At 46.2% G+C, this 288,358-nt stretch overlaps 1 protein-coding gene and 1 long non-coding RNA gene across 2 annotated transcripts; one reads left to right on the forward strand and one right to left on the reverse strand.

The window, feature by feature from the left end:
• Positions 1–16,323: 16,323 nt before the first annotated feature.
• LOC144819076 (uncharacterized) lies at positions 16,324–126,342 on the reverse strand. The gene is made up of 3 exons (XR_013607217.1): positions 126,243–126,342; positions 17,849–17,936; positions 16,324–16,430 (listed from the first exon to the last, which is right to left on the reverse strand). It is a non-coding gene; the product is annotated as an uncharacterized LOC144819076 (long non-coding RNA).
• Positions 126,343–126,373: 31 nt separating this feature from the next.
• LOC144819074 (disintegrin and metalloproteinase domain-containing protein 9-like) lies at positions 126,374–134,424 on the forward strand. The gene is made up of 2 exons (XM_078677089.1): positions 126,374–128,518; positions 134,075–134,424. Exons 1-2 carry the CDS (start codon positions 126,484–126,486, stop codon positions 134,215–134,217), a joined length of 2,178 nt encoding a protein of 725 aa, XP_078533215.1. The 5' UTR covers positions 126,374–126,483; the 3' UTR covers positions 134,218–134,424.
• The last annotated feature ends 153,934 nt before the right edge of the window (positions 134,425–288,358 follow it).

Below are 288,358 nucleotides of genomic sequence, written 5' to 3' on the forward strand. Positions count from 1 at the left end.
GTGCGGCGTGCTGTGCCCTCAGGTTGCCGTGCAAGCAGCAGCTCGGTGGCGGCATCAAATGGCATCGTCGGTAAGACCAGAGTCGCAGTGCGAGATGAAGGCGGTGCTCGTCACAGTGCTGGCAGGTCACGGTACAAGCAGCTTCGTCGTCGTTGCTGACGTGCTGTAGTTGGCTGACGAACTGGAGTCGATGGTGCCGGTGTCGGTAGGCCATGGCTGGGGTGAGGGCAGTGCGTCGTGTAACTTTACAACCGGTGCCCTCGAACCACGGTGCAAGCAGTGGCACAGATTTTGGTGTACAGCTTCGTCGTCGGGTAGGCCAAGGCATTGTCGTGAAGCAAGGCAGTGCGGAGTGTGGTGCCCACAGGTTTGCGGTGCGAGCAGCGGCTTGGTTGTGGCATCAGCAGGCTTCACCGGTGAGACCAGGGTTCCAATGCGGCGGTGCCCTCTGCTGTGCCAAGGCGTCGTCGTGAAGCGAGGCGGTACGGAGTGCGGTGCACACAGGTAACGGTGCGAGCAGCGGCTCGGTGGAAGCATCAGCAGGCAACGCCAGTGAGACCAGGGTCATGGTGTGGTGCGACGGTGCCCTCTGCAGTGCCTTCAGGACACGGAGTCGGAAGCAGCATCGTAGATGTCATTGGGTTGCTTTTCTTCTGTTGCAGCACAAAACACACAGTCACCAGTGCTGAGGGCAGACAAGCTTGAAGCCTTTGCTGTTCCTGAGACTTCTTGAACAGGGGGCAGGCTCTACCTCAAGCCCATGGAGAAACTCACAAAAGTAGATTGCAGAAAGTTTGGTCCAGTCCTTTCACTGCCCAAGACAGAAGCAGCCACTGCAGGCCAACACGGCAAAGCACACAGCAAAGTGGTAGTTCCTTCTCACAGCTTCTCCAGCTCTTCTTCTTGGCAGTCTTCTTGATCCAAAAGAGTTCTAAAGTTCAGGGGTCTGGGTCCCAATATTAATTTCCTAAAATACGTTGATCTCTTAGGCAGAGAGTGTCTGTGCCCAGCCAGAACCAGTTCTGCCTTTTCTGGTATGATTTCCTGGCAGGAGGTGGAGACGGCTTTGTCAGAGGCAGACCAGGTCCTTTGAGGTGCAAGGAAATCTCCCCCCTTCCCCCATTGCAGCCCAGGTCTATTCAGCCCTTTCCTGACCCTACCTAGAATATCTTGAACTACTCTGCTCCCCAGCCTTCTGTCACCCAAATCCCAGACAGGCAATCCACATTCCAAAGAGGCACACGGGATGCAAGAAAATGCCTACTTTCTAAAAGTGGTATTTTCAAACACAGAATGTAAAAATAACCTTCACCAAAAGATGCATCTTTAGATTCTGAGATCAGGCATACAAATCTTTATTTTCCTACCTAGTTCCAAGTGCCTGTTATGTTTATAAGATGATGTAAACAAACTTCCCATTCTGTCCTAAGGGGAACAGTTAGCCTTGCAATAGTGAAAAACAAAATGGGCTATAATTCACTATCAGGACATGCCACTCAAACCAGAGCATGTCCTATCTTTCACATACACTGCACCCTGCCCACAGAGGTACCTTGGGCCTTTCTTAGGGGTGCCTGACATGTAAGAAAAAGAATTGTTAGGGACTGGCAAGTGTGTGCACTGGTGAAGTCCACATGACAGTTACAAACTGCGGGCAGACTCTTCAATGGCAGATCTGAGTTACCTTTGCAGGGCTACTCACGTGGGTGGCACAATCAGTGCTGCAGGCCCACTATTAGCATTTGATTTACAGGCCTTAGCACACTCAGTGCACTTTACTAGGGACTAACAAGTAAATCAAATATCTAATCATGGAAACACCAATCCATAACACAATTTACACACAGAACATATGCACTTTAGCACTGATTAGCAGTGGTAACATGCCCAGAGTTCTAAAACCAACACAAATAGGTCAGGAAAAAATAGGAAGAAGAAGTAAAAAGTTTGAGAATAACCCTGCAAAAAGGGCCATTTCCAACAGTATGTATTAGGAGGTGTTGGTCAATGTAGTTTTTTATGTATATGACCGGTTTGTATATGTTTAGATGGTGAGAGATGGTGTTTCTGGTTGCAGAAAGTTATATGGTCAATATGAAACTCTTTAGTTTACTTAAGGAAATAGAGAAATATATTTTTGGGGGAAAATGGCTTGTAGGTGTATATCTACATATATGTTTACATAGTGATCTATGTTGTTTAAGGCTGTTGAAAATGTCATGTATATGGTGAGGGTGGTGCATTTCTTTAAACATTCTCGCTTTAAAATTGAGGAGGTTGAATGTGCAGAATGTCTCTTGGGGATTCTTGTGCTAGCTTCATTTGATGTGTACATTTTCATTAAATATATGTTTTAAAGGTACAATAAATACTTGAGAATTGATGTAAGTATGCCATTAGGAAAAGGTTTTGTGCTTTGAAAAAGTGATAATTGTCGTTTTCAATTTTAGAAACATATAGATGCATATGCACGCTGAGTAACAGAGCAATGTAAGCTCCTACAGAACCATGCATCCAATTATATATCAAGTGTGATATCTAGACTTCACTCACACATAGCTCAGTATAAAAGGATAGATGCACTAAAACAGGTAGTTTCATACTGACAAAAGAACTTAAACAATGAGTCATAGTCATAGTCACAACTGTTATGTATCTAACAGCAATGGAGGTACTTTCACAGTAAGCCAGGTACTCATCCAATCACTCAGCTGCTACTCAGGCATTCATCGATTAACTCATGCTCTGTACACGAACTTATTTAATTACCCAGGCACTAATACATGTATTGAATTATTGAGCCATTATTCATGCACTTATCTAATCATTAAGGCCCTACTCATTCACTCATCCAAACACCGAGAAAGCAGTGATATACTCATGCAAGCACGCAGACAGTAAATATAAAGATATGGAAAGACCCCTGCAGTACTCTTATACTCAGGGAATCATTCATCCACTGCCTGTATCCTCATGGAATCACCTAGGCATTACCTATGCACTAATTCAATCATATAGGGAGTATTCATCTATTCAACTACAAACACATGTATTTCCAAGTTTTAGTGAGGAAAATGTAGTCTTTTAGAACCATCTGTTGAATTATATATCCATGGTGTCACACACTCTTTGCATGTACTCAGAAGAATTAGGCCCACATGCATCAAGCATTTTTGGAGTCGCAAACGGTGCGATTCCTTAAAATCGGCCGTTTGCAATTCCAAAAGTGCTTTTTGGGATGCATGAAGCAATTTTAGAATTCGTAACATTTTTTTGCGAGTTCTAAAATTGCGATTGCTTTTAAGAAGTCGCAGATGTGCGATTTCTTAAAAGCAATGCATCATTACTTTTAAAAGTGCAAAATCGCAATTAGGGTGTCAAATTTACCGAGTGATTGAACCACTCGGTAAATTTGGAAAAAGTGTTTAAAATGCTGAAAACGTTTTTTTTTCAACATTCATGTTTCACACACACATGTCCTTAGGACATGTGTGTGTGAAACATGATGCGAAAAATACATTTCAGAGGTGCATGGGGGGGTCCTTTGGACCCCCCCTGCACCCATGAAATTTTCAAAGTGCCACTCGCAATTTGCTAATGCCTTCCCATTGACTACTATGGGCCTTTTGGCCCATAGGAATCAATGGGAATTGCGAAAATTAACTTAAGAATTCGGTATTTATTTGGGATTCGGTAAAAATTGCGATTTTTACCGAATCACAAATGAATACCGAAAATAATGATGCATAGCATTTTGCAATTCTTAATTTGCGATTCCTTATTTTTCGCAAATTAAGAAGTGCAAAATGTCTCAATGATGCATGTGGGCCTTAGTGAGCTATATGCTCTCATAGAGATTTATGTGCAGATTAGTATATGCACTGTTTCCCAAAGCTTAAAAGTGATGCACTTACATAGTAAAGTACTGACATACTAATACACCACTGACACAGTGGTAGGGGGGTACACAAATAGATTTTATGTTGTCTTTTTGGACTTGTGTGGATACACTGTACTTCTACACTTTGGTTGATGCTCATTTTAAAATTTACTACAGAAGGGAAAAACTGGTTCTTCACCATGTATAAGTGAGAACTGATATACGGTGTAGCTGTGTTGTAGGAGATGGTTCTATAATGTTAATAGGTAACTAATAAATAAAGTTTTGTGTTTTGCTTTGGGTTTGGTATATTAAAGTAAGTGCATGTAGTTATGTAGCTAGGTTCATCTGTAGATTTAAAACTGCAACTTAACATAAAAACTGTTTTTATATTATGTGTAAGTCAGTAGTAAAGTATTTGGTTCCTTGACCGGAGAAATTTTCTTTACAGAGCAATATCTACATAGCTACAGAAAGTCAGAATGCTTACAAAAGTTCAGAGGAAAAAGCAATAGAAGCAACTACGGTATCTCTGCACAACTAAGACACACACAGGGAAAAATGCAGAAAAAGTAGTGAAAGAAAAAAGAGCTACTGGTAAGCGGAGAAAGTCAGTTCTTAAAAATATGTGGACACCTGCAGAGATTAAAACATGATCAAAATAAAAACCAAATTATGAGAAAGAATAAGAGTGGACAAAATCTATATTACAAGAACAGGAAATAATGTAACAAACGTGGAAACACCTTAACCAGGAGACAGAAGCAGTTTAAGGAAATCAGAGGCGGAATGTTTCATAGTAGTGGTTCTAAATCTACTCAGAAAAATGAAGAAGTATGGAAGAAGGAGAGAGGCGCTGAAACAGAAAGAACAATTTGAGGTAGTAGTTGAAAAGGCCTTTGCTTTGAAGAGGAATCTTTCCATTTTGATTATAAATAGAATGAAGACTCTTGACAAAATGGTGTTGTCCATGTGTACCGTTTTTAGTGGAGAATGGATATATACAGATCCATTCTTTAAGGAAGAAATCTATCTCCTGGATAACACATTAGTTCAGGTTGTTGATAAAAGAGGACAACGTAATGAAATGAAGAATGGCACTCTTAAAGCGAAAGAGGTGATAGTGTTTAGTAATGTAGAACAGGTTATTGCAGAAGAGGTACAGGGAAGGCGTAGTCAGGACCTGGATACAAATGGAATCATAGTAGTGTTTGTAGTATGCAACACCAATCCATTAACATACTAAGACAATCTCTACATATCTTTACAAGGCAAAGTTTAAAACACAAAATAAGTACTTTACAAGGATTGGATCCATGCAAGGTTAGAACATATATCAATTTGGAGGGACACCTTGTTTATCGAAGATAGTGTGGCAAAACACCTTTATTATTTCAGGATGTAAGCTGTAAACCTCTCAAAATGTTTATGACTGATTTATTATCCAAAGTTATCGCCAACAGAGCTGCAGAAAGGTCTAAAAGGTAGAGAAATGTATGGGTTACTAGTGTTTTCTAAAAATGTTCAGCAGGATGCTCAAGAATGTTTAATGGTAATGCTAGGACGATTAGAGGATGAGAATATTAGTGAATTATTTGGTTTAAGGTATAAATGTAACAATAATTGTGACACTTGTGAATTCACCCCTAGCACTGAAATTAATTCGGAACGATTCCTCTACTTGATGTTAACAGATTGTAAAGCTGTGGCTTTTGAAAATGTAACCAAAAAAAGCCCATCAAGATATGAACTGTCCAACTACAGATTAGAACTTAGGTGTACATTATTAGTACAAACGTATGGGAAATATGTCATAGTCATGTTACAATGATGCTGAGAGGATTGTAGTAAATTAGAAACTGAAGTTACAAACTTTGTAGCTGGATAAATTTCCATTTAAAAAAGAAAGGTGTGAAAACCTATAGCAAACATATTTCATGAAGGAGTTAATATAACATCTACACAATATATTAAAGATGTCAAAAATGATGGATAGAGTGCAATGACATAGAGATGGCATTCAAATCAAGACTAAATACATGGTTAATAAACTTATATCTGTAATTTTTAGAACCAAAGTTCTAAGGACAATTTAGGATAACAAAATGTGGTATTGTGTTGAAATGTATATGAAATATGAGTTTCTGAGACATTATTCAGCCTATTGAGTGTATTGTCTACAGCAAGTTGGTGGAAATAAAAAACTGTTTTCAACTGGAGGAAAGGTATTTATTTACAAGGACAACATTCTGTTATAATAGATAAAAACTAAATGGAGGTACTTTAATACCAGTAGCCTTAAGTTGTATTGTCTCAACTTTACCATTGTATCTTGTTTTGGTTGCCTAATGTTGCCTAATGTTCTAAATGAAACCATAATACATTTTTCTTGGTTTACATTGGTTCACAGTGCTTGAACTGCTGCAATAAAAAAAGAATACAAATTAACAAGTATGGTTTTCACATTCTGCACAATTACATCCACAGACTGCTTCCAGGGTGTTACGATGGTGTTACACCTAATGCAGAAGGTAGCAAACCACTTTTGGTCAGGTGACATTTCGCTACGTCTGCTCTGCACTTGAGTTGGAACTTTGTTCTCAGGAGCAGGGGCTGGAGACTGATGATCCCTCTCCTTTTTTTTCTCTGTGGAATTTTAGGTTGCTCCTTCTAGTATGTTTTCAAGTGGAACAACATGCTTGTTATACCACAAGAAAAGGTTTTGGCTGTGACCTGAGATAACGTCTTCTCACGTATGCTGCATCTCACCAATTTAGTTGTGATCTCCGATTTACCAGATACAATAGACAAAAAAAAAACAAAGATATATTTTGTTTCTTTCTTGCTGGTTCTTCATCAGATGACTGTTAATGTGCAGCTGAGTCCTCCTGGTATTCAACAACATTAACCAGTTATAGTTCTTCCTATGGTTCTTCAGATTCCATTTTATTTTTGTAGAAATAGTGAAAAAAAGTTAAAAAGCAGCACAATTTTCAAAATGAGTCTGGGTGACAATGGGTAGAGTGATGGGTGTTTGGTGATTATGTTCCATTCGCGAGTTCAGATGTTGAAAGTGATTTTTTTAAACTGTTGTTTTTTACAAATGTGTTGTTGAAATTAAGTTAAACCAATATGTTACTAAACAGCTAGGCTCAAACTTTGTGTAAAATATGTCTATATATATGTTTTACACTCTGCCATTTGTATTTGTGACCACTGACGTCATCGCATCCTTCGGTGTTGTAGTATTTTAGGCAAATGAATACAGATGGAAAGTTAAATTAGTATCTTCTTAAACAACTACACTGAAGCTTTATCTAAAATATGTCTACATATGTGTTTTACACTTTCTCAAAAACACACGGGATTCGCCGTCAGTACATGGCAATTGCAACATCATAGTAAGAATTAAAAATATCTTGAAATAAGATGATCCATTTACTATTTAAATGATTCGATGACAAATACAACAATAAATGGTGCACCATGCAGATGTAATTTCCAATATCTAATTATGGAAAAAAATACAGGGATGTTATAGTTATGAAATAGATTTTTTTTAAATATGAAATTCACTGAAAAAACAAAAAGATTACAGTCAAAGAGACTTTATAGTTAAGAAATAGAATTATAAAAAAAGCTTTTAAATTCACTGAAAAAACAAAGGTTACGCGTGGCTTAGCTGGCCGACATGGCGGCCGCGTGCTAATTACCTCGGTCTAGCCCATCATCAATCCTTCAATTATCCTGGCTCCCTTGGACAATTATTGAGTCCTGGAGGGGGCATCTCTGTGCCAGCTACCTGCTGGGCGGTCCGGTGAGCAGCGGCAGGCGTCTGGAGCAGCTGGGTGCTGCAGCGGCCATGTCTGCACGGCCTGGTCGGAGCTGGTGAAGCCGGGGTGAAAAGTTTGGCGAACCTGGACATGCGGTATGCCGCGAGATCGCCCGTGTGAGCCCGCGGCAGAGGATTGGTGTCCCGGAGGCTAGGTGGCGGTGGAGTTCTACAGGGGGGCAGGTTGGCCCCGGGGAGCGGGCTCTTGGTACTGGTGAGGAGCTGCGGGGAGGAGGAGGCACCCCGGACAGCAGGGGGGCCTGACTGTGTCTGCGTCCCGCGCCCGGGAGTGCGGCTGGATCCTAAGGCCCCCGCATGCGAGTGGGCCCTCCTTCAGGGTGTTTGATGTGTCGGCCCCCCCTCCCCTCTGGACTGGTGCTGGGGTCAGGGGGACAGCGGATATATAGAGCCGCGTTGGGGGGCTGAAGGGAGGCCTTTGGGGAGTTGCCTGGACTCTATGGTGATCTTTGGGCTCCGTGGTGGAGGCGGCGAGTGGGCCCAGAGGTGCTCCTGCAGTGAGGACTCTGGGGACTGAAAGGAGGTCGGCCGGACCTGGTGTGTGCCCACCCGGGGGTTCCTTGTGACTTAGTTGGGAGTGGAACAGGAGCGGCTACAGGAGAGGTCAGTGGATTGCGGTGGGGACCCTCTGCTGCGTGGGCCCTGCGAACCTGCTGTGCTGTGCCTGTCGTGGGGCGTGTTGGCCCCGGAGCCCGGTGGAACTCTGTTGGTGGGGGTTGAGAGGAGGGGGTCCTTGCCTGCTGAGGGGCTCGGTGGCCCCTATACCTCGTATCCTGGTGTGGAACCTGCTTTGAGGGCCCCGGGAATGAGCTTGCGCCCCCCATTCCGGCCGGTGCCATGCGGTTGGGCGTCTATTGCTGGAGGGTGTTCGAGTGGGGCCCTCTCTCTCGGATGGCTCGTTGTGCAGAGGGTTCGGCGGCTGTGTCGGCCCGGAATGGCTCACTCAAATCTTTTCGCGATCTGCAGGAGGAGTTTGGCATGCCCCAGTCGTTCCCTGTGGCTGCTACCGGGCCCAGTGTGTTGTCCAGGGATTGCGGGGCTCGGGCTCTGGTGGCGGGTGACCACGAGTGTGGACCCCTTCTTTCACCTTGGTCTACGGTTGCCCAGGGATCGGCGGCTATATCGGGCCGCGTGGGAGTGTCGGGGGTGCCTGGAGTGGGCGCTTGCCCGACTTAGCGGCCCTTCAGGGTTTTCGGGGCTGGGACCCCATTGGCATATCCACCTTGGGCGACGTTGTGCGGAATGGCTCACTCAAATCGTTTTGCAATCTGCAGGAGGAGTTTGGCATGCCCCAGTCATGCCCTGTGGCTGCTAACGGGCCCAGTGTCTTGTCCAGGGATTGCGGGGCTCGGGCTCTGGTGGCGGGTGACCACGAGTGTGGACCCCTTCCTTCTCCTTGGTCTACGGTTGCCCGGGGATCGGCGGCTATATCGGGCCGCGTGGGAGTGTCGGGGGTGCCTGGAGTGAGCGGTCTGGCTCAGGGGTGGTCCTGGTGCTTGGGCCGGGCTTCATCATATCTGGGCACACCGGAGTCTGTGGTAGGCCACCATGATGAGAGACAAGGGCAGCGGTGGTGCCACGAAGCACGGTCCCATAGATAAGTTCACTGGCCCGGGAGCGGCGGGTGGTGCAGCTGGGGGAACCCAGGAGGCTGGGCTTGACAACGCGGACCTGATGGCAGCGATCACCCAATCCAGAGACATGCTAGATGCCAAAATTGGGGCGGTGGGCGCGGATGTTATGCTGCTCCGTCAGGACCTCCGGAATGCAGTATCCCCCATCACGGAAGCTGAGACCTGCATCTCGGGGGTGAAGGATGATGTGTCGGTCCTCAAGCAGAAGGAGGAGGGCATGGAAGCAGTCCAGAAGGGACTGACCCTCCGGGTCGAGGATGCGTGGGGACGGGCACGGCTGAACAACCTGCGCTTTGTGGGATTCCCGGAGGGTTGTGAGAATGGTAGTATGGAGCGCTTCCTCACTTAATGGCTGGAAAGCTGGCTTCCTCCGGATGCACTGACCCGGTGCTTTGTCGTGGAGCGGGCGCATAGGGCGCTCACTCAGAAACCGCCTGTGGGGGCTCTTCCGCGGCCAGTGATTGTGAGGCTGCTGAATTACCTTGACCGAGACACTGTGTTGAAACAGGCCCGCCTCAAAGAACCCCTGCTGTATGACAACCATCCCATCCTGGTGTTCCCGGACTATACCAAACTGGTGCAGCAACAGCGCCAATCGTTCATGGCGGCGAAGGCCAGATTGAGGGAACTTAAACTCCCATACGCCCTGCTCTTCCCGGCTCGCCTGCACGTCGTCTTCCAATCTTGCACCCATTTCTTTGACTCCCCGGAGGAGGTCTTCAAGTGGACAGATGAGACTGTGCGCATGCGGGTGCATACGCTGCCTGGGCTGCAATCCTATTCATCCCTGAGTGAGGGGCAGTTGAAGAATCCTCATGGTCAGCACCGGAGGGGATACAGAAGATCACGGTCCTAGAGACGCTCCATGTCCTGTGGGGCCTCCTCTCGGGGAGATCCGGTTTCCCAACGTCAGCCAGTTAATCCATGAGTCCCATGTGTTGCATGGTGCAGAGATGATTCTACAACAGGACTGCGTGACTGATTAAGTTTTCCTTAGTTGAGGGAGTCCTTAGGAGGGCTGGACCCCCACCCAATTGGTGTGAGTGGGGAGTGGGCCTAGGAGCCATGGGCTGGGAGTTGGGGATCCATTGGTGGGTACAGACTATCCCTCCCCATTGGGGGTATGGTGTGGATCCCACCGCAATAGGTACTTCAGAGATTTTGAGGTATGGGGTGGGGGGTTTGTTGTGGGAACGGGGTTTGGTTGGGGGGTTGGGTTGCACTTTTACACTAGGCACACCACTACATGCATGTACACGGCCGGGTCCTCCGGTTCATGTTATACCATGCTTGATGCCTCATGGCTAGTGGGGCAGTAGATGATCGGGTGTCTGCGGTCACCCTCCAAGTAGAGAGCTGGAATGTGCATGGGATCTTGGACAAAATTAAGCAGGGCGGTCCCGCTTCAGGTAAAAAGGGCCGGAGCTGACATCCTTCTGCTGCAGGAGACCCACTTGTTGGGTTTCAAGGTCCTTTGCTTGCAGCGCTATGGCTTCCAGCAGGTCTTTTATGCGGGGTTTACGCAGGGGTCTAGGGGGTTGGCGGTCTTCATTCACCACAGGGTCCCGTACGTACATTTGCATCAATGGTTGGATCACCAGGGACGCTACGTATTTCTGCGGGGCAAGATCAGGGAGGATCCCATTGTGGTGGGTTGTGTGTATGCCCCCGTTACAGTGGCCCTTAGTTGAGAAGTTACTTTTGCTGTAGGCTGATATGCCAGATGTAGCCACGGTGGTGGGTGGAGACTGGAACAATGTTTTGGACATGGGCAGGGACAGAAGTAGGATAGGAGGGGGCCCGGCCAGTACACACCCCACGAAACTGCACTCCCTGGTTACGGGCATGGACTGGGTGGACACCTGGAGACATGAGGGAGTTTACCTATCTATCAGTGGTACACAAATCATTTTCTTGGCTCGACTCTATTTCTGTTCCCTGGGTGACGGTGACAAACGTGAGGTCTGCTGGGATCCTTCCCAGGGGGCTGTCAGACCATTCTCCGGTGTTTGTGGAGCTGCGGCTGGGTAGGGTGCGACAGACCTTCCGTTGACGGCTAGTGTTTTGGAATTTGCAGAATGCTGACTACATGAGACACATGCAGGAGGAAACCGCGGATTATTTTGCAGTCAATGTGGGATCAGTACCTAGGGCAGTGACGCTCTGGGAAGCACAGAAGCCCACGCAACGGGGTGGATAAAGCGTGGTGAACAGCAGCCGGTGGTCTGGCTGTGCGTCAGCTATTGCAGACGCAGCAGTCATACGCCTCTCTCCTACTGGATGAGGCCCATCTGGTCTGGCTGGCGACACTTAGTAGAATCTGCCAATGGGGAGACAAATCGAGTAAAATGCTGCATCGGCTCTGTCAGGGCGTGTTCCATCCGCAGGCCCTTCCAGGGGTGCATGATGAGAGTTGGGTGCCGCTAACAGACCTCAGGGCCATAGCGGAGAGTTTCACCACTTACTACGCTGATTTATATGCTCTGCGGGAGTGTCTCCCTGAGGAGACGGTGGACAAATTTATTGCAGACCTCCCGCCCAAAGCGGTATCTGATGATACTCGCCAATGGCTTGAACTCCCCCTATCGGTGGAAGAACTGGGCAAAGCCCTGGGAGAACTCAACTCGGGAAAGGCCCCGGGACCCAATGGGTTTCTCGCTTAGTTTCATCGTAGGTTTAATTTGCAGCTGGCGTCTCATTATCGGGCAGCGGTGGAGGAGGTCAGGGACATCAGTCGGCTCCCCCCGGACTAGCGACATGCGGAGGTTGTAGTGTTTCATAAGCTGGGTCGGCCCATGGAACAGCATGCCTCTTACCACCCCATCTCCCTACTTAGTGTGGAGGCAAAGGTCTTGGCCAAGGCTTTGGCCAACCGCCTCTTGCCGTATATCTCCTCTTTGGTCCACCCAGACCAGGCCGGGTTCATGCCCCAGAGGGCGATGCGGCACAACATACGGCGGGCCCATGTAGTCCTGGCGGCGGTCCGGCAGACGGAGGTGCAGGCAGTGCTCCTGCTGGCGGACATGGATAGGGCATTCGATTCTCTGAGCTGAGTCTACCTGTTCGCCCTTCTTCATCGGCTTGATCTTGGCCCCCGGTTTTTGTCGTATGTATAGCTACTATACACCGACTAGACAGCGTCGGTCCGGGTAGCGGGTGCGGTATCGTCTGACTTTGCAATCCATTGCGGCACTCGGTAGGGTTGCCCCCTGTCGCCTTATCTATTTGCCCTAGCTATGGAACCAGTTGCAGCCTGGGTAAGCATGGATGCACAGATGGAGGGATTTGAGTGGGCTTCTGGTCTTTTGGATAGGATAGCCCTGTACGCGGATGATGTCCTTTTTTAACGGCACTGAATATGTCAGGGCCGCGGATCCTGGACATTATGCAAATCTTTGGGGAGGCCTCCGAGTTATACATGAACCCTCGTAAGTCTACGCTCAGGGTGCTGAGGGCTCGGGATGGAGTAGGTACATGGGCGTCCACGCTGCAGGTGGCGGTGGGGGGCCTTAAATATCTGGGCGTGTTCATATCTGACGTTCCGGCGGTATTCTGGGAGCGGAATGTGGTGCCGGTCTCGAAGCGCATACAGGCGGATATCAAGACATGGGCCCGAATGCCGCTAGCGATATACGGCAGGTCGGCAATATTCAAAATGGTCTCATTCCCCCGCTTGCTGTACCAATTGCAGAACCACCCGCACCCGATTGCAACCAAATGGTTCCGGCTGGTGAACTCGGCTCTGGGGCAGTTTCTCTGGGGAAGAGGAGCGGTGCGTGTTGCATTGCGTACATGCTTTCTCTCACCATACTGTGGAGGTCTTGGGACATCGGATATCCTTTCACATTATCAGGTCTCGCACCTGTTGGTCCTCAACGAGTGGTGGTATGGAGACAGGGGGGACCCGGCCTATGTTGTGGAGCGATACCTGATGGGGCAGTCCACTCTTCACTCTATACTTTATTCACCAGCGCTGCGTAGTGCATTGCCTCCGGCCACGAAAGTAGTCTTTCAGATTTGGCGACAATCTCTGAAGGGTTTGGCGTGGTGGAACACACTTACGGAGGAAACCCCCCTGTGGCACAATGGGCGCTTGCCCGACTTAGCGGCCCTTCAGGGTTTTCGGGGCTGGGACGCCATTGGCATATCCACCTTGGGCGACGTTATGCGGAATGGCTCACTCAAATCGTTTCACGATCTGCAGGAGGAGTTTGGCATGCCTCAGTCGCAATTCTTCAGGTACCTCCAGCTCCGGCACGCGCTCACCCCTAATCTGGAGGGTCTTGACTCTATACCTGAGTTTAGTCCGCTGGAAGCAAAAGATTTTATGGGAGACCTCGAGATCAAAAAGATATTGCAAATATATCAGACCCTGGTCACCCACAGTGCGTCCCAGTTGGAGAAATTGAGGGGGGCATGGGAGGAAGATGTGGGGTCTTGGAGGAAGAAGATTGGAGGGAGACCTTAGCCGCACCTAGGGGGCAGCCATAGCTATGCGTCTCCGCCTCATCCAATTTAAATATCTCCATCGAGTTTACTTTATTTGGGTGCGACTGTGGCGGGCTGGGCTGGTGGCATCCTCGGAATGCCTCCGGTGCGGTGGGTCAGAAGGCAGATTCCTACATACCGCCTGGCAATGTTTGTCGCTGGACCGATTTTGGAGAGGGATATTCGCCTGCCTTTCGGAGGACCTGGGGTGGTTGCTTCCACGTACTCCGCAGTTTGCCCTCTTGCATGTGATGGAGGGGATCGGGGGAATCTCTATAAGCAGCATTTGCTACTGTTGGGTCTCACATTGGCGAAACGTGATATCGCCCAGTAGTGGAAGGATGTGCGGGCGCCCTCGGTGGCTGCCTGGAAAAATGGATTAGACTTCTGCATGGTGTGGGAGCAGCCGATATTTGTGGCCTGAGGGTGTCCACGTAAGCACTTCAAAATTTGGAAGAGGTGGGCTGACTATAGGGGCTTGTAGCTGGAGCCCCTGGCTGAAACAGATGATATCTCGCTGGAATGTGGATAGGGATAGGGTGGGGGGCCTGGCGCAGTGTGGGTGGCTGGTTGGGGTGGGTGTGTGCTCGGTTGGGTGGGTTTCAGTGGAGGTAGCGCAACTCTGGGGGGTGGGGAGAGGAGGGGAATTGTTGGGGCTCGGAGGCTGGTATTTTCAGTAATTCTTACTGTTGACTGTGTTGGTAATCTAGTTTTTCTTCAAAAGTCAATTGCTGATATATTCCTCTTTAATGTGATGCTGCAGTGGACTCTGGTGCACAGAGGCATGCGCCTATTGTGCAAATTGACGAATAAAGATTGTTTTAAAAAAAGAAAAAACAAAGGTTACAGGTACATTATAGTTAGGCTGACAGTTCACTTGTACAAAAAACAGAGAAATTCAGCAGTTATATTTAGCTGAGCTAACTATAACTCACACCCCCACAAGGCACTGCTTATGAACATCTCAAATGACATCACTGATGACATCATGATGACATCTCAAATGACATAACTGATGACATCATCCAGTGACTGTGAGTGTTTTCTAAAAGTTATTGAGTGTTAATCATATATACTAAGCTGTGGAAGTGTCTGTGTATAGAAGAGTGACGGGTATATAAAAGACTGTATACATGAGATAGTGGTTTTGTGAGTTTTTGTATAGGTGAGTGAGTGGGTGTGTCAGTGCATGTATGAGTCAGTGAGTGGCGGTATGAAAGGCTGTAAGTTTGAAGGAATAACTGTTTGAGTGGTTGTATCGGTGAGGGTGTGTCAGTGCATGTATGAGTCAGTGAGTGGCTGTGTGAAAGGCTGTAAGTTTGAAGGAATGGCTGTTTGAGTGGTTGTACGGATGATTATGTGAGTGTGAGAGAGGTTGTATGGGCACATATATGGTTCTCTCAGTCACTGTATAGGTAAGTGAGTATATGTTTTAGTATATGTATAAGTGACTGAGTGACTATGTGATTAATTGTGTGGGTGAGTTAGGGGCTGTGTGAGTGCATGGGTGACTGAGTAGGTATGTGAGTAAGTGTGTGATTAACTCATTTACTTTGTAGCTGTAGGGGCATATGACTGGAAGCGTTGGTGTGTCTATGTCTCTATAACTGGATCTGTGACTGGCTGTATTGGTAAGTGAGTAGGTACATGAGTGTCTATTATGTGACACTGTTCTGTTAGTGGCTGTGTGGTTGAGTGATAATATGTGTGTGTGTTTGCATGGGTTCTGTGAATGAGCTTGTTAGTGATTGTGTGGGAGTGGGTGTATGACATGTTTTGTGGAGATGTAAGTGGGTGTGCTTCAGTGTTTTTCTTTGGATGATGCCATTAGTGATAGCATTTGACATGTCATCGGTGATGTCACTGACCATGCCATGAGTGAAGTTATATGTGAGGTCATAAGCAGTGCATTGTGCAACTGTGAGTTATAGCTAGCTCAGCTAACTACAACTGCTGAATTGTTTGGTTTTGTACGAGTGAAATGTTAGCCTAACTATAAAGTCTCTGTAACCTTTGGTTTTTCAGTGAATGTCTACGTTTTTTAAAATTCTATTTCCTAACTATAATGTCCCTGTAATCTGGGGATTTTTCAGTGATTTATATGTATATAAATATATACACGGATTTGTGTTTACTTGGCTAATTTTATCTAGCATTCAAGCAATCCCTGCAGCAATCCCTGCAGCTAAACACATAAACCCTGAACCCTTATTCACCTTGGTTTACGATTGTGGCAACCCGGTTTAAACAACCAGCCCCAATCTTCCCGCCTCTCCGTCTCCCCCGTGGAAAGTAAAAAAACTAAAAAAACTGATTAAAGTATACATGGACTCAGTGCATTTGTGTTCGACAAAAGATTTGTGTGATATTGTTTTCAAAACATGCTCTCAGCTAAATCCTCGCAGTTGTCAAACAGATACACAGACTCTCTTACCTTCCTGTCTAAACGCGAGGCACAACCATCAATGCGGGTGGAAAATTACAGAGTGGTCATGCGCTGACAGCCTATATAGAGAGCGCAATCTTTCTTTCATGTCCACTGCCACATAGCCCAGTGACTCTTCACTCTGTCTGTTCTCTGTTTAATGTGAAAACATGCACAAACTGTTTTAATTTATTTCAATAGAGTATCTTTGAAACCGAAAATGATTTAAAACGTAAATAAGTGCACTATATACTTTTTGCTTTATTTTGTTAATACATGACTCTGCAAAAAAACGAAATTATCTTCCATGTCTATCACTGTGTCACAAGTCAGTTTTGTCGTTTCAGAATGAACCAATGGGATATCAGTAGGCACTATAAATGTTGTACATGCACTTGGTGAACTCAGATGTAGTGAGCAAGGTGGACCTGTCCGCCGAAACGCGTCTGATTGTTTTTTCTTGCAAATAAAGACCCTTGATTTGAATCCCACGGAGTCGGTGCCTGTTTTTGAAAGGATTGTGAACACAGGATTGGGTTCATAAATATATATATATATTAAATTGAGAACGGCGTTCCTCAGCGAGCACTCAGGCACAAAACCACACCGCAGGCATCAGTCCAAATAAGCAGGGTCTATTCACGCCATAAGCCCTACGTGACGCGTTTCGCGCTTCACAAAGCGCTTGATCACACAATGTATTCGATAAAGTTCTCCGTTTGTAAAACATTCATTACGTTCATAATAACAATAAACATAGGACTAAGCTACCTTTGATCTCGGGGCCATCTTTGCCTAGTATGCAATAACATAAACATTCACTGTGTCAAATAATCATATTCTTGCATCAATGCCTTGTCAGAAATACTTCATTTGATTGTATATTGAGGTATTGCAATTATCATGAGCGTCAGACCCATACTGTCCACAATAAATTATATCAGTAATTTGTCCAGTACAATTATTAAATACTTGCAAATAACAATGGAAAAACATACATCTGTTAACTACTGTGGTATTATTTCATATTGCGGCATGTATCTTTTGCGCAGTCGGGAGCTTATGCATTAGGGTGTAATGGACCACGTCATCACGTATATGTGGGTGTGGTTAAGTAAGTGTATGTAATATCACCTAGGTTACCAGGCCACCCGATAATAATAACACTGGCATGTAACTATGTCTATTGGTGTGCGGGTGAGGCCACTGTGATGTTCTAGCAAAATGAGAAGTATGCGTGTCGTAATGCTGATAAGCATTATTACTTCAATTTTCCCGATTTATGTCCTGTTGTGTTATACATAGATAAGCTTCCTAGTTAGTAGAAGGAAGTCCGCATTACCTTTCTGTAGTGTAACAGGCTTTGGACAATAAACTCGTATTAATTCCTTGTTAGTGGAAGATATGTGTATCATAACTTGATATATCTATTGCTATGTTTCTATAGACGGAGAACTCTTCAAGCTAGGAGGTTCATGGACTAAACCTCTGACTCCTTTTGTGTTAATCATATATACAGTGCACAAATGTCAATACAAAAATTGAAAAAAAATAAAATCCAAATACATTACATAAATGGAGTCAGAATGGAAGATGACCAAAGAGAAAGGATTAGGATACTGGTGTCGCAGTCCTGAGACAGTGTCCCTCCCTTTCTGCCTGTGAGATAGAGAAGAAAAGAAGAAAATTTCACACATTAGAAGAAGAAGTAGAAAGTCATAACAACTTAATTACAGTACAATTAGTTCTTATTCAGTCAAAAGGTGTACACTATACTCTTCATCCATATTGTGCCCTCTCGGGTATCGTGTGCAGAGCCCAATAATCTGTCTGGATTCTCTTTGCCTGAGTTTTAAAGTGTGATTGCCACCCCTTTGGTTTAGGTTCACCTGTTCAATGATAAAGTATGATAGCTTTTTTGGATCAGAGAAGTGAGAAGTCTCAAAATGACGGGCAACTGGATATTGTTTATCTTTTTTCACAATTGCTCTTGTATGTTCCAGAATACGTTTTTTAGCCATGTGGGTAGTACTGCCCACATATTTTAGATCACATGGGCAGACCAAAACATACACTACAAACATAGTGGTGCAGTTCAGGAATTGAGTTATCTGTTGCATTTTGTTGGTACTGGGATTCGAATATTCCTTGACCATGTGGCTGTTGGAACTCGCTTTGCAGTGTCAACAGGGGTAAAAACCTTGAAGCACCATGTTTACATAAATATCATTGTAAACCAACATATCTCCCAAATTTCGACCTCTTCTATAGGTGATGCTTTGTCTCTCTGTGAAACTATCACCAATGATGGGGTCACTTTTGAGGATATTCCAATTTTTGACTATGCTTTTCCTTACTTATTTGGAATTGCCATTATAGTTAAGGATGATTCTAGTGATGTTTCTATCTAGATCCATCTCCTGCCCGTCATATTTGGTGACTAGCAATTCTTCCGGTTTAGCTGTTTTGACTCTGTTTTTGGCTCTTCTGATTACCCACATAGGATAACCCCTGGCAAGAAACCTCTGTGTCATTACTTTTTCCTCTATCAGGTAGTCCTGCTCGTTGCTGCAGTTTCTTTTCCCCCTAAGCAGTTCACCGTACGGAATACTCCATTTGAGATTCTCAGGATGACTGCTCAGGGCAGGCAGTAGAGTGTTACCTGCGGTGATTTTACGAAACAGGACTGTCTGTACTTTGTCCTCTTTTATCTGTACTTTGGTATCTAGGTATTCTACTTCTACATTACTGATGTTACTCGTAAGAATGATATTTCTATCGTTTGTATTCAGTCTGTTCACAAAGTCTAGAGCTTGTTCTTTATCACCTTTCTAGACAACAAAAATATTGTCTATGTAACATAGCCACATTTTGACTTTTTTGAAGTCCTCCTGAAATTCATCACCATTTCTGATGTCCGATGCCCCCATAAACAGATTTGCGAAACTTGGCGCAAAACATGTTCCCATTGCGGTTCCATGGGACTGCACAAATATCTCATTGTTAAAGAGAAAAAAGTTATGTTCAAGGCAATGTTTGATCATATCAAGGATCATGGTGGTATGTCCTAAGTACTTGATTTCTCGCTTCTTTAGGAACCTAGCACATGCTTCAATGCCTTGTTTGTGTTCTATGGATGTGTACATCCATAGTTATAAGTAAACAGTATTTTTCACATGTCATTCCCTTGATTTTCCCAAGGAAGTCTTTCGTATCTCAGATGTAAGTGGGTAGGTTTATCACGTGTTCTTGTAAAAAATAATCCACATATCTGGAAACATTTTCAATTACACACCCTCTCGATTAAATGATAGGTCTGCCGGGGGGGTTGGTTTTACTTTTGTGTACTTTAGGGAGAAGATATAGAATGGGAAGTATCGGATGATCACGTTTCAAAAAACAATACTCTTCCCACTCAATCCACCCCTTATCTTTCCATTCTGTGAGTTCGTCCCAGATGTTTGTAATACTCATGTTGTACTCTCCTCTATTGGTTTTTCTGTATGTACAGATCCTTCAGTTGTCTTTCTGCCTCACGAATATACATCTCTCTTGACAGAATCACAATGTTGCCGCCCTTATCTGCCGGTCTTATCACAATGCTGTCATCCTCTGCCAGTTCTTTCATAGCTTGTTTTTCTGAAGCAGTGAGGTTGTGTTTAAAGTGTTTCATGCGTTTCGACCAATTATTGCTTCAGAAATCCAATAACTCCTTACCTACTAAATCTTGAAATGTGTCAATATTATCATGATTCATTTTTGGTAGGAATGTAGATGTGGGTTTAAACTGTGTGCCTGCAGTACTGTCATGTGGTATCGCTAGGGCGTCGAGTATACGTCTAGCTTCCAGGCTAACATTGTGATCACTTTGTTCATTATTAAGTTCGTCCAGTGCCATCATACTATCAATATCACCAATTATTAGATCATCTTCATTTTCATGTGGTTCATTGCTATGACAATTTTTGCTTTTAGTTGGCTTGAGTTTATGCCATTTTTTAAACTTTAATTTTCGGCAAAATTTAAATATATCAATTTTGTCATCCACATAGTTCATGGGTACAGTCGGGCAAAAGGAGACACCCAGGTAGAGAGTTCTCTTGTCTCTATTACTAATTTCTCTTGCGGATAAATTCATGATGGTTAGGTTCACCTGTGTATCATCCATTATTAGTTCTTCTTGTATCTGCCCTTCTTGTTTCCCACTGGCCCCTCGTTTTTCATTTTGTTTGCGCCTCTGTTTGGATTTCTTTCTCCTCTTGCTCTGATACATCTTGGTCTTCCTCTTACGCTCGGAGATGATTGTTGATTCTTCGCTTGTAGCCTTGATGATGATCGAGTTGCTTGTCGGCTCTGTTTCATGAGCCGATAGTCGTCTAAAAAAGTCCTCCGTTTCTGGATTCCTTCTCCTTCCGAATTTCCACTTTCTGAGCTTTTCATGGGTTCTGAGTTATCAGTCAATGAATCACTTGTATATTCATCTTCCTGTTCCTTAGTGGCTCTGGATATCATGCCAGTTGCTCCTTTATTGGTTGATGAGTCATAGAGATGGTCATATTTTCTGCTGTGGGTTAGTATTCTTCCCGATTTGTAATCTCCACAATCTCTATGCAGCTTATATTGTTTTCTCTTTTTTATATCTTCTTCTAATGTTTTTAACCTTTGTTTCATTTCTCCTGTAAATTTAACAATGATGTCTTGGTCCGCATGTTTGTTAAGTTCATCAGCTAGTTCTTCAATCTCTTTTTTTATCTTTGCTCTATTGGACCATGCATATTTTACCAGAATTTGCATCATCACCTTGGAGCTGTTGGCTGAATTCTGGGACCAATGCTCTAACATCTGTGGATCAGGTGAGTCATAGGATGGCGTGATATAAATACGCAATCCTCTCGGTATCATACTTTTCTCCAGATAATCTTCCAATGAGGTGGCCTCCCACCACTTAGAAACTTCCAGCTTGTGTAATTTCTTGTATTTTCTTAATAAATCCATCACTGTCTTATCAGCACTTATCGATGTTGGCAGTGATATTCCCACACCAGGTGCTCTCGCAAATAGTGCTTGTGCGGCTTCTTTCCTCTCTTTGTCATCCTCCATAATGTCTGGGGTTATTTGATTAACCCCTAGGACTGCAACGTGTGGTTATATAAGTCTTGTGCCCCTCCGTATACGTCCGGAGTTCCCCAATGTCACCAGTATTATCAGCCTACGATCACCCACTTCAGTAGTCCTGATGCTGATAGATGCCAAAGCCCAATACACTTTCTTGACTATGCCTCCTTTCAAAACAACAGAGACTCCTTACCTCTGCGTCGTCTTGTAACGGTGTACACGAGGAAGTATAATTCTCTGCTGTTATCTCTTGGCAGTCGTCTGATCTGCGGCTTCAACGTAGACTAGGGACCGCATGGATTTCCTCCACAATATCACCATTAACAGTGCTCCTTCCAGAAATCCCTGGCCTTTAATAGGGGTGGTTCGCAGCCGGTGGAGCAGCCGGTAGTCAATAATAAAGTGAGAACGGCGTTCCTCAGCGAGCACTCAGGCACAAAACCACACCACAGGCATCAGTCCAAATAAGCAGGGTTTATTCACGCCATAAGCCCATAAGCCCTAAGTGACGCATTTTGCGCTTCACAAAGTGCTTGATCACACAATGTATTTGATAACGTTCTCTGTTTTTTAAACATTCATTACGTTCATAATAACAATAAACATAGGACTAAGCTACCTTCGAAGGTAGAACACCGTTCTCACTTTATTATTGACTACCGGCAAATTGCTATATATATAATGCATATTTAAATAACGAAGCAAACCACATTCACTGGATGATGTCATCAGTGATGTCATCAGTGATGTCATCAGTGATGTCATCAGTGATGTCATTTGAGATGTCATCAGTGATGTCACTGACCATGTCATGAATGATCTAATATGTGACATCATCAGCAGTCGATTGCGGGTGCGCGAAATATAGTTAGTACAACTAACTATATAGGAGCAATTTCAATGGTTTTGTATGAGTGAAATGTCCAGCTAACTATAACACCCCTAAAACTTATAGTTTTTTGAGTGAATTTTAAAGGTTTTTTAAATGCTAATTCCTAACTATATAAGGCCTGAAACCTATGGTTTTTCAGTAAATTTCAAAGGTTTTTTAAATGCTAATTCCTAACTATATAAGCCCTGAAAACTATGGTTTTTTCAGTGAATTTGCAAGGTTTTTTAAATGCTAATTCCTAACTGTATAAGGCCTGAAACCTATGGTTTTTCAGTGAATTTCAAAGTTTTTTTAATGCTAATTCCTAACTATATAAGACCTGAAAGCCCACCAGGAATCTCCAGTATGCGCCAAGGGACTGCATTGCAGAGAGGTGTAATGAAGCCATGCCCCTTTTTAGACCTCTCTGCAACGCAGCCCCCGGGCGTGTTTGCAGAGGGGAACTAATTCCCCTTGCATACTGGTGGTCCCTGGGGGCCAACTAGCCCACCTTGAACCTGCAGTATGCGCCAGGGGGCTGCCTTGCAGAGAGGTGTAATGAGGCCACACCCTTTTTACACCTCTCTGGAACGCAGCCCCGTGCATGTTTGAAGAGGGGGCCCCTGGGGGCCAACTAGCCCACCTGGAACCTCCAGTATGCGCCAGGGGGCTACATTGCACAGAGGTGAAATGAGGCTATGCCCCTTGTTACACCTCTCTGCAACGCAGCCCCCTGGCGTGTTTGCAGAGGGGGAACTAATCCCCTTGCATACTGGGGGTCCCTGGGGGCCAACTAGCCCACCAGGAGCCTCCAGTATGCACCAGGAGGCTGCATTGCAGAGAGGTGTACTGAGGCCAAACCCTTTTTTACACCTCTCTGCAACGCAGCCCCCGTGCATGTTTGAAGAGGGAGAACTAATTCCCCTTGCATACTGGGGGTCCATGGGGGCCAACTAGCCCACCAGGAGCCTCCAGTATGCGCCAGGGGGCTGTGTTGCTTTGCCCCGGAGGGCGGCGGTCCCCGGGGCAATGTGGGGGGATTGGGCACCCCCCACACTTCTTTATCACTATGCCCCCGCAATTTGGTCCCCCTGGGGGGTAATTTTTACAAAAAACATACCGGGATTAAAAACAAAACAAAAAATTGGCCTTGGGGGTCTTTGTGGGACCACCTTAACCGGCCTAGGGGGTCAGGGTGTTTCTACCCTCTCCCCTTTTTGTGTTCTACACGTTTGTTTTTCTGCTTTCTTCTGCCTCAGTCTACCGAGGCACAAGATGGCTGCCAACAATTTTTGTTTTGGAGTGTTGACAGACATTGGCAGCCAAGCAGCATGCAGCTCGCGCACGCGAAGGTCCGTGCACGTCCGCGCACGTATATATAAATATATATATATTATAGTTAGCTGGACATTTTACTCATACAAAACCATTGAACTTCCCCCGTTATAGTTAGTTGTACTCACTATAACTTGCGCGCCCGCAATCCACTGCTGATGTGGTTTGGTGGGGGGTGTGTGATTGCCAAAAAATGTGTGAATAGTTCATTCAGTAGGTATATCAGGTTAAGACTACATGTTATAACAGTTGTTTCAGTGAGTGTATATGTTTATGGGTGTGGTGGTGATGAAATATTTCTCTCAATGGTACACCTCCATTAAACTTGAAAAAAAAGGCAGTGTATGTGACAGTTATATCTAATTAAGTGTGCCTAAGACTTAGTGATTGTATGAGTCACTATATGGATAACTGTATACTTGTAATAGTGATTTTATAACACACTACGTGTGAGTTAATATCTATATAACTAGATGAAGTGGTGTATGTATAAGTGTGTAGGTGAGTAAATGTAAGTATAATCAATTGTTTGCATAAGTCAGAAGGATGTCTTTATAAGTGAATACAATGTGTGCTGGTGTGTAATGTTGAAATAGGCGTATAAGTATATTTGATAGTGTTCTATTGATTATTCACTGCATATAACACTGAATCTATAGGTAAGTGATTAGATGTGTGTATAGTTCTATGAATAACTGAGTGGGTGTTTAGAAATTTCTATTGGTGTGTCAATGGTTTCAAATATGGCACTTCCTATTTTACAGTGAGTGATGAAAGATTATACTAGTGTGTGATGAGGTGTATTTGATTGTCACGTGGATGATGTCATCAGTGATATCATCAGTGATGTAATTTGAGATGTCATCAGTGATGCCATCAGTGATGTCACTGACCATATCATGAATGATGCACTTTTTGTGACGTTCCGGTGGCACAGAAGGCTGAGTGATATTTATCAGGCAGGACTAAGCCACTTTTTGTGGCGTAATCTTGCCTGATAAATATCAGTCCCTTTAACGCAGTGTCCTGTGTTAAAGGGGTGTGCAATGGGTGTTGCTGGGGGCGTTCCCAGCAGCATCCATGGACTTGAGTAATTTATAGCATCCTCAAAGTCAGTCTTTCAAAAATTCCGAAGTATAGGACAAGATAATCTAAATGTTTCTCAAGAAAAGTCATAAACCGTGTCCGTGGGTCATATCTGTCCAAACGCCGATATTCCGAACGATTGAAAATGACTTTTCTTGAGAAACATTTGGATTTGGATTATCATGTCCTATACTTAGGAATTTTTGAAAGACTCACTTTGAGGATGCTATAAATTACTCAAGTCTGCCCGAATTGTGTGGGTAAAATTGATACCTAGTCACTTTGAATAAGAATGTACTTACGTCTTGTCTAACATTTGGAAGAAATATCTAGTTATATGACAACAGGATACCGACATAACTTGAAGGAAATAAGAACGCCCTGAAGAAGTTCTGTTGTACAGAACGAAAAGCGTCAGCTGGCTGTGGTACATAAACTTAAGGAAAATAAAAGCATTTGAATATACACCAAGATTCAGCGCTTCAATAAGGACTCTAAGTGATATGATTTGATTGGACTTGTTGTGCAAGTGGTGCTGTGCCAAACTTTGGAATATTCTCCACTACTCTCTACTACTCACTCTCTACTACTCCACTACTCTCTAATACTCACTCTCTACTACTCATTCTCTACTACTCTACTACTCTCTACTACTCTCTCTCTACTACTCACTCCCTACTACTCACTATCTACTACTCTCCACTACTCACTCTCTACTACTCATTCTTTACTACTCACTCTCTACTACTCTCTACTACTCACTCTCTACTTCTCACTCTCTACTACTCTCTACTACTCACTCTCTACTACTCTCTCTCTACTACTCACTACTACTCACTCTCTACTACTCCCTCTACTACTCACTCTCTGCTACTCTCTACTACTCACTCTCTACTATGCTCTCTCTACTACTCTCTACTACTCACTCTCTACTACTCACTCTACTACTCACTCTCTACTACTCTCTACTACTCGCTCTCTACTACTCCCTCTCTACTACTCTCTACTACTCACTCTACTACTCACTCTCTACTACTCTCTACTATTCTCTCTCTCTGCTACTCACTCTCTACTACTCACTCTCTACTACTCTCTACTACTCATTCTCTACTACTCACTCTCTGCTACTCTCTACTACTCACTCTTTACTACTCTCTACTACTCACTCTCTACTGCTCTCTACTACTCACTCTACTACTTACTCTCTACTACTCTCTACTACTCACTCTCTACTCACTCTCTACTACTCTCTACTACTCACTCTACTAATCTCTCTCAGCTACTCTCTCTACTGCTCTCTACTACTCTCTACTACTCACTCTCTACTCTCTATTACTCATTCTCTACTCTCTACCTCTCTCTACTAGTCTCTACCTCTCTACCTCTACCTCTCTACCTCTCTCTACACGCACACATATACACATATATATATATGCATATATATGCATATGCATTTATATATATGTATGTGTGTATATTACCTACTGGCGGTCGCCAGTAGGTAGTTATAGTTAGGATTGATTTCCATGGGGAAATCGCAACATTCTATTGGGAATAACTTTGGCGCCGGTTGAGGAATCTGCCTGAAATTTTCCTCAACTTTGCCTCGCGGCACTCCGGTCCTTCTCTGAAAGTTTGGGGGGATTCGTCAAGCGGGGGCCGAGATAAAAGGGGGGTCCCAAAACGTGTTTTCCCCATGTTAATTTCCATAGGGCGGTCGGTCTCACTTTTAGCTCGAACGGCTGAATGGATTTTCACCAAACTAGGCAAAATTGTAGGGACTGGTAGCCCGATGTGCCTTTGCTATGTCTCAAGATATGTGCTCCAGAGGATTTTGAGTAATTTAGGGTAAAAAAAATGTATATATCTATAGCCGCGCACCGGGGAGCGCTCAGGGCGCGCCACGCGACTTGCGCACGGAAAGCTGATTGGCTCTCGGGTGTCTGTAAACATTCCAAACAGTCCGGAGCGGCCGCCATCTTGTGTCTCGGTAGGATCGAGACACAAGAGGTGGCAAAAAACAAAGGGGGAAATGACCAAAAGGGGGCAGGGTAGACCCCCCCTGACCCCCTAGGTTTGATGTGGGGGCCATAAAAGGCTCCGCGGGGCAAAAAAAAAATGTATTTGTTTTATCGATTTTCGCAGGGGGAGCGCCCGGTACGCGCACCGGGGAGCGTACCGGGGAGCGTAGCATGGGGAAAACCCCGTTCATTCACTGCGTCACCTCTACGACCCTTTCTTGCGTCAATACACCCCTTTTGCATACATTACACCTGACGTAGGTATAATGTATAAAGACAGAGCCACCCAATAATCCCGTGAGGACTGGGTATAATCAATAACAGATAGACAATTGTCCTCAAAGGAACCGTTTAAGTAAACTTCATTAATTAATATCGTCACCAAAAGTGATCAATTATTTACCAGAAGCAAGGTAGATACAGTATTTTTACTGTTTTTTTATTTCTTCAAAAAAAAAATTTGTTAGAATATTTTATCAAAATTCAGGCATGGCAACATGATACTACTACAATTGATTGATTTTGGTAGTATATAACACCTTATGCTCTTTACACGGATAAACCAAAATACCATGTACAAAAGAACTTTTCCAAGTCATACATTCTTTTTTAACATGAATGATATTAGTATAAGCAAAACGGCGTCAGGCGTCGACGTTTCGGTCCTTCTTCGGTAAATCAATCCCATAGGATCATCCTCAGGACCAGTTGCACAAAATATATCACTAACCACCAGCCGGTGGACGTGAGGCCTAAATGGGCAAATTTCTTCACAGAATAAAATACTCGACTCAATCCTGCGTATTAATCAGGAGAATATAGTTCCGAATGAAACACTCGATGTATCTTTAATCACTTAGATTCAGGGGCACTCGCGTTACACTTCCTCACGCCGCGACGGTTAGGGCGTGAGGAAGTGTAACGCGAGTGCCCCCGAATCTAAGTGATTAAAGATACATAGAGTGTTTCATTCGTAACTATATTTTCCCGATTAATACGCAGGATTGAGTCGAGTATTTTATTCTGTGAAGAAATTTGCCCATTTAGGCCTCACGTCCACCGGCTGGTGGTTAGTGATATATTTTGTGCAACTGGTCCTGAGGATGGTCCTATGGGATTGACACAAAAAGTGACGCACCGGTGGCGTAAAAGTGACGCATGGCCTCATAAATGAGGCCTTCATTCTTCTACTCATGCGTCATATTAAATATATGACGTATTATGTCGCAAGTACTTTTAGATACGTCAGTATTTCAGACGTATCTGTAAGCGCAAAAGTGATGCATTGCTGGAGTGTGTCACAAAAATGATGCAACTCCAGCAATGCATCCTTTCACATGGGGCCAGGCCCCATGTGAAAGGGCCTGCACCAGTCTTACGCCTGCTGTGAAACAGGCGCAAGATTTGGACGCAACAGCGTCATAAAAGTGACGTAGTGATATCTCATAGATTTTACTGTGTCACCTCTACGACCCTTTCTTGCATCAATACGTCCCTTTTGCATACATTACACCTGACGTAGGTATAATGTGGCGCAGGGGTTTACAAAGTGATGCATCTACCTAGATGTGTCACTTTGTAAATATGACTGAATAAGGTGCATTTTTAACAGCACTGGTGCGTCACAAAAAATAACGCACCGGTGGCGTAAAAGTGACGCATGGCTTCATAAATGAGGCCTTCAGTCTTCTAGTCATGCGTCATATTAAATATATGACGTATTATGTCGCAAGTACTTACAGATACGTCAGTATTTCAGACGTATCTGTAAGCGCAAAAGTGATGCATTGCTAGAGTGTGTCACACAAATGATGCAACTCCAGCAATGCATCTTTTCTTACCCTTCCACACCCCGTTCCTTTCCTACATTTTGTTTGAATAACCACATTCCTCATGTTCACTCTCCTTCTCCTTACTTTCGTTCCCAACACTCACCTTCTTTCAGTCCCCCTACTTCACTTCATTTCTCCTCTCATACTTTTCTGTTCTTTCTTACTCATTTTCCTTTCCTTTATCAATGCACTCCACTTCACTTACTCTTTTTCATTTTTTTAAGAATATAGCTCTTTGATGAGAATTGGAGGTAGTTCTGAAAATAACTTTTTTTCCTTCTTTTTTTAGAACAAAAACAAAAACAGGGAATGGAAACTGCTCAACAGGAGCAAAAAATAATAATAAATAAATTAGGGCTGGGAACGGCAGCGATGGTTCTCTAATGCTCGAACCATGAGCAGAACACTTTGCTCGCCACAGGAAAGTAGCTGATCACAGTCTTTGCATTTAAGGACGCCTTTGTTAAATGCAGGCTGAATGTTCGGAACCAGCTCTTGTGATCTCCCCCTCACCGATGGTGTTCGTCCTCCGGTTGATGTAGAGGCCCCATCACTGGGAACCTCTTGTGCCAGAGCCCTGACACTTTCCCGGGCAAAATTCTGGGGGTGCCTTCTCTCCACATGGCGAATCATTGTGGAGTTCCCAAAAGAATATTTTTTAGTGGGGTCACCCCGTGACATGACTGTGTGACAGATCCTGCACTCCACTTTTGGAGCATTTACCTTCTTCTGGTGAACAGGTAGGGAAAAAAATTCCAGATGAAATGTTCTTTGTATTTTAGCTGAGGAGGCTCTTCATCGATGAATTCATTGGAGTCATCTTCACTGCTGGATCGTCTGGCAGCCATGATAATCCAAGATATCCAACAAAGAACCGAGAGCAAAACAGGCAGGTCTTTCAGTCACAAAAGTGAAAGAAGAAGTGAAGGAAATGGGTGGGGATTTCATTCTTTATAAAAAAAATATGTTAGCAACCAATGAAAAGTGTTATTTTCAGGTCACATGACCCGATGCGCTTACGCTGCGCGCCCCGGGGTGCTTACGTAGCGCATTCGTATGCGCGTGGGTGCTTCCGGGTGCGCTTACGCCGTGCGTATCACGCATCACGCGGCTACACGATACGTCACGATGTTGTTTTCGTTCGCGGCAATAGCGCTAACGGGACACTCACCGGTACGCTCCCCGGGGCGCGCCGTAACACTGCGCTTACCGGTGAGCGCATCGGTACGCGCCCCGCGAGCGCTCCGGGCAAAAAAACAAAAAAAAAAACTATTACATATTTATACAATATAAAATTCAATTCAATATCACATTTCATACCTATAGAGATTTGCTATTAAAAAACCTACGAAATTCACTGAAAAAACCATAGGTTTCACACCAGTTATAGTTAGCTGGAAGTTTTACTCGCATAAAACCATTGAAATTCCCACGTTATAGTTAGTTGGACTCACTATAACTTGCGCCTGCAATGCACTGCTGATGACGTCACATATTAAATCACTCATGACATGGTCAGTGACATCACTCATTACATCACTGATGACACCATCCTTGTGACAGAGTAACAGACCTCCTTTCACTGTAATGTAACCTTTGAAACACATATTCAAAAATAGAAAGTAAAATTTTCAAAAAAATGGACATACCCATACCAGTTACAACAACCAATTCAGTAATTCCACCATCTATATACACATTCACTCATTCACCAACAGTTCTGTGTAGTCACTCATACATATACTCACTCATCATATATAGTGATACACCTATATATCCTGTTACACGACAGTCATCCAAAAGTTAATCATACACATACACACACACATGCAAATAAACTATTGAACATCCATTTATTTGCATATACAGCTATACACACTACCACCTTACTTCTAAGAAAACATACACATATTTACTCTGTTAAACAATCACTTATAGAAAAACATACTTATTTAAACAGGAACTCTTACAATCTTTCACTCTCACATATACTTACTTATATACATTAATATTCACATATACTACATTAAAAGATATGTAGCTACTGATAAAGACACTAGTGAGACAGTCATTCACTCACTAACACACATATATACACACTCATCCACCCATACAGTCCTGCACATATGCTGTCTTCAAAACACATACAAACAGAGAGTCAGTCATTCATGCATCTATGTGCTAAGTAATACCCTCACCAATCCATATAGACACTCATACTGATATTAAAAAACATCTAATAACCCATATACATACACATGTAGCTACTCACCAACCCATTTAGCCACTTATACACAAAGTGAAACACTAATACATATATTTAAATATTTAAACATTACTCACTAATATTTATTTTTCAGAAAGACAGCCATTCACTGGATGGTGTCATCAGTGATGTCATGAGTGATGTCACTGACCATGTCATGAGTGATGTAATATGTGACGTCATCAGCAGTGCATTGCAGGCGCAAGTTATAGTGAGTCCAACTAACTATAACGTGGGAATTTCAATGGTTTTATGCGAGTAAAACTTCCAGCTAACTATAACTGGTGTGAAACCTATGTTTTTTTCAGTGAATATATATATATACATACATATATAATCTGCATATCTATATAAATACAAATATAAATGCATACATACATATACATATATGCATACATATGCATGTTATTTACATGAAAGTTTGAAAAACACTAATAAAAGCAAAGCTAAAAAGCCACCTCATTACAAACAGAATGGCTTTAACTTAAATGAGGGCGAGATCTATTGCATTTTCAATGCTTGTTTACTTTGGTTACATTAAGAAGGCCTTCAGATGTGTCACACATTTGCCATAAATTCTGAATGTTAGCACTCTAGTTGCTCATTAGATCACTGTAGTAAAGCTACTGCTCACCAGGGAAGTCTGCTGCTGGTATTCAAAGTGCATGTTTCAGTCTGCATGTCAGAATTTTTTAATGAAATGGAAGAGGATTTGAGAAGTCACTCAAAATGTGCCCTAATTATTCTTTCTGAAGCACTAATCATACTTTCTATGGCAAAATGACCCCCCTCATTTTGTTCCTTTTTAAATTAAATGTTTTCAGACTTACCACTTAATTCCAATCAAGATGGCTTCCGGTGTGCCATACTTTTGTCATAAGTAAGACTGTTAGCGCTCTAGTTGTTCTTTAGAACACTCTGTTTCATTCTGTCATTGGGCTATACTTGGGCTACATGTGGGTGATATTTGGGCTACATTTTGGCTCTTTTTTCTCTGGTGGCCATCTTGGGAGACTGCATGTCAGAATTTTTTAATGAAATAGAAGAGGATTTGAGAAGTCACTCAAAATGTGCCTTAATTTTTCTTTCTGCAGCACTAATCATACTTTCTATGGCAAAATATACCCTCTCATTTTGTTCCTTTTTAAATTAAATGTTTTAAGAGTTACCACTTTATTCCAATCAAGATGGCTTCAGGTGTGCCATACCTTTGTAATAAGTAGGACTGTTAGCGCTCTAATTGTTATTTAGAACACTCTAGGAGGCTGCAGTAAAACACAAAGGAATCAACTGACAGTCTCTTTCCTTGTTGGATGTACATGTTTTACTGAGAATGTCAGACTTCATTCACACATGACTGAGAAAGATAATGTGAATTTACAGAAAATATGCTTTCAGTTTAGCTTATAGATCCCCTTCCAAACCACTGTGGGAAAAGCATTAGATAATAATTTCTTTCAAACATGATTCATGATATCCCAGCAGGAGGCTTTTTCACATGGTAAAATCACCTTAGAACACACCACAATTCCTAAAATGAGTATGGTACCATCAACAAATGGTTTATAATGTAACTAAAGTCCTAAAACCTTCTATTAACTGCAATGCTTTTTAATGAGGTGCTATCAGGTATATTGGTCCCAAGATGGCTGCCAACACTTCTTGGAAGAAGTGCTGACAGCCAATCAGATCTCTCAATGAGATGTGTGGCTCCGCCCCGATATATATATTTTTTTCCTATTAATTTTCTCAGGAACTACTGGAGGGATTTACACCATTTAAGCAAAAGCGTGATCTGCGAATCAGACTCTACCATTTTGCCATATTTCTAGTAATTCCGTTCAGCCGTTCGGGCTGTAGCCGTGTCTAATCGTCCTATGGAAAATAACATGGGGAAAACACGTTTTGGGACCCCCTTTTTTCTCAGCCCCCACTTGACGAATCCCCCCAAAACTTTAAGGAAAAGAGCGGAGCGGAGCGGGCCATCTTCTTTGAGAAATTCGCGAAGATTCATCAACCGGCGCCAAAGTTATTCCCAATAGAATGTTGCAGATTTCCTATGGAAACTAGGTCCTAACTATATATACCTACTGGCAACCGCCAGTAGGTAATATATATATATATATATATATATATATATATATATATATATATATATATATATATATATATATATATATATATATATATATATATATATTCACTGAAAAAACCATAGGTTAGAGACCATATATAGTTAGGAATTAGCATTTAAAAAACCTTGAAAATTCACTGAAAAAAACATAGGTTATAGACCATATATAGTTAGGAATTAGCATTTAAAAAACCTTATTTTACTCACACAAAACCATTGAAATTCCATATATAGTTAGTTGCACTAACTATATATCGCGCACCCGCAATTCACTGCTGATGATGTCACATATTACATCATTCATGACATGGTCAGTGACATCACTGATGACATCACTGATGACATCTCAAATGACATCACTGATGACATCACTGATGACAACATCCAGTGACTGTATGTTTCTGTAAAGTTAAAATATGTCTTACATATTGAAGAATGAGTAGATGTATAAGTGTCTGGACGAAGGATTTAGTAGGTGCATGACTGAATGTATGAGTGAGTGATTAAATGTGTCTCACTGAGTGCATGGGTTAGTGACTAAACTGTCTTAATTTGTGCATCATTATGTCTTTTGTTCTGTAAACTGCTGCATGTTTTGATCAGTAGCTATATGAGTAACTATATGGGTTATTGATTGATTGCCCAAGTATTTGTATGGGAGACTGAGTGTGTGTGTGGCTGGCTGGGAGGTGTGTGACTCTGTGCAGATCAATGTGTACTTGTATCAATGATTGTATAAGAGAGTAAGTATGTGTTAGTATATGTTTGAAAATGTAAGGTGCTCTATGTTTAACTGTATAGATTAGAAAATGGAAGTGTGATTGATTCTTTACAGGACTGACTAGGTGTGTGAGTAACTCCATGGATGAGTGGCAGAGTGTGAGTGTCTGTATAGGTGTATGAGTGCATATGATAGTGTTGTAAAGATGAGTGATTGTATGTATGAATGATTGTATGGGTGAATGAGTGAGTGTTTGTGTAAACATAGGAATCAGTGAGTGCGTATGTAGTAACTAGTATTGGTGTGTCAATGGTTTAAAAAATTATACTCTGTATTTAACACTGGGTGTAACAGAGGTTATATGAAAGTGTGAGGAGATGCATTGTATTGTCACATGAATGATATCATCAGTGATGTGACCAATGATGTAAAATGAGATGTCATCGGTGATGTCATCAGTGATGTCATTTGAGATGTCATCAGTGATGTCATTTGAGATGTTATCAGTGATGTCATTTGAGATGTCATCAGTGATGTAATCAGTGATGTCATTTGAGATGTCATCAGTGATGTCATCAGTGATGTCATTTGAGATGTCATCAGTGATGTCATCAGTGATGTCACTGACCATGTCATGAATGATGTAATATGTGACATCATCAGCAGTGAATTGCGGGTGCGCGATATATAGTTAGTGCAACTAACTATATATGGAATTTCAATGGTTTTGTGTGAGTAAAATAAGGTTTTTTAAATGCTAATTCCTAACTATATATGGTCTATAACCTATGGTTTTTTCAGTGAATTTTCAAGGTTTTTTAAATGCTAATTCCTAACTATATATGGTCTCTAACCTATGGTTTTTTCAGTGAATTTCAATGTTTTTTTAATAGCAAATATCATAAGCTGTCGAATGTCAAGTACATGGTAAGTAAAAACATTTTTGTGTTTATGCACACTGATCTGCTTAGAATGCTGCCCCCCCCTTCCCCTCATTTCTATTAGGAGTACTCTCTCTTTGCAGATAGTGAAGGGTAGTTAACGCAGGCCTTTGCCCCCGTTGTAATCCGTCGTGCCTGCTTCTCTCTCCATTTGATTGATTGTTATCCAAGCATTTACTGTTTTAGAATTGGTTCTCTTTGGTTCATTCTCTATTTACAAACAAGCACAGAGTCGCAATACTCTGTTTAGTCTTTGCAGATAGTGAAAAATTGTGTAAAAAAACAAAAGGAATCGAGCAAAATCAGTAGGCCACTAATGGGATCTCTTTTTGACCTCGCTAAAATAGAAACATTAGGAACAACCCCTCATGAGAAATACGAAACTAGTGAGATGAACTGAGCTCCACACCATGATGGCTGCAAGACAGCTCGGCTCCGCCACCCACCCCGCCCAAAATAACGATAAACTCTATGCAAATATTACAAATATATACAACACACCAGCAAAGTAACAGGGTAAAACATTTTATTAAATAACTATTTACATAACTATTTTATACTTTTTGGTGCCCGATCCGGCTAGCTCAATCGATCGAGCATGAAACTCATGCACTCTGATAGTTCAAAGTTTTGAGGAGTGCTTGTAACACTGTCTGAAGCTTATTTGCACTTGCTACAGCTTCACTATTCTCAATGTAAGTGGGGGCTGTTTGAGGACGTGACTGCATTTGAAAACAATGTGATGCGGTGCCACCCTGAACCGCTTGACGGAGGCCCCCGAGGGACGGTGTGATGGCGCGGACTCGGAGGGGGCGCTTGGCTCCGGCCCCCTCCCCAAGTCGTGCTGCCCTGGTGTGGCCTGAGATCGCCCCCGACATAGGTGGCCAGCTCCCGGGGTCAAGCGGAACTTTTTGCCTTTTGGTGACTCTTCCATTCTTGACCTTGTCCCACAATCCGTTTCACCTAAAGACACGCTGTAGTGGGGCGCCTCTTTACCGTTTCAGTTGACATTCCGCCCGCTTTTGCTACACTGTGCCTCTTCCGCTATTCAGCTGTTTACCGCCCGCTCTTTCGACTACAGCGTCTCGCTCACCATGTAGTTGAGTTGCTCCCGCTCTTGCGGTGCAGCGATAGGCGGCTGCCACAGGACTCTCAAAATGGCGGCCGGCTCTTCAGATTTGGGCGTGGTCCACTAAAATGGCCCTGCGACACCTTGGATCTCGGACGCTTGTCTGCTAGGGCTTGGGCTCTATTCTCGAAAGCGTCCCCTCAGCCTTGAAGATTCTACAAAAGTCTTGGGGGCCCCCGACTCCTGCAGGCTTCTGGTGGGGAGCGGCTGCCATGATTGCTCGTGGAATGGCCACGACGGAGCTACGAGATGGTGGTGCTCTCATGCTGACGCCAGCTTCAGTGTGAAACATCCAGAAACACTGTAGACTACCAATTCGATCAGTTCCGGTAGCGCCCCAACGTGACCCGGTAGAGAAGAACTTGCCCTCCCCTCTTTGACTGATGGTTCTTGTTGCCTGTCCCTTCTGTTGTCATTTAACAGAACTATTTAGCCTGCTGAAAGGGGTTGTGTTCCGACCGCTGGTTGGTGGAGACATTTTGACTATATTCTGGACCTGCGTTGTCGCGTAATGCGTCATATGATGCGCCGCGTTAGCGCATCCGGAAGTGCTCCGGTGCGCGAAGCGCAGCTTCCCGGAAGCGATCCGGGGCGCGGCGCGCAGCGCGTAACGTAAGCATAACAGGTCATGTGACTTGTTAATAAAACTTTTCACTGGTTCATTTACTTTTCTTATTCTAATGATGAAAGGCTTGGTCATATGACCTAAAAATTACGCTTTTTATTACTTTCGAACATTATTTTTTCTTAAACATATGTTATAATGTTCCAGGCTAATGTACTTTCCCGGAAAATTTACAACTGTTCTGCAAGTAAAATATATTCCTTTTTCGAGAAAAAGGGCGTTTCTTCGTCCCATGACGGAGCCGTTGAGCAAAAGAGGCTCGGCCTGCTGTCTTAGTCGCCGATACGCCTGAATATCAGATTCTTATCGATCACTTTATGTTGCAGGAGTAGAAAACACAACAGCCCTTGACCATTTATCTTTACTGCGTTCCTGCGTATTATACCTTTTACCCTTCATGTAATTGGACTGCTTTATTTCACTTGCCTTTTACTGATTCTAAAACAGTGACTATTATTAAAAACTTTACCAATGTAAATACTACTACCATGTTTTCTTTTAAAAACCTTTATTGTGAAAATGTCAGTATACAAATACGGGCCTATAACCACGTGGGCGGGCCACGGAGCAAACTGTAATCGTATATGATGAGTAGACATTTACACTGTAGAGGAACGTAACGGGCGGGCCATTAGGTTGCAAGAACTAAGGTGTCTAACAGTTGCGGAATCGGTGGACGTACATTTTATAATTAAAATACGACAGGGCCAGTTACAATAAAATTATCTAGATATACATTTGCGGGCAAGTACCATGGGTGACGTTAATTCGAACTTTCAATAGTACAGTAATCAATAACACATCAGAACTTAATATCAATAGGGATGTCGAAATATTCAATCAATTCTCGTCCCCGCCCGCCATGTGCTTCAAAACTGCATACGTATCTCGTGATATCAAGGTTGTGCAACCAGTACACAACAAGGAGTTACGAGTCCCATTTATTCCGGCGCCATTTTGGGCGAGGACGGGCAGGTCCAGGATATAGTCAAAATGTCTCCACCAACCATCGACTATGATGATGTTCATATGCTGTATTTATTAGAGTAACACTCATCTGTCCACATGAAATTAATTTGCCACAATCTAAACATGTCATTTTAATCTTTCCAAAGTTCTTCTAAATATTTGGGACCGTTTCCCTTGCCTCTGATGCTGTCAGTGCCACTTCTTTGGTGAATGTACTGGCAGATCGGGGGTTCTCCTCCAAATCTCTCTTTTGTGCAGCACTATAATTAATCGGTGCCACCTCTCCATATGACGATGCATGGTATAATTACCATAACTATATTTTTTTTCGGTTCCTCTGGAGAGTACATCGTGGCAGATAAGGCAGGTAACGTACCGGGCATTTACCTTTTTTGCATGTAGAGGAAAGGAAAAAAAATTCGAGCGTCCGAGTTCTAAGGTGTCCCAGGGCCATTTTAGTGGACCACGCCCAAATCCAAAGAACAGGCCGCCATTTTGAGAGTCCTGTTGCAGCCGCCTGTCGCTGTAGCATCAAGAGCGGCCGAAACTCAGCTGAATGGCAACTGAAACGGTAAAGGGGCGCCCCACTACAGCAGACGAGCCTCCACCTGGGGAGGCCCGTTCACGCCGCCTCCCCCCCTCCCTTCGGGCACCCCACGCCGTTATTCGGAGCAGCATTGTAGGATGGCCACACCAGTGCGGCAACTTGCTAGACACCACCTCGGTGCCAACCGAATCTCAGCGCCCTGTGGTGTCTTCCATTCCGAAAATATTGTTGTGCTGCCTTCGGCCTATTCGCCGCAAGTGCGCACGCAACTCAGCTGCATAGCGAGTGAAACACCAAGGGGCGCCCCACTGCAGCCGAGGAACCTTCATCTTGGGGGCGACGCACAGCATCACATTGCTTTCCAATGCAGTCAGATCCTCAAACAGCCCCCACTGACTGACGCCGCCTCACAGGCCAACGGGGCGCCCCACGCCGACTTTTGGCGCAGCATTGTAGGATGGCCACACCAGTGCGGCAACTTGCTGGACCCCACCTCGGTGCCATCCGGATCTTGGCGCGTTGCGCTGCCTTTGGCCCTATTCGCACATCGGTCCGCTACTGACGCCACCTCACAGGCCAACGGGGCGCCCCACGCCGGCTTTCGGCGCAGCATTGTAGGATGGCCACACCAGTGCGGCAACTTGCTGGACACCACCTCGGTGCCATCCGGATCTTGGCGCGTTGTGCTGCCTTCGGCCTATTCGCACATCGGTCCGCTACTGACGCCGCCTCACAGGCCAACGGGGCGCCCCATGCCGACTTTCGGCGCAGCATTGTAGGATGGCCACACCAGTGCGGCAACTTGCTGGACCCCACCTCGGTGCCATCCGGATCTTGGCGCGTTGTGCTGCCTTCGGCCTATTCGCACATCGGTCCGCTACTGACGCGAACTCACAGGCCAACGGGGCGCCCCACGCCGACTTTCGGCGCAGCATTGTAGGATGGCCACACCAGTGCGGCAACTTGCTGGACCCCACCTCGGTGCCATCCGGATCTTGGAGCGTTGTGCTGCCTTCGGCCTATTCGCACATCGGTCCGCTACTGACGCCGCCTCACAGGCCAACGGGGCACCCCACGCCGACTTTCGGCGCAGCATTGTAGGATGGCCACACCAGTGCGGCAACTTGCTTGACCCCACCTCGGTGCCATCCAGATCTTGGCGCGTTGTGCTGCCTTCGGCCTATTCGCACATCGGTCCGCTACTGACGCGAACTCACAGGCCAACGGGGCGCCCCACGCCGACTTTCGGCGCAGCATTGTAGGATGGCCACACCAGTGCGGCAACTTGCTGGACCCCACCTCGGTGCCATCCGGATCTTGGCGCGTTGTGCTGCCTTCGGCCTATTCGCACATCGGTCCGCTACTGACGCGAACTCACAGGCCAACGGGGCGCCCCACGCCGACTTTCGGCGCAGCATTGTAGGATGGCCACACCAGTGCGGCAACTTGCTGGACCCCACCTCGGTGCCATCCGGATCTTGGCGCGTTGTGCTGCCTTCGGCCTATTCGCACATCGGTCCGCTACTGATGCCGCCTCACAGGCCAACGGGGCACCCCACGCCGACTTTCGGCGCAGCATTGTAGGATGGCCACACCAGTGCGGCAACTTGCTGGACCCCACCTCGGTGCCATCCGGATCTTGGCGCGCTGTGCTGCCTTCGGCCTATTCACACATCGGTCCGCTACTGACGCGAACTCACAGGCCAACGGGGCGCCCCACGCCGACTTTCGGCGCAGCATTGTAGGATGGCCACACCAGTGCGGCAACTTGCTGGACCCCACCTCGGTGCCATCCGGATCTTGGCGCGTTGTGCTGCCTTCGGCCTATTCGCACATCGGTCCGCTACTGACCCCGCCTCACAGGCCAACGGGGCACCCCACGCCGACTTTCGGCGCAGCATTGTAGGATGGCCACACCAGTGCGGCAACTTGGTGGACACCACCTCGGTGCCATCCGGATCTTGGCGCGTTGTGCTGCCTTCGGCCTATTCGCACATCGGTCCGCTACTGACGCCGCCTCACGTGCCAACGGATTTTCTACGCTTTTTATACCCTATGCCGCATAACAGGTCATGTGACTTGTTTATAAAACTTTTCATTGGTTCATTTTACTTTTGGTTTCCTAATGATGGAAGGCTTGATCATATGACCTAAAAATAACACTTTTCATTGGATGAAAACTTTTTTTTTTTCCCAAACGATGAAAGCCCCACCTTGTTTCTGGATGTTTCAGACTGAAGCTGGCGTCAGCATGAAAGCACCACCATCTCGTGGCTCCGTCGTGGTCATTCCGCGAGCAATCATGGCAGCCGCTCCCCACCGGAAGCCTGCTGGAGTCGGGGGCCCCCAAGACTTTTGTAGAATCTTCAAGGCTGAGGGGACGCTTTCGAGAATGGGGTCCAAGACCTAGCAGACAAGCGTCCGATTTCCAAGGTGTCCCAGGGCCATTTCAGTGGACCAGGCCCAAAAAGGAAAGAGCCTGCCGCCATTTTGAGAGTCCTGTGGCAGCCGCCTATCGCTGCACCGCAAGAGTGGGCGCAACTCAGCTGAATGGCGGATTTTGGCACAGTGTACCAAAAGCGGGCGGAATGGCAACTGAAACGGTAAAGGGGCGCCCCACTACAGCAGACGAGCCTCCACCTGGGGAGGCCCGTTCACGCCGCCTCACCCCCCCCCCCCGGGGCGCCCCACGCCATTATTCGGAGCAGCATTGTAGGATACCAAAACCAGTGCGGCAACTTACTTGACATCACCTGGGTGCCATCCACATCTCAGCGCGTTCTGCTGCCTTGGGACTATTCGCACAACAGACCGCTACTGACGAGCCACCCCCGGGACGCCCCACGCCGTTATTCGGAGCAGCATTGTAGGATACCAAAACCAGTGCGGCAACTTACTGGACATCACCTGGGTGCCATCCACATCTCAGCGCGTTCTGCTGCCTTGGGACTATTCGCACAACAGACCGCTACTGACGAGGCCACCCCCCGGGATGCCCCACGCCGTTTTTCGGAGCTGCATTGTAGGATACCCAAAACCAGTGCGGCACCCAGGCAACATCACCTGGGTGCCGTCCAGAACTCAGCACGTTGTGCTGCCTTGGGACTATTCGCACAAAACACAGCTACTGACCATTGTTGCTTCTTTTTTCCTAAAAATGTTTAAATGTTTTTACTGTTTTTGTTGCGTTGTATATATTTATAAGTTATTAAAGTTTTATAATCCTACTACTTTGTTGGAGTGCTATATATTTTTAATGTGACACATAATTGTAAAAACTTTGATGTACAAAGAGGCATCCCTCGAATCTTCCGCTTCAGGCTCGGTCCCCTCCCCAATCACAATACAGGATGGTTTTCAGATAGTAGGAACGCGTGTGGTGTGACGGATCTCATCGGGTGGGGGCCTTGATCTACTGTAACTCCTTTGAAGAGGGGTGATTCTTTACCGCTGGGGCCATAAACTACATCTGCAGGGCTAGGTGATAGCCTGGGACCGGCCTGGACAATCGGACACAGAGGAAGAGGAGTTTCAGAGGGTGCGGTAGTGAATAGGGCGAAAGGGAGGTGTCGGGCGGGCACAGGGTGTGATTCTCAGGGAAGAGCAGCGCAGATGGGGGAGGTTTATTGCCCATGCATAAGACAGAGAGCGGGGGTGACCAGTGCCTGGGGGAGATGCTTGCGAGGGTGGGGAGCCATGCTAAGGATCGACAGCGTGCAGAGAGTGGGTCTGGTCAAGGCATCTAAAATGGCTGCCGTGCACGACAAAAGTGTGGCATTTGAAAAAAAGGCAAGATGGCGCAGACAATGTTTATCAACACTTCCTGATTTCCTTCGAATCGAACGTTAACAGACGTTATCTCTCCCACACTACCGGTCCCCCTCGGCTTAAACGCCGAGATGGTAGGGACTGCATCCCGTGGAGATAGGCCGAGACGTCACTCAGCAGAAAAAAAAGAAAAAAAAAGTCTATAAACATACAATAAGTTAAAAGTCAATCATTCTTGTTTCCTTCTAGTACGCTCCCCAGTCCGCTTCCCGTTACGCAAACCGGGCGCACCCCACGAAAAAAAAACGTTTTTTTTTTTTTTTTGCCCCGCGGGGCCCTTTTAAAACCTCCACATCAAACCTAGGGGGTCAGGGAGGATCTACTATGCCCCCTTATGATCATTTGCCCCTTCGCTTTGGCCTCCTCTTGTCTCTCGATCCTACCGAGAGACAAGATGGCGGCCGCTACAGACTGTTTGGAATGTTTACAGACACCAGAGAGCCAATCAGCTTCGCTTCGCAAAGCTCCGTAACGCGAAAAGTACGCGAAACGGAGCGCTACCCGGGACGCTGTCACAGATATATATCTTTTTTTAAACGTTAATTTCTCAAAATCCACTGGAGCACATATATTGAGACCCAGCAAAGGCACATCGGGCTACCAGTCCCTACAATTTTGCCAAGTTTCGTGCAAATCCATTCAGCCATTCGGGCTAAAAGTGAGGCCAACCGCCCTATGGAAATTAACATGGGAAAAACGCGTTTTGGGACCCCCTTTTTTTCTCGGCCCCCCCTTGACGAACCCCCCCCAAATTTGTAGGGGCTGCTCAGAAACAAAATGTTCCATTTTCCTGAAAATTTCAGCCAATTCCGTCCACAAACGCCAAAGTTATTAGACATAGTATTTTCAAAAATCCCATAGAGAAAAAATCCTAACTATATATACCTACTGGCGACCGCCAGTAGGTAATATATTTATATATTTATATTTAAAGAAGCTAGGTATCTACAGGAAACCTCCTAATTCTTCTAATTTAAATCAAATTCATTCATCCATTTGCAGCTCCAGTCCTTACGTAAACACTCCTCTACAGATACTGCCTCTCCCTGTCAATATTTAAGTTCTAGGTGGTGGGTAAGTCCCTTTTATCTGGCTCCCGTGTTTCATTGGGCTCATTGAGATTGAATGTGATGCTTTATACAGACCACCAATCACACAGCTACACACAAGAACAAATATACATTTATACCCCCACACAAACACAGCCATTTGTCCACATACACATATATTACACACCAACATTTCCAGAATAAAAACTGTAAGAATTAGGGCAGAATTCTAATGCTGCCTTACCAGTCATTCCTAAATTATTATGTGAGGTGCCCACTTGTATCCCAAAGCACTACGGCGTCAAAATAATTGTGTGTATTTATGCAACTTGATTGGAATCCATTCTTGGGGGTCTATTATTCCCATTAATAAAAGTGACACAGTGACATTGGGTCATTCTGGCCCGAAACAATATCAACATATTTCATATTATAACTGCTGCCTGCAAATATTTCCACCTCCTCGAAGTGCATTTAATAAAAATCCTAAGCTTCAGTTTGAAGTTGCCTTTCACGGAATCACCCAGTAACGTTGTGTTCTCTCTTTTCATAGACTGTGGATAACATGTTCCTCATATTGGAATGTTTCATCTCCAGGCATTAGTATGGTCTATTTTAATTCTTGTTTGGATAAACTGACGTTTTTGAACGTTTTTCACATGACAGGCCTTCACGTCCTTGGAAGACTGCCACTTACTGTAAAACCATCCACTTCACAAGATAAGTTACCAGCAGCCAACAGACACGGCATTTGAGAAGCATGCAGCAAACTAATATGGGACAATCAATGTTTCCCAGTCTATCCTTACCTCTGCTTCCATTGGCTGGATTTCCTTCTCGCTTCACTTTAAGTTCTGTTTTCTTTGCCTCGTTTTAACAATCTGCTTATGCTCTAGCCCCGCTTTTTCTTGACTCATCACCCCAGCTAGTCCTCTCTCGTTTTCGGCTCCTGGCAGTCTAATCTTTTCACCGTACCCTTTTGCTCCACCTCTCTTTGGCTATTCTTATAAACAATGAAAATTCAGAACCGCCGTTTCCTATCTCTCCAAATGTTTAAAAAAAATCCGTACCCACTCTCCTTTCCATTCTCACTGTTATCTCTGATTTGTCAAAGATAGAGTTTAAGTTTGTACATTTATATAGCGACGGTTAAAAACCGAGAGGGTATCCAGGCGCTGTCCATGGGGAGATTAACCCATAGATTCATCAAGCATCCATTTTGCGATTCCTTATTAGCGAAAAATAAGGATTCGCTAATAAGGAATAGCAAAAGGCTATGCATGAAGTACTCGCCTAAAAAATAGCGATTTCTTAAAATTCCTTAATTGCGACTCGCAATTAAGGAATACCTCTCCATTCATTCCTATGGGCCTAGAGGCCCATAGGAATGAATGGGAAGACAATCTCAATTTGCAATTCTCAATTAGAGAATCGCAAATTGAGATTGCAATTTCAAGGGTGCCAGGGTATCAAAAGGACACCATGTTGCACCTCTGAAATCTGCATATGGGTACATCTTGCACATACACACATGCCCTAAGGGCATGTTTGTGTGTAAAATGGAACTTTGAAAAATTCACTTTAGTGCATTTTTCAAAGTTTTTGCAAATTACCATGAAGTTCAACTTCTTAGTAATTTGCTCCCCCTATTAGCGAAATCGCTAATTTTTTAACTTTAATGCATTTCATTTAAGGAATCTCAATTTAAGATTCCTTAAATGCAATAGCAATTTAAGTAGTCGCAATTTTGCGATTTTTTAAATTGCGGTTTTTGCATTTGGGATGATGCATTCCAAAAGCAAAAATACCAGTCGCAAAGGGGCAGATTCTGAGAATCTGTCCCTTTGAGAGCAGTGTTTAGCTTGATGCATCTATGCCTTCGTGAGTTGCTCAGAATCACAGGATCTTGCGCCAACGCCGAGACTCAAACCGAGATCCTCAACGCCGAGTGGGCAGCTTTGACCTTTGCGCCACTTTTATATATAGTTGATGAATAAAATGATCAAAAAGAATTAACAGTACATGCATCTATATATATATATATATATATATTACCTACTGGCGGTCGCCAGTAGGTAGTTATAGTTAGGATTGTTTTCCATAGGAAATCCGCAACATTCTATTGGGAATAACTTTGGCGCCGAATGAGGGATCTGCCTGTAATTTTCCTTAACTTTGCCTCGCTGCGCTCCGCTCCTTCCCTGAAAGTTTGGGGGGGATCCGTCAAGCGGGGGCCGAGATAAAAGGGGGGTCCCAAAACGTGTTTTCCCAATGTTAATTTCCATTGGCGATTGGACTCACTTTTAGCCCGAACGGCTGAATGGATTTCCACCAAACTTGGCAAAATTGTAGGGACTGGTACCCCGATGTGCCTTTCCTATGTCTCAAGATATATGCTCCAGTGGTTTTTACGAAAATTAACTTTGAAAAAATATATATTGGGCTACATTGGGCTATATATATGTTAGAGCCCAAATGTAGCCCAATGTAACCCAATGTAGCCCAAAGATGGCCACCAGAGACAAAAAAACAAATGTAGCCCAAATATCAGCCAGATGTAGCCCAACTATAGCCCAATGACAGAATGTCCCAGAGTGTTCTAAAGAACAACTAGAGTGCTAACAGTCTTACTTATGACAAAAGTATGGCATACCTGAAGTCATCTTGATTGGAATAAAGTGTTAACACTTAAAAAATTTAATTTGCAAAGGAACAAAATGAGGGGGTTCATTTTGCCATAGAAATTATGATTAGTGCTGAAGAAAGAAAAATGAGGGCACATTTTGAGTGACTTCTCAAATCCTCTTATATTTCATTAAAAACATTCTGATATGCAGTCTCCCAAGATGGCCACCAGAGACAAAAGAGCCCAAATGTAGCCCAAATATCAGCCAGATGTAGCCCAACTATAGCCCAATGACAGAATGTCCCAGAGTGTTCTAAAGAACAACTAGAACGCTAACAGTCCTACTTATGACAAAAGTATGGCACACCTGAAGTCATCTTGATTGGAATAAAGTGGTAACACTTAATCATTTAATTTGAAAAGGAACAAAATGAGGGGTTTCATTGTGCCATAGAAATTATATATATATATATATATTCACTGAAAAAACCATAGGTTATAGACCATATATAGTTAGGAATTAGCATTTACAAAACCTTGAAAATTCACTGAAAAAACCATAGGTTATAGACCATATATAGTTAGGAATTAGCATTTACAAAACCTTGAAAATTCACTGAAAAAACCATAGGTTATAGACCATATATAGTTAGGAATTAGCATTTACAAAACCTTATTTTACTCACACAAAACCATTGAAATTCCATATATAGTTAGTTGCACTAACTATATATCGCGCACCCGCAATCCACTGCTGATGATGTCACATATTACATCATTCATGACATGGTCAGTGACATCACTGATGACATCACTGATGACAACATCCAGTGATTATGTGTTTCTGTAAAGTTTAAATATGTTTTACATATTGAAGAATGAGTGGATGTATAAGTGTCTGAATGAAGGTTTTAGTAGGTGCGTGATTGACTGTATGAGTGAGTGATTAAATGCGTCTTACTGAATGCACGGGTTAGTGACTAAACTGTCTGAAAGTGTGCATCAGTATGTCTGTTGTTGTGCAAGCTGCTGCATGTGTTGATCAGTAGCTATATAAGTAGCTATATGGGTTATTGATTGGTTGCACAAGTATTTGTATGGGAGACTGAGTGTGTGTATGGCTGGCTGGGAGGTGTGTGACTCTGTGCAGATCAATGTGTACTTGTATCAGTGATTCTATAAGAGAGTAAGTATGTGTTAGTATATGTTTCAAAAATGTAAGGTGTTCTGTGTTTAACTGTATAGATGAGAAAATGGAAGTGTGATTGATTCTTTTCAGGACTGGTGTGTGTGAGTAACTCCATGGATGAGTGGCAGAGTGTGAGTGTCTGTATAGGTGTATGAGTGCATATGATAGTGTTGTAAAGATGAGTGATTGTATGTATGAATGATTGTATGAGTGAATGTGTGTGTAGACATAGGAATCAGTGAGTGCGTATGTAGTAACTAGTATTGGTGTGTCAATGGTTTCAAAAATTATACTCTCTATTTAACACTGGGTGTAATAGAGGTTATATTAGAGTGTGAGGAGATGCATTGTATTATCACATGAATGATATCATCAGTGATGTGATCATTGATGTCAAGTGAGATGTCATCAGTGATGTCATTTGAGATGTCATCAGTGATGTCATCAGTGATGTCACTGACCATGTCATGAATGATGTAATATGTGACATCATCAGCAGTGGATTGCGGGTGCGCGATATATAGTTAGTGCAACTAACTATATATGGAATTTCAATGGTTTTGTGTGAGTAAAATAAGGTTTTGTAAATGCTAATTCCTAACTATATATGGTCTATAACCTATGGTTTTTTCAGTGAATTTTCAAGGTTTTGTAAATGCTAATTCCTAACTATATATGATCTATAACCTATGGTTTTTTCAGTGAATTTTCAAGGTTTTGTAAATGCTAATTCCTAACTATATATGGTCTATAACCTATGGTTTTTTCAGTGAATTTCAATGGTTTTTTAATAGCAAATATCATAAGCTGTCGAATGTCAAGTACGTGGTAAGTAAAAACATTTTCGTGTTTATGCACACTGATCTGCTTTGATTGCTGCCCCCCACCCCTCATTTCTATTAGGAGTACTCTCTCTTTGCAGATAGTGAAGGGTAGTTAACGCAGCCCTTTGCCCCCTTTGTAATCCGTCGTGCCTGCTTCTCTCTCCATTTGATTGTTTGTTCTCTTTGGTTCATTCTCTATTTACAAACAAGCACAGAGTCGCAATACTCTGTTTAGTCTTTGCAGATAGCGAAAAATCGTGTAAAAAAACAAAAGGAATCGAGCAAAATCAGTAGGCCACTAATGGGATCTCTTTTGACCTCGCTAAAATAGAAACATTAGGAACAACCTGTTGAAAATAGCAATGCGTATGTATATAAGCGGCGTTCATTTGTGTTCACAGTACCCCTTGTTGATTGTTTCAATCGAGCATTGAATTGTTCGAAGTTAATTCTCTTAAGGATCTTCTCTACCTGCAAACGAGGAAGAATAGGAATATTCTATCTCCCTTTGCAGATAGTGAAGGGTAGGTAACGCAAGCCTTTAACACGTCGTACCTATTTCATTCCTCATTGATTGATTGATTGTCCGAACATTGACTGTTTGGGAATTAGTTCTTTTTGGAGGTATTCCCTGTTTGCAAATAAACGTAGGAAAATCTTTGCAAGTAGTGAAAGGGTACGTAATGCGGACCGTTCTCCCCCGTTGTAATCTGTCATGCCTATCTACTCCCCACTGATTGATGCACCTTTTTCACCCGGACCATTTACTAGAGATACGTCATCTGGCCCGACCAGAGAGCACCCCTAGTGAAAAGGACATATGCAATAATAACGAAGTGATCACTGTATCCTGTTAACAGAAACTTTACCATGAAACAACCTGGAAAGAAAAAAATAGGAAAACGAAAATCAGTAGGCCACTGATGAACATGAACTTTTATTAAACAACGAACAAAGAAACGATAACATAACGTAATGATAAAACCTATTAATGTCCTAGAAACAAGAAAACGTTAAAATATGCCAGTGGTGAGAGACCAGAAAAACAGTAAGAGAAACCAAATCACCCCTCGCTGTCCCACCGCCTGCCACGCCAAAAAAATCGATAGACTAGGGAAAATGCAAGTCAGTAGAACATCCACCCCCACTCTGGAAACTTCCAAGGTGGGGCAGGGTTCCGGCTACGCCCAGCCGGGAGCAGCCCATATAAGGCAGGTCCTGCTGCCACGCCTCGGCCAGGAGATCCTAACGTAGGGTGTAGCCGAAGGAGAGGCCGAGGCCAGCGGGACCCGGCCAGGGGATTGCCTTTACAACGCTGAACAGTTGCAGGGGGGGGGGAATGTCTCCTCGACCCTCCCCTCTCTCTCCCAGTCCGGCCGCGGTGGCCCTTGAGAGTTGCAGGTAGTCCCGCCACATGCTCTTCCGGTCCGACCACCAACGGTCGGGGGGCCGAGGCCGACGGGATCCGGCTGCAGCCGATAAACCAAGAAACCCGTTCATGGGGCCAGAGCCAGGGGCGTCCGGCCGACATCCACCGGAAGCCCGGCCCGAAGACGGACGGGACACTTCTTTCTTTTATAATGGCTGCGACAACACTGGGGGGGGATGTCTTGCACATGCCTCCGACCCCCCCCTCGTCCTCATCGCCTGGTCCGGCCATAACAAATCTCAAGCGAGACGCCGTGGGGTGCACTGGGAGGGAGAGACGGTGCGAACAGGCCTCTCCCGCCTCCCCAGGTGGAGACTTCCCAGCTGCACCCTCAGCGCTCCAGGCGCCCGGAAAACGGTTCTTCCACTGTGGCCATGCTGCAACGTCTCGCCCGGCAGGGTGGAGCCCGTCCGCTCATGTGACCCCGCGATCGCCGGTAGCTGCCGAACTCTCAAAATGGCGGTCGACCTGGCAAGAGCGGGCCCAGCATAAAGAAATGGCCCGGTCACTGGTTGACTCCACCACCGTAGTCCTCCACGACCTTGAAGATTCTAGAGGAGCCGCGGGAGTCTCCGACCCCCGATGGGGAATGACTGCCATGATCGCCCGTGGAGTGACGAAACTGTATCCGCGGGACGTCGGCGCTCCCATGCTGGCGCCAGCCTCACTTTGAATTACTAGCATCCTGCAGACCTCACTTCCGGTGAAAGCACAGTGTGACCCGGTAGGAAAAATTATTGCACCCCCTCCCCTTTTTGACTGATAGTTCAAACCACCGATCCTTTCCTTTGCCCTTTTAACGGAACTTTGGACTGCCTCCCCCTCTTTTACATTTTCTAGAGAAAACAAAACATTAACCACTACATTAGCATAGCAGTTGACACCAGAACTGTTTTCAAATTGAAAACCAACAACATCTTCAACAGAATCCTTTTTGTTTCTGCTGTGACCCTGCTACAGCACAGGCATTGTCCCCAGCAGTAATTCTGCAATGCCGGTAAGAATAGCTGTGGTGCCTACTGGACTCACTCACCCCCGCGGCGCCCCACGCCGTTTTTTGCTGGGCGGCAACTTACTAGACATCACTTTCGTGCCATCTAGATTTCAGCGCGTTCTGCTGCCTTGGAACTATTCGCACAACAGACCGCTACTGACAAGAATATTTCATTATTGGTGCTGTCAATTTCAATAAATCTATTGGATAATTAAAAAGAAATTGCCACGGTCTCTTCGTTGTTTAAATGTTTTTACTGTTTTTGTTTTGTTGTATATATTTATATGTTATTAAAGTTTTATATTCCTACTACTTTGTTGGAGTGCTATATATTTTTAATGTGACACATAATTGTAAAAACTTTGATGTACAAAGAGTCATTCCTGGAATCTTCCGCTTCAGGCTCGGTCCCCTCCCCAATCACAATACAGGCTGGTTTTCAGATAGTAGGAACACGTGTGGTGTGACGGATCTCATCGGGTGTGGGCCTTGATCTACTATAACTCCTTTGAAGAGGGGTGATTCTTTACAGCTGGGGCCATAAACTACATCTGCAGGGCTAGCTGATAGCCTGGACAATCGGACACAGAGAAAGAGGAGTGTCAGAGGGTGCGGTAGTGAATAGGGCGAAAGGGAGGTGTCGGGCGGGCACAGAGTGTGATTCTCAGGGAAGAGCAGCGCAGATGGGGGGAGGTTTATTGCCCATGCATAAGACAGAGAGCGGTGGTGACCAGTGCCTAGGGAAGATGCTTGCGTGGGTGAGGAGCCATGCTACGAATCGACAGCGTGCAGAGAGTGGGTCTGGTCAAGACATCTAAAATGGCTGCCGTGCACGACAAAAGTGTGGCATTTCAAAAAAGGCAAGATGGCGCAGACAATGTTTTTCAACACTTCCTCATTTCCTTCGAATCGAACGTTAACAGACGTTGGGGCATATTACCAAAGTTAAGCGATATTTATCGCTAACGATGCTTACCAACCAATTTTTTACCACTAAGCATCGTCAGAAATTATCGAAGATAAACCTTACTATTATCAAGGTTTATCGCAAATGCGATAATAAACGGCCGCAATGCATGAATATCGCTAAAAACTCAGCGATATTCATGCATTACCGAGCTAATGCTCTTAGCCATGTTATCCACCTCCCATTGGATAACATGGCTAAGAACTGCTCAGGGCAGGTGTTACTTTTTGGAGATATTCGCGCTTAGCGCGAATATCTCCAAAAGTTGGTAATAGGAGATAGATATCTTGCATGTTGTAATGCAAGTTATTGTGGTATATGGAACTCATACCATAATCTCTCAGGAAAGCAGAAACTGATCCTTTTGGGACCGCCTAAAAAGGCCTAGGGGGTGAGGAGTACTCTACTTTGCCCCCTTTTCACGTTCCGAACTATTTTATTTTACTCTCTTCTGTAATTACACAAAATAGCAGCGATAAGATGCATCGGAGACACACAGTGAGAGAAAGGAGGCCGGAGATGAAGAAGACATGTCAAATACACATTGGAGATAATATAGTGGCAGAAGGGAAGTAAATATGAGTAAACTTACCATGTAACATAAAAATGTTGCACTCTATACTATAAGTCTCATTTTATACTACAATCACTTCGCTACAACCTCATAAATTAAAAATAAAAATGAATAATGTCTCAAACAATTTTTGAATTCTAAATATAAATTTATTCTTCAGAATTTTCTAAATTTGAAAGAACTAGTAACATGTCCTCATCAGCAATGTCCTCATTAAAAGTCTCCAATGATGATTCTTGTAACTCTATGGTCTCCAAACACTCGATAAATTCGCCATCAAGAGATTGATCAAAAAAATCATTCAAGTCATCTCCTCCTTGTGACAATATTTCATTATTGGTGCTGTCAATTTCAATCAATGTAGTGGAATCATTCAAGTCATCTCCTCGTGACAATATTTCATTATTGGTGCTCTCAATTTCAATCAATGTAGTGGAATCATTCAAGTCATCTCCTCCTTGTGACAATATTTCATTATTGGTGCTGTCCATTTCAATCAATCTAATGGAATCATACAAGCCATCTCCTCCTTGTGACAATATTTCATTATTGGTGCTCTCAATTTCAATCAATGTAGTGGAATCATTCAAGTCATCTCCTTGTGACAATATTTCATTCTTGGTGCTGTCCATTTCAATCAATCTAATGGAATCATACAAGTCATGTCCTCCTTGTGACAATATTTCATTATTGGTGCTCTCAATTTCAATCAATGTGTTGGACAATTCAAAAGAAATTGCCACGGTCTCTTCATTGTGAGCCATTTTATTTTGAAATTGCTTGCTGTAAATTGCAGAAAAAAATAATCACTTTCATTTATCGTTTTTAGTAATACATAATATAAAACTAACTTTATCAAGTATTTATTATAACAGAAGGACTGCAAATAAATAACAGAAAACATTTTTCAAATTATCTTCAAGTGTACAACATAGTTCCCCTTACAAATTAACAACTCACCTTTTTAAAAGTAGCAGAAGTGTTAGTACTGTGTAAATCAAACACCAGAAATTCACCACCAAAAATTCCTCACAAATGTACCTCAGACAGTAGTATCACAAAATGGCTGTGGTTTCCTCTCATTTGACATATATACATAACCAATTAACTTTCATCACACACAAATACAAAACCAAAGTAACATTTTAATTGGTTCTAAATTTCAACACTTTCAAATGTGTTTTCACCATGCAATTTTCCATAGGACATTTACATACGTCTACAGCCTGAATGGCTGAACGGAATTACACCAAACTTGGCAAAATGGTACATCAAACCTAAGAGGTCAGGAAGGATCTACTATGCCCCCTTATGGTCATTTCCCCCTTCGCATTGGCCTCCTCTTGTCTCTCAATCCTACCGAGGGACAAGATGGCGGCCGCTACGGACTGTTTGGAATGTTGACAGACGCCGGAGAACCAATCAGCTTCGCAAAGCTCCGTAACGCGAAAAGTACGCGAAGCGGAGCGCTGTTACAGATATATATCTTTTTTTGAACGTTAATTTCTCAAAATCCACTGGAGCACATATATTGAGACCTAGCAAAGGCACATCGGGCTACCAGTCCCTAATATTTTGCCAAGTTTCGTGCAAATCCATTCAGCCGTTCGATTATTATTATTTTGTGTTTTTTTTGCCCCGCGGGGCCCTTTTAAAACCTCCACATCAAACCTAGGGGGTCAGCGAGGATCTACTATGCCCCCTTATAGTTATTTCCCCCTTTGTTTTGACCTCCTCTTGTCTCTCGATCCTACCGAGAGACAAGATGGCGGCCGCTACGGACTGTTTGGAATGTTGACAGACGCCGGAGAACCAATCAGCTTCGCTTCACAAAGCTCCGTTGCGCGAAAAGTCCGCGAACCAGAGCGCTGCCCGGTCCGCTGTTACAGATATATATCTTTTTTTAAACGTTAATTTCTCAAAATCCACTGGAGCACATATATTGAGACCTACAAAAGGCACATCGGGCTACCAGTCCCTACAATTTTGCCAAGTTTCGTGCAAATCCATTCAGCCGTTTGGGCTAAAAGTGAGGCCAACCGCCCTATGGAAAACTCAATGTTAAAAACACGTTTTGGGACCCCCCTTTTTTCTCGGCCCCCCCTTGACGAACCCCCCCCAAATTTTCAAGGGCTGCTCAGAAACAAAATGTGCCATTTTCCTGAAAATTTCAGCCAATTCCGTCCACAAACGCCAAAGTTATTAGACATAGAATTTTCAAAAAACCCATAGAGAAAAAATCCTAACTATATATACCTACTGGCGACCGCCAGTAGGTAATATATATATATATATATTATATATATATATATATATATATATATATATATATATATATATATATATAAGTTCAAAACCGGGGTAGGTTACTGGGATCTGGCTCCCGTGGTCAGGTGGCGTGTAAATCTCGGCACCCCCGCCGCCGAGAAAATCCAATTTCTTCCAAGTTTTGCAAGTTAAGCACCACACGCACTCGGAAAACGTACAGCTATTGGCGTTTATTTTCCAAAATAACGCTACGCGTTTCAACACCGAAGTGCCTTGCTCACACGTTAACCTTAATTCGTGAGGAACACTTTTAAGTACAGACTTCCCAATGGCAATAGTAAACATAAAAGAAGTACATACATATCATGTTACAACGGCGGCCATTAATAAATGTCAATTCCTCCGTGTGTCTCTATGTAAACAAAGTATCATACATTAGAAACCACATGTACATATATTGACAGGCTGGTATATTGGTCATAATAACTAAACATAAGTTAAATGAAAAGAAAAACGCAGTCAATGGGCCAGTGGATGTGGGAACTAACACCATTGCTCGTATGTATCCACCATTTTGGGACAGGGTATCGCGATCGATTCCACGTAAGAAATAGACCTAACAGTCATCCAAACTAACTTTGAAATAAAATAAACAGTGGTGGAAGGCCGGGATGCAGATTATATGCAACAATACATTTTCTTGGTACATATTCCCGTGGATAATTCTGAAAGATTCACTCGGTCTAGTGCCCGACAGTGATGACCATACCCATAATCAGTCTTAGGGTGAAAAAACCAGTCTGTGCAAAAAAATTTAAAATAAAAATTCTAGGTCTGTCACAGATTGTTCCTACACAAACAATTGGAGTGCAGGGTGCAATACAAGAAAAGTTTTTTTGAGTCCCAATAGATCAATATCAAAAAAAGTGAAGGTGAGTATCTTATCTTAACGTGGTAGAGTGTTTCTCTTCATTAGATGGGAGCCTTAGGGGGTCAGTGCAGTGCTCAATTAATAAGTGACGTCCCTCAACTTGCTCCTGGAAGGAAAATTACAGAGATTAAGAAAATTATTAAAATGGATTAAAAACATATTCTAGAAACATAACACATTGCAAAGTTAACTCAATTACCATATCTCCTTATATCACACAAAAGGGACAAATTTTTATGACAGATTTACAAAAGTACAGTTAGTGCTTGAACATAACAAATCCTTTTAATCTATATGCAGATGGGTTGCAAGTTCTTCATCCCAGTTATGTCCCCCGGGGAATTTAGTTTCCAATTCTAATATCCATATGGATTCTTTTTTCCTCAGAGCAAGCTCACGACTGCCTCCCCTTCTGCCAACATTAACCTGTTCAATCACATAGTATCTCAATAGGTCATTATTGGATTGATGTTGGCTTTGAAAATGTCTGGCAATAGGGTACTTAGGATCTTTATTGGTAATGGCCCTCAAATGCTCTTGAACCCTTTTCTTTGCAGTGCAGGACGTACTACCCACATACTTTTTCTGACAGGGGCATTCCAAAACATAAATCACATAGGTAGAGCTGCAAGTTAGAAATTGTTTGATTTGCCACCTTTTGTCATTGCCTGGTATTGCAAGATCTTTAACCATGACACTTCTACGGCACGCCGTACAGTGGCCACAGGGAAATAATCCCTGAAGCCCTTGAATGTGTTGGCTCTTTTTATCACTGATATCTCCTTTAACCAACATATCTCTCAAATTACGCCCTCTTCTGTATGTTATACGGGGCCTATTGGTGAGTTTAGGACCTATGATGGTGTCTGCTTTAAGGATTTTCCAATTGTCAGCCATGATTTTCTGAACCTTTTTGGATTTCTGATTAAATGTAGTGATGATTCTAGGAGATTCTGGATTGTCACTAGATTTCTGCCTTGACACTAAGGTATCTGGTCTAAGGACTGCCGTTGCTTTGGTGACTGCCTTGGTAAGTACCCATTCAGGATAACCCCTTTCTCTAAAACGGTTGATGGTGTTGTTTTTTTCTTTTTCATAGTCCTCCTCTCTCGTGCAATTTCTTTTAGCCCTGAGCAATTCCCCGTACGGAATGCTCCATTTCAGGGGGTCAGGGTGGGCACTGAGGGCATGTAGGAGGCTATTGCCTGAGGTTTCCTTTCTATGTAGCTTGGAAATCAGTTTGCCTTCATGGACCTCAATGCTGGTGTCCAAGAACTCAACCCGACTTCTATTGATGTTATAAGTGAGTTGGATGTTATAGCTGTTTTGATTAAGTTTGGCAATGAAATTCACCGCTTCTGTTTCAGTACCTTGCCAGATGACAAAAAGGTCATCGATATACCTAATCCACGTATGGACTTTCCCAAAATCTTCCTTAAGGTCTTCATTACTCATGATTTCTTCCTCCCACTTGCCCAAGAAAAGATTGGCAAAGTTGGGAGAAAAGGCTGAACCCATAGCTGCGCCGCGGGTTTGTTTGAATAGAACTCCATCAAACATGAATATGTTATTCCGCAGGCATAATTTCATCATCTCGATGATCATAACAGTATGGTTGGTAAATCCTAGTTCTCTACTCTTCAGAAAGTGATAGCATGCTTCCATGCCTTGAGTGTGGTCGATGATAGTGTATAATGCACTGACATCCATGGTTATTAGTATGGAACCCTCTATCCACACAATGGTGTCTATTTTACTTAAGAAATCTGTCGTGTCCTTTATGTAAGATGGAAGTTTGATGACATATTCACGAAGGAAGTGATCGATGTATACTGAAAGATTTTCATTGACACTTCCTATGGAGGATATAATCGGTCTCCCTGGCGGTTCCAAGAGATTTTTATGGATCTTGGGGAGTAAATAGAAAATAGGTAGTTTGGGGTAGTCACGTTTGAGAAAACAGAATTCATGCCAGGAGAGGAGCCCCTCTATTTAGTTGGTGAACTTTCTCCTGTAGCCTCAAGAGACTCTACTGTTGTCATTGTCGTGCTGCTTTGTTTGTACAGATAGTCATATTTTGGACTATAGGTTAGTATTCTACCACTATCATAATCCCCACAGTCTCTGTGTAACTTGCGACAACTAGATGGCAATATCTTTTACACTAAGTCAAACCCCAATGAATATCACCAGAGTGTTGAGGAGACTTGAAACAGACTTCATGACTGGCAAATAGAGGGGCTCCTCTCCTGGCATGAATTCTGTTTTCTCAAACGTGACTACCCCAAACTACCTATTTTCTATTTACTCCCCAAGATCCATAAAAATCTCTTGGAACCGCCAGGGAGACCGATTATATCCTCCATAGGAAGTGTCAATGAAAATCTTTCAGTATACATCGATCACTTCCTTCGTGAATATGTCATCAAACTTCCATCTTACATAAAGGACACGACAGATTTCTTAAGTAAAATAGACACCATTGTGTGGACAGAGGGTTCCATACTAATAACCATGGATGTCAGTGCATTATACACTATCATCGACCACACTCAAGGCATGGAAGCATGCTATCACTTTCTGAAGAGTAGAGAACTAGGATTTACCAACCATACTGTTATGATCATCGAGATGATGAAATTATGCCTGCGGAATAACATATTCATGTTTGATGGAGTTCTATTCAAACAAACCCGCGGCGCAGCTATGGGTTCAGCCTTTTCTCCCAACTTTGCCAATCTTTTCTTGGGCAAGTGGGAGGAAGAAATCATGAGTAATGAAGACCTTAAGGAAGATTTTGGGAAAGTCCATACGTGGATTAGGTATATCGATGACCTTTTTGTCATCTGGCAAGGTACTGAAACAGAAGCGGTGAATTTCATTGCCAAACTTAATCAAAACAGCTATAACATCCAACTCACTTATAACATCAATAGAAGTCGGGTTGAGTTCTTGGACACCAGCATTGAGGTCCATGAAGGCAAACTGATTTCCAAGCTACATAGAAAGGAAACCTCAGGCAATAGCCTCCTACATGCCCTCAGTGCCCACCCTGATCCCCTGAAATGGAGCATTCCGTACGGGGAATTGCTCAGGGCTAAAAGAAATTGCACGAGAGAGGAGGACTATGAAAAAGAAAAAAACAACACCATCAACCGTTTTAGAGAAAGGGGTTATCCTGAATGGGTACTTACCAAGGCAGTCACCAAAGCAACGGCAGTCCTTAGACCAGATACCTTAGTGTCAAAGCAGAAATCTAGTGACAATCCAGAATCTCCTAGAATCATCACTACATTTAATCAGAAATCCAAAAAGGTTCAGAAAATCATGGCTGACAATTGGAAAATCCTTAAAGCAGACACCATCATAGGTCCTAAACTCACCAATAGGCCCCGTATAACATACAGAAGAGGGCGTAATTTGAGAGATATGTTGGTTAAAGGAGATATCAGTGATAAAAAGAGCCAACACATTCAAGGGCTTCAGGGATTTTTTCCCTGTGGCCACTGTACGGCGTGCCGTAGAAGTGTCATGGTTAAAGATCTTGCAATACCAGGCAATGACAAAAGGTGGCAAATCAAACAATTTCTAACTTGCAGCTCTACCTATGTGATTTATGTTTTGGAATGCCCCTGTCAGAAAAAGTATGTGGGTAGTACGTCCTGCACTGCAAAGAAAAGGGTTCAAGAGCATTTGAGGGCCATTACCAATAAAGATCCTAAGTACCCTATTGCCAGACATTTTCAAAGCCAACATCAATCCAATAATGACCTATTGAGATACTATGTGATTGAACAGGTTAATGTTGGCAGAAGGGGAGGCAATCGTGAGCTTGCTCTGAGGAAAAAAGAATCCAAATGGATATTAGAATTGGAAACTAAATTCCCCGGGGGACATAACTGGGATGAAGAACTTGCAACCCATCTGCATATAGATTAAAAGGATTTGTTATGTTCAAGCACTAACTGTACTTTTGTAAATCTGTCATAATAATGTCCTTTTTGTGTGATATAAGGAGATATGGTAATTGAGTTAACTTTGCAATGTGTTATGTTTCTAGAATATGTTTTTAATCCATTTTAATAATTTTCTTAATCTCTGTAATTTTCCTTCCAGGAGCAAGTTGAGGGACGTCACTTATTAATTGAGCACTGCACTGACCCCCTAAGGCTCCCATCTAATGAAGAGAAACACTCTACCACGTTAAGATAAGATACTCACCTTCACTTTTTTTGATATTGATCTATTGGGACTCAAAAAAACTTTTCTTGTATTGCACCCTGCACTCCAATTGTTTGTGTAGGAACAATCTGTGACAGACCTAGAATTTTTATTTTAATTTTTTTTGCACAGACTGGTTTTTTCACCCTAAGACTGATTATGGGTATGGTCATCACTGTCGGGCACTAGACCGAGTGAATCTTTCAGAATTATCCACGGGAATATGTACCAAGAAAATGTATTGTTGCATATAATCTGCATCCCGGCCTTCCACCACTGTTTATTTTATTTCAAAATTAGTTTGGATGACTGTTAGGTCTATTTCTTACGTGGAATCGATCGCGATACCCTGTCCCAAAATGGTGGATACATACGAGCAATGGTGTTAGTTCCCACATCCACTGGCCCATTGACTGCGTTTTTCTTTTCATTTAACTTATGTTTAGTTATTATGACCAATATACCAGCCTGTCAATATATGTACATGTGGTTTCTAATGTATGATACTTTGTTTACATAGAGACACACGGAGGAATTGACATTTATTAATGGCCGCCGTTGTAACATGATATGTATGTACTTCTTTTATGTTTACTATTGCCATTGGGAAGTCTGTACTTAAAAGTGTTCCTCACGAATTAAGGTTAACGTGTGAGCAAGGCACTTCGGTGTTGAAACGCGTAGCGTTATTTTGGAAAATAAACGCCAATAGCTGTACGTTTTCCGAGTGCGTGTGGTGCTTAACTTGCAAAACTTGGAAGAAAATATATATATATATATATAGCTACGATCTCACCTTTCTCTCACCAGAGCCCAGTGACGGATTCCATCGGCGCAGAAGAAGAGAGGAAGACCCAAGTGCAGGTGAGCAGTAATTTTATTCAATTGTTTGGAAGGCCCACTTTGACATAACGTTTCGGCCTACCCAGAGGCCTTGGTCACATGACGCAAAAGTGGAGGAAGGCAGAATTTAAAGTGCAAGTGCGTGATTGGTTTGAACAGTGATTGGTTATCACTCAGTCACATGCTCTTACTCCAAATTAAAATTCATGGAAAAAAGACTATAGAATCTTTTCAATCAAAGGCTAATCCCTGTTGTATAATACACAATGTGCAAAACGCAGCAAAAGATTATGTACATAATATGTGTCATGAATTCAGACCTTAAACAATGTCACAATTTCAGAACAATATCATTTTGGCGGAAATATGTAAAAAATATATATTACATTTAAAAAACATTTCCACTGCCCGATATTATTTATATACAAACTGCAAAATAAATTTTGCTGATGTAAACACACTGTACATAATTCTAAAAATGAGTTTAAATACCACATCATTTGGACTTTCCCATACAATTGGAATAATAATGCTGCAAACTGCACATTTGTGATGTAAGGCGCACAATACTGTGACAAAGCCCTGGAGGAGATAATATCGGTTTAAATACATTATCGCAGCCTCCCTATACACTCACAATATTAACTCAGCCAAGTATTATAGTCTACTTAGAGCAATACTTGTTCAAACCAAAGTGAACGTGCTTATGATTAAAGATTGTGAAGATCAAAAGGTTTTGTTTTCTTACATAAAGACTTATATGTATGCTTTTGAATTCAACCTACGCCTAGGTTGAAAGAATATTTATAGCTGAGTCCACATTAACTGAAAAATATAAGGCATTCATTAACATTGTCCCAGAGTATGCCCATGTGAACAGTGGCTAGAGTCTACTGACTACCAGAAACCAGAGATCGGTTGTTGGACTGATGATCAGTTGTTTAGATCAAATGAGTTCAACATGAGGTTTATAGGCACGCGTAAAAATCCTCTGTGGAGTTGAGACCTCCTGGTGTCTTACTATCCATCTCCAGGATATACCTGGTCTCCAAACTCCTCAGAGCACCATCTCTATCACCACCTCTTCTTAAAGGGCTTATCGCATCGATGGCATAGTATTTCAAGAGTGCACTGTTGTTGTTGTGACACTCTTTGAAGTGCCGAGCTACCGGATACGCGGAATCATTGGTCTTAATAGCCCGTATGTGCTGGAGTATTCTCTTGTGGACCTGCAGCTTGGTACTCCCAACATACCGCAGGCCACAAGGACACTCCAGCACATACACCACGTATTCACTCTTGCAAGTCAATTGTTTATTGATCTTGCGTGGGGTAGCAGAAAAAGGAATAATATATTTTGATTTGTTGACCCCATGGAGGCAGGCCTTACAGCTGGAACATTTCCTAAAGCCTCTGCTCTTGTCCAACCAGTTGTCTCGAGAAGCAACCTCTGGACTCTGTCTTACCAGGGCATCCTGCATAGAATAGGCTTTTCTATAGGTGATCAGAGGTTTTGCCGGCATGGTGCTTCCTATAACATGGTCACATTTAATTAGATTCCAAAATTTGGCTACTGATTTTCTCAAGGCACCATGTAGCCTATTGTACGCCCAAATTAGTCTGACCGACTGTTTATCTTGAGGCTCAGAGTGTTTCTGTTTGTTTTTAGGCTCAAGGGCCGCGTCACGGGATAGTGCATTTGCTTTGCGCATAGCTTTGTCAATCTCCTCTGCCTTGTACCCCCTGGCCAGGAACCTGATTTTGCTTGCTTCCTGCGCCTAACTACATTGTGTGAAGGTACTACATAACCGTCTGATTCGGAGCATCTCCCCATATGGGATGCTCCGAATCAGGTGGGCGGGGGGATGGCTACTTGCGTGGAGCACCGTGTTACCTGCCGTTGGCTTCCTATACAATTTAGTCTGTAACTCGCCATCTATGATCTCCACGGTCATATCTAGGAAATGCACATGGGACTGACTGATGTCTGATGTAAAAGTCAGATTATAATCATTTACATTTAGGATGGAGACAAACTGTTCTGCTTCAGATCTTGTGCCTCGCCAGATTAGGAACACATCGTCTATGAAACGATACCAACCGACAATAGACTTTGCAGCAATAACGGCGTGTTCACCACGGAGGACCTGCCTCTCCCAGTATCCCATATGCAAACAGGCATAACTGGGAGAGAAGCAGGCCCCCATGGCCACCCCCCTGACCTGCTGGTAGTGCCGGTTGTTAAACATAAAGAAATTATGATTCAAACAAAAAGTAATCATGGACAGAATCCTCCTGTTATGCTCAGACATTATGATAGGTCTAGATCCCAAATAAAATTCGATTGCCCTAATACCGTCCCGATGTACAATGCTGGTGTATAAAGACATAACGTCTAAAGTTATTAAGCACCAACTTGGATCCCATTGTATGTCTTTGATTTTGCGTAAAAAGTCATTGGAATCTTGGACGTATGAGGGTAAATTCAGAACATGTTCTTGCAGGACTGAATCCACATAGATTGTTGTATTTTCTAGGAGACCACCGCAAGCAGCAATGATCGGCCTGCCAGGAGGTTTGTCTGGATCCTTGTGGATTTTTGGGATCAGATACATTGCAGGTGTGATGGGGTGGTCATTTTTTAAGAATTTCAATTCATCCATTGTTATTAGCCCATAAGATCGCCACCCCAATAATAGGGAGTAGAAGTCTGTCTGGGCTTTTCTTACCACCCCTGCATCACAAAGTCTGTAACAATCAAGTTTATTCAGTTGAAGGAGGGCCTCCTGACCATAAAGTTGTTTTGGCCAGAGCACAATGTTTCCTCCTTTATCGGATTGCCTTACATTGATATTGTCATTTTGTTGAATCTTTTTTACCAGCTTAATGTATTGGTCGTTGTGTTGGTGCTTGTGTTGCTTGGTTGACAGAACTTTGGAGTAAAGTGCCTTGATTTCCTTTGTGGCTGACTCATGGAATATATCAATATTGTCAAATATGGAGACAGGCGTGAACGTGGAACGTGGCTTAAATTTAGTTGGACATCCTGCAAAGACAGGAGGCTGTTCCGGGGTACTTTGTGAAGTGGATTGTTCATGTCTAAGGGATTCCATGTCCTGGAGAAGAGGGGCATCACAAACAAAGAGCCCTCGGTCGCTTGCTTCTTGTCTCACCCCTATTGTGCGCTGTTTATTCCCAGCAAAATGTTTTTGGAGTTTTAATTTTCAAACAAATTTAAACAAATCTATTCTGGTGTTTACATAATTAAAATCACTGGAATATATATATATATTCACTGAAAAAACCATAGGTTTCACACCAGTTATAGTTAGGAATTAGCATTTAAAAAACCTATTAAATTCACTGAAAAAACCATAGGTTTCACACCAGTTATAGTTAGGTGGAAATTTTACTCGCATAAAACCATTGAAATTCCCACGTTATAGTTAGTTGGACTCACTATAACTTGCGCGTGCAATGCACTGCTGATGACGTCACATATTACATCACTCATGACATGGTCAGTGACATCACTCATGACATCACTGATGACATCTCAAATGACATCAGTGAATATATATATATATATATATATATATATATATATATATATATATATATATATATATATTCATGCATTTGAAGTTCTAGTTGTTTGTCCCATTCATATAATTCTGGAAACTTCTTAAGTGAATCAATTCCTTTCTTACAATTAAAATAATAATGAAGATGCTCACACCAGTAATTTCAGTATTCTTTTGACAACAATTATTATTGATTACAGTAATAAGTAGATTGTTAAAAAGCAAGAGGTAAACTGACTACCTGCATAGACACTGTAGGAAGTTATCTCTGTAAACAAAGACCCTCGGTCTCCACGGTTACTGCTAATTTCGAACTTAGCAACAGTAGGTGTAAATCACCATTTTCTGATTGACTGAGTAGGAAACTTCACTAAAAATTGGATTTTTACGGATTGGCATCAAATTTGCTCAAATAAAAAAATGGAAATTGCTCATGCAAATGAAAAAAAAGACTGGATTACAGAGTAAGAGTACATCACATTTGGTGACAAAGCAGTACCAGAGTAGTGTCGAAAACACACAGTCGAATGTTTCCGTTTTTTACACACCCAAATAAACCTTTAGTGGAGTGTGTAGCACCCTCTCTTGGCTGCCAGTTGAGAAAACATTTCTAAAAATAGGGTGAGGACATTTTTTTTATATTTTCCAAAATCTGACATTTCATTTGTGGTGACCACTTCCATCAGGCCATTAGAAAGAAGCATGCATACCAAACGCACCATCTCTCACAGGCACAACTGTGTTTCTCGCTCAGGTGTCCAATATGTATGACCCCCGCTTGATACTCCTTCCTAGCCCTCCATAATAATGGATGGACTCAAAACTCATATCCCTTTCTTACAGCTCTTCTACCACCAGCTTTCCTGGATAGTCATTGAAGCCACGCTGGAGCTGAATCAGACACAGACCTACAGAGCAGAAACACTTTTGGAATGCAATGGTCTGACAGGCTTGTCCAGGACACTGGGTTTCCTTACCTTAAATGCAGCAATGTCAAACAGAGAGCAGCTAATGGCAAAATTTACATATTTCATATTTGCTCATGCCTTGAACCTAGCAGGATGGCTGCCATCTGGTCTGTGTCTACATAAGCTTGCCCTACCTAATCTTTTTTTCCTGTAGGACAGCCCTGAATCTAGCACTGAAGTGTCAGTTCTAAATCATGTCCTATTCACAGAGATTGAATGATATGTTCTGGCCACATAGAGATGATTCTAAAACTGCATTATTGCAAGGTGTCCCTGCCATGCTGGTCTGACTTCTATTCTATAGGGTTGACTGCCTAACATTTAGAAGGACTTGCTTAACGTTACACATGCATATCCAGTGCAAAGTACATCCTAGATAATTCATACCACATGCACAGAACCACACTCCCCATATTCAATATTCTGGGTTTCATCAGCTATCCAATAATCCAATAGTGCTCTCTACTCAGCAACATAATTACTCATCAATCTTTAAGACATACCGAACCATGGTAAAACTCAGGCCCACGACAGACTGACCCCTTACATCTCCAAGTGCACAACATGGCACCGAAGTCATGTAGTTGGGAAAGTACTTCCAAAAAAACAGTACCTTGCAGGGTTTGATTAATTTTGATAACAACCACTAGATTGGCTGATTTGCATATGGCCATGTCTGAACTGGGGTGGCAGAGTGGCTAAAGAACGGTGATGGATTAAACCCAGATCTGTTGACTGGGTGTGAGTGTTTGATTGGTTCAGATGCTCCGTACATCATCACCCCCTTTTGTACCTCTTTCCTAAACATGTCTGTAATTGGTATACCTGATTGACATATTTAATTTACTTGTGAGTCCCTTGTAAGAAGGTATACGATATACTCAGGGCTTGTACATTAACTGCTACCAGTGGGCTGCAGCACTGATTGTGCCAACCCCAGAAGCAGCCTTTCAAACATCTCTCAGGTCTGTCACTGCAGTGCGTGTTTGTGCAGTTTACTGCCACTACTTCGACTTGGCATTTAAAACTACTGTGTGTTTGCATGCTGGCAATTACACACCGGATATTCCTAGACTATGGGACTCTTAGTGAATGTAGCATGCGTATCACTGGTTTTAAAAGGGAATAGGGGTACCAGCATAAATGTGTTTGTAAACTTGAAATTACATGCCGGGCCAGCCTATAGCATTTATCTCGATTGACTAGTCAAATACTATGAAAACGAGACGATATGATGGTGAAAGCAAGCAGTTTTCTCACAACTGAATCGAACTATGCTTGGAACGGGCGATTGTTAAATGAGGCGCTATCCAGGGCTATACCGACTACCCCAATAAACTAATGATAGGGGAGTGATTACTTACAAAAATATTGCGTAAACTGGTATCCCCGTAATAGAAGGATGATGTTTATAAGTGCCTATCAAGTCTAGGTCTTGTGTGTATTTGTTGCTTTATGAGTGGAGGGCGACCTATGACTAGCTTTACCCTCTAAGCTCCTGTGTTTGTGAATTTAAAACTACTTGACAAGCCTTAAACTCCCCTTTCATTACATATATTTCACCCCTAAGGTAGGCCCTAAGTTGCTTTAAGGGCAGGGTGCTATGTAAGTAAAAGGTAGGATGTGTGCTTTTATGGATTGCATGTGCTGGTAGTGACAAACAGGCAATTTTGATTTTCACTACTGTGAGGCTTACTCCTCTCATAGGCTAGCACTGTGGATTCCATAATACAGTTTTAGGCTGTAATTCCAGACCAGAGAGGAGTAGCTTTTTGATGTTTCTTTTTTTTGGAATGGTAATGATAAATCCTCCTTACTGGTGACATTGTATGCAACATTACTGTTTTAGAAATGCCAATTTTTTTAAACTGAGCATTTCTCTGACCTTACTGCTCTGTGTGCCTGACAGACTGTCTCCAATACATGTTTGGGGTGGCTGGCATCTAGACTTTGCACATTCCCTCTAGGCAGCCACAACACATGAAGGATAGGTGTGTCTGAGTACCCATCTACATACCTCTGCATTCTGATGGCCTTGCCTGGGTCGATGGAAGTGAGGAGCTTCCACTTCACTTGAATAGGTAGTGTCCTATCCCACACAAAGCGTTGATTTACCCCATATAGATAGTCTGGCAGACAGGGCTGTGCTGAAAAGTGAACCTGTGCACTTCAGAGAGCTGCTTTGAGGTCACCCCCACACCAAAGGGGCTTTTGGGTATAAGTACTGGGTCTCTGACCCCCTAAAATCAGGCACACCTGGCTCTTGAACTGAGCCTCTATCAGAAAGACTGCAGCGCTGCATAAAGGACTCATCGTTGGACTGCAGGGTTGACAGGTTCACCTTTCTCTTTTGTTGCCCTGCTGCTCTCTGACTCTGCTGAAGAAGAGCTGGACTCTGCCTTTGCTCCAAGGGATCTCTAGGGGATTGTTGGCTTGCCTCCTGTTGCCTGAGACTTTGGTAAATTAAAGTCTCTACCCCTGCTCCAGTGCCTGGCTCAATGGAAGAGACCTAGATACTTGCAAGACAGATTGGTTGTAGCAGATGCGGTGCATTGACCTTTCTGCAGGAGTAAAATCGGCGCATTGCATCGGAACCAGCGCTTTCTCTCCAGAGATCGACGCTTTGGACAGCTTATCGCCGCTGCTGCAGCTTGATGAGATTGACACATCGCCGCGACTACATGGCAGAAACCGGAGCATCGCTTGACGCATCTCGACTCTGGCACCCATCTTCATAACAGAGCATCACCTTCACTATGAGGAGAAGATCAACACATATCTCTGTAGTGGGCCCTAGAGTATTGAGCAGTGTTTCCTCCAAGAACCTGTCACCAAAGGAGAAGGCAGATAGGAGGGAGGAGAGAAAGTTAAAGCTGGAGCTTTCCAAGCTAAAGCTAGAGAAGGTGCAAATTCTAGAGGCAAGGAGGATGGCTCTGGAGTAGAGGAAACATACCCATGAGCTTAACCTCAAACAGCTATATATATGAGCCCCGCAAGTGGGGTCCAGCAACAGTAATGGTGGCAGCATACCTGCAGTGTCTTCACAAGAGTCAAGGGTCAGAATACCTAAGGTTCGGGTACCTAGCTATGCGGTGAGAGATGACGTGAACAAGTGGTTTGCAGCCTATGAAGTGGCTCAAAGAGTGCACAAAGGCCCAGAGGAGTTCTGGGGTGGTAGTCAATGGAGGTACATGCCTATGGGGCGGAGGGAGGGGCCCTCTTCTTATACTAGAGGTGGGAGACCAGACATGCTACACTGCTATGAAGGTCATATTGACCGGTAAGTTTGAAATGACACCTGAAAAATGCTGACAGTGGTTCAGGGCCAGTAACAAGCTATCCAACCAGAGCTGGGTTGACTGCTTAGACCACGCTGGTAAGGCACTGAAGGGCTGGGTGAGGGGCAGCAAAGTAGATGATTATTCAGGGCTGTAAATGTAAATTTTAATAGAGCACATGCTTGATATTTGTTTTACAGAGATCTGCCAACACCTAGTGGATAATAAGCTTAATGATTCCAGGTAGCTTGCTGAAAAAGCAGACATCTGTGTCTGCACCAGAGTGTCTAAGAAAGAATCTGGGGTGGACTCCCAAAGGGTGGTCAGGGACACCAGTGGATTAAAGGGGGGAGATAAAAGGAGTTCTCCTCAGGCCCCCAAAACAGCACACAGGAAAAAGGGTTTGGTTCTCATTCCCAATCTGGCCACAGGAAGAAAATTTACTCTGACAAACGTCAGCAGCCCATGCCCATCAAGTGCTATGAGTACTACGAGTATGGGCACTAGAAGGGGGCCCCAAGTTTCGCAAAAGAGCACAACCTCACACTAGAGGGAAGGTTCCAGGGGTGGTGAGTGTCGATGGGGGTGGATTTTGTTCCAGTTAGTGGGGCAGGAGTTTTAATGAGGTTACCATAGTGTCCCAGGGAGACAGTGAAATGGCTCCTAAGATCCATGAACCCGCCAATACTGCAAAGTGTTTGCAATGTATCACCATCAATGGGCAAGGTTTGGAGGCTCTGAGGGATACAGGAGCTAGTACATTTATGGTCAGGAGTCAGCTGGTTTCCCCAGAGCAGGTAATTTCAAATGCATTCCACCAGGTTACAACAGAGAGGGTCGCTATCCTGTGGCGCTGGTTCCATTTGAGTGGGGGTTTTCAGGTCGTCTGAAAGCTGCTGTGGGCTGTTTGTTAGGTAATGACTTTGAGCATACTTCCTGGAAGGAGGTGGAGCTCAAGGCTCATGTGGAGATGTTAGATCACCTGATTGGATTGGTGTTAACATAACAACATAACATGTACTTTTGTATAGCGCACGTACCACCCGAAAGTCTCAAGGCGCTGAATAACAGATGTATATTGTTACCCAACTCAATGGTACTCATTTTATCGAACTCAGATGGATCAAAGGCTGAGTGGACCCGCCGGGATTAGAACCTGTGACCATGAGGTCGAACACAGGGCCCTGCAGTGGATGCATTTGTCCACTGCACCACCGACCCGGTTACAACAAGGTCCATGGCTGCCTAGATTGAGAGTCAAAAAGGGCTGGAGCCTGGAAGAATATCCCAGCCAGCTGCTAAAAAAGGGCAGAGGCAGGGGTGTGTGAAAAACCAGTCTTTAAGTGAAACCCCAGTGTGATGGATGGGATACGTGCTGTGGCTACCTCAGAGCCCACTGTGGAGGGCACTGTTCCCCTTGGTGACCTGCCTCTTATTACTGGATGGCATCTAGAAGGAGAACCCAGAGAGGAGAAGTTCTATAGGGCACAGAGAGAGACTGCCCAACCCTTGAGTTGCTGAGGTAACAGGCTGAAGCCCAAGCAGCAAGTGAAGCCTCTTGTTGTCACAGTATTTAGTAGGAGGACAGCCTCCTGTACAGTGAGCCTAAGGTTCCTGTGTATGGGACAAGGGCCATAATGGTCCCGCAATAATACCAGGCCTTCATACTGGAGTTGGCTCACAAGATTCCCCTAGCAGGATCAAAACTTCCTCAGATACATTCTGTGGGACTTGTTTGACCAGCCAGGCCAGTGGGAAGGCATGGCAAATGCTTAAAGCCCACCTTAACACACTGCCAGCCATTGGCACACCCTTTGAGAGGGTGGGCATCAACATTGTAGGGCCTATCGATCCCCAGACTGCGTCAGGCAATAGGTTCATCCTGGTGTTGGTGGAACATGCCCCTAGATATCCAGAGGCAATCCCCCTGAGAACCATGACTGCACCAGCAGTAGCAAATGTCCTGATGGGGAATTTTACCAGTGTGGTTTCCCCTAGGAAGTTATGTCAGATAGGGGCACAAACTTCATGTTTGCATATATGCAGCCCATGTTGAAGGACTGTGGAGTTACTTATAAGTTCTCCACCCCTTACCATCCATTGACCTTGTTGAGAGGCTCAACAAAACCCTTAAACACCTGATTAGAGGCCTGTCCAAGGCGTTGAGGAAAAAGTGGGCTATCCTCTTGCCATGCCTGTTGTTTGCCTACAGGTAGATACTACACAAGAGAGTGGGCTTTAGCCCATTTGAACTTCTGTTTAGACACCCTGTTAGAGGACCCCTGAGTTTGGTCAAGGAAGGTTGGTCGCAATTTCTCAGGAAATCTCTCTAGGGTGTAGTGAGCTACATGCTGGCCTTCAGCATCCAAGTAGTTCTGTTGTGTAAGTTAGATTTCAACAAACTAGAAGCCAGCTAAGATGTCTTGAAGGAGTGGTATGCGAAAATGTTTACCACTGTGGATTTGCAGCATGGCCATCAGTGCGGGTAATGGAGCAGTTGGATTATGAAGCTCTCCAGGACCCCTGGACTGGCTCATATGATGTGATTGAGAGAAAGAAAAGACTACCTACCCTGAGAATCTCAAGACCCCTGGGACACCCCACCGGGTGCTGCATGTCAATCACCTAAAGCCCCATTTTGGGAGGTCTATGGTCACCATGCTGCTGGTGAGGTGGTAAAGAAGAAGAAAAGAGTGAACATCTCCCTCACCTCTTAGCCTAAAAGGAGAAAGATAGATCTGGGGAGGGAGTAATCATTTCCCCGACTTTAACTCCTGAACACAAGAGAGCCTGCCACCAATTGTTAGGGCAGTACGCCTCACTGTTCTCCCTTATCCCTGGGACTACCCCCCTGTGTACTCCTTATGTGGACAAAGGGAACAATCTCCATGTTGAGAATGTCAGATAAGGTGAGGTCCAGCATTAAGGCTAAATTGTTGAAAATGTTGGAGTTGGGGCTGATAGAACCCTCCACTAGCCCCTGGTTCAGTGCTGTAGTTCTGGTACCCATAGTTGCCCCACCAGGCACCACACCTGAACTAATGTTCTTTGTGGTACACAGAGGGCTAAATTCTGTGACTAAGACTGATGCTCAGCCCATCTCCCAGGCTGATGAGCTGATTTACTAGTTGGGGCTGCCAGTATCTCAGTACCTTCGAGCTTACATCAAGGTTCTCGCAGATCGTCCAATCAGAAGGCGCAAAGGAAACATCAGGCTTCTACAATCCAGAGGACCACTACCAGCCATCTTCCAGAGGCTGATGAACCAGGTCCTTGTCTGTATAGAGGCCTTCTCTGCTGCTTATCTGGATGACATAACTGTTTTCAGTAGCAGCTGAAAGGGCCACCTTTTTCACCTCCAGGAAGTGCTTCAGGCTCTGCAACAGGCAGACCTGACTATCAAGGCAAGTAAATGCCAGAGATGGCAGGTGGTCTGTGGTGTACTTGGTGGGCAGGGGGTAGATGCAACCCCTTCACTCCAAGATGCAAAGGATCATGGCCTGGCTACTCCCCAAACCCCAGACTGAGGTTAGAGTATTTTTGGGCCTCACTGGGTACTACAGCAGATTTGTCAATGGGTATGGCACCACTGTGGCCCCCTCCACTGAGCTGACTTCATAGAAGCAGCCCAGGTATGTAAATTAGACAAAGGCATGCCAAGTGGCATTTGATTCCTTGAAGCAAGCCATGTGCACAGCTCCAGTTCTCAGGGCTCTTGACTTCTCCAAGGAGTTTATCATACAGCCAGATGCCTCAGAGCATGGCATAGGGAGAGTACTAGCTCAACTTACTGTGGGGGACCAAGACCAACCTGTACCTTCATCTCCAAAAGGTTACTCCCCAGAGAACAAAAGTGGAGTGCTATAGAAAGAGAACTCTTGCTGTGGTTTGGGCACTGAAGAAGTTGAGGCCATACTTGTTTGGCACTCACTTACTGATTCGGACTGACTACACACCCCTCTGGTGGCTCATGCAAATGAGAATCCAAAACTGCTGAGGAGGTCCATTTCCCTACAGGGTATAGACTTTCGGGTGAAACACAGACAAGGGGTAGACCACTCTAATGCAGATGATCCATCCAGGTTTTTCCGCCTTAGTGAAGAGAACTTCCTAGAGGCTGGGTAGCTCTCCCCACTTTCAGCTGGGGGTGGGAGGACACTTGTTAGACCTGCCAGTCTTAGGTTGTTCTTCCCTTAATCTTTTTGCTTTTTGACTTCATATTTTGCTGAATCTTTTAGTTGGATTTAGGACACTGAGCACTTTACCACTGCTACTCAGTACTAACGTGCATGTGCTTCTTCCCTGAATATATTTGTAATTGGTATACCTTATTGGCAGATTTCTTTTACTTGTAAGTCCCTTGTAGGGTGGTATACCATATATCCAGGGTCTGTAAATTGAATGCTGCCAGTGGGTGGGCTGCAGCACTTATTTTGCAACCTACAAAAGTTGTCTTTCAGACCTGTCTCAGGCCTTCCACAGCAGTGCCTGTTTGCAGTTTACAGCCATTTTGACTTGGCATTTAAAAATACTTCCCTAGCCTTAAACTCCTCTTTTGTTACATATAAGTCGCCCCTAACATTGGCCCTAATTTGACCGAAGGCAGGGTGCTCTGTAAGTAAAAGGTAGGACACGTACTTTTATGTTTTGCATGTCCTGGTAGTGACAAACCGCCTATTTAGTTTTTCACTACTGTGAGGCCTAACCCTCTCATAGGCTAGCATTGGGTGTTCCTTAATACACTTTTAAGATGTAATTCCTGATCAGAGAGTAGTAGACTTTCCATGTCATCCATGTTATATGTTTGGAATGGTAATGATAAACCCTCCTTACTGGTGAAGTTGGATTTAGCATTACTGTTTTAGGAATGCCACTTTTAGAAAGTGAACATTTCTCTGCACTTACTAGTCTGTGTGTCTGACAGTCTATCTTCAATACACATCTGGGGTGGGTGACAGCTACACTTTGTGCATTCCCTTCAGATAGCCACAACACAGAAACGACAGGTGAGTCTGAGTACCCATCTAAGTTCCTCTGCATGCTGATGGCCTTACCTGGGCAGGATGGAAGGGAGGGGCTAACACTTCACTTGAATAAGTAAAATCCTGTCCCCACACAAAGGGCTGATTTATCCCCCATAACTAGCCTGGCAGACAAGAGTGGGCTTAAAGAGGAACCTGTGCACTTCAGGGAGCTGCTTTGAAGTCAACCACACATCAAAGGCCCTTATAGGCATAAGTACTGGGTATCTGAACCCCTAAAATCAAACCCTCTGGATCTTGAAATGAACCTCTGTCAGAAGGACTTCTATGCTGCTTAAAGGGCTCATCTTTAAACTTCAGACTTGGAAAGCCTGCTTTTCTGTTGTGTTGCCCTGCTGCCTGCTGCTCTCTGATTCTGCCGAAGGAGAGCTGCACTCTGCCTTCACTCCAACTGATCTCCAAGCACTTGTTGGATTGCCTCCTATTGCTTAAAACTGAGGGAAATCAAAGTCTCTACCCCTGCTCCTATGCCTTGCTCACTGCAAGTGGCCCAGATACTTGCAACACAGATTTCCATAACCTCCTGAGTGCAGCAGAACTGATGCATCAACTTGGTTGCTGGAGTAAAATCATCGCGCTGCATCTGAACCAGGGCTTTGCCTCCAGAGATCAACATATGAGACAGCATATCCCCACTGCTGAAGCTTGATGCAACTTGAAGCAACTAAGGGGCAAAATCCAGTGCATCGCTCTACGCCTCTCGACTCCAGCACCTATCTTTGGAGCTGACGCATCGCCTTCACTCCATGGAGAAGATCGTCGCATCTCCCTGGTTATGACCAGGAAAGGTACTTTACTCCCCGGGCCCTACATGGATCATGTAGCCCACCTGCATGTCAACCAGGTCAGTCCGAACTTTGACTTTGTCCCGGTCCACCGTGACCTAAAGTGCCACTTGCTTCTAAGCTCTTTACTGAATTTAGTCTTTTGAAATTCAATATATCAACTTCTATACTTTGGATTTTTGTCATTTTGGTCCTGTTGTGTGATTAATATACTAATCATTTTTTATAAACCTATTTGGAGTTTTTTTGTGGTGTGTTCATTGTGTTACTGTGTGTATGTGTTGCACAAATACTTTTCACATTGGCTCTTTTGATAAGCCTGACTGCTCTGTGCCAGGCTACAAGAGGGTGAGCACAGGATATGCTTTAGTACTCACCCTGACTGGAGCTGTGGTTCCAGTCTGGCCTGGGTGCATACCTCAGCCAACAGGAATCCCATTTCTACCAGTTGTGTTTATAAATAGCAGTGTTGCACCAAACTAACATACATCCTAAAATCACTTTGGTAAAAGCAGCATACATATACCAAACCTATGTGCACATCACCAACTGGTAGCATTGAGACTGTAAACAAATGTAGAAAACACTTTTATGTGACTGCACAATGGACATCTGACCTCCTTGTTCAAAGAAAAAACAGAAATGTTCCTTAACACATATCCATATACGTAAGACTCTACCAAGAAAGTCCAAAATCTTTTAAATTCACACATCTTTTTGAAATAAACAATGAAAATACCCTCTACTAACTTCACACCTCCAAACATTATCAGTAAAAAATTTGAATAATGGAACTTCCAAGTCTGCCAAAGATTCATCATAGTGTGATAATAAAAGTACTATGTTTTTTTTAGAAATGCCAACAGCATAAAATAACGTTGGGTGCCTTTCAGACAAAGCAGCAGTACTTTAGGAAAGTTGGAAATTACTCCTTATTTACATTAGCATCCACGGTATAATGATATTAAACATCTGATGATTTGTGTTATAACAGGTGGCAAAACAGAATGCACCAATGAACTCTCACAGAACAAAAGGTGTTACACTTTAAAGGCTGGATCACACAACACTTTTGAATGACACTATTTCATGCCCACAAAGGTAAAGTAAGGCAGTGCTTTCTCCAAACACAAATTACCAAATTATTATGAAAACAGGATTCCAAAGAGGGTAATGTGTTTCAAGAATCCTTATGCATATTTGTTGTGTGGGATTGAGTGTTGGCGATGATATGTTTTGTTTTTGTGCTGCTGTGTTTTTTTGCATTGCGTTATTGGAATACAATTTTGTTGTATTTTACCGTGATTGTGGTATTGCATTTTGTTTTGTTTTGTTGTGCTACGCCATGTTATGTTTTAATTGCTATATTATGTGGGTCTGTAAATATTTAGTTTTCTTGTGTTCAGTTGTTTACTTCATATATTTCAAGTAACGTTGTCATTTATCACTATTTCAGCGGGTAAAATAGAACTGCTCCAGCTCAACTACATAAGATACCAGTCAATCCAAAACTGTGGCTAAGACTGTGTTTTGGATCATGTCTGTTGTGATAAGTCAAGGCAGTGCTTGTTCCAAATACCCTCTCTACCATATTACGAAAACAGGATTGGCGCAGTCCTCGATCCAGCGTCTGAGGCTGTGGGCAGCGTTGTCGGTGTTGGATGGTTCAGTGGGTGAGCTGAGAGCAAGGTTTGCGTGTAGTTGGTCTTCGGTGATTTAGCTCCAGCAGCGGCAGGGGACCTGTTGGGTGCGGTGGTGTGTGGTGGGTTTCTGGAAGGCGAGGTGGATGCAGAGGTGGTCGGTCCAGAGGAATTCCGTGGTGTGGCTCATGGAGACGCACGGGCTTGAGGAGAAGACTGGTTCGAACGTGTGGCCGGCGCAGTGGGTGGGCGTTGTGACGAGTTGCTTCAGTCCGAGGTTGGCGAGGTTATCAATCAGGGTTGTGGAGTTGTTGTCGTTGTTGTTCTCAAGGTGAAAGTTCGGGTCTCCAAGGAGGATGTAGTCAGTGGAGGTCAGGGCGTGCGTGCTGATCAAGTCGGCGATGGAGTCGCTGAACTGGGTGCAGGGTCCGGGGGTTCGGCAGACGAGGGTGCCTCTGAGGGTGGAATTAGGGTCTGTGTGGATTTGGAAATGCATGTGTTTGGCGGTGCTGAGCGCGTCGGCGGTGCTGGTCGAGACCCTGATGCTGTTCTTGTAGACGATGGCGATTCCTCCTCCGTTCGGGGTGGCCTTGAAGCACGTGTGGCTCCGTCCGGAGTTGAGAGCGTGCAGTGTGCTGGCATCGTAGTGGCGGCGGTCATCATGGCGGGTGCGGGGGCCAGGGGTTCTGGCGCTGGGCGCGGTCCAGGCGCGGACAGGTGCAGACAGGCTTGCCTCAGGTGCGCCTTCTGCGCGCCAGCGGTGCGGCCGCGCACCGGCTGGCATATATGGGGAGGTGGGAGGGAGGAGCAGCTGGGAGGCGGGGGCAGCGAATGGGCATTCAGGGGGGCGGGGACGCAGGGGACGCAGCGGTGAGGGCGGTGAGGGACAACAAAGGTAACAGGAGGAAAAAGGGGCACAAAAATCGAGGGTAAAACGAGTGGCACAGAAGGCAAAAGGGCACAAAAAACAAGTGGAACAGAAGGCAAAAGGGGTACAGAAACAAGGGAAAAACAAGTGGCACAGACGGCAGAAGGGCACGAAAAAACGAGTGGAACGGAGGGCAGAAGGGCAGAAGGGCACAAAAAATGAGGGAAAAACAAGTGGAACATAGGTCAGAAAGGCACAAAAAACTAGGGAAAAGGAGTGGAACAGAGGGAAGAAAGGCACAAAAATTAGGAAAAAACGAGTGGAACAGAGGGCAGAAAGGCACAAAAAATGAGGGAAAAACGAGTGGCACAGAGGGCAGAAGGGTACCAAAAAATGAGTGGAACAGAGGGCACAAGGGCACAAAAAAACAAGGGAAAAATGAGTGGAACAGAGGGCAGAAAGGCACAAAAAACTAGGGAAAACGAGTGGAACAGAGGGCAGAAAGGCACAAAAAATGAGGAAAAACAAGTGGAACAGAGGGCAGAAAGGCACAAAAAACAAGGGAAAAATGAGTGGAACAGAGGGCAGAAAGGCACAAAAAAGAGGGGAAAAGAAGTGGAACAGAGGGCAGAAAGGCACAAAAAATGAGGGAAAAACGAGTGGCACAGAGGGCAGAATGGCACAAAAAAACGAGTGGAACAGAGGGCAGAAGGGCACAAAAACGAGGGGAAAACTAGTGTAACAGAGGGCAGAAAGGCATCAAAAACGAGGGAAGAACGAGTGGCACAGGGGGCAAAAAGGCACAAAAAATGAGGGAAAAACGAGTTGCAAGAAGGCACAAAAAATCAAGGGAAAAACGAGTGGAACAGAGGGCAGAACGGGCAGAGAGGCACGGGGGCAGTGAGGGGAACAGAAGGAAAAACCGGGCAGAGAGAGCACGGGGACAGCGAGGGGAATAGAGGGAAGACAAAGGGGCATGGACCACGTACAGGCAGCGGGGGAAGACAGACAACAGCAGTCACAGAAACAGCAATGAAAATACAGGCATTGAGGGCCTTGAACGTCCTCAGCAGCGGCAGCTGGGGCAGGGAGGTACAGGCGGTGCTATGCGGAGAGGGAGCTACCTACCTGGTGGGCTCAAGGGTCGCTCCTAAGGCTGCACAACAAGATATGCTATTTGGGTAAACTTTACTTGAGCCTTTAGAATTGTCTGAAAAACACAGAACAGACGTCAGTTGTTCTTTTGCGCTTACTCTGCATGTATATACAGCCTACAAAGCCCCAATCTAGATTCTTTACTCATGTTTATACAGATGCGGTGTCAAAGATAGAGCCGGGCTGGAAGTAGGACAGGGGTGAAAATCTAAATATACTTACTTCCTTTATGTATCTATATACTTTCAATGTACTTATGGATCTATATATTTATCACTTTCTTATAATTTAGCATTTCCAATGCACTAGCCTATTTCTCAGCCTATACTTCACTCAATATATCTTCTAGCCCAACCTTCTGACTCATCTCAAACTTCTTTCTACTACTCCTTCCAATGCACTACTCTATCTCTCATCCTATACATCTATCAATATATCCTCTACATCCACTCTCTCATTTATCCCAAACCCCATACCACTACTATGATCGCCAAAATAACCCTTTCTAGACTCTCTCCTGCTCTACCCCTCCTTGCATCATCTGACCTCTTTTTACTACACCGATCCCCTAAAACAAACCTTTCTAAACTCTCCTCTCTGACTCTTCCCCTCCAAAACTCCTTTTTACTCATCCAAAATCCTTCACTCTTTTATCCCTCCACTATCCTTTTCAATCAAAATTAATAGATTAACATGTTCACTTCACAAATTCCATATTCAACTATACTAATGTACTGCCCAAATACTGAATAACATATCTACTACTCAAATTACTTCATATTTATACTATACTAATTGTCAACACTAATCCTTTAGGGGTTCTCGAGTAGCTTGCTACTCGCCAGAAAAGCGATTCCACACCCATCAGGGGTAACAAGTGCTATATGAATGCAAATCTTTCTTCCCCTTTTATCCCTCCGCTATTCTTCTCACTCCAAGTAACTAATATCCACCACTGAAATTACCCCATATTTCACCATATTAATTCACCACTAATCCTTTATAGGCTTCCTGAATAGCGTGTGTCAACAAGCGATAAATAAATACAAACCTTTGCCCTCCTCTATCCTTCTCCTATCATTCCAAATCCAAATAACTGACTAACCTATCCACCACTTAGAATGTACTTGCATGTTTCACTATACTAATTCACCACTAATCCTCTATGGGTCCCGGAGTAGCGTGCTACCCGCCAAAAAAGCGCTTCAACGCCTCATCAGGGGTAGTAAGCGCTATATAAATGCAATTACAATACAATACAATATCGTAGGGGCACACTGAATGCAGCAACAGCAGGTGAGAAAGATGATTCCTATGGTTACTATTCCCATTAATAATTTCCAGCCCCAAGTAGAAATGATTCCCAATAACCACTCAGACCCAGTCCATGTTGCTGGGTCTTGGTGTATTTCCGCAGCTATTTTATGCAATTTGGAAATGGCGTCATAAACAGATGGGGATTGGACAGGGATAAACACACAGCAGCTAATGCAGCATCAATAGTTATAGTTCTTTTGAATCAGTTCAAGGAAACATCATTAAACAATATTTGGTCTTTGTGATAAAATGCAGGTGCTAAGAACACGGGAGGAAGCAAAAAGGACAAATAACATATTCCGGACCATTCGACTGGCAGCCGCGGTGCGTCCATTGGGGCATAGGGGCGTATCCCCACCAGCCACCATGGACCCGCATCGCGGCCGCCGGCCGCAATCCTAGTATCTGACTTTTAAATACAGCCGCCGCCGGGAATTGCGCAGGGGGGGTGGCCTGCTGCAGCTTGAGTGACAGTCCACATTCAGGCTGCAGCAGACCGTAGTGCGCAGTGACAGTCCCGCTGGGGAACTTACAGTGTGCATGCTTGGGAAAGTTGGCAACTTTCTCAAGCATGCGCACTGTAAGTTCCCCAGCGGGACCCAGGGGGGCTTGTTTGCTGCCAGAACCCTGGTTTCCAAAGGGCGACAGGGCGAGCAGCAAATGTGCCCCCCTAGCCAATCCTGGCGCTGCATGCAGCGCCAGGATTGGCTGGTCCACCGGCAGCATCCATCATTGGATGCCGCGCGTGGTGGGGGTGGGACATCCTGTCAAGGAAGAGCTCTGCCTCTGTCGCGGTCGACGTCTCTTTCGTGTGCTCCAGAGACGCATGGTATATAAACAGGTAAGTTGCCAACTTCATCACCTCCTGCTGCTTCAGCGTATAGTAAATGACAGGTGTTAATATATTTCCTATTTTTAACCTGCCAGGATGACCAAATGTGTGTCGGAATTGTTGAGGTTCTAACTCCTGTGGGCTGTACCATGATCAGAGCACTGGTTCAGTGCAGAACAGAGCCTTGTGTCTAAAGTTCATACATATGATATAACACAGAATCTCTGTGCTATACCGCTGTCTCTGGATGGGGCGTATGCCCCTACTCCATTTGTACTGCCCACCTCGTGCCCCACCAGCACACTACCGTACCTTCTGATTGCGACAGGAGGCAAAAAAGAAAAGAAAACCAGACATTGCACCTTTCCCTCTCATTAATCAGACATACTACCTTTCAATGCAAAGCAGTGTTGTTTGCTTAAAATGTTTGTTTGTCTATGTGTGTGTGCAAGATTGCTGCTCTCTTTTTCTGACCTATTTTGGCTATTTTCATGCAATAACTCAGAAAAATGCCATGGTATTTCTATGAACGTTACGCTTTTCACACATAGAAAAGCAAACTCCAGGCTCTGTGCTCAGCCAGCGCAGCCTTGGTCTACAAAGCAGAGTCTACGGGTAAGCGCACCTTCAACTCGTCTTACAACACCTACAGAACTGTCACAAAAATAAACTGCGATGTCAATTGCCGAAAGGAATGTTTTCTTTTTATTACAAGGCATTCCTCAAGACTGCCCGCGTTTCCTCCTCCCCCGTTTACCTCCCTTGTTTTCTTTGCGCGTCGAAGGTCATTAAAATGAAGGGCAGAAATGTGTCGAGACCCCTCAGACTTGACAGGAACGGATGCCACAAGGGGCCCTTCCTGTCGGACAGTTTCATTTTTTTACTTATTTTTGTGGTTTTAAATGGAGCGAACTTGCTCTTTACTATAGAACCGAAACATATCAGTAACAAATGGATGATGCAAAGATACACCCTGGGAGGAGTTATCAGTTCTGTTTTGCATTTGCACAGTTGTAAGAAAAGTCTGCTCTAGAATGTAAATAAAAAGACCATATGCTCCTAATGCAGAAAACGTGCTCCGTGCAGTCAGAGTTCGGGGTCTTGCGGGAGAGGTTAAAGTCACCAGAGGAGGGGACGCCATCCCCTTTCTCACGATACGGTTCTTTTTCTTTTCATCTTATTCCAAATAGACAGCGTGGCCACTGGGGTTAGACATTTTAAAATCGAGGCCCGTCTAAGATTTATGCCATGTGAGACAAGAAAGGAAAGCCCATTGTGCAGCAATCCGATGTAAAAAGTCCCCAAGAAGCCAATTCATTAAGCTTTAAATAACCTGGAAGACGTCTTGCGAATAAAACCACAGACCCGCCCTGAGCAAACAGCAGAGAAACCCTTAAACGTGCGAAACGCGTCGAATTCGATTCCTGACATCGACCGACCAGTCCCAAAAATGTGTCGAAATTAATGCAACAGGATTAACAAAAAAATGCCCTAAAACCGAAAAAGAAATACAAAAAAAAAAGAAATCCTCAGTATGATTTTTTGTAACCATTAGCAATATCTGGCTCTGGTGTGCATGGTGCGTAGGCAGCATACAGTAAACTGCATAGAACAAGTGCCAGCTGCAAAAACAGAGAAGTCAATTTGTGCATTGTGCAAGATGAGGTTATGAAGAGAAGGCGGGGGAAGGGGTAAAGGGGTGGCGGCAAAGAGCACTTTGCACACACCCAAAAAGAGGTCACAGGGTGCACCCACCAGACAGAGAGATTGAACACTGTGTAATCGTCTCTGTACAGTCACAAGGATGAAAAGACAGAAGATAAAATAATTGTGGGACATGAATAGCGGATGCACAAGAGGAAAGAATACACATTTACTTATATCAATGACCAAAATACAAGAGCTAAAACGTACTCAAATACAACTACGGAAAACTATGCTACGTTTGCCATAATCGTGAAAGGCACAGGCGCGGTGCGTCCATTGGGGTGTGATCTCTCGCTCGTGTGATTTTCTCCTGCCCCCTTAGTATTTCATTCGCCCACATGTAAATCCTCCCCACTCCACTTTCTTGCCCATACAACTGTCTCCACGTTGCTTCTGCCCCGCCCTAGGCTCCATGCCGCTTCACACCTGTTATGCTTCATTCTCCAACTGCACCCTTGCTGTTGCTCCTCCCCATGTGAGTCCTCTGTGTTATTACTGCTTAAAAAATGCTTTTGTGCTACACTTTTTTTTATTTACTAATCCAACTTGAGTAGTAAATAAAAAGAAAAAACAGCAAAGCAATTGTGAGACCGACTGGCTTTGTCAATGCGTGTCCTTCTTGCAGTTGTTTCTGGATGTGAAGGCGGGGAGTGTAAAGTGCTTTTCTCACCCTCAAGTTCTTGCGCAAGCAGCTATTCAGTTTGTGGTGCATGGGGGGGGGCCTGAGAGGCGTGAGGTTGGTGCTGTGCGTGAGGTTAGGAGGTGCCTCACGCCCTAGTGGTTTGAACCAGTAGTTCTGCAGGAGTTTGAGAGAGGAGCACGGTTGTGTCACACCAGGACATCTTGTGTCCAGCGAGAGAGCCACCCTGCGTCAGGAACAGCCAGGGCTCAGTGGTGACGCAGTGGTAGACGGTGCACAGGGCATGGGTGCCATAGAGTGCAGGAGGGCAGAGAGTCCATAATAGCTCAGTGAAAGTGGGAAACGTCGCAGAGTGGGCGCTTTGTTTTGTTCTGCTTTAGAATATGCTGTAGAACCTTGCATGGTCATTCTATGGTTATACTGAATAAGCAGCTACCTATGTTATGCCATCTATTAATGTAATAACTGCACTTTCACAATTCTTTATTAACCTTCCTGCTTTCTCAAATTTGCTTGAAAATGCACGCTTTTTCTTCTTTTTTTTCAAAATTTTCTTGGGAGGTTAACCCCCCGAAAGCCCCCTTTTGGGGTTCGGGCTCGATCACTGCGCTCGCTCGCTACGGTGCTGTATGCAAATCATTTTGCGGCCCACCACTTTGAAATGTCACCCACCGCCCCTGTCGACTGGTAGATGATGATAACCTTTGTTTCCACAAATGAAGTAAGTGTTATGGGAAGAAAGAAAGCTACTATTGTTTGTTCCAGTGATATTCAATGTTGTAGTACAGTCACTTTTTCCCACAGGAATACTGCCAACACTGCTTACACAGAGATTTGCTTGGGCTCTAGTAACAGCGATGACAGAAGGTCCTTTGCCTTTGGCTGTTCGAGTGTTAGGAAAAATATATCTTGTGGAGGAATTTCCTCTGTGATACTCCACAGTTCCCTTACAGTTCCTTTGGCCAGTGGGAGGCCTTCCTCATTGGGGTAACAAACATAATTTAGCTGTGTATTAAGTCTTCCTACATCCGGTGGAGCAATCTTACCAACAGCAGAGACCCACAACAGTGCGAACCAGGCTGCACAAGAGCTATTATGTGCAAATGGCAGGGGAATGGGAGGCGTCCCTCCCTTCTTCTGATGGGCTTGCAACATTCCACATACCCAGCAGTTGGTAGTATTCGTAGCATTACGAGCATGATGTAACATTTGTATGAAAGTGTTATTGAGGTATGACATTCGATGTTTTTTTCATGGTAGGGAAGGGTGAAGTAATAATGTTCCATGGGGATAGGGGTAGTAGCGGCCAAAACGTTTCGAGCCGGAATTACTTTCTCCATTGTCCAAAAAACTGCTGCCAATATTAACAATAATATGATCAGAGTCACCATACACAGAGTCTTGTCATTGCTCCGCAACTTAGATCCCAATGTCTGCATTTCTCCTTCTCAGTATCAATACTAAGTATGGGCGAAATTCGCATTCCGCGAATTCACGCGAAATCGCAATCTGCAAAATCCGCGAATATGCGTTTTTTTGCGTGTTCGCGGGGCTTTTTGCGTGTTCGCGGGCCGCTTGCATGGCGAAGTTACCCATGCTGTCGTGTATGGGCACAGCACCCTCGGTTCACCACTGCCACCCTCTGGTTCACCCCTGCCATCCTCTGGTTCACCCCTGCCACCCTCTGGTTCACCACTGCCACCCTCTGGTTCAGCACTGCCACTCTCAGGTTCACCCCTGCCACCATCTGATTCAGCACTGTCACCCTCTGGTTCACCACTGCCACCCTCTGGTTCACCACTGCCACCCTCTGGTTCATCACAGCACCTCTGGTTCACCACTGCCACCCTCTGGTTAACCACTGTCACCCTCTGGTTCAGCACTGCCACCCTCTGGTTCACCACTGCCACCCTCTGGTTCACCCCTGCCACCCTCTGGTTCACCACTGCCACCCTCTGGATCATCACAGCACCCTCTGGTTCACCCCTGCCACCCTCTGGTTCAGCACTGTCACCCTCTGGTTCACCACTGCCACTCTCTGGATCACGACTGCCACCCTCTGGTTCATCACAGCACCTCTGGTTCACCACTGCCACCCTCTGGTTAACCACTGTCACCCTCTGATTCAGCACTGCCACCCTCTGGTTCACCACTGCCACTCTCTGGTTCACCACTGCCACCCTCTGGTTCACCCCTGCCACCATCTGGTTCATCACTGTCACTCTCTGGTTCACCCCTGCCACCCTCTGGTTCACCCCAGCCACCCTCGGGTTCACCCCTGCCACCCTCTTGTTCAGCACTGCCACCCTCTGGTTCAGCACTGTCACCCTCTGGTTCACCCCTGCCACCCTCTGGTTCATCACTGTCACCCTCTGGTTCATCGCTGCCACCCTCTGGTTCATCACTGCCACCCTCTACCGAGACCTTTTGTGACGCAGCGGCAGCACAAAAGATGCGCTATGGTGCAGCGTATTAACAACGTGACGCATCTGAGAGATGCGTCACGTTGTAAAGCCCTGCGCCATCAGGAGGCTTCCGGCACAGGAGAGGACGTTCCAGCGCAGGAACGCCTCCTAAAAGTGGATGAGTGAAATCTACAAGATTTCACTCAGTCACTTTTAGGCCAATGCTGCGTCAAAACCCTGCGCCTGCTTGAAGCAGGCGCAAGGCTTGAGGCAGCATTGGGGAGATGGGGCCCCCCGGAGCATTGCTGGAGCTGCGTCGCAAGCGCGACGCAGCTCCAGCAATGCGCTGCTTTTATGGCACAGATGTGTGACGCATCTGTGCCATGTTTGCCACATGGTGCGCCGCATTTTAAATGCGGCGCACCATGGGTGGCGGAGCTGCGGCGCACAATAACTGGAGCATCCCTGGGGATGTGCCAGTTATTGTAAATCTGCTCCTATACATTTAGCCAACGAGGGAGCACTTACTGATTAGACAGTAGAAAGTACTCCAGTTGAGAAGAGGTATTGCACAAAAAGGTGGCATCTTCGTGGACAAACACGCAGGGCGGGATTCATTCTGCCCCCTGTTAGACTCGTTTTTTGTGCCCTTCTGCCCTCTGTTAGACTCGTGTTTCCCTAGTTTTTGTGCCCTTCTGCCCTCTGTTAGACTCGTTTTTCCCTTGTTCTTGTGCCCTTCTGCCCCCTGTTAGACTCGTTTTTGTGCCCTTGTGCTGACTGTTAGACTCATTTTTCCCTTGTTTTTCTGCCCTTCTGCCCTCTGTTAGACTCGTTTTTTGTGCCTTTCTGCCCTCTGTTATTCCCTTGTTTTTGTGCCCTTCTGACCTCTGTTAGACTCTTTTTTGTGCCCTTCTGCCCTCTGTTAGACTCGTTTTTGTGACTTTCTGCCCTGTTAGACTCAATTTTTGTGCCCTTCTGCCCTCTGTTAGACTCGTTTTTCCCTTGTTTTTCTGCCCTTCTGTCCTCTGTTAGACTGGTTTTTTGTGCCCTTCTGCCCTCTGTTAGACTCGTTTTTCCCTTGTTTTTCTGCCCTTCTGCCCTATGTTAGACTGCTTTTTGTGCCTTTCTGCCCTTTGCATCACCACATCATCACTCAGCGCTACCCCAGCATCACTCAGCACCACCACATTATCACTCAGCACCACCACATTATCACTCAGTACCACCACAGCACCACTCAGCACCACCACAGCATCACTCAGCACCATCACAGCATCACTCAGCAGCACCACAGCACCACTCAGCACCACCACAGCACCACTCAGTGCCACCACAGCATCACTCAGCACCACCACAGCATCACTCAGCACCACAACATTATCACTCAGCACCACCACAGCACCACTCAGCACCACCACAGCATCACTCAGCACCACCACAGCATCACTCAGCACCACCACAGCACCACTCAGCATCACCACAGCATCACTCAGCACCACCACAGCACCACTCAGCACCACCACAGCACCACTCAGCGCCACCACAGCATCACTCAGCGCCACCAAAGCATCACTCAGCGCCACCACATTATCACTCAGCACCACCACAGCACCACTCAGCCCCACCACAGCATCACTCAGCACCACCACAGCATCACTCAGCACCACCACAGCACCAATCAGCTCCACCACAGCACCACTCAGCGCCACTATAGCATCACTCAGCACCACCACAGCATCACTCAGCACCACCACATTATCACTCAGCACCACCACAGCATCACTCAGCACCACCACAGCACTACTCAGCACCACCCCAGCATCACTCAGCACCATCCCAGAATCACTCAGCACCACTACAGCACCACTCAGCATCCCCACAGCACCACTCTGCACCACCACAGCACCACTCAGCGCCACCCCAGCATCAATCTGCGCAACCATTCAACAACAACTGGTTCAAATATGTTCTCTCAATGTTTCAAGCTTTATTATAAATGTCACAAAAAGATGTTAATATTTCACTTCTGTTCTTGGATTTTCGTCACAATAAAATACACTGAACATAATCTTCACAAAAGTCATTTACAAAAGTTTAAGCTATTGCCATTATAAATTAAAATCACTTTTATTTAAGTATTAATTATTTAAAAAAGCCATTGTAATTTGTAATATCAATACAGCTAAGTCACGTAAATACAAAACATGTTGCATTACAAATGCTATAGGTGTCACATTTGCGAAAGTTATAACTATTGGCATTGTAAATGACAATGCTATTAATTTAGCTATTTTCAAAACCAACACATAAATAAAAAAAATGTCATTTACAAGACCAATAGCTCAAACTTTCCTAATGCGAGACCTATTGCATTGCAAATGCTTGTTTTTATATCTGTCAGTGCTTCCTGTTGAGGTTTAATTTTCGTGACAGGCGCCTCATTGCCTACTTGTAACTATTCTCTGACCCTGCTTCAAGGGTCAGAGCAGGGTCAGAGAATAGTTGCAAGTAGACAACGAGGCGCCAGGAAGCACTTACAGGTTTACAGCAGCAGGTGCCCAAGTTGAAGTTAATTTCTTTGTAACCCTTTTGTAAAAGGTTACAAACAATTAGCTTCAACTTTTGCACCTGCTGCTGTAACCCTGTAAGTGCTTGGCTGAAAATTCGTCCCCGCTGATTTGCGGATTTTACCGCGATTTCGTGAGGTTCGCGGATCGCGAAATCGCAGAAAATCCGTACATTCCCCGAGCGGAACGAATTTTCAGCCAATGCTTAATCAATACAACCACAGGTTGGAGAGAGACCCAGGCACCACTGAACACATATCACAACCCACTCTGAACCCAGTTCAGCCGATTCTGTGACCCAATCGTGTCACAGCCGAACCGTTACACTAATTGAATCTGGGCCTCCAGTATCTCTATCTGCTCCTTCACTTCCTTGGTCGTAAATCGTACCTTGTTGCTGAAGGCACAGTTTGATCAGAAAACAAAGTATCTATATTCAGAGGAGCAACACTTTTCTGAATTTGTAAAATGTCTCAGATCATTTCTGCCTTCTGGTTGGAGAACAGTTGCTGGGATTCATTTACAGTGTGCAACGCTGATCCAATTGTGTCTGTTGCAACACGGACAGCAGTTCGGGTTGCCAGCAAGACTTGCTCGGCGTTCTTCCATCGAGGTTCCAAATTTTTAGAGCGTTGAAAATTCTTTATCAAGACAAATTCACTGGGTTGGAGACCATGAGACGGACCCTCTGATTTGTCTGGTATAGCTTCATTCACCTGCTGGTAAATCTGAGACAACTTTTCAGTCTATTTTTCAGGTAATCACTCAAAATAGGATACTGTATTTCCTTTATCACAATTTCCCTTGGGGTTCCCCATACATTCATATGCCTGCCAAAAACTATTTTGTAGGGACAAAGTCCAATCTTACAATGTGGGATGGAACGAACAGATAACAACGCTAGTGGCAAAGCATCTGGCCAATTAAGGACCGTTGTTGCCTGTATCTTCGCTAGTTTCAACTTCAATGAGGCATTGTACCTCTCTACTGGACCCGCTGCCTGGGAGTAATTAGCAGCAGGAAACTTTTGTTTTACCCCTAAACCAATCATTAGGTACTCTATTATCTGGCCAGTATATTGGGGGCCATTGTTACCCCATAGGACTCTACAAACCCCAAAATGGGGGAAGAATTCCTTCAACAGAAGTTTAGCTGTTGTCAAGGCTGTGTTGTCTTTGGTTGGATAAGCTTCTGCCCACTTACTAAAGGAACAAACCACTACTATACATACTTCAAATTATTACAGCGGTCTAATTGAATATAATCCTTCTGAAGTGCTTCGAAGGGAGCCTGAGGTGGAGAGAATCCACCGGTAGGGGCTGATACTCCCTTCCAGAGATAGTGCTGTAGACATATCATGCAATGTTTAACCAAATGCTCAGCTGTTTTTCGAATGTGCTGATTATCCCAAACCTGTTCTAGTTGGGAGATAGTGTTTTTGGCACTAACGTGAACAGGTCCATGAGCCATGGTTACAAAGGCCAGTAAATAAGCATAAGGCAACTTCCATTTCAGCATATCTTTGGACCTCCAACATCCCTCATCATCCAATTCTCCTTCCTTTTTCCATTCTGCCTATTCTTGTTCCGGAGCTAACTGCTGTATTTCTTAGATCTACGTATACATATTATCCCATCTTTCAGCTTGGGATCGTAATACATACATCCTACTCATGTGAATACTTGCAGTATTTCTTGCAACTTCATCTGCGAAGGCATTTCCTTGTCCCACTTTTTCTGTGATTCTCTTGTGGGCACTACATTTGCTAATGGCTACACTCTTTGGCAATGTCAAGGCAGTAAGAAGACTATTTACCAATTCACCGTGCTGTATTTTTGAACCATGGGAGGTTAGGAATCCCCTTTCCTTTCAAAGCTTGCCAAAATTGTGTGCCACACCAAATCCACACTGACTGTCTGAGTAAATGTTCACTGATAATCATTCATTAAGTTCACAGACCGTTAAAAGCGCAATGAGTTCAGCTGCTTGGGCAGATATTTGCGGAAAACGGGCTGTTTCTACCACAGTTTGTAATGTGGTTATGGTATGGGATGCAGAGGTGGTGCTGTTGGGTAATTTCAAGCAGGAACAATCAACCCATCATTCCGCCTCAGGATCTAACAAAGGTGTATCTTTAAAATCTATTTTTCCATACGTTTGTTCTTCTATCAGAAAAATACAGTTGTGCAAATTATGAGTTTGTTCAGCTGGCAAAGATAACAATGTAGCTGGGTTCAATGTCAAACATCTCTTGAGTGTGATATGAGGTGCCAAGAGCGCAAATTTGTAACCTGTGAGTCTAGCACTAGTCAGGTGTATCTCGGTCTGATTAAGGAATGCATCTACAGAATGTGGTACCATAACCATAAGCTTGTTACTCAACACTACCCCCTCGGATTATCTTATAGAGATGGCTGTGGTGGCAACCGCTCTAAGACAGCCTGGAAGTCCTCTGGCCACTGGGTCTAATACAGCCAAAAAGAAGCACATGGACGATGTTTACTACCATACGGTTGTTTCAAAACTGACAATGCACATCCTTCTCTCTTGTGTAAATATAATATGAAAGGCTTAGCATAGTCTAGAGTGCCAAACACTGGAGCAGAAAAAAGGGATGCACAAAGCTGCTGATATGCTTGTTGACATTCAGATGTACATGGTAGAGGAAAGGGTGTGTGTATCTTTAGTAACAAGGGACAAAAAAGGTTTGATAATACGTGAGTACTTGGAATGGGAATTTTTAGGATGGTTTGAATCCTATCTTTAGTCAGAGTGTGGCCTTCCTTAGACAGGAGGTGACCCAAATAAGTGACCTCGGACTGCCAGTATTGCAACTTATTCTTAGAGACCGTATGTCCCTTAACAGCAAGATGATGTAATAGGGAGAGAGTGGCCTCTTTACAATGATAAACTGTGTCTGCTGCTAGCAAAATGTCATCGACATATTGCACAAGTGCAACTCCAGGTGGCAAAAGAAGTTCATTCGATTGTCGTTTAAGTGCCTGACTGTAAATGCTAGGACTTTCTGTATAACCCTGTGGAGCTCTACAAAATCTTAATGAGAATCCAAACAAATATCTACTATCCTTATGTTTAGGAATAGAGAAAAAAGCATTTTTGAGATCTATATCCGAAAATACAGGGGCTCTAGGTGGGATTAATGTTAATAGGGTCGTAATATCAGAGACAACAGGATATTGAGGAACCACTATTTTGTTTATTTCTCTTAAGTCAATCACAAATCGGTAAACCTTGTCTCGTGTTCCATCGGACTTTTTAGGGATAGGAAGAATCAGGCTGTGACATACATTAGAGCAAACCTCCTCAATGACTCTTAAATGTATCATGTTGTCAATGATAGATATTAGCGCATCCTCACCTTCTTTCAATATTTTATATTGCAGGATCCTTGGTAAGGAAGCACCCTCCTGAACCTGTATGTGTACTGGGGAAATGTCCATTCTTCCCACATCTGTGTCAGCAGTAGCCCAAACACATAGAGGAACAGAATCAAGATCCGAACATAAAGAAAAATTATATTGTTTAGGCAAAGTCTTTTTCCCAAAAATAACACTACCTCTAGACGGGGAATAATGTATAGTGGCATGGAAAAATTTTAAAAGATCAAGTCCCATCAAATTATCAGGAGCGTGTGGGGGAAGTAAAAGGGGGGCTAGAGTGATGAAATTCTCTACCTGCAAAGGTATTCTTTGGGACACAGGGCTAGGAGTTGGTGTTCCATTAAACCCTATTGATGTGATTACTTGGCCAGGGAAGGGTGTCCCAGGGACCAGTCTTTGAGATATCGCCCTGCGTGTCGCCCCTGTATCCACTACAATTTTCTGATCCTGCCCAAGTTTGGTGGCTGTTATATAGGGTCCTGACTGGTCTACGGGTATCTCAACTGGTCCTCCATGTCCTACGCTGTCCTAGGCAAAGTACGTTCCCACAGTTTCCTCTGATTCCTAATCCTCCATAGAATATTGATTATTTCGTTGATCAAAAAAAAATTCTGATCTTTTCTTCCCTGGAGCTTGAGCTTGTTGTAACTGCTGTTGGGGAGCTGAAATCCCCCGGCCACCATTCACTTCCTCTCCCACCAGCAGCTAAAGCAGGACATTAAGAACACCAATTTCCCTTTCTTTTACAATAAGTGCATTGATCCAGCCCTAATGGAGTCTGTCTATGCGGCTGCCCTACTGGAGGAGCTTCTCTAAAATTCTGACCCATAGTTTTGACCGAGACCTCGACCCTGGGGTCCTTAGGCCTTAGTTTTCAATTCTTTTAATTTTCCTTCTTTCCGTTCTTACTCAGTGGTCACCTGATTCTGATAATACTGAGCCATATCTAAAATAGCTTTTGGGGTTACCGAAGCCCAGGTACTCTCTGAATTGTTTACGCAAACTGATACCTCGGGAAGTAAGTTTCCCACAAATCAATCTACAAATAAATGTGGACCCGTAGGTGTAGAAGTATCTTGCCCACTAAAACCGTGGAACACTTCCTCAAAGCGAGTAAAGAAATCAGGGACGGTCTCTCTTCATTTTTGTTTACAAGCAGTAAGAAGTGCCCAATCTATTTTCCTTGCCGGAATCATTGTTTTTATCTAAGTAAGTATGTTACCAGGAAGATCCAGTATGAGCTGACTAGGTTTCTGACCAGGTTTCCTATCAGTGTCGGCTGCTATCATGGCAGTCCAGTCTCCTCCTAAATCAGCAGCATGATCCTGTTTCCGAGTAAGTTGCCACATATCTGGTGGCAGGATCACATCAAAAAACATATCAATATCAGCTAAGGTCAGGACACAGGAATCAATGTACATCATCATAAAATCCTCTAGGGTTTTTCCGTATGTCCGGTAAGGAGGCTTTTAAAGTGAGTACATCCGTCCTTTTCCAGGGCGTATATATGCAATTGTACATAAAGTGGGCTTTAGCATTTGGACCATTAGGGTCATCATCATTTGCATTCCCTCTCGCAGGAATAAACTGCGGAGCAGCTTCCCTCATTGGTCTTATCCGTGGAGAGGAAAAAAGTTCATTGAGATATCCAATTATTGTTGCTATGGCACTGTTAACTCTACTTACAGGGAAGACTCCTATCTGACACTGTCGATTAATAGCTCTAACTTCATCTGGACCATTCTGTCCTGTAGTCATCTCCCATTGAACTATAAGTTGATGAAATAGCTTATTTACCAGTCGAAGAACCCCGCCCTCTGAAAAATACTGTATCTGATCTATCATTTCTTCTACTTCTATTTCTTGATTACTCAACCAATTTAATACTATCAGCCTTATTGCGTCCTGATGTGACTGAGGTAAAGTAGAACGAAGAATTTGAGGGGTCGAGACAGATACAGAAAGTACGGGATCATCAGTCATTTTAGGTGCAGTGGCCTAGGATGGGGGCGCAGTGGCCTGGGATGGAGGGGGTAAGGGATGTTCCGGTACTGGTTGGAAAATAGGGAGCTGGACAACCGCGGGCAAAGGAGGTGGAACCGGAGGTACAGGGGGAACGACATGGAAGAGGTGTTAAAGGTACATATGGGGATGGGGTAGTTCAATCACTAATCCATCAATATCTGAATCCACATCTTCTTGGTGGATTTGTGCTGCTACTGTCAGTCTAACTATATATTAGCAATCTATGCTCTCATTCTAAACATTCCTTCTTCTCCTGAACTTTCTTATCCTTCAATTCCTTATACTTCTGATACTCTGTCTTTCTTTCTTGTTTCCTTTGTACTTTCTCCATCTTTAGCTGCAGCTCCTTTATTTCTTTCCTCCACATAAGCAAACTGTCAAACATAGCTGGCCTAACTTTCTTTAAAAACAATCATTTCTCTAAATACTTGAGTTTGTGAGGGTCCATTGTTCCCTCTAATGACCATTGCAATTGGGGATCCCCTTTTGTATATTTGTTCTACAATGCTTTATACATGATGGCACAAATACCATATTTAATGTACATCTCAAAATACGGCATACCTTCTGGTGGCACCGGCTGACTTGCTTCCAAAATGCTCTGCTTATCGCAGCAGCAGCAAGAAAACTTCCAAAGTGTGCTAAATACAGGCATGTTATAAAAGATATAAAAAACTTATAAACAGAAAGAAATGAAAAAATATTCTACATTACCTATAAGAAAAAATGTTAATCAATATCACATAAGTTCCAAAGAAGGTTCCAAAACAAATTCCAAACAGATTCCAAACAAAATTCCAAATAAATTCCAAGTAACCAAAAGAACCAGTTCAATACAAAACTACCTTATTCGTAGTCTTCAACTTCCACCTGTCGATTCTTCCTGATCCAAAAGAATGACCATCCGAGGGCCCCAGACAAGGTTAGCAGCCGCAAGGTAGATCAGAGTCAGAGAGCCGAAAAATCACCTTGGACACGAGAACTAATCTCTCCAGGTGGTGCGCTCCTCAGGGAAGTTTGTCTTACAGACACAATCTCATTCCCTGGTCAGACTGCAAGCTTTTGATGGGGCCTCACGTTTGGGCACCAATTTGTGGAGGCGGATTATTGAAAACCCACTGGTGCAGGGTCACCCTTAGTCCATGGGTTCTTAACAAGTAAGGAAGAATCGACGCTGGAGTGAAGTACAAACCAATGGTCATTTATTAGCATTCATGTATGGGGGCTCATCCGACAAGCACCATAGAAATACTCTAGGAGGAAGCACCCTGAATGATGGTTACACAGGTTTTTATAGCAAAAGATCACAAACAAGTGACACCCATAGGTAAATAGGTCTTTGGGAAAAACACACAAATGAGGTAACTGTAAGAATCAACAGCCTTGGTGCCTTGTGCAGTCGTCACATCCTAAGGCTGCACAACAAGATATGCTATCTGGGTAAACATTACTTGAGGCTTTACCATTGTCTGAAAAACCCTGAGCAGACACCAGCTGTTGTTTTGCGCTGAATCTGCATGTATACACAGCCTACAATGCCCCAATCTAGATTCTTTACTCATGTTTATACAGATGCGGTGTCAAGGATAGAGCCGGGCTGGAAGTAGGGCAGGGGTGAAAAATGGATGCGGCATAGCTTAATCAAAAAACAAGAGAATCAGATTTTACATTTTAACAATGGGACAGGGTGCATATTATATCTCTTTACAGGGACAATTTATTATCATATGTCTGCAGCCGGATATCAGATTTAAGGCTAACCATACCTTCTAGATGAATTTGGAAGGGTCTCTGGGCTTAAGACAAAAATTACTAAGTCATATGTCTTCTTAGTTAGTTGGGATGGGCAGGAACGGGACCTAGCTGGAATCGGAATGAAGTGGGGCCATCATAACTTTAAATATTTAGAGTAAATATCTATCTTTGACCGATGAACTGGAGAGACAGTAACTTGGGAGTCTCGTTACGGGCATTGAAAGGATCAGTGGCATTTTGGCACTCCTTCTGCCTGCCATTTATGGCAAGGAACACTGTTGTAAAATAGTGGTCCTTCTCAGGCTGCATTACTTCTTATTAACCACCTGGTTTGTGAACCTATAAATTTGTTTTGATAGTTAGATACTCTCCTTCGATCAATAGTTTTGAACATTGTGAGACAGAGGGTTGCGTTGGATATGATGAAACACACAAATTTGGATGCGGTGCTTGGTCTTCCTGATTTAGAGTTGCATTACTTGGCAGCCCAACTATAGTGGCTGGCAATGTAGATTGATGGTGTGAACGTTGAGGAACTGGGGGAATTGGGGCAAGAACCAAACATGGGTAAAATGATTGCATTTTTAATGAGGAAGTCACCAAAATCCCTAGACCCAGTTCATTGCTTTTTGTATCATTGACATTTTAAAAACAATGTGCTACAAGGACCTCTGGATAGCCACTGCATACTTACGTTTTGCCCCTGATCGGCATCCTACGTGCAAAACCCCCTGTTTTTTTACTGCAGAGCAATTAATGCATTTAACGGAGGTTGGTATACTCACTGTGGGAGAATGTTACCCCAATGGAGAAATTATCTTCCTGGAGACATTTACGGATAAAAATGACTTGGACACTGGTCAATTTTTGAACTAGGGTGCGCTGAGATGAACTCATGCGGCACATGACTAGCCAAACTGCCTTAGCATGCATTTCTTCAGCACTCATGATGATAAGGGATAGTAGGCACATGGTTACATTTCTCTATACAACACTGAGCTAAATATTTAGGAGAGGTCTAGATTAATCCCGAGAAGGATGGGACTAGTATAGGACACAGGATAAAGGGCAAGCAATGGGATATACTCAAAAGTATCGAGAAACACTATGCTGAAGAACATACAGTTTATCTTTCTATACTAGTCATACCTCTTCTTCATTAAAATTGGTGAGATATATGAAGTGGACCCTAGTCCTTATGCCCGGCCGGTCTCATTAAGCAAATGACTTGCACATGGTGTGGAACTGTAACCAAATTAGGGAATGCTGGGCTGATATAAGACAGCATTGAAGTGGGCCTCTAGATAGAATAATTAAATGTAGGTCAGACTATTGTTTATTAGGTGGATTTCTTTGTCCCAAACCTAAAAAGTGCATAACAGTCTATTGGACTTGACACTAACATTGGCCAAATGACTGGTGGCAGTCACACGGAAAACTAATCATGGCCCAAGATTTGCCAAATGGAAAAGTGATGTCGAAGTTTAGGCTAGTAGTTATGATGGGATAGAATCTCATCTGGTTGCGCACAGTTCACCTGGTGTAATCCTACACCTTAAATTAATTATACAATATCAAATCTCTCAATATTGTTTATGTACTCAGTCAGCCAATGCTTTCTGGGACTTGGTATTCTTAACTGGACTGGTTATGACGACCTCTAGAATGATTGCTCTCTCCCTGTAATGAATGCTGTCGATGTTCTAACCGAGTGCTCGAACCAATTCCTACACTGGCAGGATCATTCTAGAGGTCGTCATAACCAGTCCAGTTAAGAATTTCTGGGAACATAACCCTACTTGGCTTATGGCTCCACCTTACGCAGGTACTTCACAAAACACATGTGACTTTCTGTCCCTCTAAAAGAAATAACATTAGTAAATGCACTACTGGTGCAATTACACCGCTTCATCTCCAGGGGATGCCCTCTTCCAGACATCCCCAAGCTCAACCCTTCACATTTCGCTCCTTTGCACCATCTTTAATGCAAACCCATCAGAAGAACAAAAGTTCCAGCCACAGGATGCGGTTGACGCCGGTGATGACCCCTTGAGGGATTATTCTTTATAAGTTCCCAGAGACTTAGGGAGGGACTTTCCATTTTAATGCTGTGGGAGACTGCATTGCTCCAGCAACTCCCCCGGCACCTTGGCACTCACTTGGGGGTGCTCCGTTCTCCTAAAGCCACCACAAGTAGAACACAGCAGGTTTTCATGCAGGCCTGTCCAGGCGCTGCAAAGCATTATGTGGCGCTTCTTCCCCGCTCCATGAATATCGTAGCAGCGGCTCCCCCGCTGCACCGGTAGAGCCACGCTGTGGGCCACCGGCCGCGTCTTTCCATCTTTGCAGGGTCCAGTCCCAGCCGGACCCCCAGATGAGTGATGCAGCTCGGGGAGCCCACCTCCGGCTGCTCATGCTGATTTTCAGAGCCTTGTCCCACCCGGGCCCCTGGGACCTCATTTCTGCCCCACGTTGGAGAGCCACCTGGGAGCCCACCCCCAGTGACACCCATCGGCTCCCCACTCGGCCAGCAAACTCTTGTGCTGCCATGGGAGCCGGCAATCCATCGCAGGTCTGGCTGGCAGGCAGACACACACGGTCTCCTCATCAGCGGGTCTTCGGGGGAGTGCAACGGCACTCCATCCCGTCTTCATGCTGCGGTGGGGTAGTGCGACGGCATTACCCCACCTCCTCCTTCCATTCGGGGCCCAGAGATGGGGTCCCGGGCCCCAGGACATCTTCACTGGGGTGATGGGGCAAGCTTTCGTACGTAAAGAAACTTGCTCGGATCCAATCCTCTCGACTAATAAGTAATAATGTAACCAACAATGTTTGTGGGTACCAATAATTGCACAACACAACATTTACTTTATCTAGGGGAAGCTTTCCAATGTGCTTTTACTAACAAGTAACTAAAGTGCCTAATATGGCTGCCAAAACCGCAGGAATCTTCTGCGCATGCGTTTTCTGCATCTACGTAGTATGGCGTCTTTCGCTTTGGTGGGAAATCTTTGCAGCTGCGCAGTAGTATTAAAGATGGCCCCGTTGAATCTCACATGCTAATGCACATGGCTATGCTTAGAATAAACCTCTCTTGTCTTACTAAACTGCTAATGCAATAGTTAAATTAAATTAAAGAGAGTAGAGTAGGAATAAGTGGTATACAGTGCATTCATTTATTTTCGTATTCTAACATGTTTTTCTTTGACTTTGTAATTAGTTCGTATTTGGGCCTGAAGGGTGCCCGAAAGCACCATCTTGCTAAGGTGTGCAAAAGCGCATTGGACTCTGTAAAACTTCAAGCTGTCACATTGAAACTCTGCTAAGTACAGTTGACCAGAAGAGGTTTACAACCTTTATAACGCAACTTTTATCACGCAGTGCCTTTACGACGCAACTTTTACAACGCAAACCATTACAACGCATTGCGCTGGGGGGCGCTCTAGGATAGGGAATAAGTTTAATTTACTGTCCAACACCTTCCCTACTGTCCACGGGGACTGGATTTGGAATAGTAAATTAAACTATTCACTATCCAGCACCCCAAAGCGCTATGCGTTGTAAAGGTATTCGTTGTAAATACAGCGTTGTAAAGGCATGCGTGGTAAAAGTATGCGTTGTAACGTCATATATTCACCAGAAGATGCGCCTGGGAACAGCACTTCTTGACCCGAAGAGGGGAAGGAGAAAAACCAAATTTTGCATACATTGTTAATATACTAATGTGAAATGCGGGTGGGAATTAAAGCATGGGAAAATAAGTAAGGGGAGGGAACATAGAACAATGAACCTAAGAAAATGACATTACATTAGTATGGTGTGATGACCTCTCGTCATCCCATTGTCCAATCATCAGTAGGGCATTCACGAATATTGAAACATTGGGGTTGGTATAAATGCTTATAACACTATAACTAAGATAGGCTCATTCATTTAGATTGTCAGACTTGGCACAGACCTGTCACCGACCCATCATTGCTGCAGAAGATGGAGGAAGCCACGGAGATCAGAGTCGTTGCTCGAGCACTGTGACAGAAGAATCGAGAAAAGGGAGACAGAGAGAAGGAAGAGTCAGAGAGATCGCTGAGGGAGAAGATTCTGTCCATCCTGAAGGGGGAAGTATCGAGGAGAGTAGCACCAGAGAGGGGTGTAACACTGGTGTTGCACTTAGAAGAGGTTACCTGTCCTGACATGTTGGCTCCTGATTACTCTGGAGTGAATATTGAAACATTGGGGGTGGTACACACTCTGAGAATAGTATAACTAAGGTAGGTTCAGTCAGTTAGATTGTCAGACTTGTCACAGACCTGTCACCGACCCATCATTGCTGCAGAAGACGGCGGAAGCCACAGAGGTCAGAGACGCTGCTCGAGCACTCTGACAGAAGAATCGAGAAAGGGGAGACGGAGAGAAAGAAGAGTCAGAGAGATTATTGAGGGAGAAGAATCTGTCCATCCAAAAGGGGGAAGAATCAAGGAGAGTAGCACCAGAGAGGGGTGTAACGCTGGTTACCTGTCCTGTTCTGAAACTGTCCTGTCCTATTGCTCCTGATTACTTGGGAGTCCCTTTCAAGCTCCTTGGCCAGGGGATGGTCCTCACATCATTCTAGGTAAAAATAATTCTGTGTGGTACGTCTTTGTACCATTTCCTTTCCCCCCCCCTCCCAGGTACCAACGTCATGAGATTTTATTAAATCTTTACGTCATCACTTAGGGCATTATTTTTCTCTTAAAAAGTTGGTGTTTGACATGTATTGGTATTTGACTCACAAAATAATTGCATAGATAAAGGTTTTAAAACTCTCCCGAGTCTCTGGTCATTCAAAGAAATAAAAGTAAATGTAATTTATACCTATTATGCTAACAACCTGATCTATCGACCAGAGGAAATTAAGAGCTAAGGTGTTAAGGTTTGGTAAGAATTGGTGCACAGGTAAAAATATGTTTCAAGGTATATCAAATCCTGATCGCAAGCGCATGATTTTCAACTTATTGTATGAATGTTTTATTGGACCAGGTGAGTATGGTGCTTTAGAATAAACCCAAGCTGGTAATCTCGCTGCATCAGTATTTCTTGGTAGCAGAGCCATGGTTAGGTTTTAGTTAAGATAGGTAGATAGTGTATTGGAATACTGATTTATGTATTAACCAAAACCCGTATGTATTGTTTTATGTTGTCCAGAATTCCCCAGGGATATTGAATAGTGGGTGGTAAATGGAAGCCACACTGCAGCGAGGTTACTGGCTTTGATGAAGAAAGTGTGGAAAGTTAGGTAGAACTTGAAGCCCTATTTAGGAATTATTTTCTTGTATAAAAGTGAGAGTGACTGGTAGCAAAGGAGTTCGCTAGTGAAACTTTAGTTTTATATCACCTACAAAAGGGTAATACTGAAGGAGTAACAAGTTCTTTGATGCTTGAGTGAAGAGTAAGCGGAAGAGGTTTTACTTATAGTGTGTGAAGGGTAAACGGAAAAGTTTTGCTTGCAGTGGAAGACATTGACTTTTCTTTGGAATTAGTAAATCAGGCACAGTAGTGAATGTTTCTACATTGCTAATTAATTAAATGTGTAGTTAAAATTGAAAGAAATTGGGTTTTGCATCACCTTGCAAAGGAGGGGTCAGTCGCGGGTGCTGCACTGACGTCACTAAGAGCCGCGCTGGGATTGTTAGAAACAGCGGGCGTGTAGCTGAGCTAAAATTGTAAAGGAGGGGTGAGTCAGGAGGAGTGAAACTAACGTCACAGAAAAACTGCGCTAGCATTGGTTAAAGGGACTAAGTAAACCAAACATTGATTGGTCATCAGAATAAAAGACGCACTGTCATTGGAAATGCATTCGAGTAAAGGTAAACTATTTGTTAAACACCAAAAAAGAAGTATTGGTGTTAATAGACAGTGGGGATTGCATGTGGACTGTAGATCCTACTATAGTAGGGACCCGTCCAGACAGAAGATTTATAGGTTGTGCCCATGAGCAGTACATTAGACGGAACCCAAACGCAATGTACGGAGGAAACAGGAAAATGTCAAGTATGCAGAGAATTCAAAAATTTTTTAGGAAGGATGAACCCATTAAAACTAGAGAAGGAATTAATATCCCTCCCCCGAAAACACCTGCATCTTACATGATGATAGAAAGAGGCTACCACACTTGTGTACGGTTAGAAAATGTGATAGAATACACAAAAGTTGATGGAGTATTAACATTCCCTGAGTATGGAACATTCAATGGAAGATTTTTACATAATTTAAGTCTTTGCATGAATGAGTGTTAGAACTGGCTATTTCTGGTAGGCTAAGGCTGACGCCAAAGCCAGGCAGAAACCACCATTCTAGTCAGGGCAAGGGAGTCACACGCCAAGATAACCCCTGCTCACCCCCTTGGTAGCTTGGCACGAGCAGTAAGGCTAAACTCGGAGGCAATGTGTAAAGCATTTGCGCCCGCACACAACAGCAACAACATCGTAGGCACACCACAAAAAGAACTCCACACAAGGTTATATGAAAATAACTTTTGTATTGTCAAAACACATCAGATAGCAATCACACATGTACATTGTGCCAACTGGCACGGGCAATATTCATAAGGGATTATTTACAGGACAGGGCCACATGGGCCACTGTCAGAATCAACACTTTTAGAAATAGAAATACTGTCAGAAATTAGAATAAAAGGATATAAAATCACTGTAGCACAAATTAGCAAGAATAGCACTCAACCAGTAACTACTGGTAACAGGTAAGTACCAACTACGCAACCCTAACCACCTTAGGAGAACATCACGCAGGGGACCAGGACCTCACTAGGACCACCTGTACTAGAAAGAGCAACCACCTAAGAATAAAATACATTTAGGGGTGTAAGCAAGAACACATTACACATGATGCATCAAAAACACATTCAGAGGTGCAAGGACAAGGAAGAACACATGATGCATAAACCAACACATTCAGAGGTGTAAAATCAAGGAAGACACATGATGTATAAAAACATTCAGAGGTGCAGGAATAACACATGATGCATGAAAACACATTTCAGAGGTGCCATAAAACCACATAATTGCGCAAAACTTATAAGCCACCACTTGTGGCAGTCCCTAGGGCAACTGGCCTTGTTGGGGCTAGGACGCCCTGTGTCCCAATGTCAGGGGCCTAAACGTGGCAGCTGCCCACAAAGTGCTGAGCAGCTGTGTAAGGCCTGGCACCACTGTGCCATCTCTGTCCCTCTCAGGGACTCACTCTCCATCTTGCGCCTAAACGGTGCAGCTGCCCACTAATTGCTGGGCAGCTGGAGGACAAAACTGCGGCATGGGCCCTCACTGGCCCTTTGAGCAAAGTCTGCGCCACAGGCTTTCACTAGCCCCTTTAATCAAAATTGCGCCAAACTGAGCCACCTGGCTCTGCACAGACCCTTTTGGGGCCTCTCAAATAACCATGGCCCCCCATGCCCCTTACAGGGACTTTTAAAACAACTATGGGCCATTAGGGGAGCCTGCGTGGCTCTAAAACAACATGCCCCCAGGACGTTGGAGCCATCTGGCTCTATCGAAATGGTGGGGCGGCCCACTGTCATCTGGGGCCGCCCTAAGGCACAATCACACGGGGCTCTAAATCAAGCACCAGCCCTCAGCCACAGGAGCCCCCCGCACCAGCACTTGCTCACTCACCGGCAGCCGATCGCGGGCGGGGCGACGGCAGGTCTCTGTTCCCGGGGGTAGCAGCGCAGCGCTGCCCTCGACTCCTCTGAATGCGGAGTACACCATCATCGCCGCGGGGCTCTCCCTCACTCTCGGGAGCCCCGCAGCACACCTCGCATTGGACGCCGTTCTGGTGCCATTCCGAACCCGGGCAGACTCTGGCGGCAACTCCTTATACGCGGGGGGGGCAGGCACCGGCAATGTGCCTCGGGCCCCCTCCGCTGCCGTCTTCATACCTGCGGGGCTCTCTCCTATGCCGGACAGCTTCCTCCTCTTCCCGGGGCTCCCTCAGGACACGGGAGCCCCTCAACAGGCCACGCTTCCTCTTCTCCCCGCCTCACTTCCGCCTCATGGCAGGCCCCGCCTTCGTCACGGCCGGGCCTGCCTGACTTCCGGTTTCGAGGGGGGCCAATGGCAGCGCGGCCCTCGGTGGGGAGGCGGGCGCAGGGCCTTCTTCAAGATCTCCGGGCCGGCAGCGGTGATTCCACGAGGCACAACATGAGGAGTGGGCACCCTCGATAATAACAATGAAAGCGCTACTAAGCGCTTGGGGGAAAAATAAAAGCGCTCTCAGCGCTATAAATGAAATACATCGCTCTCAAGCGCTATAGGGACCCAGGCAGCACATAGCGCTCCCAAGCGCTAGAAGCCTCAGGCAGAGCCCCAAGAAGCGCTCCCAGCGCTAGGGCAACCAATGTCCAGCAAAAGGTCCTTCAGGGGTCCAAGACAAGTCCATCAGGTGTCCAGGGGCTGGGCAGGGCTCAGGGAGGCAAGCCTTCACCTGAGCCCAAGCAGCAGCACGCCCCTGGCAAGATTCAAGTCCAAAAACAAGAACATTTTGGAAGGGGACTCAGCCACTTTTTATACCCAAAAAAATCTTTGGAGTCTTTGTGCAAGTGGGCCCTGAGCCCGGTCTAAACCAGTTCTTGGGTGTTGCTGGAACCCTTGGGCTTGCTGGCTTCCTTCTTTCTTTCAGTATCAGGGACAGAGGTGACAGTCGCCCAGCGGGAGGTGGAGCCAGCATTGTGGTCAGGCAGGCACAGCCCTACTCACTCCCAGGTGCTATCTCCTCCCACTTCCATGGCAGCAGATGCAGCCTTTCATCCACGGGCTGACTCAGACAACCTCCTGGGGGCTCTGCAGCCCCTGTCACCCTCAAACCAGACAGTCAATCCACAAGCAGGCCCAGGCTCACTCCTGGGGCCAGGCTCCAGCCAGCCTCAGCCAATCACACGCCAGACACAAATTACACAAATATGCCAACCTCTAAAAGTGGCACTTCTACACTAGACACAATCATGCCGCATATACCATTATGCAGCATTCAATCTCACGAGTTCGTACATACCAAACTCGACCCTGCACTCCCCACACATCAGGAACTACCATGGGCATACATATTCCCCATTCATTCCTATGGGAGGGCAGGTCACTCACCACACATACACAGAGAGCACACGCACTTTACACTGTACCACAGTGAAAAAGTGCGCAAAGGCCTAAAATCACCAACACCAGGTTCCAGAAACCGGCTAGGAAAAAGCAAAATGTTTCGGGGTGAACCTGCCAAAAGGGCCAGGTCCAACACAACCCCCTTCCAGCCAAAACGCAGAGTAGACCAATCACTCCACTGATGGGCTTCCTTGCTTTGGGCGACAAAACACGGGCACGGGCCCGCACGGCAGGGACACCCTCCGGTTTTTCGCCTCTCTGAACCCATATGGATTTCTGTCAACAAAAGCTCTCTGGCACAAGTAGGATACCCCACTGGTACTCTCTAGTCATCCACGGCCAGGACCAGGCCCTAGGCCATCCAAATCACAGGTCCTGACTAATCCACAGAGTGGGGGGCAGTAACCCCTGACACACAATAGCCATTCTCCACTCTCCCTCTCAGGGTAGCTACAACTACCACTGAACCTTCAACCTAGGGACCACACCCTCAGGCTGACTAGAGGTCACGGGCAAGCATGCCCCACCCTACCTCTACTTCTGGGGTTCCGCACCCTCCCAGGGAAGCACCCACCAGAACACAACTCTTCCACCAAATCAGGACCTCTCTCCATCAACTGGTCTACCACCTGGGATCTGGAAACTATTTCACTTCAGAGGTACAAAGCACACAGCACAGTCCCTCTTCAAGCAGGTGGGGGGACACAGCACACAGCAAAGCCCCCTTTCCTCTACCTTAGTGGAAACAACATACTGCAGGTGGGCCCCAGATCACACAGCAAGGGCAGCCCCCTCAATCTCTTCAGCTGATCTACTTTGGCAGAGATTCCTTCTTGACCTGGAAGTTTCCTAATCTACCAACCTAGGATCTAAACCCTCAGGTTGCACGGGGTCAGAAGTACACCGTCCCTCTGCACCCCCTTCCAGAGTTCTGCACCCTCCACTTAGGAGCAGTACCCCTCAACACCAGGACCGCCGGAGTTCTGGTTACAGACACTCCCCGTCCTCTAGACACAGGAAGATCCTCCTGAAATGACTTGTAAGTACAGCCTAGGCCCCTGACCTGGCGCTCCCTTAGGGAACCCTCCAGGCCCTGAGATAGAGTTTCGGGCCAACGTGGGACACACCGTCCCACACTCACTCCGCCTCCACTCAGACAGGGCGTGAGCCCCTACACCCCTACCATCCTACTGGGACCTAGCTGGAACCTCTTCACCTACACAGGATCATCAGATACACAAGCCACTACTTTTAGAATCACTCACTAATGCCTCTGCAAGACATCTAGCATACCGCCAGACGTCCACCTTCTTGTCCAGTGCCTCTGCAGGACCTCCTGCACACCACCAGAGGTACACCTCCCGTGCAAGCTCCTTTAAAAAAAACTCACACCAACTCCTCCAGTTCAACACAGCACTCATCCACACACTCCCTCTCCAGACTGGCGAGACAGTTCCTCACTGCCCCTGACTCTCAACCTGTACCCCTCTTACTGAGCACCAGGCACCATACTCTGGGAACTGGGAATGGGACTTCACGCACTGGACACATTTAAGCTGCCACCACTGGATCCTACCATACTGGGGAATCCAGACACACACACTACACTCAGGGGATAACCACCCTCCCAAGCAAGCCATTCCTCCTCCACATTCCCTCTCTTCCATCTACCCACACAGGGACAGGAACAGGAACAGGGATTGGGCACTGGACCCAGCAAGGGATTCCTAATCTATGGGAACCTCCCCCTCTACTGGCGTCCCGCCCTGTCATTTTCTCTCATCTGCCACTAAACATAAAGCGCAGGAACACCATCTGAAAATGACACTCTTGAGGAAAAACAAAATCATAAACAATAATCCCAAACATGTGACTATCTAAAAAATGCAAAGTTTTGTAATGTAGCCAGCTGTCGCTGTGGCACTGAGCAAACACAAGTCCTAATCCGCACCGCTGACCAACAATGTTAGAACTGGCTATTTCTGGTAGGCTAAGGCTGACGCCAAAGCCAGGCAGAAACCACCATTCTAGTCAGGGCAAGGGAGTCACACCAAGATAACCCCTGCTCACCCCCTTGGTAGCTTGGCACGAGCAGTAAGGCTAAACTCGGAGGCAATGTGTAAAGCATTTGCGCCAGCACACAACAGCAACAACATCCTAGGGACACCACAAAAGGAACTCCACACAAGGTTATATGAAAATAACTTTTGTATTGTCAAAACAAATCAGATAGCAATCACACATGTACATTGTGCCAACTGGCACGGGCAATATTCATAAGGGAATATTTACAGGACAGGGCCACATGGGCCACTGTCAGAATCAACACTTTTAGAAATAGAAATACTGTCAGAAATTAGAATAAAAGGATATAAAATCACTGTAGCACAAATTAGCAAGAATAGCACTCAACCAGTAACTACTGGTAACAGGTAAGTACCACCCACGTAACCCTAACCACCTTAGGAGAATGTCACGCAGGGGACCAGGACCTCACTAGGACCACCTGTACTAGAAAGAGCAACCACCTAAGAATAAAATACATTTAGGGGTGTAAGAAAGAACACATTACACATGATGCATCAAAAACACATTCAGAGGTGCAAGGACAAGGAAGAACACATGATGCATAAACCAACACATTCAGAGGTGTAAAATCAAGGAAGACACATGATGCATAAAAACATTCAGAGGTGCAGGAATAACACATGATGCATGAAAACACATTCAGAGGTGCCATAAAACCACATAATTGCGCAAAACTTATAAGCCACCACTTGTGGCAGTCCCTAGGCCAACTGGCCTTGTCGGGGCTAGGACGCCCTGTGTCCCAATGTCAGGGGCCTAAACGTGGCAGATGCCCACAAAGTGCTGGGCAGCTGTGTAAGGCCTGGCACCACTGTGCCATCTCTGTCCTTCTCAGGGACTCACTCTCCATCTTGTGCCTAAACGGTGCAGCTGCCCACTAATTGCTGAGCAGCTGGAGGACAAAACTGCGGCATGGGCCCTCACTGGCCCTTTGAGCAAAGTCTGCGCCACAGGCTTTCACTAGCCCCTTTAATCAAAATTGCGCCAAACTGAGCCACCTGGCTCTGCACAGACCCTTTTGGGGCCTCTCAAATAACCATGGCCCCCCATGCCCCTTACAGGGACTTTTAAAACAACTATGGGCCATTAGGGGAGCCTGCGTGGCTCTAAAACAACATGCCCCCAGGACGTTGGAGCCATATGGCTCTGTCGAAATGGTGGGGCGGCCCACTGTCATCTGGGGCCGCCCTAAGGCACAATCACACGGGGCTCTACATCAAGAACCAACCCTCGGCCACAGGAGCCCCCCCGCACCAGCACTTGCTCACTCACCGGCAGCCCATCGCGGGTGGTGCGACGGCAGGACTGTTCCCGGGGGTAGCAGCGCAGCGCTGCCCTCGACTCCTCGGAATACGGAGTACACCATCATCGCCGCGGGGCTCTCCCTCACTCTCTGGAGCCCCGCAGCACTTCTCGCATTGGACGCCGTTCTGGTGCCATTCCGAACCCGGGCAGACTCTGGCGGCAACTCCTTATACGCGGGGGGGGAGGCAGGCACCGGCAATGTGCCTCGGGCCCCCTCCGCTGCCGTCTTCATACCTGTGGGGCTCTCTCCTACGCCGGACAGCTTCCTCCTCTTCCCGGGGCTCCCTCAGCACACGGGAGCCCCGCAACAGGCCACGCTTTCTCTTCTCCCCGCCTCACTTCCGCCTCATGGCAGGCCCCACCTTCGTCACGGCCGGGCCTGCCTGACTTCTGGTTTCGAGGGCCGCCAATGGCAGCGCGGCCCTCGGTGGGGAGGCGGGCGCAGCGCCTCCTTCAAGATCTCCGGGCCGGCGGCGGTGATTCCACGAGTCACAACATGAGGGGTGGGCGCCCTCGATAATAACAATGAAAGCGCTACTAAGCGCTTGGGGGAAAAATAAAAGCGCTCTCAGCGCTAGAAATGAAATACAGCACTCTCAAGCGCTATAGGGACCCAGGCAGCACATGAAGCGCTCCCAAGCGCTAGAAGCCTCAGGCAGAACCCCAAGAAGCGCTCCCAGCGCTAGGGCAACCAAAGTCCAGCAAAAGGTCCTTCAGGGGTCCAGGACAAGTCCATCAGGTGTCCAGGGGCTGGGCAGGGCTCAGGGAGGCAAGCCTTCCCCTGAGCCCAAGCAGCAGCACGCCCCTGGCAGGATTCAAGTCCAAAAACAAGAACATTTTGGAAGGGGACAAGCCCCTTTTTATACCCAAAAAAGTCTTTGTAGTCTTTGTGCAAGTGGGCCCTGAGCCCGGTCTAAACCAGTTCTTGGGTGTTGCTGGAACCCTTGGGCTTCCTGGCTTCCTTCTTTCTTTCAGTATCAGGGACAGAGGTGACTGTCGCCCAGCGGGGGGTGGAGCCAGCATTGTGGTCAGGCAGGCACAGCCCTATTCACTCCCAAGTGCTATCTCCTCCCACTTCCCTGGCAGATGCAGCCTTTCGGTAAGCCGCATCACTCGCGCTACGGAAGACGCATCCACTTCCCATATCCTGCACCAGTCAGGTCCTATCCACCGTCACGGACCCTGACACATTATTTTTTATATTGTTTGGATCAACTTTTAACTCGATTAACCTGAACTCGAATATTACAACTCCATTGAAAGATGTTTTAAGCCTTTTTGGTCTGAACGTCGTGATTATCGTTTTCGACACCACCATAGAAGAAGTGCCCAGTCTTAGAGACATCGCTCTTTAGACTCGTTCCTATTCGGGCCCTTAATATGAACCTCTACCAGACAGCATACCCTATTTAGGATCGCAAGCTACGTGTATTTACATCAGATCCAATTTGGTACATCAAATTTACTTATGAGCATTGCCCGAGCTAATCCCTGATTTTTATGAGATTGCGTTGTGGCTCCTGAAGAAGGCGTTAATTCGCCGAAACGCGCGTCGAGTATTGCATTGTTAATTCGGTCGGACACCCCCTTGTTTGGTGTTCCTGTCATAATTTTATCCTGTACCATGTTTTTTTAAATGTATTTTTTGTTTGTAATTTTTATTATTGTGTTATTTAGTTTCAATTATTAGTGATTTACCGCAGGTATCTTTGTTTTTGTATTAATTATATGTTCATTTTTATTAAAATTTGATGATTTTAGATCAGTTTTTCCAGCTATTCAATTGTCCTTGACTTGGGTCCTTCACTTGTTTATTTTATTTGAAAGCCCTTGACTGCCTAGGAAATTTTGCACACACTCACCACACATACACAGAGAGCACACGCACTTTACACTGTACCACAGTGAAAAAGTGCGCAAAGGCCTAAAATCACCAACACCAGGTTCCAGAAACCGGCTAGGAAAAAGCAAAAAGTTTCGGGATGAACCTGCCAAAAGGGCCAGGTCCAACAATGAGTTAGAACAAAGACCTAGATTAACCCAGTACGAAGCCTTAGAAGAATGGGAGACTGAAGCATTTGAGCGAGACAGAACACAATGTAGCGGTAACATAAGTAAATTCTATCCTTGATTTCCTCGTGAGACCCAAGACAATCAGATGAACCAATGGAGACTAGCCATGGTGGTAGAAGAATTATATCCTATAATGACTACAGAAGAAATGACAGGAAGCAAATGTACAGAGAAAACAAAACATTTAGTAACTGGTAGTGGAGATTCCGAAGATGATTATTTTGAAGATATTTTAATGAAAAATCCTCCACCTTACCAAGAAGAATTAAATAGAATTAACCCTAATGCTCCGCTTCTCGGTTCCGCAGGTTGTACATGAGACTACAATAGAAAAGGTACTTCAAGAGAAGGAAAGAGAAGCGATAAATAAAAATAGACGTGAGTTGATTCAGAAAATAACCCAGTTGAATACAAGTCCTGAAGCACTAACGATACCAGTGACTATAGGTCATGTTGTTCCCTTATATGGGGATAAGGAAAATTGTCCTAAATCACCTGTCCTGACCTCACCGATAACCCAACTGAGAAAAGAAAATATAATAACAGAAGATTAGGCAAGTGAGTGTGAGTTGATAATTTCTTTAATAGATATGCCAAGAAGAGAGCCAATAAGCGATTCATTCAGAAAGGTCACACCTGGATGCTCAAAAGAGGTACAAATTGAAACATCCACAGGAATGAAAAGTACCACTGTAGTAACCCCAGAAGAAATTAATAGGTAGACAAGAGAAATAGGGAAGCAAAAATCTCAGCCTAAGGTATTGGATATATTTAAATTACAAGTAGAATTGGAAGAAATTATAGCTGGAAATGTAGGGATAGAAAGATTAAATACTTTCAATGAAGAAGAGCTACTATTCATATGCAGAAGTATCACCAGAAATACGAAAATATTTCATGAAAATGTATGAATCTGGTTTCAGAAATGGGAATTGACAAAGGTAAATCCAAAGTATTGCAGAAACCATATAGGGCAGAATTTTCAGACAAAGATTTAGAAAACATGAATGTACAGGAAGAAAATTACAGATAAAAGAATTATTGACATTGCTGCAAAAATGGGAGATTTGGATAGATGGAAAACTAGTGGACAAAGAAAAAGGAAGAAGCACAGGCAAATCGAACATCATCTGAGTATTTAATGAAAGAAACAGAAAAGGTTGAAAGGTTGGGTTCAATGAGAGAAGTTCCGGGAGGAGGTTATGTACATGGTCCATGGACCCGACAAGATATTTTATCATTTACAAATGATTTTCCAAAGCTTAGAGATAAATCAGTAGAATGGTACAGACCAAGTTGAAAAGTTTGTGAAAGTCTCGAAAGTTTTGTTGAAGGATTTAGATGGTTTATTTTACATAGTTGTTCCTACTGATTTATGGGCAGAATGTAAAATTACAGTAGATTGGCCTAATGAGTACCTAAGAGATGGAAAGACAGGAGCCCCGTCAGAAGATGTAATGAAAAAATATCATCAGGTAATTGCTTTCCTGAAGGGAAAGATCCTCTCAAAAGAAACTGATTGGATAAAAATAGATAACAACTCAAGAAAAGGATGAGTCAGTACATGCACATTATGAACGTCTCTTACAGGTATTAAAAGAGTACAGTGGGTTTGAAAACATTGAAAATAAGGACATGACTCTTTTTGTGTATCGTTTTGTGTCTGGATTGAGGTTAGACATATCACAAATGATTAAACAGTACACGTTATGCTGGCAAGCGAATACAATAGATGAAAACCTTAAGTATGCAAAGTATTGTGGGGATGACATCGACAATAGACGAAAGAATTTAGAAGAAAAGGTCATTTGGGCCCAAGTTAAATTAGCTGAGCAGCAAGAACTTCAGTTAAGTAATCAGGCAGAAAACCCAGGAAAGGGGCACGGTCAAGGTGAAAATAGGGGGGGCAAAACAAGCGGGCGAATGAGCAAAGAAGAGACTGAGGAAAAGTTTCTCTGTCACGGGTGCAGAAAATTGGGGCATTGGAAAAACGAGTGTAAACTTATACAGAATAATAATGTCCAAACTCAAAATTTAAATCCACAGACGCAGAATGAGGTGTTAATGAGGCAACTGCAGCATGTTGTGGAGAGTCAATTGCCACCTGCCCCTATGCCAGATTTTGTGAGTTAAGTCAAGTACAGTGTGGATACCGGAATTCAGGAGGAAAGTGGTAAGAAAAATTCTGTAACACCACAGTTTCTTTTGCAGGATTATTTTTTTGAGGCAGAACTACAATGACAGTGCTTGAGAGGGGAGGAAGAGGAATGGGTACTTGGCGCATCCTTGCCGGTAGATCAGCCAGGTCCATATATAGATGGCAAGGTTGAAGGAAATGATATCACCTTCTTATTGGATACTGGTGCTATCCATTCTACTGTGAGAACAGCAGACGTCCCAAACCTACCCCTCTCGGGAGAAGCGATCCAAGTAGTGGGTTTTTCTAATAAACAAATCAGGACCATAATTACCGAACCAATGGAGGTATGTATTGGCAACTTCAGAGAAATGCACAAGGTTGTTGTGTGTGACTCAAGACCCGTAAACTCGCTAGGAAGGGATTTGTTGTACAAAATGAACTGCACAATATTTTGCACACTGAATGGTGTTGCAATTCAAACTCCTGGTGAAGATGAAGTATACAAAATCATGTTAGCTAAACAGGGAACAGAAGTGAATGACATGTTTTCTATGATGACACCAAATGAGTTACCAGATAAGGTCCGAACAACAGTAAATCCTGGAAAAGAAGTAGGATTAATGGCAAATGTAGACCCAGTAAAAGTAACTGTAAAAGAAGGTGCAGTTTATCCTAATACTCGACAGTACAAAATGAGCCCGTAAATTAAAGCTGGTGTTGCAGAAGAGATTGAACGATTGGTCGAGCAAGGCATATTAAAAGAAATAACTAGTAGGCCTTGTAATTCGCCTATAATCGGTATAAAGAAACCTAATGGAAAATATAGGGTGGTCCAAGACTTGAGGAAAATTAATAAAAGTGTTGTACCTTGTTGTTCGATAGTGCAAAATCCAGCAGTAATCTTATATCAGATACCGTGGAACGCAGGATGGTTCACTGTAATTGATTTATGCCATGCCTTTTTCTCCATTCCATTGCATCCTGCATTTTGTTCAAATTTGATGAGCATGTTTACGTTTTGAATCGTGTTCCACAAGGGTACCCTAAAAATCCTTCCATTTTTATCACATTTTTTTTTTTTAAATAAACTTTATTCGTCAATTTGCACAATTGGGGCATGACTCTGCACTTCAGAGTCTACTGCACTATCTCATTACACATTTAAATGGCAGCAATTTACTTTTTTGAGAAAACAATACAGCCAGCACATTTGACAATGAGCATCATTTAGGATAACAGCCCCACGTGCCCCAACTGTTCCCCACTCCCCCTACCCCCTGAGTTGCGCAACCACCACCAAGACCCACTCAACCGAGCACACACACACCCCAGACTACCCCCCCTGCGCCAGGCCCAACCACCCCGTCCCTACCCTCATTCCACTGAGATATCATCTGTTTCAGCCAGAGGCTCCAGCCACAAGCCCACTGCTTCCAAATTTTGTAATGCTTACGCGGGCATCCCCGGGCCACAAAGATTGGCCGCTCCATCCCCATGCAGAAGTCCATGCCGTTCTTCCAGGCGGCCACCAATGGTGCCTGCGCATCCTTCCACATCTTAGCAATATCACGTTTTGCCAATGTGAGGCCCAACTGTAACAGATGCCATTCATAGAGATTGCCCCTGTTCCCTTCCATCACATGGAATAGGGTAAACTGTGGTGTACGTGGAAGCGACCACCCCAAGACCTCAGAAAGGCAGGCAAATCTACCTCTTCAAAAACGATCCAACGACAAGCATTGCCAGACGGTATGCAGAAATGTGCCTTCCGTCCCGCCGCACTCAGTCCCGCCCGCCACAATCGTACCTGAGAAAAATAAACCCGGTGAAGGTATTTAAATTGGATGAGGTGGAGATGCATTGCTATGGCTGACCCCCAAGGTGCAGCTAAGGCTTCCCTCCAGTCCTCTTCTTCCAAGACCCCAACATCCTCTTCCCACGCCCCACGTAATTTCTCAAGTTGGGATGCACTGTGGGTGACCAGGGTCTGGTATATCCACAATATCTTTTTGGTCTCCGGGTCACCCATAAAATCTTTTGCTTCCAGCGGGCTAAACTCGAGGTTAGAGTCAAGGCCCTCCAAGACTAGGGGTAAGCGCGTGTCTCAGCTGGAGGTACGGGAAGAATTGGGACTGGGGCATGGTAAATTCCACTTGTAGATCGTGAAACGATTTGAGGGAGCCATCGCGCACATCACCCAGGGTGGAGATGTCAATGGCGTCCCAGCCCCGAAAGCCCTGTATGGCCGCCAACTCAGGCAGGCGCCCATTATGCCACAGGGGGGTTTCTTCCGTTAGTGTATTCCACCACCCCATGCGCTTTAGAGATTGCCGCCAAATTTGGAAGACTACGTTGGTCGCCGGCGGCAATGCACCACGCAACGCAGCTGAAAAAAGTATTGTATGGACTGCCCCATCATGTATCACTCCACAGCATAGGCCGGGTCCCCCCTGTCCCCATACCACCACTCGTTGAGGACCAACAGCTGTGAGGCCTGATAATATGAAAGGCTATATGAGGTCGCTAGGCCAGTGAGTGGAGAGAAAGCACGTATGAAATGCGACACGCACCGCTCCTACCCCCCAGAGAAACTGCCCCAGTGTCGAATTTACCATCTGCAAACAACTGGGCGCGATCGGGTACGGGTGATTCCGCAATTGGTACAGCAGGTGGGGGAGCGCGACCATTTTAAATATTTCTGACCTGCCATAGATCGTTAGTGGCATCCGGGTCCAGGTTTTGATATCCGCCTGCACGCGCTCCCAAACTGGCACCACATTCCGCTCCCATGACACCACCGGCACGTCGGAGAGGGAAAAGCCCAGATATTTGAGGCCTCCCACCACCACCTATAGCGTAGACGCCCATGCACCCACTCCATCCCGAGCCGCCAGTACCCATAGCGTAGACGAGGGTTGATGTATAGCCCGGATACCTCCCCAAATATTCGCATGATCTCCAGGATCCGCGGCCCTGACCTATCCAATGCCGTTAAAAAGAAAAGGACGTTGTCCGCATACAATGCGATCCTATCTGAGAGCCCAGTAGCCCACTCAAACCCCTTCAACTGTACATCAATGCTCACCCAGGCCGCAAGCGCTCCATAGCCAGGACAAATAAATAAGGCGACAGGGGGCACCCCTGCTGGTTCCTCGTTGGATCGAGAAGCTAGGTGATACCGCACCCGCCACATGGACCGACGCTGTCAAGTCGGTGTATACTAGGCTCACATACGACAGAAACAGGGGCCAAGATTAAGCCGATGAAGAAGGGCGAACAGGTAGACCCAGCTCAGGGAGTCGAACGCCCTGTCTATGTCCGTCAGTAGGAGCACCGCTGGCACCCCTGTCCGTCAGATCGCTGCCAAAGCTACGTGGGCCCGCGGCATGTTTTGCCGCTTTGCCCTCTGGGGAATGAACCCGCCCTGGTCTGGGTGGACCAAAGCGCAGATATACAGCAGAAGGAGGTTGGCTAGAGCCTTGGCTAAAACTTTTGCCTCCACATTGAGAAGAGAAATGGGGTGGTAAGAGGCATGTGGCTCCGGAGGCCGACCCGGCTTATGAAACACCACCACCCCCGCATGTCGCCAGTCCGGGGGGGAGCCGACCGGTCTCCCTGGCCTCCTCCACCGCTGCCCGATAGTAAGCCGCCAGCTGTAGATGGTACTGACGATAGAACTCAGCGGGGAACCCATTGGGTCCCGGGGCCTTTCCGGTATTGAGTTCTCCCAGGGCCGTGCCCAATTCTTTCACCGATAGCGGAAGCTCAAGCTGTTGGCGTGTAACATCGGCCACTGCTTTGGGCGGGAGATCCGCAAATAAACGTGTCCACCGTAGCCTTGGGTAGACACTCCCGCAGAGCATATAGATCTGCGTAATATGTGGCGGGGTCTGTTATCGGCGTCCCACTCTCATTGAGCACCCCTGGAAGGGCCTGTGGATGAAAAACGCCCTGGCAGAGCCAATGTAGCATTTTGCTCGACTTGTTGCCCCATTGGCAGATTCTGCTACATGTCACCAGTCAAATTTGACGGGCCTCATCCAGTAGGAGAGAGGCGTACGACTGCTGTGCCTGCAGTAGCTGAAGCACCACCAGACCATCGCTCGCTCCCCGGCTCCGACGCTCAAGGGTCTCCACCTCTGCCTCCGCCTGGACCAACTCGTCCCGATATTTTCTACAGGCCGCCGTACACCATGCTATATCCACCCACCACAGAGTGGGCTTCAGTGCCTCCCAGAGCATTACCGCGCTAGAAACCGATCTCACATTGGCGACAAAATAGTCTGTGATTGCCTCCCGCATATGCCTCTCGTAGTCGGCATTCTGCAAAAGCCATACCACTAGACGCCAGCGAAAGGGCTGCCGCCCCCTACCCAGCCGCACCTCAAATTTTTAAACAAATTTTGAAGAAATGTCTTGAATCTCTGGTATTGTCCAGACAATCAGTTTTGGTGCAATACATTGACGACTTACTAGTCGCGTCAAAAACTCAAAGTGATTGTGTTACTGATTCAATTGCATTATTTAATCACCTGGCTGAAGGTGGACATAAAGTGTTGCCAGAAAAATACCAATTTTGCACAACTTCGGATAAATATTTGGGACACCAAATAGAAAGAGGAGTCAGAGGAGTGACCTCAGAAAGAATAAAAATAATAAGACATAAATGTAGTTACCACAGACCCAGGAAGAAATAAGGATGTTTCTTGGAGTTGTAGGTTACTGTAGGCAGTGGATTGTGGGATTTGCAGTACTAGCCAAACCTTTGATACAAATGACCAAGAAACGAGCAAAGGACCCCCCGCAGAGTGGGATGATGAAAGTATGACAGCTTTTATAAAAGTACGAAACTGTCTGTGTAAAGCACCTGCTCTAGGTATGCCAGATTATTCAAAAGAATTTCAAAATGTTCTGTGATGAGAGAGATAACTGTGCACTCTCCGTCCTAACATAAAGATATGGCCTAATGCAACGTCTGGTGGCATATTTTTCAGCTACATTTGACCCAGTGGCACCTGCATTGCCAGTGTGTCTGAAAGCTGTAGCTGCAACATGCATGAGTCTAGAACAAAGTGAATTCATTGTAATGGGACACCCTGTAACGGTATATGTCGTAATTCTGTTAATAAGCACTCAAACTCAATACCTTACTCCTAGTCATATTAGGGACTGAGAATGTAACGATAGTCAGATGTACTGTTTTGAACCCAGCAACTCTGTTGCCGGATCCATATTTTGAAGAAGTAGAAGATGAAGTCGATCATTAATGTCTCGACATCACTGAACTAAGTACCAAACCTCGTCTAGACATACAGGAAGAACCATTAAAGAATGCAGAACATGAGCTGTTTGTAGACGGTTCGTGCATGCGTCATGAGGAAGGAGGATAAAGTGCTTTTGATGCTGTGTGCACATTGGCTGGAACAGCCAAAGCATCCTCTTTACCAGGAGTCAAGTCTGCACAAGTAGCCGACTTAGTAGCTTTAATTAAAACTTGCAAAATTGGGAAAAATTGGAGAGTAACCATTTACGCTGACAGTCAGTATGGTTACGGGGTTGTGCGTGACTTTGGCCAGCTCTGGATGCAAAGGGATTTCATGATTTCTTCAGTAACCCCTATCAAAAATGGAAATTTCGTAAAATAATTGATTGAGGCAATTCAATTGCCCAAAGAAGTGGCTGTGGTCAAGTGTGCAGCTCACCAATCAGGAAATGATAAAGTGACAGCTGATAACCGTTATGCTGACCAAGTGGCCCAACATTGTGCTAAGTACAAAAAAGCAGTAAACAAGAAAATTGATGCATGTGGAATCAGCTGCTAACTTATGCTACTTGGGGGAGTAGGAACATGGGAAGAAGTGCGAGATATACAAGATGAAGCAGATACAAAAGAAAAGGAAGAATGGGAGAAAATAGGTTGTCAGAGAAGAGCTGATGATGGGGTGTGGATTTATATAGATGGAAGACCTGTTACCTGACTGTATGCTTGCACCCTTGGCTAGAACGTATCATGGAGACACACACATAGGCAGAGATGCTATGATTAGACTTTTTCGACATGATTGGTTTAATGCAAGGTTCAGGAATGTTGCAGAGAGTCTTTGCCAGAGATGCTTAACTTGTCAACAAATAACGTGAGTCCCTTGCTCACTTTGCCACTGGATTCAAGCAAGCCGGGCTGAAGACGGCTGTAATGCCAGAAACGGGTCCTCGGAAGCTTGTTTCCGGTCCAGGGAAGGCATGGCTTGGCAGTTTGGGCTGGACTGTTCCCATGAGGCACAGGGTCAGACTGATTTGCATATAGCCATGTCTGAACTGGGGTGGCAGAGTGGGCTAAAGAACGGTGATGGATCCAACCCAGATCTTTTGACTGGGTGTGAGTGTTTGATTGGTTCGGATGCTCCGTCCATCACCAACCCCTTTTGTACCGCTTTTGGCCGCCATAAGTGTGGCAGGGTATGCTCAGACGTGAGTCCCTTGCTCACTTTGCCACTGGATTCAAGCAAGCCGGGCTGAAGACGGCTGTAATGCCAGAAACTGGTCCTCGGAAGCTTGTTTCCGGTCCAGGGAAGGCATGGCTTGGCAGTTTGGGCTGGACTGTTCCCATGAGGCACAGGGTCAGACTGATTTGCATATAGCCATGTCTGAACTGGGGTGGCAGAGTGGGCTAAAGAACGGTGATGGATCCAACTCAGATCTTTTGACTGGGTGTGAGTGTTTGATTGGTTCGGATGCTCCGTCCATCACCAACCCCTTTTGTACCGCTTTTGGCGGTCATAAGTGTGGCAGGGTATGCTCAGACGTGAGTCCCTTGCTCACTTTGCCACTGGATTCAAGCAAGCCGGGCTGAAGATGGCTGTAATGCCAGAAACCGGTCCTCGGAAGCTTGTTTCCGGTCCAGGGAAGGCATGGCTTGGCAGTTTGGGCTGGACTGTTCCCATGAGGCACAGGGTCAGACTGATTTGCATATAGCCATGTCTCAACTGGGGTGGCAGAGTGGGCTAAAGAACGGTGATGGATCCAACCCAGATCTTTTGACTGGGTGTGAGTGTTTGATTGGTTCGGATGCTCCGTCCATCACCAAACCCTTTTGTACCGCTTTCGGCCGCCATAAGTGTGGCAGGGTATGCTCAGACGTGAGTCCCTTGCTCACTTTGCCACTGGATTCAAGCAAGCCGGGCTGAAGACGGCTGTAATGCCAGAAACCGGTCCTCGGAAGCTTGTTTCCGGTCCAGGGAAGGCATGGCTTGGCAGTTTGGGCTGGACAGTTCCCATGAGGCACAGGGTCAGACTGATTTGCATATAGCCATGTCTCAACTGGGGTGGCAGAGTGGGCTAAAGAACGGTGATGGATCCAACCCAGATCTTTTGACTGGGTGTGAGTGTTTGATTGGTTCGGATGCTACGTCCATCACCAACCCTTTTTGTACCGCTTTTGGCTGCCATAAGTGTGGCAGGGTATGCTCAGACGTGAGTCCCTTGCTCACTTTGCCACTGGATTCAAGCAAGCCGGGCTGAAGACGGCTGTAATGCCAGAAACCGGTCCTCGGAAGCTTGTTTCCAGGCCAGGGAAGGCATGGCTTGGTAGTTTGGGCTGGACTGTTCCCATGAGGCACAGGGTCAGACTGATTTGCATACAGCCATGTCGCCACTGGGGTGGCAGAGTGGGCTAAAGAACGGTGATGGATCCAACCCAGATCTTTTGACTGGGTGTGAGTGTTTGATTGGTTCGGATGCTCTGTCCATCACCAACCCCTTTTGTACCGCTTTTGGCTGCCATAAGTGTGGCAGGGTATGCTCAGACGTGAGTCCCTTGCTCACTTTGCCACTGGATTCAAGCAAGCCGGGCTGAAGACGGCTGTAATGCCAGAAACCGGTCCTCGGAAGCTTGTTTCCGGTCCAGGGAAGGCATGGCTTGGCAGTTTGGGCTGGACTGTTCCCATGAGGCACAGGGTCAGACTGATTTGCATATAGCCATGTCTCAACTGGGGTGGCAGAGTGGGCTAAAGAACGGTGATGGATCCAACCCAGATCTTTTGACTGGGTGTGAGTGTTTGATTGGTTTGGATGCTCCGTCCATCACCAACCCCTTTTGTACCGCTTTTGGCCGTCATAAGTGTGGCAGGGTATGCTCAGACGTGAGTCCCTTGCTCACTTTGCCACTGGATTCAAGCAAGCCGGGCGGAAGACGGCTGTAATGCCAGAAACCGGTCCTCGGAAGCTTGTTTCCGGTCCAGGGAAGGCATGGCTTGGCAGTTTGGGCTGGACTGTTCCCATGAGGCACAGGGTCAGACTGATTTGCATATAGCCATGTCTGAACTGGGGTGGCAGAGTGGGCTAAAGAACGGTGATGGATCCAACCCAGATATTTTGACTGGGTGTGAGTGTTTGATTGGTTCGGATGCTCCGTCCATCACCAACCCCTTTTGTACCACAACAAATAAACCCAGGCAGGAAAACTGTAGTCTGCACAGGGAAAATTGGAAAGGCTGGGGGTCCTTTTATAAGATTTCAGATTGAATTCATCCAATAACCTGTCTGTCGAGGATTGAAATATGTACTTGTCATTGTTTGCTTGTTTTCAAAGTGGGTGGAGGCATACCCGACCAAAAGGATTGACAGCTTGACAGTGGCCAAACTTTTACTGAGGGAACTCATTCCAAGATTCCGTTTTCCAGTAACTATTGAATCAGATAGAGGGTCTCATTTGAATAATGAAATAATTTGATTAATTTGTGAAGCATTCAAAATTGAACAAAAACTGCACTGTGCATACCGTCCAGAGGCTTCTGGAGTGGTAGAAAAACTGAATGACACAATCAAGTCAAGGCTGGGAAAGGTGTGTGCATCCACCCTACTGGAGTAGCCTGATGCTTTACCTCTTGTCCTGATGGGACTCAGAAGTATCCCAAACAAAAATACAGGCTTGAGTCCCCATGAGATAATCATGGGAAGAACAATGAGGCAAGCATGTATACCAGGACACAAGCTTGCTGAATATATCTGATGATTTGGTACTGGAGTACTGCAAAGAGTTAGCTGACCAAGTGCGTTCTATCTCTCACCAGGTTGGGGAAGACACTGTCGCCAGGCAGCCGAACCAAGCGCTTGATCTGAATCCCGGTGACTGGGTAGTAGTGAAAAATCACACTCGAGAATCGTGCCTAGCACCAAGGTGGGAAAAGCCACATCAGGTTATATTGGTTACAACAAAAGCTGAAAAATGTGCAGGCTTGCCTGATTGGATTCATGCAAGCCATACAAAGAGAGTACCAGCACCCGACGAAGTAGATCCAGAACAAACTCAAGCAATTGAGGAGGCTGATGGTTGTACTGCTGAAGGATCACAGAAAAAGGATCCTGAAGTAGCTGATCAAGAACAACCTAGCACTAGTCAGGACGACAGGATCCCAGTGGTGGAAATTATTGTGAGAACAAGAAGTCAAACTCGATTAGAAAGGCAGAATGAGAGTGAGGACAAGACAGGAATAGAAGACCATACTCAGATTGCAGAAAATAAAGCTAACATTGAATCGGAAGAGGACCAGATAAGGAAAGAGCAATATACTCAGACAGAAGAAAATGAAAGCAACACCTGTGAGTCTGATGAGGGACAGATAGGCATTAGAGAAAATGCCCAGGCAGAAGAAAATCAAGAAACTTTAGGACCTGAGCAGGACCAGTTAGGTCAAGAAAAACAAGTTCAGGAAGAAGAAGGAGAACAAAGTCAAATCAAACAAACTCCTGAACAGGGTCAGAATAGAAAAGAAGAACCCATCCAGGCAGAAACGGATAAGGTAATACGCCCTGGACAAGGTCAGATAAAGAGGAATTCTGAAGACGGAAATAATCAAGTTGTGGCACAAATCAACGAAAACAAAAGAGCACTTGAAGAAACTGAAAGCACAGTGCAAGCTAAAAGACTCAGGAAAGGTGATACTTGGCCTAGTATTATCAAGAAACTGAAATATCGCCTTAAGACAATAAGTGAAGAACCTGATCAAGTAAACGAAGTAACCACTCAATCGGGACTGTCAACAGAAAAGCCAAGAAGGAAAAGTCCATGATTGAAAAGGATGAATAACAAATTCAAAGGTTCTCAATGGACATATGTGATCCTTGAAGATTTCGAAAAACTGGAAATAAGTGGAGATAGTGATGAAGAATTAAACGCTGACCGAATTGACGAGGAAGTGAGACCAACTTGAAAGGAATAACTCCCCAGGTTGTATTCTGTACAAAAAGTTAAAAAGAGGGGGAAATCTCCTTAGTCTAAAATGGCTGACAATAGAGTTGCTGGAAAACCGAAACAAAGCTGTATAAAAAGATGCTGTAGAATGTGTATATGTAGCACATTTTTAGTACTTATAGTATGGTTAGCACTGACAATAGCTATTCCCTATCTAATGACTGCAAATAAACAGAATGACATTAATGTACACGGAAAAGTAGCTAACATTAAGCAAGACAGAGTAGAATTAGAAGCACCAGATGAGACAGATTTACATCACAGTGTTTATAAAAACAACACAGCTTTAAATGTTTTTGTTAATTTGTTAGTACATTATGTAGGGACCATGGAAGTTAGTGATTGTTATGTATGTATGAAATTGCCGACATCAGTAGCAGAAGGAGTAACATATCATCATTAACCATTGACATATGGTATTTCATGTAGTATTTTAGCTAGTTTATTTTACAGAACTGGAAAATTACAATATTATTATTCCAATATAGATGAGATTTTTTTCTGAATTTCCTCTGCATAAAAATATGAACCCTGTCCTTAGTAGTAGAGGCTCACAATTCATGGGTGAATATTTTCTAACAAAGAAAACAATAAATATAGCTGAAGCACATAAGCACAATCTAACATGCAAGTTACATGAATAAGAAAAGATATTTTTGAATTTAGTAGAGAAAAGGACACAGGATTTCCATAGAAGGGCTTCTGAACCGAAACCTCAGATACCTTAATGGGCTGAGAGAGAAGACATTATTGCAACTGGCAAGACTTGTGCTGCTATGTCCCTGGACCTTGAAAAGAAAGGGAAAATCTGTCTCCATAGGTTGAAAACAGAGTATACCAATATATTTATTGGTTCCAGTGAAAGCGCAATTTTCTGATAATAGGGGGATGGGGACTAAAAGGAGGAACAGATCCAGTATTTCCTGGAATCTATTATATAGGTGGGAATAACGCTTACTTTAAGCTGCCTAACACTGGTATGGGAGTTGCTATTTCGGAATAGCATTCCCAAAGGTATACCATGTAAAAAGAATCACTGGATGCAATGAAGAAAATAACGGACTAACAAGCAAGAAAAGGGCTAGTTTTTCAGAAATTGTAGGAGATATATTTAGTGCATTGATACCTCCAGTGGGAGTAATTCTGAATACACAAAGAATTTGTAAATTATCTATAGTGGTTGATCGCTTATCGACTGAAACTGCTGGAGGATTCTTATTGATCAATGCAGAATTAGTTGCGGTTAGATCTATGCTTTTGCAAAATAGACATGCACTTGATATATTATTGCAAAAGAGGGCAGAGTCTGTAAAATGTTGAAAGCGCAACATTGTTGCACATACATTTGGAAGAAGAATTGAAACCACTGGAAGTTGACAGTGTATGGAAGAAACTAACAAATAGTATTTCTTCTATAGGTAGTTGGTTTCCTAATGTAGGAAGGAGTAATATAGGTCAAATACTGATGCAAATAATAGGAATACCACTATTAGTCTTAACAGTAATGGTTTGGTGCAAATGCTGCAGGGAAATGGTATGGAGTGAATGAAAAGGGAAGGAAAAGAAAATATGATGAAATGCAGCTGGAAGAAATAAAAGGAGATATTTACAAAAGAATGAAGGGTTTTCAAAAGAGAAAGGGAAATCCCAAAGTGATAGAAGAAAGAGGAATGGGAAATTGCTAAAGGTGGCATATGGTTTAGTAATTAGTGATGGCACAGAATACCATCAAAGAGGGGATTGATGGAGCAAGGTTTTGTACGTAAAGAAACTTACTCGGATTCAATATTCTCGACTAATAAGTAATAATCTAACCAACAATGTTTCTTGATACTAATAATTGCACAACACGACACTTACTTCGTCTAGGGGAAGCTTTCCAATGTGCTTCTACTACCAAAGAACTCGAGTGTCTAATATGGCTGCCAAAACCGCAGGAATCTTCTGCACATGCGTCTACTGCATCTACGTAGTATGGCGTCTTTCGCTTTGGTGGGAAATCTTTGCAGCTGCGCAGTAGTATTAAAGATGGCCGCTTTGAATCTCGCATGCTAATGCACATGGCTATGCTTAGACTAAGCCTTGCTTGTCTTACTAAACTGCTACTGCAATAGTTAGATGACATTATAAGAGAGTAGAGTAGGAATAAGTGGTATACAGTGTATTCATTTATTTTCGTATTCTAACAGGTTTTTCTTTGACTTTGTTATTAGTTCGTATTTGGGCCTGGAGGGTGACCGAAAGTGCCATCTTGCCGAGGTGTGCGCATTGGACTCTGTAAAACTTCGAGCTGTGACACTTAAACTCTGCCAAGTACAATTGACCAGAAGAAGCACCTGGAAACAGCACCTCTTGACCCGAAGAGGGGAAGGAGTAAAACCAAATTTTGCATACAATGTTAAAATACTAATGTGAAATGCGGGTGGGAATTAAAGCATGGGAAAATAAGTAAGGGGAGGGAACATAGAACAATGAACCTAAGAAAATGACATTACATTAGTATGGTGTGATGACCTCTCCCCATCCCATTGTCCAATCACCAGTAGGGGATTCACGAATATTGAAACATTGGGGGTGGTACACACACTGAGAATAGTATAACTAAGGTAGGTTCAGTCAGTTAGATTGTCAGACTTGTCACAGACCTGTCACCAACCCATCATTGCTGTAGAAGACGGCGGAAGCCACAGAGGTCAGAGACGCTGCTCGAGCACTCTGACAGAAGAATCGAGAAAGGGGAGACGGAGAGAAAGAAGCGTCAGAGAGATCATTGAGGGAGAAGAATCTGTCCATCCAAAAGGGGGAAGAATCAAGGAGAGTAGCACCAGAGAGGGGTGTAACGCTGGTGTTGCACTTAGAAGAGGTTACCTGTCCTGTCCTGAAACTGTCCTGTCCTATTGCTCCTGATTACTTGGGAGTCCCTTTCCAGCTCCTCTGCCAGGTGTTGGTTCTCACACCATTCTAGGTAAATATAATTCTGTGTGGTATGTCTTTGTACCGTTTCCCTTCCCACCCTTCCTAGGAACCAGCGTCATGAGATTTTATTAAATCTTTATGTCATCACCTAGGGCATTATTTTTCTCTTTAAAAGTTGGTGTTTGACATGTATTGGTATTTGACTCACAAAATAATTGCATGGATAAAGGTTTTAAAACTCTCCCGAGTCTGTGGTTATTCAAAAAAAAAAAAAAATGAAATGTAATTTATACCTGTTATGCTAACAACCTGATCTATCGACCTGGAGAAAATTAAGAGCTAAGGTGTTGAAGTTTGGTAACAATTGGTGCACAGGTAAAAATATATTTCAAGGTAAATCACGTCCTGATTACCAGCGCATGATTGTCAGCTTATTGTATGAATGTTTTATGGGCCCAGGTGAGTATGGTGATTTAGAATAACCCCAAGCTGGTAATCTTGCTGCATCAGGGGGCGCAACAGCGCTCCCCTTCCTCAGGAGTCTTCGGGGCCCAGGGTGGGCTTCTGATCCCCCTCGGTGGGGACAATCTTCACGGGAAGTGCGCCGGCGCTTCCCAGCTGGACTTTGGTGCGACTGGGCCCGGAGTTGGGATCCCGGGCCCCTGGGGCAGCTTGTGTTCTACCGCGAGGAGGCACAATGGTGCTCCCCTCCCTCCCCAGTCTTGTTGGGGGCCAGGGTGTGCTCCTGGCAACCTTTTTGGGCAGTTTCACACGGAGCGCGACAGCGCTACCCAGCTTATCTTCTTCTGGGGTCCGCCCCCGAGACCTGACCCACTGCGGGGCATTTTCCGGACCGCCGGAGGAGCCCCGCGCGCTTCATCGTCAGTTGGCCAAAGGTTGTCTACCTTCTGGGGGGCATATCTCAGCGCCCAGGGAGCCGATCTTCCTGATTTTGGCCTCATCTTGCTCCTGGTGAAATTCCACAGCCACTGGGAGCACTTTATTTTGCCCTATGGGTCTCCAGGAGGATGGAGGCAGCAGTGAGCATTCTTCACTGGCTCCCTGTGCCAGCCTTTCACCTGACTCTTTTCCTGGGCCTCTCTTCTCCTTGCGCAGAGGCCCAGGCTTCTGGTCACTTTTCATGGTCTCCCCTTTTGGTGCAAGTCAGAGTCCTGGGCCATTCTGAAGGTTCTTCCTTCCAGCTCCCCATGGTGCCAGGCTCCAGCACCAGTTGTCCTCAGCAGACCGCACTCCAGAGAGAGCTCCTCTTCCTGTGCAGACTCTTTTAAAGAATTGGGAGGGGGCTGGCATGAAGTCTCTGTTTGCCCTATCACACAGCGACACATCACCTCTCTGCCCCTGCTCCCTTCCTTCCGGCCCAGGCCTCTGGGTTTGTTCAAAATGGCGTCGCCCAGGGGTCTCATGCCACAAGGTCTCTGAGAGTCCCTTCTCCCTCATTGCCTTCTCTCCAGAGCAGCTTGTTGCCTGCCACCAGGTGTCAGTTGCTGATGGATGACTCTGTAGCTCCATCCATCTTCTCTTCTTGGAGTGGAGGCCTTCGCCCTTGGAATGCTTGTGGTGCAGGGCTGGGCCTCTGATGCTACAGCTTGAGGAGGAAGATCAATAATTCAGCCTGGCAGGGTCAGCCCCAGCCAGGCCCTGGTTATGAGCTGACTCAGAAGAATATGACATTTCAGTATGACCCAAAAGCAGTACAACTATGACTATATACTCTGCAGAATACTTCTTCTCACATATGTTACAGTGGACTTTAGTGCGTGTCTGGAATTTGTAGGCTGTAGGAAAGTAAAACTAGCCCATGTGCTCCCTATACTCTTAGGAGAGTAATGAAGTGAAAAGCAGTAAAGCACACTGACTTTCCCTCAAATGTTTCTTCCTTGTAGAAAGCGTATTCCATGTCACCACCCAGTTCTGCATAAGTTCTGCGACACCATTCAATTAGTAGCTGCTCCAGGGCTGTGCATGCCAGGAATCACCCCTGCGCACCCCTTACACTTGTGCACACGCATGTACACATGTGTCTGCAGTTAACCGGCCTAGTGCCCCTTACTAACTCTGGCTGCAGCGCAGTAGCGAGTAGGCCACGGGGACATCTGTAAAATACACATGCAGTCCCTTTCATCATGAGTTCACTGTGGGTTAGTCCCAACTTATGAGGGTCTCCCACAGTAAAAGCTCAACAAATAGGTGTTTAAAAAGCGAAAAATCCGGGCGGCTCAGATGCCCAGAACCACCTTCTAACACCAGGCTAGTCTTGAATTCTGCATGCAGAAACCAGTTTCAGAGGTTTGTAAAACTGACAAAAATAGAATATTTTGTGTTTGTCATGCAAGCTTTAATCTCCCCTCCAAGAACCTCTGACCTCAAAGGTTAACTAACACTATGTCTTCATTCGTGGTGGGGGAGATTAGAGCAAGTCACAGACCTCGACATTTTATTTTTGTCAGGTTTACGCGCAAAGAAAAGCAGAGTTTAAACTCTGTTTTGTTTGCGCTATGTTTTATGTCCCACTCGCCTGCTTGAAAATGTTGGCATGTATGTTAATTGCCTTACCACCTGGCCTAGCTAATTAATAGTAACTAAGATAAAACAGTTGGAAATCCTACTTCCTAAAATAAAACATGCATTTCCGGATTAAGAAGCATCAGTTTCCAAGAGCCGAAAAGGGAAGTGACCTCTGAAGCGAAAACATCAGTTAGAGAGCCATATGGGTAGCAACCTACCAGCATTCATTTCTTCAGACAGGTCGGGCACGTTATCGCGAGTGATAGTCGTTTAATCCCTTTGTGCTCCGAGAAGGCCTTGGCCTGAGCATCATAGGCATTGTGTTGTTTTAAAGAAAGGCGCACAAGGATGTGCGCGACCAACGGTCGCTGTCCATGTGGGCGGAGCCGCGTGCGCTCAGCCGCTCCAGGGCGCTTCCGCTAAAACAACGGGGGAGGCGACGCGGCCCCACACGCCACTATGGCGCCCTGGGTGCTCTTGTGGGCCCTGGGCCTGCTGTCCGTACCGTTTCTTCAAGGGGCGTTTGTTGAACGCTCACTGGACGGTTATGAGGTGATCATCCCACGGATATTGTCGAGCGACTCGGAATCCGGACTAGTCTACCAAATGGCCACGGCAGGCCGGACCTACATCCTGCACCTGCTGCAAAACACAGACCTACTAGACCCGGGCTTCTCAGTCTACACCCAGAACAGCCGGGGCCAACTGAGCGAGGAGCCAGCCTTCTTCCCCCGAGAACACTGCCATTACTACGGCTACGTGGATGGCATCTCTGGCTCTATCGCCGCCATCAACACCTGCTCCGGGCTTCTGGGCTTCTGGCAGACAGGTGCCTTTACTTATGCCATTGAGCCCGTTAAAGGTTCTGACTCGTTTCAGCACATCGTATATAAGGTGGAAGATATGGAAACCGACATAAAGCCTTGCCTTACGGTTCGTGCGGAAAGAACCCTCAGAGAAGAGCTTTACCACAAAATGCGACAAAAAGAAAACCGCCGGCACTCTAGTCAGGCACACTTCATGCAGATTTACGTCGTAGTCGACAATGACTTGTATCAGTACTATCACAAGAACATCACTCGTATTACTGATAAAGTTATTCATGTTTTGAACATGGCGGATGCTATGTTTGTACCATTGCGTCTTCAGTTGGTTCTATCTGGATGTGAGATCTGGAACGTAAAGAATGTAGTACCATCTTCTAAATACATAAAGAAGTTTCTCCAGGACCTGGTGACATGGAAAGAAAAGGATGTAATTTCACGTCTAAAAGTCGACATGGTTGTTTTAATGAGAAAGGACCAGATTCAAGGTGCCAGTGCGGGAACTTTTGATGGAGAGATCTGTTGGAGTGATAATGCATTACTGTTTCTTGCAGTCAATCATGATGTTTTGCCTGTAGTTGCTGGACATTTAGCTCATGAGCTTGGTCATTCCATTGGTATTCCGCATGACTCAAACTATACAAGCGAATGCCTCTGTCCTCAGGCCGCATGTATCATGCTTAATGGTGCAGTCTCTGCAACCTCATTTAGTGCTTGCAGTTTGCAATATTACAACAGTTTTATTGCCCAAGGTGGCGGTTACTGTTTGCAAACTGTACAATCAGCTTCATTGCAAAAGCAATACACTTATCAATACTGTGGCAACAGAATAGTAGAAGGAGAAGAACAGTGTGACTGTGGTACCAAAAATGAGTGCATCAGGGATCCATGCTGTAATAGTGATTGTAAACTCAGAAATAATGCTCAGTGTAGTTCTGGTGAATGCTGCAAACGGTGCCAGTTCATTAAACAAGGGATTCCTTGTAGAAAACCAGTTTCTGAGTGTGACCTTGCAGAATATTGCACTGGCATATCAGGCATTTGTCCTGAAGATGTTTATTCTCAAGATGGATCACCATGTAATGACAATCAGTCATACTGTGTAAGTAAAATATGCTACGACTATGACCAGCATTGCCAAATGCTTTTTGGTAAAGAAGCAGTTGTTGCTGCAAAGGAATGCTTTGCCTTAAATAACATTGGTGACCAGTTTGGAAATTGTGGTTTTCAAGATAAAGGTGGGCCACCGATAAAATGTAAAACTGCAGATGTTATGTGTGGGCGAGTTCATTGTGAAGCAGGAGAGGATAATTATATATATAAGTCGCATTCTGTTGCAGTGCAAACACCCTCTGGAAATGTGTCTTGTTTGAGTGTAGATTTCAGTAGCATACCTGACACTGGAGCTGTTGCAGATGGGGCACAATGTGGTATTGGAAAGATTTGTCTGGCTAGAAAATGTGTTGAACTGTCAGTTCTTGATTATGATTGTGATATTCAGGAACACTGCAGTGGTCGTGGAGTTTGTAATAACAATAAGAAATGTCATTGCAATAAGGGTTGGGCTCCTCCAAATTGCACCTTTGGAGGATTTGGTGGAAGCGTTGATAGTGGGCCTTTAGTTTTAGACTCCTTCATTAGTTATATTCCTCCAGAACAGGGGATCAAATGTTGAGTAAATACCAACAAATTGAAGGTGAGGAATTAAGTTTATTCCAAGAAATGAAGCACTCCCTGCATACAGCTCCAGCAGCAGACCAAGCATAGCCAGTAACTCACAATACAGTTAGGAGATGCAGTGTAACAGTAAGCAACTGAAGATGGTCTCGAGTGATGCACAATTAAACAATAATATCACTCGAGGCCAAACTGAATGAAAACAATGGCACGAGTCGGCGCGAGTCCATGTGATGAACAACCGAGGAAAACCTCGCATCAACATGCCCTCGCGCTGACTCGCGCACAATACAACACACCTTTCCCCCTTAAAGAGGGAGAAAAAAAAAACAAAAAAAAAACATAGAACTACATTTTTCTGGTAATAAAAGCAACAAAATCTGACAACCACTTAGGTTGCTTAGTGATTCTTTTAGGTAAGGAGATATTCTGGCCAGTAACATCTTGGTTGATGACATTTATATCAGAACAGGCAGCTACATTTGAAGCATTATCTTGATTGGAAAGGTTACTATTAGAACAACAAGGTGAAACGTCTGCAGTGTGAGAATCCTCATCCAAAAAAGACAAATCAGGATGATGTTCAGAAATGACCTCCTTGCGGTAAACATCCTTGTCTGCCTTGAGGATGGCAATTCTGCTCAGATTCCAAACTTTATTATTGGATAATCTGACAGAATTTTTTAAAACTTCTGAGACTTCAAAAGGCCCCATAAATGAACTTTCACCTTTCTTAACCTTCCATGGCTTCTTGACTTTTACCATCATGCCCACTTCTACCTTGGGATCTTTTCTTGACCCGCATTTCTCATCAAAATATACTTTGTTCGAACAATGGGTGCGAACGAGGTTTTCTTTGACCACACCGAAATCCACATTCGAAGGAGTGGACTTCACCAACCACGAGGGGTTCACCTTTGTCCTGGGTATTCTTCCTCTCATGATCTCAAAAGGAGAATATCCAGTCATTGAGTTGGTGGTTGTTCTGTACATCCACACCTTCTTAAAAATTTCTACCTCCCATGTTTTATCCTCATTACTAGTGATTTGTATGGCCCCTTTCAGAACCCTATTGAATCTCTCTATAACCTCATTCCCACTGGGATTGTATAAGGAAGTAGTAGAGTGAACAATGCCAAGTCTTGAAAAATAATCATTGGCTTTCTTGGAGATAAATTGTACACCATTGTCTGATATTATCTTTACGGGAAGCCCTTCCTCAATAAAAACTTTATCTAGAAAACACAGGACAGAATCCGTATCTATTTTCTGGACAATTTTGATGATGGGCCATTTAGAAAAAATGTCAATAGCAGCTATGACATACTTGGATTCACAGCCAATGGGACCCATAATGTCTATGGCAATGGTTTCCCATGGATTATTAGGAATACTGTGTGTACTCATATTGGGTTTCAAAGTAACCAAAGACTTATCAGAATTGGCACATATTACACAATTTCTGACCAATCTTTCAATAAACATGTCCATTCCTGGCCACCAGAATAAATGTTTAACTTGTTGCTTGGTTCTAACCATGCCACTATGGCCTTCATGACCCTGTAATGCTATAATTTTCCTTACACCCACTGGTGGTATGATGCGCTCACCCCTTTTTATGATGTCCCCACAACATGAAAGTTCCGACCTTACTTCCCAAAAGCTCCTCAATTCTGGACTCAAACACTTCTTTTCAGGCCATCTATCAACTATATACCTGGCAACATTTTTCAAAATGTCATCACTCTCAAAATTCTCTTTCCACAAGGTCTGATCAATTGAAATAGGGCCCTCATCATGTATCATGGCAATCTGGAAATTGTCCCAATCATTATGCAAATCCTCCTGAATAGGTAAAGGCATCCTGGACAAGAAGTCCGCAGAAACATTCTCTTTTCCTGGTAAATATTGTATGTTATAAATAAAATCCTGCAAACGCATGGACATACGTGCAATACGTGCTGAAGCCCTTAACATACCTTCTGTAGTGAGTAACCTTACTAACGGTTTGTGATCACTCCTAAGAGTACATTCCTTACCCCAGACAAACACCCTAAAATGTTCTAACGCCCAGATGCACGCTAGAGTCTCTCTCTCTATTGTGGAATACTTTTCCTCAGCAGGAGTAAGTGCCCTTGAAGCATGTGCAATAATAACTTCTTTTCCCTCTTTATTCTTTTGCGAAAACACAGCTCCTAGACCCTTCGCGCTAGCATCCGTAGTAATAATGTTATCTAAACAAGGATCAAAACAAGATAACGCACTTGCAGAACATATTGCATTCTTTACATCACTGAACTCTTTCTCACATTCATTGGTCCATTCAAAAACAACCCTATTTTTAATTAACTGTCTGATATTATATGTTCTGCACGAGAAATCAGGTACATACCTAGCGTAGAACTCAACTAACCCTAAGAAAGATCTGACGTCATCTTTAGATAACGGATGAGGAGCCGATTTAATAGCTTCCAAAAGTGATGGTTTAGGTTTGATGCCCTCTGCACACAATTTATGGCCTAGGTAATTCACGGAATGAACACCAAACTTGCATTTCTCATGCTTAATAGTAAGGCCATGTACATTAAGTGCGCTCAAAACTTCTTCTAAAGCTGTAATATGTTTATCTTTATCATCATTGAACACCAAAATGTCATCTTGAAAGCAGATGGCACTTTTGCACTCTTTCAAAATATCTTGCATGACCCTCTGGAAAATTGCTGCAGCGGATGCTAATCCAAAAGGCATCCTATTGAATCTGAAGCACCCAAATGGTGTAATGAATGCTGTCAAATCCTTACTCTTCTCACTCAACTCAATCTGATGATATGCAGCAGATAGGTCAATTGTTGAAAAAATATTAGATCCCTCAACTACAGATAACATTTCAGAAATGCGAGGAAGGGGAAATTGGTCTACAAGAATATTATTATTAAGATGGCGAAGGTCAATGCATAATCTCACTTTGCCATTGGCCCGCCTGGCAACCACTATGGGCGAAACCCACTCAGAGGACTCTATTCTCTCTATTATTCCTCCTTCTACTAGAGCATTCAATTCATTCTTAACTTCCTCTCTGACAGCAAAGGGAATATTACGAGCCTTATGTATTTTAGGACAGGCGTTGTCCTTTAAACGGATCTCATGTTTAAAGTTGGTTAATCTTCCAATGTCTTTAGAAAAAACATTTGGGAATTTACTTAACATCAAAGAAGCAATACCATTTTGTTCATCAATCAGCATCACTGGAGTAGGGCTATTTGGATTCAAAACAATATCAAGTTTTCCAAAATCAAACCAGCTAAGAACTGAAGGACCTCTCTTTGATACATATAATTTTGCAATGCATTTTCTGTTTTTAAATCTGAAAACTAAGGTTCTGAAACCTAAAATGTCTATCCTTCCCCCAGAATATCCTTCAGGATTGATATCACTCTCTTCTAAATGACTACCAAGTCTAGGTACAAATAACTTGTTCCATACAGATTCGCACACTATGGAATATGGTGATCCAGAATCTGCATACATGTTAATCTTTACACCACCAATAACCATGTCGCACAATGGTTTTTTCTTTATGGAACGGTCATTTACATTCAAAACTGCGGTATCTTTTATGTTCAAAACAAACAAACAGTCGTTGGGTTCATCTGTAAAATCATCCTCATCACTATTCTCATTCAACTCAATACACTTGATTTTTTGATTTACGTTTCCTCTTCTGCAAGCAGAAGTGAAATGTCCTTTTAACCCACATTTTGAACATTTTTGTCTCAAACCAGGACAAGTCTTATCATTTGCCAAATGTGATTTGCTGTTACATCTGAAACACTTCAGATTACTTTTTGAAATTTCAGCATTAGATTTGGAAGAGAATGTTTGTTTCTTTCTGTAAATCTCCCTATTATTACTGTCATACTTTTGATTGATTTTGGCAACCATATTCTTACTCACGGAAGTTTCCTTCCCTTTAACCTGTAGTGCACTTCTACAGGAAAGTTCAGCTTTTCTGACAATAGACAATACAAAGTCTAAATTCTCATCACCATTAATCCAAAGTCTCTCCTGTATAGTTTCATTTTTAGAATGCATGACTACTTGGTCCCTAATAAAATCTTCTTGTAGATTACCAAATTTACAATCTAAAGCTAAAGTTTTTAGAGAAGAAACAAAGTTATCCACAGTCTCTTCACTCAATTGTTTTCTCTGAAAAAACTTGAACCTTGAAATTCCTATACACACTTTGGGAGAACAATACTTATCAAAATCATATACTGCCTTGTCAAATACATTCATGTCACCACTTGCTTGTGATATAGGAAGTTGATTGAAGGCTCTTAATCCTTCTGGTCCTAAACTGTGTAAAAAAATACCTTTTTTTTCAGGAGCTTTCATTTTTCCACTTGCATCTAAAGTCTCAATATAGTTTAAGAAATAGGCTTTCCATTCAATCCATGGCATACAAGGAGAACTACCAGCTGACCAATAACTTTGTGGGGGTGCAAGTGTATAACCTTGAGCACACATTGTAACAGAGATAATAATTTGTTAATGGCAAAATAATAATAGAATAGTCCCCTTTTTTTTTAAATCCAAAAAGAGTTGCAGAGAAGAAAAAAAACAGTCACATAGGATAACAGAAAAAATTATTTAAGAAAATGTTCTTGTGTTCATATATCACCATCTAATTGCTTCTCTGCCCTTTAAGTAATTTCACCATTCGTTTGTTGCTGTGTCCTTGACGTTTTTATGCTCAGTTAATCGAATAGATGTCTTCGTTTTAAATAAAGCGGTGAAAACGAAGTCACCTTGTCAGTTGTGCCAAGGATGGTAACCCAATAGCAAGCGGCGTCTTTAATTTCTACAGGAAATGCAGAAATGACCTCCGTTTTAGCCAATCAGCCTCAGCGTAGTTTCCTTTAGTGAGCAGCCAATACGCGTGTAGGAAGGATTATCCAGCGCGATTAAAGAAATGAGGCGCGCACCTTCACACGCAAGCGAAACAAAGTCGGCTTTTACGATGGAAACTCTGTTCCTCAAGTCGCTCGTCAAATCTGCTCTTCGGAAGACTGTGAACTGCATCCAAAGTAAGTTGAAGCATGAAAGAATGCTTTAGAATGCTTTTCTTTATTTTTTTTCCAGAAGTCGGAAAAATGAAAAAATCGTAAATAAGTATAAAAATGTACAGGAAATGCCTCCTTAAAGAACAGGTTCAGTGCTCCTCGCTCGTCGCCAAGTTTGTTGAGTAAATACCAACAAATTGAAGGTGAGGAATTAAGTTTATTCCAAGAAATGAAGCACTCCCTGCATACAGCTCCAGCAGCAGACCAAGCATAGCCAGTAACTCACAATACAGTTAGGAGATGCAGTGTAACAGTAAGCAACTGAAGATGGTCTCGAGTGATGCACAATTAAACAATAATATCACTCGAGGCCAAACTGAATGAAAACAATGGCACGAGTCGGCGCGAGTCCATGTGATGAACAACCGAGGAAAACCTCGCATCAACATGCCCTCGCGCTGACTCGCGCACAATACAACATCAAAGTTAAAGATTTTGAATATAGAGAATGCCATTTAAAAAAGAAAAGGGATCTTGAAATAGGTTTGGGTATCACTCTACCTTTACTTGCTATTGGCATTGTTCTTGCAGTCGTATTTAGACATCAAATAATGTCTGCATTCACATAATAACATCTGAAAAAATAAAATCATTTCTGCTGCCACGAAATTGGGACTACATAGTCAAATTTTCAGTACTTATTCTATGTGGTATGTTTATTGTCAAAGTTGTTCATATTTTACATGACCATTGTTGGTGGAATGTAAAACGCAAGGCTGTTGGAAATGTAGCATTCGAGAGCCTTTTCCAGTTGTTCAAAAAAATTCTGTCTCCTGTGTTTGTGTTTTGTGTCGTTATTACAATAGCGTTAAATTGTTGCAGACTTATAGTTTGAACACTTTATGGGCCACTTATATGTAAACATAACCATACTTGTTTAAAGAAGAAAAATGATCATTTCTTTATTACTTCATGTAAATTGAAAGAGCATACTCACTGCACTTAACAGTAACCAGAGCATACATATGTGAATGAAGGTACTGTGCTGTGGATGAAGGCCATTGGGTGGAATGAACAGTTTCACTGTTATTGTAAATTCTAAATAGATGGGTCTTTAATTATTTCCAAAAAAGATTGGTGGATGGGGTTAAGTTGCTTAAGTCTGAGATCACATGGTAGATGGTTCCATAACCTTAGTGCCTGCCTGGAGAAGACTTGATACATGAGGAATTTTTTTATTTTGAGAACTTTAAGAAACGATCAGGCTTTGCCTCTGATACCAAGTCTTAAACAACTGATACAAATCTAAATATAAATGACGGAACCAGACAAAGAACAACTCCATAATCACAATTTAGTGAAACAATCAGTGCTTAAAAATATATACCAAGAACATATTTAACACAAGAACAGACATTCTCTTCTTCCATGTTAATTTTCTAAAGCTTTAGGATAACAGTAAAAACCCGGAGTACAGTTTATAAACATTTCTGGCCAATTAAGTCCAGCTTAAGTGCGCAAAGTAAATATGCAAATATAAATGCCACTAATGCATATTCACAGGATTTAGTTCTTTGAAAATTACATCAGTGGGTGCATCTTCTAAATGGAAAATTCTAACAGAATGCTGGAGATCTCTCATCGGATAATTAAAGGCGGGAAAGTAGTAGTTTTTGGTGATGTTATAATCATGCAAAAGCCACAGAACACTGACAAACCCAAAATCTTATTGGGATTAAATATTTTGGGTAGCCATTGTTATACTGGAAACACAGAAATCAGCTCAAGGAAAAGCCTGGATTAAATGCGGCTCCCAAATAGGTAAGGCAAGAAAACACCACTATGATACACAGATAGTGGGCAAGGGTTCTCTCATAGTGAGATATATTTTTAGATTTAAGAAAAAAGAGCGATACAAATGTGTACATCGGTTGCACTTACAAGGTTAGCAGACGAGTCCTCATGAAAATGTATTTATTTTATTAACCCTTTTATTGCAGAGGCCTTGCCCTCTATGTATTACTCTATACTACCTTTAAAGAATGGAGAAATTTATAGGTCATGTTCTCCCACATTGCACGCAGCAGAGCCTCTGACACTTGCACTAGAGGATTTCATGTCAGCCCACACCTGGTGAATAATTACATCAGTGTGACCTGGTGTTATTCATCAGTAATAGTGCAAAGCTGTTCCCGTAGACACAGTGAGTCTTACAGACTGAATTGTGGGGAAAGCTTGCTGTCAAAGTTGCAGCCTAGTCCGATAGTGTGTTCGCAGTACAAAAATTCTACAGCAGCTGTATTGGCAGATGGGCCAATGATGGCTTGGGTGGCAACATCATCCTTTTGGATAATAGGATAGAACCCTCCAGATCACTAACCGTAGAAGCCTGTTTAGGACACTTTTTTCTCCACGGGATTTTGCCTGGCATTGATTGTGTGCTGTCAGACTTCTGCTTTAATTTACCTTCCATCCTGTTTTATTGTGTTTCTTCATTTTCTCAGTCTGTCGGTTGTGTTCCTCCTCATCAAAAGTTCTTTTCCCACCTCTTGAATTTTCTGGTGATCCAATGCAGTACTCTGCCCTTTGTAACTAAACTTTGTAACTAGGTAGACGTCAGCTGTTGCTTTTGATTTACTATTTCTGCTGTCCCCATGTAGGTCTGCCTGTTATGTCTAACCAATTGTTGTGCAAAAGAACAGATATTCTGTGTCTAGTGCTTCATCTGATCATGGTGTACCTCCCTCTGTGAGAAAGACAGATTTCAACTGTTAACTGCCTTTTCTCTCTTTTGCTGTTCCACATGCCTTTTCCCCAAGAGACTGAACCACTCCTCACTGCTACACCTAAACAGAAACAGGGTCTCAATTTCTAGGGAGTGGGATGGTTCAGCAAAGGGCTCTTATTGTTGCTGTTGGCCAGTGACACTCTCGGCCATGGGCACCTCTAGATACGAGAGAGGCACTGTTGAAAGGACATAATCTCCCTTTTTAGCAGTGCATCTCTCAAACTTATTTCTGCTCGAGTGTACAGCAGAGCAATGCTACCCAAGCAGCAATCCATCAGTTGTGCCACTGGTCCGAATGGAATGGGGTGTTTACCTTCATAGGGGCCAAATATATTTGAAAAGTCTTCTCCGATCCCTGGCAGGAATTTGAATCCAGAACTCCAACATTAAACATTCCTTTTTCAGGGAAGGGAAACCCCGCAAGACACCAAGAATGTGTGGCCCATCCCTTGGCAGGAAAGAAAAGTGAATTGGCACCATTGGAATGGATTTCTGCTTGCAGGTTGCAGCCGCACCTCTCCGAGTTTTTTTTAACACTCAGATAATGAACCACTAACCCCCAAAAAATAAAGCAACAATCTATAGATGTTTTAACAGTGAAGTAAAAGCAGATTAAATGACTATGAAGCATCCACACTTCCACTCGCTTAGGCCCTTTTTATTGTCTGGCTGAAAAATAATTTTGCTATAGCATGAGCTGCAGCTGATTATAGTTTGCACATCCAGAAATGGGAAATCAAGTGCCATTTGTGCATGATAATACCTTTTCCTGGCGGGAAACTACTATTTTGAGCACTTTGCTTCTATAATTTGTGTAGGGTTTTCCTTCTACATATTGTAGGAACAAACTCCTGTGTCGGGTCAAATTTGCTTCTGAATCACATCCCATTTTGATAATTAACAAGAGCTTGTTCCCAAAATGGGATTTGCAGCCGCTTCATAATCACTGTTTAAGTATAGAATTAGTATGGCCTTTCTAGCACAGACAATGAGACTAACATGTCATTAGCAGTGCCTCTGCATTGGAAAAGACTTGGAGGTCACATCATAGTATGAAGTGAATGAAAATACCTTGCGTTTCTACAATATCTCTATGAACATAACTGCCTAGGGATTGGAGCAAAATTCCAATCCGTTAGCAGGCATCTATTGGCAGGCCTTTAGTGTGCCTTCTGAAAATATGTGCTTGAGAAACTACAGTCTTTTAGCAAGAATCCTTTTAAGAGGGGCACAGAGGTTCCTCTTTCCCACTCCTGCTTCATTGACGCCATATAATATAAATAATTCCCTGTTTCTGAATCAGGCATAGCAATAGAGATGGAAGGACATGTATCTTTAGAAAGAGGAGATGCTCCCTAGTCAGCGGTGTATCTCCCCTGGTTTTCCGGCCTGAATTTGACAGGTAAACCCCAATTTTCTTTCCAGCTTTTTTCTTTTAGGTTTTCCAACACCAGTATAGTCCTACAGGTTTTCGATCACAATTTTGGTATTTTCCAACTTCCCATGTATCATGAGCATAGATCAATGTTGACTCTGCAGTGTATACTGCATTATAGTGCTTACTCTGCAGCACTGCCACAAAATTATCCACTACATGCTATTCAAAACTTGGCATGTAGTGAACCATCTATGCAAAATTTGCTGAGGTGTATATTGCGGAACAAAATACAGCAGTGCACAAGTCTTTAATCTAGTACCGTTTCGTTTCAAAACTTTTATTCGGTTATCACATAGCAGAACCATAAAAAGCACAAACACACAAGAAAATATTGCAATACATATTAAAATCTCAGTATTTTGATACAATTTAAAAACTATTAATCGTTTAAAAACCTTTCTAAACATATTTCGTAAAAATGCTGTACAGGAGAACAAGAGATCAAGTTTAACGAAAGCTCAAACTTTACAGCGAATTTTTAAACATGATTTTAAAAAGCAGGCTACACACTTAGCAACATATTGTGAATCTAGAAACTGCAGGCACAAGTGAGCGGGCCGGCAGGTTCTCAGGCCCATTTTACGAAGAAGGGGAATGATCCATCGCTTGCGGGGGAGCTCGTAATATCTGCCGAACAAAGTTACATGCATTGAAGACTGGGATGATATTCCATCACATGGGCATTTCATTAAGTCATTGGACCAGTCATGTTGGTTAGGAAAGGTGACAAGGCGGAAAAAAGAGTTAAATCGAAACCTAGTCAAAACATATTTTTCGTAGTTGGTTAGAAAAAAATGTTAGGTAAGGCTGAATACCAGCAGCTGTCTGAACCGATAGAATCTGTACATTAGACGATTTAAATACTTCTAGGGAAAGACGCAGATCTCTGAGGTGGATTAAACCAAGATTCTTCAGGTCTTTCCTAGTAATATCTGACATTGTCATGGGCTCAGAGAAGTAAATAGTACAGTTCAGATCCTTGAGGAAATTGGAGACATATAGTAGCCAGGGGATTTTGTTCCAATTTGTTAGAGCTAAGCAATCATTAATCAGTGTACGGGTTAGATGGCAGTGTGTTTTAGTCCAAATACAGTGCCACAACAGGATCGGCTGGCATCTGATGTTATCTGTCAAGTAGTCGATACCTAGCACAATGTGGCAGCCGTATGTTGGGGCACTCTGGGGAAGTGCCAATATATATTTTAAGAACCCGTTTTGCACCTTCTGTTGGTTGTCTACAGGGGCATAACCCCAGACCCCTGCGCCATAAGTTGCTACGCTATGGCATTTAGCGTGATAGATTTTAAGCAACTCGGCTGGGGCAGGTTTACCCAATTTTCTCGAAAAGGAAACAAGAGCAGATGTTGCTCTCTGGAAAAGTAGCTTTTTGCTTATCATGGCTTGTTTCCAGGATAAACGGTCATCCATTAAAATTCCTAAGTAGGGATATTCCCTGGTGCGTTCCAACCTAGCTTGGTCAATAAAGACTGGTTGGGGTTCTTCGCCTTGGGGCCGGGGTGCATAACAAAGGTTTTGCTTTTATTCACTTTCAGCCCCAAAGAAAGCATGAACTGGCAGTATTTGTCTAACTGTCTTTGTAACTGAATTAATGTTCTTGCTAAAATAACAGAATCGTCCGCACAAAGTAGCACGGGGATAGGGCGGTGATTGATGGATGGAAGATCCTGACTCCCTTCTAACATGGCCGCTTCCAGCCCGTTAGTATAAAGGTTAAATAAGAAGGGAGCCAGGACACAACCCTGTCTAACTCCCTTGTTTATTGGAAAGGATGGGGATAGTTCGCCGCCAATCCCATATCTCACGCAAGCAGTAGCATCCGAGTAGAGTTCGCGGAGAAATTGGATTAGAGGAGGATCTACCCCCAAGTCACTAAGAATAGACCACAGCCTTGAATGTATCACGCAATCAAATGCTGCGCTGAGATCAACATAAACTAGATATAGTTTTCCTCTTTTGGCCCCTGCATATTTACCGATCAGAAGGGTTAGGTTCAGTGCTTGTTCAACAGTGCCAAGTCCCTCCTGGAAGCCATATTGGAGATCTGTCAGAATGTTATTCATAGACGCCCAATCCTGGAGACGTTCCAAGATCAGCCGGCCAGCGACTTTCCCCAGGGAATCCAGGAGGGAGATGGGCCTGTAGCAAGCTGGGTTATTGCGTTCGCCCTTCTTAAAGATTAGGAGCAGGATAGAGGAAGACCAAGAATCTATTAGGCCGATTTTTGTAACTGCAGCCATTACCTGGGTGACGAGTGGTGACCAGAGTTCCATGTTGTTTACAAAGATATCTAGTGGAACCCCGTCCGGGCCAGGGGCCTTTCCAGTTTTAGACGATGACAGTGCATTTATGACCTCATTGTGATCAAAGTGAAGGTCGATAGGAAAAATTTGGTCCCCGGTACTTTCGCTAGCCACCTGAGCATTAGTTGTAGTAACTACGAAGGGGCCACCAAATATCTTTGAAATTGAGTCACCCACTCGTCGGCTGTCACTGCCACATCTAGAAGATGTGGCATCTACCAAAAAGGGTGATTTGACCATACGCCAAAACAGAGAACTGTCTTTACGTAGGCAGCTCTCATGTAGTTGGGCCCATAGATTATTCTTTATTTCCTTTTTTCGGTTGTGCTGGGCCGATTTGTAAACCTTTCTAAGTTTAGCTATCTCTGCAAGATCTCTGTCTGGTTTATGGAGGGCACTTTTTAGGTCAGTTAAAGCATTGCGGCAGGTTGAATTAAACCAACCTTTGGAGTCCATTTTTCTGGATTTTTGTTTACGGAACAATTCTGCCCGTATAATTTTGATAATTTCCAGAAAACTAGATATAACCAACTGGGGTGGAGAATCTATTGCCAGACAATTATTCAACCATGGGAGGGCTCGGGATATCACTTTGCCGGTAATTACTTCTGGGTCAACCTTTGACCATTTTACAGAGAAGCCGTTTACTTTATCCATGGACAATGATTGTTGGTTTAATAAACTGACCCTAAATAGCTGAGGTAAAACATTATTGATTGACAGGGTAACACTATTAGGGAAATGATCGCTACTAATATCTGTGCCTGTTTTAAAAGTTTCCATTTGACCCTTTAATATCTGGGAGCATAGGATATAGTCAATGACGCTTGACAGACCCCTTCCATGAAATGTTGGAAGAAATTCAACAGTTGGATCCACAAGGTCATTCGCGTAATCCAGCTCCAGTGAAAAAAGGCACTCATTCAGGCAGTTACCTAGATTAGAATGTGTAAAATGGGTCAGGGAACAGCCGTAATCATCTTGTAGGCCACATGTACCATTCTTATGGTTATTGCACAGAGAAACATTGAAATCCCCCCCCCCCCCCAAATCACATAACAGATAAGAGAGGTGTGTTTGTTCCTTTGTTCATTTAAAAGGGATGTGATTTCGGTTAAAGTTTTGATACATTCAGCGGACTGGAGGTTATTATAAAAGTTGACAAAAAAATACAGAATGGACTTACTAAATGAAACCTTTAAGATTTGAAAGTTCTCACTGGAGAGGAGAACAGTTAAGATCATGAATGGTAAGTTATTTGAAGTGTATACCACCAGACCCCCCTTAGGTCCACCATAAGTTTTAATGCTAGCTGGGACATGCTATGTTTTATAACCCTGAATGTGTATCGGTTCAATGGCCCAGGTTTCCTGTAAGCATAATATTTGATGCGCGCTTACTGTGTCTAGCCATGGTTTGTGGTTTATCTTGGAACGGAGACCAGCAACGTTCCAAAATAGAACAGAAAGGGTCTGAGTAGAGTTTACCGGATCTTTTATAGTGCAGGGAACGTAATCTAGTACCAATTATGTTTTTTTTTCAAACAGAATATACCTAGATAGAGTTTATGATGTGTCATCAAGATGTGTATGTTGTGCAAGAGTTTCAATCATTATGTACCCAGTTCTAGTTTTTGTACTGGAAATAACTCCATGTTCAATTCTGCCGAGCCCCCTGCCTCATTTGGAATTAGGGAGAATATTGAATGATTTTGCACAGTTTCTATTTAATGAAGTTTCTAACTTTTATGGAGACAATTTCTAAACAGGAATACCCCTGTTAACTGAACTATTCCATGATGATAGGGGTTTGTTTGAGAATTCAAAGCAACTACAAAAGTTTCCCTGAGGAGCTTGTTTGTAAAAAGCTACAAAAAGGTGACTGCAGTGCCTTCCATTACAATGAGCTGCTAGCGACAGCAGATGGGAAGCATTTGGTGAGGTCTCTATAAACTTCACAACCCCGGGTTTCCCCAAGGCTGTATAGTTCATAAATGTCTGACATTCGGAGGTTCAACCTGAAAACCACATACTGCAGCCATCTCCCATGAATGGAAATTGGGTTTTCTTGGCTTAGGTATGACTTATGTAGGACATTCTGATAAGAAAACATGCAGCGATCACGCTGCATCAGCCTGGCATCTCATGGGTCTCTAGTTATCAGAAATGCCCAAGGTTGCTCGGGTCACCTGCTACCAGCTTATTTCAGACCCGAATACTACAGCCACCCTCCATGGAACTTGTTTTTAGATGTAGTTCTTAACATTACAGAGCCTTCCGGTTAAGAAAAAGTAAGGAGATCTGTGCATGCCCAGGTTCTGCTAGGTGGTAGATTTCAGAAATGTCTTGTGTTGGAAGGCTTCTCTGTGTGTCAACTGACTTCAGGTCCAAATTCCACAGCTATGCACATTCCAAGAATCAATATAATTCAAAGCAAAAATGTTTGTTTCAATGGTGCATTTTTGGGCCTTGTCTGTTCTGATCCAGGAGGAAATCTCCGGAAATGAGCTACTGTTTTTTATTGAGGAAAGTGTTGAAATGTGTTGAAATGTTTAGTGGTAGGCCTTTTCCCATTACCATCAATTTCACAAAAATGCGAGGGAATCTTTTTTTCTAAGCATATTTTGACATTTTAGGGATTTTGTGGTACAAAGAAATGATGAGATTCACATAAGTGACACCAAGCTGGACTCCCCCAAGTTTCTAGTTTTCAGATATGTTCAGGTTTGTTCAGATTCTTTGGTTGCAGCTCCATCCATGGCCAAAATGTGGCTGGCAGCCATCACAGCAAAAGTGTATCCTATCAAAACATTATTTTCTTTCTTCTCATGGCCATATTTTTTACCCTTTCCTATCCTGTAGGATAGGCCTACCTGCACATGTGGGATACTGTTGTTAGTCGATGAAGTTTTTTAATGAAAAATGGTAGGACACTGTGTGTTATCTTTTGAAATTCCTATCTTTTGAACCTCCAGTTGCAAGCCTTTGTGGGAGAAACGTCGTCAGAACTCCCTGGCATTAGTAGTAATCTAGAACTGGGAGCTGTATGATTATTTCTTACACACATAGCCTTCCTTTATATCCTTTTTAATTAATTAGGTTTTATTTTATGAAGTGATGCAATGTTGTTAAATAATAGAACATCTTTGTCAGCTGAAGCTGGGTTGATATCTTTGGTTGTTAGAGATTTTGACCAGAAGAGTCTGACAGAAGTAACTGTTTAGTCCTTACATAGCTTGTACTTTACTGCACAAATTTACAACTCGAAACCTTTTTACCAATTTCAGTTTAGTTCCACGGTAAAAGCATGAGCAATCTACCAATATCATCCCTTGCAGAATTCAGATTTTTGTCTAGCTTTCAGAATTGTATAGCTTTCTGGTCTCATCCATGGGTTTGACACTTGTTATATTTTCATAGATACAGCAAGGTAAAACCAAAAAGTGCAGTTGATTCTTTGTATGTATCAATATAGACCACACAGTACAAGAGAGAACATCAATCAGCCTAGTCAGTAGTCAGCCCCAGATCTTCTTGTGTTTGTGCTGGCACTCCCTGGCTATGTATATGGGCTCTTTCAGCTTTGCACACCAGTCCATCTATTTACACCATACTTTGATCAATGGGAGTTCAGGCTTACCCCAATGTAAGGCTAGAGGCCTGATTTGGATCTCTGCAGACGGGTCTAAATCTGGCCCTAAATCTCGTTTAGCAATTAAGGCAATTAGTCCCACTAATGAACTCTCGCCCCAGAGCCCCCACCACTTCTTCAAGCAATCCTAAGCGCGTCACCCTCAGGGAGACATCTAGAGACATCTATGCGGTGCTTGCGCACCCATGACAGAGTGTGGAACATCTCTCTCTATTATTGGAGTACTACCTAGCAGGAACTCGCCATATGTAAGAAATTTGCCTTCCTTCCCCGCATCTGTAACAAGCTGAGGTTGAGCATAGGTGTGTTTTCCACAGTCTCACTAGCCTAAGGTATGTGGTGTGGGGTTATTGCAATAGGATCAGGCTAAGCCCAAAAGAAATCGCAAGCTCCCTTGGAGCCGGTAAGGCTTCCCTTCACACAGAGTCCTCATGTTTTAATGATGTAAAGAAGTTTGGTGAGTTAATTACCAAGGATCTATAGATGTGGGATATTCCCCCTTTCCTTAATCCTTGAGCTTCCATGGAACTAGGTTAGGGGGTCTCTCCGTGTACATATTGATGAGATGCCAGCGCATGGCAGAGTTGGAGATATCTGTAAAACTGCAAGCGATTTAGCCCAAAGTCCATTTGCATTTACTGAAATAATTTCATTTGGGACCCCCTCCGTAAGTCCTCACAGCTTTAAGATTCCAATTAAATTGCCTTTGCTGAATCCCCGCAGGTTGCAGCCATTAACCTTTCCAATGGGTGGGTACTAGAGATATTTTACTGCTTCATTCTGTACAGCAATAGGCTGCTCTCCATATCATAAGGACCACCCTCGATAGTTGCTGGAGAGATCTAAGAATTGGGGCTCCGTATAACATATCTCTGATGGCTTCCCACCGCATCACATGTACTTATCTCTTGACTGTCATATTCATCCAGACTCCATGTATCCAGTCATTAAAAACCACTAGTTCTGGTGCTCAGTAGTACAACCATAAATCAGCAGTGGCCATGTCCTCATCATATGTGGACTGAGTACATTTACAGAAGGCTATACATGGAGGTTAACCCGCCCTAAGAAGGGGCCGTATTCCCGCTTGGGCATCTGTAAACCATTTGTGTAGAATTAAATATGGGAAGTTCTTTAAGGTATATTGAATATGTGGTAAGATCTTTATTTTGAAAAGGTCCACCTGCTCTACAGTACTAAGCAGCAGCTGGTTCCATTTGTCCAGATCCCTTTTCATCGTGGTCAACAGCAGAGTCAGATTTAGTGACCAGGTCAAGTCTGGGAGTGGGGAGATGTATGTCCCTAGATATTGAAAACGGAGTAGACAATTGTAGATTCAGGTATGCCAGTCCCCCATCTCTGCTGCCCCAATGATTGGTAACAGTAGGGACATGGCCCAGTTCACTAAAAGTCCCAATTCTGGATGGTAAAGGTCAAGCATATGAAGGAACTGAAGCACAGTTATCTCAGGACAGGAAAAGTATGACATTGTCTGCGTCGAGGGCAATGCACACTTCTGGCCTCCCCTCCCCACCTTTACCCCATACCTGAGCATCACAGTGGAACTATGTGGCTCCATTGCCAAAGCAAAAACCAAAGGCGATAGAGGGCAACCCTACCTAGTGCCACGCTAGATCTGGAATGCCCCATAAAGGGTTATATTTACATAGACCCGGGTAGCGGGGCATTCATACAGCACCTTCAAGTATTTCTTAACTCATGGACCCAGCCCCAGTCATCGAATTAAATCCCATAGTAATTCCCAAATGAGGGAATCAAATGTTTTCTCAAAGTCAATGAGAAGAAAGTCACAGGACCAACTTCATTAGTGTTATATTCTAGCGCCTCTTGGACATGGCGTATAGTGTCTGGTGCTGCATTGTGGCAAAAAAGCTGCACTGGTCTCGATGGACCAGAGCTGGCGATACCGTACAGTCAATCAGCGAGTATCTTGACATTCAGCTTAAGCTCACTATTGATTAGCAATATGGTCCTGTAGGAGGAAAATTCCTGCGGAGAGGGGGTTGTATTTTGTGGAGGACCACAATTATAACTTCACCTAATACTTCCAGGAATCAGCCTTTATCAGCAGCTTTGTTATACTTGCTAGTAGGGGCTGGAGAAGCCTAGAATGGAACCTACAATAATATTCAAATGGGGAACCTGTCCGGCCCCAGGGTTTCTCCCGTGTTCATATCTGCGAGGGCTTCTTCCAGTGATATGGGGCATTCTATTTCAATGCGTTCTAGAGCAGAGCTTGATGGCAAACGTAGGTTGGCTATCAGAGAGTAATGGTCTCCCAGGGAGGTTATTCCCTGTAAGCATATGGAGGCTGATAAAAATCTGCAAAGGCATTGACATTTGCCTCAGACTCTCGTACAGGAGGGTCCTGTAATCTCCGAGATCACCCTGTTAGTCTCTCCATAAGTTGCCAGTCAGTAAAATGATTTGCTGGATTTATTGCCCCAGTCATAGACTCTGCTGGTGGATGCCAGCCAACATTGACAAGTTTCAGAAGGTACAGTTGCCACACGTCTGCTCTATTGAGCGATACCTGGCGGTTCTCTGTTTCGTCCAGCTCAGTATTCCCCTACAAGCAGGAGATACAGGCCTCCCGGTCTGCTTTATCATGCTTTTTACACTCATCACTGGCTTTGAGGTGTAAATAGGCCACATCGTGCATGAAAGCTTTCCCTGCCCCCCACAGAGTTCCAGGGGAGTCTGCCTATTTCCTTTTAAGAAAGATCATCAGTTTGTGAGAGCGGTAGTATGAGACCTATCTGTCCCTCAGGTGCCAGGCATTCTGCCACCATAGCAGACATGACCCCCCCACCTGACCCCCCATCATTAGTAACACTGGAGAGTGATCAGAAATGTGGTCACCAGCAAGTCCAGTGCCAGAAAAGGTCTATATGCCACCTTGTGCCATGTGCTGCCAAGGTATGTGTGTATTCTCTTGCCGATGAGAGCCATACTCTCCAGGTGTTGCAGAGGCCAAGGCTGTCAGCCCATGTCACCAGACCTGACTCCCTTTGCCTACCTCCCTTCCTCCCACCAGAGCAGTCAGTCTGTGTATCCATGACTTCATTAAAATTACCTGCTACTACTGAGTATCCACTAGGCATGTGGAGAACTTCCTCTTTTATTTTCTCTAGTGTCAGGCCTGCCAGCTGTGGGGGTTCGTAGATGCACATGAAATTGTAAGCCTGTCATGATGCCATCCCCTCAATCACCAGGTAACCACCCATATAATTTATGATTACCTGGGACACCACCATGGGGAAACATGAGTGTGAAAGGATCGGCACCCTTCGGATTCCCCTGGAATGCCCTGTATGAAGCACTTTGTCAGAAGCTTATCGAGCGAGGAACTAACACTTCGCTTGCTGCAGCTGTGTCTCCTGGAGGAGCAGAACCTCTGGCTTATGTTGTTGTTCAAATATCATGACGTCCCCTCTTTTTTTTATCCAGTAATCCATTGACATTCCATGTCATGACTTTATACCTCGTCATGGGGGGTGTCAAGAGATAGAATTGTAAGGATTGAGGTTTGTCATTGTGCCTTGGGAGCACCAGCTGAATATGCAGCCTGTCTGGTCTGTACATAGATAGCCAGTGACAAGCCATTACCTGTAATCCGACTTGTGGAACAAAGCAAATGTAGCTATGGACCAACAGGCCCCCACACTCTCCAAATCCCCCCCTTCATACGTCCTCCACAGGAGCATTTGCTGCTCCAATAAGATTAACAATCAGCAGAAAGGGAAGAACTAGGTCCTTTATGGATTCCCTTATGAAAAGTCAGGAATACTTGTTGCTGGCTAAATAAGTGTTACTGGCTGCATTATGTGGAACCATTTGGTTGCTGGTCCCCATCTGCTTGAGATCCTTACGGGGCAAGACCTCCCTGTTCATGGCGCAGGTCATTAATTCTCGGGTTGCTGTGATTCAGCAACCCATTCCCAGGTTGCGACTTTCTCGTAGAGTTTCAGCGCCTTTTGCTGGGCACCCACCAGCGGAGGGAAGTAGCATCCCATATGCCGATGTTCCATGATAAGACCGGTTTATCAAAGGAGAGTCTTGGAGGCATGCACCACCCTAAGTTTGGCCAGGATCAGGAGGCGTGTAAGATGCTTTCATTGGTCTCAATTTCTGCTTAACCAATTCAAATAATTTTTTGTTGTTGTTGCACTTGGCATCTGTAGAACAGAAAAATCCGGATTTTGGAGGAATGGTAGTTGAGATCTTCTCTCCCTGTCGCCACTCTTAAGATTGTGTCTCTATCCCTAAAATTGAAGATTTGTGCAATCCTAGGAGTGGAGAAGCCCCCGACGGGGCTTGGCTACCAACGACCACTGCGTTCATTTGACCACAAAACAGGGTGATGGTTGGTCCGCAGGAGAAGAGCCACCGCTACATGAACGCCTCCAACACAGACACCTCTGAGCCCTCAGGGAATCCAATGAATGAAGCAAAGGATGCTTCTTTGATAGAGCTAGATTTCATCAAGATTAAGCATCGCTCTGTTATGTGTTTCAGACAGACTGCATTTAAAATGGCATGCAGATGTTGGTGCAATTGAAAACACATGGCACATGAAATATGAAATGAGGCCTAGTCAAATGCTTTTTTAAAAGGGGCACTTTTGATGCATTAAAAGTGAAGGACAAGAATTGAGGCCTGGTCAAAATGCTTTCAGTCTGAAATGCTTGTGCTGAATTAACATGTGTTTTTGCAGTGTAGAGCAACTCGTGAATGCAGTTTCCTTTTTAGCTTTAAACATAATCATGGAATGAGTTCTCTCCTCCCAGCTCCTTTTCCTTGTAATCTACACTCCCCATTCCTGTCTCAAGAGACTTTGGCATTGTTGCATATTTAGACAATGCATATTCAGTTCATAACACATCTTCTTATAATGTGTATTAATTAATCAACCATGCACCAACACCACATGTGGGGCAAACACATTTTGCATAAAAAGCTATTTAAAAGATTAGAGCATGTTGCTATGAGTATATTAATTGTTTGCGTTTTGAAAATTTGCACTGGTGCATGTTTATGCTATGTTATACATTGCACATTTTTGCATGATGTGCACACATAATAGAAAAGCTGCTTTAAACGAATAGCTTTTGCTAGGTAATAACTAATACATGGTACTAGAGTGGGGGGGAGGTAAACATAATGGGGTTTATTTAATAAATTAAATACTCTTTTGTGTTTGTTTTATTTTTGGGCCCACCATAAAATTGCTGACTAAGAATCCAGCATGGCTGAGAATTGTGCTGAATGAGAGGGGCATGTGCAGATGCATGAACTGCCAAGTGCCTCAAGGGAAGACACATGGGTCAAGGCCACAATGAACTGTACACTCTTGTCATCATGCCAATGTACCAGTATTTGTGGGAAAGTGTCATCCCTGTGTGCTATGTGACAGAGAGTCAAGAAATTGAGTGATACATTTTGTTGCAAGAAATATTATTACTGATACATGGTATGAATATTGTTCTTAGCATTAAGCCCCTATTGTCAGAACTGGTATGGGTTGGATTTGCAATAACAGGATGGTGAGACCCTCATGTCATCTATGCTAACCAATCACAGTGCAAGTTTCTACTGAAACTGTAACATTATTAGTATAGTCAGCCAAGAATTAGAGTATAACAAATGACCCCATAGGGGGCGTGTCAGCCTTAGAGCCTTAGTCTCAGAGGGAGGAGAGGAGAAGAAGCAGATGAGCGGAGAAGACGCTGATATCTCATCTGCTTCCTCTCCTCCCTCTGAGACTAAGGTTCTAAAGCTGACACGCCCCCTATGGGGTCATTTGTTATACTCTAATTCTTCAGACATCATATGGGTTAGGTACGTGAACGTCGCGGGTGCAGCCTGGGAGGAGATTGCGTCTGAGGAGAGATAGAGGGTGGAGGGGGGAGAGAGGCATAGGTTAGCCTTGCATGTCATATTTTTGGCACGGCAGATCACATTCCTCTGTGGTCTTGTGAAGTGCGGGCAGCCTCTCTCAGACGAACAGACCATGGCAGAGAGTGCAGCTGATGGAACAGGTTTAGATTTAGATACTAAAACTCTAAATTTATGCTTTGACTAACTAACTAGTTTTGAAAAGATTTATTTGTCTTATGCATTTATTTCTCTTTATGGGAGATTTTTGCCTATTATTAATTATTGATTAGCCTTGCATAACTCACTCTTAAATTATATTTTCCTGAACTCTTTTAAGAATTCTGACTGACATATGATGCCTCATTCCATTCCTATATGGAAAGCCTTGTATCCAGTCTGTAATATGTTCAGTATTAATTCTATGTTTCCTATTTTCAATTCTGTAACCTGATTGATATTTGACTAATGAATAAAGGGTCAGAGAACCTTAACTTTTAACTGCAAAATAAAACACTTTAAAATACTCACAACTCTCTTTATTGGCTTAAATATTAATTGTATTTTAATTTTTCAAGTTTATGTAAAGTCTCCTTAAGATGGTACACTGTGGCAAAGGTCCATTCACCTATATAGCGGTAAAATAGAGGTAAATGAGGTTTTCAATTGAGAAATTGCTGCTGGATCATCTTCATGCTTCAATAGCCGTGCAATGTTCCAGAGTCTGTGATGCCATAGTCAGGTGTGCCACCTCCACCTTCAGAATAACAATGTAATCCTCCAAGTCGGAGATCCAGTCCTCTAACCCTGTCATCCCGTCCACAACCATACGAAGGTCCTGGCAGATGAGGGCCACATCCATCTCTCCAATCCTATTTTCCAACACTGACTTCGATGCTTAGATGGCATCCAGCGGAGTCTGGTTGTCTGGGGGCAGAGGCTTTTGCTGGGATGATCCCCCTTCACTGACCGGTCTGGTTGCCGGTTGGGGCATAGGGTAGCAGTCAATGGTCCCTGTGCCTGGGATAGAGAGAGGCCGTCCCCCCGTTTTCTGTCCTAGCTCTGGTGCCCTGTACAAGCTTTGGGGAAGTTGTGTGCCCCAGGACCTAGGACAGCTCTGCCTTGGAGCCTCAGGGGTTTCTGATGGTTCTGATAGGTAGAGCTTCTCCGCAGTGTATTGAGTCTGGCAGATGGAGGTAATACCTCTCCCAACTGGTTTGCCCAAGGGGCGTCCTCATGGACAGCACATGCATTCAGGCTCTGTTTTGGAACCTCCTGTGTTTCGTCGCCAGGTGCTTTGGCCTGTTGGAGGGGTTGGTTGGTGCCTAGTCTCCCCGGCACCCTCCCTGGCGGTTGGAGGGGGGCACACCAACCCGCTTGCCTAGCGATACAGTCGCTCGTGTAGAACAAGCAGTCAGCCACACCCTGCTGCTGAGCATTCTGTCCCCAAGTAGGTCCACTAAGAACGTCGCCCCGAATTCAGTGTCTGACGGGGGGGGGGTCACCTAACTCCCCCACCTCCTCTTTTCGATGTCAGTGTGGTGCCCTTGTCCTTAAGCATCTACTCAGGCCCTCTCTTTTTAAAGCTGCTCAGGCAAACTTACCCTCGGCCCCAACAGATTCTTGTGCCACACTTGTCCATCAGTGGGCTCGCTCGCTGCTAACCTCCCTGTGGGAGCCTGACCATTTTTTCTCATTTTCGGGGCCCTTCACTGGGCACCCGCTGGTTTGGGCTGTCTACGGCGGCCTCTTATCGCCCTCAGACCTGCATATATCACTGCTGCCGTGCAGCCCTCAAGTTCTGGACCGCACCACATCAGTGGGCCGAAACCGTGTTACTTTGGGCAGCCGGCACGTGAAACTTAGCCGCGGGAGGGCCCGCCGGTGCCTCCTCGCTTGAGGTCTATGCAGAGATCTCCCAATACCGACTTGCAACAGGATAAGTGAGCTGGATGGGCTCCTGGGGCCAAGAGCTTAGCAAGGAATGCCCGTTATTTTGGCCACCTTGGCCATGCCCTGGAGTTTTACACATCTTTTCCCCACTGTCTGCAAGTAGATATTAACTGCAAAAACACTGACCACCATTTTTGCAAAAACTGTTTTAGCACAGCCAACATGTTCTTAATGACATTTGTAAAACCAAAATACTAACTTGCAAGGCCATTTTTGCATAACTAAATAAATGCCTCATATTGTGTAGTTCCCAGGGCCTTTGTACTCCCTAACATGTGGGATAAAAAGGATGGAATATTGATGAAATATCTTTTGCAGAAAAAAAGTGATGATGGCTTAAGTGTGAACTGTCTCAAATGTCAAAAAACTGCTGAAATGTCATAGTGCTTGAGTGGTTAATATTCAAATGGCAGTTTATATCACTATCAATTTATATGCATATAGCAAATAAAGGGGCAATCCTGTTTTCCTATGAACCCGGATCGGTATATATATTTTTTCTATTTGGAATATATTAGCGGTGATGCTCCGCTCCCGAGCCTCGATCTGCCAGGAAGGGTGTCTTTTTCGGCGTCAAGCTTATTTCGATTTACATGGTAAAGGATGCCCGTCGGCTGCAGAGTGGACAGAAGAACAATTATTTGAGGTGAGGCCACTGTCAAACAGAACGGGGGACCAGCCCAAAGGCATATTGATTTTGAAAACATCTGTAAGCCAGGATTTACGGGGGGGGACTGTCCTTCATGCATGCCGGGAGCTTTAAAAGTAGAATACTGTGCATAGGTTTACTTAGAGGAAGTACAACAAAAAGAACAGGTCAAGGGATCCTAGTTCTAGATATTGATTCCTAATATATTGAACGGTGAAGGAACCATGCTCGAAGCTCTGGACCGTAGTAGCTTCACAAAATCAAATAGGGTTATGTATTATTGAGCTGATGTTCCTTTGTTGTGAGCAAATATTGAAACAGTTAGGATGAATCTTCTTTTTCAAATATTACGCTGATTAACAGCTCATACTCCATTTTCAATATTTTATCACTTATTTAATCCATGGTACTCATTATTTGATTCATCAATTTTCTATTTTATTGAAGTGAGGCAGCCAGCTTATGTTGACAGTGACAGAAAACAGGCGACTCGTTTTTCGCCCTTTGTGGCAGATCGAGCCAGGGCTTTCTCAAGGTGTAACACAATGAAAGTACAATCAATACTTTGTCAATAGTGAAAAAGTGACCCCAAGAGAGTGTTCAGAGTGAACCAACATGCCAGTGATCGACTGCAGAAGAGGAAGAAGACAGGAGCCGAACTTGGCTTCGAGAAATTCGTATTTTACAAAATACATTTAAAACAGGAGTTTTTAAAGAGAAACAAAAATAAAAAGAAAGGAGCTATAATCTAAAATTATCCTACTGTTAGAAACCCTGTGTGTTAGACCTGTCTGGTTTTTTTGCGTAGTCCCTCCCAATTATTATTTATTTCGTCCCCTTTTTGCCCCTCATACCCTTAATAATTTTTGTGTCTACTAGTTTTTTAGGTGTTGGTCGAGGGGATAGGTGTTCTTTTCCCCCTCATAATTTTTCACCTCAGGCCCAGAGGCTTGTTCTGACAGGAAAAGTTGGAACCACACAAAATGGTGGCTACCAACTGCCCTAACCGTCAAACTCAGAACTTGCCCATAGCCTAGCATAGGGCGTTCCAGAACCTTCTGGTCCATTCTGGACGACTGAGGGGCAGCCTATATAAGGCGGAATGCGGGGCAGCCATTTTGTCTACCTGTGAGAGTCAGCTGGAGGACAGGCTGTAGCTAAGGGTGGGAAAAGGTTAGACATAGGGTTGACCTCCTGGACTGGGAAGCTGCCTTACTGATCCACCTCACTACTCCCCTTTTGGTTACTTGTCCTGACCCCGCTGTTGAGGGTTACTGGAGACCCTGGGCGCCTGACTTACCCCTAGCTTAGGAATAGCAGGGTGTCAAAGGAGAAGGAGACTGTAGTGCGGCGGTGCGCAGTCCTCTGCCCAGCAGAGAGAGGATCCTCTTGAGCAGTGTTCAGAAGAGGGTTAATCCTTGTGCCCCCCCCCTTCTGCAGTGGACAACTGTCATCTGCTTCTGGCTGCCGTGACTTTTATAGTGACAGCACCCCCCCCCCCTCCTCCAGGGCTCATCACTTACTGGCCAGGGCGAAAGCGGAGGAAGGCTGTGCAGTTTAACCCCCAATTCAGCCCCTGCGGAGAAGCGCTGGATTAGCGCTGTGGTCGCTGATGGTGTGAGGAAGCAAGGCCGTCGCTTGACGAAGTAGCAGCCCTGAGGTAGTTTCCCCGGTCCCAGGGGGTGAGGAGGAAGCAGGGAGGCGCTGACGCGAGTGCGCGATCTCCAGTGTGAGGACGCTGCTTCTGCGCGCATGCCCAAGCATTGAGGAATCCCTGGCGCAGGAGGGGCCTAAGATCGAGCAGGCCCAGGAGTGTAGTGTCTTTCCTGGGAGCGGGAGCAACGGGAGGAGTCATCGGCACGCGCGCTGCTGCGCATGTCCGCCGGAGGAGTGTCTTTGCCGTCCAGCGCTGAGGAGAGGCGCCGACGGCTTCTTCAGTCTGCGGAGTGATCGGCTCGTTCCTCCTGCCCAGGCGCCACACTGAGGAGCTGGCCCGGGCAGGGAGGGAGTGATACAAGGCCCGGTCGGGGTCTGGGGCATCGTGGTGTCTGCCCTTGTGGTTTCATGCGCGAGGGCCGCACTGAGGAGTCGGCCTGAGCTGGGGGGGCACTGAGGAGTCTACTGAGGCGAGAGAGCCTTTTCAGCCTCGGTTCCTCGAGCCCCTCGCTGTCGTTATTCCCCCTCCTTCTGGTACAGGAGGATTACCGGATTACACCTTGAATGCAAGTAAGGAGGTACTTATGTGGGGAAGTGACTTCCACAAGAGTAACTAGTAGCCTAGATTGAGACCTCATGAGTGTGTGAACATAGACTCTGGCTTCAAGAGTGCAGTGTCCTTGAGGAAACCCTAACTGGGCTTATTGGAAAACTGATTTAAGTGATGTTAACCAATCTTTCTTTATCAAACCCAGAAGGGGAATTATAGAACTATCAATGTAAATAATACTGCCTATCTGTTTAAACATAAGAGTTAAATTTGGCTTCTTTTAAAGTAATACTGGGATGGGGAGTCTCTGAAGTGTAAAGTAGAGTGTGGTAAATGTATTCCTGAGCATTGAGAATTTAAGTATTACTTAACAGTTTGGATTAAGAGGCCTGACAAAAGGTATTGTCCTGAAATGCGGGTTGTTAAAATGTTTTAGAACGTAAAAGTGGAGTTAATATTTCCATGACCAACTAAAGTGACTAACCTGTATATTTTGAAAGCAAAAGAGAAAAGACATTATTTTTATAAAGCAGTACTTATTTTCCTATACTTTGGTGTAGTGTTGTTTTTGTGTGCTATTGCGTGGATTTACTATTGGGTGGTTTGCAACCTCACACTTGTGCCTCTAGAATTGCATGTCTTACCCCTAGGCCAGGCTACCCTAGGTGACCTGGCATCTCAGGTTCTAACATTTGGTGCCTAGCGGTGGGATTCTGACTTGGTTGCAGCTACTCATTAGTAATTCAACGCAATACACTGACCTACACCAGGAGTTTTCTCCTTGCGGCCCTCCTAATTGGAATTTTGTTTTTTTTAAATTTATTTCTGGTGGTGGGTGGAGGTTAACCTCAGGTCACTTCTTGGTTTTCTCCTGTGTGTTAATTTTATTCCATAGTGAAAGATGGAATTGAATTTTAAAGAGCTAGAATCCAATACTGTGGCCCAACTCAGAGAATGGTGTCAGCAACAAGGGGTATTCTTTAACAAAGGTGCCAAGAAAGGCGAGTTGCTGACAAGCATAAGGGCATGGGTGGAAGCTCATTTAAGGGAAGAACCAGATACCGAAGAGAGTGACGGGGACACTGTCCTTGAGACTGCAATGTTGAACCAAGCTGGAAGGGGGAATCTGCTGACAGGTCCCAGGACACCTTTGAGGGCGAGCAGCAGCGTCTCAGACAGGGGTTTAACTGACGCCGAGCTAGAAGATAGGAGGGAGGAGAGGAGAATGAAGTTGGAGTTAGCTAGGATGGAGATGGAAAGGGAGGACAGGAGGGTAGCCCATGAGTGAACCATCAAAGAGATGGACCTACAAGCCTTAATACAAAGGCCTCCCAATCCAGATAATGGTGGCAGCGAAAATAAAGTGAACACCAGGGAACCCAGACCCTATTTACCCAAAGATGTCATCGCTAGTTACACCCCAGGCGATGACATTGCCAAATGGCTGGCCGCCTACGAAGTTTCTCTAAGGGCTCACGGGATCTTAGAAACTCACTGGGGAGGTGGGCTGTATAAATACATGCCACCTACTGGCAGAGACACCTTGTTGGCTCTGGAGTCGGATGAGCAAACCCACTACCCTACAATGAAGGTGGCACTGGTGAAGAAGTTTGGACTTACCCCTGAAAGGTACAGACAGAAATTCAGGGGAAGTCACAAACTGAGTACCCAGAATTGGGTAGACTTTTTAGACTACGCCAAGAAAGCTTTGGAGGGTTGGGTCAAGGGCAGCGAGGTGAAAGATTATGAGGGGCTGTACAATCTATTTTTGGAAGAACACCTCCTCGAGAAATGTTTTCCCGAGTTGCGCCAACACCTGGTGGACAGCAAGCTGACCGATCCCCGGAAGCTTGCAGAGGAGGCGGACACTTGGGCAAGTACCCGGGTGTCCTCAAAGGGGACTGGAGGGGATTCTCAAAAAGCCGGACAGGGCGCCCCCCAGAAGAAGGAGGGGGGAGATAAAAAGAAGGAGTTCTCCAAAGGTCCCCAAAATAATTTCCAAGGTAAGGGAGCAGGTTTCACCCCTAGGGCAAACCCGCCCAGAAACCCTAATCCTGGCCAAAGCCAGCAGCCAAGGGTTCTCCACTGTTTTGAATGCGGTGGTGTTAGACATTATAAGGGAGATGTCAGATGCCCAAAGAGACCACCCCCTCCCACCGGAGGAAAGTCACCGGGAGTAGCTAGTGTAGCGCTCGGGGAGGAGTTGCCCTTAGATAAGGGGGGTGAGTGGGCGGGTGTCACCTTAGTGTCCCTGGGAGAGCGGGAGATGGTTCCAAAGATCCAGGTGCCCCCAAATACTACAAAGTATGGGCAATGGGTTACCATCAATGGCCAAAGAGGGGAGGCTCTGAGAGATACAGGAGCCAGTATGACTATGGTGAGAAGTCAACTGGTGTCTCCAGAGCAGGTTGTTCCTAATGTACTCCACCCCGCCGCGATGGCTGACGGCAGAATGGGCCACTATCCAGTGGCTGAGGTTCCCTTTGAGTGGGAGGGGGTTGCAGGTTCACTTCGAGTTGCCGTAAGCCCTGCCGTGCCAGTTGATTGTCTGTTGGGGAATGACATGGAGCACAACACTTGGAGAGAGGTGGAATACCGGACGCATTCTGCGATGCTGGGTACACCTGACTGGGCCTGTGTAAGCACACGGTCTGCGACTGCCCGGAGAGGGAGTTCGCCTGGGTTGGAGCCTGGAACAATGGCCCAACCCGCTGCCAAAAAGGGACAGACCCGGAGACAGGAAGAGCCTGCTTCGGCTTCCACGCCCCATGTGTCAGATCGGCCACCTGCGGTGGTAGGCCAGGAGTCCATGGAGGGGGAAGTAGACTCTCTGGAGGATTTACCCATCCCTGCTGAGTGGCATGTGGAGGGAGGACCTACCAGAGAGGAATTCTGTAAGGGGCAGAGGGAGTGCCCTACCCTTGAGGGACTGAGGCGTCAGGCTGAAGCCCAGGCAGCAGGTGATGCTACGGGACACCACCATATTTACTGGGAGGATGGACTCCTCTACAGTGAACCCAAGGTACCCCTACCTGGCTCATCAAGGGCCTTGGTGGTCCCGCAGCAATACCGAGCCTTTCTGCTGGAATTGGCTCATGCAATACCACTGGCAGGACACTTAGGCCAGGACAAGACCTTTGCACGGCTTGTCCTTCACTTTTACTGGCCTCAGATGAAAGTGGCGTCCAACACATACTGTCGGACAAGTGTATCCTGCCAGGCCAGTGGGAAAACAGGGGTGAAGCTAAAGGCTCCCCTGGAACCACTCCCAGTCGTTAGCACCCCCTTTGAAAGGGTGGGCATCGACATTGTAGGGCCATTGGATCCACCAACAACAGCTGGTCACAGGTTTATCCTGGTTCTGGTGGATCATGCCACACGGTACCCAGAGGCCATCCCTCTGAGGACTGTTACTGCACCTGTGGTGGCTAGGGCCCTGATGGGAATCTTTACCCGTGTAGGATTCCCCAAAGAGGTTGTGTCCGACAGGGGGACCAACTTCCTGTCAGCTTACATGCGGACAATGTGGAAGGAGTGTGGAGTGACCTACCGGTTCACCACTCCTTATCACCCCCAGTCAAATGGACTGGTTGAGAGGTTTAATAAGACCCTGAAGGGCATGATAAGAAGTCTGCCGGAGAGCTTACGGAGGAAATGGGACGTCCTCCTGCCTTGCTTGCTGTTCTCTTACAGAGAGGTGCCGCAGAAGGGAGTGGGCTTCAGCCCTTTTGAATTGTTGTATGGGCACCCTGTGCGTGGGCCTCTCAGCCTGGTGAAGGATGGATGGGAAAAGTCTCCCAGAAAACCTCCTCAGGATGTGGTGAGCTACATGCTAGCCTTCAGAAGCCAGATGGCCAAGTTGTGGAAGCAGGCTTCTGACAACTTGGAGGCCAGTCAGGCAGTAATGAAGGAATGGTACGACCAAAATGCTCACCCGGTGGAGTTGGAGCCTGGCCAGAAAGTATGGGTGATGGAACCTGGAGAGCTAAGTGCCCTTCAAGATCGTTGGACAGGGCCATTTGAGGTGTTGGAGAAGAAGGGTAAGGCCACTTACTTGGTGGATCTTAAGACCCCGCAACAGCCCCTACGGGTGCTGCATGCCAATCGCCTCAAACCCCACCATGAGAGGCCAGAGGTCATCCTGATGTTGGTGACTGATGGTGCTGAGGAAGCAGAAAGCGAGCCTCTCCCGGATCTCTTTTCATCCCAAGAGAAGGATGGGTCGGTGGAGGGAGTGATTCTCTCCCCATCCCTAACTCCTGAGCAACGAGAGGATTGCCGCCAGGTATTGGAGCAGTACTCTTCGCTGTTCTCCCTTGTCCCGGGAAGAACCCACCTGTGTACCCATGATGTAGACACAGGAGACAGCCCCCCAGTGAAGTCAAAGACCTACAGGCTGTCGGACAAGGTGAAGGCTAGCATCCATGGCGAGGTTGCCAAGATGCTGGAGCTAGGAGTGATAGAACCTTCCAACAGCCCTTGGTCCAGTCCGGTGGTGCTAGTGCCAAAAGCCGCCCCACCAGGCACCACACCAGAACTGAGGTTCTGTGTGGATTACCGAGGACTGAACTCAGTTACAAAGACTGATGCTCATCCAATCCCTAGGGCGGATGAGTTAATTGACCGGCTAGGAGCTGCCCAATACCTAAGTACCTTTGACCTCACTTCAGGGTACTGGCAGATCTCCTTGACAGATGGAGCAAAGGAAAGGTCAGCCTTCTCTACGCCTGAGGGGCACTTCCAGTTTTGTGTGATGCCCTTTGGGCTCAAGAACGCCCCTGCCACATTTCAGCGGCTGGTGAATCAGGTCCTCTCTGGAATGGAGAGTTTCTCTGCTGCCTACCTGGATGACATTGCTGTCTTCAGTAGCAGTTGGGAGGACCATTTGCAACATTTGCAAGCAGTTCTCCAGGCCCTGAAGAAGGCTGGATTGACAATCAAGGCCAGCAAATGCCAGATTGGGCAGGGGTCGGTTGTGTACCTTGGACACTTGGTGGGTAGGGGGTCAGTGCAGCCCCTGCAGGCAAAGATTGAGGCAATCATGGCCTGGGAACCCCCCAAGACACAGACTGAGGTCCGAGCTTTCCTGGGCCTCACAGGTTACTACCGTCGCTTTGTGAAGGGGTATGGCACTATTGTAGCGCCCCTCACAGAGCTCACCTCCAAGAAACAACCTCGACGGGTAGTTTGGACGAAGGCTTGTCAGCAAGCCTTTGAAAAGTTGAAGCAGGCAATGTGTGTAGCACCGGTCCTGAGGGCCCCAGACTTCTCCAAGGAGTTCATTGTCCAAACAGATGCATCAGAACATGGCATTGGGGCAGTGTTATCGCAACTAAATGAAGAGGGCCTGGATCAGCCTGTAGTCTTCTTATCCAGGAGACTGCTTCCCCGGGAACAGAAGTGGAGTGCAATTGAGAGGGAAGCTTTTGCAGTGGTGTGGGCTCTGAAGAAGCTGCGGTCATACCTCTTTGGCTCGCACTTCCTGGTTCAGACTGACCACCGACCCCTTCGTTGGCTGATGCAAATGAAGGGGGAAAATCCCAAGCTGTTGAGGTGGTCCATCTCCCTACAGGGAATGGACTTCCGGGTGGAACATCGGCCTGGAGTGGACCACGCCAATGCAGACGGTCTCTCCAGGTATTTCCGCCTTAGTGATGAGGACTCCCAAGGGGTTGGGTAGTTCTCCCAACTTTCAGCTGGGGGGGACGCGTGTTAGACCTGTCTGGTTTTTTTGCGTAGTCCCTCCCAATTATTATTTATTTTGTCCCCTTTTTGCCCCTCATACCCTTAATAATTTTTGTGTCTACTAGTTTTTTAGGTGTTGGTCAAGGGGATAGGTGTTCTTTTCCCCCTCATAATTTTTCACCTCAGGCCCAGAGGCTTATTCTGACAGGAAAAGTTGGAACCACACAAAATGGTGGCTACCAACTGCCCTAACCGTCAAACTCAGAACTTGCCCATAGCCTAGCATAGGGCGTTCCAGAACCTTCTGGTCCATTCTGGACCACTGAGGGGCAGCCTATATAAGGCGGAATGTGGGGCAGCCATTTTGTCTACCTGTGAGAGTCAGCTGGAGGACAGGCTGTAGCTAAGGGTGGGAAAAGGTTAGACATAGGGTTGACCTCCTGGACTGGGAATCTGCCTTACTGATCCACCTCACTACTCCCCTTTTGGTTACTTGTCCTGACCCCGCTGTTGAGGGTTACTGGAGACCCTGGGCGCCTGACTTACCCCTAGCTTAGGAATAGCAGGGTGTCAAAGGAGAAGGAGACTGTAGTGCGGCGGTGCGCAGTCCTCTGCCCAGCAGAGAGAGGATCCTCTTGAGCAGTGTTCAGAAGAGGGTTAATCCTTGTGCCCCCCCCCCTTCTGCAGTGGACAACTGTCATCTGCTTCTGGCTGCCGTGACTTTTCTAGTGACAGCACCCCCCCCCCTCCTCCAGGGCTCATCACTTACTGGCCAGGGCGAAAGCGGAGGAAGGCTGTGCAGTTTAACCCCCAATTCAGCCCCTGCGGAGAAGCGCTGGATTAGCGCTGTGGTCGCTGATGGTGTGAGGAAGCAAGGCCGTCGCTTGACGAAGTAGCAGCCCTGAGGTAATTTCCCCGGTCCCAGGGGGTGAGGAGGAAGCAGGGAGGCGCTGACGCGAGTGCGCGATCTCCAGTGTGGAGACGCTGCTTCTGCGCGCATGCCCAAGCATTGAGGAATCCCTGGCGCAGGAGGGGCCTAAGATCAAGCAGGCCCAGGAGTGTAGTGTCTTTCCTGGGAGCGGGAGCAACGGGAGGAGTCATCGGCACGCGCACTGCTGCGCATGTCCGCCGGAGGAGTGTCTTTGCCGTCCAGCGCTGAGGAGAGGCGCCGACGGCTTCTTCAGTCTGCGGAGTGATCGGCTCGTTCCTCCTGCCCAGGCGCCACACTGAGGAGCTGGCCCGGGCAGGGAGGGAGTGATACAAGGCCCGGTCGGGGTCTGGGGCATCGTGGTGTCTGCCCTTGTGGTTTCATGCGCGAGGGCCGCACTGAGGAGTCGGCCTGAGCTGGGGGGGCACTGAGGAGTCTACTGAGGCGAGAGAGCCTTTTCAGCCTCGGTTCCTCGAGCCCCTCGCTGTCGTTATTCCCCCTCCTTCTGGTACAGGAGGATTACCGGATTACACCTTGAATGCAAGTAAGGAGGTACTTATGTGGGGAAGTGACTTCCACAAGAGTAACTAGTAGCCTAGATTGAGACCTCATGAGTGGGTGAACATAGACTCTGGCTTCAAGAGTGCAGTGTCCTTGAGGAAACCCTAACTGGGCTTATTGGAAAACTGATTTAAGTGATGTTAACCAATCTTTCTTTATCAAACCCAGAAGGGGAATTATAGAACTATCAATGTAAATAATACTGCCTATCTGTTTAAACATAAGAGTTAAATTTGGTTTCTTTTAAAGTAATACTGGGATGGGGAGTCTCTGAAGTGTAAAGTAGAGTGTGGTAAATGTATTCCTGAGCATTGAGAATTTAAGTATTACTTAACAGTTTGGATTAAGAGGCCTGACAAAAGGTATTGTCCTGAAATGCGGGTTGTTAAAATGTTTTAGAACGTAAAAGTGGAGTTAATATTTCCATGACCAACTAAAGTGCTTAACCTGTATATTTTGAAAGCAAAAGAGAAAAGAAATTATTTTTATAAAGCAGTACTTATTTTCCTATACTTTGGTGTAGTGTTGTTTTTGTGTGCTATTGCGTGGATTTACTATTGGGTGGTTTGCAACCTCACACTTGTGCCTCTAGAATTGCATGTCTTACCCCTAGGCCAGGCTACCCTAGGTGACCTGGCATCTCAGGTTCTAACACTGTGTTACCGTAATTTGTGCAGTAGTGAGCCTAAAAAGCCGTGTAATTTAAGACTAAAATGGAACACATGAGGTAGTATCTTAGAATAAGACATACAAATTCTATTGTTTAAGAAATGTTAAGAAGATTCAACGAAATTATAAGTAAATAGTGGGAAGGTTATCTTCAGTTAATCAGACGAAATGCAGAGGGAATAGAATCAATGCTTCAGTTAGTCAATAAGGTTCATGCTTATATAGTGCCTGCAGTGCAAAGATAGAGAATATATAACCAATAACAAATCTTTTGATAGTAGTACCTAAGTCATTACAGTAGTTATTGCCATCCAATCGCAGTAGGCAGTGTTTCAAGTTTTGCAGTAGAACATTCAAGTTTCTAAAAGAACAAACATTTGTCATGACCACCTGTTTTAAACATAAGCTGGATGCCTCACTTCAATAAAATAGAAAATTGATTAATCAAATAACGAGTATCATGGATTAAATACGTGATAAAATATTGAAAATGGAGTATGAGCTGTTAATCAGCGTAATATTTGAAAAAGAGGATTCATCAGCTCAATAATACATAACCTTACTTGGAGGAAGTGAAAAGCTTTCTGAGATTAAAACATGTGAGATGGCAAAGACAGTGCCTTCGAGACTTCACAGATTACATTATTGTTTTGCCCTACTTGAAATTGGTTTCTTTTGAGACAATAATAATATGGTGATGGTTTGAAAATGGCTGAAGATGCCATACACTGTTAAAAAAAACAAGTGTGGCAAGAATCCATGATGGACAAGGTTAAGTGCAACTGATGCTTTATGGGCACTGTGGTCTGAGCAATGAGATGGACAAAAATGTAACAAAGCCACTGTTTGAATATCAATTAATGGTGAATACTATGTGATTTGAATACCAATTAATGGTGAATACTGTGTGAACATGCCAATTAAATATTGCTACTTGTGACCAATATTCCAGAAATTACAGAATACTATAGTGTAAATAAAGTGAAAATGCTATGAAGAGTCACCTGTAGTCCATCTTCAGTGTCTAAGGTCGTGGATTTAAACACTGAAGATGGATGTGATACATATGATTAAGACCCAGGAGGGTTGAAACGCGTTATGTAAAGAATGTAAAGAACTTTCTGCTAAATAAAGAAATCATGTATGCTACTTACCGGCTGGCGGGCAAATTTTATCACTGGACTCAGGGGTTTCTTGTTGTTATATATATGTATATAAATGCAGCGCCGATGTATTGACTGTTTAAATTGCTTGTCATCATGGGAATCAAAATTAGGCTGGTATGTACATGTCAACATTTCCAAATATGTCATTCAGTTAATTTATAGTTTTGCAGTTACACATCTGTTGGTTTACATATACTTTATCTCCTTTCATTTTAACTGAGTTGGTCAATTATTTAATCGTAACATCCCAAAATTGCTTATTTTCCATCTTGAGACAGCGTGATCATTTCTGTATTACATTATCCTGAGCAACACATATCTATCTATCTATCTATCTATCTATCTATCTATCTATCTATCTATCTATCTATCTATCTATCTATCTATCTATCTATCTATCTATCTATCTATCTATCTATCTATCTATATACATATATATATATATATTCACTGAAAAAACCATAGGTTTCAGGCCTTATATAGTTAGGAATTAGCATATAAAAAACCTTTGAAATTCAATGAAAAAAACCATAGGTTTCAGGCCTTATATAGTTAGGAATTAGCATTTAAAAAACCTTAGAAATTCACTCAATAAACTATAAGTTTTAGGGGTGTTATAGTTAGCTGGACATTTCACTCATACAAAACCATTGAAATTGCTCCTATATAGTTAGTTGGACTAACTATATTTCGCGCACCCGCAATCCACTGCTGATGATGTCACATATTACATCATTCATGACATGGTCAGTGACATCACTGATGACATCTCAAATGACATCACTGATGACATCATCCAGTGAATGTGGTTTGCTTCGTTATTGAAATATGCATTATATATAGCAATTTACATTGAAGAATGAGTGGATATATAAAAATAAATATTTGGATGGAGGATTTAGTAGCAATGTAATTGACTGTTTACTTTAACAATGTATAGTGTCTCACTAAATATAGTGGATAGTGACTAAACTGTGTGAATATCTGTATCACTTGGTCAGTTGTTGTGTAAACTGATTCTCCAGTTGGTTACTAGCTATGTGAAAGTCTATATTAGTTATTAATAAATTAACTGAGTATTTGTATTGGAAAGTGAATATGTGTGTGGTTCGGTGGGGGGTGTGTGAGTGCCCAAAGATGTGTGAATAGTTGATTCAGTAGATATATGAAGTTAAAACTAAGTGTTATAACAGTTGTTTGGGTGAGTGAATATCTTTATGGGAGTGGTGATGAGCAAATATATTTCTCTTTGGTGCATGTCCAACAAAGTAGAAAAATAAAAGGCAGTGTATACGTCAGTTTTTGTATATAAATAAGTATTCATAAGACTCAATGATTCTGTAAGTGACTATATGGATGACTGTATACTTGTAATAATGATTTTATAAAACAGTAAGTATGACTTACTATGTAAATGAATAGATGAAGTGGTGTTTGTATAAGTGTGTAGCTAAGTAAGTATATAAGTATGATCCATTGTTTGCATAAGTGAGTAGGATAACTTCATATTTTAATAGGTTGTGTGCTGGTGTGTAATGACGATATAGGTGTATAAGTATTTTTGATAGTGTTCTATTTTTCATTGACAGCATGTATGATTGAATCTACAGGTAAGTGATTAGATGTGTGTATACATCTAGGAATCACTGAGTGGGTTTGTAGATACTTATATTGCTGTGTCAATGGATTCAAATATGATACTCTGTATTTTACAAAGAGTGATGAAAGATTTTACTAGTGTATGAAAAGGTACATGTGATTGTCACGTGGATGATGTCATCAGTGATGTCATTTGAGATGTCATCAGTGATGTCACTGACCATGTCATGAATGATGTAATATGTGACATCATCAGCAGTGGATTGCGGGTGCGCGAAATACAGTTAGTCCAACTAACTATATAGGAGCAATTTCAATGGTTTTGTATGAGTGAAATGTCCAGCTAACTATAACAGCCCTAAAACGTATAGTTTTTGAGTGAATTTCAAAGGTTTTTTAAATGCTAATTCCTAACTATATAAGGCCTGAAGCCTATGGTTTTTTCAGTGAATTTCAAAGGTTTTTTAAATGCTAATTCCTAACTATATAAGGCCTGAAACCTATGTTTTTTTCATTGAATTTGCAAGGTTTTTTAAATGCGAATTCCTAACTATATAAGGCCTGAAACCTATGGTTTTTTCAGTGAATTTCAAAGTTTTTTAATGCTAATTCCTAACTATATAAGGCCTGAAAGCCCACCAGGAATCTCCAGTATGCGCCAGGGGACTGCATTGCAGAGAGGTGTAATGAAGCCACGACCCTTTTTTCACCTCTCTGCAACGCAGCCCCGGGCGTGTTTGCAGAGGGGGAACTAATTCCCCTTGCATACTGGGGGTCCCTGGGAGCCAACTAGCCCACCTTGAACCTGCAGTGTGCGCCAGGGGGCTGCATTGCAGAGAGGTGTAATGAGGCCACACCCTTTTTTACACCTCTCTGCAACGCAACCCCTGGGGCGTTTGCAGAGGGGGAACTAATTCCCCTTGCATACTGGGGGACCCTGGGGGGCAAATAGCCCACCTGGAACCTCCAATATGCGCCAGTGGGCTGCATTGCAGAGAGGTGTAATGAGGCCACACCCTTTTTTACACCTCTCTGCAACGCAGCCCCTGTGCGTGTTTGAAGAGGGGGAACTAATTCCCCTTGCATACTGGGGGTCCCAGGGGGCCAACTAGCCCACCTGGAACCTCCAGTATGCGCCAGGGGGCTGCATTGCACAGAGGTGTAATGAGGCTATGTCCCTTGTTACACCTCTCTACAATGCAGCCGACTGGCGCGTTTGCAGAGGAGGAACTAATTCCCCTTGCATACTGGGGGTCCCTGGGGGCCAACTAGCCCACCAGGAGCCTCCAGTATGCGCCAGAGGGCGGTGTTGCTTTGCCCCGGAGGGCGGCGGTCCCCGGGTCAGTGTGGGAGGGATTGGGCACCCCCCACACTTCTTTATCACTATGCCCCCGCGGTTTGGTCCCCCTGGGGGGTAATTTTCAAAAAAACATACCGGGTTTAAAAAAAAAAAGTTTTGGGCCTTGGGGGCCTTGTTTCTACCCTGCCCCCTTTTTGTGTTCTACACGTTTGTTTTTCTGATTTCTTGTGCCTCAGTCTAATGAGCACAAGATGGCTGCCAACACTTCCTGGTTTGGAGTGTTGACAGCCAAAAAGCATGCAGCTTTCTCTGAAAGGTACGCGCACCGTCCGCGTACGTACGCGGACACGTGCGCGCAGGGTACGCGCACCCCGCGATTTAAAAAAAAATAATAATAATAATTTGGGCCTTGGAGGGTCCTAGTGGGACCCCCTGAGGAGGCCTAGGGGGTCAGGGTGCTTCTACCCTGCCCCCTTTTTGAGTTCTACACGTTTGTTTTTCTGCTTTCTTGTGCCTCAGTCTACCGAGGCACAAGATGGCTGCCAACAATTTCTGTTTTGGAGTGTTGACAGACATTGGCAGCCAATCAGCATGTAGCTCGCGCACGCGAAGGTACGCGCACTTCTGCGCATGTATATATAAATATATATATATTATAGTTAGCTGGACATTTTACTCATACAAAACCATTGAACTTCCGTCGTTATAGTTAGTTGTACTTCACTATAACTCGCGAGCCTGCAATCCACTGCTGATGATGTCACATATTACATCATTCATGACATGGTCAGTGACATCACTGATGACATCACTGATGACATCTGAAATGACATCACTGTTGACATCACTGATGACATCATCCAGTGAATGTGGTTTGCTTTGATATTTAAATATGTATTATAAATACACTACTTTGCATTGAAGAATGAGTGGCTCTATAAATATAAATGTGTGGATGGTGGATTTAGTAACAGTGTCATTGATTGTTTTCCTTGACTAATTTGTAGAGTCTCACTATATATATAACTAGCAGCCCGCCCCAGCATTGCCTGGGGCAGAAAGGGGCTGGGGGCTGCATTTTTTGGCAGGGGCGGAGCGAGCAGAGGTAGGTGTGATGTACCTCACGACCCCCGCAGCCCCGACTCCCTGCGCTGACAGATTGCTCCTCCACCCTGCTCCGCTCCGTTCTCAGCCGCCCTCAGCTCTCAGCCGGTCAGATCTGCTCCACTGCTGCAGCTGACGGGACTCCTCCTTCTCCTTCTCTGGAAACACGGACATGTTCACGGACACGGATCACCTCCCCCTCCCGCCCCCGCTCCCGCCCCGACATGTTTGTAAATGCCTTACCTGATCGGACACGGATCACCTCCCCCTCCCGTCCCCTCTCCCGCCCCGACATGATTGTAAATGCCTTACCTGATCTCCTCACATCACCGCCGCTCCATGTCCCGTCATCATGCACGTCACGGGCAGCTGTTCACGGACACAGATCACCTCCCGCTCCCGCTCCCGCCCCGACATTTTCGTGTTTCTAAATGCCTTACCTGATCACCGCCGCTCCATGTCCCGTCATCACGCACGTCGCGGGCAGCGCGTCGCGGCCAGCGCTACGTCGCGGCCAGCGCTTCTTTCAGGGGACTACTTTGTTTTTAAAGTTAATTTTTTAAATTTACGTTTTATTTTTTATTTTATGTAGCCTATGTCCATCTACACACCCTGACATTTTCAAGGATGTATCGGGTGTGTAGATTGGCGCTTTGGTTCCCGAGTTTACCTGGCTCAAAGGTGAGAGTTCTCTCTTTATAATAGTAGCATAGATGTGTAGTTACTAAACTGTGTGAAAGTCTTTATTGCTGTGTCTTAATTGCTATGTTAAAGACTATATTTGTTATTGGTTTCTTTACTGAGTATTTGTATGGGTAAATGAATGTCTATGTGGTTTGGTGGGGGGGTGTGATTGCCCAAAAATGTGTGAATAGTTCATTCAGTAGGTATATGAGGTTAAGACTACATGTTATAACAGTTGTTTCAGTGAGTGTATATGTTTATGGGTGTGGTGGTGATGAAATATTTCTCTCAATGGTACATCTCCATTAAACTTGAAAAAAAGGCAGTGTATGTGACAGTTATATCTAATTAAGTGTGCCTAAGACTTAGGGCCAGATGTAGGTAGGCTTTTACCGGGTGGTAACGGCCGAATTCGGCCGTTACCACCCGGTAAAAGCAATTTGACATGTAGGTCCCTGTAATTTACAGACTCGGTAAATTTACCGATAGGTAAATTTACCGAGTATGTAAAATACCGAGTCGGTAACATTACGGATACCGGTAAATTGGTATGTAGGTGGGACTCTTCTGAGTCCCACAAGCAGTACAAAATCGGTATTTTACCATCAAATAATACTTGATGGTAAAATACCGATTCTGGTGTGCATGCACATGTGTGCATGCACACCTATGCCATATGACAGGCAGACCTGCCCTTAGGGCAGGTATGCCTGCCACATGGCACCCGAGCCTCTTTTGGGGGTGCCAGTGGGTGTCAAAGTGACACCCCCTGCACCCTTGTGACAGTCGGTATTTTCCGATGCGGTAAATACCGACCGGTAAATGCCCAATCAATCCTATGGGCTTCAAAGCCCATAGGAATGCATGGGCATTAACTGGTCGGTATTTACCGCATCGGAAATTACCGACTGTTTCCGATTCGGTAATTGCACATCTGCAATTACCTACATCTCGGTATTTTTATTTTCCGACCTCTGAAATACCGAGTCGGTATGACTCGGTATTTAAGAGGTCGGAAAATAAAATTTACCTACATCTGGCCCTTAGTGATTGTATGAGTATGAGTCACTATATGGATAACTGTATACTTGTAATAGTGATTTTATAACACACTAAGGGCCAGATGTAGGTAGGCATTTACCGGTCGGTAACGGCCGAATTCGGCCGTTACCGACCGGTAAATGCAATTTGAGATGTAGGGCCCTGTATTTTACAGACTCGGTAAATTTACCGATAGGTAAATTTACCGATTATGTAAAATACCGAGTCGGTATTTTTAAGGAATAGGGACAATTGATATGTAGGTGGGACTCTTCTGAGTCCCACAAGCATTAAAAAATCGGTATTTTACCATCAAATAGTATTTGATGGTAAAATACCGATTCTGGTGTGCATGCACATGTGTGCATGCACACCTGTGCCATATGACAGGCAGACCTGCCCTTAGGGCAGGTATGCCTGCCACATGGCACCCAAACCCGTTTTGGGGGTGCTAGAGGGTGTCAAAGTGACACCCCCTGCACCCTTGTGTAAATCGGTATTTACCGATGCAGTAAATACCGACCGGTAAATGCCAAATCATTCCTATGGGCTTCAAAGCCCATAGGAATGCATGGGCATTTACCGGTCGGTATTTACCGCATCGGTAAATACCGATTGTTTCCGAATCGGTAAATGCACATCTGCATTTACCTACATCTCGGTACTTTTATTTTACCACTTCTTAAATACCGAGTCGGTATGATGCGGTATTTAAGAGGTGGTAAAATAAAATGTACCTACATCTGGCCCATAGTGTGAGTTACTATCTATATAAATAGATGAAGTGGTGTTTGTATAAGTGTGTAGGTGAGTAAATGTAAGTATAATCAATTGTTTGCATACGTCAGAAGGATGTCTTTATAAGTGAATACAATGTGTGCTGGTGTGTAATGCTGAAATAGGCGTATAAGTATATTGAAAGTGTTCTGTTGATTATTCACTGCATATAACACTGAATCTATAGGTAAATGATTAGATGTGTGTATACTTCTATGAATAACTGAGTGGGTGTTTAGAAATTTCTATTGGTGTGTCAATGGTTTCAAATATAGCACTTTCTATTTTATAGTAAGTGATGACAGATTATACTAGTGTGTGATGAGGTGTATTTGATTGTCACATGGATGATGTCAGCAGTGATGTCATTTGAGATGTCATCAGTGATGTCATCAGTGATGTCACTGACCATGTCATGAATGATGCAGTTTTTGTGTAGCGTTCCGGTGGCGCAGAAGACTGAGTGATATTTATCAGGCAGGACTAAGACACTTTCTGTGGCGTAATCCTGCCTGATAAATATCAGTCCCTTTAACGCAGTGTCCTGCGTTAAAGGGGTGTGCAATGGGTGTTGCTGGGGGCGTTCCCAGCAGCATCTATGGACTTGAGTAATTTATAGCATCCTCAAAGTCAGTCTTTCAAAAATTCCAAAGTATAGGACATGATAATCCAAATCCAAATGTTTCTCAAGAAAAGTCATAAACCGTGGCCGTGGGTCATATCTGCCCAAACGCCGATATTCCGAACAATTGAAAATGACTTTTGTTGAGAAACATTTGGATTTGGATTGTCATGTCCTATACTTTGGAATTTTTGAAAGACTGACTTAGAGGATGCTATAAATTACTCAAGTCTGCCCGAATTGTGTGGGTAAAATTGATACCTAGTCACTTTGAATAAGAATGTACTTACGTCTTGTCTAACATTTGGAAGAAATATCTAGTTATATGACAACAGGATACCGACATAACTTGAAGGAAATAAGAACGCCCTGAAGAAGTTCTGTTGTACAGAACGAAACACGTCGGCTGGCTGTGGTACATAAACTTAAGGAAAATAAAAGCATTTGAATATACACCAAGATTCAGCGCTTCAATAAGGACTCTATGTGATATGATTTGATTGGACTTGTTGTACAAGTGGTGCTGTGCCAAACTTTGGAATATTCTCCACTAGTCTCTACTACTTACTCTCTACTACTCCACTACTCTCTAACACTCACTCTCTACTACTCATTCTCTACTACTCTCTACTACTTGTTGGGATTTAGTTTGGGCTGCCCCTTAGTCCTCTCTCTATGCGCATGCTGATGGTCACACTCCTCCCTCTTCGGACCCATGTGATCGCATTTAACGAAGCGGGACCGGGCATTCGTTGCTTGGTTTTGAAACCGGTCACGTTGTCTTTCCTGGTGACCGAGCTGGATGGGGTTCTGCTGCTGAGTTCGTGTTTTTGCTCAGGGACTATTTTGATTGACAGAGCGAGGCTTCGTTCTGGAAAGGAAGAACATTTCGGATTCTGGAACAATAATAAGGACGTTGGAGAGCTGGGCATTGCAAGTGACTCCAAAACTTGCTCCGGATTTGCGTTGGATTCTGTACGCGGCTGCGTGCGGACACTGGAAACACGCCGGTGCATTCATTTCCGGGTGTTGGATTTCTCTCTGCGTCTTTGTGTGAAATTAGGGTTCTTTTACGAACCTGCTGCTAGTCGGCGTTTTGCTTCGTTTTTCCTTTTGTGGCCACTGATTTTCGGGTTATTTGGGAAGCGGGACGTTTATTTTGCACGCCTCATTTTGGAAAGGGGTTTTTTCAGTCATAAGACTTTTTCCCCTAATGTGTATAACAAGATGAGGAATCTCTCCTAGAGTGGTGTGCGCTCTTGAAGGCTCCAGTCCAGGTCAAGAGGAACGGAGTCTCAGCTACAGCACTGCTGAAGCCCTCATCTGGTAAGAAGGGAAGGGGTTGTTGTTGGTACTGATATGGTATGTGCATAGAGAGAGAGTTCAGAAGTGATTTCTTATCCTTGTTCTTTCTGTTTATCTCTCCTCTGCAGGGTGTGAGGTTCTTTCTAAACCCCTTGAGATTAATGAGAGCTGGAGACTTACTGGGTTTTTCTGAAGCCTTCTTCCTCCCCGGGTTTTGTTATTTTTACCCTTCCCTCTCTCCTGGCTCAGGCTGTAGTGTGTAGTGGTATTTATATTGCGGACTGCAGTCTGTGCGGGGGTAGAGAGAGGGGAATATCGTCGCTCCTGCAGCGTGGTTCCCAGTGGGTGACAATCTGACAGAAAACCAAGCCCACGAAAAGTTGCGCTGCCTGAGCGAGGATGGACATTGATAAGGCTGAGGATAGTGGACATGAAGAGAGGGTCCCTACTATGCAGGAATTAATGGGTGCTATTACTGCTTTACAGACGCAATTGCAGGACCTAAAACAGGAGAATCAGGGGTTACGTCAGGAGTTAAATATGGTCAGGTCACGAGATCAGGGAAGTTGGGGAATGGGAAAACCCTTGCTCCAACCCGCTACCTTTCAGTATGACAGAGGAGCTGGAAGTAGCGCCGCTCCTGTGACTGTTAATGTCACTACTCCTACTCCTGTTCCTCTCGCTGTTCCTGAACGCTTTACAGGGGATTCGAATAAATTTGCAGTCTTTATGAATCAGTGCCATCTCCATTTTTTGTGCAGACCTACAGCCTTCCCGAATGATTCCGCCAAGGTGGCGTTTGTGATCTCTTATTTGGCAGGGACGGCTGCTACATGGGCGGTGCCTTTAGTAGAGAATGATGATCCTGTGTTGAATAATTATGACTTATTCAAGGAATTGATGCATGGCCTTTTTGCAAAACACGCGTTCATGCAAGCTAGTGATGCTGAGCTATTGAAGTTACGACAGGGCAAACAAGACCTACTTACGTATGTGTCTACCTTCAATAGATTGGTGTCTGAGACGCATTGGCCTGTAGACAAGAGAACCTCGTTATTTTATCAAGGGTTATGCGAGGAATTAAAAGATGTGGTCTCCCAGGTGGTTAATCCTCCGTCAGATTGTACAGAGTTTATTGATTTGGTTGTGAAGTTGAATCACAGGTTGTTGGAAAGGAAGGGAGAAAGATCTAGACACTTCATGACAAGACCCCTGCCTATTCGGAGTGAGTCACGGAGTTCTGGGGGGGGAACTAAAACAGACACCTGAACCGATGGAGATTGGTGGAGTAAGGGGACCCTTAAGCTCAGTAGAGAAGGAAAGACGCCGGTCCAACAATTTGTGTTTGTATTGTGGACATGGGGGACATTATGCAAGGGACTGTCCTGTAAAACCTTCTAATGAGCCTTCTCGTAAGGCTGTGGCTTGTGTGCACAGGGAAGCAATGGTGAAGGACTCCAAGGTACAATGTACTTCCTATCAGATACTTGGCATTGTGAAGAGGGTTCCCAGACACTTTACCATCACGGTTTGTTTGGTTATCTCAAATAACCATAGGGCTCCGGTTTCAGCATTGTTGGATTCCGGTGCTACGGGGAATTTTATGGATATTAAATTGGCTGAAAGAATGGGTGTTCCCTGGGTTTACAAAGAACAGCCGGAGCCAGTGCGTGCCATAGACGGAACTGAATTGTCTTCTGGTACAATTACGCGGCAGACTGAACCTCTGTCTATGGTCGGGGACAATGGTCATTCTGAAGAAATAGGATTTGATTTGATTGATGCTCCTTCCTTTGGAGTTGTTTTGGGAGTACCGTGGTTGCAGACACATAATCCCAAAATAGACTGGATTAGGAGAACGGTGACTCTTGACTCTGTTCACTGTTTGCAGAAATGTTATAAGGTAGCCACGGATTGGATAACACCATTGACTTGTGCTGTGGGTACTGGTGGGAACAGTGAAAAGGAGTTGGGGGTCCCTGAAACCTATTCGGTCTTTAGTGAAGTGTTTGATAAAGGAAAAGCTAGAGAACTTCCTCCTCACCGCCCTTTTGATTGTCGGATTGATTTGATGCCAGGGGCTACGCTACCTTGCAGTCGTGTCTATGCTTTGTCGGGCCCCGAAGAACATCATTTGAAGGAGTACATCGAAGAGATGTTGGAGAAAGGTTTTATTCGCCCTTCCTCATCGCCTGTGTCATCGGCCATCTTCTTCATTCCGAAGAAGCAGGGTGGCCTTCGGACATGTGTAGACTATAGAGCGCTCAACAAAGGTACGATTAAGAACAAGTACCCTCTTCCCTTGATACCTGTGTTACTTGATCAACTGAAGCATGCGATGGTCTTTACTAAACTCGATCTTAGAGGCGCTTACCATCTCATTCGTGTCCGTGAAGGCGATGAATGGAAAACTGCCTTCCGGACCAAATTCGGCCTTTACGAGTATTGCGTTATGCCCTTTGGGCTATGTAACGCTCCGGCTGCTTTTCAGTTTTTTGTTAACGAGGTGTTGAGGGAATATTTGGATTTGAGCGTCATAGTCTACATTGACGATATCCTTGTGTTCTCTAACACGGTTGAGGAACACGAAGTCCAGGTGTTACAGCGCTTGAAAGAACATCAGTTGTACGTACGACTAGAGAAGTGTAGTTTTCACGCATCCAAGGTGGAGTTTTTGGGGTTTGTGATTTCAACAGAGGGGATCATGATGGATCCCAAGAAAATAGAAGCTATCACTTCTTGGCCGTCACCAACCTGTGTGAGAGACATTCAGGTTTTACTTGGGTTCGCCAATTTCTATCGGCGGTTTATCTCACATTTCTCAGAGATCATAGCCCCCATGACGGTGTTGTTAAGAAAAGGAGTACCTTTTATTTGGTCAGATCATGCTCAATCAGCTTTGGATCTGTTGATTGAAAGGTTCACTTCGGCACCTGTTTTGGTTCACCCTGATCCTACATTGCCTTTTGTTTGTTGAGGCGGATGCCTCTTTGTGCGCCGTGGGAGGGGTGTTGTCCCAGAGAGATGTGGAGAACGGATATATGCATCCAATTGCCTATTTTTCTAAAACCTTGTTGCCAGTGGAAAGGAATTATACAATGGCCGAGCGTGAATTGTTGGCCATTAAACTATCTTTTGAGGAGTGGCGTCATCATTTGTGGGGTGCTCGGCATCCAATAACGATTTTCACTGATCATAAGAACTTAGAGTTCTTCCGTTCTGCACGGGCTTTAACCCCTCGCCAGATGCGGTGGGTTTCTTTTTTTAATGAGTATGATTTTATTATCACCTACAGGCCTGCAGTGCAGCAACTAAAGTCGGATGCATTGTCTCGTATCCATGTGAAGCAAACCGACCAGATTGTAGAGAAAGAAGGGGGTTCATTCATTGCTCCGGACAGGGTTGTGGGTAGCATTTCCACTGAAGACTTTAAGGAGTTGGTTCAACTAAGGATGGGAAAGATGGATCTTACACCTTGGCTGTCCCAACCATTGTTTTCCCTAAAGAACGGGCTGTTGTATCATGAGGACAAATTGTTTATTCCCCCTGACCTTCGGGATATGGTTTTGGAATGTTGCCATTCTTCATCTCTAGCTGGGCACCCTGGTACGAATAAAACCATGGAGTTTTGTTTGCGGTGGTTTTGGTGGGAGTCAGTGGTAAGGGATGTACAGTCTTATGTTAAGGCCTGTCCTGTGTGCGCTATAAATAAACCGACCCATACTAAACCTTCTGGGTTGTTGCATCCTCTCCCGGTTCCCACCGCTCCATGGCAAGCAATAAGTATGGATTTTATGACCGACTTACCCTTAGAGTCGGGATTCACAGCCATATTAGTAGTAGTGGATTAGTTTACCAAGATGGCGCATTTTGTGCCTTTAGCTAAGTTGCCCACAGCTGGGGAATTGGCTTTGATCTTTGTGTCTTCCGTGGTACGCTTGCATGGATTGCCTTTGGCTATTGTGTCAGATAGGGGGGCTCAGTTTATTTCCCATTTCTGGACTGAGTTGTGTGCTGCATTGCGGATGAAACTGTGTCTGTCATCCGCATATCATCCTCAATCGGATGGTCAGACTGAGCGCACCAATCAAACCATGGAACAGTATCTGAGGTGTCTTGTAACATCATTGTCATGCAGTTGGGTTGTGGCTCTTCCTCTGGCTGAATTCGCATATAACAACAGTGTGCATTCAGCTGTTGGAATGACCCCTTTCTTTTGTTCCATGGGGTTTCATCCCAGAGCGTTCCCTATTCTACCCTCGGGCCAGGTACCTGCGGTGACCACATTGGGGCTCTCATTGGTTCAGATTTGGAACACGGCATTGGAACATCTAGTGAGGGCAAAGGTTGACATGAAGAAGCAGGCAGACAAACATAGGGCCTCTGCTCCTTCCTATCAGGTGGGGGATAAGGTGTGGCTTTCCACAAAGAATTTGAGACTAGGGGGGTCTCGAAAACTACAGCCTAGGTTTGTGGGTCCTTTTCCTATCATTAAATTGGTGAATACAGTAGCAATGAAATTGGGGTTACCAGATGAGTACAGGATTCATCCTGTTTTTCATACCTCCCTTTTGAAGCCATACACAGCTACCACGCAGGTATTGCCCCCCCCTCCCCCTGTGGTGGTAGGACAGGATGAGGAGTTCGAAGTTAATGCTATATTGGATTCCAGAAGAAGGGGTGGGAAACTCATGTACTTGATTGACTGGAAGGGTTATCCCCCTGAGGATCGTACTTGGGAGTCAGCAAGCGGGGTGCATGCCCCTAGGCTAGTGAGGCTGTTCCATTTACGCCACCCTAACAAGCCCCGTCCGGTAGGGAGGCCTTTGTGGGGAGGTACTGTTGGGATTTAGTTTGGGCTGCCCCTTAGTCCTCTCTCTATGCGCATGCTGAGGGTCACACTCCTCCCTCTTCGGACCCATGTGATCGCATTTAACGAAGCGGGACCGGGCATTCGTTGCTTGGTTTTGAAACCGGTCACGTTGTCTTTCCTGGTGACCGAGCTGGATGGGGTTCTGCTGCTCAGTTCGTGTTTTTGCTCAGGGACTATTTTGATTGACAGAGCGAGGCTTCGTTCTGGAAAGGAAGAACATTTCGGATTCTGGAACAATAATAAAGACGTTGGAGAGCTGGGCATTGCAAGTGACTCCAAAACTTGCTCCGGATTTGCGTTGGATTCTGTACGCGGCTGCGTGCGGACACTGGAAACACGCCGGTGCATTCATTTCCGGGTGTTGGATTTCTCTCTGCGTCTTTGTGTGAAATTAGGGTTCTTTTACGAACCTGCTGCTAGTCGGCGTTTTGCTTCGTTTTTCCTTTTGTGGCCACTGATTTTCGGGTTATTTGGGAAGCGGGACGTTTATTTTGCACGCCTCATTTTGGAAAGGGTTTTTTTCAGTCATAAGACTTTTCCCCCTAATGTGTATAACAAGATGAGGAATCTCTCCTAGAGTGGTGTGCGCTCTTGAAGGCTCCAGTCCAGGTCAAGAGGAACGGAGTCTCAGCTACAGCACTGCTGAAGCGCTCATCTGGTAAGAAGGGAAGGGGTTGTTGTTGGTACTGATATGGTATGTGCATAGAGAGAGAGTTCAGAAGTGATTTCTTATCCTTGTTCTTTCTGTTTATCTCTCCTCTGCAGGGTGTGAGGTTCTTTCTATACCCCTTGAGATTAATGAGAGCTGGAGACTTACTGGGTTTTTCTGAAGCCTTCGTCCTCCCCGGGTTTTGTTATTTTTACCCTTCCCTCTCTCCTGGCTCAGGCTGTAGTGTGTAGTGGTATTTATATTGCGGACTGCAGTCTGTGCGGGGGTAGAGAGAGGGGAATATCGTCGCTCCTGCAGCGTGGTTCCCAGTGGGTGACAATCTGACACTACTCTCTCTCTACTACTCACTCCCTACTACTCACTATCTACTACTCACTCTCTTCTTCTCACTCTCTGCTACTCACTCTCTACTACTTTCTCTCTACTACTCACTCTCTACTACTCACTCTACTACTCACTCTCTACTACTCTCTACTACTCACTCTCTACTACTCTCTCTCTACTGCTTTCTACTACTAACTCTACTACTCACTCTCTACTACTCTCTACTCCTCTCTCTCTCTGCTACTCACTCTCTACTACTCACTCTCTACTACTCACTCTCTACTACTTTCTACTACTCACTCTTTACTACTACTCACTCTTTACTACTCCTCACTCTTTACTACTCTCTACTACTCACTATCTACTGCTCTCTACTACTCACTCTACTACTTACTCTCTACTACTCTCTACTACTCACTCTCTACTACTCTCGACTACTCATTCTACTATTCACTCTACTACTCTCTACTACTCACTCTCTGCTACTCTCTCTACTGCTCTCTACTACTCTCTACTACTCACTCTCTACTCTCTATTACTCACTCTCTACTCTCTATCTCTCTCTACTTCTCTCGCTACTAGTCTCTACCTCTCTATCTCTACCTCTCTACCTCTACCTCTCTACCTCTACACCTCTACCTCTCTACCTCTCTCTACACGCACACATATACACATATATATATGCATATATATGCATATGCATTTATATATATTGTATGTGTATATATATATACATACATATATAAACATATGTAATCTGCATATCTATATAAATACAAATATAAATGCATGCATACATATACATATATGCATACATATGCATGTTATTTACATGAAAGTTTGAAAAACACTAATAAAAGCAAAGCTAAAAAGCCACCTCATTACAAACAGAATGGCTTTAACTTAAAAGAGGGCGAGATCTATTGCATTTTCAAAGCTTGTTTACTTTGGTTCCATCAAGAAGGCATTCAGATGTGTCACGCATTTGCCATAAATTCTGAATGTTAGCACTCTAGTTGCTCATTAGATCACTGTAGTAAAGCTACTGCTCACCAGGTAAGTCTGCTGCTGGTATTCAAAGTGCATGTTTCAGTCTGCATGTCAGAATTGTTTTAATGAAATAGAAGAGGATTTGAGAAGTCACTCAAAATGTGCCCTAATTTTTCTTTCTGAAGCACTAATCATACTTTCTATGGCAAAAGGAACCCCCTCATTTTGTTCCTTTTTAAATTAAATGTTTTCAGACTTACCACTTCATTCCAATCAAGATGGCTTCTGGTGTGCCATACTTTTGTCATAAGTAAGACTATTAGCGCTCTAGTTGTTCTTTAGAACACTCTGGGACATTCTGTCATTGGGCTATACTTGGGCTACATCTGGGTGATATTTGGGCTACATTTGGGCTCTTTTGTCTCTGGTGGCCATCTTGGGAGACTGCATGTCAGAATTTTTTAATGAAATAGAAGATGATTTGAGAAGTCACTCAAAAGTTGCCCTATTTTTCTTGCTGCACCACTAATCATACTTTCTATGGCAAAATATACCCCCTCATTTTGTTCCTTTTTAAATTAAATGTTTTAAGAGTTACCACTTTATTCCAATCAAGATGGCTTCAGGTGTGCCATACCTTTGTAATAAGTAGGACTGTTAGCGCTCTAGTTGTTCTTTAGAACACTCTGGGAAGCTGCAGTAGAACACAAAGGAATCAACTGACAGTCTCTGTCCTTGTTGGATGTACATGTTTTACTGAGAATGTCTGACTTCATTCTCACATGACTGAGAAAGATAATGTGAATTTACAGAAAATATCCTTTCAGTTTAGCTTATAGATCCCCTTCCAAACCACTGTGGGAAAAGCATGAGATAATAGTTTTCTTTCAAACATGATTCATGATATCCCAGCAGAAGGCTTTTTCACATGGTAAAATCACCTTAGAACACACCACAATTCCTAAAATGAGTATGGTACCATCAGCAAATGATTTATAATGTAACTAAAGTCCTAAAACCTTCTATTAACTGCAATGCTTTTTAATGAGGTGCTATCATGTATATTGGTCCCAAGATGGCTGCAACACTTCTTGGATGAAGTGCTGACAGCCAATCAGATCTCACGATGAGATGTGTGGTTAGGCACCGCCCAGATATATAAATTTTTTTCCTTTTGATTTTCTCAGGAACTACTGGAGGGATTTACACCATTTAAGCAAAAGCGTGATCTGCGAATCAGACTCTACTATTATGCCAAATTTGGTGTAATTCCGTTCAGCCGTTCGGGCTGTAGCAGTGTCTAATCATCCTATGGAAAATAACATGGGGAAAACACGTTTTGGGACCCCCTTTTTTCTCAGCCCCCACTTGACGAATCCCCCCAAAACTTTCAGGGAAGGAGCGGAGTGGAGCGGGCCATCTTCTTTGAGAAATTTGCAAAGATTCATCAACCGGCGCCAAAGTTATTCCCAGTAGAATGTTGCGGATTTCCTATGGAAACTAGGTCCTAACTATATATACCTACTGGCGACCGCCAGTAGGTGTTATATATATATATATATTGGTTCTGTGAGGGTTGCAATAAAGAATCTGAACCCTCCTCCCGTGAGTGCTGTACCTTTTTCTTAAAAGGTGAGGGAGAGGAAAGCTTCGATATATATATATATATATGTATATATATATATATATATATATATATATATATATGAATGCTCCCTGTTGCCCAACGTGTCGGGAAGCACTCAAGGACTAGTTATGCCATGTGGATCCAGCAGCTCTTGTGAAGCGGCCTGACGCGTTTCGCTAATTGCTTTTTCAAAGGCCGATCTCTTCGGTACCCCGGTGGCTTGCGCAGGCATTAAATTCACTATTGCCTCATGCTGATTGGTTCGGCAATACCCCACTGCATAGTGGGACTTGTAGTGTCTATGCTGCACTCTTAAACCTTGTATAGGTGCCAGGAGTCCGTCGATCACTGATGCATACCCAGATGGGCCCCAAGGGCTGCACGATCATGATACCGGCACCAGTCCATCTGCCGTGAACCGGGCAGCTTCCCGACTCCGCAGCCCGCTTCCCTTAATGCGGAGGTGCTTCCCTCGCGGCCAGGCTGCCGCGAAAAAATGAATGCTCCCTGTTGCCCAACGTGTCGGGAAGCACTCAAGGACTAGTTATGCCATGTGGATCCAGCAGCTCTTGTGAAGCGGCCTGACGCGTTTCGCTAATTGCTTTTTCAAAGGCCGATCTCTTCGGTACCCCGGTGGCTTGCGCAGGCATTAAATTCACTATTGCCTCATGCTGATTGGTTCGGCAATACCCCACTGCATAGTGGGACTTGTAGTGTCTATGCTGCACTCTTAAACCTTGTATAGGTGCCAGGAGTCCGTCGATCACTGATGCATACCCAGATGGGCCCCAAGGGCTGCACGATCATGATACCGGCACCAGTCCATCTGCCGTGAACCGGGCAGCTTCCCGACTCCGCAGCCCGCTTCCCTTAATGCGGAGGTGCTTCCCTCGCGGCCAGGCTGCCGCGAAAAAATGAATGCTCCCTGTTGCCCAACGTGTCGGGAAGCACTCAAGGACTAGTTATGCCATGTGGATCCAGCAGCTCTTGTGAAGCGGCCTGACGCGTTTCGCTAATTGCTTTTTCAAAGGCCGATCTCTTCGGTACCCCGGTGGCTTGCGCAGGCATTAAATTCACTATTGCCTCATGCTGATTGGTTCGGCAATACCCCACTGCATAGTGGGACTTGTAGTGTCTATGCTGCACTCTTAAACCTTGTATAGGTGCCAGGAGTCCGTCGATCACTGATGCATACCCAGATGGGCCCCAAGGGCTGCACGATCATGATACCGGCACCAGTCCATCTGCCGTGAACCGGGCAGCTTCCCGACTCCGCAGCCCGCTTCCCTTAATGCGGAGGTGCTTCCCTCGCGGCCAGGCTGCCGCGAAAAAATGAATGCTCCCTGTTGCCCAACGTGTCGGGAAGCACTCAAGGACTAGTTATGCCATGTGGATCCAGCAGCTCTTGTGAAGCGGCCTGACGCGTTTCGCTAATTGCTTTTTCAAAGGCCGATCTCTTCGGTACCCCGGTGGCTTGCGCAGGCATTAAATTCACTATTGCCTCATGCTGATTGGTTCGGCAATACCCCACTGCATAGTGGGACTTGTAGTGTCTATGCTGCACTCTTAAACCTTGTATAGGTGCCAGGAGTCCGTCGATCACTGATGCATACCCAGATGGGCCCCAAGGGCTGCACGATCATGATACCGGCACCAGTCCATCTGCCGTGAACCGGGCAGCTTCCCGACTCCGCAGCCCGCTTCCCTTAATGCGGAGGTGCTTCCCTCGCGGCCAGGCTGCCGCGAAAAAATGAATGCTCCCTGTTGCCCAACGTGTCGGGAAGCACTCAAGGACTAGTTATGCCATGTGGATCCAGCAGCTCTTGTGAAGCGGCCTGACGCGTTTCGCTAATTGCTTTTTCAAAGGCCGATCTCTTCGGTACCCCGGTGGCTTGCGCAGGCATTAAATTCACTATTGCCTCATGCTGATTGGTTCGGCAATACCCCACTGCATAGTGGGACTTGTAGTGTCTATGCTGCACTCTTAAACCTTGTATAGGTGCCAGGAGTCCGTCGATCACTGATGCATACCCAGATGGGCCCCAAGGGCTGCACGATCATGATACCGGCACCAGTCCATCTGCCGTGAACCGGGCAGCTTCCCGACTCCGCAGCCCGCTTCAACAGGGAGCATTCATATATATATACATATATATATATATATATATATCCAAACACTGTTTTGCCTGTTGAGAGAGGACACCACACAGCCGAGTTCAAATCTTGCTCCTTTATTTCAACGAAGGCAAACACAGGGAACCGCGGCAACTATCATGATTCCTTCTCCCCTTCTCCGGCGCGTTTCGTGCTGTGAATGCACTTAATCATGGACTGCTGGGGGTGTGAATGTTCGAAACCAGCTTTTTCCGTTCACTGCAGGTAGACAATTTATCTTCGCCCCACTGGGCGTGGCCACCAGTGTGGCCTGATGGTAACTGTAGTGCATGGAGTATTACTTCAGTGAGTTGCAAAGTTCCGAACACCCACTGAACTGTAAAATCCCAAGTGGGTCTGCTCACTGTATGCTGGACTCTGTGTTGGCAACTTACTTCAATGAAACGCACTCTTCTGATCTTTAAGTGAGATGCCAGGTGACACCTCAACAGGACTGCGGAAAACCGCAGCGGGGTCACTCTCGCGGCTCAGGCGGGGCCGCAACAAATCCAAACACTGTTTTGCCTGTTGAGAGAGGACACCACACAGCCGAGTTCAAATCTTGCTCCTTTATTTCAACGAAGGCAAACACAGGGAACCGCCACCCCGGCAACTATCGTGATTCCTCCTCCCCTACTCCGGCGCGTTTCGTGCTGTGAATGCACTTAATCATGGACTGCTGGGGGTGTGAATGTTCGAAACCAGTTTTTTCCGTTCACTGAAGGTAGACAATTTATCTTCGCCCCACTGGGCGTGGCCACCAGTGTGGCCTGATGGTAACTGTAGTGCATGGAGTATTACTTCAGTGAGTTGCAAAGTTCCGAACACCCACTGAACTGTAAAATCCCAAGTGGGTCTGCTCACTGTATGCTGGACTCTGTGTTGCCAACTTACTTCGATGAAACGCACTCTTCTGACCTTTAAGTGAGATGCCAGGTGACACCTTAACAGGACTGCGGAAAACCGCAGCGGGGTCACTCTCGCGGCTCAGGCGGGGGCGCAACAAATCCAAACACTGTTTTGCCTGTTGAGAGAGGACACCACACAGCCAAGTTCAAATCTTGCTCCTTTATTTCAACGAAGGCAAACACAGGGAACCGCCACCGCGGCAACTATCGTGATTCCTCCTCCCCTTCTCCGACGTGTTTCGTGCTGTGAATGCACTTAATCATGGACTGCTGGGGGTGTGAATGTTCGAAACCAGCTTTTTCCGTTCACTGCAGGTAGACAATTTATCTTCGCCCCACTGGGCGTGGCCACCAGTGTGGCCTGATGGTAACTGTAGTGCATGGAGTATTACTTCAGTGAGTTGCAAAGTTCCGAACACCCACTGAACTGTAAAATCCCAAGTGGGTCTGCTCACTGTATGCTGGACTCTGTGTTGCCAACTTACTTCGATGAAACGCACTCTTCTGACCTTTAAGTGAGATGCCAGGTGACACCTCAACAGGACTGCGGAAAACCGCAGCGGGGTCACTCTCGCGGCTCAGGCGGGGCCGCAACAAATCCAAACACTGTTTTGCCTGTTGAGAGAGGACACAACACAGCCGAGTTCAAATCTTGCTCCTTTATTTCAACGAAGGCAAACACAGGGAACTGCCACCGCGGCAACTATCGTGATTCCTCCTCCCCTTCTCCGACGCGTTTCGTGCTGTGAATGCACTTAATCATGGACTGCTGGGGGTGTGAATGTTCGAAACCAGCTTTTTCCGTTCACTGCAGGTAGACAATTTATCTTCGCCCCACTGGGCGTGGCCACCAGTGTGGCCTGATGGTAACTGTAGTGCATGGAGTATTACTTCAGTGAGTTGCAAAGTTCCGAACACCCACTGAACTGTAAAATCCCAAGTGGGTCTGCTCACTGTATGCTGGACTCTGTGTTGCCAACTTACTTCGATGAAACGCACTCTTTTGACCTTTAAGTGAGATGCCAGGTGACACCTCAACAGGACTGCGGAAAACCGCAGCGGGGTCACTCTCGCGGCTCATGCGGGGCCGCAACAAATCCAAACACTGTTTTGCCTGTTGAGAGAGGACACCACACAGCCGAATTCAAATCTTGCTCCTATATTTCAACGAAGGCAAACACAGGGAACCGCCACCCCGGCAACTATCGTGATTCCTCCTCCCCTTCTCCGACGCGTTTCGTGCTGTGAATGCACTTAATCATGGACTGCTGGGGGTGTGAATGTTCGAAACCAGCTTTTTCCGTTCACTGCAGGTAGACAATTTATCTTAACCCCACTGGGCGTGGCCACCAGTGTGGCCTGATGGTAACTGTAGTGCATGGAGTATTACTTCAGTGAGTTGCAAAGTTCCGAACACCCACTTAACTGTAAAATCCCAAGTCGGTCTGCTCACTGTATGCTGGACTCTGTGTTGCCAACTTACTTCGATGAAACGCACTCTTTTGACCTTTAAGTGAGATGCCAGGTGACACCTCAACAGGACTGCGGAAAACGGCAGCCGGGTCACTCTCGCGGCTCAGGCGGGGCCGCAACAAATCCAAACACTGTTTTGCCTGTTGAGAGAGGACACCACACAGCCGAGTTCAAATCTTGCTCCTTTATTTCAATGAAGTCAAACACAGGGAACCGCCACCGCGGCAACTATCGTGATTCCTCCTCCCCTTCTCCGACGCGTTTCGTGCTGTGAATGCACTTAATCATGGACTGCTGGGGGTGTGAATGTTCGAAACCATCTTTTTCTGTTCACTGCAGGTAGACAATTTATCTTCGCCCCACTGGGCGTGGCCACCAGTGTGGCCTGATGGTAACTGTAGTGCATGGAGTATTACTTCAGTGAGTTGCAAAGTTCCGAACACCCACTGAACTGTAAAATCCCAAGTGGGTCTGCTCACTGTATGCTGGACTCTGTGTTGCCAACTTACTTCGATGAAACGCACTCTTCTGACCTTTAAGTGAGATGCCAGGTGACACCTTAACAGGACTGCGGAAAACCGCAGCGGGGTCACTCTCGCGGCTCAGGCGGGGCCGCAACAAATCCAAACACTGTTTTGCCTGTTGAGAGAGGACACCACACAGCCGAGTTCAAATCTTGCTCCTTTATTTCAACGAAGGCAAACACAGGGAACCGCCACCGCTACAACTATCGTGATTCCTCCTCCCCTTCTCCGACGCGTTTCGTGCTGTGAATGCACTTAATCATGGACTGCTGGGGGTGTGAATGTTCGAAACCAGCTTTTTCCGTTCACTGCAGGTAGACAATTTATCTTCGCCCCACTGGGCGTGGCCACCACTGTGGCCTGATGGTAACTGTAGTGCATGGAGTATTACTTCAGTGAGTTGCAGAGTTCCGAACACCCACTGAACTGTAAAATCCCAAGTGGGTCTGCTCACTGTATGCTGGACTCTGTGTTGCCAACTTACTTCGATGAAACGCACTCTTCTGACCTTTAAGTGAGATGCCAGGTGACACCTTAACAGGACAGCGGAAAACCGCAGCGGGGTCACTCTCGCGGCTCAGGCGGGCCCGCAACAAATCCAAACACTGTTTTGCCTGTTGAGAGAGGACACCACACAGCCGAGTTCAAATCTTGCTCCTTTATTTCAACAAAGGCAAACACAGGGAACCGCCCCCGCGGCAACTATCGTGATTCCTCCTCCCCTTCTCCGACGCGTTTCGTGCTGTGAATGCACTTAATCATGGACTGCTGGGGGTGTGAATGTTCGAAACCAGCTTTTTCCGTTCACTGCAGGTAGACAATTTATCTTCGCCCCACTGGGCGTGGCCACCAGTGTGGCCTGATGGTAACTGTAGTGCATGAAGTATTACTTCAGTGAGTTGCAAAGTTCCGAACACCCACTGAACTGTAAAATCCCACGTGGGTCTGCTCACTGTATGCTGGACTCTGTGTTGCCAACTTACTTCGATGAAACGCACTCTTCTGACCTTTAAGTGAGATGCCAGGTGACACCTCATCAGGACTGCAGAAAACCGCAGCGGGGTCACTCTCGCGGCTCAGGCGGGGCCGCAACAAATCCAAACACTGTTTTGCCTGTTGAGAGAGGACACCACATAGCCGAGTTCAAATCTTGCTCCTTTATTTCAACGAAGGCAAACACAGGGAACCGCCACTGCGGCAACTATCGTGATTCCTCCTCCCCTTCTCCTGCGCGTTTCGTGCTGTGAATGCACTTAATAATGGACTGCTGGGGGTGTGAATGTTCGAAACCATTTTTTTCCGTTCACTGAAGGTAGACAATTTATCTTCGCCCCACTGGGCGTGGCCACCAGTGTGGCCTGATGGTAACTGTAGTGCATGGAGTATTACTTCAGTGAGTTGCAAAGTTCCGAACACCTACTGAACTGTAAAATCCCAAGTGGGTCTGCTCACTGTATGCTGGACTCTTTGTTGCCAACTTACTTCAATGAAACGCACTCTTCTGACCTTTAAGTGAGATGCCAGGTGACACCTCAACAGGACTGCGGAAAACCGCAGCGGGGTCACTCTCGCGGCTCAGGCGGGGCCGCAACAAATCCAAACACTGTTTTGCCTGTTGAGAGAGGACACCACACAGCCGAGTTCAAATCTTGCTCCTTTATTTCAATGAAGGCAAACACAGGGAACCGCCACCGCGGCAACTATCGTGATTCCTCCTCCCCTTCTCCGACGCATTTCGTGCTGTGAATGCACTTAATCATGAACTGCTGGGGGTGTGAATGTTCGAAACCAGCTTTTTCCGTTCACTGCAGGTAGACAATTTATCTTCGCCCCACTGGGCGTGGCCACCAGTGTGGCCTGATGGTAACTGTAGTGCATGGAGTATTACTTCAGTGAGTTGCAAAGTTCCGAACACCCACTGAACTGTAAAATCCCAAGTGGGTCTGCTCACTGTATGCTGGACTCTGTGTTGCCAACTTACTTCGATGAAACGCACTCTTCTGACCTTTAAGTGAGATGCCAGGTGACACCTCAACAGGACTGCAGAAAACCGCAGCGGGGTCACTCTCGCGGCTCAGGCGGGGCCGCAACAAATCCAAACACTGTTTTGCCTGTTGAGAGAGGACACCACACAGCCGAGTTCAAATCTTGCTCCTTTATTTCAACGAAGGCAAACACAGGGAACCGCCACCCCAGCAACTATCGTGATTCCTCCTCCCCTTCTCCTGCGCGTTTCGTGCTGTGAATGCACTTAATAATGGACTGCTGGGGGTGTGAATGTTCGAAACCAGTTTTTTCCGTTCACTGAAGGTAGACAATTTATCTTCGCCCCACTGGGCGTGGCCACCAGTGTGGCCTGATGGTAACTGTAGTGCATGGAGTATTACTTCAGTGAGTTGCAAAGTTCCGAACACCTACTGAACTGTAAAATCCCAAGTGGGTCTGCTCACTGTATGCTGGACTCTTTGTTGCCAACTTACTTCAATGAAACGCACTCTTCTGACCTTTAAGTGAGATGCCAGGTGACACCTCAACAGGACTGCGGAAAACCGCAGCGGGGTCACTCTCGCGGCTCAGGCGGGGCCGCAACAAATCCAAACACTGTTTTGCCTGTTGAGAGAGGACACCACACAGCCGAGTTCAAATCTTGCTCCTTTATTTCAATGAAGGTAAACACAGGGAACCGCCACCGCGGCAACTATCGTGATTCCTCCTCCCCTTCTCCGACGCGTTTCGTGCTGTGAATGCACTTAATCATGGACTGCTGGGGGTGTGAATGTTCGAAACCAGCTTTTTCCGTTCACTGCAGGTAGACAATTTATCTTCGCCCCACTGGGCGTGGCCACCAGTGTGGCCTGATGGTAACTGTAGTGCATGGAGTATTACTTCAGTGAGTTGCAAAGTTCCGAACACCCACTGAACTGTAAAATCCCAAGTGGGTCTTCTCACTGTATGCTGGACTCTGTGTTGCCAACTTACTTCGATGAAACGCACTCTTTTGACCTTTAAGTGAGATGCCAGGGGACACCTCAAAAGGACTGCGGAAAACCGCAGCGGGGTCACTCTCGCGGCTCAGGCGGGGCCGCAACAAATCCAAACACTGTTTTGCCTGTTGAGAGAGGACACCACACAGCCGAGTTCAAATCTTGCTCCTTTATTTCAATGAAGGCAAACACAGGGAACCGCCACCGCTGCAACTATCGTGATTCCTCCTCCCCTTCTCCGACGCGTTTCGTGCTGTGAATGCACTTAATCATGGACTGCTGGGGGTGTGAATGTTCGAAACCAGCTTTTTCCGTTCACTGCAGGTAGAAAATTTATCTTCGCCCCACTGGGCGTGGCCACCAGTGTGGCCTGATGGTAAATGTAGTGCATGGAGTATTACTTCAGTGAGTTGCAAAGTTCCGAACACCCACTGAACTGTAAAATCCCAAGTGGGTCTGCTCACTGTATGCTGGACTCTGTGTTGCCAACTTACTTCGATGAAACGCACTCTTTTGACCTTTAAGTGAGATGCCAGGGGACACCTCAAAAGGACTGCGGAAAACCGCAGCGGGGTCACTCTCGCGGCTCAGGCGGGGCCGCAACAAATCCAAACACTGTTTTGCCTGTTGAGAGAGGACACCACACAGCCGAGTTCAAATCTTGCTCCTTTATTTCAATGAAGGCAAACACAGGGAACCGCCACCACGGCAACTATCGTGATTCCTCCTCCCCTTCTCCGACGCGTTTCGTGCTGTGAATGCACTTAATCATGGACTGCTGGGGGTGTGAATGTCGAAACCAGCTTTTTCCGTTCACTGCAGGTAGACAATTTATCTTCGCCCCACTGGGCGTGGCCACCAGTGTGGCCTGATGGTAACTGTAGTGCATGGAGTATTACTTCAGTGAGTTGCAAAGTTCCGAACACCCACTGAACTGTAAAATCCCAAGTGGGTCTTCTCACTGTATGCTGGACTCTGTGTTGCCAAGTTACTTCGATGAAACGCACTCTTTTGACCTTTAAGTGAGATGCCAGGGGACACCTCAACAGGACTGCGGAAAACCGCAGCGGGGTCACTCTCGCGGCTCAGGCGGGGCCGCAACAAATCCAAACACTGTTTTGCCTGTTGAGAGAGGACACCACACAGCCGAGTTCAAATCTTGCTCCTTTATTTCAACGAAGGCAAACACAGGGAACCGCCACCGCGGCAACTATCGTGATTCCTCCTCCCCTTCTCCGACGCGTTTCGTGCTGTGAATGCACTTAATCATGGACTGCTGGGGGTGTGAATGTTCGAAACCAGCTTTTTCCGTTCACTGCAGGTAGAAAATTTATCTTCGCCCCACTGGGCGTGGCCACCAGTGTGGCCTGATGGTAACTGTAGTGCATGGAGTATTACTTCAGTGAGTTGCAAAGTTCCGAACACCCACTGAACTGTAAAATCCCAAGTGGGTCTGCTCACTGTATGCTGGACTCTGTGTTGCCAACTTACTTCGATGAAACGCACTCTTTTGACCTTTAAGTGAGATGCCAGGGGACACCTCAACAGGACTGCGGAAAACCGCAGCGGGGTCACTCTCGCGGCTCAGGCGGGGCCGCAACAAATCCAAACACTGTTTTGCCTGTTGAGAGAGGACACCAGACAGCCGAGTTCAAATCTTGCTCCTTTATTTCAACGAAGGCAAACACAGGGAACTGCCACCGCGGCAACTATCGTGATTCCTCTTCCCCTTCTCCGACGCGTTTCATGCTGTGAATGCACTTAATCATGGACTGCTGGGGGTGTGAATGTTCGAAACCAGCTTTTTCCGTTCACTGCAGGTAGACAATTTATCTTCGCCCCACTGGGCGTGGCCACCAGTGTGGCCTGATGGTAATTGTAGTGCATGGAGTATTACTTCAGTGAGTTGCAAAGTTCCGAACACCCACTGAACTGTAAAATCCCAAGTGGGTCTGCTCACTGTATGCTGGACTCTGTGTTGCCAACTTACTTCGATGAAACGCACTCTTTTGACCTTTAAGTGAGATGCCAGGTGACACCTCAACAGGACTGTGGAAAACCGCAGCGGGGTCACTCTCGCGGCTCAGGCAGGGCCGCAACAAATCCAAACACTATTTTGCCTGTTGAGAGAGGACACCACACGGCCGAGTTCAAATCTTGCTCCTTTATTTCAACGAAGGCAAACACAGGGAACCGCCACCGCGGCAACTATCGTGATACCTCCTCCCCTTCTCCGACGCGTTTCCTGCTGTGAATGCACTTAATCATGGACTGCTGGGGGTGTGAATGTTCGAAACCAGCTTTTTCCGTTCACTGCAGGTAGACAATTTATCTTCGCCCCACTGGGCCTGGCCACCAGTGTGGCCTGATGGTAACTGTAGTGCATGGAGTATTACTTCAGTGAGTTGCAAAGTTCCGAACACCCACTGAACTGTAAAATCCCAAGTGGGTCTGCTCACTGTATGCTGGACTCTGTGTTGCCAACTTACTTCGATGAAACGCACTCTTCTGACCTTTAGGTGAGATGCCAGGTGACACCTTAACAGGACTGCAGAAAACCGCAGCGGGGTCACTCTATCGGCTCAGGCGGGGCCGCAACAAATCCAAACACTGTTTTGCCTGTTGAGAGAGGACACCACACAGCCGAGTTCAAATCTTGCTCCTTTATTTCAACGAAGGCAAACACAGGGAACCGCCACCGCGGCAACTATCGTGATTCCTCCTCCCCTTCTCCGACGCGTTTCGTGCTGTGAATGCACTTAATCATGGACTGCTGGGGGTGTGAATGTTCGAAACCAGCTTTTTCCGTTCACTGCAGGTAGACAATTTATCTTCGCCCCACTGGGCGTGGCCACCAGTGTGGCCTGATGGTAACTGTAGTGCATGAAGTATTACTTCAGTGAGTTGCAAAGTTCCGAACACCCACTGAACTGTAAAATCCCAAGTGGGTCTGCTCACTGTATGCTGGACTCTGTGTTGCCAACTTACTTCGATGAAACGCACTCTTCTGACCTTTAAGTGAGATGCCAGGTGACACCTCAACAGGACTGCAGAAAACCGCAGCGGGGTCACTCTCGCGGCTCAGGCGGGGCCGCAACAAATCCAAACACTGTTTTGCCTGTTGAGAGAGGACACCACACAGCCGAGTTCAAATCTTGCTCCTTTATTTCAACGAAGGCAAACACAGGGAACCGCCACCCCGGCAACTATCGTGATTCCTCCTCCCCTTCTCCTGCGCGTTTCGTGCTGTGAATGCACTTAATCATGGACTGCTGGGGGTGTGAATGTTCGAAACCAGTTTTTTCCGTTCACTGAAGGTAGACAATTTATCTTCGCCCCACTGGGCGTGGCCACCAGTGTGGCCTGATGGTAACTGTAGTGCATGGAGTATTACTTCAGTGAGTTGCAAAGTTCCGAACACCTACTGAACTGTAAAATCCCAAGTGGGTCTGCTCACTGTATGCTGGACTCTTTGTTGCCAACTTACTTCAATGAAACGCACTCTTCTGACCTTTAAGTGAGATGCCAGGTGACACCTCAACAGGACTGCGGAAAACCGCAGCGGGGTCACTCTCGCGGCTCAGGCGGGGCAGCAACAAATACAAACACTGTTTTGCCTGTTGAGAGAGGACACCACACAGCCGAGTTCAAATCTTGCTCCTTTATTTCAATGAAGGCAAACACAGGGAACCGCCACCACGGCAACTATCGTGATTCCTCCTCCCCTTCTCCGACGCGTTTCGTGCTGTGAATGCAATTAATCATGGACTTCTGGGGGTGTGAATGTTCGAAACCAGATTTTTCCGTTCACTGCAGGTAGACAATTTATCTTCGCCCCACTGGGCGTAGCCACCAGTGTGGCCTGATGGTAACTGTATTGCATGGAGTATTACTTCAGTGAGTTGCAAAGTTCCGAACACCCACTGAACTGTAAAATCCCAAGTGGGTCTGCTCACTGTATGCTGGACTCTGTGTTGCCAACTTACTTCGATGAAACGCACTCTTTTGACCTTTAAGTGAGATGCCAGGGGACACCTCAACAGGACTGCGGAAAACCGCAGCGGGGTCACTCTCGCGGCTCAGGCGGGGCCGCAACAAATCCAAACACTGTTTTGCCTGTTGAGAGAGGACACCACACAGCCGAGTTCAAATCTTGCTCCTTTATTTCAACGAAGGCAAACACAGGGAACCGCCACCGCGGCAACTATCGCGATTCCTCCTCCCCTTCTCCGACGCGTTTCGTGCTGTGAATGCACTTAATCATGGACTGCTGGGGGTGTGAATGTTCGAAACCAGCTTTTTCCGTTCACTGCAGGTAGACAATTTATCTTCGCCCCACTGGGCGTGGCCACCAGTGTGGCCTGATGGTAACTGTAGTGCACGGAGTATTACTTCAGTGAGTTGCAAAGTTCCGAACACCCACTGAACTGTAAAATCCCAAGTGGGTCTGCTCACTGTATGCTGGACTCTGTGTTGCCAACTTACTTCGATGAAACGCACTCTTTTGACCTTTAAGTGAGATGCCAGGGGACACCTCAACAGGACTGCGGAAAACCGCAGCGGGGTCACTCTCGCGGCTCAGGCGGGGCCGCAACAAATCCAAACACTGTTTTGCCTGTTGAGAGAGGACACCACACAGCCGAGTTCAAATCTTGCTCCTTTAATTCAACGAAGGCAAACACAGGGAACTGCCACCGTGGCAACTATTGTGATTCCTCCTCCCCTTCTCCGACGCGTTTCGTGCTGTGAATGCACTCAATCATGGACTGCTGGGGGTGTGAATGTTCGAAACCAGCTTTTTCCGTTCACTGCAGGTAGACAATTTATCTTCGCCCCACTGGGCGTGGCCACCAGTGTGGCCTGATGGTAATTGTAGTGCATGGAGTATTACTTCAGTGAGTTGCAAAGTTCCGAACACCCACTGAACTGTAAAATCCCAAGTGGGTCTGCTCACTGTATGCTGGACTCTGTGTTGCCAACTTACTTCGATGAAACACACTCTTTTGACCTTTAAGTGAGATGCCAGGTGACACCTCAACAGGACTGCGGAAAACCGCAGCGGGGTCACTCTCGCGGCTCAGGCGGGGCCGCAACAAATGCAAACACTGTTTTGCCTGTTGAGAGAGGACACCACACAGCCGAGTTCAAATCTTGCTCCTTTATTTCAACGAAGGCAAACACAGGGAACCGCCAAGCGGCAACTATCGTGATTCCTCCTCCCCTTCTCCGACACGTTTCCTGCTGTGAATGCACTTAATCATGGACTGCTGGGGGTGTGAATGTTCGAAACCAGCTTTTTCCGTTCACTGCAGGTAGACAATTTATCTTCGCCCCACTGGGCCTGGCCACCAGTGTGGCCTGATGGTAACTGTAGTGCCTGGAGTATTACTTCAGTGAGTCGCAAAGTTCCGAACACCCACTGAACTGTAAAATCCCAAGTGGGTCTTCTCACTGTATGCTGGACTCTGTGTTGCCAACTTACTTCGATGAAACGCACTCTTCTGACCTTTAAGTGAGATGCCAGGTGACACCTTAACAGGACTGCAGAAAACCGCAGCGGGGTCACTCTCACGGCTCAGGCGGGGCCGCAACAAATCCAAACACTGTTTTGCCTGTTGAGAGAGGACACCACACAGCCGAGTTCAAATCTTGCTCCTTTATTTCAACGAAGGCAAACACAGGGAACTGCCACCGCGGCAACTATCGTGATTCCTCTTCCCCTTCTCCGACGCGTTTCATGCTGTGAATGCACTTAATCATGGACTGCTGGGGGTGTGAATGTTCGAAACCAGCTTTTTCCGTTCACTGCAGGTAGACAATTTATCTTCGCCCCACTGGGCGTGGCCACCAGTGTGGCCTGATGGTAATTGTAGTGCATGGAGTATTACTTCAGTGAGTTGCAAAGTTCCGAACACCCACTGAACTGTAAAATCCCAAGTGGGTCTGCTCACTGTATGCTGGACTCTGTGTTGCCAACTTACTTCGATGAAACGCACTCTTTTGACCTTTAAGTGAGATGCCAGGTGACACCTCAACAGGACTGTGGAAAACCGCAGCGGGGTCACTCTCGCGGCTCAGGCAGGGCCGCAACAAATCCAAACACTATTTTGCCTGTTGAGAGAGGACACCACACGGCCGAGTTCAAATCTTGCTCCTTTATTTCAACGAAGGCAAACACAGGGAACCGCCACCGCGGCAACTATCGTGATACCTCCTCCCCTTCTCCGACGCGTTTCCTGCTGTGAATGCACTTAATCATGGACTGCTGGGGGTGTGAATGTTCGAAACCAGCTTTTTCCGTTCACTGCAGGTAGACAATTTATCTTCGCCCCACTGGGCCTGGCCACCAGTGTGGCCTGATGGTAACTGTAGTGCATGGAGTATTACTTCAGTGAGTTGCAAAGTTCCGAACACCCACTGAACTGTAAAATCCCAAGTGGGTCTGCTCACTGTATGCTGGACTCTGTGTTGCCAACTTACTTCGATGAAACGCACTCTTCTGACCTTTAGGTGAGATGCCAGGTGACACCTTAACAGGACTGCAGAAAACCGCAGCGGGGTCACTCTCGCGGCTCAGGCGGGGCCGCAACAAATCCAAACACTGTTTTGCCTGTTGAGAGAGGACACCACACAGCCGAGTTCAAATCTTGCTCCTTTATTTCAACGAAGGCAAACACAGGGAACCGCCACCGCGGCAACTATCGTGATTCCTCCTCCCCTTCTCCTGCGCGTTTCGTGCTGTGAATGCACTTAATCATGGACTGCTGGGGGTGTGAATGTTCGAAACCAGTTTTTTCCGTTCACTGAAGGTAGACAATTTATCTTCGCCCCACTGGGCGTGGCCACCAGTGTGGCCTGATGGTAACTGTAGTGCATGGAGTATTACTTCAGTGAGTTGCAAAGTTCCGAACACCTACTGAACTGTAAAATCCCAAGTGGGTCTGCTCACTGTATGCTGGACTCTTTGTTGCCAACTTACTTCAATGAAACGCACTCTTCTGACCTTTAAGTGAGATGCCAGGTGACACCTCAACAGGACTGCGGAAAACCGCAGCGGGGTCACTCTCGCGGCTCAGGCGGGGCAGCAACAAATACAAACACTGTTTTGCCTGTTGAGAGAGGACACCACACAGCCGAGTTCAAATCTTGCTCCTTTATTTCAATGAAGGCAAACACAGGGAACCGCCACCACGGCAACTATCGTGATTCCTCCTCCCCTTCTCCGACGCGTTTCGTGCTGTGAATGCAATTAATCATGGACTTCTGGGGGTGTGAATGTTCGAAACCAGATTTTTCCGTTCACTGCAGGTAGACAATTTATCTTCGCCCCACTGGGCGTAGCCACCAGTGTGGCCTGATGGTAACTGTATTGCATGGAGTATTACTTCAGTGAGTTGCAAAGTTCCGAACACCCACTGAACTGTAAAATCCCAAGTGGGTCTGCTCACTGTATGCTGGACTCTGTGTTGCCAACTTACTTCGATGAAACGCACTCTTTTGACCTTTAAGTGAGATGCCAGGGGACACCTCAACAGTACTGCGGAAAACCGCAGCGGGGTCACTCTCGCGGCTCAGGCGGGGCCGCAACAAATCCAAACACTGTTTTGCCTGTTGAGAGAGGACACCACACAGCCGAGTTCAAATCTTGCTCCTTTATTTCAACGAAGGCAAACACAGGGAACCGCCACCGCGGCAACTATCGCGATTCCTCCTCCCCTTCTCCGACGCGTTTCGTGCTGTGAATGCACTTAATCATGGACTGCTGGGGGTGTGAATGTTCGAAACCAGCTTTTTCCGTTCACTGCAGGTAGACAATTTATCTTCGCCCCACTGGGCGTGGCCACCAGTGTGGCCTGATGGTAACTGTAGTGCACGGAGTATTACTTCAGTGAGTTGCAAAGTTCCGAACACCCACTGAACTGTAAAATCCCAAGTGGGTCTGCTCACTGTATGCTGGACTCTGTGTTGCCAACTTACTTCGATGAAACGCACTCTTTTGACCTTTAAGTGAGATGCCAGGGGACACCTCAACAGGACTGCGGAAAACCGCAGCGGGGTCACTCTCGCGGCTCAGGCGGGGCCGCAACAAATCCAAACACTGTTTTGCCTGTTGAGAGAGGACACCACACAGCCGAGTTCATATCTTGCTCCTTTAATTCAACGAAGGCAAACACAGGGAACCGCCACCGCGGCAACTATCGCGATTCCTCCTCCCCTTCTCCTGTGCGTTTCGTGCTGTGAATGCACTTAATCATGGACTGCTGGGGGTGTGAATGTTCGAAACCAGTTTTTTCCGTTCACTGAAGGTAGACAATTTATCTTCGCCCCACTGGGCGTGGCCACCAGTGTGGCCTGATGGTAACTGTAGTGCATGGAGTATTACTTCAGTGAGTTGCAAAGTTCCGAACACCTACTGAACTGTAAAATCCCAAGTGGGTCTGCTCACTGTATGCTGGACTCTTTGTTGCCAACTTACTTCAATGAAACGCACTCTTCTGACCTTTAAGTGAGATGCCAGGTGACACCTCAACAGGACTGCGGAAAACCGCAGCGGGGTCACTCTCGCGGCTCAGGCGGGGCAGCAACAAATACAAACACTGTTTTGCCTGTTGAGAGAGGACACCACACAGCCGAGTTCAAATCTTGCTCCTTTATTTCAATGAAGGCAAACACAGGGAACCGCCACCACGGCAACTATCGTGATTCCTCCTCCCCTTCTCCGACGCGTTTCGTGCTGTGAATGCAATTAATCATGGACTTCTGGGGGTGTGAATGTTCGAAACCAGATTTTTCCGTTCACTGCAGGTAGACAATTTATCTTCGCCCCACTGGGCGTAGCCACCAGTGTGGCCTGATGGTAACTGTATTGCATGGAGTATTACTTCAGTGAGTTGCAAAGTTCCGAACACCCACTGAACTGTAAAATCCCAAGTGGGTCTGCTCACTGTATGCTGGACTCTGTGTTGCCAACTTACTTCGATGAAACGCACTCTTTTGACCTTTAAGTGAGATGCCAGGGGACACCTCAACAGGACTGCGGAAAACCGCAGCGGGGTCACTCTCGCGGCTCAGGCGGGGCCGCAACAAATCCAAACACTGTTTTGCCTGTTGAGAGAGGACACCACACAGCCGAGTTCAAATCTTGCTCCTTTATTTCAACGAAGGCAAACACAGGGAACCGCCACCGCGGCAACTATCGCGATTCCTCCTCCCCTTCTCCGACGCGTTTCGTGCTGTGAATGCACTTAATCATGGACTGCTGGGGGTGTGAATGTTCGAAACCAGCTTTTTCCGTTCACTGCAGGTAGACAATTTATCTTCGCCCCACTGGGCGTGGCCACCAGTGTGGCCTGATGGTAACTGTAGTGCACGGAGTATTACTTCAGTGAGTTGCAAAGTTCCGAACACCCACTGAACTGTAAAATCCCAAGTGGGTCTGCTCACTGTATGCTGGACTCTGTGTTGCCAACTTACTTCGATGAAACGCACTCTTTTGACCTTTAAGTGAGATGCCAGGGGACACCTCAACAGGACTGCGGAAAACCGCAGCGGGGTCACTCTCGCGGCTCAGGCGGGGCCGCAACAAATCCAAACACTGTTTTGCCTGTTGAGAGAGGACACCACACAGCCGAGTTCATATCTTGCTCCTTTAATTCAACGAAGGCAAACACAGGGAACTGCCACCGCGGCAACTATTGTGATTCCTCCTCCCCTTCTCCGACGCGTTTCGTGCTGTGAATGCACTCAATCATGGACTGCTGGGGGTGTGAATGTTCGAAACCAGCTTTTTCCGTTCACTGCAGGTAGACAATTTATCTTCGCCCCACTGGGCGTGGCCACCAGTGTGGCCTGATGGTAATTGTAGTGCATGGAGTATTACTTCAGTGAGTTGCAAAGTTCCGAACACCCACTGAACTGTAAAATCCCAAGTGGGTCTGCTCACTGTATGCTGGACTCTGTGTTGCCAACTTACTTCGATGAAACACACTCTTTTGACCTTTAAGTGAGATGCCAGGTGACACCTCAACAGGACTGCGGAAAACCGCAGCGGGGTCACTCTCGCGGCTCAGGCGGGGCCGCAACAAATCCAAACACTGTTTTGCCTGTTGAGAGAGGACACCACACAGCCGAGTTCAAATCTTGCTCCTTTATTTCAACGAAGGCAAACACAGGGAACCGCCAAGCGGCAACTATCGTGATTCCTCCTCCCCTTCTCCGACGCGTTTCCTGCTGTGAATGCACTTAATCATGGACTGCTGGGGGTGTGAATGTTCGAAACCAGCTTTTTCCGTTCACTGCAGGTAGACAATTTATCTTCGCCCCACTGGGCCTGGCCACCAGTGTGGCCTGATGGTAACTGTATTGCCTGGAGTATTACTTCAGTGAGTTGCAAAGTTCCGAACACCCACTGAACTGTAAAATCCCAAGTGGGTCTTCTCACTGTATGCTGGACTCTGTGTTGCCAACTTACTTCGATGAAACGCACTCTTCTGACCTTTAAGTGAGATGCCAGGTGACACCTTAACAGGACTGCAGAAAACCGCAGCGGGGTCACTCTCGCGGCTCAGGCGGGGCCGCAACAAATCCAAACACTGTTTTGCCTGTTGAGAGAGGACACCACACAGCCGAGTTCAAATCTTGCTCCTTTATTTCAACGAAGGCAAACACAGGGAACCGCCACCGCGGCAACTATCGTGATTCCTCCTCCCCTTCTCCGACGCGTTTCGTGCTGTGAATGCACTTAATCATGGACTGCTGGGGGTGTGAATGTTCGAAACCAGCTTTTTCCGTTCACTGCAGGTAGACAATTTATCTTCGCCCCACTGGGCATGGCCACCAGTGTGGACTGATGGTAACTGTAGTGCATGGAGTATTACTTCAGTGAGTTGCAAAGTTCCGAACACCCACTGAACTGTAAAATCCCAAGTGGGTCTGCTCACTGTATGCTGGACTCTGTGTTGCCAACTTACTTCGATGAAACGCACTCTTCTGACCTTTAAGTGAGATGCCAGGTGACACCTCAACAGGACTGCGGAAAACCGCAGCGGGGTCACTCTCGCGGCTCAGGCGGGGCCGCAACAAATCCAAACACTGTTTTGCCTGTTGAGAGAGGACACCACACAGCCGAGTTCAAATCTTGCTCCTTTATTTCAACGAAGGCAAACACAGGGAACCGCCACCGCGGCAACTATCGTGATTCCTCCTCCCCTTCTCCGACGCGTTTCGTGCTGTGAATGCACTTAATCATGGACTGCTGGGGGTGTGAATGTTCGAAACCAGCTTTTTCCGTTCACTGCAGGTAGACAATTTATCTTCGCCCCACTGGGCGTGGCCACCAGTGTGGCCTGATGGTAACTGTAGTGCATGAAGTAATATTTCAGTGAGTTGCAAAGTTCCGAACACCCACTGAACTGTAAAATCCCAAGTGGGTCTGCTCACTGTATGCTGGACTCTGTGTTGCCAACTTACTTCGATGAAACGCACTCTTTTGACCTTTAAGTGAGATGCCAGGTGACACCTCAACAGGACTGCGGAAAACCGCAGCGGGGTCACTCTCGCGGCTCAGGCGGGGCCGCAACAAATCCAAACACTGTTTTGCCTGTTGAGAGAGGACACCACACAGCCGAGTTCAAATCTTGCTTCTTTATTTCAACGAAGGCAAACACGGGGAACCGCCACCGCGGTAACTATCGTGATTCCTCCTCCCCTTCTCCGACGCGTTTCGTGCTGTGAATGCACTTAATCATGGACTGCTGGGGGTGTGAATGTTCGAAACCAGCTTTTTCCGTTCACTGCAGGTAGACAATTTATCTTCGCCCCACTGGGCGTGGCCACCAGTGTGGCCTGATGGTAACTGTAGTGCATGGAGTATTACTTTAGTGAGTTGCAAAGTTCCGAACACCCACTGAACTGTAAAATCCCAAGTGGGTCTGCTCTAAGCATGGGCATATTTTGCGGATCCACGATTCACGGATTTGCGTATTCACGGATCGTGGATCCGCAAAATCCGCGTATTTGCAGATTAACGGATTTGCGGATTTGGGGCGGGGCTTCCATGCGAGTGCACATGCCTCTTGTGTGTATAAAAGGTCAGAGACCGATCAGAGCAGCGGATGAAGATACAGAAGCTCCTGGCCACAGGAACAGCACGAGGATTGCGCTCGTGAAAGTCAAGGATGCAAAGCCTCTGTCCAGCATCACAGCTGATTAGCGATGGTATATTTGGGAAGAGGGCACAGCTGCCCAGCCTTGACAACGCTCACGATTGTTTTTTGGGCCGATGAATGAGTCACTGAATTTAAGCTTCAACTAGGGCACATGCTTAAATGATATCTGTAAGTGCTTCCGGTTGAGGTTTAATTTTTGTGCCAGGACCATCGTGCCAGAATGAACCCTGCCCTTCATATTTATTCAAGAATACGCCACTGTTTTGTGCCATACCTTGTTGGGTAAATGTATAGTGTTTTCACTACACTACAGCTGCCTAAAGTGCCAGAGAGTTGTCTACAGCGACCAGGTGTGTGTTACTATGCAATCGCGCCAAGGGCGCAGGGGTCCCTTGAGTGAGCTATAAAAGCTCCTGGCCACAGGAACAGCACGAGGATTGCGCTCGTGAAAGTCAAGGATGCAAAGGCCTCTGTCCAGCATCACAGCCGATTTTCTATGGTATATTTGGGAAGAGGGCACAGCTGCCTGGCCTGTTAACTATTTCACGATGGCGCCGGCAAGCTGCCAGCGCCATCCTAAAATAGTTACTAAATTAGCTTCAACAGGAAGCTCGAATAGATAAAATAAAGCAGATGCACGAGCGCCTGCTTTATTTTATCTATTAGTGCTTCCTGTTAAAGCTAATTTAGTAACTATTTTAGGATGGCGCTGGCAGCTTGCCGGCGCCATCGTAAAATTGTTACAACAACATGCCAGCAAGGCTTGAACTTTTGCCCTCGGAATCCGCCGCTCGCGAATTTGCGAATTCGCGGTAAATTCACGAGAGTTCGCGGATCGCGGATTTACCGAAAATTTGCAAAATCCGCGAGCGTAACGGACTTCGCGCTCATGCTTAGTCTGCTCACTGTATGCTGGACTCTGTGTTGCCAACTTACTTCGATGAAACGCACTCTTCTGACCTTTAAGTGAGATGCCAGGTGACACCTCAACAGGACTGCGGAAAACCGCAGCGGGGTCACTCTCGCGGCTCAGGCGGGGCCGCAACAAATCCAAACACTGTTTTGCCTGTTGAGAGAGGACACCACACAGCCGAGTTCAAATCTTGCTCCTTTATTTCAACGAAGGCAAACACAGAGAACCGCCAAGCGGCAACTATCGTGATTCCTCCTCCCCTTCTCCGACGCGTTTCCTGCTGTGAATGCACTTAATCATGGACTGCTGGGGGTGTGAATGTTCGAAACCAGCTTTTTCCGTTCACTGCAGGTATACAATTTATCTTCGCCCCACTGGGCGTGGCCACCAGTGTGGCCTGATGGTAACTGTAGTGCACGGAGTATTACTTCAGTGAGTTGCAAAGTTCCGAACACCCACTGAACTGTAAAATCCCAAGTGGGTCTGCTCACTGTATGCTGGACTCTGTGTTGCCAACTTACTTCGATGAAACGCACTCTTTTGACCTTTAAGTGAGATGCCAGGGGACACCTCAACAGGACTGCGGAAAACCGCAGCGGGGTCACTCTCGCGGCTCAGGCGGGGCCGCAACAAATCCAAACACTGTTTTGCCTGTTGAGAGAGGACACCACACAGCCGAGTTCATATCTTGCTCCTTTAATTCAACGAAGGCAAACACAGGGAACTGCCACCGCGGCAACTATTGTGATTCCTCCTCCCCTTCTCCGACGCGTTTCGTGCTGTGAATGCACTCAATCATGGACTGCTGGGGGTGTGAATGTTCGAAACCAGCTTTTTCCGTTCACTGCAGGTAGACAATTTATCTTCGCCCCACTGGGCGTGGCCACCAGTGTGGCCTGATGGTAATTGTAGTGCATGGAGTATTACTTCAGTGAGTTGCAAAGTTCCGAACACCCACTGAACTGTAAAATCCCAAGTGGGTCTGCTCACTGTATGCTGGACTCTGTGTTGCCAACTTACTTCGATGAAACACACTCTTTTGACCTTTAAGTGAGATGCCAGGTGACACCTCAACAGGACTGCGGAAAACCGCAGCGGGGTCACTCTCGCGGCTCAGGCGGGGCCGCAACAAATCCAAACACTGTTTTGCCTGTTGAGAGAGGACACCACACAGCCGAGTTCAAATCTTGCTCCTTTATTTCAACGAAGGCAAACACAGGGAACCGCCAAGCGGCAACTATCGTGATTCCTCCTCCCCTTCTCCGACGCGTTTCCTGCTGTGAATGCACTTAATCATGGACTGCTGGGGGTGTGAATGTTCGAAACCAGCTTTTTCCGTTCACTGCAGGTAGACAATTTATCTTCGCCCCACTGGGCCTGGCCACCAGTGTGGCCTGATGGTAACTGTATTGCCTGGAGTATTACTTCAGTGAGTTGCAAAGTTCCGAACACCCACTGAACTGTAAAATCCCAAGTGGGTCTTCTCACTGTATGCTGGACTCTGTGTTGCCAACTTACTTCGATGAAACGCACTCTTCTGACCTTTAAGTGAGATGCCAGGTGACACCTTAACAGGACTGCAGAAAACCGCAGCGGGGTCACTCTCGCGGCTCAGGCGGGGCCGCAACAAATCCAAACACTGTTTTGCCTGTTGAGAGAGGACACCACACAGCCGAGTTCAAATCTTGCTCCTTTATTTCAACGAAGGCAAACACAGGGAACCGCCACCGCGGCAACTATCGTGATTCCTCCTCCCCTTCTCCGACGCGTTTCGTGCTGTGAATGCACTTAATCATGGACTGCTGGGGGTGTGAATGTTCGAAACCAGCTTTTTCCGTTCACTGCAGGTAGACAATTTATCTTCGCCCCACTGGGCATGGCCACCAGTGTGGACTGATGGTAACTGTAGTGCATGGAGTATTACTTCAGTGAGTTGCAAAGTTCCGAACACCCACTGAACTGTAAAATCCCAAGTGGGTCTGCTCACTGTATGCTGGACTCTGTGTTGCCAACTTACTTCGATGAAACGCACTCTTCTGACCTTTAAGTGAGATGCCAGGTGACACCTCAACAGGACTGCGGAAAACCGCAGCGGGGTCACTCTCGCGGCTCAGGCGGGGCCGCAACAAATCCAAACACTGTTTTGCCTGTTGAGAGAGGACACCACACAGCCGAGTTCAAATCTTGCTCCTTTATTTCAACGAAGGCAAACACAGGGAACCGCCACCGCGGCAACTATCGTGATTCCTCCTCCCCTTCTCCGACGCGTTTCGTGCTGTGAATGCACTTAATCATGGACTGCTGGGGGTGTGAATGTTCGAAACCAGCTTTTTCCGTTCACTGCAGGTAGACAATTTATCTTCGCCCCACTGGGCGTGGCCACCAGTGTGGCCTGATGGTAACTGTAGTGCATGAAGTAATACTTCAGTGAGTTGCAAAGTTCCGAACACCCACTGAACTGTAAAATCCCAAGTGGGTCTGCTCACTGTATGCTGGACTCTGTGTTGCCAACTTACTTCGATGAAACGCACTCTTTTGACCTTTAAGTGAGATGCCAGGTGACACCTCAACAGGACTGCGGAAAACCGCAGCGGGGTCACTCTCGCGGCTCAGGCGGGGCCGCAACAAATCCAAACACTGTTTTGCCTGTTGAGAGAGGACACCACACAGCCGAGTTCAAATCTTGCTTCTTTATTTCAACGAAGGCAAACACGGGGAACCGCCACCGCGGTAACTATCGTGATTCCTCCTCCCCTTCTCCGACGCGTTTCGTGCTGTGAATGCACTTAATCATGGACTGCTGGGGGTGTGAATGTTCGAAACCAGCTTTTTCCGTTCACTGCAGGTAGACAATTTATCTTCGCCCCACTGGGCGTGGCCACCAGTGTGGCCTGATGGTAACTGTAGTGCATGGAGTATTACTTTAGTGAGTTGCAAAGTTCCGAACACCCACTGAACTGTAAAATCCCAAGTGGGTCTGCTCTAAGCATGGGCATATTTTGCGGATCCACGATTCACGGATTTGCGTATTCACGGATCGTGGATCCGCAAAATCCGCGTATTTGCAGATTAACGGATTTGCGGATTTGGGGCGGGGCTTCCATGCGAGTGCACATGCCTCTTGTGTGTATAAAAGGTCAGAGACCGATCAGAGCAGCGGATGAAGATACAGAAGCTCCTGGCCACAGGAACAGCACGAGGATTGCGCTCGTGAAAGTCAAGGATGCAAAGCCTCTGTCCAGCATCACAGCTGATTAGCGATGGTATATTTGGGAAGAGGGCACAGCTGCCCAGCCTTGACAACGCTCACGATTGTTTTTTGGGCCGATGAATGAGTCACTGAATTTAAGCTTCAACTAGGGCACATGCTTAAATGATATCTGTAAGTGCTTCCGGTTGAGGTTTAATTTTTGTGCCAGGACCATCGTGCCAGAATGAACCCTGCCCTTCATATTTATTCAAGAATACGCCACTGTTTTGTGCCATACCTTGTTGGGTAAATGTATAGTGTTTTCACTACACTACAGCTGCCTAAAGTGCCAGAGAGTTGTCTACAGCGACCAGGTGTGTGTTACTATGCAATCGCGCCAAGGGCGCAGGGGTCCCTTGAGTGAGCTATAAAAGCTCCTGGCCACAGGAACAGCACGAGGATTGCGCTCGTGAAAGTCAAGGATGCAAAGGCCTCTGTCCAGCATCACAGCCGATTTTCTATGGTATATTTGGGAAGAGGGCACAGCTGCCTGGCCTGTTAACTATTTCACGATGGCGCCGGCAAGCTGCCAGCGCCATCCTAAAATAGTTACTAAATTAGCTTCAACAGGAAGCTCGAATAGATAAAATAAAGCAGATGCACGAGCGCCTGCTTTATTTTATCTATTAGTGCTTCCTGTTAAAGCTAATTTAGTAGCTATTTTAGGATGGCGCTGGCAGCTTGCCGGCGCCATCGTAAAATTGTTACAACAACATGCCAGCAAGGCTTGAACTTTTGCCCTCGGAATCCGCCGCTCGCGAATTTGCGAATTCGCGGTAAATTCACGAGAGTTCGCGGATCGCGGATTTACCGAAAATTTGCAAAATCCGCGAGCGTAACGGACTTCGCGCTCATGCTTAGTCTGCTCACTGTATGCTGGACTCTGTGTTGCCAACTTACTTCGATGAAACGCACTCTTCTGACCTTTAAGTGAGATGCCAGGTGACACCTCAACAGGACTGCGGAAAACCGCAGCGGGGTCACTCTCGCGGCTCAGGCGGGGCCGCAACAAATCCAAACACTGTTTTGCCTGTTGAGAGAGGACACCACACAGCCGAGTTCAAATCTTGCTCCTTTATTTCAACGAAGGCAAACACAGGGAACCACCAAGCGGCAACTATCGTGATTCCTCCTCCCCTTCTCCGACGCGTTTCCTGCTGTGAATGCACTTAATCATGGACTGCTGGGGGTGTGAATGTTCGAAACCAGCTTTTTCCGTTCACTGCAGGTAGACAATTTATCTTCGCCCCACTGGGCCTGGCCACCAGTGTGGCCTGATGGTAACTGTAGTGCATGGAGTATTACTTCAGTGAGTTGCAAAGTTCCGAACACCCACTGAACTGTAAAATCCCAAGTGGGTCTGCTCACTGTATGCTGGACTCTGTGTTGCCAACTTACTTCGATGAAACGCACTCTTCTGACCTTTAAGTGAGATGCCAGGTGACACCTTAACAGGACTGCAGAAAACCGCAGCGGGGTCACTCTCGCGGCTCAGGCGGGGCCGCAACAAATCCAAACACTGTTTTGCCTGTTGAGAGAGGACACCACACAGCCGAGTTCAAATCTTGCTCCTTTATTTCAACGAAGGCAAACACAGGGAACCGCCACCGCGGCAACTATCGCGATTCCTCCTCCCCTTCTCCGACGCGTTTCGTGCTGTGAATGCACTTAATCATGGACTGCTGGGGGTGTGAATGTTCGAAACCAGCTTTTTCCGTTCACTGCAGGTAGACAATTTATCTTCGCCCCACTGGGCGTGGCCACCAGTGTGGCCTGATGGTAATTGTAGTGTATGGAGTATTACTTCAGTGAGTTGCAAAGTTCCGAACACCCACTGAACTGTAAAATCCCAAGTGGGTCTGCTCACTGTATGCTGGACTCTGTGTTGCCAACTTACTTCGATGAAACACACTCTTTTGACCTTTAAGTGAGATGCCAGGTGACACCTCAACAGGACTGCGGAAAACCGCAGCGGGGTCACTCTCGCGGCTCAGGCGGGGCCGCAACAAATCCAAACACTGTTTTGCCTGTTGAGAGAGGACACCACACAGCCAAGTTCAAATCTTGCTCCTTTATTTCAACGAAGGCAAACACAGGGAACCGCCAAGCGGCAACTATCGTGATTCCTCCTCCCCTTCTCCGACGCGTTTCCTGCTGTGAATGCACTTAATCATGGACTGCTGGGGGTGTGAATGTTCGAAACCAGCTTTTTCCGTTCACTGCAGGTAGACAATTTATCTTCGCCCCACTGGGCCTGGCCACCAGTGTGGCCTGATGGTAACTGTAGTGCATGGAGTATTACTTCAGTGAGTTGCAAAGTTCCGAACACCCACTGAACTGTAAAATCCCAAGTGGGTCTGCTCACTGTATGCTGGACTCTGTGTTGCCAACTTACTTCGATGAAACGCACTCTTCTGACCTTTAAGTGAGATGCCAGGTGACACCTTAACAGGACTGCAGAAAACCGCAGCGGGGTCACTCTCGCGGCTCAGGCGGGGCCGCAACAAATCCAAACACTGTTTTGCCTGTTGAGAGAGGACACCACACAGCCGAGTTCAAATCTTGCTCCTTTATTTCAACGAAGGCAAACACAGGGAACCGCCACCGCGGCAACTATCGTGATTCCTCCTCCCCTTCTCCGACGCGTTTCGTGCTGTGAATGCACTTAATCATGGACTGCTGGGGGTGTGAATGTTCGAAACCAGCTTTTTCCGTTCACTGCAGGTAGACAATTTATCTTCGCCCCACTGGGCATGGCCACCAGTGTGGACTGATGGTAACTGTAGTGCATGGCGTATTACTTCAGTGAGTTGCAAAGTTCCGAACACCCACTGAACTGTAAAATCCCAAGTGGGTCTGCTCACTGTATGCTGGACTCTGTGTTGCCAACTTCGATGAAACGCACTCTTCTGACCTTTAAGTGAGATGCCAGGTGACACCTCAACAGGACTGCGGAAAACCGCAGCGGGGTCACTCTCGCGGCTCAGGCGGGGCCGCAACAAATCCAAACACTGTTTTGCCTGTTGAGAGAGGACACCACACAGCCGAGTTCAAATCTTGCTCCTTTATTTCAACGAAGGCAAACACAGGGAACCGCCACCGCGGCAAGTATCGTGATTCCTCCTCCCCTTCTCCGACGCGTTTCGTGCTGTGAATGCACTTAATCATGGACTGCTGGGGGTGTGAATGTTCGAAACCAGCTTTTTCCGTTCACTGCAGGTAGACAATTTATCTTCGCCCCACTGGGCGTGGCCACCAGTGTGGCCTGATGGTAACTGTAGTGCATGGAGTAATACTTCAGTGAGTTGCAAAGTTCCGAACACCCACTGAACTGTAAAATCCCAAGTGGGTCTGCTCACTGTATGCTGGACTCTGTGTTGCCAACTTACTTCGATGAAACGCACTCTTTTGACCTTTAAGTGAGATGCCAGGTGACACCTCAACAGGACTGCGGAAAACCGCAGCGGGGTCACTCTCGCGGCTCAGGCGGGGCCGCAACAAATCCAAACACTGTTTTGCCTGTTGAGAGAGGACACCACACAGCCGAGTTCAAATCTTGCTTCTTTATTTCAACGAAGGCAAACACGGGGAACCGCCACCGCGGTAACTATCGTGATTCCTCCTCCCCTTCTCCGACGCGTTTCGTGCTGTGAATGCACTTAATCATGGACTGCTGGGGGTGTGAATGTTCGAAACCAGCTTTTTCCGTTCACTGCAGGTAGACAATTTATCTTCGCCCCACTGGGCGTGGCCACCAGTGTGGCCTGATGGTAACTGTAGTGCATGGAGTATTACTTTAGTGAGTTGCAAAGTTCCGAACACCCACTGAACTGTAAAATCCCAAGTGGGTCTGCTCTAAGCATGGGCATATTTTGCGGATCCACGATTCACGGATTTGCGTATTCACGGATCGTGGATCCGCAAAATCCGCGTATTTGCAGATTAACGGATTTGCGGATTTGGGGCGGGGCTTCCATGCGAGTGCACATGCCTCTTGTGTGTATAAAAGGTCAGAGACCGATCAGAGCAGCGGATGAAGATACAGAAGCTCCTGGCCACAGGAACAGCACGAGGATTGCGCTCGTGAAAGTCAAGGATGCAAAGCCTCTGTCCAGCATCACAGCTGATTAGCGATGGTATATTTGGGAAGAGGGCACAGCTGCCCAGCCTTGACAACGCTCACGATTGTTTTTTGGGCCGATGAATGAGTCACTGAATTTAAGCTTCAACTAGGGCACATGCTTAAATGATATCTGTAAGTGCTTCCGGTTGAGGTTTAATTTTTGTGCCAGGACCATCGTGCCAGAATGAACCCTGCCCTTCATATTTATTCAAGAAGACGCCACTGTTTTGTGCCATACCTTGTTGGGTAAATGTATAGTGTTTTCACTACACTACAGCTGCCTAAAGTGCCAGAGAGTTGTCTACAGCGACCAGGTGTGTGTTACTATGCAATCGCGCCAAGGGCGCAGGGGTCCCTTGAGTGAGCTATAAAAGCTCCTGGCCACAGGAACAGCACGAGGATTGCGCTCGTGAAAGTCAAGGATGCAAAGGCCTCTGTCCAGCATCACAGCCGATTTTCTATGGTATATTTGGGAAGAGGGCACAGCTGCCTGGCCTGTTAACTATTTCACGATGGCGCCGGCAAGCTGCCAGCGCCATCCTAAAATAGTTACTAAATTAGCTTCAACAGGAAGCTCGAATAGATAAAATAAAGCAGATGCACGAGCGCCTGCTTTATTTTATCTATTAGTGCTTCCTGTTAAAGCTAATTTAGTAACTATTTTAGGATGGCGCTGGCAGCTTGCCGGCGCCATCGTAAAATTGTTACAACAACATGCCAGCAAGGCTTGAACTTTTGCCCTCGGAATCCGCCGCTCGCGAATTTGCGAATTCGCGGTAAATTCACGAGAGTTCGCGGATCGCGGATTTACCGAAAATTCGCAAAATCCGCGAGCGTAACGGACTTTGCGCTCATGCTTAGTCTGCTCACTGTATGCTGGACTCTGTGTTGCCAACTTACTTCGATGAAACGCACTCTTCTGACCTTTAAGTGAGATGCCAGGTGACACCTCAACAGGACTGCGGAAAACCGCAGCGGGGTCACTCTCGCGGCTCAGGCGGGGCCGCAACAAATCCAAACACTGTTTTGCCTGTTGAGAGAGGACACCACACAGCCGAGTTCAAATCTTGCTCCTTTATTTCAACGAAGGCAAACTGTGAGAAGTTGGCCTGATGTGCAGTGTTCACTATTCTAGTGATCACTATATATCAGTCCAAACAACCCTTATTGATGATTGGTTGTAAGTCAACCTTATAGACCAGCTATCCTAGTAGCATGGATACGAGCAGTCTAAGGCTAAGACTCTAGAGGGCGTGTTAAGCCAGCTGTTTTACCATCACATTACCCCTTGAACACCCAGTGAAAGGACACCACACAAGTGTTATGAAAATAAACAGTGTATTTATTAGAATCACAACAACCCTGTACTCTTTATGAGGACAGGGTGCTAGGCACACAACAAAACTCTTACGAAAATACTTAAGTTAGCACGTTATACACAAATGCCTGAGGGGCACGAAAAACCATATACTTTAAAAGTGGAATGCGAAATTACTAGCAGGTAAGTACAGTACTAATAGGCTTTGGACTCGCTAGGACTTGACTATAGAATCGTTAGATTACTTCTAGGAGGCCTAGGGGACTCGGGTGCAGAGTGTGCACTCTCACGCGGGATGCGGGACAAAGTCTATGGAAGCTAGTAAAGGCAAAGTTAGTGTTCACGGGCGAACCCGACCTGGTGGGAAGAAAACGACAGTGGATCCTGACCCTAGGATAGTGAGGCTATGCTGGGACACCGAAGTGCCGAAGTTACCTAGCCCAGGGGCTGCAGCTGCATAGGTCTGAAAAGACGTCGGGGATCTCGTTGCCGGACCAGGAGCCTGGAAGAAGGAAGTTGCTGGCAGGCGACCAGTGAAGGAAAGTTCGTTGGATCCAAGCCTGGATCGAGGAAGAAGAAACCTGAAAGCAGAGGGGACCAAGTTCTTGAATCACTGGCCAGTGATTAAGTGGGCACCAGGATGGCACCGGGCGAAGTCACCTCGACTAGGTGAGTGGGCGACGCTGGCTCTGCAGATCTCACGGACCAGGAGGCGTTGTCGGCGACCAGGATGGAGAGGCGAGCTGTCCCACGATGGATGAAGCTGTCGGCGTCGAAGTTACCCAGGATTGGGCAACAAGCCTTGGCTAATTCAAGCCCACGCGGTGGACTCAAAATGGCGTCTTGAGTGGACCAGGAGGGTCCGGGGTGCTCCTCTTTTAGAAGGGAGCAAGGGCCAGCCTGGAGCAACCAGACCAGCAGCAGAAATGTCGTCGGGCGTCGTTCAGAAGGCCACAAGCCAGCGGGCTAGTAGCCAAACAGCGCGGTGAGCAGCAAAAAGCAGAAGGGCCCCACGCAGATCGTGGAGATGCTGGGAGGCTGAACTTCGGTGCTGGAGCTGCTCAGGGTCGGGGCTTCTCGGACCCCAAAGCACTCACCAGGAAATTACTCGGCGGGCTTGCTGGAAAGAAGTCGTGCAGTCTTGAAGATGGCCGGTCCCTCGAGGTCTCGTCACACCCACGAATCTCAGCGTGACTGATGATGCAGGTAGAGGTCAGAGGTGCCAGGGAAGCCGGTTCTCGTCGAGCTGGGCAGTCTTGATCCGGAGGAGAGACTTGCAGCAGACCGCAGTGTTCTTAAGATGGTGCCTGCGGATGCAGAGTGACTACTCCTTAGTCACAAGGGAGAAATCTTAGGAAGAAGTCTTGAGTTCCTTTCGTGGAAAGTAGTTTCAGGATTCAAAGATGATCTGATTTGGAAGGGGGCCAGTTCCTACCTTTATCCTGTAAAAAGGGGCTGGCACGCGACTAAGTCCTGCCCTAGGGGTGGGACTAGGAGGGGGGTGGTTACACCCACTTCCTTGGCGGGCTTTTCCCCAGCACAGGGTCTGGAGTGACCCTGGAACTGGTTCCAGCCAGCCTATGCACAGTGAGCACCGGGGTGCCACGTGCAGTCACCTTCCTCTAAAGCCCTGCCTACCTACAATACACAAAACCCTGTCTGGGACGGTGCTGGCACCGCCCCTGGCAGGAAACCCTTTGTCCTTATCTCCTGCTCTGGGAGGACTCCCAGCAGCAGGAGGGCAGACTTGTGTCTCGGTGGCAGCATCCATTTTGTGGAGCTGAGGCTCTGTTTGACTTTTAACCGGGGTTAGGGGTTACATACATGTCGTGTCCCTCTAGAAGGGTGGAATGCTAACCCCGTCGCCAGAATTGGCGAGGGGTTAGTATTCCAATTCGTATGACACCTTACTCGACATGTTTTGATAAAGCGATACCAGAGTTGGCATATAACCGCGAGGATTATAATGCACTTAAGAGTATATGGTATGCGATATCATGGAAACGGCTAAGGGATGGATCCCGAAAGCCGCAGACAGGCTCAGCTCATGCCAGAGCACCATCTCACACGATTCCAAGCACTCTGCCTTCAGGATTGTTAAGGCCTGCCATAGGAGTGACTGATAGGAGATCTGTGTGTCCATTTTTAGGGTTAGATATAGGTATACTATATCTAAAGCAAAGGGTGATTACACCACCTTGCCCCAGCTGTCAAGCAGCCAGTTGTGTCAGATTTGGATGGCCAGCCAGGGGTGGCATAATACATGCTGCAGCCCCTGGTAGGCCCTGGGTACACCTATGCCCTGGGTACCTAAGGTACACTGTACAGGGACTGGTAAGGTGACTCAGTATCCAATTTAGATATGTACCTAAGGTACATGGAATCCATTTTACAGAGAGATCAGTAGGCCTGGGGTCCTGAATAGCAGGGCCCCAGGTCAACTAAGTCAGAAAACCAGCAAAACACCAGGCAAAAAGTTGGGGGCAACCATAGTCAGGGATCTACCTTCCTACATAACCCCCCCCCCAAACGAAAGGAGATAAGGCTAGCCTTGCCAGGTAAGCCTATATTGCCTGAGTGGCCATATAAGGAAGTACCAGCACTGGCATGGTTACCCCCTATCTCATGGTCCACTAAGCAATCCCTCACCCTAAGGGTGTCTGAGGGTCTCCACCATAGGGAATCTCTACCTGTGGTGTGTTTTGGCAAAGTAAAAGGCTGGTGCTGAAATGGAGTACTGAAGTGAGGCTCCACTAATTTTGGGCTCAGCTTCCTCCACTTATTTTCCACCATAGAGGCCTTTCTTTCTAAGACTGAGGTGTTTTGGGCTCTCAGGGTCAACCTCTGGCTACCTACAGCTGGAGGTTGGGTCCCTCTGTTTGGCTTACTGGAGGGACAGGTCAGGTCTGGGGCCCTCAGGTCCCAAGTTTGGCTGTGCCCAACAGTGTCCATCTGTGGGAGGTCCCTAACTAAATTTAAGGGGGATCCCTCAGGAGTTGGTTTTATTTTCACTTGGCTAGGACTACTAGCTTCAGTGCCCTTAATCTGCTGATTGGGGAATTCTTTTGGACAGGGGGCCCTTTGGGGTCCACCACTGGCCTCCCTGACCTCTACAGCCCTGGGCTGACTGAGGCAGGGTAGAGAGGGGCAGGTTACCTGCTCCAGACTGGGTCCCATCTTGGAAGGGTCCACTGACATCAGGGGTTCTGCCAGGCTAGGCCTGACTACCTCTGTGGCAGTTTCTTCACAAGGGGTCAGATCAGTTCCCTGAGGAGGCTGATCTTTTCCTAAAGTCTGGTGGGAGGGAGAGTTCTCTTCCTCCTCAATGCTCTCTGTCTGAGTGGAGTGATCCATAGTTTCAGGCTTCACAACACTATCATCTGTCTGAGTTTGAGCTGTGGCCATCACAACTCTCCCAACCTTTTCAGGAGGGGGCTCAGTTTGGGTGTGGGCTGTTACCATGACAGCCTTGACAACCTGTTCTGGGAAGGAAGTTGTCTGAGATGGGGTTGTGACTGGCACAACCCTCCTGACCTGTTCAGGGAGGACATCTTGGACTGGGGCTGTGGCTATCACTGCCCCACTAACCTTACCATGGATGTTTACCATTCTAAAATGGGTTTCTTGCTCTACTTCAGCCCAGGCTGAGAGCTCTAAATCATTCCCCAGTAGGCAATCTACAGGCAAGTTTGGTGACACTGCCACTCTCTTGTGGCCAGTGACACCTCCCCAGCTGAGATTGACCACTGCCATGGGGTGATCTCTCTGCACTCCATCAATATTGGTCACCTGGTATGTGGCACCAGGTAAAAGTTGCCTTGAGGGGACTAGACTCTCAGTCACCATGGTGATGCTAGCCCCTGTGTCTCTATAGGCCTCAACTTTTATACCATTGATGAGGGGCTCCTGTCTGTACTTGCCCAAAGTGTTGGGACAAGTTGTGAAGTTGGCAAACCCCATGCCAGTCTCACAGACAAGAGTATCTAAGTCAGGGGACCTGGTTAGGCCAGAGTCCCCAGGAACTCCCAAAGTAAATGCACCCAAATTCTTGGGGGCACTCCCACCACCTGGGGGATTACTACTAGTAGTAACAGGAGGTTTGGGAATGTTACTTGGGGGTATGTTTTCCTTATTGTTATTCTTTGGGCAACTGCTGTCAGTTTTTAAATGACCCACCTGTTTACAGGGATAACAATAAGGTTTCTTCTGGTTGTTGGAAGGATTCTGGGACCCACCCCCCTCAGAGGATTTTTGGGGCCCTGATGTGGTTTGATCTGAAGATTTATTCCCACCCTTCTCTTGAGGCTTGGTTGATTCCTTTTTCTGGTCACCACCTTGGTTCTTGGGCCTAATCCTGGTTCTGACCCATTTGTCTGCCCTCTTACCCAATTCTTGTGGAGAGGTCAGATCAGAGTCTACCAGGTGCTGGTGTAATAACTGGTTCTGACAATTATTTAAGACTTGCTCTCTCATAATAAGATTATATAATCCTTTGAAGTCAGTAACCTTGCTACCCAGTAGCCAGCCTTCCAAAGCCTTAGTGGCACAATCAACAAAGTCAGACCAGTCCTGAGACTGAGTTTTCTGGGTGTCTCTGAACAGCAACCTGTACTGCTCAGTGGTTAAACCAAACCCATCAACCAGTGTATTCTTCAGGACCTGGTAATTGTTAGCATCCTCTACTCTTGTAGTGAGGAGCTTATCTCTACCTTTACCATCAAAGGAGAGCCACAGTATAGCTGCCCACTGACTCTGGGGAATGCACTGCACAGTGCAGGCCCTCTCCAGAGCAGCCATCCATTTCTGGATATCATCCCCTTGCTTAAAGGGGGGCACTATCTTAGTCAGGTGTTTAGTATCTAAACCCTTCTCTCTATCTCTTGGGAGATTGCTGCCACCAGTGGGAGCTAACCCACTCATCTGCTGCTCTCTTGCCAGGGCAAGCTTCTCTTTGGCCAGGGCAATTTCTTCCCTTTCAATCCTCAGTTCAGCTTGTCTCATCCTAGCTTCATGCTCCCTTCTCTGAGGGGAAGTAAATCTCCTCTGTGGAGGATTCCTTCTCCCCTGAGAAGAGGCATTAGAGTGCAGAGATCTATTGGAGTCCCTAGAAAGAGATCTATCTCTCCTAACTCCAAGGTTAGGCCCACTTCGGGTTAGTACTGGGGGCCCCCCAGATCCTAGCCCAAGTAAGTCTAAGTTGGTCCTGGTTAGCCTTCTGACTACCTCAAGACCTTTGTCTACCTCATCCCCAGAGAGTTCCTCTTGATCCTCCTCCTCAACTGCAGTAGCAATGTTGGGGAGATCTGGATCCCCAGAGGTTCCCTCTAAGGCTGGCATGTTCTCATGTAACTGAGAAAGCTTTCTGGCATCATATGTCTCTAAGAGACCTATCAGAAAGGGAATGGTGGGGTTAGACCCCTGCTTCAGTTTTCTGGAGACACAGATCTGTCTCATCTCCTGGAAACTGAGAGCTGCATATCTTGAAGTGACCTGTGGAGGGTCAACACTGACCAGGGGAGTCTCAGTAGATTCTCCCTGGGTAGACATGCTTTTCTAGTGAGGTGTAAGTGGTGCACTTACCTACACTATATGTTTGCCTACTGATCCCTTGCTAGAGTTGTAGTTTATGGTGTGCTAGGCCCTAGGAGCTACAACAGCTGGTTCAGTAGAACTCAGAGTATTCTAAGCTAAGTTATATGTACCTTTAGTACTTATGTGATCTTTCACAAGATATTCTTAGGGCATGTGTGGTAAAACAACAGCAAGTTCAAATCCCAACCGCTGCTCACCAATGTGAGAAGTTGGCCTGATGTGCAGTGTTCACTATTCTAGTGATCACTATATATCAGTCCAAACAACCCTTATTGATGATTGGTTGTAAGTCAACCTTATAGACCAGCTATCCTAGTAGCATGGATACGAGCAGTCTAAGGCTAAGACACTAGAGGGCGTGTTAAGCCAGCTGTTTTACCATCACATTACCCCTTGAACACCCAGTGAAAGGACACCACACAAGTGTTATGAAAATAAACAGTGTATTTATTAGAATCACAACAACCCTGTACTCTTTATGAGGACAGGGTGCTAGGCACACAACAAAACTCTTACGAAAATACTTAAGTTAGCACGTTATACACAAATGCCCGAGGGGCACGAAAAACCATATACTTTAAAAGTGGAATGCGAAATTACTAGCAGGTAAGTACAGTACTAATAGGCTTTGGACTCGCTAGGACTTGACTATAGAATCGTTAGATTACTTCTAGGAGGCCTAGGGGACTCGGGTGCAGAGTGTGCACTCTCACGCGGGATGCGGGACAAAGTCTATGGAAGCTAGTAAAGGCAAAGTTAGTGTTCACGGGCGAACCCGACCTGGTGGGAAGAAAACGACAGTGGATCCTGACCCTAGGATAGTGAGGCTATGCTGGGACACCGAAGTGCCGAAGTTACCTAGCCCAGGGGCTGCAGCTGCATAGGTCTGAAAAGACGTCGGGGATCTCGTTGCCGGACCAGGAGCCTGGAAGAAGGAAGTTGCTGGCAGGCGACCAGTGAAGGAAAGTTCGTTGGATCCAAGCCTGGATCGAGGAAGAAGAAACCTGAAAGCAGAGGGGACCAAGTTCTTGAATCACTAGCCAGTGATTAAGTGGGCACCAGGATGGCACCGGGCGAAGTCACCTCGACTAGGTGAGTGGGCGACGCTGGCTCTGCAGATCTCACGGACCAGGAGGCGTTGTCGGCGACCAGGATGGAGAGGCGAGCTGTCCCACGATGGATGAAGCTGTCGGCGTCGAAGTTACCCAGGATTGGGCAACAAGCCTTGGCTAATTCAAGCCCACGCGGTGGACTCAAAATGGCGTCTTGAGTGGACCAGGAGGGTCCGGGGTGCTCCTCTTTTAGAAGGGAGCAAGGGCCAGCCTGGAGCAACCAGACCAGCAGCAGAAATGTTGTCGGGCGTCGTTCAGAAGGCCACAAGCCAGCGGGCTAGTAGCCAAACAGCGCGGTGAGCAGCAAAAAGCAGAAGGGCCCCACGCAGATCGTGGAGATGCTGGGAGGCTGAACTTCGGTGCTGGAGCTGCTCAGGGTCGGGGCTTCTCGGACCCCAAAGCACTCACCAGGAAATTACTTGGCGGGCTTGCTGGAAAGAAGTCGTGCAGTCTTGAAGATGGCCGGTCCCTCGAGGTCTCGTCACACCCACGAATCTCAGCGTGACTGATGATGCAGGTAGAGGTCAGAGGTGCCAGGGAAGCCGGTTCTCGTCGAGCTGGGCAGTCTTGATCCAGAGGAGAGACTTGCAGCAGACCGCAGTGTTCTTAAGATGGTGCCTGCGGATGCAGGGTGACTACTCCTTAGTCACAAGGGAGAAATCTTAGGAAGAAGTCTTGAGTTCCTTTCGTGGAAAGTAGTTTCAGGATTCAAAGATGATCTGATTTGGAAGGGGGCCAGTTCCTACCTTTATCCTGTAAAAAGGGGCTGGCACGCGACTAAGTCCTGCCCTAGGGGTGGGACTAGGAGGGGGGTGGTTACACCCACTTCCTTGGCGGGCTTTTCCCCAGCACAGGGTCTGGAGTGACCCTGGAACTGGTTCCAGCCAGCCTATGCACAGTGAGCACCGGGGTGCCACGTGCAGTCACCTTCCTCTAAAGCCCTGCCTACCTACAATACACAAAACCCTGTCTGGGACGGTGCTGGCACCGCCCCTGGCAGGAAACCCTTTGTCCTTATCTCCTGCTCTGGGAGGACTCCCAGCAGCAGGAGGGCAGACTTGTGTCTTGGTGGCAGCATCCATTTTGTGGAGCTGAGGCTCTGTTTGACTTTTAACCGGGGTTAGGGGTTACATACATGTCGTGTCCCTCTAGAAGGGTGGAATGCTAACCCCGTCGCCAGAATTGGCGAGGGGTTAGTATTCCAATTCGTATGACACCTTACTCGACATGTTTTGATAAAGCGATACCAGAGTTGGCATATAACCGCGAGGATTATAATGCACTTAAGAGTATATGGTATGCGATATCATGGAAACGGCTAAGGGATGGATCCCGAAAGCCGCAGACAGGCTCAGCTCATGCCAGAGCACCATCTCACACGATTCCAAGCACTCTGCCTTCAGGATTGTTAAGGCCTGCCATAGGAGTGACTGATAGGAGATCTGTGTGTCCATTTTTAGGGTTAGATATAGGTATACTATATCTAAAGCAAAGGGTGATTACACCACCTTGCCCCAGCTGTCAAGCAGCCAGTTGTGTCAGATTTGGATGGCCAGCCAGGGGTGGCATAATACATGCTGCAGCCCCTGGTAGGCCCTGGGTACACCTATGCCCTGGGTACCTAAGGTACACTGTACAGGGACTGGTAAGGTGACTCAGTATCCAATTTAGATATGTACCTAAGGTACATGGAATCCATTTTACAGAGAGAGCAGTAGGCCTGGGGTCCTGAATAGCAGGGCCCCAGGTCAACTAAGTCAGAAAACCAGCAAAACACCAGGCAAAAAGTTGGGGGCAACCATAGCCAGGGATCTACCTTCCTACACAAACACAGGGAACCAACACCGCGGCAACTATCGTGATTCCTCCTCCCCTTCTCCGACGCGTTTCGTGCTGTGAATAGACTTAATCATGGACTGCTGGGGGTGTGAATGTTCGAAACCAGCTTTTTCCGTTCACTGCAGGTAGACAATTTATCTTCGCCCCACTGGGCGTGGCCACCAGTGTGGCCTGATGGTAACTGTAGTGCATGGAGTATTACTTCAATGAGTTGCAAAGTTCCGAACACCCACTGAACTGTAAAATCCCAAGTGGGTCTGCTCACTGTATGCTGGACTCTGTGTTGCCAACTTACTTCGATGAAACGCACTCTTCTGACCTTTAAGTAAGATGCCAGGTGACACCTCAACAGGACTGCGGAAAACCGCAGCGGGGTCACTCTCGCGGCTCAGGCGGGGCCGCAACAAATCCAAACACTGTTTTGCCTGTTGAGAGAGGACACCACACAGCCGAGTTCAAATCTTGCTCCTTTATTTCAAGGAAGGCAAAGACAGGGAACAGCCTCCGCGGCAACTATCGTGATTCCTCCTCCCCTTCTCCGACGCGTTTCGTGCTGTGAATGCACTTAATTATGGACTGCTGGGGGTGTGAATGTTCGAAATCAGCTTTTTCCGTTTACTGCAGGTAGACAATTTATCTTCGCCCCACTGGGCGTGGCCACCAGTGTGGCCTGATGGTGATTGTAGTGCATGGAGTATTACTTCAGTGAGTTGCAAAGTTCCGAACACCGACTGAACTGTAAAATCCCAAGTGGGTCTGCTCACTGTATGCTGGACTTTGTGTTGCCAACTTACTTCGATGAAACGCACTCTTCTGACCGTGGAGAAGTGTGGCTCAATGGTTAGCGCGGCAGACCCTGATGCAGAGGTCTAGCCCGGGACCAGGGTTCAATTCCCCGCCTCGGCGGGTCTTGAGCTCAAAAATTCCACGGACCTGATAATTCTCGCCTCGGTGCCTATTCCAATCATGGAGTCCCACTCTGCAACTCTGGGCAATAGCTTGCTTAATCTCCACAACGGCCCCCACAACGCTAAGGATGCCTGGCCTCCACCTTGGGGGTGCCCAGGAGTGGACACCTCACAGGGAAAGCCAGGATGGGTTCCACAGCGGTATTCGTACAAGCGCCTTGAGACCCTTGCGGGTGAGTAGTGCGCTATACAAGTATCAATTTACATTTTTTAAGTGAGATGCCAGGTGACACCTCAACAGGACTGCGGAAAACCACAGCGGGGTCACTCTCGCGGCTCAGGCGGGGCCGCAACAAATCCAAACACTGTTTTGCCTGTTGAGAGAGGACACCACACAGACGAGTTCAAATCTTGCTCCTTTATTTCAACGAAGGCTCGGGTTTCCGCAGTCCTGTTGAGGTGTCACCTGGCATCTCACTTAAAGGTCAGAGGAGTGCGTTTCATCGAAGTAAGTTGGCAACACAGAGTCCAGCATACAGTGAGCAGACCCACTTGGGATTTTAGAGTTCAGTGGGTGTTCGGAACTTTGCAACTCACTGAAGTAATACTCCATGCACTACAGTTACCATCAGGCCACTCTGGTGGCCACGCCCAGTGGGGCGAAGATAAATTGTCTACCTGCAGTGAACGGAAAAAGCTGGTTTCGAACATACACACCCCCAGCAGTCCATGATTAAGTGCATTCACAGCACAAAACGCGTCGGAGAAGAGGAGGAGGAATCACGATAGTTGCCGCGGTGGCGGTTCCCTGTGTTTGCCTTCGTTGAAATAAAGGAGCAAGATTTGAACTCGGCTGTGTGGTGTCCTCTCTCAACAGGCAATACAGTGTATGGATTTGTTGCGGCCCCGCCTGAGCCGCGAGAGTGACCCCGCTGCGGTTTTCCGCAGTCCTGTTGAGGTGTCACCTGGCATCTCACTTAAAGGTCAGAAGAGTGCGTTTCATCGAAGTAAGTTGGCAACACAGAGTCCAGCATAAAGTGAGCAGACCCACTTGGGATTTTACAGTTCAGTGGGTGTTCGAACTTTGCAACTCACTGAAGTAATACTCCATGCACTACAGTTACCATCAGGCCACACTGGTGGCCACGCCCAGAGGGGGGAAGATAAATTGTCTACCTGCAGTGAACGGAAAAAGCTGGTTTCGAACATTCACACCTCCAGCAGTCCATGATTAAGTGCATTCACAGCACGAAACGCGTCGGAGAAGGGGAGGAGGAATCACGATAGTTGCCGCGGTGGCGGTTCCCTGTGTTTGCCTTCGTTGAAATAAAGGAGCAAGATTTGAACTCGGCTGTGTGGTGTCCTCTCTCAACAGGCAAAACAGTGTTTGGATTTGTTGCGGCCCCGCCTGAGCCGCGAGAGTGACCCCGCTGCGGTTTTCCGCAGTCCTGTTGAGGTGTCACCTGGCATCTCACTTAAAGGTCAGAAGAGTGCGTTTCATCGAAGTAAGTTGGCAACACAGAGTCCAGCATACAGTGAGCAGACCCACTTGGGATTTTACAGTTCAGTGGGTGTTCGGAACTTTGCAACTCACTGAAGTAATACTCCATGCACTACAGTTACCATCAGGCCACACTGGTGGCCATGCCCAGTTGGGCGAAGATAAATTGTCTACCTGCAGTGAACGGAAAAAGCTGGTTTCGAACATTCACACCTCCAGCAGTCCATGATTAAGTGCATTCACAGCACGAAACGCGTCGGAGAAGGGGAGGAGGAATCACGATAGTTGCCGCGGTGGCGGTTCCCTGTGTTTGCCTTCATTGAAATAAAGGAGCAAGATTTGAACTCGGCTGTGTGGTGTCCTCTCTCAACAGGCAAAACAGTGTTTGGATTTGTTGCGGCCCCGCCTGAGCCGCGAGAGTGACCCCGCTGCGGTTTTCCGCAGTCCTGTTGAGGTGTCACCTGGCATCTCACTTAAAGGTCAGAAGAGTGCGTTTCATCGAAGTAAGTTGGCAACACAGAGTCCAGCATACAGTGAGCAGACCCACTTGGGATTTTACAGTTCAGTGGGTGTTCGGAACTTTGCAACTCACTGAAGTAATACACCATGCACTACAGTTACCATCAGGCCACACTGGTGGCCACGCCCAGTGGGGCGAAGATAAATTGTCTACCTGCAGTGAACGGAAAAAGCTGGTTTCGAACATTCACACCCCCAGCAGTCCATGATTAAGTGCATTCACAGCACGAAACGCGTCGAAGAAGGGGAGGAGGAATCACGATAGTTGCCGCAGTGGCGGTTCCCTGTGTTTGCCTTCGTTGAAATAAAGGAGCAAGATTTGAACTCGGCTGTGTGGTGTCCTCTCTCAACAGGCAAAACAGTGTTGTGATATATATATATATATATATATATATATATATATATATATATATATATATATATATATATATATATATATATATATATATATATATATATATATATATATATATGCATTTCAATGGCCCAAAAGCTTTCAAGGAAGCACACGACAGCAAGTGCAAACCGAAGGTTTATTTCAACAAGGAACCAGCATCTGCATTGCAAAGAGTTCATAGCGCCTTACGCGTTTCAAGGCTCCTGCCTTTTCTTCAGAGGCGACTTACAGACTGTGAGTGTTGCCAGAGTTGATTTTATGCCCAGCTGCATGTTATCAGTCAATTACATTTCTCAGTGCGTTTTTAATGCATGCTGGAACAAGTAGTCCAGTACAATCCCAATCAATTCCTTGAAAGCTTTTGAGCGATTAAAATGCATATATATATATATATATATATATATTAAAACGGAAGGCCAATGGTGGATGCGCGTCATGTGATCAAATCCCCTGGGAGGGATGAAACGCGTTATGGCTGCCGTTCATTTGTGAAATCTTCGAATAAACCAAGCGGTATTTAAAAAGAATCCTGTTATACGTGATTTTTCCATCCGACTGCCAGTGAAGGTAAGGCTGTGAAGAGTATATACACACACACACACACACACACACATATATATATATTACCTACTGGTGGTTGCCCGTAGATAGTTATAGTTAGGACCTATTTTCCATAGGAAATCCGCAACATTATATTTGGAATAACTTTGGTGCCGGTTGACAAATATTCACGAAATTTTTCTAACTAATGGCCAGGTCCGCTCTGCTCCTATCCTGAAAGTCTCAGCGTGGTACGTGAAGTGGGGGCCAAGATAAAAGGGGGGTCCCAAAACATGTTTTCCCCAATGCAATTTTCCATAGGAACCTTTAGCCACAGCTACAGCCCGTACTGCTGAACGAAATTACACCAAATTTGGCAAAGAGGTAGTCCTTAGTTCAGACTCGTGCCTTTTGCTTAACTGGTGTAAATCTGTTCAGTAGTTTTTTAGATATTAAAGGAAAAAAGTACATATATATCTGGGCATAGGCTAATGACATCTCATCATGAGATCTGATTGGCTGTCAGCACTTCATCCAAGAAGCGTTGGCAGCCATCTTGGGACCAATATACATGATAGCACCTCATTAAAACGCATTGCAGTTAATAGAAGGTTCTAAGAATTTAGTTACATTATAAATCATTTGTTGATGGTATCAAACTCATTTTAGGAATTGTGGTGTGTTCTATGGTGATTTTACCATGTGAAAAAGCCTTCTGCTGGGATATTGAACGTCACAATGAAATGACATTCCATAATTACTATACCCTCCTATTGGATATAACACCACTCCAAAATGATTCAAAAAGGGGGGTGGTGATGGACAGAGTATCTGAATTAAGCAGAACACTCCTACCCAGTCAAAAGATCAGGGCTTGATCCATCACCGTTTTTTAGCTCACTGCACCATCCCAGTTCAGAACCTGGCTACATGCAAATTAGTCCGTCCCTGGCCCAGTGCATCATGGGAACAGGGCAGACCAAACTACCAAGCCAATTCTTTACTGGAAAGGAAACAAGCTTCCGGGGACCGGTTTCTGGCATTACAGCCGTCTTCGGCCCGGCTTGCTTGAATCCTGATGGTGCAGTGAGCAAGGGACTCACATCTGAGCATACCCTTCCACACTTGTGGTGGCCAAAACGATTCAAAAAGGGGGGGGTGGTGATGGACAGAGTATCTGAATTAAGCAGAACACTCCTACCCAGTCAAAAGATCAGGGCTTGATCCATCACCGTTTTTTAGCTCACTGCACCATCCCAGTTCAGAACCTGGCTACATGCAAATTAGTCCGTCCCTGGCCCAGTGCATCATGGGAACAGGGCAGACCAAACTACCAAGCCAATTCTTTACTGGAAAGGAAACAAGCTTCCGGGGACCGGTTTCTGGCATTACAGCCGTCTTCGGCCCGGCTTGCTTGAATCCTGATGGTGCAGTGAGCAAGGGACTCACATCTGAGCATACCCTTCCACGCTTGGATCTAGCCCTGATCTCTTGACTGGGTGAGAGTATTCTGCTTAATTCAGAGACTCTGTCCCTCACCACCCCTTGTTGTAAATATTTTTGTCCACCCTAAGCGTGGAAGGGTATACTCAGACATGAGTCCCTTGCTATTGGATCTAGCCCTGATCTCTTGACTGGGTGAGAGTATTCTGCTTAATTCAGAGACTCTGTCCCTCACCACCCCTTGTTGTAAATATTTTTGTCCACCCTAAGCGTGGAAGGGTATACTCAGACATGAGTCCCTTGCTCATTGCACCATCAGGATTCAAGCAAGCCGGGCCGAAGACGACTGAAATGCCAGAAACCGGTCCCCGGAAGCTTGTTTCCTTCCCAGTGTAAGAATTGGCTTTTGTAGTTTGGTTTGCCCTGTTCCCATCATGCACTGGGACAGGAACAGACTAATTTGCATACAGCCAGGTTCTGAAACTGGGATGGTGCAGTGAACTAAAAAACGGTGTTGGATCTAGCCCTGTTCTCTTGACTTGGTGAGAGTATTCTGCTTAATTCAGATACTCTGTCCCTCACCACCCCTTGTTGTAAATATTTTTGTCCACCCTAAGCGTGGAAGGGTATACTCAGACATGAGTCCCTTGCTCATTGCACCATCAGGATTCAAGCAAGCCGGGCCGAAGACGGCTGAAATGCCAGAAACCGGTCCCCGGAAGCTTGTTTCCTTCCCAGTGTAAGAATTGGCTTTTGTAGTTTGGTTTGCCCTGTTCCCATCATGCACTGGGACAGGAACAGACTAATTTGCATACAGCCAGGTTCTGAAACTGGGATGGTGCAGTGAGCTAAAAAACGGTGTTGGATCTAGCCCTGATCTCTTGACTGGGTGAGAGTATTCTGCTTAATTCAGAGACTCTGTCCCTCACCACCCCTTGTTGTAAATATTTTTGACCACTCCAAAATGGCGCCCTAATCGGCGTATGAGTGTTGAGTCCTATGTCAGTGTCAATGATTGCAAAATAACTTTATTAACTTGCTGTTTGCATGTCACAAGTGACACACTGAGGAAGGCTAACGCCGGAACGCATCTTGTGCTTTTTCCCCCACAATAAATCACCATGCAATCTTTATTTTCCTTGAGTGCTGCTTCTTTTCTTGTTAATTGAGAGATTTTCGAGCGACATGTTATGCGGCGTCCCACGAGCCGCTAGCAGCACCCGTTCGTGAGTGCACAGATCCACGTGAGAGACGAGCGTTTCCGAGGAGGAGTCATGCTGTGCACCGCCGCTACCGCTGGGCTGTGATTCAACCAACTCAATCGACCCGGGGTAAGGATATCGCCATGAGGAGAGCGCTGGAGAGTCTTTCTGGAGAGTCTGCCTGAGCCCCTGACGAGAGACGCCTTCACCGGTGAGCCCCTTTCTGTTACACATACGCGTAAATGACAGTGGATGATTCAGGCAGAACGACCAAGGAATAATACGATTTTCATGGGACTGGGGGAAACGCATTTAATGTTGCCGGGACAACAACAACAGCGCAACAAGTATAACGAACAGCATGTTTTCGGACACTGAGCGTAACAATGCAGCCAAGGATATGTTTAAACGAAGAGAAATGCCTTTACAGGCAGCTACAATGACGCCGGTGGCAGCGTCTCAGAACTGCAAATTAAAAGAGGTACTCACGAAGTTGGAGAGACTTCATGAGCGCGAAGTGGGCAAATGGTGTGAAGCCACAAGTTTAACTAATTATGTGGATGAACAGAGGGTTCCAAGGGGTCTAAGGGTTCACACAGTACCCTCCTACGAGCATCCCGATCCACAATTCCTAACGGACTGGTTTGAGCACACTGCATCTTACTGCGAAGGCACTCTGAAAATTCTAGTCAAATACGCCTGGAGTGACAGGGAGAAGGCGTTGGCCGAAATTACATCAATTGATGAAGAATTGGAGAAAGAAGTGGACCCTGGACAGAGAGCATGGATATCCCAGATGAGAGATCAAATGAAGGTGAGACTCATTAAATATGAGCAGAAAATTAGAATGCGCAAACAAGAAAAATATGAGCGCGACGCCAATGATTACCACACAGGACGCGTACTGACGTACGCTAAGAAATATGATGCCCCTCGAAAGGCTCTCCAGAAAGGGACTGAAACTGGCCACAGTGCGTGCGCTAGTGTAACACCAGAAACAGAGCCTGCCACCTCAGAGTCTGATCTCACTGAGAATGAATCCGGAGATGAACAACAAGGGCTTGTAGGCCCAGGCAATCGCAATGCAGTTTACGCTACACAAGGTGCTCGACCCAAGAGAACTTCTTTTCAGGAGGAGTTCCAAATCATCAGGAAGTCCTGGCTGCGCGATGGCAAGAACAAACCGCCAGACGTGGATGTAACATCAACAGCAGAAAAACAAGGAGGACGAGGAGGGGAGGCGGCGGGAAGAGGAGGCAAAAGCAATGCAAGAGCCTCCCGTTGGTCCAACCGCAATGCGAGCAAGAAATAATGAACATTGACGAGCAGGACCCTGGCAACCAAACCAATCTGACAGTAGTCAATTTGACAAAGAGAAATTTGACGGATGCTGAAAAGGAAGTATTGAGCCATGGCCTTACTTTCTGCCCCACCAATGATCTTGAGTACACACAAACAAGAATAGACCTGTTCCGCTTCACCAGGAAACTCAAACTCCACAAACATTTCAAACTACGTCCCCACTTGAAAGATCGTAACAAGAAGGGCACAAGAATAACAGCAACGGATTCTCTCAGCAGTAGAGATTTACCAGCTATCGAGACCCTTGAGGACTTACGTCTAGAACAGGAACATCATGTGGGCAACTTAAATATTGCACAACGGGCTATCCTCCAAGGAATCGAGCAAGAAAGGGACGAAAGTATGTTCAAACCTGTCTCTACTTTTGTGCCACAATCGCCATGGGACGCTGTGGATGTATTCACAGAGGCTATGAAGAACGACCTCTTACAGTACAGGAAAGCAGAACATCGCACTTCAACGAATAACATCACTGAACGCCAGCGATTGGCGCTGACGGACCTGATTAATGACAGAACCCTGGTGATCAAGCCCTCCGACAAAGGGGGAAACGTGGTCTTAATGAGCAGAGACCAATACAAAGAAGAAGCACTGAGGCAACTTGCAGATAAAAAAATCTACATGGAATGTACAACTGCGGTATACCAACAGAGTATCACACAATATGAGACATTAATACAGAAGTGGTACAGCCTCAAGATGCTAGGAAAAGACGAACATCTCTTCTTAAGGAACAACACCCCTATGACACCCACCTTCTATCACCTACCCAAATTACATAAGAATATGGACTGTCCCCCTGGTCGCCCAATCATCTCATCCATTGGCAGCTTAACAGAAAACATGTCACGTTTCGTAGACAATATACTGTTTCCTTTGGTGGTGAAACTAAAATCCTACATACGGGACACCAAAGACTTTCTAACCAAAATCCAGGAGTTAACATGGAGCCCTGGATATCTGCTGATGGTGCTGGATATCACCAGCTTATATACATGTATAGAACATGGGCGAGGCCTAGAGGCCGTCAGATACTTTCTTGAACAGCGCCAGATGAGATTCGCTAGACACAATGAAATGATCATTGAATTTATAGAGTTTTGTCTAACTCACAATATCTTTCTTTTTGAGGACCAGTTATACATCCAAAGGTCCGGTACAGCGATGGGCACCTGCTTCGCCCCCTGCTATGCGAACTTGTTCGTTGGCTGGTGGGAGGAGCGGGTGCCCAGGAGCTGCACAGTGGGTCAAGACACTGGGGAGGTGATATGCTGGCATCGTTACATTGATGATTTGTTTATTGTCTGGAACGGTGAAATCAACACAGCAGAGGAATTTATCAGGGTATTGAACACCAATGACCTCAACCTGCACTTCTCGGGTTCAGTTAGTCCGGTGGCAGCGGACTACTTGGATCTAAGATTGTTTGTTGAGGGTGACCATCTACATACCACCCTCTATAGGAAGGAAACTGCTGCAATTCGACACTCTTTGCCAGCAGCAGTCACCCTCCTCAGCTAAAAAACAGCATTCCTTACGGAGAACTACTTAGGCTCCGAAGGAATTGCTCAAGGGACTTTGAGGCGGCCGCCTCGGAGTGTCTAGCGTGCTTTTCCATCAGGGGGTATGGTGAGAAATTATTGAATAACACACGTAAGAAGGTCAGAAGGGTACAAAGAACAACACTCTTGGCTACCGATAACCAAGCTGGAGGCCGAGAGAAGAAAGCTGCAGGGAATGAAGAGAAGTTCAGGTTGATCACCCCTTATTCATCAGGTGCCAATGATTTAAGAACCATGCTCAACAGGAACTGGCACATATTACAAACAGACAGCATACTTAAGGAGGACTTAGCAGCTCATCCTCTAATTACATTTAGCAGAGCTAGATCACTTGGCGACATGCTGGTCTCCAGTCACCTGGAGAAACCAACACCAAAAACAAATACCTTGAAGCAAATGGCGGGATTTTTTCCCTGTGGGCACTGCAAAGCCTGTGCCGGGAGTAGAAGAGTGCTATCATATACTATACTGGACACGTGAAATACAGTGCCCATTAAGAAATTTATAACCTGCAGTTCCCAGTTTGTAGTGTACTGTTTGCTCTGCCCGTGTGGCCTTCGCTGCATCAGCAGTACAATTAAGGAACTCAAACTGAGGATACTGGAACATCTTCGGGCAATCGAGAAGGTAGACACCGCATACCCGGTTGCCCGGCATTTTGCTGAAGAACACGGCAAAGATCGCAATAAGCTCCAATTCTTTGGGTTGGACATTGTTCCACCTAACGTTAGAGGAGGCGATCGGTTGAGAAGACTCCGCAGGTTGGAATCAAGGTATATTATAGATCTTTTCACCAAACACCCGAGAGGACTCAATAGTGGAGAGGAACTGTCATCCCACTTAGGCAAATGAGATAGAAAGAACTATATCACCTCTTGGAAATGGTCTACCCCTAGTATGTTTTCGATGTTCCTCATGTGCTATGGACTGTATGATTGCCATGTATAAATTTTGCATTTCTCTTTGCTTAGTTTGATTTCCTTTGTCTTTTGCCCTGCACGTATTTACCATCTACACAGCTCTTGCAGGGCTTAGGATATGTAAATATATGTATATATGTATAAATGAGTATATATAGAGAATCTTGATAGGTGAAGGCTACTAGGTTTATCAATCATACCCAACATCAATGATAAGAAGGAAGCGATTAACAACATAAGCTTAACCTACTTTCTATATTCCACCAGAATGGAATTGACTATTAGATGCAATGTAAATAGCTTACATAATATGCTTTTGATATTTATCGAATATTGCTTTTCATATTTTCTGAATATTGCATTGATTGTAAATAGAGCCTGATGAACGTTGATGATTCTAAGAATTCAAGAACTATATAATTCTGACAATTTTTGATGATATACATTGTGACATTTTCCTTGAGTAACTGCATTGGTACTCTCAGTATATGTTCACGAGTAGACACTTTGTACATAGGACACTAGCCGATCCACGGCTTTATTGAACGTCACAATGAAATGACATTCCAAAATTACTATACCCTCCTATTGGATATAACATCGCTCCAAAATGGCGCCCTCATCGGCGTATGAGGGTTGAGTCCTATGTCAGTATCAATGATTGCAAAATAACTTTATTAACTTTCTGTTTGCATGTCACGAGTGACACACTGACGAAGGCTCACGCCGAAACGCGTCTTGTGCTTTTTCCCCCACAATAAATCACCGTGCAATCTTTATTTTCCTTGAGTGCTGCTTCTTTTCTTGTTAATTGAGAGAAGTTTGAGCGACATATATATATATATATATATATATATATATATATATATATATATGAAAACGGAAGGCCAATGGTGGATACGCGTCATGTGATCAAGTCCCCTGGGAGGGATGAAACGCCTTTTGGCTGCCGTTCATTTGTGAAATCTTCGAATAAACCAAGCGGTATTTAAAAAGAATCCTGTGACACGTGATTTTTCCATCCAACTGCCAGTGAAGGTAAGGCTGTGAAGAGTATATACACACACACACACACACACACACACACACATATATATATATATATTACCTACTGGCGGTTGCCAGTAGGTAGTTATAGTTAGGACCTATTTTCCATAGGAAATCCGCAACATTCTATTTGGAATAACTTTGGCGCCTGTTGACAAATATTCGCAACATTTTTCTAACTAATGGCCAGGTCCGCTCTGCTCCTATCCTGAAAGTCTCGGGGTGGTACGTGAAGTGGGGGCCGAGATAAAAGGGGGGTACCAAAACATGTTTTCCCCAATGCAATTTTCCATAGGAACCTTTAGCCACAGCTAAAGCCCATACTGCTGAACGGAATTACACCAAATTTGGCAAAGAGGTAGTACTTAGTTCAGACTCGTGCCTTTTGCTTAACTGGTGTAAATCTGTTCAGTAGTTTTTTATATATTAAAGGAAAAAAGTACATATATATCTGGGCATAGGCTAATGACACATCTCATCGTGAGATCTGATTGGCTGTCAGCACTTCATCCAAGAAGCGTTGGCAGCCATCTTGGGACCAATATACATGATAGCACCTCATTAAAACGCATTGCAGTTAATAGAAGGTTCTAAGACTTTAGTTACATTATAAATCATTTGTTGATGGTATCAAACTCATTTTAGGAATTGTGGTGTGTTCTAAGGTGATTTTACCATGTGAAAAAGCCTTCTGCTGGGATATCAGTCAGAAAGTCTTTATTGCGAATATTTCATCATACAAAGACATACTATGCAATTCATAATTTATACAATATAGTACAATTAATCCAAGTAATACAATATAGAGTTAATTATCCATGGTATGTACAAGATAAAACATATAAATAATTAGCAAGCTAAAACCTGAGGTAAAAAGATATTAAATATACAATTTGCAAAAGACTTGACGGCTAGATAGACAATTAAAACAAGTGGGACCATCCTCGTCTATCCTTAAGACCTCGAAAAGTAGCTGCAACTTCAGTAGCCACGGCATTATCCTGAGGACCAAATAATTAAGAGCTAATCTTCCGGGTCCGGAGTATCCAGGCCCAACTAATGAATTTAGCCACACCTATAACCACCAGTTTTCAAGTATCGGATTTCAGTATTCTACTCGCTACCTGCGCGGATCTTGTTCCCATTATCCGACATACTGGGCAAGGAAGCATGTCTCTTAACTAAAGTCCTATTCCAGTATGCATCCCTAAAAAGCTGTTTCGAGGGAAATACATCTGTATCAGGGTTGGACCACAACTCCCCCATCCCCATGTCTGTCAAAATAGTTTTGATTTCAGACAGCCAGGTAATCCTGTGTGAGCCCCCTAGTCCTTTAACTTCTAGCAGGGACTTGGCATATAAGGACAATTCGGTGTAGTCCACAGATGTCGCCAAAACGCCAGCGGTCTATACCGCGCCATGTCCTCAACAGGCTGACAACCTAAGTCATTTATTAGGGGTATACGTGGGGATGATTGTGGCAACCCAACAGCAGACCTAAGGAATTTGTTTTGTGCCACCTTTAAGGAGTCCAGATTACTAAAACCCCATAATTCTGCACAGTACATTACGGCTGGAGGAATTTTAGAGCCATAAATTATGACCAGGGGAGCCATAGGTTTAGTTAAAGAATGCATGTGTTCTTTAAGCAAAACTCCACCTAATTGGGTATGCTTTAAGGTGAGTAGGTCTACCTGGGCTTCCAGCTTAAGTTATCACTGAAGGTAACCCCAAGATAGGTAAAAATAGGTGACTGTTCTAAGGTTGCTCCTCCCATATGAACCCTTGCTTTAACTGGTTTTGAGCCACGAAGGACCATAAACTTGTTCTTCCCCAAATTGACCTCAAGCTCATGTTCGCGACAAAATAACTCAAAACGAGACAGTGCTAGCTGTAACTCCTGTCTCGTGTTGGATATTAAGAGAGTGTCGTCCGCGAACATGAGCATGGAGACTTTCATGCCAGCTATGGAGGGTGCATCTGTCGGGTAATTGGAAAAATAATTTATAACCCCATTAATGAACAAGGCAAACAGGGTGGGGGCCAGTACACACCCTTGTCTAACCCCTTTTGAAACCTCAAATCTTGCTGTCACCTCCCCTGGTTTGCCCCAGCGGACCTGGGCATAGGTGTGTTCATGTATGTTAACCAAGAACCTCACCAGTTCTTTGGGCATACCCATATCCTGGAGGAATTCCCATAATTTAGTCCTTGGCACAAGATCGAACGCGGACCTTAGGTCCACAAAGGCTGCAAAAAGCATGCCACCCCCTAGGAATACTTCCTTCCAATACAAGAGCACGACCTTAAGGCTTGATCGAGGGTCCCAATATGCATCCGAAAACCCGCCTGTAAGGGCGTTAGAATATCAGTTTCGGACATCCAGCTCTGGATGCAACCCAATACTAGACGGGCTATGATTTTCTGAACTGCGTCTATAAGACTAATCGGCCAATAGTTGGCTGGGGCAGATCGATCACCTTTCTTGTAGATCGGTAATATCTCAGCCCCGAACCAAGATTCGGGTAACCGATGCTCCACTAGCAAGGGCATTAGCTAGAATAATTAAATAAGGGACCCACAGGTCTAGCTCTTGTTTAAACAAATCTGCGGGGATGCAGTCAGGACCCGGGGCTTTGCCACTTGGGATTTATTTCAAGACAACCTTTACCTCACTGGGGACAAATATTAGGGGTTCTTCGCAATTAAGGGTCGGTGTTACTACTACAGGCCTAACCCTAGTCTTAAACTGATTTTCAAAGAAACTTACCCATTGTTGGGGCTCGACATGGGTAGTGGGGTTCATATCCTGCGGGCACTTACCCCATTTAAGGAGGTGCCAGAATTGGGTCATATTCCTGCACTCTCAAGCCTCGAATAACTCCCTCCAGCGTACTTCATTCCAATTTTTCCTTGCTTTTAATTGGGCAATGTTAGAATTGGGGGTCTCTGGTTGGTGCAAGTATGCACTTGTGACAAACAGGGACCCTCTCCTCCAGTCAGGGCAAGGGAACTACCCTTTAAGAATAACCCCTGCTCACCCTCTAGGTTGCGTGGCTCGAGCAGTCAAGGCTAATCTCTAGGGCGCATTTAGTTAAGCATTTATAATCACACACAGTAAATAACACTGATCCCCCCACAAATGGACACCAGGCTGTATGTATATAAAAATACGTAGACTTTATGTAAAAAATAGCAGATTTATCACAAGACCTTAAATAACATTTAATTAGGATGCACACAATACTCTTCTCAGTGTTGGAATGGATACTTTCTTGGCTGTTCAATATTTCAATTGAAGCATTACTTAAAAATACAGTTCCCTCAGCAAAGTGTCTTGAAATCAGTAAAGGAGACAAAGGGGTTTCAGATCTCCTTAAAACCAGGCTCTGTCAGCAAAGCGTCTTTCATAAAAAAGGGGGGACAGGTTTAAATGCCCTCAAAAGCGATTGCGACAGAATTCTTGATTAAAAACTGCTTTGGGTCAGATTCTTTAACTCAAAGATGTTTGGCTTCAAGGTGCTGCTCTGTGCGCTTCGTGTTACTGGGGCACCAGCAGCTTATCAGGCCCTGCAAGGGGTTAACATCCAGAAACAGATGCCACGAGGGGCGGACCTTCGAGTCCACGACGTGCGCCCTCGAGCACACACTTTTACAGTACCTTGAGGGGGGGGGCTCGGCTCGAGGCGGCGTCAATATGTGCGGCGCTGGAGCGGGGCCTCCGAGGGGCTCTGCGGGCTGTCAGGGGCGCTGTCTGTGTCCTGGCATTGGCGTCCCTTCGACGCGAAGCTTGAGGGAGAAATCCTTCGGCGGGGGGTGGGGGGGCACACAGAGCAGCCCGCACCCGTCGTACAGGGCAGCTCCTTCAGAAGTGGCGCAGCCTCGTGGGTTTCTCCCGGTGCAGTGCAGTACTCCTTTGCTGTACGCACTGTACTGGCTGGGGAGGCACAGTCCGGAGGTAGGAGTGAGCAGGCAAGAGGGGAGGTGGCACGGCAGCACCCAGCAGCGGGCACAACTTGTACCGGCCGGTCAGCTGGTGCGGCGCGGCCTCAGGGGCAAGGTACGGTGCGGAGCAAACGCTCAAGGGCACGCGCCTTACAATCTGCTCTCTCGTGTACCGGGAGTTCGGGCGGCTGATAGGCGGGCGGTGCTGCTTTGGCCTCGCAGATAAGTGGAAGCAGGGTGCGGGCGGCCCCTGGGGACACGGTGTGGCGGCGGCTGCGATCAGCGGCGGCACACGGGGTCAGGGCGGTCACAGCACGGCTCCAAGCACTTTAAGGCAGATAATCTTCACGGGGTGCACTCAAATGACGGCCTTCAGCGGGGAAGAACTCAGCAAGCCCAGCAGCTTGGGTCGAAGGAGGGGGAAGAGCCCAATGGTCCTGGGGCTCAGGTCAGGGGGCCAGCTCACTTCCAGGCCCTTGGAGATCAGTGAGTAAGCACAAGAGTTTGTAGAAAGTAAATAAAAGCAAAGTCTTTCTGCAGAGTTTCTTCCTCTCCTTTGGCAGCAAGGTTCCCACTGATGGTCAGTCCCCCAGGATAGGGACAGTCTCTCTCCTTCAGCTTCCTTTGGTTCCTTCTCCTCAGGCAGAGGGGCGGCTTGGTTCACAAGCAGGATCTGATTTACAAGGAGCAGGGCTCCTACTTTTATACCACATTTCCTTTGTTCTTGCAGGCCAGGGGGGCCTCTGCATAACCTCATTCAGTCTCTGAGTACTTTGTTGGTGTGTTCTGGCTTCTTCTTTCAGTTTGAGGGGCAGGCACATCAGACGCTCCACAGGGAGGTGGTGCCAGCATTGTGTGGACAGGGGCAGCCAGGAGTACCTTGATGACAGTGCTTCGCCCTTCCTGGGCTAGGTGCAGGCTGAGTCATCAGTCGCTCCCCAAGGGGGCGGAGCCAGCATTGTGGTGGCAGAGCACAGCCTGATTAAGAGTCCAGGGGCACTCCTACCTCCCACTAAGGTGTAATCCTTGCATTCACCACCTGTCATCCCCCAGCCCTGTCACTCACACATCCCAGACAGCCAGATACACATACCAGCAGAGGCGGGCTGAAATGGTTAGGCAAGCAAATGCTAACTTTCTAAAAGTAGCATTTGCAAACACAGGATATTAAAATAAACTTTACTAAAAGAAGTATTTTATTATCCTGAGTTTAGGCATACTAAACATTAATTTCTACCATGTTCCCTGAGCCTGCTGGGATTATAGATTGTAATAATTCCAGCAGCCCATCTGGCCTAAAGGGGACAGGTAGCCTTACAATAGTGAAAAACGAATTTGGCAGTAATTCACTATTAGGACATGCCACATTCATCAGAGCATGTCCTACCTTACACTTACAATGCACCCTGCCCTTGGGCCTACCATAGGGGTGACTAATATGAAGTTAAGGGAAGGTTTAGGGGCTGGCAAGTGTGTGCACTTGCCGAGCCAGCATGACAATACTAGACTGCATGCAGGTTCTGCGGTGGCAGACCCTAGACACATTTTAAGGCTGCTTCTGTGGGTGGCGCAACCAGCGCTGCAGGCCCACTAGCAGTATTGGCATTCACAAGCCCTGGCACTCCTGGTGCACTTTAATGGGGACTGACAGTAAATCCAATGAACCAATCAGGTATACCAATCACAGTTATACTTTTCATAGGGAGCACTTGCACTGCGGCACGGGTTGGCCGTGGCGCAGTGCCCTGAGCGGCGGACACCAGCAAAAACATCTGAGGCACATCAGCAAAAAGTGGAAGGGAAACTCACGCCAAGGTGCCAGGTCTAACAGGCAGATTTATATGTAGCCCTACAGCTTCGAATGACGTCTGTAATCTAGATTTAATAGCTATAAGCAGTGCTGTATGGGCCTGTCTACAACTTGCATCGTACCAGGAGCCTTTTCTCTGCACTTTGTTTTTGCCGGAAATTGGTATGTTTTTAATAAAAAGAGTCTTGAGCCCCAAAAATAATTCACTATGGATACTTAGGATTCTATCCTTAATCTCCTCCTGGGACTCAAAGCTAGTTAGCTTATCCATAGTTTTGCTAACTAGGTTCCTAATAGCAGCTCGAGTTTTCTCATTTGAGGCTATCTTTGGCCACCGGACCCTTCTCTGGTCATTAGTTAATGTTACTTGCGCCTGCACATTGGCAGCTTCATCAGTGGGGGAGCCGGTGAAGCTACTATCGGTTATAGACAACATCAGGGGATTATGGTCGCTTTCTAGTCTATTTATTACCACCATATCTATAATAGCCGGCCGTATCTCCAGGTTGACCAAGATATAATCGATTCGACTCCCAAGTCTACCATTGTCAAAGGTCATCTTCCCTAACCTATCTGACTTCGTTCTGCCATTAGCTGTCCTCATACCCTTATCAAGACACAATCCCTTCATGTACATGGCTGCTTGAGTCCATTTCCTTATGGGTTTTAATTCCAACTGGGGAACACCCCACAAGGAATCCTCAACCTCAGTTAGCTTTCCATCATCCTCGTCCTGGGGCTCGAAGCAAGTATTAAAATCACCTGCCACCACCCTGTGGCCATTGTTCAGCTCCATACTAAGGAGGTTCTCCAAAAGTAAAACTGTTGGGGAACACTTCCCTCCCGGGAGACCCCTCACATAGATTTTAACAATGAGGATATTAAGGCCCTTCGTGGAACAAACCCTAATAGCCAAGATGTCGGGGCTATTGATCGGTACTTCAACGACAGAGACACCCTCACACTGGCGTACCCAAGTGGTCAGGCCTCCCGCCGGTCTTCCTCTATGGCCCTTAACCGCTGGTTTAAAAAAATTCAGATTGCCAGTGCGGAATATGGGTTCCACCGCCCAGGTTTCCTGGAAGGACCAAATATCCGCCTGGTCAATAAAATCCACCCAGTCAGGCATATGTAGCTTGGACTCTAATTCGGCTATGTTCCAAGAAGAAACCTTAACAGGGTGGCTACCAGAGTTTGAATTTCCCACTTGATTAGCCATATTGATGTAGTGGACTAGGCATACTCTGTGGGGGCCTTCATTTAAAGATGGTGATACATATGCGGGTTCATCTCCTTGGGTCAAGGGTTCAGCTTGGTCCCGTGCCACCCGCCATGATGGTGCCGAGTCCCATATTACCACTGACCGAGGGGGAGCATAACCGTCCCTCAGTTAGTCATTATCCTCAAGGGTGGATAGGGGGGCAAATCGATTGGAAGTCATAATAGGATGAACAACTGGGGTGGTGACTCTAGGCTGAACCCAGTACTCCCTATTAAACAAAGCCCTTCCTGGTTTATAAAAATATCCCAGTGGTAATATCTTAATCTCATTAGATGTGGGGACATAATGAGAGGCAATATCTAAAATGTGTTCTACCAGTAGCGGGGACCTAAAACTCAACACTACACAGTCCCCTGCCAGTGATTTGTGGGAGTGACCAATCCAATTAATGCGCCTGACCATTTTAAATTCCTCAAACAGGGCTTTGCTGTTCCCAAATCTTTTTCCAAGACAGTGCAGGGCCTTATTTTTAAGATTAGACCAGTGCTCACTAGACCCATCTGATAGTGGGGGAACATTAGCTAAAATCACCATATATCGGGTGGTTTCCGGGGGAACATGTCATGGGCTCCTACTTCCTCCCTATCTAGCCTTAGCCTATTTCCCATTATCAGCTGCTGTGACGGGGCCCTACTGCCATTATTAGAAGGCACCACGTTCTGTTTTGGTTGTTCCCTAGTCACTGCGTGGCACTGTAGGTTACCTGCTGGGGCTCATTGCGCATTGTGTCTGGAATTGGCTCCCTCAATGATGAGGCTATCGACTAAATCACTATTCGACTGGGGTAGTAGTGCATCGTAAGGTAATTTGGTATTATTAAGATTAGCTTTGATGCGGTTAAGCCTCTCCACCACTAAATCAAGCTTTTCCAGGACCGGTTGTATGAGGGCTACTAACTGAGCCCTAAGAGCTGTACCCAGTGTCTCAAAATTAGGCTGAGCCATAGATTGCTGTGGCATATTGCCATTAGGAGCGGTGGTATTCCCATATACATGGACCCCTATATGACCAGATACAGCCGTGGAAGCATTTTGCTTACTGGGACCGCGCCCTTTCCTTTTTTTCGTGGGTGGTTCTCTTACTTTCCCTTCATTAGCTTTTCTCCCCCTCGTGGTTACCCTGGCTGGACTTTGGGGGCTACTTACAATTAGAGAGGGATCAGTGATCCCTGACCTTGGAGATAAACACACAGGGCCAGGCGGGGAACAATCTCCTGAAAGGATACCCTCTGTGTTAGCCTGCGCAACAGGACGCTGTGCACAAGGTAGTGATAAGGCCGGTTCCAAAGAGAGCCTACGCTCTACCGCTTGAATCTTTTGGTTCAATGCCGTCTCAGCCCTGGTCAGATAATCGTCAAGGGTCCCCACCACCCTATCCCCAATCTTCCTCTTGCTCATTTCTGGTAGATTATATACCACAGGGGATCCCAAGGCATGCAAGCCAGATACCTTACAATGTGCAATACAATTAGCAAGGGAACCCAACAACAGTAAAGCAGTCTTACTAATCTTGCAATCTTGACTGGTTTGTGAGGAGTGTTAGAGCTATGGCCCGGTCCGTTCTCCTCAGGGCTCTGACGGGCGCGGATGGGCCCACCCTTGGCCCGGGCTTTGCCCGGGCAGAGCCTGGGCACGCACGCGTGCGTCCCGCGCTGCGGGAGTCCGCAGGTGTTCTTAAGCGCCTAATGGTGCTTCCCCGATGATGCGCTTCTCTGGCGCCACCGGAGACTCTGGGGGGGTGTAGTCCCTTTAGCAAAAGCAGCGTGGGTAGTGCTGGCAGCAGCGGCAGTATGGCGGCGACAGTCCCCCTTCGAGGTCCCTGAGAACGGGAGGGTATGCAGTGACCAGCAGTTCAGCAAGTAAGTAGGAATGGAGCGTCCGGCGCTGCGGGAGTCCACAGGTGTTCTTAAGCGCCTCCTGGTGCTTCCCCGATGACGCGCTTTCCTGGTGCCACCGGAGACTCTGGGGTGTGTAGTCCCTTTAGCAAAAGCAGCGTGGGTAGTGCGGGCAGCAGCAGCAGTATGGCGGCGACAGTCCCCCTCTGAGGTCCCTGAGAGCGGGAGGGTATGCAGCAACCAGCAGTTCAGCAAGTAAGTAGGAATGGAGTGTCCCGCGCTGCGGGAGTCCGCAGGTGTTCTTAAGCGCCTCCTGGCGCTTCCCCGATGACGCGCTACCCTGGCGCCACCGGAGACTCTGGGGGGTGTAGTCCCTTTAGAAAAAGCAGTGTGGGTAGTGTGGGCAGCAACGGCAGTATGGCGGCGACAGTCCTCCTCCGAGGTCCCTGAGAGCGGAAGGGTATGCAGCGACCAGCAATTCAGCAAGTAAGTAGGAATGGAGCGTCCCGCACAGCGGGAGTCTGCAGGTGTTCTTAAGCGCCTCCTGGCGCTTCCACGATGACGCGCATCCCTGGCACCACCGGAGACTCTGGGGGGGTGTAGTCCCTTTAGCAAAAGCAGCGTGGGTAGTGCTGGCAGCAGCGGCAGTATGGCGGTGACAGTCTCCCTCCGAGGTCCCCTGGAGCGGGAGGGTATGCAGCGACCAGCAGTTCAGCAAGTAAGTAGGAATGGAGCGTCCCGCGCTGCGGGAGTCCGCAGGTGTTCTTAAGCGCCTCCTGGAGCTTCCCCGATGACGCGCTACCCTGGCGCCACTGGAGACTCTGGGAGGTGTAGTCCCTTTAGCAAAAGCAGTGTGGGTAGTGTGGGCAGCAGTGGCAGTATGGCGGCGACAGTCCCCCTCCGAGGTCCCTGAGAGCGGGAGGTTATGCAGCGACCAGCAGTTCAGCAAGTAAGTAGGAATGGAGCGTCCCGCGCTGCGGGAGTCCGCAGGTATCTTAAGCGCCTCCTGGCACTTCCCCGATGACGCGCATCCCTGGCGCCACCGGAGACTCTAGGGGGTGTAGTCCCTTTAGCAAAAGCAGCATGGGTAGTGCGGGCAGCAGTGGCAGTATGGCGGCGACAGTCCCCCTCCGAGGTCCCTGAGAGCGGGAGGGTATGCAGCGACCAGCAGTTCAGCAAGTAAGTAGGAATGGAGCGTCCCGCGCTGCGGGAGTCCGCAGGTGTTCTTAAGCACCTCCTGGCGCTTCCCCAATGACGCACTTCCCTGGTGCCACCGGAGACTCTGGGGGGTGTAGTCCCTTTAGCAAAAGCAGCGTGGGTAATGCGGGCAGCAGCGGCAGTATGCCGGCGACAGTCCCCCTCCGAGGTCCCTGAGAGCGGGAGGGTATGCAGCGACCAGCAGTTCAGCAAGTAAGTAGGAATGGAGCGTCCCGCGCTGCGGGAGTCCGCAGGTATCTTAAGCGCCTCCTGGCACTTCCCCGATGACGCGCATCCCTGGCGCCACCGGAGACTCTAGGGGGTGTAGTCCCTTTATCAAAAGCAGCATGGGTAGTGCGGGCAGCAGCGGCAGTATGGTGGCGACAGTTCCCCTCCGAGGTCCCTGAGAGCGGGAGGGTATGCAGCGACCAGCAGTTCAGCAAGTAAGTAGGAATGGAGCGTCCCGCGCTGCGGGAGTCCGCAGGTGTTCTTAAGCGCCTCCTGGCGCTTCCCAGATGACGTGCTTCCCTGGCGCCACCGGAGACTCTGGAGGGTGTAGTCCCTTTAGCAAAAGCAGCGTGGGTAATACGGGCAGCAGCGGTAGTATGGCGGCGACAGTCCCCCTCTGAGGTCCCGGAGAGCGGGAGGATATGCAGCGACCAGCAGTTCAGCAAGTAAGTAGGAATGGAGCGTCCCGCGCTGAGGGAGTCCACAGGTGTTCTTAAGCGCCTCCTGGCGCTTCCCCAATTACGCGCTTCCCTGGCACCACCGGAGACTCTGGGGGGTGTAGTCCCTTTAGCAAAAGCAGCGTGGGTAGTGCGGGTAGCAGCGGCAGTATGGCGACGACAGTCCCCCTCCGAGATCCCTGAGAGTGGGAGGGTATGCAGCGACCAGCAGTTGAGCAAATAAGTAGGAATGGACCGTCCCGCGCTGCGGGAGTCCGCAGGTGTTCTTAAGCGCCTCCTGGCGCTTCCTCGATGACGCGCTTCCCTGGTGCCACCGGAGACTCTGGGGGGTGTAGTCCCTTTAGCAAAAGCAGTGTGGGTAGTGCGGGCAGCAGCAGCAGTATGGCGGCGACAGTCCCCCTCTGAGGTCCCTGAGAGCGGGAGGGTATGCAGCGACCAGCAGTTCAGCAAGTAAGTAGGAATGGAGTGTCCCGCGCTGCCGGAGTCCGCAGGTGTTCTTAAGCGCCTCCTGGCGCTTCCCCGATGACGCGCTTCCCCGGCGCCACCGGAGACTCTGGGGGGTGTAGTCCCTTTAGCAAAAACAGCATGGGTAGTGCGGGCAGCAGCAGCAGTATGGCGGCGACAGTCCCCCTCTGAGGTCCCTGAGAGCGGGAGGGTATGCAGCAACCAGCAGTTCAGCAAGTAAGTAGGAATGGAGTGTCCCGCGCTGCGGGAGTCCGCAGGTGTTCTTAAGCGCCTCCTGGCGCTTCCCCGATGACGCGCTTCCCTGGCGCCACCGGAGACTCTGGGGGGTGTAGTCCCTTTAGCAAAAGCAGCGTGGGTAGTGCGGGCAGCAGCAGCAGTATGGTGGCGACAGTCCCCCTCTGAGGCCCCTGATAGGGGGAGGGTATGCAGCGACCAGCAGTTCAGCAAGTAAGTAGGAATGGAGCGTCCCATGCTGCGGGAGTCCGCAGGTGATCTTAAGCGCCTCCTGGCGCTTCCTCGATGACGCGCTCCCCTGGCGCCACAGGAGACTCTGGGGGGTGTAGTCCCTTTAGCAAAAGTAGTGTGGGTAGTGCGGGCAGCAGCGGCAGTATGGTGGCGACAGTCCCCCTCCGAGGTCCCTGAGAGCGGGAGGGTATGCAGCGACCAGCAGTTCAGCAAGTAAGTAGGAATGGAGTGCTTTCTCTCATGAATCATGTATGAGAGAAAACTATTTTCTCATGCTTATCCCATAGAGGTTTGGAAGGTGCTCCAGAAGCTAAAATGAGAGCATATTTGCTGTAAATTCACATTATCTTTCTCAGTCATGGGATAATGAAGTCTGACATTCTCAGTAAAACATGTACATCCAACAAGGGCAGAGACTGTCAGTTGATTATGGCACACCTGAAGCCATCTTGATTGGAATAAACTGGTAACACTTAAAACATTGAATTTAAAAAGGAACAAAATAAGGGCTTTTAGTTTGTAATAGAAATTCTGGTTAGTGTTATAGAAAGAAAAATTAGGACATGTTTTAAGTGAGATCTCAAATATCTTCCCGTTATATTTCAACGGGAGTAGCCTGTCAGTTGATTGCTTTGTGTTCTACTGCAGCTTCCCAGAGTGTTCTAAAGAACACCTAGAGGGCTAACAGTCTTACTTATGACAAAATTATGGCACATCAGAAGCCATCTTGATTGGAATAAACTGTTAACACTTAAAACATTTAATTTAAAAAGGAACAAAATAAGAGGGTTTATTTTATCATAGAAAATATGGTTTGTGCTGTAGAAAGAAAAATTAGGACATGTTTTAAGTGAGATCTCAAATATCTTCCTGTTATATTTCAACAGGAGCAGCCTATTAGTTGATTGCTGTGTGTTCTACTGCAGCTTTCCAGAGTGTTCTAAAGAACAACTAGAGCACTAACAGCCTTACTAATGGCAAAAGTATGGCACACCTGAAGCCATCTTGATTGGAATAAACTGGTAACTCATAAAACATTTAATTTAAAAAGGAACAAAATGAGGGGGTTCATTTTGTCATAGAAATTATGGTTAGTGTTGTAGAAAGAAAAATTAGGGCATATTTTAAGAGAGATCTCAAATCCTCTTCTATTTAAACCCTTCCACACTCATGACGAGCTGGGCTCGTCATGAAGTAGCCTCCTCACACGCTCATGACGAGCCCAGCTCGTCATCTTGTGTGGGATTTCAGATTTCTCAGCACAGCAGGGGAATATGCTGAGCAGCCATGGGGTTAATTTAAAAATTCTGACATGCAGACTGAACAATCACTTTCAATACCAGCAGTAGACTTACAGTTAACCCCTTGGTGAGCACTACCCCCTACACTACTCAAACACCACTGCACTACCCTAAACCCTAAATCTACCCCCAGCACGACCCCCTACACCAACCAAACACCACTGCCCTACACTAAACCCTAAAACACTACCACCTACACTACACAAACAGCACTGCACAACCCTTAACCCTAAAACACTACCCCCACGTTGACCCCCTACACTACACAAAGACCACTGCACTACCCTAAACCCTGAAACACTACCCCTACACAACACAATTACCACTGCACTACCCTAGACCCTAAAACACTACCCCCAGCATGAACCCCTGCACTACACAAACACCACTGTACTACCCTAAAACACTACCCCAGCACAAACCCACAAACACTACACAAACACCACTGCACTACCCTAACTCTACCCCCAGCACAACCCCCTACACTACCCAAACACCACTGCACTACCCTAAAAACTAAACCGACCCCCAGCATGACCCCTACACTACCCAACACCACTGCACTACCCTAAACCCTAAAACACTACCCCAGCACGACCCACAACCCCCTACACTACACAAACACTGCTGCATTACCCAAAACCCTTAAACACTACCCCCAGCACGACCCCTACACTGCACAAACACCACTACATGAACCTAAAACACTACCCTAAACCCTAAAGCACTGCCCCCTGCAGTACACAAACACCACTGCGCTTCCCAAACCCTAAAACACTACCCCCAGCATGACCCCCCTACACTACACAAACACCACTCCACTACCCTAAATCTACACCCAGCATGACCCCTACACTACCCAAACACCACTGCACTCCCCTAAACCCTACAACACTACCCCAGCACGACCCATGACCCCCTACAATACACAAACACCACTGCGCTACCCTAAACACTGAAACACTACCACAGCATGACCCCCTACACTACCCATACACCTCTGTACTACCCTAAGCCCTAAAACACTACCCCAGCACGACCCCCTACACTGCCCAAACACCATTGCACTTCCGTAAACCCTAAATCTACCTCCAGCATGACCCCCTACACTACCCAAACAACACTGCGCTACCCTAAACCCCGACCCGCTACACTACACAAACACCACTGCACTATACTTAACCCTAAAATATTACCCCCACCACGACCCCCTACACTAAACAAAAACACCACTGCACTACACTACCCCCTACACTACACAAACACCACTGCACTACCCTAAAACCTAAAACGCTACCCTCGGCACGACCCCCTGCAAAACACCACTGCGCTACCCTAAAACACTACTCCTAGCACACCCCCCTACACTACTCAAACACCACTGCGCTACCCTAAACCCTAAAACACTGCCCCCGGCCCGACCCCTTACACTACCCAAACACCACAGCGCTAACCTAAACCCTAAACCACTACCCCCTACACTACCCAAAAACCACTGCACTACACTAAACCCTAACACACTACCCCAGGCACGACCCCCTATACTACACAAACACCACTGCACTTCCCTAAACCCTAAAACACTATCCCGCATGACCCCCTACACTACCCAAACAACACTGCGCTACTCTAAACCCTAAAACACTACCCCAGCATGACCCACTACACTACCCAAACACCCCTGCACTACCCTGGACCCTAAAACACTACCCCCAACATGAACCCTACACTACCCAAATACCACTGCACTACCCTAAACCCTAAAACACTACCCCAGCACGACCCACGACCCCCTACACTACACAAACACTGCTGCATTACCCAAAACCCTTAAGCACTACCCCCAGCACGACCCCTACACTGCACAAACACCACTACATGAACCTAAAACACTACCCTAAACCCTAAAGCACTGCCCCCTGCAGTACACAAACACCACTGCGCTTCCCAAACCCTAAAACACTACCCCCAGCATGACCCCCCTACACTACACAAACACCACTCCACTACCCTAAATCTACACCCAGCATGACCCCTACACTACCCAAATACCACTGCACTCCCCTAAACCCTACAGCACTACCCCAGCACGACCCACGACCCCCTACAATACACAAACACCACTGAGCTACCCTAAACACTAAAACACTACCACAGCATGACCCCCTACACTACCCAAACACCTCTGTACTACCCTAAGCCCTAAAACACTACCCCAGCACGACCCCCTACACTGCCAAAACACCATTGCACTTCCGTAAACCCTAAATCTACCTCCAGCATGCCCCCCTACACTACCCAAACAACACTGCGCTACCCTAAACCCCAACCCTCTACACTACACAAACACCACTGCACTATACTTAACCATAAAATATTACCCCCACCACGACCCCCTACACTACACAAACACCACTGCACTACACTACCCCCTACACTGCACAAACACCACTGCACTACCCTAAAACCTAAAACGCTACCCTCGGCACGACCCCCTGCAAAACACCACTGCGCTACCCTAAAACACTACTCCTAGCACGCCCCCCTACACTACTCAAACACCACTGCGCTACCCTAAACCCTAAAACACTACCCCCGGCCCGACCCCTTACACTGCCCAAACACCACAGCGCTAACCTAAACCCTAAAACACTACCCCCAGCATCACCCCCTACACTACCCAAAAACCACTGCACTACTCTAAACCCTAACACACTACCCCAGGCACGACCCCCTATACTACACAAACACCACTGCACTTCCCTAAACCCTAAAACACTATCCCGCATGACCCCCTACACTACCGAAACAACACTGCGCTACCCTAGACCCTAAAACACTACTCCCAACATGACCCACTACACTACCCAAACACCACTGCACTAACCTAAATCTACCCCCAGCACAACCCCCTACACTACCCAAACACCACTGCACTACCCTAAAAACTAAACCTACCCCCAGCATGACCCCTACACTACCCAAATCCCACTGCACTACCCTAAACCCTAAAACACTACCCCAGCACGACCCATGACCCCCTACACTACACAAACACTGCTGCATTACCCAAAACCCTTAAACACTACCCCCAGCACGACCCCTACACTGCACAAACACGATTGCATGACCCTAAAACACTACCCTATACCCTAAAGCACTGCCCCCTGCAGTACACAAACACCACTGCGCTTCCCAAACCCTAAAACACTACCCCCAGCATGACCCCCCTACACTACACAAACACCACTCCACTACCCTAAATCTACACCCAGCATGACCCCTACACTACCCAAATACCACTGCACTCCCCTAAAGCCTTTAACACTACCCCAGCACGACCCACGACCCCCTACAATACACAAACACCACTGCGCTACCCTAAACACTAAAACACTACAACAGCATGACCCCCTACACTACCCAAACACCTCTGTACTACCCTAAGCCCTAAAACACTACCCCAGCACGACCCCCTACACTGCCCAAACACCATTGCACTTCCGTAAACCCTAAATCTACCTCCTGCATGACCCCCTACACTACCCAAACAACACTGCGCTACCCTAAACCCTAAAACCCGACCCTCTACACTACATAAACACCACTGCACTATACTTAACCCTAAAATATTACCCCCACCACGACCCCCTACACTACACAAACACCACTGCACTACACTACCCCGTACACTACACAAACACCACTGCACTACCCTAAAACCTAAAACGCTACCCTCGGCACGACCCCCTGCAAAACACCACTGTGCTACCCTAAAACACTACTCCTAGCACGCCCCCTAAACTACGCAAACACCACTGCACTACCCTAAACCCTAAAACACTACCCCCGGCCCGACCCCTTACACTACCCAAACACCACAGCGCTAACCTAAACCCTAAAACACTACCCCCAGCATCACCCCCTACACTACCCAAAAACCACTGCACTACACTAAACCCTAACACAGTACCCCAGGCACGACTCCCTATACTACACAAACACCACTGAACGTCCCTAAACCCTAAAACATTATCCTGCATGACCCCCTACACTACCCAAACATCACTGCGCTACTCTAAACCCTAAAACACTACCCCAGCATGACCCACTACACTACCCAAACACCCCTTTGCTACCCTAGACCCTAAAACACTACCCCCAACATGCCCCACTACACTACCCGAACACCACTGCACTACCCTAAACCCTAAAACACTACACCCAGCACGACCCCCTACACTACCCAAGCACCACTCCGCTACCCTAAGCACTAAAACGTTACCCCCAGCACGACCCCCTACACTACCCAAACACCACTGTGCTACCCTAAATCCTACATACTACCCCAGCACAAACCCCTACACTACCCAAACACCTCTGCACTACCCTAAACCCTAAACACGACCCCAGCACAACCCCCTACAGCAGTGTTTCCCAAACTGTGGTCCGCGGACCCCCAGGGGTCCGTGACACATTCCCAGGGGGTCCGTAGGCAACAGTTTTAAAAGCACAGAAACGTTTCTTGTATAATTAGCAGCTTTCCAGCAACAATAAAAGTGTCAAGAGAATGCCAGTGATTAATGTACCTGCTGGAGAGCGAGGAGAGTTTTGTTCAGTGGCAGCTTTGATTTAACTAATGTAGCACAGAGGGTTAACGTGCCTACTGCAAAGAACGTGTAACATGCATCTTAAAAAGCAGTATTTTATGTGCCTAGGTTCTGGTTACTGCTTTTATCACAAGAGATTCTTTTGTTACTGTGCACTTCATAAGTGACAATCATAATCTAGCAGAGGGACCTATAAACTGTCATCAAAGAGCTGCTTGCAAATTGCATGGTACCAGTTAGTAACCTATATTTTGTCCCAGTTATTCATTTATTTATTTATTTATTTATAAAGTTTTATGTAGCGCGAACTTGATCCCGAAGGATATCAGAGCGCTTTACAAATATAGGGAAAGGTAACAATCAAAAACATGAGTATAACATGGGGGGTATAATAGGCATTGAATCAAATGGTGCACACATAACAGCTCATTTATAAATCCTAAGTGAACGAGGAGTGGGCTATATGATGGAGCGTAGTGATATAAGGGGAATAAGTCATTATCCTGATGCTGCTAAAAAGATATATTTGGGTGGAAAAAATACATTTTTAATGTTAAAGTCAATGCTAGCCACTGTGTTATGTTCTGAGTCCTGAGTTTGTGCTTTTCCATACCAAGCACTCTTTAAACATTTTATATACACACTGATTTACATGTATGATTCAATGTCTCTATATGTGTGTGATATAAAGTGCTCTGACATCCTACAATGGTATGAGGGATGCTATAAAACAAATGAAATACATGTGACAGAGGGGCTATTACTTCAATATAAAATACTAAGGGCCAGATGTACGATCTGTTTTTATATGCGCGAACGGGTTCGCAAACCCGTTTGCGCATGCAAAAACCTATTGGTCCATGTACATAGCCTATTTCGCGAGTCGCAATTTGTTTGCGATTCTCTCAATAGGTTATGCAACTTGCAATTTGGAAGGGGCATTCCCTTCCAAATAGCGAGTCTCAAAACTATGTACAAATGTTTTGCGGTCGCAAAACAGTCACAATTACCACCTACTTCAAGTAGAAGGTAATGCATTCGCAAATGGGAAGGGGTCCCCAGGGGACCCCTTCCCCTTTGCAGATGCATGCATAATTATTTTTTAAGGGCAGGCAGTGGTCCCAGGGACCTCTGCCTGCCCTTAGAAAATGAAGCGAAAACGTTTCATTTTTTTTTTTTTTTAAATGCATGGTAAACAGGCTGCATTTTCTTTTAAACTGTTTTATTTAAAAAGCAGTCGAAGACATGGTGGCCTGCAGAGCCCAGCAGGCCACCATCACTACGAGGAATGGCATTCCCAATGGCCTCGCAAATTGCGAGAGGCTCGTTAATATTAATGAACCTCGCAATTTGCGACCCCATTAGAAATCCCAAACAGTGTTAAACACACTGTTGTACATTTCATTTAGCACCTCGCAATTCGCCACTCGCAATGTGTCGCCAATTGCGAGGCGCTAAATGAAATGGTCGTACATCTGGCCCCAAAATCCTTAGTACTTTGAGTATTTGTTTTATGTGCACACGTGTGTATTTTTTCGAATTACTGTTTTAATGTTTGAAATTTAACTCATGCAAATTGCTTGGGGGTCCCCGGCTTCCAGTGGTGACTTAATGGGAGTCCTCAGGAGTCAAAAGTTTGGGAACCACTGCCCTACAGTACCCAAACACCACTGTACTACTCTAAACCATAAATCTACCCCAGCACGACCTTCTACACTACCCTAACACCACTGCACTACCCTAAACCTTAAACACAACCCCCTACACTACACAAGCAGCACTGCACTACCCTAAACCGTAAAACACTACCAGCTACACTACACAAACAGCACTGCACAACCCTTAACCCTAAAACACTACCCTCAGCATGACCCCCTACACTACCCAAATACCACTGCGCTATCCTAAACCCTAAAACACTACCCCTGCACGACCCCCTACACTACTCAAACACCACTGCGCTACCCTAAACCCTAAAACAGTACCCCAGCAAGACCCCATACACTACACAAATACCTCTGCACTACCCTAAACCCTAAAACACTACCCCAGCACGACCCCTTACATGATGAGGTATTTATGCAGTGCCTCGTTTCGTATCCTCCTTTGCAAACATGTCTGTTTGCAGTTTCATGGTTTCGCTTTTAGCATAGTTTGTTTCCGTGCCTCTAGACTGAGGAAAAGTATTTCACTAGAGCGATGTCACATAATTGAACCCTCCATTAAGACCTATGAAAGTGCCTCAGTGCTTTTTCAAAGGTTTGGCACGGATATTTCTGCAGGAACTTTGTGCAAATTTAGAAATTATTCAGAACATGCTAAGCAGTAGCACAGTTGAACTCTAATAGATCGCTCGCCACTTAAACGGTAAGGCAGGTGTAAAAAGGGGCGTGGCTTCAGACCACCTCTCTGCAATGCAGCTATGTGGCGCTTACTGGAGGTACCTGGTGGGCTAGTTGGACCCCATGGACCCTGAAGATTCAAGGGGACTTAATCCCCCAACATAAAACGCGCCACAGGCGCGTTTGCACTGTGGTGAAGGAATGCGGCTGGGCCTGAAGTGACATGTGTGCAAACACACCCTGTGGCATGTTTTAAGTTGGGAAATTAATTCCCCTTCAATCCTAAGGTCCCCTGGGCGCCAACTAATATACATAACTTGATTTAATATTCACAAATCACCCTGGGATCATAGTGCATCCCTCTCTTCCCCTCACATGGTCAGATCATTATCTTCTCCCTTTTGATCTAACTCTTCCTTTATTACCAAGTCCTTTAGCACTTGGCAGGGAGTATGGGAGAAAATGGCATAAAGTAACTTGTGCCGCGTAGGATCCTTTCTTTTCCTACCAACTAGACCCTCTATCTAATGACCTTAACGAAAGAGTGGCTAAACTCAATTCTTCCCTTCTACTTGCCATTTATGCCATTGCCCCATTACAACCTATCGCCTCCGCCAGATCCCGGCCATCTGCTCCCTGGTTCTCCCCTGCTCTGCGTGAGGAAAAGAGCCGTTGTAAAAAGTTGGAACGCAAATGGCGGCAGACTTATGATTCTGAGTCAAAACTATTTATAAGACTGCTCAAAAAAAAATTCAAAAATTAAAACGGTCTACCATGAGAGATTTTTATGCCCTACAAATTAAGAATGCAGATAACTCTTCTAAAACCTTTTTTAATATTGTAAAGGACTTTGTTAATCCCCCAGCCATGGTGTCTCAGAGTACCCCAGCCAGTTCTTATGCAATGGATTATCGGACTACTTTCAAGATAAAATCACTAATATAACATCTTCTTTTACTCCTGTTATGGCCCCCTCTATTTCTAGTGACATGGATCTTGAGAAAGTGTCACTGGTGTCCTTCAAAGAGCTTACTATTGAGACTGCATTGAGTCTGCTTGCCCAGTGCAAATCTGGCTCTCCTTTAGATCCTGTTCCTGCTAAGGTGATGGGCAATCTGGCTCCTCTATTGATCAGCCCACTCCTTTCCATTTGGAACACTTCGCTATGCACGGGCCAATTTCCGACTGTATGGAAGGAGGCAATGCTAGTCCCAATTCTGAAGAAAGCAGACGCTGATCCTGCGCAATTTAGTAACTATCGTCCAATTTCTCTCCTTCCTAAACCGGCTAAAATCCTGGAAAAGGCTGTTCAGAAACAATTGGCTGATTATTTAGAAGCCAACCAATTGTTACACGACTCGCAGTCTGGATTTAGAACTGGTTTTAGTAACGAGACCGCTCTTCTAGAGGTGTCGGAGACGATCCGTGAGTGTGTGGATAGGGGCGAGGAGGCCATGTTGGTCCTCCTCGACCTATCCGCCGCTTTCGACACGGTGTCTCACGAGATACTGTTGGATCGTCTGGGTCAGACTGGAATGGGAGGCTCGGTTTTGACCTGGATTGGTTCCTTTCTTAAAGGACGGACTCAGAAGGTCTTTCTTAGACCTTTTGAATCAGAGGGTAAACCTCTATTTTGCGGCGTGCCTCAGGGCTCCACTTTGAGCCCTTTGTTTTTCAATGTTTATCTTGCTCCTCTGGCTAAGGTGGTGGAATCCTGGGGGGTCAGAGTGATCTCTTATGCTGATGATACTCAGCTTGTGTTTTCATTTAGAGATCACTCTGACACTAATTTTACCAATTTTCGCCATTGTCTTAGCAATATCTGCTCCTGGATGACCTCTAATCATCTTAGACTTAACACTGACAAGACGGAGGTCTTATTTTTTAATCAGAAAACTTCGCTGCCGGCCATTCTGTGGTGGCCGACTGTGCTCAATCCTCCTCCCACTCCAGTCCAAACAGTTCGAAATCTGGGCTTTCAATTTGATAATGCTCTATCCTGCAAACCACAAATTAATAAGGTCACGGCAGCTTGCTTCGGCAAACTGCGCATGATTAGAAAGATTTTTCCGTACCTCCCGCTGGATGCCCGCAGAACCATCATTCATGCCCTGATCACCTCACACCTTGACTACGCCAACAGTCTTTATGTTGGTGCCCCCTTGTACCAAATTGAACGAATGCAGATTGTACAAAATGCGGCGGCGAGATTGATTGGCAATATTCCTTACCGCCACTCGGTCGCATCCTATCACAGGAAGCTACACTGGCTTCCCATTGCCCATCGCATTCAGTTCAAGATTCTGACTCTTGCTTTTCGGGCCCTTAATGGGTCGGGCCCGGGATACTTGAGAAAGAGACTAAAACTGTCCTAGTCGGTTAGATCTCTGAGGTCGAACAACTTGCGCCTCCTGGTTGTCCCTCGCTTTCGCCGTTCCAGAATTGGTGGCAGAGCGTTTGGCGTAATGACCGCTAAGCTCTGGAACAGCCTTTCATTGGACCTTAGGTTTATCTCCTCTGAATCACTGTTCCGGAGCAAATTGAAAACCTGGTTGTTCACTATCCCTTAAGTGTCATTTTCCTTTCTAAATCTGCAGTCTACAGCGCCGGGACACTCCCGTTGGGGGTAGCCGTGCGCTTTACAAGCTTCAAAAATAATAATAATAACTAGCCCACTAGGTACCTCCAGTAAGCGCAAGAGGCCTTCGTTGCAAAGAGGTGGTCCAGGCCATGCCCCTTTTTACACCTCTCTGCAGCGCAGCTCTGTGGCGCTTACTGGAGGTACCTGGTGGGCTAGTTGGACCCCAGGGACCCTCAGCATTTAAAGGGACTTAATCCCCCAACTTAAAACATGCCACGGTGCGTGTTTCCACAGTGGTGAAGGGAGGGGGTGGGCCTGATATGATGTGTGCAAACACGCCCTGTGGTGCCTTTTAAGTTGGGGAATTAATTCCCCTTCAATCCTGAGGGCCCCTGGGGGACAACTAGCCCATCAGGTACCTCCAGTAAGTGCCAGAGGCCTGCATTGCAGAGAGGTGGTCCAGACCACGCCTCTTTTTACACTCTGCAATGCTCTGTAGCGCTTACTGGAGGTACCTGGTTGTCTAGTTGGACCCCAGGGACTGTCAGGATTCAAGGGGACTTAGGGCTAGATGTAAGTAATTGCAATTTACCGACTCATAAATACCGAATTTTATCGATTCTGTATTTATGAGTCTGTAAATGCAATGTAGGTAAAAAATCGGTATTTTTTACTGAATCGGTAAAATTCGGAATTGGCCAATCGGTATTTACCGATTCGGTATTTACCGAATCGGTATTTCCAATGCATTCCAATGGGCCTTTTGGTCCATAGGAATGCATTGGAAATACTGATTCAGTAAAAAACGATTCAGTAAATACCGAATAGGAAAGCAAATAAAAGTGAAACTGAATCAGGTAGCCAATCAGGTACTACCACCCTCCACCTCCATACCAGGAAGTGGCTACACAGACAGCTGCAACTAATTAGAAGCTTCTGGAGAGGCAGTTGGAGCTGAGCTGAGACCCTGAGCAACAGAAAAAGTTTTGTGCACTTTTAAATTGGAAAAATGGCAAGCAGCACAGACAAAGATCAGCCAGAGATAAAGAGGAAACTAAAATTCAGCAGCATTGAGCTGCAGGTCCTTGTGGAGGAAGTGGTGAAGGTGCACCAACAATTGTTTGGCAGGCAGTCCCTCACTGTGGCTGAATCTGCCAAAAGGAAAATGTAACTGGACATTCAAGAAAAAGTGAATGCAGTTGGAGTGACTCCTAGAGACCTAGAGGACCTTAAAAAGAGGTGGTATGACCTCAGGAGCCTGACAAAAAATAATTGCTGAACACCGCAAGCAGGCAAGCAAAACTGGCGGAGGGAAGAACCCAGCACCCCCCCTTACTGACCTGGAGGAGCTGGTGGTGTCCACCATCGAACCTGAAAGCGTCTGCGGACTGGGAGATGTAGACAGCTCAGCCAGAGCTGCCAGCAGAAAAGGTAAGACGCATGCACAGCAATCCCCCCACCCCATCATCCTTCCCTTTACCCAATGTGGCTAAGTGAACCCCAGTCCAGTACAACTAGCACTATACAGGAGCAATGCATTATGGGACATGTAGTCAGTAAATGAAAGACTATGTCATACAGCACAGCACCCACCAAGTCAGGGAAATAATTTCAGACATAATGAAGCACAGGCAAAATGTACATTGTTCAAGTGAAAAGTATTTAATTGTAGTGGCTGTGAGGCAGTAGCGCTTAGCTAATGTACGCTTATATGTCCACAGGTGAGACATCTCGCAGGCGTTCCCGGGAGACGGAAGGCACGGCACCAGAGAGGGATGAGAGCCAGGAGCCAGGTCCAAGTGCACAGAATGTATCAGAGGACACAGGTGCGCCAAGTACACAGCCACCATCCCAAAACTCAGAAGTGGCTCCAGAGCGGCAGGCGTCCCCAGAACGTACACAATCCCCTCTGTTACTGTCATCACCAGAGATGCCTGCATCACTGCCTGTGACAACACCTGCATCACAACAGAGCAGGAGGCATGTAGTTTCCCCACTAGTGGAAATGGAGTCATCAGCAAGTGACATGGAGGGGGAAGACCCACACACCTTGCCTGGGGAAGGTAGCTCTGCCACACTGCAGTCCAGTGCAGAGGTGGGCCTTACCGGTACCAGACGCCGCAGGCTCCAAGAAAGCAGTGTAGAGGCACGTGTGGAGGGTCCCAGTGTGTTCTGTGGCCTTGAAGGGAGCATGGTCAAAATCCAGAGGATGCAGGGGAAGGCCATCATGTCAGTCCAATGCCAAATGAGGAACCTAAACAACAATATGGAAGACATAGGGAAGGGCATCAGAGAACTAGTTGATGTCAACAAGGAAATGGCTACAGGGATGCGTGATATGACTCAATTGGTGCCGCTACTGTGCACCAAACTAGATCAGGAAATGTCATCAAGGCGCAAGGAGAGGCAGCGTGCGCAGCAACTAAATTAAGCCATCAACTGCCTGGCCACAGCCACTTCCCTGCTATACAGGAGATGCATAACCATGCAAGAGGGACTCACGCAAAATAGTAATGAGGTGTCCAGGGGCATTGCTAGGATAGAGATCCAAAAAACAAATGAGGAAGTGCAGAGGCAATAGTGATAGAATCACCCTCCTATACGCTGTATATAAACAATGAGATTCTATCAATGTGGTAGGTGTGATTATTTTATTTGTATTTTTCAATTATTAAAAGTGCAGACCTACTGTCTTTAGGGTGAGAGAAGCCCTCTCTGCAGATGGCAGATAGAGAGCACTATGTGCTTTTAAAATACCCCTCACACACTATGAATCCCATAGTGTCATGCTTCATCATAGGGGTCTTCCCGTCCCTCTACGGGGCGGGGCGTGCTACGACCTACGGACTACACGGGAGCACTTGAGTTTTTGACGATAGGCTATGTGTAATGTGAGGACAGTGTTAGGGGTGTAGGGACCTATATACGTGAAAAAGTGGTGTAAAAAAATGTAAAGTTCCCTGGCTAGTCGAAAAAATTAATTTAATGGCTTCGCTGGCTGGGAAAGTTAAAAGGGGGTGGATAAGTAGAGCAAAATGTGTTGTCTACTTGGTCGACATGACATGTTTCGTAGGCAGTCCCCTCCTGCCTACTCCTCAGGACCTCTGTTGGTCCCTACTAAAAATACTCAGTTGTAAATATATATTATATGCCTACAGTCCTAGAACCTGGTAGCAAAAATCAGCTGCCTGGTTTTTCCTCTGGGCTGGAGTGAGCCCTGTTGAGGCGTGAAAAAAACAATATGACCTATTGTGGTCCCTGTGGAGAGAAAGTAAAAGGAAAAACAGAGAAAAATATAATTTGTAAAGAAAGATTTTTCACATAGTTCTCAAGACCCATTTGTTGCGTGATTGACATTGTGGCATGGTATCCAAATGCACATTAAACTTAATATGCTTTAAAAGATTCTATTGTTCAACAGAGAACCAGTAATATATAATTCATAATTCTGGTCCGTGGGCAAAGTCGCCCTCCAAACATTCACACTGACAAAAGCGCTCACCTCGACACACGTCACACATACACCTTGCGGCGGACCCGTTCTATGTGGGTCTGCTTGAACAAAGGGAGGGTTGGTGTTGGTTCCCGTATGAAGTTCCGTTAAAGTACTGGCCAATGAATAAACGAAAAAGCCCTTAAATTGGTCATAAGGCCCGTTTTTTTGAAAAATACGGGCACCAAAAATGGCATGGAAATAAAAGCACATATCCATTACATAAATGCCCCAAACAATACATACGGTTTATTCAACAGTTGCGTGCCCCATGAGCTTGCATCTTAGGGATTAAATCGGCGGTGTACTGTGGAGAAAAAAGCATGATGGAATCACTCGAGGTATTGGTGAACGAGTGTTGCTTAATCCCCGTTCCAGCCACCACAATTGCGTGTGACCCGGTTTTTAAAGACCCATGGTCTGGGTCTGACTTACGTGACCGCTTCAACTATTCTGTTTCAATCCATTCCCTGCAGCAGCTCCGTGGGTTCCCGGTAGCTCTCCCGGCCCCTTGTATTTGTACCGGAAGCTGTCGGAAGGGCTGTGTCATCGCTGCCAGGACAAACCTAGTGAAGGCTAGACTGCTAACAAAGATGGCCGAACTCTGTCGGACGCTAGTGAGTAGAAACAGCGTGCCGATCGGGAAGTCTGTCTACTCTCGTTATGATCATGGTGCAAAGTAAATGTTAGTCTGAAAAAAGGTCTTCTTTGCTCCAAATGTGAAAAAATAAACTTCCATTTGGTCGAAATGTTTTTGCAGGAATAAGAAATAACAAAAATAAAAAATAAAAAATAAAAAATAAAAATTAGTGATAATGAAAGTTCTATTCTAGACACTGAGCTGTCTTGAGCCTGGTATCAACACTAATCATAACACTTATTGCCTATGAATGATGATAACCCTGAGTAAACGTCCATTTTCAGTTCTTACCATTACCCAATGTCTTACTCAGACCTTAACGAGATAGAGTTCCTCGGTACATCTGCATTTTCAGTGTTTCGGTGAATACACATCCACAAAGAACGGTGGCCAGACCAATTGTTTCAGCTAAGCCGTGTCGATGTAATTGCACTGCTACAGAAAGGGTAGTTTATTTATTGTAGAGTAATGGCCGATTATTTCTTTCTTGAACCATGGCCAATGGTCATGTTGGTTTTTCAGGCGGTTATCTTGTGCATGGAGATCAATGCGGGTTCATGCTGGTATTTATCACAGTTGTCCCCACGGGATGTCGTCATTGAGGCCGGTATTGTTGGTGTCCAGACGGAACAGCCACCTTTGTTCCTTCTCAAGGAGCAGTTGTTCTTTTTCCACTTGTTCAATTATTGTCCATGAGATATCTTCAGGTTTGTGCTTTTTTTCCAGAAAGTGGGTGGTTAGTTTTGTACTTGCTTGCTGACATTTAATCGTACTCTTGTGTTCCCCTATACTGATTTTCACGGCCCTGCTGGTCATCCCTACATACTCAAGGTGGCAGGGGCACGTGATAAGGTATACAACCTTGCTGCTATTGCATGTCGTAAAGCATCTCTGCTCCCAGCTCGTTCCGTTCCTGAAAGTCAGTTTTCTGCTCCTTTTGGTCAGGCAGCAAACCTTGCATTTGCCACGTGGGTGGTGACCTTGGACAAAATTAGGGTCATTGCTGGAGTTACTGTTCATCGTTTTGGGTCTGGTGTGTACCAGTATGTCCCGAATACTCCTTCCCCTTCTGTGGGAGAACATGGGCTTAGGCAACTGTAGTCCTCCGCTATTCAGAATCCTCTAATGTTTATTAACGATCTTGGAGACCTGGTTGGAGCCCGTATTATATGTTGTAATACATATTGGTCTCTTTTCTTCCTCCTTGGGTGTTTTTTCTTCCAGAAGACTCTCCCTGCAGTTGTTCCGTGCCCTCTTAAATGCTTGGTTGATTATTCTTTCTGAGTATTGACGGACCTCCAGTTTTTTCCGCAGATCTTTTGATTGGTGTTTGAAATTCTCAATTTCGGTACAATTCCGTCTGAGACGGAGGAATTGCCCATAGGCACATTGTCCCGTAGATGTTTAGGATGAAAGCTTTTGTACATGAGCAGGCAATTCGTGGAGATACTTTTAAAGTGGGTGGTAGTCATTAATCTTCCATCCTTTGGAAAGATGTTGAGGTCGAGGAATACGAGACTACTGTTGGATACAGTTCTCGTGAATCTTAAGAAATCGTCCTGTAGGTTTAACCATGTCAGAAATTGTTGAGATGTTTGTTCATCACCGTCCCAGATAATAAGAATATCGTCAATGTACCTCTTCCAGGTTCTTATGTTATGTCTGAATAGATTGTTGGGATGTAGTATCTTGGTAGTTTCCAAGTTATGCATGTAGAGACCAGCTATACTGGGAGCAAATGTGCTTCCCATGCTGGTCCCGTGTTTTTGCAAGTAGAGGGTCCCATTGTACTCGAAAAAATTCTCCTTCAGTGCTAATGAACAGCACTCCATGACAATGTTCCTAGGTGTTTGGTATTCCCAATCGTCTTCAAATAGGACATCTTCAATGATATTAAGAGTCTCGTTGTGTGGGAGGCTGGTGTACAGGCTCTCCACGTCAAAGCTGATCAGTAATTGGGAGGCTGGATCAAAAGGGAGGTCTTCGAGTAGATTGAGTACATCCTTGGTATCCCTAAGGTATGTAGATGTCCGTTGTACCATTGGGCGTAGGAACGCGTCAGCAAATTTGGAAACTGGTTCCAGGACTGATCCAATACCCGACACAATAGGCCGTCCAGGGGGATTTTCCAGCCGTTTGTGTATCTTCGGTAAAGTGTACAGATACGGGATTCTCGGATTCTTTCACCTTCCTTCTTGGTTATCCAGTTGTGGGCTAGTGCTTCCTCCACCATAGTGTTAATTTTCACTTGGACTCTTTCAGTTGGGTCGGTCCCCAGTATTTCATAATTACGCTGATCCTGCAGGAGTCTAACACATACGTTCTCATATTGTTGTTTGCTCTGAATAACCGTTGCACCCCCTTTATCTGTAGGTTTTATTATTAAATCTGCGTTGTTACTCAGTTCCCGCAGGGCTTGTCGTTCTGCATTGGTGATGTTTTAGAATGCCCTCCTGTCCCTCGCATCTAGGTTGTTTAGGTCCTTCATGACCGCTTTTTCGAAAGTAAGAACTTCGACTGGAAGGGTGTTATCCATGGGTGTGAAGTTGGACTTTGGTCTCAGTCCAGTATCGCCTATTTGGATTTCCATATCATTCTCTTTCTCTTTGTCCTTGAAGAAAATTTGAATTTTCAAACGTCTCACGAATTCTTGTACCTCTTTGCAGAGAAGGAATTTGTCCATGTTTGCTGTAGGAACATAACCCAAGCCTTTTTCCAAGACTCTTTTCTGTGCATCAGATAAAGTGAAGTCGGTTAGGTTCACTATGAGGCACACTTCCGGTTCTTTGATGCCCCCGTCATGCTTCTTGTCGCCATCCTTGGGGGTTCTTCTTCTTCTGTGTTCCAATGTACGGTTGTGTCCCTCCAGTTCCGTCCCCTGTTCCCACCTTGGCACGCCCCTAAAAAAGGGTTCTGGTTATAATAGCTGTAATCTTGTTGTTGGTAAGCCCATGGGGGGTAGGGTCCTTGTGGGTACTGGAATGGTGGGGCACCATACTGATAGGGAGGGTACATCATTTGTGGTGGATGATTATTCCATCCCCTTGCTCCTTGATAATTCGGTCGCCGATAGTTCTGGCGAGTTCCCTGGTACCTCGGGCTCCTGCCTCTGCTCGAGTTGGAGCTAGTTGATCCGGTATCTGGTGAATCGTCATCTGCGATGTTATCTCTGGCAGACCTGTAATCGTCTTTTATATAAGGGTAGATTTTTTCTTGTGTCCACCGTCCGGTATCCTTTTTGAATTTTTCTTACTTGCTCAATTTAAGCGAAGTCTCCAAATCATTCAGAGTCTTGTTCAGTTCATCAAGGTGTTTTTTCAAAGCGGTCGAAGATTCATAGCTTTTCAATTGAACTTCGATAGCTTGAATCTCAACTTTAAGTTCAGACGCTAATCTGCTGGCAGTCTTTATTATGAGCACAATCCAATCTCTAGTACATCGCCAAGAGATCTGGGACCAGTCAATTTTGAATGTTTTATCATCAAGAAAAATGTATGGTTCATTGCGGACCACCAAACCAGGTGGGGCTGTATTTACTCTTAGGTATTCAGACATGAGTAAACCATGGAGGGAAGTTTTTATTTGTGTTCTCCTTAGTTCTTCTAATTCATCCCAGTCATTATTGCTGGTACTAGGCACCGCAGAGTTGAGGCCCTCAAAAGTGCCTAGTGATGCCATGAGGTTGGAAATCTCATCCTCAGTGAAGGCAAGGCCTACATAGGCCATCTTTGGATATGTCTCTTTTTGTATGGAACTTTTTATAGAATACAAAGTGTGTCGGTGAAGCACGGAGATATGGAACCTGTCTGTGGAGAGGTTGGTTTTATTGACTTCCGCAGCTGCACGCTGCCAGTAGAGATCCAAAAAACAAATGAGGAAGTGCAGAGGCAGTAGTGATAGAATCACCCTCCTATACGCTTTATATAAACAATGAGATTCTATTAATGTGGTAGGTGTGATTATTTTATTTGTATTTTTCAATTATTAAAAGTGCAGACCTACTGTCTTTAGGGTGAGAGAAGCCCTCTCTGCAGATGGCAGATAGAGAGCACTACCGATTTGGTAAATTTACCGAAACGGACGATTTTTTGACCCCTACATCTCCATATCCAAATACCGGTCGGAAACGGCCCAAAATCTGTACCGACTGGTATTTTGATACCTACATCTGGCCCTTAATCTCCCAACTTAAAACGGCCACAGGGCATGCTTGCACACATGTCACTTCAGGCCCCCCCTCCCTTTACCACTGTGCAAACGTGCCCCGTAGCGCGTTTTAAGAGGTAGCTTTAATCCCCCAGCCCTATTATGTACTAGGGCCTTACAGAGGAGGTCATGCTAATAACATGGGTATCCCAACGCATAGTGTTCCCTAGTGTAGGTGTTTTCACTGTATTCTAAGTGTATTTTAGCATACCACTGGCTCTAGGCCTGGTTAGTCAGTGTCAGTTACCATGAGTACCCATCTGAAAAAGTTGTGGGCAAAGGATGATTTTGTAACAAAGCCTCTTTCTGCTCCTCTGTTGGTACTTTCTGCACGTCTTGCTTCTTCCTGCACTTTTCTTCGTCTTTGTGGACTTCTGTTACTTCTTTCTGCATTTCTTTTGCTTCTTTCTGTGCGTTTTTTCTTCTTTCTTCACATGTCCTAACTCTGTAGGCATCACTAGAAGCTAGTATCTGAAAAGCCTTTGAAATTCACTGAAAAAACATAGGTTTCAGGCACGTTATAGTCAGAAATTAGCATTTAAAAAAACCTTAGAAATTCACTGAAAAAACCATAGGTTTCAGGGGTGTTATAGTTAGCTGGACATTTCACTCGTACAAAACAATAGAAATTTCTCCGTTATAGTTAGTTCTGCTAACTATAACTTGCGCCTTTGCAATGCACTGCTGATGACGTCACATATTACATCACTCGAGTGCTCCAATTGTTTTTGAGCTGCTGTGTAGCAAAAGTGAGGTCCCACCCTCACCCCATGAATATAGCACCTGTCCTGAGTTCGAAGTTCGAGGTGAAAGTTGTGATGGTGATACATACATATATATATATATATAGCAGCGGGGCGTCTCCCGATCTGAGCAAGATTGTAACAAATTCCACCAGAAAAGAGCCCCAAGTTTGAGACGCCACACAGTCGTGTTGCATTCACCTCTTTATTGATGGCTCAACAGGATTCAGCAGAGTCCTTGCAACAAACATCTAAGCCCTAAATTGAGTATTAAATCGCCTTGTTTTAACAGTTAATCATTCTTTCTATTTAGACTGTTGAGAGTGAGACAAACACTGAGGAATTATGTGTTATTTAATACATTTCTGAGTATTCTCTTTTCTAATTCAGTTCTCTATCATTCCTCTGTAGAGGGGTTGCTCTATTGTACTATTGTTTTCTGTGAGATAACCTAGCGTTCTGTTGTTTAATGTTTGTGTTAAAGCTTTTGATACACTCAGATTTTAACATAAGTTCACTGCCCTCGATTTTAGACAGATGCTGTCCGACTACTGTGAAGTATACATAACTTGGCCATTCAGATTAATCTACATTAATGTAGGTGAGGAATAAATAGGTGGCGCGCTTGCGGAAAGGCCGCGGCGACGTGAGGCTCCCGTAGTCCGGTGGCAGATCCTACATTTATCCTGTTCTACCAGCCCTAAGTGCGGCCTGAAAACTATGCTGATGCATGGAGAACGACCTTGGGCAGCAGCGGAGTGAATCCTGTCCCCCCACTCTTCACTTAGCCGGAGAACCGTGCACCGGTGGCCTCCCGCGGATTACGCTGCGTTGCGGCGTGGAGCTCGCAGGCAGCTGAGAAGCTCACGCGAGCGCCGGGGTCCCCACGTGGTGCACGGGCCACACGGACGAGCGCACCTGCCCTGCGGAGAGCGACGAACCGTGAGTAGAATGGTTACAAGTGAAAGCGGATGGAAGACCACTGGGGGCATAATATGGATAATTACAGGCTTCAGTTCGAGGGAGAAAAGAATGCGGCGAGATACTGACTGGCGGCTCTACCGAGTGCGGCAAGATGGCGGCGATGGCGCTCGGGGCCTGAGACACCTGACAGGCGGACTGCTGCTGGCGCTGCCGGGGGGGGGCACGGATCTGGAGCGCACCGCTGGGGGTGTTGCCGTGGCCCGCTCGGCAGCCGGGGGTGACAGTCCCCTGACATCAGACATTGGAGTGGGGCACTCTCAAACAGACTCGGGGGGCCCGCTTTTCTAGCTTGGCCGTGAGGTGAGGGCTATTTGCAGCGGAGGCCAGACTGCTTGACTAAGCACATCGCTGTGAGATACATCAGTGTCAGTGGTTGGGGAGATTGCGGTGCACAACTTGCTTGCATTGGAGACCTGGGCCCTAATTGCCTTTTATCTAGGCCCAGTCCTCAGCGACGTGTGGAGAGCCGCCTTCGCTACTGCGGTGAGGAAGACACGACCGAACTGTGTATTATTAGTGGGGGCCCCGCTGTTGCTGTGAGACTAAAACACTCTGGAACCATCTTTGTCCTAGTAGCACGTCCCCTGTGACTTGCTCCACGGGCTGCTGGGGTCTGTCAGCCCCTATCACTATCTTCTGAGGGTCGCGGGGGGGTTCCCCTAGGCGTTATAGCGCTGTACAATGGGCAAATTGGATGCAAGACAGCCACTCCTCACATTTGAGATGAAAAGAAGAACAAAACAGGTACAGTCGGGTAGCGAGCAGGATAAGGCAGGGCCCACGACAGATACCACCAATGATCCCAAGTCTGATATGCAAACAATACTAACAGAAATGCAGCTGGGGTTTACCACGATCGTCGATACAGTAGACACGCTCACTACCCGCATGGACTCTATCGTTCATAAGATGGAAGCTCATGAAACTCGACTGAAAGAGGCGGAACAAAGGCTCTCTGACAATGAGGATGTCGCTGAACAACTGAAGAAAGCGGTGACGCAGATGGATAAACTTATTCGTGTGATTGATGCGAAGAATGAGGACATTGAAGCACAGAGTAGGCGTAATAATATATGCATAATAGGGGTACCAGAGAGCACGAACACGGGCCGACTGGAACTCTACGTCGAGAAGATATTGACAGCGACGACAGGAGAAGGATTGCTCTCCCCTCAATTCATCGTTGAGAGGGCGCATAGGCCCCTTGGCCCGCGACCGCCTCCTGGGACCCCTCCTAGACCCATCATCGCCCGTCTCTTGAATTACAGGGATAGAGATGTTGTATTGAAAGTGGCCCACGAAAAGAAACAGCTCAATTACGAGGGAGTTACATTCACCATCTTCCCTGACTTCACGATGCGGGTACAGTAGGAATTGAAGAAATTCAATGCTGTGAAGCAGAAGCTCCGGCAGGCACAGGTGGACTATCCACTACTATACCCTGTGAGGTTAAGAGTGACACACCAAGGGAAACAGACAATACACACGTCGCCACAATCCGTGGAAAAATTTCTGAAATCACTGAGAAGCCGGAAGACCCATACTACATCACAGGAGGATGAGGAGGGGGCACAACTCTCTGAAGTGGAGTGATGGACTGTGCTCCGCAGGGGCGGGACTAATCAAACCATGCATAACTAATGACTTACCAGGCATAAGAGTATATTGATACCGTGTTGAATAACCAATGTTTGTTTCTTTTCATGCTATTTTGCCTAACGTTCTAGGGTGCTGATTAGACAGTTAACTTTGCACTTCATGGTCTGAGTAACACATGCTTGAGATGACCCGGACACCCTTGTCCTGTTTGGGATGCTGACGATCTCAGTCGGTTTCCTGCTTAGGGGCAAGGTTTGAGCGTGCTATCTGGCGTGATACCCCTATGGGAATACCCCTATGGAAATACACGCTGTTTGAGTGGTTGGGGAAGGGAGGGCAGGCAGGGGATAGACTGGCATGTTTGGGATGCTTCAGTGGGTGGGGGGAGCGGGGGGGAGTTCGATATGGCGCAAATTGTACGAACGCACGAGATGAGATGGCAGATAATGATGGCTGGTGGGTAATGGCAGCACCTTTACAGGCTTTGCTGATGTATTCTCTATGTAGTGTGACTGTTCACGACTGGCGAGCCGCCTGACAATACGTTCACGGTACTATCCTGGAATATCAGAAGGCTTAAAGATGCAAGAAAATGTAGACAGGTACTGACTTACTTGGATCGACATAAGGTACAAATGGTATTGTTACAAGAAACAAACATTTCCCCTCAATCTCGTCCTTCCTTTGCTAGCAGGTGGGTGGGCATCAGGTTGTGTTCCTCCTATTCCTCCTACGCTAGGGGCACTGCTATATTGATTAAGCGCTCTGTTCCCTTCACACTCCTTGGTCAACTAGTGGATACTTTTGGGCGCTACATGATAATCTGGGGGAGACTGGAAGATGGGACGGTTACCATTGTCAATTGTTATACTCCAAACACAGACGCTCCAGAGTTTTTCACAATGGTATGGGGCAAAATACTGGATATTGGCTCAACGCACACCATTTGGGGGGGTGACTTTAATGTGGCACTAGTGCCTGCACAAGACAGAGCGGATGGCTTGGCACAGTATAACAGTAAGGCGAGAGAGGCGTTGCAAGGTATTGTGGAAGAGGGAGGACTAGTGGATAGCTGGAGGCACATACATCCCATGCGACAGGAGGGCACACAATTCACCTCTTACACGGGCACATGGGCGGGTCTAGATTACTGCTTATTGCCCAGGGGCCTGGTTGTTGGTATGACTGCTGCAAAGCATCTAGCCAGAACCTACTCAGACCACTGTCCTGTGCTTGTTACGCTGACAATACCTGGATATGACCGTCCTAGACCTGCTTGGCGTTTTCAACCTGCTGCCCTTTTAGATGCAGCATTTAGGGAGGAACTAAGAGAGGACATTAAAGACTTCTTTCCTCGTAATAAGGGTACAGTCGACAGTGTTGAGGTGGTGTGGGAGACCTTCAAGATCACAGTTCGTGGGTGGTGTATAGCCAAGAGTTTCGGGGTGTTACGTGATATTTAGCGTACGTTACATAAGCTGGAAGGGGACCTGAAAGGGTTAGAGAGAAGAATGCTAGATGGGGACAAAGGGGCTGCACAACGAGAATTTAGAGCCAAATTGTCAGAATATGAGGAGGAAGCGCTGCGTGAGGCGAAATTCTGAGGCAAATATTGGGTAGCTCGAAAGTATGGTGAGGGAGAGCGGCCAGGGAGAGCTTTATCTGAGGTCATACGGAATGCCCGCTGTAATAATGCTATCCTGGATATTACCAACCTGGAGGGGGAGACATGTAGGGATAATGAAAAAATCATGGAGGTCCTCACAACGCATTATGAGCGCTTATATACTACACAGACCATAGGAGACGTAGATCTGGATGGCTTCTTGGGAGAGGTGGCCTTATGCTGGCTGAGCGACGGTCACAGGGAGTTCTTGAGTGCCCCCCTAGAGCTGGGTTAAATTAGGGATCGATAATGTCCCTGAGAAACGGGAAGGTGCCAGGTTTAGACGGGATACCTGCAGAATTTTATAAGTGCTACATCGATATCATGGCGCCCGTATTGCGAGAAGTGTTTGAAGACTCCTTGGAGACGGGGATATTGCCACAATCTATGCGCAAAGTGGTGATCACGTCTCTCTTTAAGCCGGGCAAAGATCCTACGGTGTGCGATTCCTACCGGCCCTTATCACTAATCAACTGTAATGCGAAAATATTGGCCAAAGTATTGGCCACATGGCTGTCCCTGCTAATGACCCAAACAATACTCCCAGATCTATCGGGGTTCGTTCCGACTAGTGCGACCACTCATAACCTACGCACTCTTTTTTCCCTTATACAAACGCTAGCGCTGAAGTTCCCGCTTGCCGCTGTGTTCCTAGACGCCTCTAAGGCGTTTGATTCTGTGGAGTGGCGATATCTCTTTATTGTTTTACAGAAGATGGGCTTCCATCCTGTCTTCCTGGCCTGGGTGCAATTATTATACAATTGGCCTACAGCGAAAATTCTTGTGAATGGTCATCTGTCGGCATCGTTAACAATAACCAGGGGCACCCGGCAGGGATGTCCGTTATCCCCCTTTTATTCGCCATCGCGATAGAGCCACTAGCACGACAGTTACATCAGAATAGTGCATCTCTGTATGGCTGTACGCCGATGATGTGACGCTGTATGTTACGGACCCTCAAAATAAGCTGAATGCCCTATTACGTGAATTTGTGGTTTTTGGTAGACTGTCGGGGTTGCCATAAATTGGGGGAAGTCTCCATTTTTTCCATTAACTCCCGCGGTATCAGAGTTCCCCTTAGATTTTCCTCTGGAATGGTGCCACTCTGACCTATGATACCTGGGGATTCAGGTCTCCAGGGATAGGAAAGAGACGCTTCGGATGAACTATGGTACGGCCAACAAGAAGTTGTCTGACACTGTCACGCGATGGATAACTCTACCTTTGTAATTGGCTGGCAGAGCCTCTCTTATTAAAATTGTTATATTGCCCCGCTTCTTGTATTTCTTTCTCCACATCCCTTACCATCCGGGAGCTTTTTTTTTCAAAACTTTGAAGTCGGAATTGATCAGGTTGGTATGGGGAGGGCGACAACCGAGGCTTAGGTGGGCTGATATGGCACAACCGTATAACAAGGGGGGATTTGACATTCCGGACTTTGAGGCGTACTACCTCAGTGCGCAGGCCCATTATGTATATCATTGGGTTGCACCTTTCACGGTTTATGCCCCAGATCGCTGTGGAAGATTGGATTGCTCAACCCCTGACCCTAAACGGAATTGTTCATGTCCCAGCTAGCGCCCTGGAAACACCACCGACCATGGTGTCTTGCACGATCGATGCATGCCAGAGAATACTGCGTCTATTACAGGCTCCCTTGCTTTATACACCGTGCATGCCCCTTACCTATCATCCCAGGTTAGTGTTGCTACAAGAAACCGGGTTTCAGAATATGTGCAGGCGTCTTCACATAAATATGTGGGAGGATCTGTTCTTCAATGGTGTGTTTTGCTCTAGGGAACATACAACAAATACCACAACCAACAACACAGAAACAAGTTCGAGCTTTTGTTGGTCTCACCTCATATTGTAGACAGTGGATCCCGCAATTTGCACTCATTTCTAAACCATTAGTGCAGCTGACAACACTCGAAGCTGGCGCTACTCCACAATTACCCTGGACAGATGAACACATGCAAGCTTTTCAGTCTCTTAAAAAGGCTATGTGTCAAGCCCCAGTGTTAGCAACACCTGATTACATCAAAGATTTTACCTTGTTTGTAACAGAAAACTCAGGTACAGCACTATCAGTCCTGACCAACTTCAAGCAGACAGACATAGACCATGTGGTTATTTTTCAAGTACATTAGATCCAGTAGCACAAGCATTACCTGTATATCTAAAATCAGTAGCAGCTACTGCACAAGCTATTAGACAAAGCGATGCTATTGTATTGGGACATCATCTGATAGTCCAGGTCCTACACGCTGTAGAACTTCTGCTAAACAGAACGCAAACACAGCATCTGACAATAGCCAGACTCACCGGATATGAGATGACGCTTTTTCAGCCACATATTGAGATTAGACGATGCAACATTTTAAACCCAGCAACACTGTTGCCACTGACCTCACCTACTGAACAACTTCACGATTGTATTGACATAATTGATTTAGTGACCAAACCCAGACCAGATTTACAAGATTCTCCCCTTTCTAAGGCAGAAATGACACTTTTTGTTGATGGTTCTTGCATGAGACTCCCCACTGGAGAACTAGCAGCAGCCTATGCCGTCACAAATGGTAAAAACACTTTGGAAGCACACAAGATAGAGATACTGTCGGCACAAGCAGCCGAACTCATAGCACTAACACGAGCATGTCACTTAGCAAAAGGAAAATCAGTTAACATTTACACTGATTCACAGTACGCTTTCGGGGTTGTACACAACTTCGGCACATTATGGAAAGAGAGAGGATTCCTCACATCACACGGGTCTAAAATACAGCATGCTATACTCATCACGGCCCTCTTAGAGGCCAGTCAGTTACCAGCGAAAGTTGCAGTATTAAAGTGTAAAGCGCACACGAAAGGAACCGATGAAATATCAAAAGGAAATGATTCCGCAGACAGTGCAGCCAAATTAGCAGCAAACACAGAATTGAATATACTACACCGCCAATACGCAATACGAGACCCCTTTTCTGACATCTAGGATGTCCAAAGTCACACCACACCACAGGAACTGCTAGAATGGAAGGAAAAAGGAGGGGTCCTTACAGATCAGGGTTGGATGACACCTGAAAGAGCAGTATGGTTTCTGCCGGATGCTATGGTACAGGTTATAATAAACACCATACATGGCCCAGCGCATCTGGGAGAAAAAGCAATGTTAGACAGCATACAGAACATATGGCACAACAAACATTTGAGAGCTGCAGCTAAACAAAAAGTTAAAACGTGCATGATTTGTAATCAGTTCAACCCAGGTAAAGGCACAAAGGTGGAGCAGGGTGGATTCCAACCCCCTGACCATCCATTTGAAGTTCTCCAAATGGACTATATCCAGATGGAGAGATGTAGAGGTCACAAGTATGTGCTAGTTGTAGTATGTGCTCTGACCAGATGGACAGAAGCCTATCCCGTCCTAGATTACACTGCAACGACAACTGCTAAGCAACTAGTAAGAGAATATTTCCCGAGATATGGGTTGCCTCGCGTCATCTACTCAGACAACAGCCAGCCCTTCTCCTCTGAACTCATGAAGCAAGTGTCTCTTCTGTTAGGGTACACTTGGAAATTTCACTTTGTAAGACATCCTCAAACAGCAGATCTAGTAGAGAGACACAACCAGACTTTGAAGACGAAATTGGCCAAGATATGTACAGACAAAGGCGTGGACTGGTTGGTAGCCTTACCGGTTGCCCTCTTCTACATGCGTATGGTAGCACATTCCAGAACTGGTCTATCTCCGTATGAGGTGGTCTTTGTCAGACCACTAAATATGTGGGGTACGCCAATGCCTAAAAGAATTACTGATGTAGACAGCAGAATATTGACTGATTACCTGGCTTCCTTGATGTCTGCACTCCAATCTTGTCGTTCACAGGTCGCTGCAGCCTTCCCTGACAAAACCGCCCCTGGAGAACACACCATCCGACCCGGCGACTGGGTGATGATAAGAAACTTCGACAGGACCAGTCCTTTTCAGCCCAGGTGGAAGACTCCGAAGCTCGCGCTCCTAACCACGCGTACGGCGGTGAAGGTCGAAGGCAGGAAGGGCTGGCTACACGCGAGCCACTGCCGGAAATATTTTGGACAAAGAGACACTGTTGCCGGCGACACTGCCAACCCTAGTGACATTGTAACAGAACAATCTTTTGTGCCCTTGGAACTGACCCCACAACAAGAATATAAATCAAAGTTGAGGTCTGCCATCCGTACTCTGGCTAATTAAGTCCACTGGGCGCAGGTCCAGTGGTGAAGCGGTTGGAGCATGGGGATGGATTTAAACACCTTGACTATGTGGGAAAAAGATAGAATGAAACGCAGAAACAAGAACTTTAAGAAATTGCGTAGTGGTTCTATCATATGTTTAATGATATTGTTTTTCTTCATAACCATTATGACGTGTCTTGGTTGGATCCTCCACACTGTTTTTCCTCCAACACCACACACCTCTCATGCACCCAACAGCACTCAGGAACACACATATCATGACCTACCCCCTCATGAACAAGCCCATAGACTAGTCTTGCAAAACAATACCTTTATACAGATGTTACACTACACTCATCAGGGCAGTAATAGCACAAATTGCTGGATATGTGGCCGCCTCCCACCTCATCAGAAAAAGGGAGGGATGCCTCTTTTCCCCTTTCCATTTTCCTATAATGGGACTTGTGAAGCCTGGTTCGCCCTAATAACAGCTGACGATACTACCCCCACCTCCTGCCCTGACGGAAATAATTCATGCAAGAATGGGTGGCCTTGGGGGGACTTAAACAGGGTACTTAATGCTGCCTGTAACCCAAATGAGGATGGAAATCCTCAGGCGACAGGTACAGTCCTAGAAAGTGAAGAATACAAGCAAGGGAACATGACCATGTCCTACAAGATGTTAAATACCAAACCTAAAAAGAATGCTGGTCCCCCTTCCATCTCGGTCTCACCAGTAAAAGGACACCTGTGCATCCAGAAAAATGTCTCTGTTCCATTAGGACACAGTGACTGTCATACCACTATAAGTTTTGAAGACAGAGAAGAGTCCTCATTTCTAGCATCTCGCCATACTTATTTCGTCTGTGGCCAAATGGCCTATGTAAAGCTGCCCTTGAACTGGGGGGGAACTTGCTATATAGCATTCCTGTTACCCCCTGTCTTTGTGGCCCCATCCACTTACCACCGAGACCTCCTAGTGCCCCATGTCAGACATAAAAGAACGATCGATACCTCCTTGGTTGACCAAACAGAAAACTCATGGGAACAGTATACAGATTTTAATAAAGGGTTCTTCTTCTTTGTTGGCCCTGTACAAAACAGCAAGCTTATACGCAGGTTGACAAGGACCTTAGAGGCTGTTGTAAACCAGACGGCGTCTGCCCTGGGGAGCTTAACCCAGGAGCAGTCCGCCATACGATTGGTTACTCTCCAAAATCGCCTTGTCCTTGACATCATCCTGGCTGACAGAGGCGGAGCCTGTAAAATTATAGGCTCTAGCTGCTGTATATTTATTCCTGATAATTCCCCATCTGTATACACGGCCATAACAAAATTACGCAAGATAGCCGCAAGTTTACATCAAGAACCTGGCACTTGGACGTGGTCTGATTGGTTCTGGAAGATAATATCGTCCTGGGGATGGCAACTGCTGTCAGCAGCAGGTAAAATATTCCTGGTAATAACTGGATGCTGCCTTTGCATCCAATGTGGTCCTGCCCTGTGCGGTCTATGCGCTGCAAACTGCATTCCTAAACCACTTGTCCAGCAGAGAGAAAGGGAAAGAATTATGCTACAAGAATGTATAGATGATCTCATGCAAATTGAGATATAATGTAGGTACACTCTGGGGCAAGGAGGGAATATGGATTGACAATTGTGCCCCATCATTTCCCTGTTTCTGCCTGACAGCCATTTTTTTCATTCAGACAATCACCCATTTTGTGTGTGACATCCATTTTGTCTTCAGACCCACAAGCAAGACACCCTGCCTCTGGCACCCCCGTTCATTGACCACACATTTCCGTGGTTCTGCCAATTCTGGGAACCAGCAGCAGATAGTTCCTGTTTTAAGAAATAGTTCCTGTTCTTGACTGCAAGCCAGAGAGCAGATGGTCTCTGTTTTACACAAGATAGTTCCTCTTTTTGACTCTTGTGGTTCAGCCAATTCCCAGAACCAGCAAGATAGTTCCTCTTTTTGACTCTTGTGGTTCAGCCAATTCCCAAAACCAGCAAGATAGTTCCTGTTTTACACAAGATGGTTCCTGTTCTTGACTCTAAGCCAGAGATAAACCCCCGAATGAGGAAGGGCCTTCAACTGAAAGAGAACACATTTCCACACATCGCATGCCCTCTCACGAGACACAAGACACGCCCCTACCTTGACACATCTGTTGGAAATTTCTGCTTGTCACTTCCCTTTTTCATGTCACTTCTAAGCATGGGCGTAAAATCCGTTCCGCTCGCGGATTTTGCGGATTTTCGGTAAATTTGCAATCCGCGAACTCTCGCTAACTTGCCGAAAATTCGTAAAATCCGTGCGAAGCGGATTTTTTGCTTGGTCGCACTTGCCAACTAGAATACTATACAATTTCGCGGGAGTAAACACTTGCGAACACGTTGATGCGGCGGGCAGCGACAATCTCGCAATTGCGAGATTGCAAAATTTGCAATTTCGCACAAGAAATCCACCAGCAGGCAGCATAAACCTTGAAAATTATGATTTTTATCAGAATAACTCCTCAGGTTGACATTTGCCTGCACTTTTTCTTTGCAATGAGTCCATTTTGGGGGGGGGGAGGAAGGAAGTGCCCCACAGTCTCCAACTTCCTGTTCCTGTCCAGCAGGCTCCACCCAGTGCTTTCTTCATGTGCTGGTCACTTTGATTTGGATCTTGACCTGGAAGGGTTACTTTTTGTGGATGCTGCTGGATATTTGGATTATTGCAAAACTGAAAGCACTCAGCAGGTGCCAAAGTTCAATCTTATCATTAGTAACCTTTCCCTGTAGTGCTTCCTGATGGGCCCCTTCAGAGTTCAGTTGCCTACTTGCAACTATTCTATGACCCTGCTCTGACCCTCACAGCAGGCTCAGAGAATAGCTACAAGTATACAACAAAGGTCCTGTTAAAAAAATTACACTGCAACAGAAAGCAATTACAGACAAAACTGAAAGCACTCAGCAGGTGCAAAAGTTCAATCTTATCATTAGTAACCATTCCCTGTAGTGCTTCCTGAGGGGCCCCTTCAGAGTTCAGTTGCCTACTTGCAACTATTCTATGACCCTGCTCTGACCCTCACAGCAGGCTCAGAGAATAGCTACAAGTAGGCCACAAAGGTCCTGTGAAAAAAAATTGCACTGCAACAGAAAGCAAATTACAGATAAGGAAGCAGGTGCCAGCCAGACTGGAAGTTTAAATTCAGTGACACATTAATCAACCCCAAATTAAATCATGTCAGTTGAAGCAGGGCAGGCTTTTTTTCACCCCCATAATCTACAGTGATAAACCAACCAGAGGGTGGCAGTGATGTACCAGAGGGTGGCATGGGTGTACCAGAGGGTGGCAGTGGTAAAACAGAGGGTGCTGTGAACCTGTGATGATGAACCAGACATAGTCGCGGCCGTTGCGAGCCGACAAGTAAGTTCGCAATTGCGAACTGGTACACAACCCTCGCAAACTGGCAGAAACCCTTGCGAACACAAAAAAAAAAACTCCGCAAATTCGCGAGAGTTCGCGGATTTTGCGGATTGCGAATCCGTAAATACGCAAGTTCGCGGATTGCCAATTCGCAAAATCCGCCCATGCTTAGTCACTTCTCTTTTCTTCTTTTGCCTATTGACTGAAAACTGTATAAATATTCTGATGTGTGAATAAAGCTGCAGACCACTCCTGTACCCGATTGGTGCTGGAGCTCTCCCCATAACGCGAGTTACTGGACCCTTTTTTATACTCGAACACCACGGACTCCTCTCTTTGTTTTGACTGAAATTATGATTATTAAGTATAGAAATTTTGAGATGAGGTAATATTGAATTAATTTACCACAGTACTGCCCCCAAACCTCTGGAGATCTTCTACTATGTACGGCTGCGAGAAGGCATGAAAAAGCTGCTTTCTGACTATCCACAGGAGCCTGTTGTTGTTGCCCCCTTGAATGTTATTCTATGCAGCACTGATGGTGCGCATTTGGTGTCAGGCATTTACAGTAGTCTTAGGACACACACACAGGGGGGTGGGGACGGCCCGGGAGCACTGGAGCGAAGACTTAGGGAGAGATGTAACCGATAAGCAATGGGAGTATTGTTGTGGGGTCACAGGAAGCATAACATCCAGCTGTAGATTTAAAGTCATTCACTATAAGTTCCTGCACAGAATATATTATACCCCTGCAAGGAAATACAGGTTTAAGCTAGCTGACACGGATTGCTGTGAACGATGTAGGCAACCTGGGGCTGGGTTTTTGCACCTGGCATGGGAGTGCCCTAAAGTGTGGCAATACTGGGGGCAGGTTCATGAAGCCCTGGAACACATGCTTGTCCTCAGCTTTGCTAAAGATCCCTTGATTTTGTTACTGGGTCATACTGCACATATACCTAAAAGCAGTAGGACATTTTTAGATGTCGCTCTGCTGCTAGCTAAAAGGAGACTTGCATGTCGATGGGGGAGGGGGAGGGCCCCGAAGTTCAAGGAGTGGATGTAGGACATGGTATACTGCCAGGAACAGGGTGGGATATATGCAGAGACTCGACCCATTGCCTCCGGACCTAAGGATATTTGGGGCCCCTTACAAACCTACATGATACAACTGGGGGCAACTTATGTGGACGACGCAGACCGGGAACTGGTCAGGGAGGAGGTGACCGACGGGGAAAATACTCATTGTTGACTGTCCCTATGTTGAGAGATGATTTATTGATGAGGGGACGGGTGCAGGTAAAGGCAAACGGTTTGCATGCAAGTGTTGCAATGCTCCCCGTTTTATCTATGATGAGCATGCTACTGTTGGAATCTGTCTCTCGCTGTGTACCTATCCATGCTAATGTTGTACCTCTGTATAGCCACTATGTATATGTCAGGTTTGCATTCCAGATAACTGTAAGACAATGTATGCTGAATGACTCATGATGCATCGTCATCGTGCTGAAAGTACTGTACTTATGTAATATGTTTCAAAATACCAAAAATAAAGGTTTAAAAAAAACATATAGGCTAATTAAAATACTCATGGGTTCATCATGTGTGGGTGGGTTTATACCTTGCATTAGGATGTGAAAGAGGAAGAGAGCCTTGTCATTTAATTTGCACACAGTTGCAGCTCTTTTTTTTTTCTTTTTTTTTTTTTGTTCCAAGACCTTTATTAAACATATGCACGATAAAATAACACAGCTGAAAGCCCACATCCTTAATATATAAGGTCGGCAGCGTACTGTCACATGCGAACCTTGGGTTGTCGCGCCTCGGTTCTGTAGCGTTACGTTATCACACAGCAAGTCGCCTACAACCACTTAGGGCCGGCCGCGTGCATTATGCTATTTGTCTCAGTGTTTTACTCTATACAGTATAAACAGTAAACAGTAAGTCAACTCAACTGGATCATTCCACTACTGCTCTCCTCAACCAGTGTGTATTGTCGCGATATTTTAAATGTGACACTAAATGTGCTAGTGTACAGTACCAAGCAACCTTAGCTGCATTTTGAAATCGCCTGGAATACACTCAATCCGCACTGTGCGCATTCAAGTACGTTGTTAGGTATACCCAATAGTCCTTCGGCCGAGATCTAGCTGGCAACATTTCTTCATATGTACATAGAGTGTCTTGACAATAAACCAAATCTCTCAGCCATTGTTTAGTTGATGGTGATTTCTTGCTCTCCCAATGCATTGACACCTGCCGTTTAGCCAGTAACAGTGCCACTGCGCAGAATCGACGTTTCGTTGCTGTCACTGCACCCAGTAGTCCCAATAAACAGCAGCGTGCAGTACAGTCTACAGTGACTCCCACCATGTCAGATAACATAGATACCAACTCAGTCCAGTATTGTTGTATCTTTGGACATTGCCAAGCTAAGTGTATAAAGTCGGCTGAATCATATCCGCATCTTTTACATTTTGCATCCACACGCAGGCCGAATTTATGTAGTCTGGTCGGGGTATAGTACACCTGATGGATGTATTTGAAGTGGATAATTCGTAGGTTGCCATTTGGTGTGAGTAATCTCGTCAGTGTGCATGTGACCTCCCAGTCTTTATCTGTAAGTGGTGTTTCCAGTACCATGTCCCATCTTTCCCGTGCTCGTGTAGCCTTGTGGCCTATTTCTGACTGCATTTGTGCATAAAGTCGTGATACGAGATGCCTAGTGTTGGGTGAAGTCAGAACAAGCTGAAGTGCCTCCAATGTGGGCGGTTCAGCCGGAAACGTGGTAAAGTGTTGTCTGATCGCGGCTCTTAGTCTGTGTATTGTGAAGGTGAAGAGTAAAGAGGGGTTCTGCACGAAATTTAAGTCTTGGTCAGACAGGAATACACCGTCCCTGTACAGGTCCCCCATATTCACTATTCCCACCCGTTTTAGTAAATTCATGCCTACTGATTCTGTTGTAACAGAGATATTAGGATGATGGTGTAACGGCAATGCTGGCGCGTAGAGTGGAAGTTTGTCCGCCAGTCTGCCTAGTTGTCTCCAGGCCGCGTTTGTAGCATCAATAGTGTTAATGTCTTTACCATGTAATGGAGGCCTATTGTGAGTGATGATAGCATCGCCACGTGAGTTAGATAAGGTGTCGGGTGGTACCAGTGATTTGCGTAATGCGCCTGTGCACAAAGTTAATATAGCAGTAGATCCGGAACTCCCCATCCCCCGCTTGCATGTGGCAGTGTCAGAGTCGACAGTTTAACGCGTGCTTGTTTACCCGCCCAGATTAGTTGTAGCACTAGTTTAGACATTCTGTTAAATACTTCCTTTGGCGGCGGTATCGGTATATTGTTGAATAGGTACAGGAGCTTAGGTAGAACCACCATCTTAACAATTGCTATGCGGTCAGCCAATGACAGTGGAAGCTGAATCCACCTCCTGATCCTGTCCTCCAAATTGTCTATGGCCCTGCCGTAATTCGTTCTAATCACCAGCTCCGGGTCACGGTGGAACCAGATTCCTAGATAGCGCACTGGGTCCGTGTGCCATTCGAGCGGATATTCGCTCGTATGCGGCGTTGTCGTGTCTGTTAGTGGGAATAGCAGGGACTTGTCCCAGTTTATCTGTAAGCCAGAGAAACCTCCGAATTTAATGTACAACCTAAGTAGTGGATCCAGGTTTTTGGCCGGATCTCGCACATATAGAAGCATATCGTCGGCGTACAGCGAGATATGCAGTGGCCTGCTGGGGAACTGGAGCGCCAGGTGATGGTTTCTCTGCCTGACCAGACACGCTAGGGGTTCTAGCGCAATGGCAAAGAGGAGGGGAGAGAGTGGACATCCCTGTCTTGTCCCGCGTTCTATGTTAAAAACGTGCGATACGTAACCATTGATTTTGACTCTAGCAACAGGTCGAGTGTACAGCAATTGAATCCACTGTGTGAATATAGGGGGAAATCCCATTCTCTGAAGTATAGTTAACAAATACGACCACTCAATGGAGTCAAAGGCCTTTGCTGCGTCCAGCATCACTGCCACTGCTTTAGTCGAGGGTGCAAGGTAGTGAGAAACTGCAAACAACGTCCTAGTGTTGTGTGCCGTATTCCTCGAGGGGATGAACCCAGATTGGTCCGGAAGGACTAGATTAGGCATGAGCGGTTGTAATCTCGTGGCTAGTATTTTGGCAAGGATCTTTGAATCCACATTTAGGAACGACAAAGGCCTATACGAGGCGCAGTCCGTGCCGTCTTTTCCCGGTTTGAGTAATGCAATGAGCATGGCTTCCCGTAGTGTAGCCGGCAATATCTGAGCTTCGTGTGCATCCCCAAACATGGCGACTAGACGGGGGGCCAGGAGATCCGCATAGTTCTTATAGAATTCACAAGTGAATCCGTCAGGTCCTGGCGCCTTGCCGCTCGGCAGGGACCGGATCGCCTCAGTAACGTCCTCTACCGTGACCGGGAGGGCCAGGTATTGCCTCTGTGCGTCCGATAGCCACGCAATGGCGATATCATCCAAGTAGTCCAGAGTTTCTTGCGTTGTGGCCACAGGACATGACTTGTACAGCTCTCCGTAGTTTTGAACAAAGCATTGCAGGATGCCCTGTTGATCCGTATATGAGACACCATCCTTTCCCTTCACCTGTGTGATGATAGTTGACTTCCGGCCCGCACAGATTTTGGCCGCTAACACCTTCCCCGGACGTCCTCCCTCCCCATATGCTCTCGCGATTTGCTTTTTACTGAGATATTTGATTTCATCCGCCACAAATTGACCGTGTTCTGTTAGGGCATCTCTTATTTCACTAAGAGTTGATTGTTGGTGTGAGGCCTCGTAGTGTTTCTCCAGTGCCTGTAATTTAGTTTCACATCTGGATATTTGTGTTCTAATATCGCGCAGTATACCTGCGGTCGTGCTAATGCACACACCACGTATGGTGGCTTTTAACGCTTCCCACAAGAGGCCTGCATCGTCCGTGGAGTCCTCATTGAGAAGAAAAAAATCACGAATTGCTTTCTCGATTGTGTCTGCGTAGATTGTATCTGTGAGCGCTGCTGCATTAAATTTCCAGCTATATGGAGGAGGCGTGTAATTGGGGATGTTCAGGGACAGCTTAACCAGGTTGTGGTCCGATAGTGTTTTAGGCATGTGTGTTATCGCGCTGGTCCACAATAGTGTATCTTCCGATCCCAACCAGTAATCTATACGCGACCAGCTGCCATGTACTACTGATGTATGCGTGGCCTCTGTCGCTAAAGGGTGTCGCACTCTCCATATGTCTTTGATGTTTAATTCCTCTATTATATCGTGTAGTTTGTCGCGGGCCCTTGTGTGATGTTCGACCGTGTTGCCCGACCTGTCCATGTTGTCATTTAGTGCAATGTTAAAGTCCCCTCCCCACAACAGAGTATGCGTGTCTTCGGGACAAAGCAGTTGCCAGATCTCATTAAAGAACTCCGGGTCGTCCGTGTTGGGACCATATGTGCTGACTAACGTCACCTGTCTGCCCCTCACCCTGCCTTTTAGTATGACGTAGCGACCATTTGCATCTTCCTTGACAGCATCAACAGTGAAATGTGTGCCTCTTCGCACCAGGATAGAAACCCCTCTAGCATAGGATGAGTATTTGGAGGAGTGTATTGATTCAGCCCATCTCCTCCCGCCCTGGGTGTGCATATGCGGGGCAGCATGTGTCTCTTGAAACATAACTATGTCTATATGCCATCTGTCAAGTGATGCGAATATTTGACGAATTTTCTTGGGATTGGTGTAACCTCTAATGTTCCATGTTAAAAGATTAAGTTGTTTGGCACCCATGTCTGTCAAAGCCATGTGAAACTATAGCGTGTTCCCAGTTCGTAACCGTGTGAGATCCAGCCGTATGTCTGCATAGTGCAATGTGTCAATTTATCGTTAGCATCACAGTGAAAGCAATGTATACAACGTACACGGAAGTAGGCAGTGCATCTCAAGTAGTTTGATCCATAACTAGTAACTTCAGACCCCCCCAGCCACCCCCCACCCACAACAGCAGCCCAATCCTGCTGAGGCCATACCCCGTACGAACAAACCCATTTCATAGAACTGTGTTGGGGAACTCCCATGTGGGGGTTCGCCTGAGCAACACGTCTCCATCCGAACTGTCGGATGTGGAAGGACTACAGTAATAGCTCTCTTCTTGTATCTGTGAATGAAAGTTAGGTGATTTTCTAACATTTAGTTACATTATAAACAGCAATCTGTCAATACCCCTAGCTGCAAGTGCCCTTTACTAGACATGTACCATGCAAGCACGTTGGTGGGGTAGACCCAGCATAAACAATTGTTACTCAAAGAAGGACAAGTGATTTCAAGTGACCTAGGGTCGACTTCACGCACTTGAGTGCAGTATGTGAGGAGGGAAGCAGACCCGTACTTGCAAAACAGTATTGTCACAGTTGATTGCGGCCCCACCCTTCGCCTTTTCTTTGCTGGAGTCACAGGTACAGTACAGTATGTGGTGTACACATTATTAATCATGCGTTCGTGCACAATATCTAAGTTCGCTGGTCTAGTTCGTTACAACGGTGCACCCATATCGTAGTCTAGTTCCAGACAAATCCTGCGGTTTCCACCATGTACCATCAAGGTCGACGATGTCTAGTTCTGTGGGTGGGTGGAAGCTGAACTTGCGTGTAAAGTACAAACCCCCTGTATCCACCCGCGTTTGCATTTCACCTCTTACCTGTGGAGCGCATCACGTGCAATAAAATGCCTTCAATGTTTTCACGACCAGATGTTCACCGTATCCGTGCGTAGTTTAAGTCTCGTGTCACCAACTCCCAGTGTGCGACTCACACCCCTTCACACATCCGTGGATCATCATAAGCACTTGTCCGCCATCGGCAGCGTGGTGCTTGCACCCCGTGAGTTCCTGTGGGGTGGGGTCGGTGCAACCCACTAGGTGTAGCTAGTTCACTGTTCTCTTATGCGGATGTTCGTGACATATGCTGGGTATGACCTTTCACTCAATACCTTCCTCCTGGTCGTCGCCACTTTCATTTCTACGTGAGGAAGTGATCTTCTTGATGAATTCGTTGGCCGCTTTAGGTGAGGTGAGCAATGTCGATTTTCCTTTCCAAGTCACTTTCAGCCGTGCAGGGTACAGCATAGCATATTCCACCTTCAGATCGCGCAGCTTGGCTTTTGCCGTGTTAAATTCTCTGCGGGCCTGTTGGACCGCAATTGTAAAGTCTGGATAGAACTCTAACTTGTTATTTTGAAATGTAAGATCCTTGTGGTCGCGGGCCAGTCGCAGAATCACGTCCCTGTCTCGATAGTTCAGTACTCGTGCGACAATCGGCCTGGGCGGCGTTCCTGGCGGAGGACATGGTGCCAATGTGCGGTGAGCCCGTTCCACGATGAACACCTTGGACAGTGCGTCTTTTCCAAAAAGCGTCGTACATAGTTCCTCCACGTACAATTCCATCTTCCCGGCGTTTGTAGATTCTGGCACCCCTGCTATGCGAATATTGTTGCGTCTCGATCTAGCTTCCAAATCTTCTGACTTGGATTTGATGACTTCCAATATCTTCTCGAATCCCGTGCATTTGGACGTGCTCGTTCGTGCTTCATCCTCCACAGCAGAGATTCGTGTTTCCGCCTCGTCCAGCCGCTCGCCGTGCTTGTCCATTTTTGCTGCCATGTTGTCAACTCGGGACGTGAGATGATCCAATTTGCCATTCATGTCTTGTAGTGTGGATTGGATGGACTTCAGAATAGCTTCCATGTTGCTCGCCGTCGCACCTGACGTTTCCGCTTCGGTGTCCGAGTGCGACAAGGGTGTCTTGGTGGTCCTGCGGGTTTCGAAGCTAATTTTAGGCTGCTGCTTGTCGGGTTTGCCCATCTTGTGACCAGTCCTGCTTGGTCGTAGCAGAGCGCGGTATAGTGCAGTAGGCCGACTGTGTTTAATCCAGTTCGTCGATCACTGCGAGTTGACGGTGTCGCAGTTGTTGACCGCTGTGCTCTGAGGGTCAACGCTTGCGCCTTGATCTGTCGGGCGTAGGTTCGTGGGAACCATGCGGTTGTTTCAGGGCCGGCACACATACATATCTTCTGGTCCGATAGTGGCTTCCAAGCAGTCCCTTGGCTGGCAGAGATCCCTCTCCTGTGCACGCAGTTTACAGATCGTGCTCGACTCAGACCTCACCGCATGTTCTACCCGCTTCGAGTCGATGGTCGGGAATCCTTGCGTGGACTTTATGTCGACTTGCGCACTTCAATGCGATCCGTGCATGGCCTTCGCATTCCCAGGAATGTGCGCTGCACCTGCTTGCCAATAGTCCGTTCCCTTGTGTTAGTAGTTCGAGCGTTGTACATATATCATGGAGTTAGGTTGCGCTGCATATGCTACCGCTTGTGAACAGGTCGCGCATAGTGGGGATCGTGATAATTGGCGCACCCCAGCACTCTCATTGCCCTCGGTTCATACCGCAAAGCATCTGCGCTGCATTGTCCGTTATCGCGCCCCTCTCTTTGCCGTGGACCCGGGTGCTGGTGGCGTGTGTCACTGGTGGCCTCGAGGCACTACGAACATGCAGCTAGGGATATCCCGTGGTCTCGCAACGCTGTCACGCTAATATGGAGTGACGCGCCTCTTTGCCTCTGTACTCCTCGTCCATAGACATGTACCCCGCGCTTCACTGAGTGCGTCCCCGCAGTTAACCGCCTAGTTCCGGGTGGTTGTGTTGTGCCACGAGGGTGTGGAGCGCCTTTTCGGGGAACGTAGTGTAGCCAGGGCTTGTGCAGGGTGGCAGTGCACTGGGCTTCGCCGAGGTTTGGGTTGTTACTAACGTGCCGTGCTGTGTCTCCTGCAGTGTGGTTAATGCCCCAGCAATATAGTCAGCCTGGTGACCTCCGGTGTGGTGTGGAGCCCAACAGTGACGCTGCTGCAGGCAATGGGCGCCGCCATCTTTGGAGCCGTTTGCGCGCCAAAATCCCGCTCGCCACACTGCCGATATGTGCTTCTATTAGTGCCGTTAAGGGTTACGTGGTGTGGGCGCTTCCCGTGCAGATGAATTAAATGCTGATAACATGAGGCATGGGTCACAGTCCGTTGTGTGCGCCGAAGGGCAGCTGGTGTCTCAGCCACGTAGTGCTTGTGCCTTGCAACCACGTTTAACGTGTATGTAGAGCCCTCTTGTCCCGTGTATAAATTTAGGACCCTTGCGCCTTACCACTAATGCTTGTCAGTCCGCAGCAACACCGCGCCGGCATCTCGCAGAGGCTCCCTGAGCACTCACGCGCCCGTTGGTAGGTCCGTCAGGTCCGGTGCACCGCAGCCGCCATCCTGCATCGATCCCGTCCGCCTCCGGAGCCTCAAACTACCATAAATTCCGACGTGATGTACTGCAGCTCGGGGCCCTAGACTTGCACCGATCGTTCTCCACCTGCTTAGCCACCTCTGGATGTGTCGCAGTCACATTTTCGGGAGCATTTTGGGATAATAATTACACGATGAACAGTCCGTCCGGCGGAGCTGTCTGTTCAGACAACCATTCCGCAGTGCGCCCTCTAGCGCCCCCCCGCACACAGTTGCAGCTCTAGTACCGAGACGGGGTACCGACGGAGAGAGCGGGCCCCTTTCCCTGAGCTGTTGCCAGGTAGAGGTGTGGCCACTTTTCCATTAACCTTGGATAGCTCCAGTAATACCAATCAACAATACAAAGGATTACTGGTTGTGTATCTTCCCTTTATCTTTGTCACTTTTATCACGAGCAGCAGCTTTATTCTTAGTCTCGTCCTGAAGAAAACCTAGGTACTTAGTTAAGATCACTCAGGCTGAAACATGTCGTCCGTTTATGATATACAGCAGTTTTAAATCAATACTGCTCATTGCACTGCTTTTTAACACTACCAGTGTGAGCAAGCAAATAAAACGTTTTTTGCCCCCACTAGTTAGTTTTAATCTCACCACTGCACATTCACACATTTACTTCTGTTACGCTGCGTCTTCACCACACCTGAGATTCACATATGGGATTTTAGCATCCAGAATAAGTTTTCTATTACTCAAACAAAACATCCCAGACCTCCTACCTCACAGTGAGGGAGTTGTAGCCCTCAGTGGGTCTAGGTGTCCCACTGGGAGGAGAAAACCATATGATAAAGCATGCCACCTATGGTGGGTGAGGGCTTTCGTCCTGAAAGGGATTGCCCCCTGTTTGGGGATTCAGTGAGACTATAATACTCTAATCCTTCATTTTTTTTATACAATATTGCGTGCTTTTGGAGACCCGAGGAGGCTTTCTTGTATAATTTAATTTGCACACACAAAAACATGCACTGAAAAAAAGATGCATGCAAGTTAGCAGATTTTATGCTAGTATTAGTAGCATTGCGCTGCCTTGTATTACCGTGTGTCAGGTAGTTTTTACATGGGTGGCGCATTGGCGTTCCCGTACATCCACCCATTTTTTTTGCGAGCAAATAATATACGCAGTCTTCTAAAGGCAGGCACACTGGCTTTCTTTAGATCAGCTCTCGAGTTCCACTTTCCTGTAAAAGGATCAGGGTTATTCCTTGTTTATGTGAGGCAGCATTCCAGCTAGGCCCCGCTAGAGACTTCAAATCTTGGAAGTTCCATGATGGCTTTGAGAAAGTCAAAGTGCCTCTGCGATGTTGTGTCAGTCAGAGCTAGCCCAGTATTGACAGCCCAGTTTTCAGTTATAGCCGCAGGAGTGAAGGGTGGAAGTGCCCTGTCACATGTCTGAGGCCCGGTGGTGAACAGAAGACTGGATTCTACAGTAGAGGCGGCAGGTGTCCACACACTCCTCTGCCAATGTGGTAAGTCTCCCTGAATCCGGAAGCAGGTCTTGGGTCCTCCTGGAGTTTTGGGTAGTTGAATCATCGCTCTTCCTCTTTGAGTAATGGATTGCTTCTCTTTATTACTCCTATTTCATATCAAAGGTCAATATTTTGATTTTAATTCTTGTTGCATGAGGTTATAGTGTGGCTAGCACACAGAAGCTACATGAAAGTCAAGTGTCATATGCATGACATATGCTTTAGATTCTTATTACTATATTTCAAGAAGAAGTGAGAAGTGATACAGGGTTTGCTCGCCTTCCTAAACATCTAAACATAGAAAAACAGCAGGAGGGTACCCCTACTGTGCTTAGCCTATTTCTCCATTCCAGCCCAAGGGGATCACCCTATATTGTTAAAAAGGTTCTCATCCACTGGAATTCCAAGTGACATGCTTCATCATAGAGTCCTCATCTAGATACCTAATGCTCAACCTTGGTAACCAAAGAGACTCTTTGGTTATTGGTTGAGATCCTAGATTTAAAATAGTCTAGGGTGTCATGAGGGTTAATTTTATTTTCAAAGGGCACTCTCACGGAGGGAAAATAGTTGGGGATGCACTAAGGAAATTAGTATCCTCTGTAATCCTGGGTCAGAATGTTTCAGCAATCACACCATTAGGGTAGTTGGCTTTCATCAGGTTATCCTAAGGATCCCTTTAGTAGCCTACTTGTGTGCATTCAATTCTGAAACTTCCATTCATCATACCCATACATGCCATACATACCGACTCATTTGGTCGCTATGTTTGAATTTCTTTAGTAATGTCATATTTAGACCTACATAAGGGTAAATAGGCAGGTGGATCTTGTAGTCAAACTTTCATCAGAGATCTCTTCCCTTTTTGGTTCCTCCTTTGCCCGCATCCTAGAATCTTATTATACATACGTGCAAAAACAACAAAGGAGTGTCACAATTGAAGTGACCGTAGGACAAAAATGTAAGCGCGTGTTTCGAGTGTTTGGGAGTGCTTTATATGTCAGATTAGACTAAGTATGAGCATTTCTTAGTAGCCCAAGTACGCACTGAGAGCCAGACAGTTTGAACTATGCCACTCGTAAGATCTAGATTTATGGGCATTCTCACTATCTTTTTCGTCCGTGTTTTATCTTTATCACGATATGAGACATGAGACACATCTGCCCCTGTGTCTCCACTAGTTTGTTGTTACCACTTATGAGCACGAGTTTACCATACCCTCACTCGTACTCTACATATGGCTAAGTTGTCACTATGGTAACACCCCAAGCAAGTGTGTGTACTCACAGATGACAATGAATATTGCTTTTAATTATGATTTCTTTCTCCTTTTTTCTATTTATGTTATGCCTGTCATCTGTCTATGTCTATAAATTAGAATAAACTCGGTTCCACTCCAATACGTTGGAATCTCAGAAACCCTTGTAATTAATTTTTCAATTTTTCACACCAGTAACCCTAGGTTAGGGTGGGCCTTAGCGTGCCCATACCACCAGGGATCTGACATAACACTAATCACTTACACATTGGTCCTGACGAATGCTTGATTAATTACATGACATAGGCTGAAACATGTTGACCTAAATCACTACACTTAGGGGTAAACCTGGACTTATAATTTTGGTCCTTTATCCTTCATTGTTTTTATACTGTCCAATTGGCAAACTAATAAAATACTTTTTTTGACCTAATTGTGACATTTTGAACTCTTCACTTCACTTTCACGAACCAGCTCCGCAGTATTTCTGGCGTCGTAGCACACTGGGTGGCATTCGGCCACTCCCGGTGGGGCCCAAAGATGAAGCATGTCACCAACTAGTGGTGAGTGAGGGCCTTTTATAAGAACCTAACACGGTTTCTTCTATAACTGTCATAGACTATGTACCAGTCCACTTGCTGACAAACAAACTTTTTTTGTCCTACAGGCACTTCAATTGTGACGCTCCTTTGTTGTTTTTGCATGATTATTCCAGGGGTATAGGAGCGTCTCCTTTCCTTCCCTGACTCTCTTGTTGTTACAAGTCTTATTATACATAGTCAGGGCTCAAACAATCGTTTAATTTTCACTAGACCTGTAGGTCTAGTAACCTACAAAATCTACTCGACAACACTGAAAAGCACTTGAACTCTGTCTGTGAAAGCAAGCAAATGTGACAAGTTAACAAGATTTAAAGGCATTTTCATTGCTCATGACATTGTGAGCAATAAAAATGCCTTTAAATCTAGCTATCTTCTCACAATTCCTCTGCTTTCAGAGACAGAGGTCAAAAGTCAGTTTATTTTGGGGGGCGCTAGAGAGCCGGCAAGCAAGATGGCTGCACCTCGGTGAGGCTCTTGCTGCCCGGGGCTTAAATCCTAATGAAGGTGTTGTCTGCAACACAAACAAAACAGCTTAGATGAAGCGGCAACCTGTATTGACTGTGCCGGCAGATAAGAGCCGCCGCCACAATTCGCGAGGTCACTGACACACATGGCCAACCGCCAGACGTGAGGCAGACACAAGATGGCGGAGGCCTCATCGCCGGTTACGCGGTCTCGAACCCTGCAGATATAACGTGGAGCGGGATTAAGCCGATGGCTGCCTGAGAAGTTACTCCTGGTGGGGCACAGGATTGTGGGGAGTCTGACTGCTGACAAGGGTGAGACCCGCTTGAGTGAAGTGACGCTATCCCCACCGTGGTGTACCAGTAAGTGACAATGCCACCTCCGACTGGAGCTGGAGGCCTGCGGAGCCCTGGAGAGACTAGGAGCTGACTGTGCTGGAGAGGCACCCCCCTTCCCCAGTGAAGCCTGCCGGCTCCCTGCCTCATGTAAGGGAGGAGGGGGTGATGGCCCTCGCACACCGGGAGAGGAGGTTGGCACGCTGCAAGACGCATCGCAGGACTGCATCTGGGCCGCTAGTTGCTGTGTTGGTCACTGAGGCTCTCAGGCCTGCCTGCGGGGATGTCCCGGCTTTTGCTATGCCGGTGCTGGTCTGGCACTGGGGATCGCCCATTTCTGGGGTGCGGCGGTTATGACTGGGGTCACACCTTACTGGTAGCCATCAGGACAAGTTGGGCTGGGCACTCAGGCCCAATTTGATGCAGAGAAGTGGCACCAGCGTGCTCCACCAGAGATTTCTGCTAATAAGAACCCCCCCCAAAAAATGTGTTGATCCGGCTGATTTGACTGTTGAGGCAACTGTGCTGGTGCTTTAGCACATACAGGTAAAGAGCCACGTGTAGACCATTGGGGAGCTGTTTGTTACTGCAGTGCCTGGGATTTGAACATGGGCTGAACGGAGGGCCAGCAGGCGAAACTGCCCTTTGAGCTGCGCAAGTCCACTATAGGCCCTGATGGTGACACGGTCTCTAACACAGTGGAAGGCTCTCAATCAGAGGATGGAGACTTGCACTCCCTGATGATCACTATGAGACAGAGTCTTACCACCATTGAGTCAAAAATAGATGGCTTATATATATGAATGGACTTCATTACTTAGCTTCTGGAAATACGAGATGGGTGCATTAGCGAGACGAAGCATAAAATCTCACAATTGGGGGACACAATAACAGCTGGGGGAGAAGAAATACATAACATGGAGTGCCTTCTGAAGGTTATTGCGATGAAAAACGAGGACTTAGAAGCGCGCTCGTGCCGCAATATCATCCACATCCTGGGAATACCAGAGTCCACAGATACAGGGTGGATGGTAGACTATATAGAACGCCTGCTTGTAGAGCTGTTTGGAGCTTCCTCCTTTTCCAAAGTGCTGATAGTAGAATGCACCCACTGCTCCCTCGCTGCTAGGCCGCCGCTGGGCTCTCCCCCCGGGCCCATCATTGCCCATCTCTTGAATTACAAGGATGAAGACACTGCACTTCGCATGGCACAGGAAAAGA

The sequence above is a fragment of the Lissotriton helveticus genome, chromosome 2_1 (genome assembly GCF_964261635.1).
Source record: "Lissotriton helveticus chromosome 2_1, aLisHel1.1, whole genome shotgun sequence".
Classification (NCBI taxonomy): Eukaryota; Metazoa; Chordata; class Amphibia; order Caudata; family Salamandridae; genus Lissotriton; species Lissotriton helveticus.

What these genes read in the sequence shown, in the direction of transcription:
- LOC144819074 (XM_078677089.1), top strand. Translation starts at nt 126,484, where the DNA reads ATGGCGCCCTGGGTGCTCTTGTGGGCCCTGGGCCTGCTGTCCGTACCG. An exon ending in TCCAGAACAGGGGATCAAAT is followed by an intron (nt 128,519 to 134,074) that starts GTTGAGTAAATA and finishes ACAACATCAAAG; the next exon opens with TTAAAGATTTTGAATATAGA.